Consider the following 288358-nt stretch of genomic DNA (forward strand, 5'->3'; position numbering starts at 1 on the left):
AAAGGAGAGAGTCTGCTATACAGTTATAGGGTATGCAGTGAGTCCAACGGCTGACAATTTTAGGAAAAACCCCACTAAGAATTTAAAGACACATGGAGCAGGGCCACAGTAACATGGTACGACATGTTCCCATTAGAAAGGAGAGGGTCTGCTATACAGTTATAGGGTATGCAGTGAGTCCAACAGCTGACAATTTTAGGAAAAACCCCACTAAGAATTTAAAGATACACAGAGCAGGGCCACAGTAACAAGATACGACATGTTCCCATTAGAAAGGAGAGAGACTGCTATACAGTTATAGGGTATGCTGTGAGTCCAACGGCTGACAATTTTAGGAAAAACCCCACTAAGAATTTAAAGACACATGGAGCAGGGCCACAGTAACAAGGTACGACATGTTCCCATTAGAAAGGAGAGAGTCTGCTATACAGTTATAGGGTATGCTGTGAGTCCAACGGCTGACAATTTTAGGAAAAACCCCACTAAGAATTTAAAGACACATGGAGCAGGGCCACAGTAACAAGGTACGACATGTTCCCATTAGATAGGAGAGAGTCTGCTATAGAGTTATAGGGTATGCAGTGAGTCCAACGGCTGACCAATTTTAGGAAAAACCCCACTAAGAATTTAAAGACACATAGAGCAGGGCAACAGTAACATGGTACGACATGTTCCCATTAGATAGGAGAGGGTCTGCTATACAGTTATAGGGTATGCAGTGAGTCCAACAGCTGACCAATTTTAGTAAAAACCCCACTAAGAATTTAAAGACACATGGAGCAGGGCCACAGTAACAAGGTACGACATGTTCCCATTATAAAGGAGAGGGTCTGCTATACAGTTATAGGGTATGCAGTGAGTCCAACAGCTGACAATTTTAGGAAAAACCCCACTAAGAATTTAAAGACACACAGAGCAGGGCCACATAAACAAGGTACGACATGTTCCCATTAGAAAGGAGAGAGTCTGCTATGCAGTTATAGGGTATGCAGTGTGTCCAACGGCTGACAACTTTAGGAAAAACCCCACTAAGAATTTAAAGACACACGGAGCAGGGCCACAGTAACAAGTACGACATGTTCCCATTAGAAAGGAGAGGGTCTGCTATACAGTTATAGGGTATGCAGTGAGTCAAATGGCTGACAATTTTAGGAAAAACCCCACTAAGAATTTAAAGACACACAGAGCAGGGCCACAGTAACAAGGTATGACATGTTCCCATTAGAAAGGAGAGAGTCTGCTATACAGTTATAGGGTATGCAGTGAGTCCAACGGCTGACAATTTTAGGAAAAACCCCACTAAGAATTTAAAGACACATGGAGCAGGGCCACAGTAACATGGTACGACATGTTCCCATTAGAAAGGAGAGGGTCTGCTATACAGTTATAGGGTATGCAGTGAGTCCAACAGCTGACAATTTTAGGAAAAACCCCACTAAGAATTTAAAGACACATAGAGCAGGGCCACAGTAACAAGATACAACATGTTCCCATTAGAAAGGAGAGAGTCTGCTATACAGTTATAGGGTATGCTGTGAGTCCAACGGCTGACAATTTTAGGAAAAACCCCACTAAGAATTTAAAGACACATGGAGCAGGGCCACAGTAACAAGGTACGACATGTTCCCATTAGATAGGAGAGAGTCTGCTATAGAGTTATAGGGTATGCAGTGAGTCCAATGGCTGACCAATTTTAGGAAAACCCCCACTAAGAATTTAAAGACACATAGAGCAGGGCAACAGTAACATGGTACGACATTTTCCCATTAGATAGGAGAGGGTCTGCTATACAGTTATAGGGTATGCAGTGAGTCCAACAGCTGACCAATTTTAGGAAAAACCCCACTAAGAATTTAAAGACACATGGAGCAGGGCCACAGTAACAAGGTACGACATGTTCCCATTAGAAAGGAGAGGGTCTGCTATACAGTTATAGGGTATGCAGTGAGTCCAACGGCTGACCAATTTTAGTAAAAACCCCACTAAGAATTTAAAGACACATGGAGCAGGGCCACAGTAACAAGGTACGACATGTTCCCATTATAAAGGAGAGGGTCTGCTATACAGTTATAGGGTATGCAGTGAGTCCAACAGCTGACAATTTTAGTAAAAACCCCACTAAGAATTTAAAGACACATGGAGCAGGGCCACAGTAACAAGGTACAACATGTTCCCATTAGAAAGGAGAGGGTCTGCTATACAGTTATAGGGTATGCAGTGAGTCCAACGGCTGACCAATTTTAGTAAAAACCCCACTAAGAATTTAAAGACACATGGAGCAGGGCCACAGTAACAAGGTACGACATGTTCCCATTAGAAAGGAGAGGGTCTGCTATACAGTTATAGGGTATGCAGTGAGTCCAACAGCTGACAATTTTAGGAAAACCCCCACTAAGAATTTAAAGACACATAGAGCAGGGCAACAGTAACATGGTACGACATTTTCCCATTAGATAGGAGAGGGTCTGCTATACAGTTATAGGGTATGCAGTGAGTCCAACAGCTGACCAATTTTAGGAAAAACCCCACTAAGAATTTAAAGACACATGGAGCAGGGCCACAGTAACAAGGTACGACATGTTCCCATTAGAAAGGAGAGGGTCTGCTATACAGTTATAGGGTATGCAGTGAGTCCAACGGCTGACCAATTTTAGTAAAAACCCCACTAAGAATTTAAAGACACATGGAGCAGGGCCACAGTAACAAGGTACGACATGTTCCCATTATAAAGGAGAGTCTGCTATACAGTTATAGGGTATGCAGTGAGTCCAACGGCTGACAATTTTAGGAAAAACCCCATTAAGAATTTAAAGACACACGGATCAGGGCCACAGTAACAAGGTACGACATGTTCCCATTTGAAAGGAGAGAGTCTGCTATACAGTTATAGGGTATGCAGTGAGCCCAACGGCTGACCAATTTTAGGAAAAACCCCACTAAGAATTTAAAGACATACAGAGCAGGGCCACAGTAACAAGATACGACATGTTCCCTTTAGAAAGGAGAGAGTCTGCTATACAGTTATAGGGTATGCAGTGAGTCCAACGGCTGACAATTTTAGGAAAAACCCCACTAAGAATTTAAAGACACATGGAGCAGGGCCACAGTAACAAGGTACGACATGTTCCCATTAGATAGGAGAGAGTCTGCTATACAGTTATAGGGTATGCAGTGAGTCCAACGGCTGACCAATTTTAGGAAAAACCCCACTAAAAATTTAAAGACACATAGAGCAGGGCAACAGTAACATGGTACGACATGTTCCCATTAGATAGGAGAGGATCTGCTATACAGTTATAGGGTATGCAGTGAGTCCAACGGCTGACCAATTTTAGCAAAAACCCCACTAAGAATTTAAACACATGGAGCAGGGCCTCAGTAACAAGGTACGACATGTTCCCATTAGAAAGGAGAGGGTCTGCTATACAGTTATAGGGTATGCAGTGAGTCCAACAGCTGACAATTTTAGGAAAAAGCCCACTAAGAATTTAAAGACACACAGAGCAGGGCCACATTAACAAGGTACGACATGTTCCCATTAGAAAGGAGAGAGTCTGCTATGCAGTTATAGGGTATGCAGTGTGTCCAACGGCTGACAACTTTAGGAAAAACCTCGCTAAGAATTTAAAGACACATGGAGCAGGGCCACAGTAACAAGGTACGACATGTTCCCGTTAGAAAGGAGAGGGTCTGCTATACAGTTATAGGGTATGTAGTGAGTCATACGGCTGACAATTTTAGGAAAAACCCCACTAAGAATTTAAATACACAAGGAGCAGGGCCACAGTAACAAGGTATGACATGTTCCCATTAGAAAGGAGAGAGTCTGCTATACAGTTATAGGGTATGCAGTGAGTCCAACGGCTGACAATTTTAGAAAAAACCCCACTAAGAATTTAAAGTCACATGGAGCAGGGCCACAGTAGCAAGTACGACATGTTCCCATTAGATAGGAGAGGGTCTGCTATACAGTTATAGGGTATGCAGTGAGCCCAACGGCTGACCAGTTTTAGTAAAAACCCCACTAACAATTTAAAGACACATGGAGCAGGGCCACAGTAACAAAGTACGACATGTTCCCATTAGAAAGGAGAGGGTCTGCTATACAGTTATAGGGTATGCAGTGAGTCCAACAGCTGACAATTTTAGGAAAAACCCCACTAAGAATTTAAAGACACACAGAGCAGGGCCACAGTAACAAGGTACGACATGTTACCATTAGAAAAGAGAGAGTCTGCTATACAGTTATGGGGTATGCAGTAAGTCCAACGGCTGACCAATTATAGTAAAAACCCCACTAAGAATTTAAAGACACACGGAGCAGGGCCACAGTAACAATGTATGACATGTTCCCATTGGAAAGGAGAGGGTCTGCTATACAGTTATAGGGTATGCAGTGAGTCCAACGGCTGACAATTTTAAGAAAAACCCCACTAAGAATTTAAAGACACACGGAGCAGGGCCACAGTAACAAGGTACGACATGTTCCCATTAGAAAGGAGAGGGTCTGCTATACAGTTATAGGGTATGCAGTGAGTCCAACGGCTGACAAATTTAAGTAAAAACCCCACTAAGAATTTAAAGACACACGGAGCAGGGCCACAGTAACAAGGTACGACATGTTCCCATTAGAAAGGAGAGGGTCCGCTATACAGTTATGGGGTATGCAGTGAGTCCAACGGCTGACCAATTTTAGTAAAAACACCACTAAGAATTAAAGACACACGGAGCAGGACCACAGTAACAAGGTACGACATGTTCCCATTAGAAAGGAGAGGGTCCGCTATACAGTTATGGGGTATGCAGTGAGTCCAACGACTGACAAATTTAAGTAAAAACCCCACTAAGAATTTAAAGACAGACGGAGCAGGGCCACAGTAACAAGGTACGACATGTTCCCATTAGAAAGGAGAGGGTCCGCTATACAGTTATGGGGTATGCAGTGAGTCCAACGGCTGACCAATTTTAGTAAAAACACCACTAAGAATTTAAAGACACACGGAGCAGGGCCACAGTAACAAGGTACGACATGTTCCCATTAGAAAGGAGAGGGTCCGCTATACAGTTATGGGGTATGCAGTGAGTCCAACGACTGACCAATTTTAGTAAAAACCCCACTAAGATTTTAAAGACACACAGAGCAGGGCCACAGTAACAAGTATGACATGTTCCCATTAGAAAGGAGAGGGTCTGCTATACAGTTATAGGGTATGCATTGAGTCCAACAGCTGACAATTTTAGGAAAAACCCTACTAAGAATTTAAAGTCACATGGAGCAGGGCCATAGTAACAAGGTACAACATGTTACCATTAGAAAAGAGAGATTCTACTATACAGTTATAGGACATGCAGTGAGTCCAACGGCTGACCAATTTTAGCAAAAACCCCACTAAGAATTTAAAGACACATGGAGCAGGGCCTCAGTAACAAGGTACGACATGTTCCCATTAGAAAGGAGAGGGTCTGCTATACAGTTATAGGGTATGCAGTGAGTCCAACAGCTGACAATTTTAGGAAAAACTCCACTAAGAATTTAAAGACACACAGAGCAGGGCCACATTAACAAGGTACGACATCTTCCCATTAGAAAGGAGAGAGTCTGCTATGCAGTTATAGGGTATGCAGTGTGTCCAACGGCTGACAACTTTAGGAAAAACCTCGCTAAGAATTTAAAGACACATGGAGCAGGGCCACAGTAACAAGTACGACATGTTCCCATTAGAAAGGAGAGGGTCTGCTATACAGTTATAGGGTATGTAGTGAGTCAAACGGCTGACAATTTTAGTAAAAACCCCACTAAGAATTTAAATACACAAGGAGCAGGGCCACAGTAACAAGGTATGACATGTTCCCATTAGAAACGAGAGAGTCTGCTATACAGTTATAGGGTATGCAGTGAGTCCAACGGCTGACAATTTTAGGAAAAACCCCACTAAGAATTTAAAGTCACATGGAGCAGGGCCACAGTAGCAAGTACGACATGTTCCCATTAGATAGGAGAGGGTCTGCTATACAGTTATAGGGTATGCAGTGAGCCCAACGGCTGACCAATTTTAGTAAAAACCCCACTAACAATTTAAAGACACATGGAGCAGGGCCACAGTAACAAAGTACGACATGTTCCCATTAGAAAGGAGAGGGTCTGCTATACAGTTATAGGGTATGCAGTGAGTCCAACAGCTGACAATTTTAGGAAAAACCCCACTAAGAATTTAAAGACACACAGAGCAGGGCCACAGTAACAAGGTACGACATGTTCCCATTAGAAAAGAGAGAGTCTGCTATACAGTTATAGGGTATGCAGTGAGTCCAACGGCTGACCAATTTTAGGAAAAACCCCACTAAGAATTTAAATACACACGGAGCAGGGCCACAGTAACAAGGTATGACATGTTCCCATTAGAAAGGAGAGAGTCTGCTATACAGTTATAGGGTATGCAGTGAGTCCAAAGGCTGACAATTTTAGGAAAAACCCCACTAAGAATTTAAAGACACATGGAGCAGGGCCACAGTAACATGGTACGACATGTTCCCATTAGAAAGGAGAGGGTCTGCTATACAGTTATAGGGTATGCAGTGAGTCCAACAGCTGACAATTTTAGGAAAAACCCGACTAAGAATTTAAAGACACACAGAGCAGGGCCACAGTAACAAGATACGACATGTTCCCATTAGAAAGGAGAGGTTCCGCTATACAGTTATGGGGTATGCAGTGAGTCCAACGGCTGACCAATTTTAGTAAAAACCCCACTAAGAATTTAAAGACACACGGAGCAGAGCCACAGTAACAAGGTACGGCATGTTCCCATTAGAAAGGAGAGGGTCCGCTATACAGTTATGGGGTATGCAGTAAGTCCAACGGCTGACCAATTTTAGTAAAAACCCCACTAAGAATTTAAAGACACACGGAGCAGGGCCACAGTAACAATGTATGACATGTTCCCATTAGAAAGGAGAGGGTCTGCTATACAGTTATAGGGTATGCAGTGAGTCCAACGGCTGACAATTTTAAGAAAAACCCCACTAAGAATTTAAAGACACACGGAGCAGGGCCACAGTAACAAGGTACGACATGTTCCCATTAGAAAGGAGAGGGTCCGCTATACAGTTATGGGGTATGCAGTTAGTCCAACGGCTGACCAATTTTAGTAAAAACACCACTAAGAATTTAAAGAAACACGGAGCAGGGCCACAGTAACAAGGTACGACATGTTCCCATTAGAAAGGAGAGGGTCCGCTATACAGTTATGGGGTATGCAGTGAGTCCAACGACTGACCAATTTTAGTAAAAACCCCACTAAGAATTTAAAGACACACAGAGCAGGGCCACAGTAACAAGGTACGACATGTTCCCATTAGAAAGGAGAGGGTCTGCTATACAGTTATAGGGTATGCAGTGAGTACAACGCCTGACCAATTTTTGTAAAAACCCCACTAAGAATTTAAAGACACACGGAGCAGGGCCACAGTAACAAGGTGCGACATGTTCCCATTAGAAAGGAGAGGGTCTGCTATACAGTTATAGGGTGTGCAGTGAGTCCAACAGCTGACAATTTTAGGAAAAACCCTACTAAGAATTTAAAGTCACATGGAGCAGGGCCACAGTAACAAGGTACAACATGTTCCCATTAGATAGGAGAGAGTCTGCTATACAGTTATAGGGTATGCAGTGAGTCTAACGGCTGACCAATTTTAGGAAAAACCCCACTAAGAATTTAAAGACACATAGAGCAGGGCCACAGTAACAAGGTACGACATGTTCCCATTAGAAAGGAGAGGGTCTGCTATACAGTTATAGGGTGTGCAGTGAGTCCAACAGCTGACAATTTTAGGAAAAACCCTACTAAGAATTTAAAGTCACATGGAGCAGGGCCACAGTAACAAGGTACAACATGTTCCCATTAGAAAAGAGAGATTCTACTATACAGTTATAGGGCATGCAGTGAGTCCAACGGCTGACCAATTTTAGCAAAAACCCCACTAAGAATTTAAAGACACATGGCGCATGGCCACAGTAACAAGGTACGACATGTTCCCATTAGAAAGGAGAGGGTCTGCTATACAGTTATAGGGTATGCAGTGAGTCCAACAGCTGACAATTTTAGGAAAAACCCCACTAAGAATTTAAAGACACACAGAGCAGGGCCACATTAACAAGGTACGACATCTTCCCATTAGAAAGGAGAGAGTCTGCTATGCAGTTATAGGGTATGCAGTGTGTCCAACGGCTGACAACTTTAGGAAAAACCTCGCTAAGAATTTAAAGACACATGGAGCAGGGCCACAGTAACAAGTACGACATGTTCCCATTAGAAAGGAGAGGGTCTGCTATACAGTTATAGGGTATGTAGTGAGTCAAACGGCTGACAATTTTAGTAAAAACCCCACTAAGAATTTAAATACACAAGGAGCAGGGCCACAGTAACAAGGTATGACATGTTCCCATTAGAAACGAGAGAGTCTGCTATACAGTTATAGGGTATGCAGTGAGTCCAACGGCTGACAATTTTAGGAAAAACCCCACTAAGAATTTAAAGTCACATGGAGCAGGGCCACAGTAGCAAGTACGACATGTTCCCATTAGATAGGAGAGGGTCTGCTATACAGTTATAGGGTATGCAGTGAGCCCAACGGCTGACCAATTTTAGTAAAAACCCCACTAACAATTTAAAGACACATGGAGCAGGGCCACAGTAACAAAGTACGACATGTTCCCATTAGAAAGGAGAGGGTCTGCTATACAGTTATAGGGTATGCAGTGAGTCCAACAGCTGACAATTTTAGGAAAAACCCCACTAAGAATTTAAAGACACACAGAGCAGGGCCACAGTAACAAGGTACGACATGTTCCCATTAGAAAAGAGAGAGTCTGCTATACAGTTATAGGGTATGCAGTGAGTCCAACGGCTGACCAATTTTAGGAAAAACCCCACTAAGAATTTAAATACACACGGAGCAGGGCCACAGTAACAAGGTATGACATGTTCCCATTAGAAAGGAGAGAGTCTGCTATACAGTTATAGGGTATGCAGTGAGTCCAAAGGCTGACAATTTTAGGAAAAACCCCACTAAGAATTTAAAGACACATGGAGCAGGGCCACAGTAACATGGTACGACATGTTCCCATTAGAAAGGAGAGGGTCTGCTATACAGTTATAGGGTATGCAGTGAGTCCAACAGCTGACAATTTTAGGAAAAACCCGACTAAGAATTTAAAGACACACAGAGCAGGGCCACAGTAACAAGATACGACATGTTCCCATTAGAAAGGAGAGGTTCCGCTATACAGTTATGGGGTATGCAGTGAGTCCAACGGCTGACCAATTTTAGTAAAAACCCCACTAAGAATTTAAAGACACACGGAGCAGAGCCACAGTAACAAGGTACGGCATGTTCCCATTAGAAAGGAGAGGGTCCGCTATACAGTTATGGGGTATGCAGTAAGTCCAACGGCTGACCAATTTTAGTAAAAACCCCACTAAGAATTTAAAGACACACGGAGCAGGGCCACAGTAACAATGTATGACATGTTCCCATTAGAAAGGAGAGGGTCTGCTATACAGTTATAGGGTATGCAGTGAGTCCAACGGCTGACAATTTTAAGAAAAACCCCACTAAGAATTTAAAGACACACGGAGCAGGGCCACAGTAACAAGGTACGACATGTTCCCATTAGAAAGGAGAGGGTCCGCTATACAGTTATGGGGTATGCAGTTAGTCCAACGGCTGACCAATTTTAGTAAAAACACCACTAAGAATTTAAAGAAACACGGAGCAGGGCCACAGTAACAAGGTACGACATGTTCCCATTAGAAAGGAGAGGGTCCGCTATACAGTTATGGGGTATGCAGTGAGTCCAACGACTGACCAATTTTAGTAAAAACCCCACTAAGAATTTAAAGACACACAGAGCAGGGCCACAGTAACAAGGTACGACATGTTCCCATTAGAAAGGAGAGGGTCTGCTATACAGTTATAGGGTATGCAGTGAGTACAACGCCTGACCAATTTTTGTAAAAACCCCACTAAGAATTTAAAGACACACGGAGCAGGGCCACAGTAACAAGGTGCGACATGTTCCCATTAGAAAGGAGAGGGTCTGCTATACAGTTATAGGGTGTGCAGTGAGTCCAACAGCTGACAATTTTAGGAAAAACCCTACTAAGAATTTAAAGTCACATGGAGCAGGGCCACAGTAACAAGGTACAACATGTTCCCATTAGATAGGAGAGAGTCTGCTATACAGTTATAGGGTATGCAGTGAGTCTAACGGCTGACCAATTTTAGGAAAAACCCCACTAAGAATTTAAAGACACATAGAGCAGGGCCACAGTAACAAGGTACGACATGTTCCCATTAGAAAGGAGAGGGTCTGCTATACAGTTATAGGGTGTGCAGTGAGTCCAACAGCTGACAATTTTAGGAAAAACCCTACTAAGAATTTAAAGTCACATGGAGCAGGGCCACAGTAACAAGGTACAACATGTTCCCATTAGAAAAGAGAGATTCTACTATACAGTTATAGGGCATGCAGTGAGTCCAACGGCTGACCAATTTTAGCAAAAACCCCACTAAGAATTTAAAGCACATGGCGCATGGCCACAGTAACAAGGTACGACATGTTCCCATTAGAAAGGAGAGGGTCTGCTATACAGTTATAGGGTATGCAGTGAGTCCAACAGCTGACAATTTTAGGAAAAACCCCACTAAGAATTTAAAGACACACAGAGCAGGGCCACATTAACAAGGTACGACATGTTCCCATTAGAAAGGAGAGGGTCTGCTATACAGTTATAGGGTATGCAGTGTGTCCAACGGCTGACAACTTTAGGAAAAACCCCACTAAGAATTTAAAGACACACGGAGCAGGGCCACAGTAACAAGTACGACATGTTCCCATTAGAAAGGAGAGGGTCTGCTATACAGTTATAGGGTATGCAGTGAGTCAAATGGCTGACAATTTTAGGAAAAATCCCACTAAGAATTTAAATACACAAGGAGCAGGGCCACAGTAACAAGGTATGACATGTTCCCATTAGAAAGGAGAGAGTCTGCTATACAGTTATAGGGTATGCAGTGAGTCCAACGGCTGACAATTTTAGGAAAAACCCCACTAAGAATTTAAAGACACATGGAGCAGGGCCACAGTAACATGGTACGACATGTTCCCATTAGAAAGGAGAGGGTCTGCTATACAGTTATAGGGTATGCAGTGAGTCCAACAGCTGACAATTTTAGGAAAAACCCCACTAAGAATTTAAAGATACACAGAGCAGGGCCACAGTAACAAGATACGACATGTTCCCATTAGAAAGGAGAGAGTCTGCTATACAGTTATAGGGTATGCTGTGAGTCCAACGGCTGACAATTTTAGGAAAAACCCCACTAAGAATTTAAAGACACATGGAGCAGGGCCACAGTAACAAGGTACAACATGTTCCCATTAGATAGGAGAGAGTCTGCTATACAGTTATAGGGTATGCAGTGAGTCTAACGGCTGACCAATTTTAGGAAAAACCCCACTAAGAATTTAAAGACACATAGAGCAGGGCCACAGTAACAAGGTACGACATGTTCCCATTAGAAAGGAGAGGGTCTGCTATACAGTTATAGGGTGTGCAGTGAGTCCAACAGCTGACAATTTTAGGAAAAACCCTACTAAGAATTTAAAGTCACATGGAGCAGGGCCACAGTAACAAGGTACAACATGTTCCCATTAGAAAAGAGAGATTCTACTATACAGTTATAGGGCATGCAGTGAGTCCAACGGCTGACCAATTTTAGCAAAAACCCCACTAAGAATTTAAAGACACATGGCGCATGGCCACAGTAACAAGGTTCGACATGTTCCCATTAGAAAGGAGAGGGTCTGCTATACAGTTATAGGGTATGCAGTGAGTCCAACAGCTGACAATTTTAGGAAAAACCCCACTAAGAATTTAAAGACACACAGAGCAGGGCCACATTAACAAGGTACGACATGTTCCCATTAGAAAGGAGAGGGTCTGCTATACAGTTATAGGGTATGCAGTGTGTCCAACGGCTGACAACTTTAGGAAAAACCCCACTAAGAATTTAAAGACACACGGAGCAGGGCCACAGTAACAAGTACGACATGTTCCCATTAGAAAGGAGAGGGTCTGCTATACAGTTATAGGGTATGCAGTGAGTCAAATGGCTGACAATTTTAGGAAAAATCCCACTAAGAATTTAAATACACAAGGAGCAGGGCCACAGTAACAAGGTATGACATGTTCCCATTAGAAAGGAGAGAGTCTGCTATACAGTTATAGGGTATGCAGTGAGTCCAACGGCTGACAATTTTAGGAAAAACCCCACTAAGAATTTAAAGACACATGGAGCAGGGCCACAGTAACATGGTACGACATGTTCCCATTAGAAAGGAGAGGGTCTGCTATACAGTTATAGGGTATGCAGTGAGTCCAACAGCTGACAATTTTAGGAAAAACCCCACTAAGAATTTAAAGATACACAGAGCAGGGCCACGGTAACAAGATACGACATGTTCCCATTAGAAAGGAGAGAGTCTGCTATACAGTTATAGGGTATGCTGTGAGTCCAACGGCTGACAATTTTAGGAAAAACCCCACTAAGAATTTAAAGACACATGGAGCAGGGCCACAGTAACAAGGTACGACATGTTCCCATTAGAAAGGAGAGAGTCTGCTATACAGTTATAGGGTATGCTGTGAGTCCAACGGCTGACAATTTTAGGAAAAACCCCACTAAGAATTTAAAGACACATGGAGCAGGGCCACAGTAACAAGGTACGACATGTTCCCATTAGATAGGAGAGAGTCTGCTATAGAGTTATAGGGTATGCAGTGAGTCCAACGGCTGACCAATTTTAGGAAAAACCCCACTAAGAATTTAAAGACACATAGAGCAGGGCAACAGTAACATGGTACGACATGTTCCCATTAGATAGGAGAGGGTCTGCTATACAGTTATAGGGTATGCAGTGAGTCCAACAGCTGACCAATTTTAGTAAAAACCCCACTAAGAATTTAAAGACACATGGAGCAGGGCCACAGTAACAAGGTACGACATGTTCCCATTATAAAGGAGAGGGTCTGCTATACAGTTATAGGGTATGCAGTGAGTCCAACAGCTGACAATTTTAGGAAAAACCCCACTAAGAATTTAAAGACACACAGAGCAGGGCCACATTAACAAGGTACGACATGTTCCCATTAGAAAGGAGAGAGTCTGCTATGCAGTTATAGGGTATGCAGTGTGTCCAACGGCTGACAACTTTAGGAAAAACCCCACTAAGAATTTAAAGACACACGGAGCAGGGCCACAGTAACAAGTACGACATGTTCCCATTAGAAAGGAGAGGGTCTGCTATACAGTTATAGGGTATGCAGTGAGTCAAATGGCTGACAATTTTAGGAAAAACCCCACTAAGAATTTAAAGACACACAGAGCAGGGCCACAGTAACAAGGTATGACATGTTCCCATTAGAAAGGAGAGAGTCTGCTATACAGTTATAGGGTATGCAGTGAGTCCAACGGCTGACAATTTTAGGAAAAACCCCACTAAGAATTTAAAGACACATGGAGCAGGGCCACAGTAACATGGTACGACATGTTCCCATTAGAAAGGAGAGGGTCTGCTATACAGTTATAGGGTATGCAGTGAGTCCAACAGCTGACAATTTTAGGAAAAACCCCACTAAGAATTTAAAGACACATAGAGCAGGGCCACAGTAACAAGATACAACATGTTCCCATTAGAAAGGAGAGAGTCTGCTATACAGTTATAGGGTATGCTGTGAGTCCAACGGCTGACAATTTTAGGAAAAACCCCACTAAGAATTTAAAGACACATGGAGCAGGGCCACAGTAACAAGGTACGACATGTTCCCATTAGATAGGAGAGAGTCTGCTATAGAGTTATAGGGTATGCAGTGAGTCCAATGGCTGACCAATTTTAGGAAAACCCCCACTAAGAATTTAAAGACACATAGAGCAGGGCAACAGTAACATGGTACGACATTTTCCCATTAGATAGGAGAGGGTCTGCTATACAGTTATAGGGTATGCAGTGAGTCCAACAGCTGACCAATTTTAGGAAAAACCCCACTAAGAATTTAAAGACACATGGAGCAGGGCCACAGTAACAAGGTACGACATGTTCCCATTAGAAAGGAGAGGGTCTGCTATACAGTTATAGGGTATGCAGTGAGTCCAACGGCTGACCAATTTTAGTAAAAACCCCACTAAGAATTTAAAGACACATGGAGCAGGGCCACAGTAACAAGGTACGACATGTTCCCATTATAAAGGAGAGGGTCTGCTATACAGTTATAGGGTATGCAGTGAGTCCAACAGCTGACAATTTTAGTAAAAACCCCACTAAGAATTTAAAGACACATGGAGCAGGGCCACAGTAACAAGGTACGACATGTTCCCATTATAAAGGAGAGTCTGCTATACAGTTATAGGGTATGCAGTGAGTCCAACGGCTGACAATTTTAGGAAAAACCCCATTAAGAATTTAAAGACACACGGATCAGGGCCACAGTAACAAGGTACGACATGTTCCCATTTGAAAGGAGAGAGTCTGCTATACAGTTATAGGGTATGCAGTGAGCCCAACGGCTGACCAATTTTAGGAAAAACCCCACTAAGAATTTAAAGACATACAGAGCAGGGCCACAGTAACAAGATACGACATGTTCCCTTTAGAAAGGAGAGAGTCTGCTATACAGTTATAGGGTATGCAGTGAGTCCAACGGCTGACAATTTTAGGAAAAACCCCACTAAGAATTTAAAGACACATGGAGCAGGGCCACAGTAACAAGGTACGACATGTTCCCATTAGATAGGAGAGAGTCTGCTATACAGTTATAGGGTATGCAGTGAGTCCAACGGCTGACCAATTTTAGGAAAAACCCCACTAAAAATTTAAAGACACATAGAGCAGGGCAACAGTAACATGGTACGACATGTTCCCATTAGATAGGAGAGGATCTGCTATACAGTTATAGGGTATGCAGTGAGTCCAACGGCTGACCAATTTTAGTAAAAACCCCACTAAGAATTTAAAGACACATGGAGCAGGGTCACAGTAACAAGGTACGACATGTTCCCATTAGAAAGGAGAGGGTCTGCTATACAGTTATAGGGTATGCAGTGAGTCCAACAGCTGACAATTTTAGGAAAAACCACACTAAGAATTTAAAGACACACAGAGCAGGGCCACAGTAACAAGATACGACATGTTCCCATTAGAAAGGAGAGTCTGCTATACAGTTATAGGGTATGCAGTGAGTCCAACGGCTGACAATTTTAGGAAAAACCCCACTACGAATTTAAAGACACACGGATCAGGGCCACAGTAACAAGGTACGACATGTTCCCAATAGAAAGGAGAGGGTCTGCTATACAGTTATAGGGTGCGCAGTGAGTCCAATGGCTGACAATTTTAGGAATATCCCCACTAAGAATTTAAAAACACACAGAGCAGGGCCACAGTAACGACAAATTCCCATTAGAAAGGAGAGAGTCTGCCATAATGTTGGCCTATGCAGTGAATGCAAGGGCTGCCAAAAATTTGGAGGTCCTTCAATGCCCCTTGGAAGAGACGTGGAGGAGGGCCTGATAAAAAAAATTTCACATTAGAAAGGAGCGGGCCTCCTGTACTTGTAATGCCCATGCACTAAGTGTATGGACTGACAAACATTTACCCCTGGGGGGTATACATGAACATACTGTATAAAAAAAATTAGGAGGGTGTTGCATCACGGACCACGGTCACCCTGGTGATATGGTGGTGGAGGATGAGGAGAAGGAGGAGTGACTCGCCCCCTGGGCCGTGGGGTACCCGGAACCGGGCCTTCTTGTGTACGGTGCTGATGGGGGTAGTAGTGGCAACCCGATCCCGTGGCTCAGGGTGGTCAGACCAAATGGCGGCAGTCTATTTATCAGTGCTTTGGAATGTCCGACTACGCCACCCATGGATTGCGGTCAGAGATGACCGCCGCTGCAAGGCAGACCGCTGAGGCTGGTGTTGGTGTGCAGCACAGGGATGGGATAACTCCCCACGGGAAGAGTGTAGCCTCAGGGCAATGTAGGTGGATGCTGGGGGTGATGGTGCAGGCGCCGCATAAATCACACAGAGTCCAATGGTGTAGTTCAGGCCTTTTACTCACAGTTGATATCCAAGTCACCTCTGTCAGCAATGACTGCCCAAGCTGTGCTGCGTCCACCAGGTGAGGGGCTCGGTCAACCCCCAGGCAACTCAGGAATGTGGCACAGGACCCCCTTCTATCCTTTCTCTGGCCTCTCGTGCCCCACCAGTGACCACGCTTCTGTCCAGCTGCCTCGGGCCTTCTCTGGTAAAACTTGGCGCCAGTTTCCCTGACCCTATGTGGTGCCTTCCTAGCGGGTGTAGCAAGGGGTCGCACCAATAAATGATCACGACCTCCGGTTCTTGGCTGAGGGATGATTTACCTCCACCAACTTGGGAATCCGGTACCCTTACGTGGCCTGACCCTTCACCCAATATAACGCGGGCTTGCAACGGTTGCTGTCTGTTCTGCTCTCTTAGGGTCACTTCTGCCTTCTTGTTTCTGGAGCCTTTCTACTCCTCTGTCTCTCCTCTTTCCTTCCTTCTCCTCTTCTCCTCTCTGGCCCCGGCCTTCTCTCCAGGCCTGCCTCGTGGAGCTGAGCTCAGGCTGAGCCACAGCTCCCTGTCAGCTCTGACTGAACTTCTGCTCTCTTTCTCTGAACCCTGACTAAAGATGGCTCCCACCTTTTATCTGCTTCTCTGTGTCTGAGCTCAGGTGACCTGCACCCAATGAGCTCCTTCCTATGCTCCAGAAACCGTCCCCTACTGCTCCTACATCACTGGGTTCTCTCCCCCCTCCCCACTCCAGCCAGGGACATGGTCAGTTGTGCCTGCATAAATGGGAGCACTGTCGAGCTGTCCCCCGGAAATGGGTTGAGTGTGTGTATGCAGCTAACTGAGCCCTGGTCCATACTCCATCCTTACCTGGGAGTGGAATATCACACCTCTGGTTGAGGTGCAATAACCCTGTGGCAACCGAACCCTCGGGGCGCCACAGGAGGACAAGAGCAAATAGCCAAAATCAGGAAGCGTATACCCATGTGTGGGTGTGAAAAAGTGCATGGGAATACACCTCCCAAGATAAGACACTGGATTGGAGTTTATGTTACGCTGCTATCATTCGGTGGTGTTGAGAAGTCTGGCCCAATCCAGCCCTTGTTCATTTTTATAAGAGTCAGCCTGTCAGCATTTTCAGTTCACAGGCGGATGCGCTTATCAGTTATAATTCCACCAGCGGCACTAAAAACCCGCTCTGATAAAATGCTGGCGGCAGGGCAGGCCAGGACCTCCAAGGCATAGAGAGCCAGTTCATTCCACGTATCCAGCTTGGATACCCAATAATTATAAGGCACAGCGGAATCACGGAGGACGTTGGTACGGTCGGCAAGGTACTCCCTCAGCATCTTCCCAAACTTTGCACTCCTTGTGAGAGTACCCCGCGCCTCAGGGCCTGTCTGATGGGAGGGTCTGAGAAAACTCTCCCAGAACTTTGACAGTGTTCCCCTTCCTCTGCTGGATTGAAATGGGGCTCTCTCGCCTGTACTCCTTGGTTGTCCAACGAAGCGTGCCCTCTGCCGCCAGCGTTTTCAGATGGGAATTTTTTTAATCGTTCCGCAACAAGGGCCTTCTGGTACAGCCCCATTTTTGTAGACCTGTTCGCCTCAGGAATAAGAGATATAAAGTTCTCCTTGTAGCGTGGGTCTAGACATGTCACCAACCAGTAATGACTGTCACCCAAAATTTTGAGAACGCGAGGGTCATGGGAAAGGCAGAGTAACATAAACTCGTCCATGCGTGCCAGACTACTAACAGGCAAGACTTTCGTGTCCTCACCAAGAGGATGCCTGACCATGCTCTCCTCCTCCTCTCTGTCCTCTGGCCATGCACGCTGAACAGACGGTATGACAGCTGTGCAGGTAGTACTGTCTATAGTGCATGAAACTAGATCCTGTTCTTCCTCCTCCTCCTCCTCTTCCTCACTGTCACCCAATCCACGTTGGGATGAGATGAGGCTCGGCTGTGTGTAATCACCCTGTATGGTTCCTTGCTCCATCTCATCGTGCTCCGCCTGCAATGCATCCTCTTTGATTATGAGCAAAGAGCGTTTCAGAAGACAGAGAAGCGGGATGGTGACGCTAATTATGGCGTCATCTCCGCTCACATCTTGGTGGAGTTCTCAAAGTTTTGGAGGATGGTACTTATGTCTGACATCCATGTCCACTCCTGAGGTCTTATGTGTGGAGTCTGAACTGAATACCGACGGCCTTGTTGATGCTGGTACTCAACAACTACCCTCTTCTGCTCACAAATCCTTCACAACATCTGCAGTGTAGAGTTCCAACACGTGGGGACATCACACACCAGTCTGTGAGCCGGAAGCTGCAAACGCTGCTGAAACACTACAAGGGCGGCGGAAGCTGCAGCTGACTTTCTAAAATGGGCACACAGGCGGCGTACTTTAACAAGCAGATCTGGCAGCTCCGGGTAGGATTTGAGAAACCGCTGTACCACGAGGTTAAGCACATGGGCCAGGCATGGTACGTGTGTGAGCTCGCCTTGCCTCAGAGCCGCCTCCAGGTTCCGGCCATTGTCACACACAACCATGCCTGGCTGTAGGTTCAGCGGTGTGAGCCACAGATCTGCCTGCTCTTTCAGAGCTGTCCACAACTTTTCAGCATTGTGCGTTTTTTCACCTAAGCATATTAGCTTCAGCACAGCCTGTTGCTTGTGACTGATGTGGTCATTTCGGAGATGGAGGCTGAAGAGGAGGAGGAGGCTGAGGAGGATGAGGTGCAGGAGCTGTAGACCGTGGGGGCAACCCTGATTGACCTAGGGCCCGCAATCCTTGGCGTCGGGAGAACATGTTCCGTCCCAAGGTCTGACTGGGTCCCGGCTTCCACTATGTTAACCCAGTGTGCAGTCAGCGAGATGTACCATCCCTGCCTACAAGCACTTGTCCACGTGTCCGTGGTTAGGTGGATTTTACTGGTAACTGCGTTGTTGAGAGCACGGCTAAAGTTTTGAGACACGTGCTTGTGTAATGCGGGGATGACACACCGGGAGAAATAGTGGCGGCTGGGGACCGAGTACCGAGGGACGGCCGCTGCCATCAGGTTGAGGAATGCTTCCGTCTCCACGAGCCTAAAAGGCAACATTTCGAGCGCTAGCAGTCGTGAAATGTGAGAATTTAGTAGTGTGGCCTGTGGGGCATTGGCTGCATATTTGCTCTTGCGTTCCAAGGACTGGGGTATGGACAACTGAACGCTGCGCTGGGACAAGGACATGGACGTGCTTACTGATGCTGCTACTTGAGAGTGTGCAATGACAGGTGCAGGGCAGGAGGCATCTTCGCATGCACCATGGACAGGGGATTGGCTTGCATGCACAACAGCGGAAGAAGCAATGGTGCCACCCGCAGACACTGTTCCTGGACCCTGGGGCTCGGCCCACAAAGTCGGGTGCTTTGCTGCCATGTGCCTGATCATGCTGGTGGTGGTCAGGCTGGTCGTTTTGCCACCCCTGCTGATGCTGGCCTGGCAGGTGTTGCAAATGGCCTTTTTGGGGTTATCGGCAGAGTCTTTAAAAAACAACCAGACTCGGGAAGACCTAACCTAACAGTTGTACTGGCAACTTCCTTCATGTTGGTGTTACGGGGAACGGTTGCCTGCCTTCTGTCTGCGGCCACCACACTGCTTCTTCCTGCCTTTTGGGGTGCTCTGCCTCCCACCCCCTGTGTGCTGCTGTCCTCGCTCTGCTTGTCCTTCTGCCAGGTTGGGTCAGTTACTATATCATCCACCACCTCTTCTTCCACTTCCACACCCTGGTCCTCCTCCTGACTTTCTGGCAATTGGGTCTCATCATCGACCACCTCTTGAGACACTTTCCCACCATCGCCTTCGTGTGACCGTGGCTGCTCAAATATTTGGGCATCGCTACATGCGATCTCCTCTTGCCTCGCTTCAAGTGGACCGGGCGGGAAGCCCGAATCTATAAATGGAAAAGTGAACAGCTCTTCAGAGTGTCCAAGTGTGGGATCAGTTGTCTCTGGGTACTTGGCATGGTGGGAGGAAGGAGGATCAGGGTGAGGAATATGCGGTCCAGACTCACGGCTACTGAGACTTGACCGTGTGGAAGACAGGGTGGTGGTGGTGGTTAAGTGACTGGAAGCATTATCCACTATCCAACCAACAACCTTTTGACACTGCTCTGGGTTCAATAGTGGTGTGCTGCGGTCCCCTAGAAATTGGGACAGGAAGGTCAGGCGAGAAGATGTGGGTGTTTGTTGTGGCACAATTTCGGCTTGCCCACGGCCTTGTCCTCGGCCTCTGCATGCACCATTACCATCATGTCCAGTTCCCCCTCCCTTGCCACGTACCTTGCCTATTTTAAACGGAGGACAGTATCTTCTACGCTCACTACAAATGACTGAGTTTGGAGCGAATTTATATGTGATCCGTGTGACGGAGAAAACAGAGTTTTAAATACCTGACCTGTAGGTAAGTAGTTTGAACAGCAAACTGCTGTGAATTGCTTCACTGACACACTGAAAGAAATTTTTAATGGAGGCCAGAAATGGCAGTATTTTCTGAAAACGTATATGTCATTCATGTGACGGAGAAAACACAGTTTTAAATACCTGGCCTGTAGGTAACTGTTTTGAACAGCAAACCAGTGTCAAAAACTTCGCTGACACACTGAAAATTTTTTTTAATGGATGCCAGAAATGGCAGTATTTTCTGAAAACGTATATGTGATCCGTGTGACGAGGAAAACACAGTTTTAAATACCTGGCCTGTAGGTAACTGTTTTGAACAGCAAACCAGTGTCAAAAACTTTGCTGACACACAGAAAACATTTTTTTAATGGAGGCCAGAAATGGCAGTATTTTCTGAAAACGTATATGTAATCCGTGTGACGGAGAAAACATAGTTTTATCTACCTGGCCTGTAGGTAACTGTTTTGAACAGCAAACCAGTGTCAAAAACTTTGCTGACACACTGAAAAAAAAATTTAATGGAGGCCAGAAATGGCAGTATTTTCTGGAAAAGTATATGTGATCCGTGTGACGGAGAAAACACAGTTTTGAATAGATGAATTTTTAGCGCTGTAATATGGAAAGGACCTGGCTGTATTCTGCAGTGCCAACAAGCAAATGGCGCAGAAAAACCGTGTTCTCTGGAATGCTGTTTAAGCAAATTATTCCTGGCCCCTGAGACCTGGGCCTATTTCCAGAAATATCTAACAGCAGCAACCGACAGAACTGGAATGGAGCCTCTTGTGCTATATGCACTGCAGTCTGCTATATACACCGCCTGCCTGATATCTCTGCAGATGGATTAGTCCTCAGAAGGACTGTTTGTTAAGATGGATATGTGTAATGTACGGTTTTTCTCCCTACATTACCTAATACACGATCAAATCTCTCCCTGACACAGCAGCAGCTCTCCCTACACTGTCTGATCCGGAGTGACTGTGACAAGCATGGCGGCGCCAGGTCTGATATAGACCTGATGACGCTGTGCGGCCAGCCAATCACTGTAATGCCCACAACCAACATGGCTACGGCATTACAGTACATGGCAGGCACTCCCTGCATGTTCATTGGCTCTCTAAAGAGCGCCAAACATGCAGGGAGGGGACCCGAGTTCCCGCCCGAGCAACCCGGAAATACTCGCCGAGCTTGTCGAGCTCCATGATGCTCGGGCGAGTACCGAGTAGTGGCGAGCACGTTCGCTCATCACTAATACTGATTTATCGCTAAGAGTGTGGAGGGTTATGCTTTTGTTGATTGCGGGGCTGAGTTAAGTTTTTTAAATGCTGCCGTGGCCAAGGAGTTGGAGGTTCCTTTTATCTCCTTGGATGCTTCTATAACATTATCTTCTCTTGCTAATTCTCCTCTTGCCCAGAGTATTGGGTATTGCACCGCCGAACCAGTATCTGTCATCACAGGATGTCTGCATAAGGAAGAGGCATGCTTTTTTATTTTAGAGGATCTTCGTACTGCTGTGGTGTTAGGTCTTCCTTGGATTCGAACTCATAACCCTATTATTGACTGGCAAAGAGGGGATATTGATAACTGGTTCTCCAACTGCCAATCCCTTTGTATTATCAAGCCTCCTAAGGTAGTAGGTTCCACCTCCCAGGTCCCGTGGTATGTAGCAGTGTTCCAATAGGTGTTCTCTGAAGAGTCCTCCCAGAAATTACCTCCACTGACTGTTCCATCCAGCTTATTGAGGGGGTAAAGTTACCTAAGGGCAGAATTTTTAACCTGTCAGAACCCGAGAGGCAAGCCATGAGGGAATGTATTCCGGAAAATTTGAAAAATGGGTTTATCCGCCCTTCTAAGTCCCTAGATGGAGCAGGTTTCTTTTTTGTGGCCAAAAAGGATGGCAGTTTGAAACCATGTATTGACTGTCGTGAGCTCAATCGCATAACTGTACGTCATCAGTACCCTCTCCCACGCATCCCTGACCTCTTTAACCAACTGATGGGGGCAAGTTGGTTTACTAAGCTGGATCTCCAGGGGGCTTACCATCTTCTTCGTATCAAGAAGAGGGATGATTGGAAAACGGCCTTCAATACCCCCGAGTGTCATTATGAGTATCATGTCATGCCCTTTGCTCTCTGTAACGCTCCAGCTGTGTTTCAAACGCTTGTAAATTATATTTTCCATGATCTTTTGGGTATTTGTGTCATTGTTTACATCAATGATATCCTCATCTTCTTCAGAGACCTGGCTGCGCATAGGGACGATGTGCACACCATCCTGAAAAGATTGGAGGATCATTATCTTGATGAAAATAAAGAAAAATGTGTTTTCGAAGTGCAGGAGTTAGGATTCCTGGGACTTATTCTGTCCCCCACAAGGTTTCAGATGGACCCCAAGAAGGTGAAGGACGTGTTGGAGTGTGCACAACCGGTTAACCTCAAGGGTTTGCAGCGTTTTTTGGGGGTTGCCAATTATTACCGGAGGTTTATTAAGGGGTTTTCCAAGGTGGTGAAACCCCTCACCGATTTTACCCATAAGGGGGCAGACTTGTCTAATTGGGGACTGGAGGCCATTACGGCCTTTAATACACTTAAGAAGGCCTTTTCCTTCGCTCAAGTTTTGGTCCAGCCTGATGTCAATAAGTCTTTTGTGGTGGAAGTGGATGCTTCTGAGGTAGGGATGGGAGCTGTGCTCTCTCAGAGTTCCATAACGCATTTGAGGCCTTGTGCGTTTTTTTCTCAGAAATTCTCACCTCCAGGGCTCAATTATGACATTCGCAATCGTGAACTTCTTCTAAAGTTAGCTCTGGAAGAGTTGAGGCATCTCCTTGAGAGAGCTAAGCACCCATTCACGGTGCTTACTGACCATAACAATCTGTTTTTTTTTTAGAGAATGCTAAGAGACTGAACTTGAAATAAGCCCGAAGGGCCTTGTTTTTTTACCAGATTTAATTTTTCGATCTCTTACCTCCCAGGGGCCAAGAATGTTCGGGCAGGTGCTCTCTCTGAGTCTTTGTCCTAGTGAGTCTGAAATTACGGAACCTGGTTTCATTCTTCCAAAGGGTATTGTAGTCTGTTTTATCAATTTAGCTTGGAAGGTGGTTAAGGCTCAGAGGATGGCTCCATCCAGCAGACCTCATGTTAAATTATTCATTCCGGTGTAGTTACGGTTGGGCTTACTCAGAGAGTGTCATGACTCGGTCACAGCGAGCCACCCGGGCATTAAGGGGACTTGTCACCTGTTGAACAGAAAGTATTGGTTGCCATCCTTGGGTAAGGATGTTGAAGCTTATGTTAAGGCATGCGAGATCTGTCCCAGGAACAAGGTGCCTCGCATAGCCCCAGCAGGGAAACTTCTCCCTTTTCCCATTCCTGTACGTTCTTGGTCTCACATATCCATGGACTTCATTATGGATCTCCCTGACTCCAATGGTATGATTATGGTGTGGGTTATTTTGGACCGATTTTCTAAACAATGTCATTTGGTTCCTTTGGCTCAGTTGCCCAGTGCGCAGGACTTGGTAGATTTGTTCCTTGTTCAGGTGGTAAGATTGCATGGGGTTCCTATGAATATTGTCTCCGATCGTAGGTTCCAGTTTATATCCAGATTCTGGAGGGCTTTCTTTTAACGCCTCGGATCGGAACTCTCATTTTCATCTGCATACCATCCTCAAACTAATGGGCAAACGGAGCGAATTAACCAGTGTCTTGAGTCCTATCTAAGATGTTTTTGCTCCTATACTCAACATGATTGGGAATCATACTTATCCATGGCAGAGTTTGCCCTAAACAATAGACACCACGAAGGCTTGGGAATGTCTCCCTTCTTCTGTAATCTAGGATTCCATCCTAGGTCTCCATGTTTTGATGGAGGGGATGATGTACTTCCAGTGGTCTCTGCTACTATCCAGCGCCTCCGGAGGGTTTGGGGGGACAGTCCGTATCCATCTCAAGAAAGCAGGGGAGAGTATGAGGAGGCAGGCCAATAGGCGCCGTCAGCAAGGTTGCAAACTCAGAGTGGGGGACAGAGTTTGGGTGTCTACTAAGAATCTCAATATTAAGGTACCATCCCCTACGCTTGCACCCAGGTTTATAGGACCATTTCCCATTATCAAGGTTGTTAATAAGGTGGCTTTTTGGGTATGTCTGCCTTCCTCTATGGGGGTTCCCAATGTTTTTCATAAGACAGTATTAAAGAAGGTGGTTACCCCGCTTGTTACCCAGGATCCTCCTCCTCCTATTCTGGTAAGTAATACTGAAGAATTTGAGACAGAAAGTATTGTGGACTCTCGTGGAGTACAGAACTCCATTCAGTATTTGATTCATTGAAAGGGGTATGGTCCTGAGGAAAGGTCCTGGGTCTCGAGAGGTAATATACATGCCAATCGTTTAATCGCTGAGTTCCATAAGAAGTTTCCTGGACAAGTTGGGTGGTGAGAGCCCGGAGGTCTCTCCTAGGGAAGGGTGTACTGTTAGGAATCGTGGTTCTGTGCTTCCACCTGGGAATGGAGCAGGTCCGGTGCTATGCAACTCCGGTCGCAGGTGCCGCCATTGTCCTGACCTTGGAGGCGGAGTTACTACACATGCACAGAGACTGTCCCAATCTTATAGAGCATCACGTTCTGATGTTGTAGGATGTGTGGGGACGTGTCTCGCACTGATTTTTCCGGTTGCCAGGCAACGCAGTACGCTGCTATCTGGCACTATGCAGTGGTGGAATGTTGTCCATTCTGCTGTTCAAACTAGCAGGGAGTGGCTGTCTGGGGATGATTGGGAAGTATTCAACACCTGATTATTAGGCAGGCTATTTATTCCTGCTTTCTGCTCAGTCCTTTGCTGTTTATTGCAGTTCCTATGTGGTGGGTATTGGTGCTAGCAGTAGGTTTGCTATCTTTTCAGGGGTTTTCTCATTTTCTCTTCTAATTTGACTTCCGTGGGTTCATGCAGAGGTACTCACCTGGTTCTTGACTAGGCACCGACCGCTTCACCAGACGCCAGCTGTCCGGCGATAGTGGGCATGGGAAGGGCTCTGCCAAAGTCCCCCTTCCATTTACTAGGAGCTGAGTGAAGAATATTCCCAGCCCTCAAGGGCTCATCTAGCTGGGAAGCTTGTGCCAAATGCTTCTGTGGCTGCGCCTTTGCTGATTTGGTGCCAGTTTTGTTGGGTTCCTCTGCAAAGCGCATAACACTCTCCAACATAAAACCCATCCACCACAACCCCACTTAGCTGCGCCTTTTCCCTAGAGCGCTTTTGAACTCCCGCTCCGTATGCCATGAGCTCCACATCATTCACAACCTTTTTACCACTCGCAATCTATCCTTCCTAGGCCTCACCGAAACATGGCTGACTCCCTCCGACACGGCCTCACCTGCTGCGCTGTGTCACGGTGGCCTTCATTTCACCTACGCTCCTCGTCCTGGCAATACACATGATGGAGGAGTGGGTCTTCTCTGGTCCAGACTTCACCTCTCTGCTGTCCAAAATTCCAGAGTGTTTATCAGACATATCATCCTTTTTCTCATCACGCTTCCTAAAGCTCAATGAGGACAAAACCAAACTCATCATCTTTCCTCCATCTCACCAAATGCACCTACCCGATTTATCTATCACAATAAATCACATTACGCTATCCACTGTGCTGGAAATCCTCGGCCTCAGAGTAACCCTTGACTCTGCCATGCCTTCCAAACCGCACATCCAAGCTTTTACCACCTCCTGCCACCTCCAACTCAAAAATATTTCCAGAATCCGTCCTTTCCTCAAATCTGAATCTACTAAAATGTTAGTGCATGCCCTCATCATCTCCTGCCTTGATTACTGCAACATCCTCATTTGTGGCCTTCCTGCTAACACTCTCGCACATCTCCAGTCCACCCTTCATTCTGCTGCCCAACTAATCCAACTCTCTCCTTGCTGCTCCTCCACTTCTCGCCTCTGCAAATCCCTTCATTGGCTCTCAATTCCCCAACGTATTAAGTTCAAACTATTTAGTTTAACCTACAAAGCCGTCCATAATCTGTCTCCTCCTTATATCTCCAAACTAATCTCCCTATATCTTCCACCACGTAATCTCCGGTCCTCCCAGGACCTCCCTCTCTCCTCCACACTTGCACGTTTCTCACACAATCGCTTCCAAAACTTTAGCCAAGTATCTCATATCCTCTGAAATTCTGTGCCCAAACATGTCCAATTATCCACCACATTTGAAACTTTCAGATGGAACCTGAAAATCCATCTCTTCAAGAAATTTTACAGCCGGCAATAACCCACCTCACCACCACTGAAGCTGCTGCAACCCTCTAACCTACTGTCTCCATCCCCATTATCCTGTAGACTGTAAGCCCGCAAGAGTCGGGACCTCTCCCATCTGTCCCCTCCAGTCTGTCATTGTTAGTTTGTTCATTATAATTTATATTTGTATCCTGTATGTAACTCCTTCTCATGTACAGCCCCATGGAATCAATGGTGCTCTAAAGAAAAATAATAATAATAATTTATTAACGCATTCGCATTATTGATAAGGACATCCCTATATCATTGTTTTAACTGATTGGTTTAGGAAGGAACATTTTGTAAGTTTGAATAGTCCTCCTATAACCTTAGCTTTATTGTACAAGTTTTAGTTTTCTTAATCCATTAATACAATATGAAATTGTTTCCTTTTCTTTAACTCTTTAACAACCCAGGAATGTTTTAATTTTTGCGCTTTTGTTTTTTAGTCCCTTTCTTCCAAGAGCCATACATTTTTTATTTTTTTCCGTCGACATAGCCATATGAGAGCTTCCTTTTTTGCTGTACAAGTTGTAGTTTTAAATAACACCATCCATTTTACCACGTAATGTACCAAAAATCTGAAAAAAAAATCAGTGTCATGAAAATGCAACAAAACACAATTCAGCAGGTATTTTTTGGGATCTACAGACTTTTTTACAGCTTTCTAGTATGCAGTGAAAAAAAGCACTAATGGTGGTGGCAGTCCTACTAATATTATAAATGCGAAAGTTTGTGAGTATGTATGTTTGCTACTCTTTCATGAAAAAACTACTGGACGGATTTGCATGAAACTTTACAGTAATATAGATTATACATCGGAATAACATATAGGCTACAATTTGTAATGATTTTATGTAATTTTGGTCGTAATATAACGATACATGTCAATTAAGTCGGAAAAAAATCTGGCCTCTGAGAGCTATCTTGGCGTACGCTGCCTAAACCGTTGGAGTTACACAAAGATGATGAACCGTAGAATTGTTTGTCTTGAATAGTTCTAAATAAAAGTCCGCAACAGCATATATCTACCTTTTATGTGGAAGCCACTATGACCAAAATTGGGAACCATAAATTTAATTAAATTAGATACTATTTTACAATGCACATTTTAGTATATTTATCAAACTTTTTAGTATATTTATCAAACTCTTATATACACACATACACAGGTGATATTTAAATGGCTGATTTACAGCAGTCAGAAGAGATTGATAATACAATAATTTGCCCATAGTGGATCATTGTATAGTGAGGTCACAGTTGTCGCCTGTCCACAGTCAGAATACAGGGGTGATCATATACCGTGGCCAGGTACAAGTGTGGCACAGGGGGTTCACACATGACCCCCAGGGACTGACATTTCCTAGAAAGTTTGGCAGCTGTCAGTCATGAGCTCACCCTGATACATTACACTCTGGAAACAGCTGAAGGGAGAAGGATAATTTATGACATTTTCTCAGACTTAAAAAATAAATAAATAAAAAAAATAGCCCAGAAAACAGCCCATATGTCAGGAACAGGTTACTAGGGAACTACACGTCCCAGCACGACCTGCCCGCGCCCACAGCCTGGGGGGAGTGTGAGGCTTCCTCCTGCAGGTTGCCCGGGGGCACCGGGCCGTCATTGTCCTCACACAGGGGGTCCCCGCCGCCATTGTCCCTCCACATAACACCGTATAATAAAACATGCGCTCACCTGCGCCAGCTGCTGCAGCCATGAAAGTTCCGAGCGCCTCACCTGGGCGGAGGGGAAGTGACTCACACACGGGGAGGGGCAGTAACCTGAGCGCGGCTCCATGGAGGATGCACACACTGCAGCCTGACAGCACCGGCAGCAGCGCTACACAAATGGCGTCCTCCCCTCCTGTGTGCAGCACAGCCCTGTGTATGTGCAGCGCAGCATGTCACCCACAGCACCAGCAGGCTGCTCTCAGCTCCCACAGAGCACTGGGAATGGTTGCTATGGGTAACCGCGCCACAGCTGCTCCTCATAGACCAGTCATATACAACTGATATCGTCTGTACAGCGATCGTAATATAACTAATTAGATTGTTTTAGTATTTTGTTTGAACTTTACTAAGTACCTATTTTGTAATTAGTACTTATAAAAATGCCGCGAAAGCGTAAGTCTAACATTTTGCAAAGCTCTAATAAAGCCCGAGCTATGAAAATAATTAGACGTGATGAGACGTCTCAACAAGCCGAGCAACGAAGGCTTGAGCAGGCGGTGCGTTGTGCGGCACATAGAGCTGCAGAGACTCAAGAACAGTCCCAAGCCCAACGTGAACGGAATGCGGAGTTTTTGGCATCTCAACGGGCTGCTGAAACTCAAGAACAGTCCCAAGCCCGACGTGAACAGCATGCGGAGTATCTGGCGTCTCAACGGGCTGCTGAAACTCCAGAACAGTCCCAAGCTCGACGTCAGCAGCAAGCGACTTACATGGCGTCCCAAAGAGCCACTGAAACTTATGAAATGGCCGAATCTCGCAGACGCACTGTTGCTGAAAGGGCAGCACAGCGACGTCAAACATTTACAAGAAATACATGGATATTGTTTAATAAAGCTGCATTTGAGTATGACGAGACTCTTGATTATGAAACTCACAAGCTTATAAAAATAGAAGCAATGACCATAGATTGCAAATATTGCGGAGCTCTTAAGTGGAAAGAGGAAGCAGCAGGTATGTGTTGTTTGGGCGGGAAAGTAGCTCTTCCTTATATAGACGAGCCAGTTCAACCTTTAAAAGAGCTTTTCTCTAATGAAACTGATGAATCTCGCCTTTTTCTAAATAATATAAGAAAATACAACATGTGCTTTCATATGACGTCTTTTGGAGCAGATCAAATTGTCTCAATGCCAGGGTTTTGACGACCTTTACAATACAAGGACAAGTATACCACCGTATCGGTTCTTTAATTCCTACGTCCATTTTGCAACCACAATTTTTACAAGTTTATTTCATAGGTGACGAAGAAGAACAAATCAACAGGCATACTGAGTGCGTGCAAAGCGTAGATAGAAACATAGTTAAAAAATTACAACGAGTACTTCACGACCACAACATTTTGGTGCATGAATTTAAAACGGCTAGAGACAGAATGATCAGTAACGATCATTTCAAAGTAGTGATTCACCCAGACCGTGTACCACGTGGTCAACATGAGAGACGATTCAATGCCCCTACTACAGGTTCATTTCTTTAAATCAAAAAAACTGCGCGCAGAAAATTATATTCACTTGCAAGACGCAATAAGAAATGATGCGGATTTGGATCCAAATAACTTAGGTCAGATGGTTATTCTCCCGTCATCATTTGTAAATAGCCCGAGATACCTACACGAATACACACAAGATGCGTTCACATACGTACGTAATTATGGGAGGCCTGATTTATTTATTACAATGACTTGCAACCCCACTTGGCCAGAAATCACCAAAGAGCTTATGGCTGGTCAAAATTCAACGGACAGACATGACTTAACAGCCCGAGTATTTAGAATAAAAGTACAGAAGTTGGTAGCTCTACTTACAAAAGGTAACATATTTGGTGATATGCAATGCTTCATGTACTCGATCGAGTGGCAAAAGCGAGGTTTGCCCCATGTGCACTTACTGCTGTGGTTAAAGGAAAAATTGCATCCGAACCAAATTGACGAAATCATATGTGCTGAGATACCAAACCCAGAAACCGATCAAAAGCTCTATGATACAGTGACAAAGAATATGATTCACGGGCCATGTGGTACATTCAATTCTTCATCGCCATGCATGAAGGAAGGAAAATGTACCAAAAAATATCCGAGGAAGCTTTTAAAAGATACTCAAACCAATGACAAAGGTTATCCTTTGTACAGGCGCAGAGCACCAGAGAATGGTGGACGCACGACGATTATAAAAACCCGTAGAGGAACACAGGAAATATTGGTGGACAATAGCTGGGTGGTCCCATATTCTCCACTCTTATCAAAAAATTTTAATTCTCATTTAAATGTAGAGTTCTGTAATACGGTACAGGCGATAAAATATATTTGTAAATATATTAATAAGGGTAGCGACCAGGCTATTTTTAACATCCGCCAGCAAGGGAATGTTAACATTGACCCAAGAGATGAGGTGCAGACCTTTAGAACCGGCCGATATGTTAGTAGTAACGAAGCAGCGTGGCGGATCTTAGGTCTGCCTCTGCACGAGAGACACCCAACCGTCACTCATCTCACGATTCATTTACCCAATGGCGAGAGGGTTTACTTTACCGAAAATAATTTTAGAGAGAGATTAGAAGCACCACCTAAAACTACACTAACTGCATTTTTCCTGTTGTGCCAAAGTGATACGTTTGCAAAAACATTACTTTACATTGACGTGCCTCGCTACTATACTTGGAATGTGGCACGGAAGCAATGGAAACGTCGTTTACAAGGAACACCTGTCGATGGCTGGCCAGGTGTGAAGGCAGGAGACGCTCTAGGTCGCATTTACCTGGTGCACGTTAGCAATTTTGAATGTTATTGCTTGCGTATGCTGCTAAATGTAATAAGGGGTCCAACCAACTTCTCGGATTTAAAAACATTTGAAGGTCAAGAACTTGCAACTTTTCGGCAGGTGTGTGAGAAGATGGGGTTGTTGGAAGATGATAACCACTGGGATACCACCTTAGAAGAGGCCGTGCTATGTCGCTCTCCGGCGCAAATAAGAGAGCTGTTTGCCATATTGATATGCACTTACGGTTTATCCAATCCTCTACAACTCTGGCACAAGTATAAAACTGCGTTATCAGAGGATATCATGCACAGATTTGAAAGAATGGATCAAGTTAACGATGATCTATGTTTCAATGAGGCGTTAGGGCTTATCGAGGACAAAATATTAATAATTTCTTGAAAGAAATTGTCAGATTTTGGTCTACCCTCACCGCGGCGTAGAGGAGAGCTGTCGAACGAGTTGATAAAAGAGCTAAGCTATGATACCAACCAGTTAGACGCTCACGTTTGCGAAACTGAGCCACGTTTGCTACCTGATCAAAGAGAGATTTATCACAAAATAGTAGGACGAGTTGAGAATGGTGAAGGCGGACTTTTTTTCCTTGATGCCCCGGCTGGTACAGGAAAAACTTTCTTGCTTAATTTACTTTTAGCAAAAATTTGTAGCGGTCATAACGTTGCATTAGCTGTGGCTTCCTCTGGAATTGCTGCAAAATTGCTAAGGGGTGGACGGACGGCACATTCAGTCTTTAAATTACCTTTTAATCTGGTGAACGAAGAAACCCCATCGTGTAATATCAGCAAGAGCAGCGCCCGTGGCCTCCTGTTGCAACAGTGCAAACTAATCGTATGGGACGAGTGCACAATGTCACACAAACGCGCCATCGAAGCTCTTGATCGTTGTCTACAAGACTTACACAGTAAACAAACAATAATGGGTGGTGTGGTTGTTTTATTGGCTGGGGACTTTAGGCAAACTTTGCCTGTTATCGAGCGAGGCACTGCAGCAGACAAAATTAACGCATGTCTGAAATCCTCATATTTATGGACCAAAGTTGAAAAGCTGCACCTCACCACCAACAGGCGTGTCCAGTTATTCAGTGATCTAGAGTCAGGCGCGTACGCTGAGAAACTGCTCGAGATCGGTGAAGGTCGAATCGAAACTGACGAAGAAGGTATGGTTCTATTCATTAACCAATTTTGTCATGTTGTGGATTCGGAAGACACACTTATTGCTCAAGTTTTTCCAAATTTGCAACAAAACATCCACGATGAAAATTGGCTATGTGAAAGAACTATACTAGCACCAAGAAATGAAACAGTTGCGAAAATCAATAAAATTATCTTGGACCAATTAACCAGCGATGCAACAACCTACAACTCCATCGACACAGTCATGTCATCTGAAGACTGTACGAGCTACCCCGTGGAGTTTCTTAACTCTTTGGAGCTATCCGGGGTCCCATCTCATAAGCTCGATGTAAAGGTCGGTATACCCGTTTTGTTAATGCACAACTTGGACGCCCCGAGATTATGTAATGGCACTAGATTGTGAGTCACTGAACTAGGCAGGCACATTGTAAAGGCCACAATTTTAACTGGAGAAGCTAAGGGTGAAAATATTCTTATACCACGCATCCCAATAATACCCAATAACTTACCCTTTAATTTCAAACGTTTGCAGTTCCCACTTAAAGTTGCATTTTCAATGACCATCAATAAATCGCAAGGGCAAACTTTGAAGGTAGCGGGGATACATTTAGGCACGCCCTGATTTTCCCACGGTCAGCTATACGTAGCTTGCTCACGTGTTTCTAAATGGCAAAATCTACATATTTTCGCTGAACGAAAGAAATCAAATAACATAGTTTACAGGAGTATATTGCAGTAAAAACACATAGATAAATTACCTGCAGATGTCTATTATTCCAATTACATACTAATTCTTTACTAACACGAACAATATTAAACGCAAGTAACTTCCGTCCGTCCTGTTTATTAATCAGTGTTTAGTAATCCGTTTGTGATGAAATTTGATATGGATAATTTCAAGCCTGGGGAAGGACATAGGGCTACTTTTTATAAACACACCATACAGGCGAAAATTATATAAAACTGTAAACCTGATTGACTGACACACCTAGCGGTCAACGTACAGCCGAAACCACTGAACTTAGCATCTTGAAATTTGCAGATAGGTTCTATTATAGCTTAAATGAGCACTAAGAAAGGAATTTTGATAATTCCACCCTCAAGAGTTTCCCTCTTCATATTATAGGGGTTCAAAGATTGTATGGAATCCGTCAGTTTTGAAGTTAGACATCTGAAATTTTGGATGAACGAGTAACTAAATAAGATTATTTTTTTTTACTATTAAGATTATTTTTTTTTACTATTAAGATTATTTTATTTTACTATTAAAATGATCTGTCACGAAACTTAATGTGGCAGACCAAATTCCACGCGAGCGAAGCCGCGGGTAAAAGCTAGTACTTTATATGGGAAAAACCTGGTGACAGCTTCTCTTTAAATGAAATTGGTTGTTTGTTTCTAATACTAGGTCTGTTTCTGGAAGGTGAAATATCGCACTGTTTGTTAGTTGTCAAAAAAGACTGCAAAGCAACCCCTGGTATGTGTAAAGTGTCCCAAAAGACATTAATAACTAAACATAAATCCAAGAAAAATAAAACATGTCAGGACTAAAATTAGCTTGTTAAATTTTTAAAAGGCATATATATTATTAAATAGTAAAAATCAATTATATTATCATAGAAATCCAAGATACAGATATAGCGATGCATACAGTGATGGGTGAAGGACTGAGGGAACCCCACAGTACATAATTAAGATGGAACAATATACTTGCTAGTCAAGCTGAACAATAAATATATTGAGTAAATGTGATAAATACATATATTCAGCATAGATAGCGATATACATAGATTAAATAGATAGTATCCCTCAGTCACAGAGCATGAACAAGTCACATGCAGAGAGTAACAGAGTTGCTTACTCACCCACCCAAGACCCAATACACATTTTGCAATAGCTTCGTCAGGGGTTCTGTTCATGCTCTGTGACTGAGGGAGAACTCGGTGTCTCCACCTACAGGAGTAATCCAGTGCACAGGGATAGACTAGGGCGCCTCTAGCTTTAGGGACCTGATTAGTGCCCATAGTCCCAACACTCTTGTGAAAACACCTTTCTACTAAAAATACAACCCCTGGCAAAAATTATGGAATCACCGGGCTCGGAGGATGTTCATTCAGTTGTTTAAGTTGTTGAAAAAAAGCAGATCACAGACATGGCACAAAACTAAAGTCATTTCAAATGGCAACTTTAGGGCTTTAAGAAACACTAAAAGAAATCAAGATTAAAAATTTGGTACTCAGGGTAATTTTTTTCAGACCAAGCAGAGGGAAAAAATTATGGAATCACTCAATTCTGAGGAAAAAATGATTGAATCACCCTGTAAATTTTCATTTCCAAAACTAAGACCTGCATCAAATTAGATCTGCTCGTTAGTCTGCATCTAAAAAGGAGTGATCACGCCTTGGAGAGCTGTTGCATCAAGTGGACTGACATGAATCATGGCTCCAACAGTAGAGATGTCAATTGAAACAAAGGAGAGGATTATTAAACTCTTAAAAGAAGGTAAATCATCACGCAATGTTGAAAAAGATGTTCGTTGTTCACAGTCAGCTGTGTCTAAAATCTGGACCAAATACAAACAACATGGGAAGGTTGTTAAAGGCAAACATACTGGTAGACCAAGGAAGACATCAAAGCGTCAAGACCGGAAACTTAAAGCAATATGTCTTCAAAACAGGAAATGCACAACAAAACAAATTAGGAACGAATGGGAGGAAACTGGAGTCAATGTCTGTGACTGAACTGTAAGAAACCGCCTAAAGGAAATGGGATTTACATACAGAAAAGCTAAACAAAAGCCATCATTAACACCTAAACAGAAAAAAACAAGGTTACAATGGGCTAAGGAAAAGCAATCGTGGACTGTGGATGACTGGATGAAAGTCATATTCAGTGATGAATCGCCAATGTGCATTGGGCAAGGTGATGATGCTGGAACTTTTGTTTGGTGCCGTTCCAATGAGATTTATAAAGAAGACTGCATGAAGAGAACATGCAAATTTCCACAGTTATGATGATATGGGGCTGCATGTCAGGTAAAGGCACTGGGGAGATGGCTGTCATTACATCTTCAATAAATGCCCAAGTTTACATTGATATTTTGGACAGTTTTCTTATCCCATCAATTGAAAGGATGTTTGGGGATGATGACATCATTTTCCAAGATGATTATGCATCCTGCCATAGAGAAAAAACTGTGAAAACATTCCATGAAAGAAGACACATAAGGTCAATGTCATGGCCTGCAAATAGTCCAGATCTCAATCCAATTGAAAATCTTTGGTGGAAGTTGAAGAAAATGGTCCATGACAAGGCTCCAACCTGCAAAGCTGATGTGGCAACAGCAATCAGAGAAAGTTGGAGCCAGATTGATGATGAGTACTGTTTGTCACTCATTAAGTCCATGCCTCAGAGACTGCAAGCTGTTATTATAGCCAGAGGTGGTGCAACAATATACTAGTGATGTATTGGAGTGTTCTTTTGTGTTTGTTTTTTCATGATTCCATAATTTTTTCCTCAGAATTGAGTGATACCATAATTTTTTCCCTCTGCTTAGTCTGAAAAAAATTACCCGTACGGAGTACCACTTTTTAATCTTGATTTCTTTTAGTGTTTCTTAAAGCCCTAAAGTTGACATTTAAAATGACTTTAGTTTTGTGCCATGTCTGTGATCTGCTTTTTTTCAATAACATTAAACAACATCCTCCGAGCCCGGTGATTCCATAATTTTTGCCAGGGGTTGTAGAAGCAAGTTTGAGGTGCAATGATATTCTTGAGTCAGCTTGCAACATATCAATAGTGTGATTAGTGTCCAGTCTGTATGACTATAGAGCAGTCAGCTCCCAGTCCATAATCAGCTTTCTGGTGGTTCTGCATACTTAAAAGCAATCAGAACAGGGCCGTTGTTACGGGTCCGGGTGGTGGAACCTCTGTGCCGAGGTGCAAGGAGGGACCCAGAGGGGCGTGACTAAGTATCAACCCGAACCGACCCTGGTCGGACGGCAGCAAACGACACCGTGACCAGGGAGGATCCGGGCTGAGGGACCAGGTGCTACTCTGGGGACGACCTTGTAAGAGAGCAGGTGGCTCCCACGGGTCAGATGGCTGGGACTGACCGGTATGACGGATGGACACGGCAAGCAGGCAGAAGTCTCTGGTGGCTGACAGGTGGTCACGGTACCCGGCAGAGCAGGTAGTAGTCTCTAGTTTTACCAGGCAGGTGGTCACAGCAAGTGACGGCAGAGCCTCCAGGCAGGCTGGCAGGAAACAGGCGGGCGCTCCCAGGTGAGCGGACAGACCGACAAGGCAGGAAACAGGCAGGTAACAGGTGAGAGCTCCCAGGTGAGCGGCCTGATGGACTCTGCAGGTAATAGACGGATGCTCCCAGGTGAGCGGACTGGCAGACAGGGCAGGTAACAGGCGGATGCTCCCAGGTGAGCGGACTGGCAGACAGGGCAGGTAACAGGCGGATGCTACCAGGTGAGCGGACTGGCAGACAGGGCAGGTAACAGGCAGATGCTCCCAGGTGAGCGGACTGGCAGACAGGGCAGGTAACAGGCAGGTAACAGGCTGGCAGGCAGGACGAGGAGTCAGGCTAGTAGCGGGACCTGAGGGCTGAAGCAGAGATCAGAAACTGTGCAACAACTTTGCTCGGGCACCTCCATTTTGCAGGAGGTGCCCTATATATGGGAGGACCCTCGGCTATTGGCCGGGGACTCCTTAGGATGGCGCGCGCGGCCCCTTTAAAAGGGGGGGAGCGCGCGCGCGCACCCTAAGCACAGTGCCCGGGGGACTGCGCGCGCAGACAGCAGGCTGAGAAGCAGAGCGGGGAGCGTGGTGAGAGGGACGGTGTCTCTGCCCGGCAGGAGGCAGAGACGCCGAAGCTACAGGGCTGATCGCGCGCCGACAGCATGCTGGGAAGGAGAGCGGGGAGCGAGGAGGTGAGAGGGATGGCGTCTCTGCCTGGAAGAAGGCAGAGACCCCGATGCTACAGTACCCCCCCCTTTACTCCCCCCCTTTTTTAGGCCAGAAAGGAATTTTTCAAGGAGAATCGGGGCGTGGATGTTCTCCCTGGGTTCCCAAGTTCTCTCCTCTGGGCCAAACCCCTTCCAATCCACCAGAAAAAAAGTTCTCCCTCTTACCCTCTTAGTGGCCAGAATACTCTCTACCTCAAAGACGTCCTCAGCGGAAACCGGAGCAGGGGAAGTACCTGGATTGTTGGAAAAAGAGTTAAAGACAACGGGTTTGAGGAGAGATAAGTGGAAGGAGTTGAGAATCCGTAAGGTGGCCGGGAGTTTTAACTTGTAGGCCACTGGATTAATTTGCTTGAGGATTTCGAAAGGGCCGATGAAGTGAGGACCTAACTTGTAGGAGGGTATCTTGAGCCGCACATGTTTGGAGGAGAGCCAAACCTTGTCTCCCGGACGGAATTGAGGCGGATCCAGACGTCTCTTATCAGCATATCTCTTCATCTGCTCGGAGGACTGAAGAAGTGCGGACCTAGTACTCTCCCAAATGGTAGAAAACTCGCTGACAAGAGACTCCGCGGCAGGGTTGTCCACAGAAGCGGAGACGGGAAACGGAATCCGGGGGTGTTGGCCATAGACAATAAAGAACGGGGACTTGGAAGAGGATTCGCTCTCGTGGTTATTATAAGAGAATTCGGCCCAAGGAAGGAGGTCCACCTAATCAGAATGGTGGGCATTAACAAAGTGCCGGAGGTAGCTGGTAAGGATCTGATTGATCCGCTCCACTTGACCATTGGACTGAGGGTGGTAAGCGGAGGAGAAATCCAGGGTGACATTCAGCAGTTTACATGTGGCTCTCCAGAAGCGTGAGGTGAACTGAACCCCTCGAACCGACACGATGTGGAGGGCTAGGCCATGGAGACGGAAGATATGGCGGATAAAGTCCTTAGCCAGCTCAGGTGCAGACGGGAGACCAGGCAGGGGAATGAAGTGGGCCATTTTAGAAAAGCGGTCCGTGACCACCCAAATGACAGTACACCCGGCAGAAACAGGGAGATCGGTAATGAAGTCCATAGCGATGTGTTGCCACGGGGCAACAGGTATGGGAAGCAGCAGGAGATGACCGGCTGGTAAGTGTCTGGGAACTTTGTTGCGGCCACAAGATGAACAGGCAGAGACGAAGTCTACCACATCCTTACGCAGGGTAGACCACCAGTAATGCCGGGAAATGAGCAGGAAGGTCTTCTTTTGGCCGGCATGGCCATCTAGTTTAGAAGAATGACCCCAGCGAAGAACCTTCTCACGGTCAGGAACCGCTACGAACGTCTTGCCGGGTGGAAGACGAGTCAAATCCAAGGGGGCCACATTCATCACCTTGGAGGGGTCGATAATGTGCATAGGCTCCTCCTCTTGATCGGAGGACAGGAAGGATCGGGACAAGGCATCAGCTTTGAAATTCTTGTCCGCCGGGCAGAAATGAAGGATGAAATCGAAGCGGGCAAAAAACAAAGACCACCGGGCCTGACGTGGATTAAGTCTCTGAGCATTTTGGAGATGTGCCAGATTCTTGTGATCTGTGTAGATGATCACCAAGTATAGAGCCCCTTCAAGCAGATAGCGCCACTCCTCCAGCGCCAATTTGATGGCTAGCAATTCTCGGTCTCCTATGGAGTAATTGCGCTCAGAGGAGGAGAAGATTTTGGAGAAAAAGCCGCAGGTTACCATTCTCCCGAATGAAGACTTTTGGGTGAGCACCGCTCCGGCTCCAGAGGAGGAAGCATCAACCTCCAGGTAGAACTGTTTGTTGCAGTCTGGACGGTGCAGCACAGGGGCAGAGGAGAAGGTTTGTTTCAGGGAAAGGAAGGCCTCCTCAGCTTCGGGTGGCCATACCTTGGGATTTGCTCCCTTACAGGTGAGCGCAGATATGGGAGCAGTCCTAGACGAGAAGTGTGGAATGAAGAGACGATAGTAATTAGCGAAGCCCAGGAATCGCTGTATCGCCTTCAACCCCTCCGGACGGGGCCACTTTAGGACAGCAGAGAGCTTTTCGGGATCCATTCGCAAGCCTGTCTGGGAGATGACATAGCCCAGGAATGGAAGAGAGGTCTGTTCAAAAAGGCACTTCTCGTATTTAGCATAGAGATGCTTCTGCCTGAGCCTAAGCAGGACCTGACGAACATCCCTCCGGTGTGTGGGAAGATCCGGAGAGAAGACCAAGATGTCTTCCAGGTATACCACCACGCAGGAGTAAAGAAGGTCACGGAAGATGTCGTTGACCAGTTCCTGGAAGACGGCGGGAGCATTGCAGAGGCCGAAGGGCATCACACGGTACTCATAGTGTCCGTCACGGGTATTAAATGCCGTTTTCCACTCGTCTCCTTGACGGATACGGACCAGGTTATATGCTCCACGTAGATCCAGCTTGGAAAAGATCCTGGCGCCTTTAAGGCGATCAAATAACTCGGAGATGAGTGGCAGGGGGTATTTATGTTTAACCGTGATCTGATTGAGTCCTCATAGTCAATACAGGGGCGTAGCGAGCCATCCTTTTTTTTGACAAAGAAGAATCCAGCTCCAGCCGGGGAAGTAGACTTCCGGATGAAACCCCTAGCCAGATTCTCCTCTATGTACTCCAACAGGGCCCGGGTTTCAGCCGCAGACAACGGATAAATACGCCCACGAGGTGGAGTGGTGCCAGGTACCAGGTCGATCGGGCAATCATATGGCCTATGAGGTGGCAATGTCTCTGCTTCCTTTTTACCGAAGACGTCAGTGACGCGCCCCTGGGCCTACTTGGTGTAGCGTTGCGCACGCGGGGACTACCCGGAGCCGGGCCTGTTGGGGGTAGTAGTCTCGTGGCGGTGACCCGGTCCGTGCCCAGGGAGTCAAACTGTGTGGCTGAGTATTAGCAGTAGATGTTGGACGACTACGCCACCCGTTGAATGCAGCTATGGAGCTGCCGCTGCAGGGCAGACCGCTGAGGCCGGTGGAAGGATTGTGCAGCGTGGATGGGATAACCCCCAACGGGAGGGGTATGGCCTCAGGGCAGCCGACGTGGATGATGGGGGTAGCAGGAACCACTCAGAGACGATGCGGTGTAGTTCAGGGTCTTTACTGGTGACAAAGATAGACCCTCCCGGAGTACTGGCTAGCGATCGGGGCCTGGTCAGTCTTTGAGCAGATGGGATTTCCCCTGGCCAGGCGGAGTTGTAGGCCTCCCCAACTAATTGTACTCTTCTGGCTACCTTGCTAGAGGCGGGTAAAAGTAGGCCACGTCCCTGAGTGTACCGTGTGGTGCTCACCCGTATGGCCGGTGACTCGGGGCCTTCTAGTGGCTTCCGCTCCACGACGGCGGTGCTGGTCCCACGCGTGTGACCGTGCCTTCGGGTTTCTTGGCCAGAGGACCTGAAATCCCCTGCCGGTCGGTTTCTGCTGCTGGGTAAGGATTAGTCCCCACAGCCTCGGACTCCGGGTCCGGTGGTAACTCTTCAATCAGGGCGAGCTCTACAGCTGCCAGCCCCTGATTCCTTTTAGCACGACTTCCCCAGAGCTCCTGATCTCTCTTTCCTATAGCTGCTTCTCCTCTTCTTAACTCCCTAACCCTGCCTCAGCCCCAGTTTTATATAGGGGAAGTTCTTCCCCTCCCAGGACTGGGCAGGAGGTGTGGCATGCATAGGATTCCTGACCAAGAGACCTCCCACCTGCTCTCAGACATAATATTGCTATTACTGTGGAAACCAGACCCCTGGGGTGCCACATCAGCATAGGGCCAGGAAGGAGCCGGAAGACCGGGTAAATTAGCTGGGGTAGGTGGTGGACGAACCGGACGAACCGGAACCAGGCAGGTCTTATGGCAGGCCAGTCCCCACCGGAGTACTTCACCAGATTGCCAGTTCAACACGGGTTCATGTGTCTGGAGCCAAGGTAGGCCTAGCAATAGGGAGTGGGAGAGTCCGGGTAGCACATGGAAGGAGATTACCTCAGAGTGCAGCATTCCCACCTGCAGGGTTATGGGTTCTGTGACGAGCAGGATGGTCACCGGAAGGAGTCTTCCATCCACGGAGGCGACTGACAATGGTTCAGCCAGAGATTTGGTGGTAATACGGTATTTCTCAACCAGGGACTGGGAAATGAGGTTTCCAGCGGCTCCAGAATCCAGGTGGGCGAGTTCAAAGTGACGGTTCTCTCCCCTGGAGATAGAAACAGACAAAGTCAGGGATGGAGAGGGCTTACTTTTGTCTAGGGCGACCTCTCCGAGCGGTCCTAGACACTGGAGTTTCCCGGCCTCTCCGGGCAGGAACGGATCAGGTGCTCCTTACTGCCACAATAGAAGCAGCTCCCCTCGGCTCGGCGTGACTCTTGGCGAGATTTGACCATCTTGGTCTGGTCGATCTGCATGGGCTCGGGTGAGTGCGCCCGGGGAGTGACAGAAGAGGAGACAGGTCTCTGGAAAGTAGGAGCAAGGCGGGGAAACCTTCTCTCACGGGTGGTCTCTTCGGTGCGCTCTTGAAACCGGATGTCAATCCAGGTAGCCAGCGACACCAGATCATCCAGGCTGGTAGAAATGTCCCGACCGGCGAGCTCGTCTTTAATCCGACTGGAAAGGCCCTCCTAGAAGACGGACACCAGGGCCTCGTTATCCCAGGCAAGCTCAGAAGCGAGGGTGCGGAACCGTATGGCATATTGGCCCACGGTGAGACTCCCTTGGTGAAGACGTAGCAGAGAGGAGGCTGATGAGGTCTTACGTCCCGGTTCATCGAAGACTCTCCGGAAAGCAGTGAGGAAAGATGACAGGTTGGACACCAGGGGGTCCCCTTTCTCCCACAGGGGGTTAAGCCATGCCAGTGCCTCCCCAGTGAGATGGGACATGATGAATGCCACTTTGGCCCGGTCGGAGATGAACTGATGAGCCAAGAGTTCAAAGTGCAGGGTGCACTGGTTTATGAAGCCCCGAGCTAAAGCGGGGTCGCCTCCGAAACGAGGAGGTGCAGAAAGCCGGGGTCCGGGGCAGGATGCCATGGTATTGGTGGGCAGCGGCGCTGCCGGGGTGCGAGTCGTGCGACTAGCGGTGGTTACTGGTGGAGCAGTCAGTGTGTCCAGGCGGGAGTTGACACTCCGCAGGTGGTTCAGGATGGATTCCTGTTGGGATCTCTGACGGGAGACTTCGTGGTATAGGTCAGAGAGCGAGGGAGCTTGGGTGCCACCGGGTTCCATGGCCTGAGCAAACTGTTACGGGTCCGGAAGGTGGAACCTCTGTGCCGAGGTGCAAGGAGGGACCCAGAGGGGCGTGACTAAGTATCAACCCGAACCGACCCTGGTCGGACGGCAGCAAACGACACCGTGACCAGGGAGGATCCGGGCTGAGGGACCAGGTGCTACTCTGGGGACGACCTTGTAAGAGAGCAGGTGGCTCCCACGGGTCAGATGGCTGGGACTGACCGGTATGACGGATGGACACGGCAAGCAGGCAGAAGTCTCTGGTGGCTGACAGGTGGTCACGGTACGTGACGGCAGAGCAAGTAGTAGTCTCTAGTTTTACCAGGCAGGTGGTCACAGCAAGTGACGGCAGAGCCTCCAGGCAGGCTGGCAGGAAACAGGCGGGCGCTCCCAGGTGAGCGGACAGACCGACAAGGCAGGAAACAGGCAGGTAACAGGTGAGCGCTCCCAGGTGAGCGGGCTGACGGACTCTGCAGGTAATAGATGGATGCTCCCAGGTGAGCGGACTGGCAGACAGGGCAGGTAACAGGCAGATGCTCTCAGGTGAGCGGACTGGCAGACAGGGCAGGTAACAGGCGGATGCTCCCAGGTGAGCGGACTGGCAGACATGGCAGGTAACAGGCAGATGCTCCCAGGTGAGCGGACTGGCAGACAGGGCAGGTAACAGGCAGGTAACAGGCTGGCAGGCAGGACAAGGAGTCAGGCTAGCAGCGGGACCTGAGGGCTGAAGCAGAGATCAGAAACTGTGCAACAACTTTGCTCGGGCACCTCCATTTTGGAGGAGGTGCCCTATATATGGGAGGACCCTCGGCTATTGGCCGGGGACTCCTTAGGACGGCACGCGTGGCCCCTTTAAGAGGGGGGGAGCGTGCGCGCCCTAAGCACAGTGCCCGGGGGACTGCGCGCGCAGACAGCAAGCTGAGAAGCAGAGCGGGGAGCGTGGTGAGAGGGACGGCGTCTCTGCCCGGCAGGAGGCAGAGACACCGAAGCTACAGGGCTGCGCGCGCCGACAGCAGGCTGGGAAGGAGAGCGGGGAGCGAGGAGGTGAGAGGGACGGCGTCTCTGCCTGGAAGAAGGCAGAGACCCCGATGCTACAGCCAAACATAGAAATCATGGGGCCCCATAGCAGAAGTTCTAATTGCCCCCCCCCCCAAAAAAAAAAAAAAATTGTCGGGGTCACAGAAGAGCATATCTCACAACTTTTCAGCCTTTACATAGTAATCTTCCTCCTGTTGAAGTCCTAGATTCCGCTTTCATTGCCCCATAAAGTATGATGCCAGCAAATGTGCCTGCCAAACACAGTATGATGCCCCCATTTTGAATTCCTCCCCATGCACAGTATGATGACCCTACTGTACCCCACCTCAACTACCAAGGCAAAGTTTGTTGACCACAACACAGCTTGCTCCTCCAACTGTGACCCCCACACAGCCCTGCAGACAGTATAATGGCCCTACACTGTATAATGGCCTGCACTAGCCCTCCAAACAGTATAATGGCCCCACACAGTATGAAGGACTCCACAGAAACACTGTATTATTGCTGGCATACAGTATAATGGACCCCTACATATTATAATGGCCCTACACAGCCTTCCATATAGTATAATGCGCCCCCCATAATCCTCCAAATAATATAATGCATTCACAATGGTCCTCCATACAGTATAATGCTCACCCCCATGGTCCTCCATACAATATAATGCACCCCCCATAATTCTCCATATAATATAATGCACTCCTCACGGTCCTCCATGCAATATAATGTACCCCCATGGTCCTCTATACAAGTATAATGCACCCCCTATGGTCGTCCACACAATATAGTGCACCCACCATGATCCTCCATACAGTATGATGCACCCCCATGGTCCATCACACAGTATAATGCACCCTCATGGTCCTCCATACAGTATAATGCACCCCCATGGTCCTCCATACAGTATAATGCACCCCCATGGTCCTTCATGCAGTATAATGCACCCCCATGGTCCTCCAAGCAGTTTAATGTAACTCCATGGTCCTCCATGCAGTTTAGTGCACCCCATGGTCCTTCATGCAGTATAATGCACCCCCATGGTCCTCCATGCAGTATAATGCACCCCGATGGTCCTCCATGCAGTTTAATGCACCACCATGGTCCTCCATGCAGTATAATTCATCCCCATGGTCCTTCATGCAGTATAATGCACCCCCATCGTCCTCCATGCAGTTTAGTGCACTTCCATGGTCCTCAATGCAGTATAATGCACCCCCCTGGTCCTCCATGCAGTATAATGCACCCCCATGGCCCTCCATGCAGTATAGTGCACCCCCATAGTTCTCCATGTAATATAATGCACCCCCATGGTCCTCCGTGCAGTATAATGCACTCCCATGGTCCTCCGTGCAGTATAATGCACTCCCATGGTCCTCCGTGCAGTATAATGCACCCCCATGGTCCTGTATACAGTATAATGCACCCCCATGGTCCTGTTTCCAGTATAATGGGCGGAGCCTCCTCTCCTGCACTTCCAAAGCAGACACTGAAGTGTCGTCTCATCTGCAGCCCAAGGTGAAGAGGTGGGTCCTGCTGACTCTAGGCCACCGAATCCTCTGGGAGGTTCTGAACAAGCCTGGTTGTTTTCAACAGTATCTGCATCCTAAAGATGCAGATACTGTTGAAATTGTGAAGGGGGATGGAGGGGTCCGATGCTGTTTCACATCGGGCCCCCCTGTCTCAAAGGCCCCATAGCGGCTGTGTTGGCTGCCGCTCTGGACGGTACGCCCCTGCATCAGAAGTTTTATGCCTGCTTAAACATTTTGGAGGTTATGCTGTTACACCACAACTGAAGAGAATCTAGAAAATCACTCTCTATTCTTTCCAGCAAATGGTAGCAAAAGGAGGTTAATAAGTGCCTAACTTTACTGTTATGTTGTAAGGGCTTGTACCAGGGATTACAATGTTCAGCACCAGGAAAGGTCCCAATTTGATTTATTTATAAGAACTCCTAAATTGCATTTTATTGATTTAACCAACATGGCAATATCTGAGTATATGCAAAGCTCCCTTCATTAATTTCTGTGAAAGTTACAGAAACAAATGAGCACTCTAAATGTAAAATGAATTCCTGTTATCAAAAAGCAGAGAGTGGTGGGAACAAAGAACAGAGCTGTTAGATAACATGAAAGTCTGCAGAAAGAAAATACATGAAATACTGCTTCCAAACAGTAATCAGCAGAATTTTTAATATTCTTTCAACTAAAAAGTGAGTTAAAGGCAATGGACACCTTTGACATGACTTTTTACTTATCTTAGTGGTTGGCTAAAAAAATGTAAAAAATTCAGTCTGGAGTCTTGATTCCTTCATTCATTTTGAGATCTCCTAATATGCAGTTGCATATGTTTCTCTTGTGAGAGTGTCCCTCCTTGTAATACATGCTGGATGTGAACTCTGTGTACTGAGGTTGCTGATGCCTTTCCTTGCTTTCAGGTATCAGAACTGTTCCCCTACTGGCTTTCCTCCTTGTTTATAACCTAATTTTAATAGATCCATGAGTAAGGATTACGTTCTAGTCCGAAACCTGTAGGAAATGGGCACACATATTTTTTCTAGTACTGGGAATGTCTTGTTTTCATCCAAATGTACATCTTTACATGGAATGGCTGGAATCTTCCTATATTCAATTTCGCTTGCTATCACTGAGCATGATTGGCTTTCCATCTGAGCCAAAGATCACTGGCATCTTCAATCTGGGTGAGCTAAATAATACCTTTTCTTGAACCTATTTTTAGTGCCCACCCTGATCTGATATACTTTCTCTTCTCCACTGCAGGTTTGAACAAAGAAAGAGCCATCAGAACCAGGAACAAAAACTCTAAGATTGGAAACTAAATTTTGCAAAAGCACACAGCCAGAGACCGAATTTACCATGTCCCACTTCATTTGACAAAGGGCAGCTGTACATTTCCTGAGGCAACTACACAAGTATTTTAAGCATGAGATCATAAATGGAGGTGATGTCTCATTGAGCTTATCATATTTGTGAATACATAATACATAGTGATATCTTTGAAGAGCCATTTCAGGATGTGCCCTTAATGAGGAGAGAATGCTATCTGCTGGCCAGGCGAATTCAAGCGGAACCGAATTGTGCTGAAAGATTTGCACGGGGAGCGTATTCATGTGTTGGACCTGGCCAGGTGACCCACAGGAAGGACTTGCTTGATATAAAAGCGCTGTGCGCCAAACCGCAGGCAGATTTGGTGCCAAGGAAGAGAGCAGAGCAGACCTGCTCCAGAGATGCTGCTGAGACCAATGTGACAGGCCTCTGCGGGATGTCTGCCTCCCAGGTGCCGGTCACCACCTGACAAGGTTCGGATTCCCCGCAGGAGAACTTCAAGTTCCGTCTACGCTGGCCAGGGCCAGGATCTGCGTCTGTCAAGAGCCAAGGCCTAGTCCTCTCCGCCCCAAGCCTAAGAGATTTCCGCCGACGGTCAAGCCGAGAAGAGCTGTTAGGTGACTGTGACAGAAGATGCACGCCTGCGATTCCAGAGGAACAGCGCGAGTGAGCAGGACCATCACTTCCAGCTATGACCTACGGTACCGGGGTCGGCTGGGACTAGGAATTCAGGTTGAGAGGGGGCCGGTTGGTGCATGGGAGGATCAACGGGCTTTGATAGACTACATCAGAGAGAGACTTGCGGCATAGCGGGAAAACCCGGTGACCCCCGCTAGGGCCATTTCGGGATAGAGAACTTACGTGGTGACTCCCATGACTGGACGCACTACCGTTATGAAGAGAACATTAACATTAAATAGAGGAAGACTTTCTTTGTCATTCCAAGTTTATTGTTATTAGTTCTACTGTTGATTTGCCTTGTTACTAACACTAATTGTTTAAGGTTAACTGCTTTATATAAATAGAACTATATCAATCCCTGACTGTTCCCGCCTTGTGATCTCTATGCATTGCATCTCGACACCTGTATTACACATACATATGTTTCGATGGGTTATCGAATCTATGAAATTAAAAAAAAGAACCTGTAGCAGATTAGATAAAACAAAAATATTAACTCTGCTGACCCCTTTTTCCAATAATCCATCGGAGAAGATTAAATGGTCATTTAAGTCTTTGTTTACAATCAGCCAGAATGTGACCACTGCAGCCAATCAGTGGCCACAGCATGATATGACATACTACTTGAATAATTCATCCCATCACTGAGTGGATATGAGAGTAGTACAGCTGGATCACTGGCGGGAGGGGGGCAGAGCTTAGTACAGCACATGCTCATAGGGTCCTGTTCTATTAACATTCTACTAGTATTCTGTCTGTGTAACAAGCTGGACGCTATTTTAATTTTTACTATTACCTCCCTTGTAAAAGAAAATGTGATCTGCCAATTAAAGGTATTTAGGAATTTTCTTCATAATGACATCTTTTTTTTTTTTTTTTTCCTTACATACTTGCGTTATGTGTGGAGTCTGATCTAAGGGCTGGAGATGACAAAGGGATTTCAGGAACATTACAGAATTTTTTTTATCTCATGCACTGGCCTCTCATGTCCTGGGCTAAGGATAACTTCAATCTTGCCAAGAATATCAAGGGAATCTGTCAGTAGGATCAACCCTCCTAAGCCGTCTATATGGGCATATAGGTCATAGGAAGCTGAATAAAATGATACCTTCATATCTGCAATCTGATGTTTTACTCCAGAGAAATCCACATTTTTCTTATACGTAAATGAGCTGTTCAGGACTATGGGCTGGACACTGATCTCCCTGAGAATCCGCGTCTAGAGGTTATTTTTAATAAAGGGGGCATTCCTGATTTGAGCATGACAGCTTCATGTATTTATATGAAACTATCATGCTCGGGTCAGAAGAGCTGGGGCAAGTCAGTGAATTGTGGTCCGATCTTGGACCAATTTGCATGGACGTTTGAATGAGCCCTAACAAAAAACAAACAAACACAATGTACTGTCTTAATCCAAAATGTCATTATCAGGCTACAGAATTGATTCAAAGCATCGGCCACTACGTGTCTCCTTCTGTCTTACTGTCCACTGCCTGATGCAAAGTGTAATTTGTCTCTAGAAGCTGAGACAGATTACAGCTAATTGGGGCAAGTCAATGTCTATCTGCTCCTACACCACTGTCTGTCAAACTGCATAGAGGCATAACAAAGAAATGGAATTTCAGTTTGGGGCAGACAAGCTCATGGACAATAGAGAGTAAGGGAAAGAAAGTTCTAGCACCTAAAGTGCTGGCACTAAAGATAAAGCGGAACCACCGACTCAAAAAGAATGGACGGCAAATTTCAGAGCATGAGAATTGGGACATGTCCTGGACAGTTTGGTGAAAGCAAAGGTTTCATTTTTAGTAACTTCAGTCATAACAAAGTTGTTATGCATTTAATTGGTCAATGGACTCTGTAAAATGATTATCCTACAGACAAACCAATTGCAATATTAGCCATTAAGAGGAAAATACACAACCATATTACGAACAACTTTAAAACCTTGCAATTGATTGATGAATACACAATACATTTTACATGTATTGATTTTCCATTTCCCACGCATTATAATTACGATCCTATGACACAGTATTGTATGGGTATGTAATCTTTTCCACTCATATCATCTGGAGCATAGTATGTAAACATACTTTTATCTAATATTCCACAAGCTTTAGTCTAGGGCAGGAAAGGAAGGGAAAGGTTGTAAGCTGAGAAGAGAGTTTATATGCAATCTGCTCAGAGTACAACAGCCATGTATAGGTTATTGTGTACAGTGTAGCGCCATGGCCGGCACCCCTGCATGGTGTCCCCTTCTCCCTCCATGCAGTGACGCCGGCTTACTCACCGCCCTGGCCGTCAGCACGATCCCCTGCATGCTCTGGTCCTGCCTCCTGTGTCCTGGTCCCCGCGCCGTACTGTCTCTCGGCGGCGCGCCTAGTACGCGCATGTGCTCGCTACCCCTGCTCTTAATGGGGCAGCACGTGCACATTGCAAAATGCACCCAGCTAACAGCTGGGAAGCATTTTAATAATGTGCTCACCTGTAAGGTGTCTCACAGCCAATAGCTGGGAGAGATCTTGTATAAAAGACACCCTCCCCAATAGGGAAGTGCCTGAGCAACCCCTATAGTTCTGTTAGGTAGTTTTGGTGTAGCAACTGTATGTTGCCAGGTCCCCCGTCCCTAGTTTGTTAGCCCGTATCCTGTGTCCCGTTACCTCGCTATAGCTAGTCCGTGTTTCCTGCAACCGCATTGGCAGTGTCCAAAACCGCGTCTGCGGTACTTGTACCCCGTGGCTGCATTAGCGGTACCTGTCTGCCACCCTGGGGGCTGAATACCCAGACGAGAACTCTGAACCTGTCCCTGTGGCAGTCCTGTCGGCACAGTCTGACCTTGTCCCAAGTGGCCGTCCTTTTGGCACAGTCTGAACTTGAGCCAAGTGGCGCCCTGCCCTATTGAGAATTTGAAGTACATCTCTGCCCTTTGGGGTCATCGGCTACATCCAGATATCACCCTTGAGTGGTACCTGGCAGCTACCTGTAGCTCAAGCCTGACCTCACCACTAGAGGCTCCAGTGAACACAAAAGTAGCTGCTTAGTTCCGCCCCTCCAGGGTAAGTCCGGCTAGTGGCACATTGGTTCCACGAACCACTTAGGAGCGTGACATACAGTACATAGCATAAATTATAAATATATAATATGAAAAACGCCAAATCAAATTAAAGCATTTTAACCTTCTTCACAGATGGTTATTATCAGATGGTGCTTGTAAAAACACGCACAACTACAATTAACTTTTTATTCAAATTTTAGTTAAATTAAAATTGATTAAAATCACTCAGGCAGGAGACTGGGGAAGTGGTGTACTTCTAATTCAGGACATAAAACAGACTCTTTAAATCCACTGATATGCAGTGTAAGGTGTCTAACGGACACATAGTTGATGGGAGTTATGTATCACAGAGATGGCTGTCCTCTGTGATGTAACCCGGATTGTTGCTCTAGTGCACGTAAGCACTAAGAGGACTGTTTGGAGCACCTGGGGGCCACACCAGCAGCACCAGCAATTATTGCAGCAGTAACAAATGGTGCAACAAGAGACCACTAAGCTGCTGATGCAGCAGGCAGATACAGCTCCAGAAGCAGCAGCAACAGGATCAGCATCATTAACAGCAGCAGCAGCAGACTACGTTGCTTGCAGAGGCGGTCCGTGGCATGGCGACAGCTCCAACAAGGTTAGTGGATGAGTTTTCCATTCGAAAGGCAGTAAGGAGAGCCCTGCAGAAAATGACCCCGGGGGATGACATAGAGGCCTTCCTGACTGTGTTTGAAAGGGTCGCCGTGAGGGAGAAACTTCCGCTAGAGCAGTGGGCAGAGGTGCTGGTGCCATACTTGATGGGGGGAGCCCCAGAAGGCTTACTATGATTTAGCTTTGCAAGACGCCAAAGAGTATGGCAAGCTAAAAACCGAGATTTTGGCGCTCTTGGGAGTGACTATGTCTGTCAGGGCACAACGGTTTCACTGCTGGGCATATCACTGGGACAAACTCCCTCGCTCCCAAATGTTTAACCTTTTGCACCTGGTCCAGAAGTGGCTGCAGCCGGAGTCCTCTACGCCTGCGCAGATGGTAGAGCGAGTGGTGATGAACCGGTTTGTGCATTCCCTGCCGAGGCCAATACAGACTTGGGTTGCCCAGGGTGATCCCCGGAATGCCGATGAACTAGTTGAGAAATACCAGGGGGTTGAGGGTTCCTTGGGAAGGCAGCCCACTCCATACTGGGGGTCCCAAAAGGGGGTGGGGTGTCCAAGGTCCAAAGGGGCTGGGGGAGGTAATGCGCAAGGTCCCTACAGGTGATGTAATTTGCTGGAGGCCATATTGCCGCCCGTTGTCCCCTGACCCCGAGCAGATGGACTGCAGCATAGGACGCCGCTGTTCATACTATGCGTATCCGGCCTGCAGTGTGAACTGTCCACCCAGCGAGGGGCCACAAGCATGTCCTGTGAAAGTGAACGGTTGGCAGGTAACGGGACTGCTAGACTCCGGGAGTCTGGTGACCCTTGTGAGGGCAACACTTCCTCTCCAACTGATCCCAGGAAAAAAGGTTGGCATACGATGCATTCATGGTGATGCTAAGGACTACCCCATGGCCAGAGTGGACACTTAAAAAGGCCCACGGTACTGAGTCCCATGAGGTCGGCGCCGTCCAGGACTTGTTGCACCCCATTATTATAGGCCAGGACTTTTGTTTGTTTTGGGATCTGTGGGGGAAGGGTTCAGGGTTCGCTGGCTCGATTAAGAAACTAGTTAACCCTGAAGAAGTATCACCAGACCCAGGGTCGGACGGGTTTCCCTTTTGTGTTCTTGTGGGGGATGAGGAGGTAGTGTCCCCTGAGTCTGACATTCTGGAGTTAGGGGTGACCAGCGAGAATTTGGGGTTTGCCCAACATAGGGACCTAACTCTGAGGGAAGCCTTTAACAATGTCACGGTCATAAATGGGATTGCACAGGAGCTGGGGGCTGAGACAAGATTTCCCTATTTTATAATGAGTGGGGAGTTGTTGTACCATGTTACGAAAGTGAGGGAGGAGCTTGTAGAACAGTTATTGGTGCCGGGGCCCTATAGACGGAGGGTGTTAAACATGGCCCATTCACATATCTTGGGAGGACATCTGGGAGTGGAAAAAATGCAGGAACTGATCGTGCAGAAGTTTTATTGCCCCAGATGTCACCGGGAAATATTAAAGTATTGCACGTCCTGCCCTACGTGCCAGTTAACCGCCCGCACCTCTCACTTTTGAAGTCCCCTCATGCCATTGCCCATCATTGAAGTACTATTTGAGAGAATTGCTATGGACTTGGTCAGTCCCCTGGTTAAATCTGCTCATGGGCATCAATATATATTGGTCACCTTGGACTATGCCGCTCGCTATCCTGAAGCAATCCCTCTGAGAAACTCCTCCGCCAAGAGTATAGCTAGCGAGTTAGTCCATGTTTTCTTCCGGACAGGGTTATCAAGGGAGATCCTGACCGACCAGGAAACACCCTTTATGTGTAAGGTGATGAGGAAATTGTGTTAGGTCCTGCAAATCTCCCAACTGAGAACATCAGTATGCCATTCTCAGACAGATGGCCTTGAGGAGAGGTTCAACAAAACTCTGAAGAGTATGCTGAGGAAGGTCATAGAAAAGGACAGCAGAGACTGGAACTGTCTGCTGCCATATCTGTTGTTCTGTATCCGAGAGGTTCCACAGGCCTCTACTGGGTTCTCGCCATTTGAACTCCTGTATGGCCAATATCCGCGGGGTCTCCTGGAAGTAGCAAAGGAAACTTGGGAAGCCAAGGTCACGCCCCAGAGAAGCGTCATCAAGCATGTGACCCTGATGCAGGAGTGGATTGCAAAGGTGATGCCCATTGTAAAAGAACACCTTCTCCAAGCACAAGAGGCGCAGGTCAGGGTCTACAACCGGTCAGCCAGAGTGCAGCAGTTCATTCCTGGTGAAAGAGTCCTTGTACTGATTCCTACCATGGAAAGTAAGTTGTTGGCCAAGTGGCAAGGGCCGTATGAGGTGGTGGAAAAGGTTGCTGAAGTGAATTATAAGATTCATCAACCAGGACGACGTAAGCCATACCAGATATAACACATCAATCTCATCAAGCCGTGGCAAGACAGAGAGGCTGTTGAAGCTCCATGCTTGCTGGTCAAACCAGAAGGTGAGGTTGGAGGAGTCCTAGTAAAGTGTAAACATAAATCCTCTAAAACTAAATTTTATTAAGCAATATTAAAAACACCAAAAAACCCTTTTGTGATAGAAAAGATTTATTTCCATCACTTAAACGTAACTGGACAAAAGACAATAGTAAAAAAACAGCGTCCCTACGGGATTTGATTAAGCCCAATCAGGCACTGATTATATATAATATACTTAACTGGCCCTAGTAAAAGCCTGATAAGTTCCTGCCTAACATGGGGGTTGGCACCCTATGACAACGATTTTGGCGCTCCCGTTTCTTAGCAGCAGTCCCTACCTTGCCCTGTTCCGCCTTGTGATGGTGAGCTAAACACAGAAATAGGTGACTGCCTACTCTAGTACATTGTAGTTACTGCACTAATATAACACATAAATTGATTAGTCCATGCATAATAATAGAACTTATCTCATAAATCAGGGGACTGCCTCGGCGCGTTTCCCCATCCCATCGGTTCATCAGGAGGCCAGATAATGGAGCATCCAGAAGGAGAACAGTGATGTTTGATTTAGTAGTGCATAATAGATTGTGGCAGGCTATGGTCCTTCGCCATATGGTTCTATTTAAATATTTACACAGATTGGATACTCATCATTAACATCCGCCCATTCATTACAGACACAGATCCCCACTATATGGTCTTCTGTCCCTCAGGGGCTCAATTGCGCATGTCAGTCCCGCAAGCACTAGAGGCTGTGTTGGTAATATAAAATGCGCATGCGCTAGTGCATCACTTCAGGGCCGGAAGTAGCGGTTGGGTACCAACGTGGAGCAATGCATCCGGTCAAAGTGCCGCGCAGGTGCACAACCCCCAGCACATAGTTACCATCTCAGACACAAGCGCTGGTATGTTAATATTGTCACTGCGTTCTGTCGTGGAAAGCAAGACCAATTTCTGTGATACCCATAGTATAAACGCTGCGGAGGTCTATGGCATAGTTACGGTGGTTGCCCTGATAGCAGGCACATAGCATTCAGTTCAGGATGGTATGATAGTACAGTTTGTCGTGCTATAAGAGTTGGCTGCCTCGTTATGGCTATTAACCACATTGCCAAGGGCTGACATAAAGCATTAATATACAAATATTGACATGCCATATCAATCAGGGTGATTCTGTCTGTGGGGAGGCATTTGTCAAGGTCTATTTGTACCATGTATGGAGAGAGGATGTTAAGACAAATCATCAAGGGAGCTAGTTAGGTATCCTTCTAAGTAAAGATATAAAAGTGGATACACATTAACAGAATTAGATGTAGGATATATATCCATTCCATGATAGAAATTCCTCAAAGCTGAGGACATAGAGAAAGACCATTCATAAAAATAAGCCCATAATGAGGCATAGGTCAAAGAGACCACCAGACTTGAGGAGCAGGGTCATAAAATAGGGGGAATATGTCCAGTGGAAGATATGGCAAGGGGATACTTCACAGAAAGCACAAATATGAAAGTTGTTCATTTAATCCTTTCGGAGATACTGACTGTAGTGTAAACATCCACTCAGTTTCTTTTCTCAGAATGGTTTTATCCAAATTTCCACCTCTTATTTTAGGTCTAATCAATTCAATCATATTGAATGATATTTCTTTTAGTCGTCCCCAATGGATTTCATTCATATGGCGTGCAGTGTGTCACGTTTGTTTCTAATGTCTCCCAAGTGCTCACCCACACGTGTCCGCATCTCCCTTAGAGTCTTCCCTACATAATCCTTGGGGCATGTACATGTCGCCTTGTAGACCACCCCTTTAGATCTACAATTGCCAAAATCCCTAATTGAGAAGGGTTTACCCGTAACCGAACTTGAGAAGGTTTTGCAGACTGCTATCCAATCACATTTAATGCAGTTTCCACACCTACAGTAGCCGCAAAGTTTTCTCTCTAGCCAAGTCCCTGGTTGTGGAGGTCGTTGGTATAGGCTATGGACCAGGCGGTCACCTATTGATCTGCCCCTCCTGTATGTAATACTCAGGGAAGGAGGGATAAGACCCCTTACATTTGGGTCTGCCAGGAGAATCCCCCAGTGTTTCCTTAGTATGCGTGAGACTCTTTCAGATTGATTGTCGAAAGTACCTATTATCCTCAACATATCCTTCCCTTGTTTTTTATCATCATTGGTACTGACCAATAGGGATGGTCTATCCCTCCTTAATGCCTCTGAGTAGGATTTTTCCAGGACTTGACATGGCTATTCTCTCTCACGGAACCTATGATATAGATCATTGGCCTGCTCTCTGAAGACTCCGATTTTGGTACAGTTCCTTCTTATGCAAAGGAACTGGCCCTTCGGAATACCTCGCTTGAGAGCCTCAGGATGGTGACTATCCCAATTAAGAAAGCTATTTGTGGCAGTAGGTTTGCGGTAAGTACATGTAGTGATGGAGCCATCCCTCTCCTTATTTATTCTCACATCCAGGAAGGCAATGCTGTTGTTTTGACATTCAGATGTGAATCTGAGTCCAATATTGTTTATGTTGATGGTTTCAATAAACCGTTTAAATTCAGTCTCTGGGCCAGACCAAAACACCAAGATGTCATTGATGTATCTGGCCCAGAGGCCGACATACGGATGCCACTACCTGTCCTCACCTCCAAAGATGATTGTTTCCTCCCACCAGCCCAGGAGCAAATTGGCATACGTGGGGGCACAGGGGCTCCCCATTGCCGTGCCCCTGAGCTGGTGGAAGTATTTACCATCAAAGAGGAAGTAGTTGTAAGTGTAAACTGTAATAGTTCCTCCACCAATCTATTATGATCATAGCATTCCACTGCTCTGGTCCTGAGATAGAGTCCAACCTCCTGAATGCCAACCTCGTGGGGGATGCTGCTATATAGGGCCTCCACATCAATGGAGGCCAAGATGGTATCACTCTCTACAGCAACCCCTTTGAGTTGGGAAAGCAGGTGTAATGTGTCACGAACATACGAGGGTAAGGAGGTGATGAACGGGCGTAAAATTCTATCAATGTATATTCCAACATTTTGCGTCAGGGAGTCAATGCCGGCGACAATGGGTCGGCCTTTCAGAGGGCTTAGGCCCTTCTGAACCTTAGGAAGGGCGTAAAAAGTGGGTACTGTTGGCATCTCGGGTTTAAGATATTTAAATTCGTTATATCAGATCAAGCCTTTTTCTAGACGTTTTTCTAGGATGCCGGTTAGTTCTGCGGAGTACGAGGTGTTAGGATTCTCTCGTAGCATTTCGTATGTACCTTTATCATTCAACATGGCCCAACACATTGTTAAATATTTATTATGGTCAAGCAAAACAAGGTTACCCCCTTTGTCTGATGCCTTTATAATCAGCTTTTTTTCAAATTTATCGAGAGCCTGCAATTCTTCCCTCGACAGATTGGAACCTAAGTCACGATTTCTTGAGACTTTACAGAGATTTTGCTCTACTAGTCGCATGAAAATGTCCGCACTAGTGATTTCATTGTTGGGGGGTGTCCTGATGCTTCTTTTCTTTAGCATCAGGACACCTTTGTCCCCTCTCTCTCATACCCTCCTGAGTCTCCTCCTGTTATAGCCCAGTGAGAGCTTGAACGCCCTCAATATCATCGTCCGTTAGCCCCAATCGATAGCATTGCTCCCTGACACATTGCTGAAAAAACAATTTACACTTCAAATTCCGTCCAAAGATATTAATGTCTTTAACCCAATTAAAGCAGTTAAACTGATTGGTTGGCACAAAATTAAGTCCTTTCTGCAAAACTGAATACTCTTCCCTTGAGAGTGTATAGGGTGTCAGATTTATAATTTGCCCCTGATTCATCATACTCTTTTTCTCAAGTCGTAGTTCAGGGGTGGTCTCTTTGCTAAAAAAGATGCATGCATACCAGAGGAAGATGGAGATGATGGTCGAGAGCCTACATCTGGGTTGGGGGAGGACATCCCTCCATCTGGCACCCTGACGGGACTGATTCCTTTCTTGCCATGTGGTTTTGTGAGGTCTACCCCAATATCGAGAGAACCCTCCACTATTACTCTCCCCCCTTTCTGTATCATATGTATCAAAGTCCGATGACGAGATATCAGTGGTGGGTCTTGGGCCGAAATTATATGCCTGGTTATCTTTAAATTCAGCCAAATCACGTACAAATTAGCTATGCTTTCTCTCTTTAGACTGAAATTTTTCAACAGAGGCTTGTAAGCTATTCTCTCTTCTGTTGAAATCAGAGTCTGCCTTGTACTTTTGGGCTTTATCTATTAGTTCGTTCAATTTTTTAGTTGAGTCCTCCAAAAATATTTTTTCTTCCATGAGAAGTATTTCCATAAACCTAATTGAAGACTCAATTGATTATTTTGCCCAGATTGTTAAAAGCTGTGGATTAGCTGTACGTGGTGAAGGTTGAATTGTAATTCTCAGGCCTTTTGGTACAATTTTGCTTTTTATATAATTTTCAAGGCTTTTGATTTCCCACCATGCCTTAATATTTGCTTCATATGCTAAATACAGTTCCTTAAAGAGAGTTTTTGGGTTCTCTGCACTCTCATAGGATGCCCCGCTCATAGAAAAGACCTGGTTAGCCTCCTCTGCCCATGTCTCGGTGTTTATGGGCCCTGAGAGAAAACTTGCCATTACTCTGAGTTCAGTTAAAGTACCAGTTAGATTTGACCATAAGAGGAGGCTTTAGTAAAGTGTAAACATAAATCCTCTAAGACTAAATTTTATTAAGCAATATTAAAAACACCAAAAAACCCTTTTGTGATAGAAAAGATCTATTTCCGTCACTTAAACGTGACTGGACAAAAGACAATAGTAAAAAAACAGCGTCCCTACGGGATTTGATTAAGCCCAATCAGGCACTGATGGTATATAATATACTTAACTGGCCCTGGTAAAAGCCTGATAAGTTGGCACCCTATGACAACGATTTTGGCGCCCCCGTTCCTCGGCGGCTGTCCCTACCTTGCATAATAGATTGTGGCGGTGGACATCTTACGGTACTATCTGTTAGGACGAAAGTGTAGATTGGTATCCAACCATGCCACACTCAGATGGATGAGGGAAAAAAGGGAAGAAATGCTAGGGTCACCCTCTGATTTTTAACTCTACAGGATTTCAATTTCCATGTAGAACATAGAGCAGGGAAGCTACATGGTAATGTCGATGCCCTCTCGAGAATTCCCTTTCTAGTAGTAGAAGATGCCAAGCCCCACGGTTTTAGGCAGAGGTGGGAGATATGTAAGGTGGCTAACGGACACATAGTTGATGGGAGGTATGTATCACAAAGCTGTCCTCTGTGATGCAACCCAGATTGTTGCTCTAGTGCACATAAGCACTAAGAGGACTGTTCGGTGGACCTGGGAGCTGGGTTACGGGTAGTTGGAGAGATGGGCGGGTCTGGCTACCCACATACAGTGAAGGAAATAATTATTTGATCTCTTGCTGTTTTTGTAAGTTTGCCCACTGACAAAGACATGAACAATCTATAATTTTAAGGGTAGGTTAATTTTAACATTGAGAGATAGACTATCCAAAAAAATCAAGAAAATCACATTGTATAAATTAGATAAATTTATTTGCATTTTGCAGTGAGAAATAAGTATTTAATTCCTCTGGCAAACGACACTTAATACTTGGTGGCAAAACTCTTGTTGACAAGCACAACAGTCAGACGTTTTTTGTAGTTGATGATGAGGGTTGTGCACATATCAGGAGGAATTTTGGTCCACTCCTCTTTGCAGATCATCTCTAAATCATTCAGATTTCGAGGCTGTCGCTTGGCAACTCGGAGCTTCAACTCCTCCTATAAATTTTCTATGGGATTAAGGTCTGGAGACTGGCTAGGCCACTCCATGACCTTAATGTGCTTCTTTTTGAGCCACTCCTTTGTTGCCTTGGCTGCATGTTTTTGGTCATTGTCTTGATGGAAGACCCAGCCACAACCCATTTTTAATGTCCTAGCAGAGGGAAGGATGTCACTCAGGATTTTAAGGTACATGGCTCCATGCAATCTCCCATTGATGCGGTGAAGTAGTCCTGTGCCCTTAACAGAGAAACACCCCCAAAACATAATGTTTCCACCTCCATGCTTGACAGTGGGGACGGTGTTCTTTGGGTCATAGGCAGCATTTCTCTTCCTCCTAATACGGCAAGTTGAGTTAATGCCAAAGAGCTCAATTTTTGTCTCATCTGACCACAGCACCTTCTCCCAATAACTCACAGAATCATGCAGGTGTTCATTGGCAAACTTCAGACGGGCCAGCACATGTGCCTTCTTACCAGGGGGAACTTGCAGGCACTGCAGGATTTTAAACCTTTAAGGCGTAATATGTTACCAATGTTTTTCTTGGCGACTGTGGTCCCAGCTGCCTTGAGATCATTAACAAGTTCCCCCCGTGTAGTTTTAGGTTGATCTCTCACCTTCCTCATGATCAAGATGAGGTGAGATTTTGCATGGTGCCCCAGATCGATGTTGATTGACAGTCATTTTGTATTTCTTCCATTTTCTTACTATTGCACCAACAGTAGTCTCCTTCTCACCCAGCGTCCTACTTATTGTTTTGTAGCCCATTCCAGTTTTGTGCAGGTCTATGATCTTGTCCGTGACATCCTTAGAAAGCTCTTTGGTCTTGCCCTTGTTGTAGAGGTTAGAGTCTGACTGATTAATTGAGTCTGTGGACAGGAGTCTTTTATACAGGTGACTATGTAAGACAGCTGTCTTTAATGCAGGTAACGAGTTGATTAGGAGCGTCTAACTTGTCTGTAGGAGACAGAACTCATAATGGTTTGTAGGGGATCAAATACTTATTTCTCACTGCAAAATGCAAATAAATTTATCTAATTTGTACAATGTGATTTTCTTGATTTTTTTTGGATATTCTATCTCCCATTGTTAAAATTAACCTACCCTTAAAATTATAGGCTGTTCATGTCTTTGTCAGTGGGTAAACTTACAAAAACAGCAAGGGATCAAATAATTATTTCCTTCACTGTACTTCACCTTTGGGTGTGGTTAAGGTATAAAATGGAGGCCGTTGTTTGGCACATGGTCTGTGTGTTTGGAGGGAGAAGGCCTCCTGTTTGTTGTGGTCTCCCGACTGAGCCAGTGGAGTGGATGCTACCCAGCCTGTGTGCCCACAGGATTGGCTAACCAGAGACTTTGCCTTAAGGACGCTTTACTTTGTTTTTTTGCCTGAACTAAAGGCTGTTTGTATTCCTTTTGCTTTTGCCTGGTTTATGACGTAATAAACCGACATGGACATTTAAAGGAACATGCTTCCTGTTTGCCTTCCGACGCACCTCAGTGAGTAGAACCCTCACAGCAGTCAGAGTGCTTTTACAGTACCCCAGTAGGCAAAACTCCCCAAAAAAGAACAAAATGAGCATATACCCTATAGTAAGTAAATAGTAATAGTACATGTAAATAACATACGGTACATAACACTGTTTTGATGAAAAAGTGTTCCATCCCACAGAAACAAAGTGTACCTAAAAGGAACGGTCCGATCTGGTCTCTTGTTTTAAAACCTTACCTTATGTCACTTGACCTCAAAGTGAATAAGGGCACATCAGGATAGAGGCCTGGCTGTTTAGACATCTGCCCATGGAAGCTATATAAACAAAATGCCTAGCTCAGAAAGGGGGAGTCACATCCCTGTTTGTACAAAGTACAAGAAACAAAACTTTGGTTGAGTACTGCAAAACCAAAGAAATGAGTCCAAGCATAAGTTGGTATACATGCAATGTGTAAGAGCACGTTCACACTATGGCCATTTCACAGAAAAAAAAACAAGAAACAAAATGAGCATATACCTCCGTAGGCAGTGGCGTAATTTGAAGCTCATGGGCCTCAATGCAAAATTTTAAACAGTCACGTTCCCCGCCAATACCCTGCGACAGAAAAATACATATATAAAACATTGCAATTTGTATTCTGTTAAAGAGCCACTGTGAGGTTGGTGGTCTTCAGCACATTGTAATGGCCCCTTCATAGACTTCTACACAAACTACTGTCCCCAATGCATGTCATCTGCTGATAAGACTTTTATGGCAGTGGTGAAAATTGATTTCCTTCTATATTCTTATCAATTAATCATAGCTATTTTTAATATGAGTAGTTATAAGTGGCTCAGATAAATGTAAGGCCTAATTCGCAAATCCATTGTTTAAAATACAGATAACCCACGTAGAAAAATAAAGAGATAAAAAAGAAGTCCCAGTTTGGTTTTATTAGTGGACCAAACACATCAATTTTAACAATGAGGTCTAAGTTTCAAATAGAGAGCACATGGATGTCATCCGTGGTGCATCAATCTGCTGTCTGATATAGTCCTTAGAAGTTGTAAATACCTGTGACCTGTGTTTGCAGTTGATACCAAATTTAGTTTCATTTTTTTCTGTTGAGTGAAAAAAAAGAGGTTATTATCAGGTTACCCGCAGTCCGTGGGAAATACTGCAGTTTAAATTAGTGTGCACGGACAACTCCAGGCCGGTTCCTGGGCAATCAGCTGAGAAAACATATGGTGTCATGATTAAAAGTCCTATGCAGACTCAAAACGCATAGACCCGGTGTCTCCTTTGCCATATCGGCTTTTATCTCCATTTCTTTTTTAACTTTCCTTTTTTTTTAATAAATGTGACTATATACCTGCGGATGCTGGACACTATTCCACTATATATTTTTCTCATTTCTTCTGTGCATGAAGTCTTATGGAAAATTATGCCTTAGATTAAAGGGAACCTGTCACCAGGTTTTTCCCATATAAAGTGGGGTCAGCACCTGTAAGCCTTATTTTATTATACTCACCTATGGGGCAGTCCGGTTCAATGGACGTCGCTGTTCTAGATCCAGCGCCTCCTTTCTTCTTGCTCCGTATGGATGACGCTATCTCTCACAGTTAAAGTGTACCTACGATAAAAGTTACAGACATCTTCATTCTTTGTAGGTGGGAAAACTTTCAAAATCGCCAGTGTATCAAATAGTTATTTTCCCCACTGTATGCTCAGTAGGATCTTTTCATTGTGTAATAATATTTTTATAACAAATGCTGAAATTACAAAAAAAAGTTGAAATGGAACTTTAATAAAAATAGCATGTACGCAAGTTTTTTTTTGTGCAAAGTGTGTCAGAATTCTGCTGGATTTAGCTTAAATAAAATTTCACCCCATTCTATTGTATAAGAAAGAGCTCAAGAATACATTTTTATTTTCTACTTTATAGATTACAGTAAGGCATAACTTTCAATGTGTTATTCAATTTACTAAACCATAGAAATCCATAGTTTTAAGAACTGATCTTAAACTATGAACTGAGCTTAAACTAATTTTCTATTCAAAATCTCCTCCCAGACAGGCCGTACCGGAAACCATGGAAATTGATGGGAAGTGATTATCTGTGACCGAAAGATTCCATCGCATGACTGAAGGCCTTTTTTTATTGTGATAAACCGGATAATTTTTGTATAAATTGTTCCAAATTGAAGGCAAAAAAGGGGAACTTCAGAACTTAGGCGAATAAGGTGGGATTGTCTTGGGGTTAACTTTATCCTCCACTATGTGCCCTGGTGCATTTCCTTCATTTTCTTTGTGTTCATGGGACAAGTATTATTTTATGGATTTCTCTCTGGCAAAAATGCTGAAAATTATTTTTGTTTCTTAGCAGACATCTCTGACGATAATCTCTGCAAATGGCTTGGCAATTCCTTGTGGTAGTATCCAATTCCGGAGAAAAAAAGTGACTCTTCAGATAGGAGCACTACATGATAAGGACATTTCTTTTTTAATTTTGCCTTCTGATGCACCAGCCATTGATTGGTCCTCTGGGCAGATCACCCAGTGGGGATCATCTTGCTTTCATATGTGCATCAAAGCTCTACCTCAACCACCTTCTATTCTGCATCCATTGCTTCCAATTTGCCTGCCTCCTATCAGGACTTCACAAATTCTCCTCTAAGCAGAATGCCGAGATGCTACCTCCTCAACGGCTAACTAAATGCGCAATTCCCCTTCTTTCAGGTACGGAACAACCCAGAAAGTATGTTTATCCTCTTATCTCTCACTGAGGCGATGTCCCCTTTCATTAAAGAGAACTTGGAAAGGGGATTCTTCTGAAAATCTTCATCACCAGCTGGTGCAGGCTTTTTCTTAGTAAGAAAGAAAGATGGGTCTCAGAGAGCATGAATAGAATGTTAGGGTCTGAATAACATCACACTTAATTGATCGTTATCCATTGCTACTTATCTCTGAATAATTTGACAGGTTTAAAAGTTATACTATCTTTACCAAACTAGACCTGCGTGGAGCTTATAATCAAATCCACAATAAAGAGGTTGACGAATTGAAGACTGCGATCAATACCCATGATGGTCACCATGAATATTTAGTTATGCCTTTCAGATTATGCAATTTGCCAGCACTTTGTGAATGAGATCTTTTGCGATGTCCTGTACCAGTGAGTCCAAATCTATTTGGCCGACATCCTAATCTTCTCCAGAAACCTAGTGTTATGCACACGCCCGGGCTGAGCGGCGTGTGCGTGTGATTGTAGTGATTCCACTGGACCATGAACCGGAGAGTGCCTGGAGGGGCGTGACTAAGTATCTGGCCGATCCGACCAAGATGGCACGACGGCATACGACGCCAGTGCACCAGGGAGAAACCGGGCAGAGGGACCAGGTGCTACTCCAGGTCAAACTCCGGACACGGGGGTTGACCCACACAGGGATTACTGGATCAGGCTGGTTAGGCTGGCGCACAGACTGGAGGGTATAGGCAGGCACGACTGGTATGCAGGCAGGCGGGTAAAGGCAAGCGCAGCTAGAGTGCAGACAGGGAGGCACTAGCAGGTAGGAACACAGGCGGGATAGGACCCAGTACACACTGGGACTCAGGAACAATACAGGTAGAGGGGTACAGGCAAGCACAGCTAGAGTGCAGACAGGGAGGCACTAGCAGGTAGGAACACAGGCGGGATAGGACCCAGTACACACTGGGACTCAGGAACAGGCAGGTTAGGCTGGCACAGACTGGTGGATATAAGCAAACACGGCAGGTATGCAGATGGGTGGATACAGGCGAGTATGCAGGCAGGGAGGTACTGGCCGAAAGGACGGGCTGGAGCACAGAAAGGTTAAGACCCAGTACAGACTGGGTCACAGAACCGCAGATGCGGTAGACAACCACAGCAGAGAGGGAACGCCCGAAGCGGTGGGCAAGAACAGAGCAGGACAGGGCTGCAGGAGCAGCGAGCACAAGCAGGGCAGGACAGGACTGCCGGAGCAGCGGGCAGAAGCAGGGCAGGACAGGACTGCCGGAGCAGCGGGCAGAAGCAGGGCAGGACAGGACTGCCGGAGCAGCGGGCAGAAGCAGGGCAGGACAGGACTGCCGGAGCAGCGGGCAGAAGCAGGGCAGGACAGGACTGCCGGAGCAGCGGGCAGAAGCAGGGCAGGACAGGACTGCCGGAGCAGCGAGCAGAAGCAGGGCAGGACAGGACTGCCGGAGCAGCGGGCAGAAGCAGGGCAGGACAGGACTGCCGGAGCAGCGGGCAGAAGCAGGGCAGGACAGGACTGCCGGAGCAGCGGGCAGAAGCAGGGCAGGACAGGACTGCCGGAGCAGCGGGCAGAAGCAGGGCAGGACAGGACTGCCGGAGCAGTGAGCAAGGAGTCAGAGCAGGCTAGAACCGCCGGAGCGGTAAGCAAAGGAGTCAGAGCAGACTTGAACCGCCGGAGCGGTGAGCAAAGGAGTCAGAGCAGGCTAGGCTGAGTAGGGGGGACAGGGCTCTGTTCACACGGAACAGACAGGAAGGGAAAGGCAGAGCCAGACACCCACAGGGTACTTGCAGTGAAGTAGCGAGTGGACCACAAACTCACAAACGGGAGTACAGAGACAACAAGCAGGAGTTAGGTACGAGTTCAGACTCTGCAGAAAAAGGAAGGGAACGGACATAGAGGCAAAACAGGTAAAGGATAGGAGAGAGTTCAGACTGGAACTGAGTGTACGGAGGAGACCGACACTGCAGCGGAATACAGGAGCGGGTCTGGGAATACGGCCCCCAGAGAGGCAGGACGAACAGGCAAGGAGCGTGTTCAGACAGGACAGACAAGATACAGGAGCGGGTCTAGGTAATCGGCCCCTAGAAGGCGGGAGGAACAGGCTAGGAGCGTGTTCAGACAGGACAGACAAGATACAGGAGCGGGTCTAGGTAATCGGCCCCTAGAAGGCGGGAGGAACAGGCTAGGAGCGTGTTCAGACAGGTTAGACAAGATACAGGAACGGGTCTAGGTAATCGGCCCCTAGAAGGCAGGAGGAACAGGCTAGGAGCGTGTTCAGACAGGCCTGGAAATACAGCCTCCAGGATAGGCAGACAAGAGAACACAGAACGGGACCTGGCACCTTCAGAGTGCAAGCACACACTGAATGAAACACTATGCTCAGGCAGGGATAGATGGCCGCAGCTGAGCTATATACCAGGTGACAGACAGCAATAGGCTGAGGACGCACAAGAGGTGTGACCCACAGCAGGTACAAAAAGCAGGAAGTGATCGGGCGCCGCCCTTAAGCAGCAGAGACAGACACAAACAGACAGCATGGAGGGAAGCCAGAGAGACATTCTGGACAGGAGATCAAGTGCGCGCTCTTGCACAGTGGGAGATGGACCACTATGCAAGGACGCCGCCAGGTATGTTACACCTAGACTGTCAAAAACTTCATGACCACTCTGTTCTGAAGAGTCCGAGGCAAAACATCCTTTATGCCATCTTGAAGAAATGTCCCTTTGAACTTCATGAACTGCCATTACTCGAATACATTATCTCAACTGGAGTTGCACGGATCCAGAAAAAGTTTTGGATTGAACACAACCGGTAAGTCTCAATACCCTCCAAAGATTCCTCAGCTTTGCAAACTATTACTGCCAATTAATTAAAAACTACTCTCAAGTGATTGTTCCTCTTATGGTACTAACTCGGATGGGTGATAATTCCTGAAACTGGTTGGAGACTGCTATTCAAATCATGGTGCTTTGAACTTGCTGTTTCCTTCTTTGTCACCCTCATGGTTCTGCGGCTTCCAGTGTGTCCAAGTCCTCGCTGTTCCTTGTGCCCTCCAGTCTGTTGTGCCAACGCCAGGGGTCTGTGTGTCCACCCTGACCTGCAGCTTTGTGAATCAACCTCACCATGAGAACAGTTTGGCCTGCAGCTATATAATGTGTATGGCCAGCATTAGGGTGCCGAAAACAGATCAATGTCCAAATAACCAGACTTTTTTAAGACCCAAAAAATAATGAAACTATACAGCTTTGATGAATCATTGTATAAATATGGTGCATAATGGAAGTGGCAGAATTTCCAAATTCACAGGCAAAATGTGATTTTTTTTTTACTATATACAGTACATGGCAATGAATACTGACAGTGCTGTAACCAGGAGAGGTGAGTAATGTTTTGAAGGCAAGTAGTATTTTATAAGAAATATGTAAGAGCTAATACCCCTCTAATGTAATTGCCATGTATAAGCTGTGATAGTACTACAGACAAAAGTTCATTCAGAACATTTTTTGTTGAATGAATAGTATTACCCATCTACATTTTTCAGATTACTGCTGAAAAAATGTTTGCAAGCCGCTGTCACGCAGAGATGTCATGGATACTCTCAATATACACAGCCTGCTGATAAAGTCACAATGCAGGAAATGAATGCACTACTGTCAGAGATTTCCGTATTTATAAAAGGAAGTGTGATTCAGTGAGAATGCTCCGACAGTTGTCCTAGGGGAGGATGGAATCAAAACTTTCTTTTTTTTAAACATTTGATGGGCAATTTTAGAGGCCAAAAGTTAAATTTTGCACATTGCCAGGATTGTACACTTTGCTGAGGATTCAATAATATGTGTCCGGTACAGTGAAAGCCGACCAATTCCCTACTTACATTGGTAGTCCTGAGTCAGGAGAACAACCTTTAACATGGAAGTCTCCCCCCAAGTGATGCAGCTTCTGCCTTACCGGTTCAGTATACAGAATAGCCGCCCCCCTTCTAGTGGGACATGAAAGTTTGGTTAATCTGTACCAAAAGATTCTTGATGTTTTAGTAAGAAGATACCATGAGAATTATGTAAGAGGTCAGTTGATTTTATACTGGTCCACGTTTATATAGATGACTCCGACTGGTCAGCTTCGTCATTATGAATCTTTCCAAGCTGATGACCCAACACCTCCAGCCCTATAAATTCTTCTTTACCCTCTGGACCATCAGTGATACCATAAGATAAAATTGAATATGAGGCAATTCAGAATCGAATTTGGGAAGATATTGCGTCATATCAGACCAATGGGATTTACGGAATTTGCTATATATATATATATATATATATATATATATATATATAGTACAGACCAAAAGTTTGGACACACCTTCTCATTTAAAGATTTTTCTGTATTTTCATGACTATGAAAATTGTACATTCACACTGAAGGCATCAAAACTATGAATTAACACATGTGGAATTATATACTTAACAAAAAAGTGTGAAACAACTGAAAATATGTCTTACACTCTAGGTTCTTCAAAGTAGAAAGCTGCTTTTTTCTTGCCATAATACAAATTCTAACAGTCTATTTTGTAGGACTATCAGCTGTGTATCCACCTGACTTCAGTACAACAAAACTGATGGTCCCAACCAATTTATAAGGCAAGAAATCCGACTTATTAAACCTGACAGGGCACACCTGTGAAGTGAAAACCATTTCCGGTGACTACCTCTTGAAGCTCATCAAGAGAATGCCAAGAGTGTGCAAAGCAGTCATCAAAGCAAAAGGTGGCTACTTTGAAGAACCTAGAATATAAGACATATTTTCAGTTGTTTCACACTTTTTTGTTAAGTATATAATTCCACATGTGTTAATTCATAGTTTTGATGCCTTCAGTGTGAATGTACAATTTTCATAGTCATGAAAATACAGAAAAATCTTTAAATGAGAAGGTGTGTCCAAACTTTTGGTCTGTACTGTATATATCTATATATATATCTACATATTCAGTAGTTGTATCATAGCAGCACATAGACAGGACCTAGGATGCCAGCAGTTCAGCTGCAGAGCCTATTAGCTTGATTGCAGTCATTCTGAGTCCCTGCAATCCAGATGAGGCTGTTAACCTCTTGCAGCCTGCTGGGGTACAGTGGGGAAGCTGGATGAATCAGCAGGGGACAGTCCATGACATCAGATGCCACAGCAGCACAGCTCTGGATAGGGCACTGACCCTGCACATGCACTAGGTGGGGCATCTTGTATATATGTTGCTCTCCAGAATACACACTAAAAAATATTTTTTTCTTTCTCTGGAGGCTGGATCTGTCTACTGTGCCCAGCCTCCCTTCTCCCTCCCTCTCTCTCACCCTCCCTCTCTCCTTTCTCTTTCTCTCTCTCTGCTCCTGCCTCCTTGTTTTCCTGCACTGCCCAACCTCTTCTGCTAGCATTACCTTTTGCAGTGTCTCTGTGCTGCATTAAAGCTGCTTTATTCATTTTAAAGGAGAGGATTTGGGCTGCATAGTAGGCATAGTCACCATAAGCCTCTGCAGGGTTTTCTTCACTGCTCCCATTTGCCACATTGCCATTGCTCATTTTGCTATGCTCTGCATGTGGAGGATGTATTAGAAGAGATCTATGGCTCGCTGAAGGGAAACCCACCCGTAGCCCTCTCTCTCTGCTGACAGGTAAGTGACAGCGCTTTCTGTGGGGTGTAAACGGTTAATCAGTTGCTGTCACATACATAGAGCATGTGTCATTTTGCAGAGTCCTGCTTTAACCCCTTACGGCGCAGGCCTCTCTGCTGACTGGCCTTTTTTTTTTTTATATGGGTCGGTTGTTGGTCCAATGTGAACGTTAGCGAACACACGTAATAAGAATTAACCGCTATACAGAGAATAAAAGTACTCTTTATTTTTCTGCTTAATTAGTCGAAAAATGTGAATGATAATTTCTCGAATCGTTGTGAACCTCGTTCACGTAAACAGGCGTGTTGTGATCATAACGATATTTCGAACTCACCGATTATCCTAAAGTGTTTGTATGGGGGCACACAGTGGCTGGATCCATCGCCACAGTCCCCTTTTAACCACCACCCCTCCACCACCCTGGATTCTGCACATCACAAGCCGTCAGATAATCCAGTACACATCTGTCTGAGGCTGCAGTGCATGCACACTCAGATGTGTCATTCTACACCATCCATGTCACCTACTTGCTACCTGCTGCCACTTTACTGTTTTTCTAAGAATCTGGGCTGTTTCATTAAGAATCTGCCATTTTTACTGATACTGTATTATTGTACAACCACACAATGTACAGGGATCATCTGTGAACACACATGCACACACCTATCGATGTGCAGAGGTACATACACACCCTTCCTATATGGTGATTATACAAACACAATAGGTACGATGACACAAATCTACATGGAAAGCCCACATATGCCATGCCTAGTGCCTTCCTGCCCATTGATCGGTTCACACACCTTCATTATCAAGTCATTAGATTACACATTCCTGTGTGTAGAATTCCACACCCATAGAGTCAGCGACACACACGGTGTACATGAACACGTTACACACCTGTATGCATGCCCTATTGCACAGCGATCATGCACACACAGACACACATATAATCTCCCAACCACTCCCTGTGCAATCTGGAGAGAAGGAGAGAGATATTCTTTGTACACATAGGGTGTGACACATGCAACCTAATTTCCTTGCACAACGCAATCCGGTCATAATATGTTAATAAATTGTATCCTTTCTTAATACAATGAATCTATTTATTCTGCATTAATAGTATGAAGCTGCCTTATAGCACACATGCCATATTAATATCAAGGACATACCGTATATATTGGGGACATACACATATATTTATGTTCAGTAATTATCAACATGGATATTAATACCAATTAATGTATAAGTACACACAGTATAAGATGACCAATATTCGTTAATAATAGTAATTATAATGCCCAATAAATCAGGATTTTGTCATTTGCCCTAGAAAATTATTCTAAATGATAGTAATGTATTAAGTTCCATATATTGAATATTTAGAATACAATATTTAATATACATATTACAATTCATGTATTCTATTTTATAGCTCCATGTTAAATTTGCCATAATTCCATTTTAATACTATAAAGGACATTGGATATTCAGTGAAATAGATTAATATCATATTCCCATTTTCTGACAATATTTTTCAATTTATACCCATTCTGATTGATGGCTATTGATAGTATAAATATATTTTTGGGATGGGAGGGTGTTGTGTGGTTTAGGGGAATCTAAGCGGATATAGAAGGATCCTTCGATTTGGGAATTTCATTATAATACATACCGCTGCCACCAGCACAGCTCCTGTCTGTAAAGAAGGCAGCCATATATTCAAACCAGTGGATGTCTATGCAGCTTAATAGCCTTCATGCAATGTTTAAAGGGGTTTTCCACATTTTTCGTCTCACCTATTCTAAGTCTTAGGAAACATTAATTTTCTTATACACTTATATTATCAAAAGCGCCTTGTTCTGGCCGTGTACCACCTGACCTGTGACATCATCATTTCTTCTTGCTCTAGTGACGTCCTGTATATGATCACTTGATTGAAGAGCTGATAGTCCCAGTCCAGTATACAGGTTATGACTGTTTCTGGATAGGGGGTGTAGTTTTACTGCAGTGAACACACATGTGGGGTCCTTACTGTACTCTGTTCCATTCTTCTCAGGAATTGGATGGAGGAGTCTTCTGCATACTGACTACAGCATGCAGTGCACTGTGGGAACTGTAGTTTCAGCTTTAGGTCAGTAGATTCCTATGAAGCTGACAGTTCAGGTCCTTAGACCTGCACTCTGGTCAGGACTTGCATCTGTAATATGGATGCAGAAATGCTCCTGTGAAATTGGCCTTAAATATGTGGGAACTATTTTTTTCCATGCAAAAATAGTCTCAGTATGTTGGGTATAATTCAAGAATGTTCTTTTTGCTCCTTGGCCTTTAGGGTTAGATCAGGTGCCATGTTTACTGGTCTCATTGGGTTTGGCCTCACCTGCTGATGCAAAGCCAGACACACTAAACCACACTGGGTGGAAGCTTTGGGGTGTACGCCCCTCTACTCAGGTCACCCCAACCCCCAGGATCGAAGCCATGAGGTCAGGTTAAGTTTGAAAGCTCGAGGTGCAGAAATGGACAGCGTGGGGTGCCTGAACTAAATGGGTGTAAAACTCCAACTTGAGTTTAATGGCAGATTTGCGTTCACTTCTCTTTTTCACTTTTTAAACACAAATACATTCTGGAGCTTTTTGGCTAGATTGGGGAATTCTGGGCAAAGGTCCAATCTGTATTTACACTGTAAACACCTTCACTATTTATTTCCATTGTTTTCCCTGTGTGTCGCTATTTGCATGTGTGTCTGTCATGAGGACTCCTCCAGGATGTAGTTCCATTATTGGTTCCCTCCTGATCGGTCTAGGGGAGAACTGTGTGGAGATCAGGTTCTACTTTCCCCTGCAAACCACCGACTCTCCTCCTCCGAGATGAGAGCCGACTCTGACTGAGATCATAGTTCTCTGGGCTGTCAGCTCCGTTGGATGCTGGGAGCACAACTAGATCTCCCTAAACTACGGTTATAGGAAGCCACAGATCCATGGCCCTCTGGTCCAGAGTCATGCAGAAAAGGTTACTGGGTACCGTTCTCCTTTCAGAGTGGGCTGCGATAGACCACATACTTGTGCAGTACATTTTTCAGGGCATTCAGGTGGAGAACACGATCTTGGGCTTTCAATTAAAGGTGTTGTCCACTACTAGGACAACCTCTTCTCATACCCCACGCTTGGCCCCAATAAAATAAAAAAGCCTATACTCGCCTCCTGTGCCGGCGCCATTCCAGCGCTGTCTGCACTCGCTCTCCCAGGGCTATCGTGTGGTTGTTGTGACACGTGAACTTGGCGCCCAATCCGCGCTGGCGTCACTGTCCCTGCCTTCGTACAATTTGAACGTGAAGAGGAAGTCAGAGATCAGCTGCAGCCTGGTCTTCCTCTTCATGTTCAAAACGTACGGAGGTGGGTACAGTGACGCCAGCGCGGATTGGGCACTGGGGTCACGTGCTACCACAACCGCATGAGAGCCCCGGGACCGCCTGTGCTGACACTGCTGGAACAGCGTCGGCATAGGAGGTGAATACAAGCTATTTTATTTTTTCGGGGCCAAGCGTGGGGTATGAGAAGGAGTTGTCCTAGTAGTGGACAACCCCTTAAAGAAAAAAAAATTAGGTATGTGCTTTTGCTACGTTATTATTTTTTGGGGGTATGGGTTGGGATGGGGTTGGACAACCACTTTAGTTGATCCCAATTGGTACTTACACAGTAATTCAGTAATTATTGACAAGATAATTGATCATAGGGACTTCCTATAATGCTATTCCCCCCTCATTACTTTTTTTTGGAGGGGTTCTATTAGCTGAAAATGGGTTGCAATAATATTAATAATCATAACAACAATACTGCAGTGATGTAAAATGTTATCTTATAATGATCTGGGGAACCTGTCCTCGGATTCATGCTGCTCGAGCCATGAGCAGACTGAATCTCAAGATGTGTTCCCTTTAAATCCTGTAGTAGTACTGTGTGGATAGCTGGGAAGAATTTATAGGGGTTTAAAGTAATTGAATCCCTCAAATGTGCTTCGATATCATTGTACAGTGATTACCCAGCGCTGAGCTATTGGTTTCTTTGCTAGAATAACTAGAGGAACTGTCAGAGGTTAATATAGCATCTGCTGTTTGATTGTCTCTGCTATGCAGGCCTAGCTGCCTGCAGCTGAGGTCACAAGGCCCAAACACAACATCAGCCATATTTAAATATCCCCTCCAGCAAAAAAGAATCCATTGGTATTTTTAAGTTGGTTTGACAGCAAAAGGCGTGATTATTGCTGCTCCTGAGAGGGCGGGAAAAAAAAACAGATCAGGAGTTGGGATGGAGTCATGTAGATTATTATATTGGGAAGGGTTATGTCTGAAAGGCATTTTTGTAATCTGCAATTCTGGCTCTCTGTGCTTTGTTGAAAGAGTTTTTCACTGTGCAAATAAAAGAACATTTACACAAGATAAACTACTCATCCGACTATTCAACTCGGGGTCAGGAGCGTGGAAAGGGTTAAAGGGGCCGACTGCACTGTCTATGTGTTCTGTGTGTTTGTACAGATATCACAGTACTGATTTTTTTTCCAGCTACAGCAAAAAAAAAAAAAAGTGTAAGAGAAGCTGGTGTAAATACATTCAAAGAAAAGCTGAGGGCAACTGCATAACTAGCAATTGCATGTTATATCGCAGAACTATTCCGGGTGTGGTGACATATGTCCGCCATGCACGTAACATAACTGGTCACAAACCAGAGTCCCTCACTAACATGGATGCATGAAACCTCAGTTGGTAGAGACACCTTTGCCAGTGCTTGTCTCATGGGGAAAAATGGATTGTACAAGTAGAAACGAGCAGTTTCGGGCGATATTGATCTGATGTGCATGTCCAGATTTATAATCCCCTGTAGTCGCCCTACAGTGGTACATTGTGGTGTTTTAAGGGAACCATGCATTTTAAAGGAATACATGCAGTCTGATCTGTAGATAGCACTGTATAAAGTAGGAGTAGCTGAGAAGATTGATATATTGATATATGACTTTGTTGGAAAAGATTTAGTATAACTTGTATTTTATTCATTGAAATCCCTGGTTGTATGCATATGAGTCCAGTGGGCGGTCCTACTAGTGATTGACAGCAAACTGCATGCACAGCCATACTAGGAAGACTGTCAATCACTCAGTAGAGCCGCCCACTGGACTTATAGATACAAACACCAGTTTATTCAATGATTAAAATGCAAGTTTTACTGAAAATTTTCCCCAATGTATACCAATATACCAATCTGATCAGCTTCTCCTACTCTATGACCTCCTACCTGCAAATCATATACCATTGTCAACACACAGGTTCCCTTCCAGGCACTTTGTGCTGAGGTTTTCATTGTATTCTGACGCGTATTTAAAAACAACACAAAAAAACGACAGACTGTCATAACTGACATCAGTATTTTCCTGACAAGACCAGTAATAAACATTTATGATGTATTGATAGGATAGTCATTGTTTGGAAGGAGTCCAACTAATGGGACTTATCCCAAAGTCTTCTATTCCTGGCATGGAAAGTGGATGTGCAAATAGGATCACTCTGAGAATAAGAACAAAGTAGGGTAGGAATGGTTGGATTATCCATTATCAGACAATAATTGAATATCCTATCAATATGCCGTAAAAGTATTTACTGGGAAAACCCCTAAAATAACTTCAAACTAGGTATCAAAGAGATATTCTGACAGTAGACACATTTACTGTGGATAAGAGAGAGGATCATAACTGTTAATAATATAATAATCTTTATTTTTTATATAGTGCTAACATATTCTGCAGAGTTTTACATACATTATCGTTGCTGTCCCCATTGGGGCTCACAATCTAGATTCCCTATCAGTATGTCTTTAGAATGTGGGAGGAAACCGGAGGAAACCCACGCAAACACGTGGAGAACATACAAACTCCTTGCAGATGTTGTCCTTGGTGGGATTTGAACCCAGGACCCCAGCGCTGCAAAGCTGCAGTGCTAACCACTGCGCCACCGTGCCGCCCTAACTGTTGCCAAAGGATGGGATTGCAAACTCTATTTTGGCAATCAAGGGAGACCTATGGTAGTTTCATGTAAGAGGAGAGTAGAAAGCTGGCCATACTTGCTTGGATATTTATGTAAAGCTAGCCATACACATGAGGTAGCTGTCAAACAAACATTAATTTGGCCAAGAGCTGACTTCCCATACACAAGCCCTTTGCAAATCTGACAATAGCTTATGTCCAGGGGCGGGCTGGGCCGAGGGGCAGAGGGGCAAATGCCCCCTAGCTGTCCCCTAAAAACTGAAAGACCAGCCGTTGAAATCCTAATCTTGCCCAATTCTGCTGCCAGAGGAGAACTGTGAGATCCCAATACACATCAGCTGGTTGGCTGGACCCACCAAGATCAGCGGGTTCGACCGATTTATGGGGGCCTTAACTCCCAAATAATTTAGAAAGAGCTGCGGACATACGTCTATTCTCATATGCAGCCACATTAGGCCTCTTTAGATGAGGATCAGTAAACCAAATTTTCTCATTACATATACACAGTAGGTGCAATAACCCTTTAAAGCAAATGTATACTGGTTTTCATGGTGCTTTTATTGATAAATATTTTCAAAAACAAGAAAACCTCCAGAATAAATACCATACCTAGAGTACAGTCATGGCCAAAAGTTTTGAGAATGACACCAAAATTATATTTTCACATGATCTGCTGGCCTCTGGTTTTTATTAGTGTTTGTCTGATGTTTATATCACATACAGAAATATAATTGCAATCATATTATGAGTACCAATAGGTTATATTGACAGTTAGAATGAGTTAATGCAGCAAGTCAATATTTGCAGTGTTGCCCCTTCTTCTTCAAGACCTCTGTAATTCTCCCTGGCATGCTCTCAATCAACTTTTGGACCAAATCCTGACTGATAGCAGTCCATTCTTGCATAATCAATGCTTGCATTTTGCCAGAATTTGTTGGTTTTTGTTTGTCCACCCGTCTCTTGATGATTGACCACAAGTTCTCAATGGGATTAAGATCTGGGGAGTTCCCAGGCCATGGACCCAAAATCTCTATGTTTTGTTCCATGAGCCATTTAGTTATCACCTTTGCTTTATGGCAAGGTGCTCCATCATGCTGGAAAAGGCATTGATGGGCGCCAAACTGCTCTTGACGGTTGGGAGAAGTTGCTCTTGGAGGACATTCTGGTACCATTCTTTATTCATGGCTGTGTTTTTAGGCAAGACTGTGAGTGAGCCGATTCCCTTGGCTGAGAAGCAACCCCACACATGAATGGTTTCAGGATGCTTTACAGTTGGCATGAGACAAGACTGGTGGTAGCGCTCACCTCTTCTTCTCCGAATAAGCTGTTTTCCAGATGTCCCAAACAATCGAAAAGGGGATTCATGAGAGAAAATGACTTTGCCCCAGTCCTCAGCAGTCCACTCCCTGTACCTTTTGCAGAATATCAGTCGGTCCCTGATGTTTATTCTGGAGAGAAGTGGCTTCTTTGCTGCCCTCCTTGAAACCAGCCCTTGCTCAAAGAGTCTCCGCCTCACAGTGCGTGCAGAAGCACTCACACCAGCCTGCTGCCATTCCTGAGCAAGCTCAGCACTGCTGGTAGTCCGATCCCGCAGCTGAAACAGTTTTAAGATACGGTCCTGGCGCTTGCTGGTCTTTCTTGGGCGCCCTGGAGCCTTTTTGACAACATGGAAGCTCTCTCCTTGAAGTTCTTGATGATGCGATAGATTGTTGACTGAGGTGCAATCTTTGTAGCTGCGATACTCTTCCCTGTTAGGCCATTTTTGTGCAGTGCAATGATGGCTGCACGTGTTTCTTTAGAGATAACCATGGTTAACTGAAGAGAAACAATAATACCAAGAACCAGCCTCCTTTAAAGTGTCCAGTGATGTCATTCTTACTTAATCATGACTGATTGATCGCCATCCCTGTCCTCATCAACACCCACACCTGTGTTAATGGATCAATCACTAAAACAATGTTAGCTGCTCCTTTTAAGGCAGGACTGCAATGATGTTGAAATGTGTTTTGGGGGTTAAAGTTCATTTTCTGGGCAAATATTGACTTTGCAAGTACAGTAATTGCTGTTAAGCTGATCACTCTTTGACATTCAGGAGTATATGCAAATTGCCATTACAAAAAATGAAGCAGTAAACTTTGGAAAAATTACTATTTGTCTCATTCTCAATACTTTTGGCCATGACTGTATGTTGTGTTTTAAAAGGAAAAAACTCCTCCGACCCTAAAAGGTCACTAAAACCAAACTCACTGTATATACTGCATTTCATATTGCACAAAACTTAAATGTAACATTAAAATGCATTCAAAATGGTAAAAAAACGCAATGAAAAACTACAGAAAATTCCAGAAAAACATTGAAGAATAGCCGTCGTTTTAATTTTTATTTCATAAATCAATAATACGTGAAATAAGAAACTTTGTAATAGATCTTATCAGAAAAGTCTGCTTCTTTCTCTGCCAAAATTCATCATTCCTTATCAAAATTCTCAATTCTGAGGTAAAATCTATGTTCAGTGAAGACAGACTTTCCCATTACTGAGATAGGAGATGACAGCTGCTACTGATACAATTCTATGTAGATAGAAGGGAGTGGAGGAGGGAGGAGCTCTGACTCTAGCTCCTCCCTCCCATCTATGTAACGTGGCACATGACAGTAGCCGTGGGCGAGGTGCTCTTCTCTTGCACCCCGGCGTGTTACATGAAACTGGGGGTCCAAGCTGGGTGTGTGGACTTGTGATGTGAGGGTGCTACGCCTGTACAGGCCGCATGTAACTGATGTTGATGGTTTGCCAGGACCAAGTGTTGGACAGTTCAATGAGGGAGACCACCATTTGAAAATAAACTTTTTACTGAACGGGAACTTGGTAGGGAGTATATACAAAGATAGCGGGTTCACAGTCTTATGAACGTTTCCTTTACAACTAGAAAAATTTTCCACACAGTTTCCCTTCTTCTTTTTTTTATATTGTTCTCCTTTCTTTACTCTTTCTCTTTACTTTCTCTACTTGTCCTCTGTCTCCACTGTTTCTCACTACTTCACCACAACCCAGCTTGACTTTACAGTCCTGCTTAGCAAGAGTCCTTTCCGCGTCCTCTTTCCCCTTAGGGTGCCAGTATGGCCAGACTTAGCTTCAAGCTCTCTGACACTCTGGAACTCCTGCCCTTCACTTTGTACTCGTCTCACGTTACCTTCAATAGTTATAAACTCTGGACCTTACTGCCATGTGTCCTCTCCCAGGATCCGTCTCTGATCGATCACTCTCTTAGTTAGTTCTGCTCCAGATCTCGCTAACTCTTTCCTTTGGTTTCCTCACTTTAGAGACACCTCTGAATGTGCCATTGCTCACAATGGACCTTATGTCCTCTTTCTATGCACTCCAGGCCCTATCTGACTCTCTGACAGGAAATTGTCACTTTCCCTTCTACTTAGCCCCTCCCACTCTGGGCTAGTCACAAACATTAACTCTCACTATCCCTACTGTCAAACTACACACATTATCAATATTACTAATACCTTTAACGTAGATCATATTTCACATTACACATCACATTTCACATTACACCAAATAACATCTAAACTTGTTTCTTCAAGGTGGAACATGAATACATAGATAGAATTGTATCAATAGCAACTGTCGTCTCTCAGTAATGGGAAAGCCTGTCTTCCCTGAATACAGATTTTACCTCAGAATTGAGAATTTTGATAATGACTGATCAATTCTGGCAGAGAAAGAAGCAGACTTATCTGATAAGATATATTACAAAGATTCTTATTTTCACTTTTACAATTAATTTATGAAATAAAAATTAAAACAACGATTACTCTTTAAGTGTGAATCCAGCCTAAAGACGATGTATACTGTATACTTTAGACAAACCATATCCATATTCCTTTAAGGGGTTGTCCAAGCTTGGGATAAAAGTCTGCAATCACTCTATGTGAGTGCAGAATGCAGATTCGTGATAGTGTGTGGTGCGCACGATGTCACAATTCCCCTGTGAGAGTGGGCGGCTATGTGACTGCATGTATGCGATTTACATACTTGGGGTCACGTGCCAACTAGACTCATCCGGCTTCTCTTAAATCACTTCTATTGAGAGAAGCCCAACAAGTCAAGTTGGCACTTGACAGCAAGTATGCAAATCGCATACATGTGGTCACGTGACCACCGATTAGCATGAGGAAGACTGAGTAATTCAAGACTGTAGACTTTTGTCCCAAGCCTAGACAACCCCTTTAATAAAGCATATGTAGTAGCAAATGCATAATGTTGCTGTAAAGAGTTTCTCCGAGGGCGCAGTTAATCTATACGTTAAACAAATAAGACATTGATTTCAATGGTGGCCCAGTAATGCTTCATTACCTACAGGGGTATTGGAATACTCCCACACACAGATCATGGTCCAGGGATCTACATCGTAAGGGGTTGTTGTACATATAAGAGATCCTTTTAAATGCTTTGTCAATCTGCGACACATAAACAATATGGTAACACGTTGCATTAAAGATTTCTTTAACTAATATTTTTAGCATTTACCCTCATACCTATTTTTCAACTGTCAAGGAACCATAAGTCCCAGCACACACTGCAAGTAAGTGAGGTTTGCCTCAGTCCTGATGGGTTTTAGATTATAAAAAAACAAAAAACACTGTCTAAACTAAAATATGACATCCCACACAGGTCCAGGAATAGCGACCTGATTACAGACCTCTAAAGAAAATTGTTTATTTTTTGTCCTACAGTACTCTTTATATTCTACTACCTGCTATATGACATGCCATTGCATATGGTAAAAACAACTAATGAGACCATGTACTATTTCACCACCTATGTACAGATTTCCACTTATCAAATGACTGATCCCATAGAATGATACAATATGAAGTTTAGTTTTGGAAGAAATTATACTTTCAAGAGCAGAAAGACCTATTTGTAGAAAGAAGCAAATCAATTTGATACATATCATATTTGTGTCAAATCATCTGAAATTCGAAGGTCCCAGCAAATTCGAACTATTTACTATTTGATTTGCACAAATAAAAAAAAAAGTGCCCACCACCTTTGAAGATTGCATCAGCCACAGAAGGCTTACATGAACATGATGTCATTCATAATGCACTAGAAAGCAGCAGCAAGGCAGCACAAAATAGTTTATAAAAAAAAATATCTGAAATCAATGTTAGTCAGAGAGAGTGTTCTTGTTTGTCACAAGCAACTGTACTGAGTGTTTGCATTTCTTGTGCAATATGTTATGTGAAGAGAGTAACAATTCTTTTTTTAAATATAAAAGAAAATTGCACAAAATCCAGAAATGTAACTGTAAGTTTAAATTTAACCTTAAAAAGTGTGCGTGTTACACCCAATTTTTTTTTACTCATCTGTTTTACTTCTCTAATTTTACATCTGTATACTCCACACCAGTCTAGTATACCGCTGTGTTTCAGATGCTGGGTTTTGGATGTGTATCTACCTAGCATTTCTTTTTAATGAATTTTTAGGTAAAGAATTGAAATTTATTAAGTGAAAAAAAGTTGACAATTAACTGTGCATGTCTGTTTTTGCACACCTGTATTACTAATCCAATGTAATACCCATCTATGCTACATTTATGCTAATGCCTGCTGCCACATTTTGCTTTCTGTACGTCTACCAACCTACTTACCGTAGTATTTGCTGTTTCATATTTTTTTTGGCAAGGGTTGAATAATTGGGATTGAAAAGATTGTCAAAACTGAATTGTAGTGGTAAATGTATAGTAGAATAAAAAATAGCAATGACAATGGACGAGGAAGTGTAAAATAAATAGACTCATATCATGGCTAAGAATGTCAAAGCCACTAGCAGCAGGAGCACCATCATCACACCTGGCACCAACTGTGCGGGTAGGTGTACTACCAAGCACAGGTCATAGTTGGCTTTTTTTGTCTCTGGCAAGCATATTAGTGGGCAGGAAGCAGAGGGTACTATGGAACACATGGCACATCACTCGTCTCAGTCACAGCAGGATGATGTTATTTCTGTCAGCGACACCTTCAGTTTGAGTCAGCATTCTGCACGGAATGGTCATGTAATACAGAAGAACAAGCTGAATAAAAACAATTGCCTCTTAGCGATTTTAACATATCAAGAAAAGTGGATGTGACTTCATGAAAACTCATATGCACTGTGTATTTAAAGATGCTTTTGAATTGTGCATGTTTTGGTGCATTTACTCATGTACGGTATATAGTGCAGTTGCTACACTAAAAAATGCATTTTAAAAACTGCTTAAAGTCTGCACTAAAAATGCAGAAGAAAAAAATAAATGGGAAAACGTAGCAAAAAAAAAAAATGCAATAATTAGAGCAGATTGCTATTTTTTTATTTTGGTGCGGACACCTGTAGAAAAACAGTAGTGTAAAAAGAGCATTTTTCACATGTGAATATGGCAATAGCGTGGTTTCACATTTGAAGCTGTGTTCTGGTGTTGATGCTTTTTAAAGCAAAAACACTGGGGCCAACAACATGAGTACATAAAAAATGTTTGGAAAAAACAGTCCGTATTTTTCGGACTATAAGACCATAAGATGCACCTAGGTTTTAGAGGAGGAAAATAGAAAAAAAAATATTTAAGCAAAAACTGTGGTCATGATGCCCTGTTATAGGGGAGGGAGTCTGCTGCCGATGCTGGTATTGTGGTAATGTCCCCCAATTCTGTTAATATCCTCCATCCTGGTATGTATGGCCCCTCTTTCCTGATATATTTGGCCCCCATCCCATCTTGGTATACGTGGGCATCATCCCCATCCTGGAATGCATGACACCCCTTGATCCCCCATCCTGGTATTCATTGCACCCCTTTGATCTACCATCCTGGTATGCATGGCACCCCCTGATCCCCATCCTAGTTTTCATGGCACTCCTTGATCACCCATCCTGGTATGCATGGCACTCCTTTATCTCCCATCCTGGTATGCATGGCACCGCTTGATCAACCATCCTGGTATGCATGGCACCCCTTGATCCCCCATTCTGGTATGTATGGCTCCCCTTGAGCCCCCATCCAGGTATGCATGGCACCCCTTGATCACACATCCTGGTATTTATGGCCCCCCTCATCACCATCCTGGTATGCATGGCACCCCTTGATTCCCCCATCCTGGTATGCATGGCACCCCTTGATACCCCATCCTGGTGTGCATGGCACCACCTGATCCCCATCCTGGTATGCATGGCACCCCCCTGATCCCCATCCTGGTATGTATGGCACCCCTTGATCACCCATCCTGGTATGTATGGCATCCCTTGAGCCCCCATCCTGGTATGTATGGTACCCTTTGAGCCCCCATCTTGGTATACTTGGCACCACTTGAGCCCCCATCCTGGTATGCATGGCACCCCTTGAGCCCCCATCCTGGTATGCATGGCACCCCTTGATTCCCCCATCCTGGTATTCATGGCACCTCTTGATTCCCCCATCCTGGTATTCATGGCACCCCTTGAGCCCCCATCCTGGTATGTATAGCACCCCTTGATCACCCATCCTGGTATGCATGGCACCCCTTGAGCCCCCATCCTGATATGCTTGGCACCCCTTGAGCCCCGATCCTGGTGTGGCACCCCAGGAGTCCGGTTGCCACAGTGGCATTGCCTCCCTCGCAAGGGGTGATGCCATGCCTGGAAGCAAGGAGGGTTCCCCTAGTCAGGTATTCCAGCATACAACACTTTCCTGGCTCCAGACCAGCAAGGGGTGCTCCTCCCCTTAGCAACTTTAATATGGAGGCTCGGTTAGTTAGAGTTAGTGAGAGGAGTTGAAGACAGGACAGCGACAAGGAAAGACCTGGGGAGTGGAGCTATAAGCCAGCTCACCCCAGAGGAGAGAAGCGCAGAAGAACCGGACACCGGAGTCCGAGGTTGTGGGGCACTGAAGGCCCAGCAGCAGAAACCGGAGGCCGGAGACTGCAGGTCTCCTGGCCCCATCAGACGCCCGGCGACACAGCAGCACCATAGGGCCCAGCACCGCCACGTGGGAGCGACACATAAGGAAGGCCTGAGCTGCTTGCCATACGGGTGAGGAACAGATGTTTTACTCAGGGACGAGGGCTGCAGCATAGCTACAAGCAGCAGGGCCAAAAGAGTTTAGTGCAGAGGTAAGGCCTACAACTTCACCTGGCGAGGTGGATTCCCAACTTGCTTCCAGGCCGCCCGGACCTCTACTACCAGCTAGTACCCGTGCCCCGGTCTGATTAACAACTGCAAGTAAAGATAAGGGGAAACCGCCATTAAGCTGTGGACTGGTCATTATCTGCGCCATCACCTGCACTACACCGCACCAACAACATCTACCCTGTAGTATCACTAGATTTACTGCCCTGGAGCTTAGCTCTGCCTGTGGAGAGCTGAACTAACTCTGCTGCATCACCATCAGCTCCAGAGGATCTGCACCGCAGCGGCGGCCCCATATAGTCACATACCACAGGTGGCGTCACGAACGTTATCTATAAAAACTTTATTCCCTTTTATTTTCCCCTTTTATTGACCGCCCTGGGTCACAGACTGGGTCACTGCCACTGTGACATCCCCAGCACCGACCGGCCCGGCTGCCGAGTACCCCACGGCCCAGGGGGCGCGTCACTGGTGTGCTTGACACCCCTTGAGCCCCCATCTTGGTATGCTTGGCACCCCTTGAGCCCCCATTCTGGTATGCATAGCACCCCTTGATCACCCATCCTGGTATGCATGGAACTCGTTGAGCCCCCATCCTGGTAAGCTTGGCACCCCTTGAGCCCCCATCCTGGTATGCTTGGCACCCCTTGAGCCCCCATCCTGCTGCCCACAAAAAAAAATAAACAATCATACTCACCTCCTCTATCCTCCCGCCCTGTCCCGCTCTGCTGCTGACACTCTCATTGTGTGAGCCGCGCATGGCAGGGCGCGCATGGAGTTCCTGCCATGCGCCCTCACACAGTGTGAGAGCGCGCACACTGTACCGCTACATCTTTATCGTGGGCACATAGCCTAAAAAGTAAAATAAAATGGTCTCCTGCATCATTTTCATAACCAGCAGAGGGAAAGCCGATCGCTGGGAGCTGATATTATTAGTAGCCGGGGAAGGGGCCATTAGCCAAAATGCTCCCTGGCTATTAATAACAGCCCACAGCTATTTGCTTAGCTTTTACTGGCTAGATTACAGGGGGACCCCAGAAAAAAATTGACGTAGGGTCCTCCAATAAAATGTAACCAGAAAAGGCTAAACAGACAGCTGCGGGCTGATATTAATAGTCATGGAAGGGGCCATGGATCGTGGCTAATAATATCAGCTCTCGGCAGTCCCAGAAATGGCGCATCCATAAGATGCGCCAAATCTGGTGCTTAGCCTCTGCTCTTCCCACTGCCGTGTAACGGTGGCGAGTGGGGTAATAGGGTTGGGGTTCTTGTCAGCCTTGTATTGGCGGCTGACATGAAGCCCAGATAAGTGATGGAGGGCGTCTTCTTCCCCGGCCCGGGTACCATTCTTTCTGCATTTTTGCGGCATTTTTGTGGCGTATTTGACTCATTAACTTGAATTGAGTCAGTCAAATACGCAGCAAACAACCGCAGCAAATCCACAAATATATTTATACCTGTGGGTTTGCTGTGGTTCAATTGAACTCAATGGGCGGGAAACGCTGCAGAAAAGCTCCAAAGAATGGACATGCTGCGGATTTAAACGCAATGAGAATCCTGTCAGGAAAATTCCTGATCATGTGCACAGCACTTCAGGATTATTGCATTAACTGGCACACGGATTACCTAGCGTTTTTGGTGCATTTCCGCTCAGAAAAAACACTGAGAAAACGCATCAAAAATGCACAGTGTGCACATAGCCTAAGAAGGGTAACTTGACAACAATATAATCACAGAGTGTCCCCAAATGATCTGTGGTACTCTATGGAGGAACCTGACAGTACGGTCTCATTCACATGTTCCATTTTTCCACATACAAGAAAAACTGACCTATTATTCTGATTAGACTTTGATCAGAATGCGTTCCGAGGGTCATCTGTTATGCTCGTATGTGGAGAAATGACATCTTCTCCATTCTAACAGTCCGTGAAAATCGGTCATCCGAGTGTGGTCCAATTTTTCACGGACCCATTAACTTGCATTGCCGAATTTGATCTGACCCTCTGATCAAAATCGGACATGGCTCCACGATTTAAAAATCACGGACGTGTGAACAGCTCCATAGATTATGACAGGTATGAGTGCTATCCGTGAAAAACATGGATAGAACTCATACGTGAAAATTGGAAGTGTGAATGAGCCAAAAGAGTTGGGTTTCCTTCAGTGTCACCATAAGAGAAGTCATTACACAGTGCTAATTCAAATCAATCGGTTGTTTGTGTAATGAAGAACAGGACTGGTTCTGCTGAGCAAGAGACACCTTTGTATCTGCTCCCCACTCTGGTCGTTAGATAAGAATCAAGGGGACTCTCTTCTATTAAAGCGGATGTCCCCTTTCAGAAAACTTTTCTCCATAGGCTCAGCTTATTGTAAATAATAACACTGAGCTTTATTTACCCTCCTCGGGTCTAGCGCTGTGCCTCCACTGCTGCCCCAGTCTCTGCTGTTTGGTTACAGTGGTGACGTCGCAGTAAGGCTATGTGCCCACAATGCAGAAATGCTGCAGATTCTTTCCGCATCAATCTGGCAGGAAAAACACATGCGGTTTTTACATGTGTTTTTCCTGCCAGGTAGAAGCGTTTGTCAAGCGTTTGTCAAGCATTTCTGCATGCGGGTTATCAAGCGCTTTCCAGGCGATTTTAGCATCACTTGGAAAAGTGCTTGACAACTTGGTCACACTATATAAATACATGCAACCGGCATGGATTTATATAGTGTGACCAAGTTAATAGTAAAAAAAAGATTAAAAATGGTAAAAAATAAATATTATACTCACCTTCTGATGGCCAGCGGTCGCGTGACCTGTCACATGACTAAATGACGTCACCACAGGTCCTTTTAGACCATCGCGAGCCGTACAAGAGACCAGACGCATCGCTGAGGAGGCCGGGGGACATCAGAAGGTGAGTATATTATTTATTTTTCATTTTAAATTCTTTTTTTAACAGGTACTATGGTACCTGGGTCTGGATGAGAGTCTCCTCTTCTCCAGACCCGGGTACCATCCGCACATTGAATCGCTTAATGTAGTCATGTGGATATTAAGTGATTCAATGCTAGTCAATGGCGGCAATTACGCCGCGTGTCCGCAAAATTAATGGACATGCTGCGGATTTTTCCGCAATGATAATCCGCAGCGGAAATTTCCGCAGCATGTGCACAGCACATGCGGATTATCATTGGGGACCATGGGGCACGTATTACCAAGCATTTTTAAGCGTTTTCGCTGCGGAAATTCTGCTGCAAAAAAACTTGAAAAACGCATAGTGGGCACACAGCCTAACAGCACGGCAGCCAATCACTGGGCTCAACAGTCCTTCTGATGAAGAGAGCACCACATAACTCAGAATTTTCTAACAATGAATATTTAAAAATGTTTTTCTTATGAAAAACCTCAAAACCTGGCGTGTCAAGGATCTCTTAAGAACACGCTTGGGAAGAATTATGTTATATTATCTGTATGTGTTGAAAATGATTAGAATAAAGGAGAAGGGTGCTTTTTAAAGGAGATCTGTCACCAGATTTTGCAGTACAAACTGCACATATTGCTAAAAAGGGAATCTGTCAGCTTATTCATGCGCCTAGTCCATTGACACCACGAATCAGAGCCTAGCTGCATGAGTTTCAGATTAAACATAATTAGAAGATCTGTCCGGGCACCATAAGCAGAGACAAGACTAGTCCAGCTCCGCCCATGACTTCACCCAGCACTGCTGCAGGTGATTGATAGGTCTCTCCCTCACGTGTAAATAGGAAGAGACCTGTCAATCACTAGGAGTAGTTCTGGGAAGAGCCAGCTAGGGGCGGTGCCGGACTAGTCCATCTCCGGCTATGATTCCTGGCAGTGTCTTCAAACTCTAATCTCCCTTCTCATTATAATTATTTCTAAATTTCATATATCTCTAAATATTATTCATAGCTTCCTGGGCCTGTTCTTGGCTTTAAGGACTTTCAAAACGTGAAGTTTTTTTATATTCCTGGAGAGATACTAATCTGTATGGATTTAATTGTGTATGATGTTATTCAAGGTTGCTCAGAACAGTGAATTACTTTTTAGAAGATGTTCATGTATCTGTGAGTAATAGAATGATGCTGTTTTGGTCACTGGTATCTTCCCATCATTGGCCTCTCTGTTTTATGTTGTTACATTCCTCCTAATTCAAAAGCTAATGACTCAGAAGTCAGGGAAAGCTATTGGGGTGTGTGATTTGTATGGCAGACACACCTGCTGAAGGTGGACAACAGAAGGCTCATAACCTGAGGCTATGTATTAGGCCACGCCCACTATCAGTATTTGGTCAGTATTCGGTCAGTATTTTTTCTCAGGAGTGGGAGCCAAAACCAGATGAGGAACAATCAGAGAAAAGGTAAAATAGAAACAAGTCACCAATTCTGCATTTATCACCCACTCCTGGTTTAGGCTCCCACTCCTGAGAAAAATACTGACCAAATACTGATAGTGGGGCCGTGGCCTTAAGCATTTTGTGGCACTGTCACTTAGGCACTGGACAATAAACTTTTTTTGCACAATATAGTAGTGACAGCACTGTATAGCAATTTTATTTTTGCAAGAGTTTTTTGGCCAATGTATCCCACAGTTATTCAGGCATTACACTGTATACTGCTTAAAGAAGCACTTCTCCCATCAAAATGATTATCCTCTTAATATATTACATTCATCATATTATGTTGCACTGTGTACTTACAATTGCTCATTTTTCCTTCTACCCAGCTAATTCTTCTCTTTTCCATTAGGTCTATGACATCACGTGATTAAAAACTGACTAGCTGAATCTTCTAAGCTCTATGTAGAAACAGGAGGTCAATTTTCCCAGTATGAGTCATAAGTCACTGCAAAAGTCAATAGCAAGGGGGAGGAGCAGAGCAGCTGGGTCAGGAGTTAGAGGGGGATGATTTCTACAGGGTCAAGATACCTCCTGTTTCTACATAGAGCAGAGAAAAAAAAATAGCTGTGTAAGAAGGCAAAATGAGCAATTGTAAGTACACAGCGCTATATAATATGATAACTGCTATATATTAAGAGGATAAAAACTTTGATGGGAGGAGTGCTTCTTTAAAAACATCCATGTGTGGCTAGCTCTGGATCTAGTCATGTCGAGAGTAACCTCATAGTCTAGTACCTATTTATTGTAAGAGAACCCTTAAAAATTGTTTCCATTTCTGAGGAACCCCAACTCCTATTCCTACCTTGAAGAAGCTTGGAGTAGATGGATGATAGATCAATAGATGGGCAGAATGGTGCACAGTGGCTCAGTGGGTAGCATGGTATATTTACAGTTCTGGGGTCCTGGGTTCAAATCCCACGAAGGACAACATCTGCAAGGAGTTTGTATGTTCTCCCGAGATTTGCGTAGGTTTCCTCCCACATTCCAAAGACATACTCATAGGCAGTGGTGATAATGTCTGTAAATCACTGTGAAAATTTATGGTGCTAAATAAGAAAAAGCTGCAAAAATGTATTAATTATTAATGTATAATAGAGAGAAACCGTGGTGACTTTTTTTTCTCTTCCTATTTCATTCTGATCATTTATACAACATAATAATCAGATAACTTATTGGTGCCAAGGGTGTTGGATCATCATATTATTCCCTTGGTAGAACATAACTGCCCCGTGGATACATTTTAGAGCAGCTTTGAGCTGGAACTTCATGTGTTAGTATGCAATTGTTTCACTATTTCAAAAGAGAAAAGTCCTAGCTAAATACACAACATCTATCGCAATAAGTGAACCTCATACAAGAACTGTTTAGTCTTAGTTTCTTTGTGTTTTTTCATGTACCTAAGATTTCAAAATACAAGCGACTTTATAACATTGACTTAAAGAGGCTGTCCACTAATTTATCATTAATGACCTATCCTAAGAATAGGTTATCAATGTCTGATTGGAGGCGGATGCGCAGTACCCCGCCGTGGCCACTATCGGAAAACGGAGCAAGCCCGCAATAGAGCATTTCCGGCCGGTGGCCACTGACATTCGAGAACAGCTGATCAGCAGGAGTGCCAAGTGTTGGACCCCAACCAATCAAACATTGATGACTTATCCTAAGTGGGTCATCAATGATAAAGTAGTTGACAACCTCTTTAAATTATAGAGCACTGCAGAAAATGTAACCTTACATTACTGGCCAAGATATACCATGAAGTGAATGTTCATCATTTAGGACCAAATTCTGAACTTCTTAAAGAAGCACTCTCGCAAATATTTTTCTTAATTTAATGTCTGTGTATATGTGCATGTAGTGCAGTGTGAGTGTATTAGTATACTCACCTACCGCTACTCTCTCTGGTTTCCATCGCTCTTCTGCTCCTCTTCTCAGTGATGTCACTGGTCTGCAGACTGTTCGGGCCATGCTGCACTCTGCATGACCCCGAAGTGGCTTTTACAATGTAAGCCTATAGAGTGTCAGAACGAGGCTCCATAGACTTTCATTGTAAAAGAGACTTCCTGTTCGTGCATAGAGTGAGCCGGGGAGTCTGAAGAGTGGTGACGTCACTGAGAAGAGGAGAAGAACTGCGCTGTTCAACAAAGAGAGAGCAGCTGTAGGTGAGTATATTAATACACTGACACTGCATTACAGACACGTATACACAGATGTGATGAAAAAAAATATTCATGGGAGTGCTTCTTTAATATCTTAATATATATTTACATTGGTAGGAGCTCCATCTTTCAGACAAGCCTATTAACCCATTCACGACCTTTGACTTATATTTACATCAAATGCTGTGTCCCTGCCTTTGATGCAGGCTCACACGCTGACCCCGAATCTTTTCCCACATGACAGCTGATTTAATCAGCCATCATGTGCCATTAACAGCCACGGGTGGATTAGAGCTTCACCTGCTGCTGTTAACCAGTTAAATCCCGCTGTCAATCACTGACAGCGACATTTAATACACATCGGTCATTCATCCTTACCATCGGCGTCCCTGTCACGTGATCGCTGTGCGCCGATGGGTTGTCATGACCGACAGGGGTCTGCTGATGACCCCCGTGGTTGTCATTATGATCCTCCCAGAACACCATCTCGTGGTTGGCGTTCATAGGAGATTTTGATTTCTACTATACATAGCTGAAGCACTGCTATGTATAGCACAGACGATCGGAAAATTGCAGCTTCAAGTCTCCTAAGGGGACTATTAAATGCAATAGAAAGTGAGAAAAAAAGGCTTTACAAATATGCAAAAAAATAAAATAAAACATAAAACTTCAACTCACCCCCTTTTACCCAATTGAAAATAAAACAATAAAAAATACACATATTTGGCATTGCCGCGATTGTAAAAGCCCGATCTATGAAAATATAAATAAACTAATTTGATTGGTAAACAGTGTAACGAGAGAAAAAATCAAAATGCCAAAATTACATTTTTTTGGCTGCTGCAACATTGAAATAAAATTAAATAAGCGACAATCAAAACATCGTATGTACCCCAAAAGAGTATCAATAATAATGACAGGTCAGGGCGCAAAAAATAAGCCCTCTCACAGCCCCATTCCTGAAAAATGAAAATGTTACGGGTCTCGGAAAATGGCGACATACGCAAAAAAAAATTTCTTACAAATTTCAGAATTTTTTTTCACCACATAATTAAAGAAAAAAACTATACATGTTTGGTATCTGAACCAAAAAGGAGCAGACAAAAGGCACATACGCAATTATTGGAAAAAAATATATCAGTGTCATAAGTATTTACATGGAACTAGTAAATGGGGTTCGTTACACAAAAAGAACATATTCCTACAAAATAAATTGTGCTAAATGAACCATGATAAAGGGTAAATCTTTATTAGACAATAACAACATACAAATTATAAAATTTAAAAGATGAAAACTAAAAAATGGTAAACCAATGGATGGCACCACAACTGTAATTTGCAGAAGGCAGATATAGAGGTGATTGCATAATCTCTGAATAAATAAGGTAAAATAGCTGGTGTATTACCGGGACCTATACACATAAATAAGTTATAGGCTGTGTGCCCACGATGCGTTTTTTAAGCACTACCAATTATTTTGCGGAAGCGCTACGTTTTCGCCGCCATTGACTTGTATTGGACCGCATGTAATCCGCATCACTGGATCTGTACATGCGGAATCCTAGTGTTTCAATGTGCGGATGGTACCTGGGTCTGGAGGACAGGAGACTCTCCTCCGGACACGGGTACCATAGAACCTGTAAAAAAAAGAATAAAATAAAAAATAAATATTATATTTACCTTCTGATGGCCCCCGGTCTCCTTGTCTTCGCTTGCCGGCAGCTCGCGGTGGACTCAAGCATCTGCCATGACGTCATTTAGTCATATGACGGCAGGTCCTTCAGTGTACCGCGAGCTGCCAGCAAGCCGAGACGCATCGAATCAAGACTCCGGGGGCCATCAGAAGGTAAGTATATATTTATTTTTTTATTTTTTACCATTCTTTCGGTCACACTATATAAATCCATGGCGTTTTCATGGATTTATATAGTGTGACCAAGTTGTCAAGCACTTTCCAAGTGATGCTAAAATCGCTTGGAAAGCGCTTGTTAACCCACATACGGAAATGCCAGTGAAGAACCCTTCACATCCGCATGTCCCTGGCAGGAAAACGCATGTACAATCTGCTAAGGCTATGTGCCCATGATGCAGAAATGCTCCGGATTTTTTCCTGAGCGTTTCTGCATCTCCCTGGCAGAAAAAACGCATGTGGATTGTACATGCGGATTGTACATGCGGATTGTACATGCGGATTGTACATGCGGTTTCCTGCCAGGGACATGCGGATGTGAAGCGTTCTTCACATGCATTTCCGCATGCGGGTTGACAAGCGCTTTCCAAGCAATTTTAGCATCACTTCGAAAGTGCTTGACAACTTGGTCACACTATATAAATCCATGCAACCGACATAGATTTATATAGTGTGACCGAAAGAATGGTAAAAAATAAAAAAATTAATATATACTTACCCTCTGATGGCCCCCGGTGTCTTGATTCCCTCCGTTCTCCCTAGCCGGCAGCGGTACACTGAAGGACTTGCTGACGTCAGCGTCGCGTGACCCGTCACATGACTATGACGTCAGCGCAGGTCCTTCAGTCCATCGCGATTTGCCGGCATGAAAGGACAAGTGCAGCGGGGGCCGCCAGAAGGTAAGTATATATTTATTTTTTATTTTATTCTTTTTTTTACAGGTTCTATGGTACCCGGGTCCGGAGGAGAGTCTCCTCTTCTCTAAACTCAGGTACCATCCGCACATTGAACGCATGCATTCCTCATGTCCTTATCTAGTGAAGCGGAATACATGCGTTGTAATGCAAGTCAATGGCGGTGAAAACGCAGCACTTCCGCAAAATAATTGGTAATGCTGCGTTTTTTTTCCGCAATGATAATCCGCAGCGGAAATTTCCGCAGCATGTGCACAGCACATGCGGATTATCATTGGAGAACATGGCAGACTTTCTACCAAGCGTTTTTTAAGCGTTTCTGCAGCGCTTTTGCCACTGCGGAAACGCTTAAAAAACGCATCATGGGCACACAGCCTTAGAGTTAACTGGCAAATAAAGCGTAGTGTATATGGTTCTGGCACACAAGGTTACAGGCTGTCAGCAATAGTAAACATCATACAGGATAAAGAGTAAAAGACAAAGATATTAGCGACATCTGTAATTACCTCCTGCAGAGTGTGGTGCCAGACAGATGTTTGTTACCTGCGTACTTGTACTGACCTGGAAAATCATATTGCCAGGTTAGTTTTACTATATAGTGAATATGGTAAAAAAAAAAAACAGTTGTGGAATTGCACTTTTTTTGCAATTTCAATGCACCTGGAATTATTTTCCTGTTTTCCAGTGTATCACATGATAAAATGAATGGTGTCATTCAAAAGTACAATTCATCCCACAAAAATAAAGCCCTTATATGGCTATGGGGACGGAAAAATAAAAAAGTTATGGCTCTTGGAATTAAGGGAGGAAAAAACGAAAGCAGAAAATCATACAGGGGTTACACATCTGTATGCTGTCAATATGTAAAATAGGTAGCCTACTGACAGTACATTGATCAGTGCAAGTCATTGTTTCAGTTCACTTGAACCCCCTGATGACGATTCATTTGAGGGCGGTGCTAAAAGCTGTGGAGCAGCACTAATGTCACTCATTGCTTCTATCTTCGCCCCCTGACGTCTTCTTTCAGTTAGAATCTACAGCGACGGCAGAGATAGAAGCAGAGTGCTGGCGCTGCACTCACATCTCCCACAGCATTAATCACCTAGGCTTGACAAGTCTAGTTGGAATGTGACCGCATACTTCCTGCCTTGTAAAATCCTCACAGCGCAAAGTATGCACGATGTGAGGATTCACTAGTCTGTAGTTACATAGAGTGACTGCAGACTTGTAGCCTAAGGCCGGACAATCCCTTTAAGAACTGTTGTTTCCTACATTTTTTTATACTAATAACTGCGGTTCAGATGATCACTCAAAAACAAATTACTGGTATGCTGATCTGCTAATGTCCCATATGGGAAATACTGGATAGTAGTATGGAAAACAACCTGTTCTTACAAATGTAAGGGGGTGAAGATGACAAATGAAGTTCCCATTCTCAGCAAGTGAATTATTCATTGAATGTTATATCTTTATAGTCAGCATAAAGAAGGGTAATTCAATGGTCCAGAAGGAAAGACCTGAAATTCAGGGAAACACCCCTGGCCTGGTTGAAGGGTGTGTACTTTGTTGACAGCAGCTTTTAGGTGTTTCTCCATGGTTGGTACCAGGTGTGCTGCTCATGTTTGAACCTGTGTAGTGAGGGCGTTGAAGGGGCATCTCAGGGTGTGTAAAGAGTTTAGACCTGCAGAACCTTTATTATGTATAAGAAGCCATGTATCTGCGTTATGTAAACAGATTCTCGATTTTACTATGTTCACCATGATCTGCATTACACATCATTACAACGGATGTATCTTGTACGTGAATGATATGATCTGGGTACTGAGACCAATATGACCACATTATGTCCAGAACAGGAAAGGAAGCATTTAGTGGTTGGTCCCCAAGGCAATGAGCTGTAAACAATAGAAAAGGCTGTTAGTATCTCAAGAACAGCTGAAAATTATAATAATCAGTAAATTGCTTGTATTTCTAGCCACTGTGCAGCAATTCCCATTTATGAAGATGGGAATGACCCCTTAATATATAAATTGAGAGATATTCTGATGATTCATCTTATTGATGGTGTTAGCTTATATCTCCTATTGCAGACTTGCCATCCCAAGTTTTTTGGACATTGGGTGACACAAAGGGATTGTGCTACATATACAATTTTTTCTTATAATTAAAAGCAGATAGTGATAAATATATATTTGTTTTTCAATCTGTTTTTTAATTATTGATTAGATTTTTTATCTGCACATGATTACCTTGCTGTTAACATGAAGGGTATGGCCTGGGTGCGCTGAAGTTCCACCCACCTGTAACCAGCCAGAGGAGGTGAGTTGTGACTTCCATCCATTGTAAATCTTGTGTTATTAACGTACATAAATGTGTTATCTGTAGTGTTGAGCGATACCTTCCGATATCAGGAAATATCGTATCGGATTGGATCGGGCCGATACCCAAAAAGTATCGGATATCGCCGATTCCGATACCGGAAACCAATGCAAGTCAATGGGACACAAATATCGGAATGAAAATAAACCCTTTCTTTCCTTGTAGGTTAATTCTACATGAAGTAAAACAACTAAGAATAATGTAGAATGACATGAAAAGCCGGCAATTCATCAGCGGCATTCACCGGTACCCGACAATTTACAACAGAAAGAATAGAGCATCACACATAGATTAGGTAGATAGAACCATGTCAGTCACATATATATGAAGTACTGTGACAGTGTTGCTTACTGTACTTGTCATTTAGTGTAAAGGATTTATTTTAAAAAATATTAGTGTTTTCGTGCACCGTCTCTTTAAGAAAGCCGGCCGGCAATTCAGCATCTGTACCCGACAATTTATAACAGAAAGATAGAGCATCACACATAGATTAGATAGATAGAAACATGTCAGTCACATATATATGAAGTACAGTGACAGTGTTGATTACTGTACTTGTCATTTAGTGTAAAGGATTTATTTAAAAAAATATTAGTGTTTTCATGCACCGTCTCTTTAAGAAAGCCGGCCGGCAATTCAGCAGCGGTACCCGACAATTTATAACAGACAGAATAGAGCTTCACACATAGATTAGATAGATAGAAACATGTCAGTCACATATATATGAAGTACTGTGACAGTGTTGCTTACTGTACTTGTCATTTAGTGTAAAGGATTTATTTAAAAAAATATTAGTGTTTTCATGCACCGTCTCTTTAAGAAAGCCGGCCGGCAATTCAGCAGCGGTACCCGACAATTTATAACAGACAGAATAGAGCTTCACACATAGATTAGATAGATAGAAACATGTCAGTCACATATATATGAAGTACTGTGACAGTGTTGCTTACTGTACTTGTCATTTAGTGTAAAGGATTTATTTAAAAAAATATTAGTGTTTTCGTGCACCGTCTCTTTAAGAAAGCCGGCCGGCAATTCAGCATCTGTACCCGACAATTTATAACAGACAGAATAGAGCTTCACACATAGATTAGATACATAGAAACATGTCAGTCACATATATATGAAGTACAGTGACATTGTTGCTTACTGTACTTGTCATTTAGTGTAAAGGATTTATTTAAAAAAATATTAGTGTTTTCGTGCACCGTCTCTTTAAAAAAGCCGGCCGGCAATTCAGCATCTGTACCCGACAATTTATAACAGACAGAATAGAGCTTCACACATAGATTAGATAGATAGAAACATGTCAGTCACATATATATGAAGTACAGTGATAGTGTTGATTACTGTACTTGTCATTTAGTGTTAAAATAAAGGATTTATTTAAAAAAAAAATGGCGTGGGGTTCCCCTTAATTTTAGGCTCTAGCGGAGGTTAAGCAGACAGCTGGGGCAAATGTTTGAAGCCTGGGAAGGGGGTAATACCCACGGAGCTTCCCAGGCTACTAATATCAGCCCCCAGCTGAATACCTAGCCTTTACTAGCTATTAAAATGGGGGAACCCCCCCAAAAAAATAACGTGGGGTCCCCCCTAATTTAATAGCTAGCACAGGCTAGGCAGACAGCTGGGGGCTGATATTAATAGCCCAGGAAGGGTGCCATGAATATTGGCCCCCTCCCAGGCTAGAAACACCAGCCGTCAGCCGCCCCAGAAATGGCGCATCCATAGGATGCGCCAATTCTGGCACTTAGCCTCGCTCTTCCCACTGCCCTGTAGCGGTGGCAGTGGGGTAATAGGGCTGGGGTTGATGTCAGCTTATAATGCCAGATGACATCAAGCCCAGGTTAGTAATGGAGAGGCGTCTATAAGACACCCCCATTACTAACCCCATAGTCAAAGTTAAAGAAAAACACAAACACCCAGAATAAAGTCCTTTAATTGAAATAAGCACACAATTCTTTATTGTTCTAAATTAAACCATACTTACCATCACGCCCATTCCAGCTGAAGCCAACGATCTCCTGCAATAAAAGAAAAATAATAAAGCAACATCATCCTTACCTTTCAATGGTTCCCAGGACAGCTTCAGCTCTGCTACATCGAGATGACAGGCTGGACCGCAGCAGAACGCTGCCATCCAGCCTGTCATCCCGCAGACACTGAGAAGCGCAGGCATGCTTGCGCTCCTCAGTGTCTCTCTGTGACGTCATCCAGATGAGCCGAGTTCATGTCCAATGAACTCAGCTCACCTCATGCACGTCACTGACAGCGTGGGAAAATTCTCCTGCACTCAGCGCTTCAGCGTGAGAATTCTCCCACGCTGTCAGTGACATACATGAGGTGAGGTCATGTCCAATGAACTCAGCTCACCTCATGCACGTCACTGACAGCGTGGGAAAATTCTCACGCTGAAGTGCTGAGTGCAGGAGAATTTTCCCACGCTGTCAGTGACGTACATGAGATGAGCTGAGTTCATTGGACATGACCTCGGCTCATCTGGATGCCGTCACAGCCAGACACTGAGGAGTGGAAGTATGCCTGCGCTTCTCAGTGTCTGCGGGATGACAGGATTGATGGCAGCGTTCTGCTGCGGTCCAGCCTGTCATCTCGATGTAGCAGAGCTGAAGCTGTCGTGGGAGCCATGGAAAGGTAAGGATGAGGTTGCTTTATTATTTTACTTTTATTGCAGGAGATCGTTGGCTTCAGCTGGAATGGGCGTGATGGTAAGTATGGTATAATTTAGAACAATAAAGAATTGTGTGTTTATTTCAATTAAAGGACTTTATTCTGGGTGTTGTGTTTTTTTAAATACTTTACTAGAAATTCATGGTGGTCATGTCTAATATTGGCGTGACCCCATGAATTTCGGGCTTAGGGCCAGCTGATAATGCCAAGCTGGCCTTAACCCCTTTATTACCCAGTGAGCCACCGCACCAGGGCCCTGGATGAGTTGGGTACAGCGCCAGAAGATGGCGCTTCTATGAACGCGCCATTTTCTGGGGCAGCTGCGGACTGCAATTTGCAGCGGGGGTGGCCCAGAAAGCTTGGGCCTCCCTGCGCTGCGGATTCCAGCCCCCAGCTGCCTTGTTGTACCTGGCTGGACACAAAAATAGGGCGAAGCCCCACGCATTTTTTTTTTTAATTATTTCATGAAATTCATGGAATAATTAAGAAAAAAAGGGCTTCCCTATATTGTTGTGTCCGGCTAGGTACAAATAGGCAGCTGGTGGTTGGGGGCAGCCCGTTCCTGCCTGCTGTACCTGACTGGACACAAATATAGGGCGAAGCCCCACATAATTTTTTTTTAATTATTTCATGAATTTCCTGAAATAATTAAAAAAAAATTGACGTGGGGCTTTGCACTATATTTGTGTCCAGCCAGGTACAGCAGGCAGGAACAGGCTGCCCCCAACCACCAGCTGCCTATTTGTACCTGGTTGGACACAACAATATAGGGAAGCCCTTTTTTTCTTAATTATTCCATGAATTTCATGAAATAATTAAAAAAAACAAAACGTGGAGCTTCTCCCTATTTTTGTGTCCAGCCTGGTACAACTAGACAGCTGGGGGATGGAATCTGCAGCGCAGGGAGGCCCAAGCTTTCTGCCCCCCCGCTGAAAATTGCAGTCTGCAGCCGCCCCGGAAAATGGCGCGTTCATAGAAGCTGGATGCTGTACCTGGCTGGCATACAAAAATATGGCGAAGCCCACGTCAAAAGTTTTGGGAAAAATTAATTAAAAAATAAATAATAATTTAGGGACTGCATCTTTATTAACTCCTCAAATGTCATTTAGTGTTAAAATAAAGGATTTATTTAAAAAAAAAATGGCGTGGGATCCCCCATAATTTTAGTCTCTAGCGGAGGTTAAGCAGACGGCTGGGGCAGATGTTTGAAGCCTGGGAAGGGGGTAAAACCCACGGAGCTTCCCAGGCTACTAATATCAGCCCCCAGCTGAATACCTAGCCTTTACTAGCTATTAAAATGGGGGACCCCCCCCAAAAAAATGACGTGGGGTCCCCCCTATTTTAATAGCTAGCAAAGGCTAGGCAGACAGCTGGGGGCTGATATTAATAGCCCAGGAAGGGTGCCATGAATAATGGCCCCCTCCCAGGCTAGAAACACCAGCCGTCAGCCGCCCCAGAAATGGCGCATCCATAGGATGCGCCAATTCTGGCACTTAGCCTCGCTCTTCCACGCTGCCCTGGTGCGGTGGCAGGGGGTAATAGTGGTGGGGTTCATGTCAGCGCCAGCTGCCATGAAGCCCAGGTTAGTAATGATGGGCGTCTATAAGACACCCCCATTACTAACCTACAAAGTGTTAAAAAGAAAAAACACACACTACACCCAGAAAAAAATAATTTATTTGAAATAAAACACACCATTTTATTTAATTCTTAGTTTACTAAAAATAATAGTTACCTGTCCACGTTCCTGCGCTGATCTCCCATGCACAGCTGTCACATCTGGAGATGGTGACAGCTGTCATGGCTGCTGTAAGCTCACGCTGCCGGGAACACGTCCGCTCCCGGCAGCGGGAGCCACTGACTGAGGTCACCGGAGTGCATTCAGGCAGCGCAGCTCCGGAGACCTCCTTTACGGCACTGCTGTACCGTGGGAATTTCTCACGATACAGCAGGGCCGTAAAGGAGCTAACCGGAGCAGCGCTGCCTGAACTCCGGTGAACCCTTACGGCCCCGTCATTCTAGCGGCGGCAGCGGTTCAGAGCGGTCACATTCTATGTGGCTGCTCTGAACTGGAGATCTTCGTGGGACACTCGTGGACTACTACGGAGGGGTAAGGATAAGGTTGTGGTTTATTATTTTATATTTTATTACAGGAGATCGATGGCTTCGGGGAATTAGGTGTCTAGGTGAGTATAGGTGTAGTTTTTTATTTTTTACTTTATTTTAGGTGGCGATCGGCGGGGACAGGTAATGTATGAACTAATTTATTTTAGGTAACCACTGGCCACCAATGACATGTATTTAAAATTTATTGGGGACACAGTAGGGCAATTTAAATAGCAGGATCAGGCTGATGGGAACTACTGCTCCCATCGAGCTGATCCTGCTGGCACGAGTGGACGGGGGACAGACATAGGCCGATGGGAGTAGTAGTGTCACATCGGCCTATGTCTGCCTGCACGCACACACCCACAGACATCGCACAGACACCGCACACACCCGCACAAACATCGCACAGACACCCCGCACACACACCCCGCACACATCGCACAGACACCGCACACACCCGCACAAACATCGCACACACACCCCGCACACACACCCCGTACACACACTAATCATGACGGGTCTGGGAGGTGTGGCTGACCTGTGCGGCCGTGGGAAAGTTCATGTGAGTTCATGCAGTCAAGCATGAACTCACATGAACCCTCTGAGGGCACCGCGGCGACTTCAAATGAACAGCTGATCCGCATCACCTGATACCTCAGCTGTTCATTTGAAATAACCGGCGGGAAAGCGCAGCACAGAACGGGAAAGCCGGCGGTGAAGTCTTTTCACTGCCGGCTTCCCCGCCCGGGTCCTTCGCTCCTTGGTGCTGCGCTCCCCGCCCGGTCCTAATTTACGATTGGGATTGGAGGTGGCGAGGGGAGCGGAGGATCGGGGTGGGAGGCTGCGGGGAAGCAGTATGGGGCTGTGTGATTGTTTAAAAGCCGCCGGCTTTTTACCGCGCACCGGCTTTTAAACAATCAGGAGAATTCTCCCCCGCTGGGATGGCATTCTGATGACAGGCTGGATCGCGCTGCCATCCAACTTGTCATCCTTCACAGACACTGCAGAGCGCAGGCATTATGGGAACTTCCGATTCCGGTATCCGATATTGTAAAAGTATCGGAATTAAGTATCGGAATTCCGATACCGCGAATATCGGCCGATACCCGATATTACAGTATCGGAATGCTCAACACTAGTTATCTGCCATTGTAATGCTGTTTGGTGATATTGAGATGACTGCTGTTCTTTAAAGAGCAGGAAGTGTCAGCTTAATATTAGTAGCCAAAGAAAATGATCAGATTTTTTCTTGTTGTTGTTCTTCTATTTATTTAGTGATAGAAAAATTAAAATAAACCACCAAGAATAAAGAAAAATTATTTTAACATAAAAAACTTAAACAATAGTTAATTTAATGATAACATTGTACTTTTAAGTTCTATCCAATTTCTTCCCATTCTCGTGCACAGTAAAATAATTCCTTCCCTTTAGGGTTTGGCTTCATGACAGTCAAGTACAGTGGTCCCCAAACTTTCTTACCTGGAGAGCCACTTTTCGCTTTGAAAGTGTGTCACAAACCACATCCAGACCTCTCTCAACTCACCCAGAATAGTGACATACTGCTCCTGCCCCCCTCAAAGTAGCGACCCCTAATAGCGACAAACGATCTACGCGTTTCGGGATTCCCTTCATCAGGATGATAATCGAAACGCGTAGATTGTTTTATCTGTTCAAATAAACCTTGTTACTGACGCTTGGATCTCTCTACCCCTGGGGTGTGTGTTCCATTACATTGAGGAAAAGCCCAGATCGCGTGTGGTTCAAAGGTTCACCTGGAGGAGGGGGTATAAGGTCACCCCCCCCCACTGAGTAAGTGAGAAATCCCTTATATGCCTATGAGTTATATAGCCTGCCATTGTCCTGTTACTCTGAAACTTGCAGAAACCATGTGCGTGTTGCAATAACAACCCAGGTCAAATGAATTTAATTAATTTTTGCAGAACGTTCCGCAAAAAATCTGATGCATGTGAATCCACTCTAATTCCCCCATACACTGTCGATCAGCCGACAGCTGCCTTTCCCAACTCTACCATACACAGGAGCGCTCTTGTCTTCTCTGCTGTCAGACATCTCGGGTTATGGCTAATCTCTTAGAGAGCAAAATGATCTACAGTCTGAAATCTGCCATGCCGGAAGCTTATCTTTTTCAGCAAATGATCTGTCAGGGGAGAATTGGGAGCCACCATATAAATTAAACTGTCGGGAGAATCAGTTGAGATTGGCGGGTTTAGACAACATTAGTCTAATGTGTATTGGCGCCTTATGGATTAGCAGTAGCTTCTAGAAATTTCCATTTTACAATACCATCTGACATGCCATGTGACATTCCTCTGTTTTCTGCGTTATTGCAATGTGGTAATGTGGTGACATTAACTAGGGCTTTTCATTGAGGTTACAAAAATTGTGTCAAACATTTACTAAGCTAACTTCAAGTTCATGCACAAGGAGCCGGTCATGACTGGGTTGCATCATTCTTGGGAGCAATGTTAGTGTTTATCTCTCTGTATTACACAGAGCTCAGTGTGTATCTGTACTGTAAGCCGTGTTATTTATCCGTCTTGTATACAGTGCACTGTGTGTGTCCATGTAATAAACAGTGCGATGTGGGGTTATGTGTTATTAGCATTGTCCATGTAGTATATGTGGAGGTATATGTTTATTTCTAGGCATTGTATAAATTGCAAAGTCTATTTAACTGGAAGCGCTGAGGACCGGTTGCAAAATTTGCTACATTTTTACATTTGCAAAATAGATGTATTAGTGTATTTACCTGCATTATAAACAGAGCAGTATTTGTACACATGGTACCAAACATTCAATACCCCTATGATGTGTGCAGCACATTGTGTGACTATATAATAGGCAGTGCATGCTCCGTCGGTCGGTTTTATAGCCTGTAAAGTTTGCATACTTTTAGCATAAATACATGTTCTCTGGGTCAGTCACCTCCTGTAAGAGCAGTCTGTGCTTATGCTGGCTTGTCACTGACATAGTATACAGTGTCTCATCAAATATCTCTATTATTTGTAACTATAACATACAGATGTAGTAGAGACAAAGCGATCATTTGAGTTTCTTCTGTGCACGGTAAAGACTAAGAAAATAAATTAAGTTTACCTCAACTTCTCTGGATAGATAATAATTTTTTTGCAATCAAATTTGCATTTGGTTGCAAAAAGAAATGTAACTAATTAACAATCAGGCTTTTTCTGTCTAGCGCAGTGATGCTGAATTGGCATCCTGGGGCAACGCGTGCCATGTATTTGTTTTCTATGTAGGGTTCTACTGGCACTGATCTAACTCTGTGAGGCAGTATTCGTAAACAATAACCAGCAATAGTAAGGGCAGAATTCTACATAATCAGACAGTGTATAGGCAGTCAACTCATCTCCTTATTCCCATTTGTGATTTGACCTCTTTGTCTGGTCCACACTGACCTAGCAAAGTGAGCAGCTTCAGGACTTGGACAAGTGCGGAGTCAGTGCAAGAGGAAGAATGCAAAAGGTAAGGCAGCAAAGAGCCAGAGACACATCCAACAGTCTGAAATATCTTCTGTCGTCTTACGCATCCCCAAATAGTCCCCAGGAACAGAGGCCAGAGGAGAAGGATATAGACTGATGCCCCAGATCAAAGTGATAAATCTCTCCAAGTCTGTCATGCCCCCCAAACCACAACTACTCTTATCTATGTTTTGGTGCATTTACAAATGCCATTGTTGGAATAGGTAATATAACCCAAGTTCTATGTGACCTTGGCACTAACGCCAGACAGCTGGACAGGATGAATTACATGCTACAGGATGGGCTGTCAGATTGCAGAAGACAGAGCTGCTTGGTTCTTAATTGCCTGTTCCAGAGCTAAAAAATAGCAAAAAGTAGCATCTGTGGCACAGAAGCATGGAGTTTTAAGGGCAGCTGCTAATTCATTTTTCTTTACCAACTTGGAGAAGACCAGAGCCAAAGGTTTGAATAGGTTATTAATAAGTATAACAATAGAGGTTTTAGAGGTGAACCCCTATGGGTGATTTCACATTGCGTTTAGGCCCCGTTCAGTGGCTCCTTCGGGGCTCACGTCTGAACCACGACAGAGTCATGTAATCCCCGACGTGAGCCACTGAACGGGTGCCTAAACGCAATGTGAAATCACCCTTACTTATATACCACTCTATGAGCAAGGAGAGCGATCTGTTTGGTAGGAATGGCTCCTTGTGTGGGTATATAAATATATAATTGGCTCAAAGACCGCACCAAGAGAGTTGTGCTTAATGACTTCTTCTCTGAATGCTCTTTGTTGTAAGTGGTGTACACCAAGATTCAGTGCTGGATCCGCTATTATTCAACATATTTATTAATGGGACGGGATTAATATTGTTGTTTCTAGTTTTGCAGACGACACCAAACTATGTATTATAGTGCAGTCTATGGAAGATCTACATCATTGTAAGCTGATTTGGACAAACTGAGTGTTTGGACAATCGCTTATCCACTTGGCACATGAGGTTCACTGTAGAGAAATATAAAGTTTTGCATATGGTCACTAGTGGTATGTGGGCATCATATGTTCTAGGGGGAGTAAAACTAGGAGAGTCATTTGTAGAGAAGAATCTGGGTGTAGCTGTAGATCACATACTAAATAACAGCAAGCAATGTCAATCAGCTTCTAAAGCCAGCAGGATATGGTCATGTATTAAAAGATATAAACTTTCGGGATAGGGAACTAATGCTATCACTTTAAAAAGAATTAGTGCAACCTCATCTGAAATATGCAGTTCAGTTCTGGGTGCCAGTTCATAGTAAGAATGTCCTGGAGCTAGAAAAGGTACGAAAAAGAGCCACAAAAACTGATAAGGGGCATGGAGTATCTTTGATATGAAGAAAGACTAAAAGAATTAAATTGAATTAGTCTTGAGAAGAAACATGTGAGGGTTCAAGTACATAACTAGCCCATAGAAAAAGTATGGTTAAAAGCTGTTTCATGTGAAACCCCCTCAAAAGACGAGGGGTGATTCCCTTCCATCTGGAGAAAGAAAGGTTCAATCTCCAGAGCAAACGGGCCTTTTTTACCATGAGAGCTATTAATCTGGGAAAAGTCTACCTCAAGAGCTGGTCTAAGTGGGAGCCCTCTTCTATCAAGATGATACCATTTTCCAACTATGCTACATAGCATCTCCCCCTCTGTGTCAGACTTGTGCTGTCTTGTCCTGTCCATGTTACATATATGGTGGGAATGCCCATTGGTTTGTGGGCTATGGAATTCACAGTACAATAGCCTCACTGGTAGCAGAGTCACACCCTCCCCCCAAATAGGTCTTTCCATTACTCCGGATTCAATCTCAAAGTGGGAACCGTTGATGGTTTAAAAAAAAGGCTTAGATGCTTTTTTAGAAGAAAATAACATAAATAATTATGTAAATGTGTAAAGTTCTTTTTTGAATGTTTGATCCACTAGATGTTTGGTCCAGTTGGAATTAGAAGGGAAAGATTAGCTCTTCTAGATGGATCATGCCTTTTTGGTTGTAAATATACTCCTTTATTTTATCCTTTCTCATTCCTAGGTTGAAGTTGATGGATATTTGCCTTTTTTCAACCATGTAACTAAGCAATGGAGTTGTTTCCCATAGCAACCAGTGATGTTCTAGCTGTCATTTTGTTGGTACAGTTTAGATACAAGAAAGTGATCTCATTGGCTGCCATGGCAACTGCTCCCTTTTTGCTTATACTAGTTCTCACATATGAGGCCTGCTTAAGCTCAGTCTCAGATGTTTCCTATTTAGTACTTATGCTCTTAGGGACAGTGACCTATAATGAGTCATTCTGCCTTTTGTTTCCTTGAAGACTCACATGCTAAGAGTAAGGCCACTTCCATGAACAGGCTTGTTGTATAGGCATCTAGTGTGATATTCTATTAATAGTGTGCAGAACTGTACAGTTGTAATCAAAATTATTCAGCCCCCAATGTAAATTAGCTTTATTAGCAAAATGTCCAAACTTTCTGCTGCTTGCAATAAATCCATCAATTAAGAACAATGTAAGTAGCACAATACAATTAATATAACAAGTTTCTCCAAATGCAATACAAAGTTTCACTTTTACTCACTACTGCTGTCTTAGAATTATTTTACTCCTTCATGACAAGTGTCTTCTGTACATGGTAGAAAATCTTTGGCTGCTTTGTCCTGCTTCATAGCCAGACACTCGCTCGTGAGAAATCTTACCCCGTTCCTCATGGGCAATGGTCGCCAGTTCACTATTATTTTTTGGGTTTGTGCTGCAATCGTCTTCTTCAAATATCACCAAAGACTTTTATGACCTTCAAGGCAGGCAAGTGTGATGGCCTCTCTAGAATCTTTCAGGACATGTTCTAAAACCAAGACTTGGTGGACTCTGAGGTATGCTTAAGATCATTCCCCTGTGGGAAGGTCCAAAGATGCCCAAGATTCAGCTTTACAGAAGGCATGGCATTTTCTCGTTGGATTTCCTGGTGCTTGATTGAATCCATTTTGCCCTCTACACTTTGCAGGTTTCCAGTGCCAGCGGAAGCAAAGCAGCCCCAGAACATCACTGAGCCACCGCAGTGCTTCACTGTAGACATCACTGAGGCCGAGACACTGCAATACTTCACTGTAGGCATCACCAAGCCATTGCAGTAAGTGATGAGCGAACATGCTCAGTTAACGGGTTAACCGAGCAGGTTCACTCATCACTAATTGCAATGCTTCACAGTAGACATCACTGAGCCACTGTAATGCTTCACTGTAGGCATCACCAAGCCACCGCAATTCTTCACTGTAGACATTTCCGAGCCACCACAATGCTTCACTGTAGATATCACCGAGCTATCACAATGCTTCACGGTGGACATCACCGAGCCACCACCATGCTCCACTTTAGGCAACACCGAGCCACTGCAGTGCATCACTGTAGGCAGGCTGTTCTTTTCAGTATGCAACATTCTTTCAACTCCAGATATACTGCTGTTCCTTAGACCTGAAAATTTTCAGTTTTGATTCATTGCTCCACAAAAGAAATTCAAAAAGTTCCGTGGCTTATTTCAATGGTTTTGAGAATATGGGATTCAAATTTTCTTGTGCTTTATGGTCAGTAGTTGTGTGCGTCTTCTAGTCCTGGCATGGGGACCTTAAGTGTTTAGTGTGTGCCTTACTGTGCAAACTGAAAGCTTAGTGCATGCTGTCACCAAGTTTTTAGAGAATTGACTTATAAACGTAGTTATGTTGAGATATTTAGAAGATACCTGTCACCAAATTTTCACCATATAAATTAAATCCACTGACTTTAAGTCATCTTAAACAACAGTACAACAATCAGTACAGCAATCAGTACCCAGCTCCCTTGGTTATCAAACAAAATACCTTCTACCTATGTCATATGCTAATTGGCGCTGGGCTGCCTAATGGGAGTCGCTGGTCTGTGCACAGCTACCCATCTGCCCTCACAAGTGCCCTCCCTCCTATCTTAATTGGCATGGCTGATGTCATCCACTGAGTTTGTTGCGCCTGCGAAGCTCTTGTTTCTTACTGTGCAGGCACAAGATTTGCACAAATTGTTGATATTGGAGACGTTACCCACATTAATCAAGACAGGAGACTCAACTAATGCGGGAACAGAGACGATGCAGAGAACAGACCAACGACACCCATCAGACGGTTAGCATACGAGGATTATATAAGGTATGTTCTTTGATATGCAGGGAGCTGGACTCTTATAAACAGGTTGCTGGAGTTCTGTTCAAGACAACTTAAAGATGGTGGATTTAGATTGCAAACTGCAAACAGTGGAAAGTTTGTAAATTTGTCTAATAAACTTAATTTGCAAGGAATGTTTTTTATTACAACTGAAGCATAATAAGACCATTTGATGAATGGCTAGTACAATGGGAATAATGTGTTCTATCTCAGGCTACACTGAATTAGCCAACAAAGCAAGGGAACAATTAATATACAGTACAGACCAAAAGTTTGGACACACCTTCTCATTTAAAGATTTTTCTGTATTTTCATGACTATGAAAATTGTACATTCACAATGAAGGCATCAAAACTATGAATTAACACATGTGGAATTATATACTTAACAAAAAAGTGTGAAACAACTGAAAATATGTCTTATATTCTAGGTTCTTCAAAGTAGCCACCTTTTGCTTTGATATTTTAGAAACAATTTTTATTGCATTCAAACTTGCTGTAGCACCAGCTTTCTTGGCTGCAGACGATTCTACATACTTTGTCTCCTTTGTACCTGTTTTTCATTTTAAAACGTTGTATGGTATAATATAGTTCTTAGCATCATGAAAGAAGCCAATTAGCCAGTTCATTTTTTGAATGTGGGATGAGCAACTTACCATATTTTACAAAACTGTATATCCCTAAATAAAGACCATGGGTCTGATTAATTATTTAATTAATTAAATAATTCATTGCATTGTGCATGCCAGACATAATAATGGGTATGCCGGAGTAAGATGTGCCGAATTCATTAGTCGCTTATTACATCTGGCATGCACTTCCGTTGTGCCTCCATCAGAGGTGTTACTTCAGTCAATTATGCCACAAGTTTTCATGAATGTGTCGGGGGGGCTTTGCCATGCCCCATTCTGTCCCAGGTCTGCCATTTTGTCAGAACTGGACAAAAATGGAATGAAAACGCCAAGAGTTGCAAAATTTTGGTGTAACTTCGTGTTGTGCAAAAATTTTGCAACATTTGAAGGTGTTTTATGCTAGAAAATTGTCAAAAACACATTCACAACTTGGGTATCATGTTTCTACATTTTATCCATAATTGTGCCAGTTAGAGTGCCCTCATAAATATGGCCATCTTCTAGCCCTCATTTCTTCCTTATTACAGAATTTGTAATGTTTGCCAGTAGGTGCATTGGAAGCCGCCAACCAGAGGACGCTAACATGCTGCTAATCTCTGGTAGTAAAATTTAGTGCTAGAGAGTGTGGAAAGTTTAGAAGAGTGATAAGAGGTCCATGCTTACAAGACCTCTGGCTTTGCACGAGGTTCCTTGACAACTCCAGGGTTGGTGAATATGGAGAACATACAAACTCCACTCTATGCACCCCTGGTAAAATTTCTGTGCAAGTATTAACCATGGAACCACTACAGGTGCATCTCACTAAATTAGAATATAATCAAAAAGTTCATTTATTTCAGTTCTTCAATACAAAAAGTGAAACTCATATATTATATAGAGTCATTACAACAGAGTGATGTATTTCAAGTGTTTATTTCTGTTAATGTTGATGATTATGGCTTACAGCCAATGAAAACACAAAAGTCATTATCTCAGTAAATTAAAATAATTAACAAAAAACACCTGCAAAGGCTTCCTTAGCGATTAAAAAGGTCTCTTAGTCTGTTTCAGTAGGCTCCACAGTCATGGGGAAGACTGCTGACTTGACAGATGTCCAGAAGGCAGTCATTGACACACTCCACAAGGTCCCAGAGTTCCAATTTTCATTTGGAAATCAAGGTCCCAGAGTCTAGAGGAAGAGTGGAGAGGCACACAATCCAAGCTGCTTGAGGTCTAGTGTGAAGTTTCTACAATCAGTGATGGTTTGGGGAGCCATGTCATCTGCTGGTGTAGGTCCACTGTGTTTTATCAAGACTAAAGTCAGCTCAGCCATCTATCACGAAATTTTAGAGCACTTCATGCTTCCCTCTGCCGATAAGTATTTTGGAGATGGAAATTTGATTCTCCAGCAGGACTTGGCACCTGTCCACACTGCCAAAAGTACCAATACCTGGTTTAAAAACAACAGTATCACTGTGCTTGATTGGCCATCAAACTCGCCTGACCTTAACCCCATAGGGTATTGTCAAGAGGAAGATGAGAGACACCAGACCCAACAATGCAGACGAGCTGAAGGCTGCTATCAAAGCAACCTAGGCTTCCATAACACCTCAGCAGTGCCACAGGCTGATCGCCTCCATGCCACGCCGCATTCATGCAGTAATTGATGCAAAAGGAGCCCCGACCAAGTATTGAGTGCATTTACTGAACATACATTTCAGTAGGCCAACATTTTGGATTTTAAAATCATTTTTCAAGCTGGTGTTATAAAGTATTCTAATTTACTGAGATAATGACTTTTGTGTTTTCATTGGCTGTAAGCCATAATCCTCAACATTAACAGAAATAAACACTTGAAACAGATCACTCTGTTTGTAATGACTCTATATAATACATGAGTTTCACTTTTTGTATTGAAGAACTGAAATAAATTAACTTTTTGATGATATTCTAATTTAGTGAGATGCACCTGTATGTTGTATATAAGATTGGGAATTGAATACTTCTCCAATTTTCAGCTCTTAACAAGCTAATTGTGGGTATAAACACAAGATATTTTCCATTTGAAGCACAGACTGAACATGTGCATTAAGCTCAATGGATAGCTTGTGTTTGCTGAAGAACCTGCAGGGCAACCTGAAGCTCCTTGCATGTTATTATCGGCTCACACTGCATTTCTGATAATAATCTTATGTTTGCATGCCATGTCTTGGAGGCACTTGTTGGAAGCAGAATTGATAGAGCTGATGCAGGAGACATTTTGGAAACCCCTAAACTTGTAGGATTTTGTTCACATCTGCTCTTGTTATTCCATTGTTGTGTTCTGTCATAGAAAGAATAAAAATAATGAGAGTGTCAGAACCCTGTCATGACAGATACCAATGACTTCTGGTATGCAGCCCGTATTTTACTGGAAAAAATACTGACTCAGTATTCGGTCAGAATTTTTTCTCAGGAGTGGGAGCCAAATCCAGGAGTGGGTGATAAATGCAGAATTGTTGCACTTGTTTCTATTATATCTTATCTCTGATTGCTCCTCACCTGGTTTTGGCTCCCACTCCTGAGAAAAAATACTGACCGAATACTGACCAAATACTGATAGTGGGACCGTGGCCTGAAACTGGACCCAGTGTGATGCAATGTGCATCACTAACATGTTTTTGTGTAAGGAAAGCTCCAAATATTATGTTTAAAAAACACTTTATATTATTAGGGGATCCCCTCACATACCTTTTCTTTCAGTCATAGGAGTTGCAACTTTATCTTTTCAGTCACGGATCAGTCACTGTACTTTTGAAATTATGCACGCCCACAGCATTGAAATAGATTGCCGTGATTGGCCCGATGTCACGGCAACCACGTAGCAAATTCTGCACATGGGCACTGCCCATCCGCTCCCTGGGCATGTGCACTGACTCTGGATGTACAACCCCAGTTTCATGTCAGAGGTGCGCATGCGCCGGAGTCGCTCTGATTCAGTGGCTACATGAAGTGCTAGCATGCACGCTATGCGCGCCACTGTGTCCCCTCCACCCTGTGCTTCAAAGCATGCGCACATCTGATATGAAGCATCAGCAACCCGTCACATGATTGTGGGTCGTCAATGGGTTGGTGTGACAACCCGGGGTATGCAGAAGACCCCTGTGGTTGTCATAGCCAATCTGCTCAGCGGTCGGCGCTCATAGCCTAAAGCCCATGGAGACTATTAAAGCAAATGTAAAGTAAAAAAAAAATGTTTTTTTTTTTTTAAATAAATAAATAAATAATATATATATACAGTACATACACAGTGAAGGAAATAATTATTTGATCCCTTGCTGTTTTTGTAAGTTTGCCCACTGACAAAGACATGAACAGTCTATAATTTTAAGGGTACGTTCATTTTAGCATTGAGAGATAGAATATCCCAAAAAATCAAGAAAATCACATTGTATAAATTAGACACATTTTTTTGCATTTTGCAGTGAGAAATAAGTATTTGATCCCCTACAAACCATTATGAGTTCTGGCTCCTACAGACCAGTTAGACGCTCCTAATCAACTCGTTACCTACATTAAGACAGCTGTCTTACATAGTCACCTGTATAGAAGACTCCTGTCCACAGACTCCATTAATCAGTCAGACTCTAACCTCTACAACATGGGCAAGACCAAAGAGCTTTCTAAGGATGTCAGGGACAAGATCATAGATCTGCACAAAGCTGGAATGGGTTACAAAATCATAAGTAAGACGCTGGGTGAGAAGGAGAAAACTGTTGGTGCAATAGTAAGAAAATGGAAGAAATACAAAATGATGTCAATCGACATCGATCTGGGGCACCATGCAAAATCTCACCTCGTGGGGTATCCTTGATCATGAGGAAGGTGAGAGGTCAGCCTAAAACTTCACGGGGAGAACTTGTTATTGATATCAAGACAGCTGGGACCACAGTCACCAAGAAAACCATTGGTAACACATTACGCCTTAAAGGTTTAAAATCCTGCAGTACCCGCAAGGTCCTCCTGCTCAAGAAGGCACATGTGCAGAACCGTCTGAAATTTGCCAGTGAACACCTGGATGATTCTGTCAGTTATTGGGAGAAGGTGCTGTGGTCAGATGAGACAAAAATTGAGCTCTTTGGCATTAACTCAACTCGCCGTGTTTGGAGGAAGAGAAATGCTGCCTATGACCCAAAGAACACTGTCCCCACTGTCAAGCATGAGGTGGAAACATTATGTTTTGGGGGTATTTCTCTGCTAGGGGCACAGGACTACTTCACTGCATCAATGGGAGAATGGATGGAGCCATGTACTGAAAAATCCGGAGTGACAACCTCCTTCCCTCCGCTAGGACATTAAAAATGAGTCGTGGCTGGGTCTTACAGCAAGACAATGACCCAAAACATACAGCCAAGGCAACAAAGGAGTGGCTCAAGAAGAAGCACATTAAGGTCATGGAGTGGCTTAGCCAGTCTCCAGTCCTTAATCCCATAGAAAACTTATGGAGCGAGTTGAAGCTCCGAGTTGCCAAGCGACAGCCTCAAAATCTTAATGATTTAGAGATGATCTGCAAAGAGGAGTGGACCAAAATTCCTTCTGACATGTGCGCAAACCTCATCATCAACTACAAAAAACATCTGACTGCTGTGTTTGCCAACAAGGGTTTTGCCACCAAGTATTAAGTGTTGTTTGCCAGAGGGATCAAATACTTATTTCTCACTGCAAAATGCAAAAAAAAAATTATCTAATTTATACAATGTGATTTTCTTGATTTTTTTTGAATATTCTATCTCTCAATGTTAAAATGAACGTACCCTTAAAATTATAGACTGTTCATGTCTTTGTCAGTAGGCAAACTTACAAAAACAGCAAGGGATCAAATAATTATTTCCTTCACTGTATATATAAATATAAGTTCAAATCACCCCCCTTTTGCCTCATTCAAAATAAAACAATTCAAAATCAATCAAATATATACATATTTGGTATCGCTGCGTTCAGAATCGCCCGATCTATCAATATAAAATAAGAATGAATCCGATCGGTAAAAGGCGTAACAAGAAAAAAAATCAAAACGCCAAAATTACGTTTTTTGGTCGCCTCAACATTGCAATAAAATGCAAAAACGGGCGATCAAATCATCTACCCCAAAATGGTATGAATAAAAACATCAGTTAAGCGCGAAAAATGGAGACGCTACAGGTCGCTTTTTTTTTTTTTCACAAACTTTGGATTTTTTTTACCACTTAAATAAAAAAAGAACCTATACATGTTTGGTATCTACGAACTCGTAATGACCTGGGGAATCATAATGGCAGGTCAGTTTTAGCATTTAGTGAATATGGTAAAAAAAATCCCAAAAAAACAATTGTGGAATTACACTTTTTTTGCAATTTCTCCGCACTTAGAATTTTTTCCCCGTTTTCTAGTACACGATATGGTAAAACCAATGGTGCTGTTCAAAAGTACAACTCGTTCCACAAAAAATAAGCTCTCACATGGCCATATTGACGGAAAAATAAAAAGTTATGGCTCTGGGAAGCAGGAAGAAAAAAACGAAAACGCAAAAACAGAAAAACCCAAGGTGTTAAAGTGGTTAAAGGGTCAGCTCAACACCTGTGTCTCAGTAGGGGCTCATACAGACATCCTTGGATCTCGGTCTGTTCAGAAATACGTGAAATCGTCATGATCCAGTGGGGAGACTCCTGGCCAGTCCATGCATTGCGATCCATGATCGGACCAAGAACCACAGATGTCTGCATGAGCCCTAACTCTGGGGATAAGTTGCTGTAGGAGATTGTTATGATTAGCACAACACTCAAGAGGAGACAGGTGCTGACTCTTTCACTGCCATAAAATGTACTCTAAGCGCCCAATTCATCAAAGCTTTTATGACAGTATTCTGGGGTCTGCACTGGGGTCTAGGGTCAGCACTGGAGTCTGCAAGTATGGAAGCAACACAGGAGATGCTGACTGTACTAAATAGCTGGCATCTGTCTCTAATAGTAGCGAGAGGAGCTGAGCTCCGATTGCTGCTATCAACCATTTAGATGCTGCTGACAGTCTGCTTTAGGCTGTGTGCCCACGTAGCATTTTTCAAGCGTATATGCTGCGGAATTTCCGCAGCGTAAACGCTTGAAAAACGCATGTATATCCGCACCCCATGGTCCCCAATGGGATTCCGCAAGTTCTATGCACATGCTGCGGATTTTTCCGCAGCGTTTATGCCGCGTTCAAAAATCCGCAGCATGTCATTTAATTTTGCGTTTCCGCAAGCGGAATTGCCTTTGTCCAATGCATAAAAAACGCAAGGCAATTCCGCATGTGGAAAACGCGTGATAAACGCGCGAAAAATGCGCGATAAACGCGTGCGGAATTCCGCATGCGTTTTTCCGGGAGAGGACTTGCATTTATGCAGCAGAAATTTTCTGCTTCATAAATGCAACGTGGGCACATAGCCTTAAATGCAGCTTTTAAATGTAGTGATTGCCTCGGCACGCTTGCGCTGCCTTCCATTGTCACCACCGCACTGCAACACAATTGTTGAGGTACCGATGGGTTACCATGGCAGCCTAAGGCCTGATGAAGGTCGCTCTTCCAAAGGCTGAGTTTCATAGGAGACCGCATTTTACACATATCATATAATATAAGCAATCAAATGGTCACAGCTTCAAGAACAGACTAAAAAAATAATGTAAAAAATAGGAAAAAAGGTTTTTAAAAACATAAAAATTTGAATCACAATGCACCACCCTTTTCCACAATAAAATAGATTTAAAAAGAAAAGACATTTTTATTGCTCTGTCTGTGAACGTTTGATCTATCGAAATATCACAATAAATAACCAATAGGGCAAAAATATCACATCTCCTTAAAAAATACAATTAAAAGCCATCAAAACATCATATATACCCCAAAATAGTATCAATAAAAACATCAGTTAGCCATGCAACAGAAACAAGAAACAAGCACTCAGCTATATCGAAGGAAAAATCTAAACATTATTGGTCTTAGAAACCAACATTAAAAAAAAAAACTTCTTAATTCTTTTTCTCAATTAAAGTACAAAAAATCTGTACAAATTTGGTATTTTTGTATTTGTATTGACCTGAAGAATCATATTGCCAGGCAATTTTTAACATACAATTAACATCGTAAAAATAAAACCCTATGACGGTATTGCATTCTTTCACCATTTCATTCCAATTGGAATTTTTTTTTCTATTGTTCTATACATTGTAATTTAAAATGAATGGTGTCATTCAAAACTACAGGTTATCCCACAAAAAAATAAGCCCTCATATGACTATGATGATGGAAAAATAAAAGTTACTGCTTTTGCAAGAAGGAGAAGGAAATATTAAAAAGCAAAAAGAAAAAATCGCCCTGTTCTTAAAGGGTTTAAGTGTTAAATTATAAGTTAAAATTTCTCCCTATAAAACTTTTAAAAACAGTTTAATGCATACATGTCAAACTCTGGCCCGTGGGCCAAATCTGGCCCACAAGGTGGATCGATTTGGCCCCCGACACCAGAACCGCCAACCCTATGTGGGGCCCATTATTCTGTATGGAGGACTGTGTGGGGCCCATTATTCTGTATGGAGGACTATGTGGGGCCCACTATTCTGTATGGAGGATTATGTGGGGCCCATTATTCTGTATGGAGGACTGTGTGGGGCCCATTATTCTGTATGGAGGACCATGTGGGGCTCATTATACTGTATGGAGGACTATGAGGGGCCCATTATTCTGTATGGAGGACTATGTGGGGCCCCTTATTCTGTATGGAGGTGTGGCGCCCCTGGGGGTTCAGTCGTCACACAGATACTGCACCTCACTCCGAGGTGTCGTGTCTCCCTTCTCTCAGGTAAGATTCGAGTGCCGCACGGAACCCCAAAACACCCGCATCCAACATCACACTGCTCCAGGCCAGCCGGAGGGGCAAGACGCAATGTAGTTTTCTGCTGAGCCCTGGCCCTGGCTGTAATAGGGGGGAACCCAAAGGTAGGGGGAACCAATAGTGGGTGTGGGTGGAGGAAGCAGATACAGGAAGCACTTATACAGTAGATATAAAAAGAAGCCATTAGAGTGAAGAGAAGTCAGTCCAGTGAGTAGTGGAGAACAGTCCGGGAGCAGAGGCTCATCAGGAGCTCTGCTCCACAAGTTAGGGCCTAGGATAGAGGCCTCGGAGAGGAGCAGGGAGTAGGCTTCGTTCTAAGGAAAGGATCCCAGGGGGTACGGCGCGTGCAGGACTGCACCCATATGCCCCGCTCCTGCCAGGTGTCAGGAGGGATCGGTTGCTTCATTCTAATCTCCAGGGGGTCAGGTTGGTCCCGGATCCGACGTACAGGAAGGACTTCAGCATACCCGAGCGGGATTGAGAGTGGGCAGCGTAGGGCAGCGGAGAGAAGGACCAAGTGTGAAAACGGTCAAAGTAGGAACACGAGAAAGTGGGGTTCCGCCAAGCATTCCTAAGCTGCTTGAAGAAGGATTGAATCCCTGTCCGGTGAACGCGGCACGACAAGGGAGGCCTTCACCTGTAAAGTGCACTTGTGAATTGCCTAAGAACTGTAAGTAAAATCTTGGACGACTGCACTGTACTGCCTCCGTCCCTTTCTTCACCGGCGCCATTCTTCCTCCCCTGCACTACTACGCCCAGCACACCATCCATCTATTTTACACTGCCCTGAGGCCCGCTCCGCCTGTGGGGAGCCGTACCATCTTTAGCTGCCCTGACATCTGCCTCAGAGGACTGTTGCAGCGCTGGTGATCCTCACCAGCCACCACAGGTGGCGTCACGAACTCTCTGAACTTTTTACTAATTAATGATACCCCTTTGTGCACTTGTGGCACCCCTGAGGGTTCAGTCGCCACAGGGGTACTGCACCTCAGATAGAGGTGTGGTATCTCCTCTTTCAGGTAAGGATGGAGCATCACTCAGGACCCCACTTCACACTCAACACTACACCACTCCTGTCCTGTAGGGGGCCTAAATGCACCAGGGTGCTGCCCCGGCCGGGATAGAGGAGATGGGGGGGAACCAAAGATAGGGGGAACCAAGTAGTGGGTGAGGGTGGAGTAAACACTTACAGGAAGCACTTATAGAATCATATATAATATATGGCCATCTTTAGTTCAAGGTCTTTTGATTGTGGTCTTCTGTCAGGGTCCAGCAAGAGTCTGTAGCTGGCTGAAGATTCACGGTCCTCGTTCTCTGGCCTTGAGGCGAGGAGCGGGTCAGAGTTAACCAGTGTCTCTGCCCGGACAGGGTCCTGTTCTAAGAAGGCCTTGGAGGGGAGCAGAGGAGATAGGCTCCACAGGCAAAAGGATCCCAGGGGGATATGGACGGAGCGGAGTCGCCACCTGTATTCTTCACTCTGGCCTAGCCAGAGGGATTCCTGCTGCAAGAGGGGTGACCGGCCCCCGATATCTGACTGTGTACTTCACGTCACTGTTGGAAAAGCCCGGCGGCTTAGTGGATCCCAGGGAGGAACACAAGCGGGAGGAGATAAGAAGGAGAGGAACACACCAGCGGGGTCTTGACAGGTGCTCCTGATCTACCTGGAAAGTGCTGAACTCCCTACCCGATGGCCGCAGTACGCCGTGTGTAGCAGAGAGAAGCTTTGCTTCTGAAAGTTCATCTAAAGTGAGTAAAGACCCGGATGACTTCATTCACCGCCTCCGCTTGGTTATTCCTGCGCGGCACTGCACCCACGATTCCTCCATACAGTTCACCAAACACTGCCCTGAGGCCTACTCCACCTGTGGGGAGTAGTACCAACCAAGCTAGCTGCCAGAACACCAGCCTCAGAGGACTGTTGCCCCGCTGGTGGCCTTCACCACAGGTGGCATAGTCGAACAACCACTCATCCCAAAAAGCCCATTTTCTTTTCAGGTGACAGCCCTGGGCACGGAACGGGCCAAGGCCACGACTGCATCCCCACGACATCTGCAAGGCCCGGATCCGAGTACCCCACTGCTCAGGGAGGGCGAGTCACACTGACCGCCCTGGGCCAGCCACCATGATAACTCCCAGAGAGTACCCCGCGGCCCTGGGGGCGAGTCAGAGGACTTTGTGGGGCCCATTATTGTGTATGGAGGACTATGTGGGCCCATTATCCTGCATGGAGGCCCATGTGAGGCCCATTATTCTGTAATGGGGACTATGTCAGTCCCATTAAACTTTATACTGGTTGGCCCTCGACTTTGTCCACGTTTTTCATTTTGGCCCCATGTGTGTTGGAGTTTGACATCCCTGGTTTAATGGCTGTAAATGGTAATTGACATCTAGCTGACAAGGACATTTATGTGGAACTGTGGTAGCTGCTTTTAGCCAATCAGCATTGCTGAGAGTAATCTTATTGATGGTGATTGGATGAGAGAAGCTAATAGCAGTTTATCCTGCAGATCGCAATTGTCCTTTTCAGCTGGAAGCCAGTCACTGCTCTCATGCTGCTAATTCAGTTTTCATGAGCTGTAAAGGGAGAACTCTTTGCACAATCTGTCTAAACCCTTATGACATTGTATAGATGCCATTGTTTAACATGTCTCCATTTCCTGATAATGTGCTAATAGAAAAAATCTGTATCATATTAATTTCATGTCCATATTCTAAGCAATTCATTTTTTGCTATCTATGCAGTACTGTCATAATTATTTTTGGCAAATGATCCTCGTGTTAGACTTGCACGCATCAACAAAATTGCAGATGCTGATGTTTTCATATATCTTTTTATTTGGTTTTACATAGAAATATTTGTGCAAAAACTGCAATTTACAGCATTACTAAATAGTAATCTATCAGTGGAAGATAGCCTAGATACATCACATGTACTATATCTAACATATGGCAATCGCTTTTTTCTACATTAATCTCATAAAGAGTAATTATTAACTACAACCTTGGCTTTACAGAAGAAAAGGTCCATTTTTTATAAGTTGATTCCCTACAAAAGAATTCAATCTTATTGGTGACACCTCCTGAGTGTATATGATAATACAGTCATGCATACACATCTTATATATTTTTTGTGCATGTATTTGTATAATTTTTTTTACAAGCTGATGGTTGTTCTTTTGTGCACTTATTGCAGCTAGATTCTTTGGGTGATCCTGGATCTGCAGAATTGACATAGTAGAAACAAATTACCTAATAAAATAGTGACTATTTTTCCCACCTTGTCAATTCCAAAGTTACAGGGGGAAACTAAAGGGGCTTTTCAGTGCAAGAGCCCTGCAATAGAGCACCAGGCCAAGGCTCTATTTCCCTGGCCAAGGCTCTGGTCATGAATATATGTCATAACATAGATATTTAAAGGGATTGTTCAGTCATATGATATTGATGATACATCCCTAAGAGTACCTACCGGTGGGTTTGTGGCTACCCTTTTTATTTTTAAAAAAATTTGGGAAGCCCCAGACTGATAATTTTTCCAAATAAGGCATCAAAATTGCTGACAAGTTTCCAAAATGGCAGGCTAAAGACTAGCATAAGATAGGTCAATACTTCTAGGTTGTAGATTACCTTTATGCAGAGCGGGATCCTACAGCCCTCTGCAGCTCTTTGGTCTGTGAAAGCAAGAGATCTAGTGTGATATCGCGAGATCTTGTGCTGTGAGCTAAACCAGTGCTGCTTTATCCTTTCCTATGAAGTTACTGATTGGTAACCTCATTAAAGCCGAGTAAATCATGCGGAGGTTCTAGTATAGGTCAAACACGAGATCTTGTGCTTTCACAGCAATGGGGGCCATGGAGTGTTGCAGGATCCTGATCTGCATGCTGGGATCCCACATCTCAATAGCTGCGTCCGACTTTTGCTAGAAATCAGTTCCTTTAGCGACACTTCAAGCCTATGTATTTAGTAAAATTATCTGTCCATGGCTGTCCATTTTTTCTTAAATAAAAAGGGCGGCCACAGACTGGTGATAGGTCCTTTTTAATTTAAGTCATCAGTAATCATATCGGTATTGGCTTCCGACTCCTGGCGCCACAACCACTCAACAGTTTCCAGGAGCTGATCTGCAGTTGAGTGGTGGAGATGTCAGACCGATCTAATATTGATAACCTATCCTAATATCCTAATAGTAGGTCACCACTATCATATGACCAGACAACCCCTTTAAAGTACTATGACAATTAAGAGGTGGCAGAGTTTTTCTTCTGGGTAGTTGTTACAGGTGACACAAGTTGTAGACACGTCTTTTTGGTTGTGGCCATGTTTAGTCCCTATCTTGTAGTGGCTGGCACAGGAAATCCAGCTCTGGGTACTAAATACGTTAGCTCATATTCCATCATCATCATCATCATCATGTACCTATTTCTTCACTGTGCCCAGGCCTCTATGAGATAGATCAGATCCATGGACTGGTAGAGTTGACATGCTGATATGACCTTTAGCTTACAAGCTCTCGCATACCTTTCACCATTTATGTTCGCTTTAATATGTTACTGTACAGCACAGCTTTACAATTGTTAAGAAGAACACGTTTAGACATGGCTACCCTTAATACCCTTAGGATTGCCATATCAAACTTGAATTGTACTTACGTAGTCACGCTGCAATTGCAAATAGGGGTAATACATGGCCAGAACTGTCTGTGACTTTTTCTGGCACGTAGCCTTAACCTAATTCTGACGCCTAAAAAACAAATAAAGCAATTCAACAACAGAAAGTGACGTTAGAAACATTTTCTGCTCCTCCTTTACTCCTCCAAAATACTGACCATATTTTTTTGAAGAAAACCACAGCAGAATAAAACTCATCAAGGCTATGTGCACACAGTGTCTTTTAGACGATGGAATACCCATCAAGTTTTCCCAGGCGAAGCTGCTTCAGGAAAAAGCCAACTGTTGTTCTGGGTTCTTCTGTGGTTTTGCCATTGTTCTTACTGTGACTCCACCGCTGGAGTTTTACTCTATACTTTCAAGAAGAATGAACATTTCATTTCTTTTAACTGCTTCAGGGTTTCTGAACCCTGAAAAGATTGATAGATGTGATGTAAGATGGAACATGTGCACAGCAAAGTCGTTTTTACATTGCTGTGCATTATGATCATCTTATGATCAAAACACGGACATGTGAACTGCCCCATAGATTATGTTCTATGTGTGCAAAACAGGGATAGAACACGTGCGTGACTCATGAACGTCTGGATGAGGGCTTGAGTTGACGATTGACGGCAACGCTGATCAATTTAGTCTGCAGATTTTTTTATGCAGAGCAAGGATTACAGTTCTGCAGATATTTCCTCCCACAAATCTGTAGTGGAAAATCTGAAGGTATTCTCTATGTGGAATCATACCTTAATCGCGTGCAGCTGAATATGTTGCATATATTTATATTGCCTTCTGATGCAATCCTCTTTTTATCTTTCCAGCCAGGCGACGTCAAACCAAGTCAAGGTTGTATCCCGTCGCCGAACTTGTCTGTGGTGTAAAATTACTGCAACTCAAAGATAGAAATACACAGACCAGCCTCTATTGGCAGACAGGCAGCGTTGTTTTACATGAAAACTGAACTTTATATTGATTATCCCTCTATGGGTTAAAAAAAAAAGACTTTTAGGCTATGTGCCCACGATGCAGAAATGCTCCGGATTTTTTCCTGAGCGTTTCTGCATCTCGCTAGCAGAAAAAAACGCATGGGGATTGTACATGTGGATTGTACATGCGGATTGTACATGCGGATTGTACATGTGTTTTTCCTGCCAGGGACATGCGGATGTGAAGCGTTCATCACATGCATTTCCGCATGCGGGTTGACAAGTGCTTACCAGGCGATTTTAGCATCACTTGGAAAGTGCTTGACAACTTGGTCACAATATATAAATCCATGCAACGGATTCATATAGTGTGACTGTAAAAGAATGGTAAAAAATAAATCTATACTTACCTTCTGATGGCCCCTGGAGTCTTTATTCGCTCCGTCCTGGCTTGCCGGCAGCTCGCGGTACACTGAAGGACCTGCCATCACATGACTATGACGTCAGCGCAGGTCCTTCAGTCCACCGCCAGCTGCCGGCAAGCGAAGACAAGGAGACCGGGGGCCATCAGAAGGTAAATATACTATTTATTTTTTATTTTATTCTTTTTTTTTACAGGTTCTATGGTACCCGGGTCCGGAGGAGAGTCTCCTGTCCTCCACACCCGGGTACCATCCGCACATTGAAACGCATGGATTCCGCATGTACAGATGCAGTGATGCGGATTCCATGTGTTCCAATGAAAGTCAATGGTGGCGAAAACGCAGCTATTGCGCAAAATAATTGGTAGTGCTGCGTTTTTTTCCGCAATGATAACCCGCAGCGGAAATTTCCGCAGCATGTGCACAGCACATGCGGATTATCATTGGGGAACATGACAGGCCTTCTACCATCCGTTTTTTAAGCGTTTCTTCCGCTGCGGAAACGCTTAAAAAAACGCATCGTGGGCACACAGCTTAGGGTAGGCTCACATGTGGTGAATTTTCATGCTGCAAATCCAGTGCAGATTTCAATGCAAATCCACTGGACACTTTAGAACGTGTAGCTTTATCATAGCGTATGTGCACACGATCATCTTTGGCAGCGCTTTGAATGCAGTATACTTTATGCTGCGTCCAAAGCGCTGCACACAGGTGACTCCGCAGGTGTTCATTGAACCATGCGGATTCACCGCATCCTATACATTACAGGGATATAATTTATCTTGCGGATAATAGCGACTCTGCAAGAGAAATTTCCATGCTGCGGTCTGTAAAGATGCGCCGCATGTCCGTGTCTGTGGATGATCTGCAGGAGCACAGAGACGCATAGTGGACATTGGATTTCTTGAAATCCATCCACTATGCAGTAACATCTGGCCGCTGCGGATTGCACACAGTGCAAGTGTGCTGCGTCCAATCCGCAGCGATTACTGATGGTGTGTACATACTCTAATAGCTAAAGGAATCAATGTCAGCTGATGGCTACCCAACTTATTGCTGCGGTTTCTACATAAGACTATGCTGCATCTCCACTGCACAGTTATTTCTGAGAATCTTCACAAGATCACTGAGCGGCTGACATTACCTTATGTGTTTATTACGTCCCTCTAAGTATGGATGCCTTAGGGCAAGTTCATACCTACACATCATTACTGTCAGTTCTCTAGAAGGTTTGAGATAACCTGACATCTAAATGGATCCTCTTCTTTTTCAATAGGAAATAGTAATCACCTGATGTATACCGCCCAATGTATGTCTGTTTGGTGGGAGATGGAAACCATTGTATGAAATAGCATACTCTAAGGCCACGGCCCCAGTATCAGTATTTGGTCAGTATTCGGTCAGTATTTTTTCTCAGGAGTGGAAACCAAGTCCAGGAGTGGATGATAAATGCAGAATTGGTGACTTGTTTCTATTATACCTTTTCTCTGATTGTTCCTCACCTGGTTTTGGCTCCTACTCCTGAGAAAAAATACTGAACGAATACTGATAGTGGGGCCGTGGCCTAATAAGCCATTTCATGCCACAAAATAAGGTATACCAGCCTGACTGAGGCCCAACCTAAACCCTAGTTCCAGGATGCTCTTGTCATACAAATGGAGAATGTACAAAACGAAGCACATGGAGGTGAGTTACAAATGGATCCTCTTCTTTTTCAATAGGAAATAGTGATCACCTGATGTATACATCCCAAATGTATGCCTGTATGGTGGGAGATGGAAACCATTTCATGAAATAGCATACTCTAATAATCCATGGTAACACAAAACCCATTTTAAATATTAACTATGAAATAATACACCAGGACACACAGAATTGGATTAAGAAAATGGCCGTGAAGTTTTATTAAGAGTCACATATTAAATTTTAATAAATAACCATAATATTATAAATAAATAAATAACACCAAATATTTCATACTCCAAAAATAGCCAATCCATCCAGCAGGGCTGGGCGATTTTCCAACTAATAAAACTTCACGACATAAGGGATACATTGAGAAAAGGTCCCCAACACATTTGTTAAAATAAAGGTAAAGCTGCCAACCTCCTTAAATGGACCAATTTAATTAGAATAACCATTAAGGCTATGTGCCCACGATGCAGAAATGCTCCGGATTTTTTCCTCAGCGTTTCTGCATCTCCCTGGCAGAAAAAACGCATGCGGATTGTATATGCGGATTGTACATGCGGATTGTACATGCGGATTGTACATGCGTTTTCCTGCCAGGGACATGCGGATGTGAAGCGTTCTTCACATGCATTTCCCCATGCGGGTTGTCAAGCGCTTTCCAAGCGATTTTAGCATCACTTGGAAAGTGCTTGTCAACTTGGTCACACTATATAAATCCATGCAAACAGCATGGATTTATATAGTGTGACCGTAAAAAAATAATCTATACTTACCTTCCGATGGCCCCCGGAGTCTTGCTTTGCTCCGTTCTCCCTTGCCGGCAGATCGTGGTACACTGCACTGAAGGACCTGCTGTCACATGACTATGACGTCAGCACAGGTCCTTCAGTCCACCGCGATCTGCCTGCATGGGAGGACGAGCACAGCGGGGGCCATCAGAAGGTAAGTATAATATTTATTTTTATTTTATTCTTTTTTTCACAGGTTCTATGATACCCGGGTCCGGAGGAGAGTCTCCTGTCCTCCACACCCGGGTACCATCCGCACATTGAAACGTTTGGATTCCGCATCTACTTATGCAGTGATGCGGAATCCAAGCGTTCCAATGCAAGTCAATGGCGGCGAAAACGCAGCGATTCCGCAAAATAATTGGTAGTGCTGCATTTTTTTCAGCAATGATAATCCGCAGCGGAAATTTCCGCAGCATGTGCACAGCACATGCGGATTATCATTGGGGAACATGGCAGGCCTTCTACCATGTGTTTTTTAAGCGTTTCTGCAGTGGAATTGCGGCTGCGGAAACGCTTAAAAAACGCATCATGGGCAAACAGCCTTAGGCTTATTTTTGGCCTACAGTTGTGAAGGTCGTTATTGGCTCTATTTTTTTTTTACATTTCTGGTGGCATTTTCTATCACATTCTGACATTACAGCTAAGACCTCATTCAGACGTCTGTTATTTTTCTGGTGTGTTAAATACAGTCCGCGTTCCATCAGTGTTTTGGATCAGTATGTCATCAGTATTTGGTCAGTGCGTCAATTGTTGCCATCAGTATTTATTTTATCAGTGATTTTCACATATGAAAAAATAAATAAATTACAAAGCTTCTCCTATTAATTACAATGTAAATGATGGACAGCAGATGACTGCACAATGATGCCATCTGGGATCACGGACCTATAGACTTGTGTAGGTGATTTTGATCCGTGACTTAAATAAAAAAAAAAAGGACATGTCTCTTGAAATTTTTTTTTTTTGCAAACAGACGGTTCACAAAATTTTTTTGGACATGTGGATACCACCATAAACTGTAAGGTATGTGCACACGTTAATTTTTTTGGACAGAAATTTCTGTACCTTTTCTGCATCTCAGTGGCAAAATGCATGTTTTTGCTGCATTTTTTACTTGCATTTTTGGTGCAGATTTTTCCCCACTCATTAGTATGGGTGAAATCTGCAGCAATAACGCTGAAAAAATTGACATGCTGCAGATTTTAATCTGCATCAAATCTGCAAGTCACAAATAAGCAACATGTGCATGAGACTTTAGGATTCTCATTCACTTTGCTGGCATCAGGAAACCCTTCAGGTTTTGTGACAAATCTGCACTGAAAAAGCGCAGCAAAAACGCAACGTGTGCACACAGACTAATAGGTACGTTTTCTATCCATAAAAAATACAGATAAGACACGTACGGGATTCATGGGTGTTTGAATGAGGCCTAATGGCCATTAGTCATCTTTCATCACCATCGTTGATCCTCACAGTTATGTTTCTTGAGAATAAAGGCCAAATTCTCACAGCTTTTCTTCAAGTGGACAGAATACCCTACAGGCACTGAAGCATACTTTCTGCCATTGTGCAGCAGCACAACTTTCAAACTTTTTTTGGATGAATCAATAAAGAGTCTCTACTTGCTCACATTGTAAAAAATGTTACATTTTTCCATCTGCCCAGGAACATTGCCGCAATAAAGTAGAGTACCATCTTGAAAAAAGTATGAAAGGAATTCATTTTCTTTGCTTCTGTACCATGAAAAACGGGTACCAGGAGCTAACAGGTTATTTTCTTTTAATCTAGAGCAGGGATCTCAAACACGCGGCCCGCGGGCCGCATGCGGCCCCTGAGGCTGCTTTATGCGGCCCGCAGGCACAGACCCCTTGACGATCCCGACCTGGTCCAGGAGGAGCCGCCGACAGCAGCGCTGAATTGCAGCACAGAGACTGTTTCCCAGCACTGCATTTCCAATGCCAGCCGCTGGCCAATCAGAGGCCAGCAGCTGATATCTGCGTGTCGGCGCAGCGAGTATGACGTCATTGCCATATGCAGATGTCAGCTGCTGGCCTCTGATTGGCCAGCGGCTGGCATTGGAAATGCTGTGCTGGGAGACAGTCTCTGTGCGGCAATGCAGCGCTGCTGTCGGCGGCTCCTCCTGGACCAGGTCGGGATCGTCAAGGGGTCGGACTCTGTGGTGCCTGCGGGCCACATCTGCAGGAAGGCCGCCGAGGGAACGGAGGACAGGTGAGAATCATCTTTTTTTTTTCTATTTTATGTGTGTGAAGAACAACACAGGGGGCACATAGCCACAAGATGGGGACCTGGATGGGGCACATAGCCACAAGATGGGGACCTGGATGGGGCACATAGCCACAGGATGGGGACCTGGATGGGACACATAGCCACAAGATGGGGACCTGGATGGGGCACATAGCCACAGGATGGGGACCTGGATGGGGCACATAGCCACAGGATGGGGACCTGGATGGGACACATAGCCACAAGATGGGGACCTGGATGGGACACATAGCCACAAGATGTGGACCTGGATGGGGCACAGAGCCTCAAGATGTGGACCTGGATGGGGCACAGAGCCACAAGATGGGGACCAGAGCCACAACATGGGGACCTGGATGGGGCACATAGCCACAAGATGGGGACCTGGATGGGGCACATAGCCACAGGATGGGGACCTGGATGGGGCACATAGCCACAAGAGGGGACCTGGATGGGGCACATAGCCACAAGATGGGGACCTGGATGGGGCACATAGCCACAAGATGGGGACCTGGATGGGGCACAGAGCCACAAGATGGGGACCAGAGCCACAACATGGGGACCTGGATGGGGCACATAGCCACAAGATGGGGACCTGGATAGGGCACATAGCCACAGGATGGGGACCTGGATGGGGCACATAGCCACAAGAGGGGACCTGGATGGGGCACATAGCCACAAGATGGGGACCTGGATGGGGCACATAGCCACAAGATGGGGACCTGGATGGGGCACAGAGCCACAAGATGGGGACCTGGATGGGGCACAGAGCCACAAGATGGGGACCTGGATGGGGCACAGAGCCACAAGATGGGGACCTGGATGGGGCACAGAGCCACAAGATGGGGACCTGGATGGGGCACAGAGCCACAAGATGGGGACCTGGATGGGGCACAGAGCCACAAGATGGGGACCTGGATGGGGAACATTGCCACAGGATGGGGACCTGGATGGGGCACATAGCCCCAAGATGGGGACCTGGATGAGGCACATTAGTACAAGATGGGCGCCAGGATGGGGAACGTTGCTACAGGATGGGGACCTGGATGGGGCACATAGCCACAGGATGGGGACCTGGATGGGGCACATTAGTACAAGATGGGGACTTGGATGGGGAACATTACTACAAGATGTTTTCCATTATTACTATATGATGCTAATTGTAAGACAATATTACTGTATGTGGCCAATTGGGGGAAATAAAATTGTAAAAAAAATAAAAAATAAAATAAAGCATGAAAAAATATTGGGCACTAAAAATGCTGTTTTATATGTAAACTAAAGTAAACACAAAAAAGTGCACGTTTATTATCGCCACATCCATAACGACCCAAGCCATAAAAAAATAAGTACGGCAAAAATGTTCAAAAGGTGTATACAAAAAAAATGGTATCACTAAAAATGTCACATTGAACAAAGAATGCGGCCCCCCAAATTCAAATTTTTTCCATGTGCGGCCCATATACCCAGCCGAGTTTGAGACCCCTGATCTAGAGTCTAAAAGTTCTGCAGAATGTTTAGGAAGGTCCAAGTCCCTGACTAAATCATTTAATTCAAGCTGTGGCTCATTGGCACTAGCGTGAAAGTCTTCGTCAGAATCCTGATCTTCATGTTCTGAATCTTCTGAATCAGGTGTATCTTCAAGTGTTTCCGGAGGTGAAGAGACAAGTATTCCTGGACCGTGAGGCACAGGGCAATCGCTGATGGGAGGTCCGGGTATATAAATTTCTTTCTTATTTTTAAGGTTGAATCCCTCCGCATTGCACGTACAGAAGGAGCAGTCATCACTATGATTTTGCGGTTCCCTCCAGATCAATAGGCATGCCAAAACGAAAGCTCTTTCTTCTCTTTAGACCACTGTCGTAGTTCTTCTACACAAACAGAACACACTGCATGTGAAACCCACAACTTGTCCTGATCACTTAGTTTTACACCAAAGTACGCATAATACACTTTTCTAACAAAATCGGTAATGTTCCTTCGTTGTTTCTTCACTAAAAAACAACCGCAAAAGTTGTCCGGTGAATTATGACACCCCCTTGTAGCCATTTCGACCATGTTGTTAGAAACAGAAGCTTAATCCACCACAACCACTAAATACTGAAAGGAATCATGGTAAGCACACCACCACACTCTTATGAACTCTGTCTAAAAGAAAATCTGCCTTTGCTCCCCAGAGCAACCAATCACAGTGCAGCTTTCAGTTCTTATACTGCTGAGGTAAAATGAAAGCTGTGGTATGATTGGATGCTATGGACACCACCACACTCTTTGAAAGCTGGGTTAAGAAAATCTCTGCCCACAGCAGCCAATCGGAGCACAGCATTCATTAATTTCTAACCAATCTAGTGACACCAATATCATCCACCAAAGGTCAGCGATCGAAAGGATATAAAAATCACATCTTACTTTTCAAACAATTCTACCCTTGCAGACCTGTGTTGTTATAGGATACACTTGTGTACCAAAGTCTCCTTTTAAGTAAAAATCTGCAATGGCAGGGGAATGTTAATTGTGTTACATTAAAGGGAATCTGTTGGTAGGATTAACCCTCCTAAGCCAACTATATGAGCATGCAGGTAATGGGAAGCTGAATAAGGTTATGCCATGATATCTGTAATCTGATGTATTATTTCCGAGAAATCCATATTTTTCTTATATGTTTGAAGCTCTCACAGCTCTGCTGTATTGTAACAATCTGGCAACCGCAACCCTGTAGCTTTCTGTGAGGTGGAAGCTGGAGCTGAGAGGAACCTGCAGATGTGTCAGGTATAATCACACACAGCTCTGCAGAGATCAGGAGAGCAGAGAGCGGCCATCACACATCACAGTGGTAACCATTACATATTACACTGGTAACTATTACACATCACACTGGTAACATGTACTTTCATATATCATAATCTCTGGAGGCAGATTCTCCTGCAGATCAGTGTCCAGCCTGTTGTCCTGAACAGCTCATTTACATATAAGAAAAGCATGGATTTCTCTGGAATAAGACATCAGATCACAGATATCAAGGTGTCATTTTATTCAGCTTTCTATGACGGTTTAGGAGGGATGATCCTACTGACAGATTCCCTTTAAACTGCAGCAATAGGCGGTAGCTGTTTAGTTTTGGTTTGGTTGGTTTTAGTACCTAAAACAATAAGATGGGCCTCAGAAGAGAAGAATCAAAACAAATGAGGCACAAGTAGCACATTTCTAGGAGTATTGACTAGCTGGCTCCTAGAACTTCTCCAATTAAGATGTACACTGCTCAAAAAATAAAGGGAACACTTAAACAACGGAATATAACTCCAAGTGAATCAAACTTCTGTGAAATCAAACTGTCCACTTAGGAAGCAACACTGATTGACAATCAATTTCACATGCTGTTGTGCAAATGGAATAGACAATAGCCGGGCCGGCTCCAGGTTTTTCTGGGCCCCGGGCGAAAGAGTCTCAGTGGGCCCCTTTAATACATACCACGATTCATAATGCACAGATACCGCAGAGAAATATATATATATATATATATATATATATATATAGTACAATACAAAGATTTCACTTCTTACATTACATGAGCGATATCTATTGTAAATTCCACAATAGCTCAGAAACCGGAGAATCGCTCCACTCAGTATACTGGCCCCCATATAACGCTCCATACAGAATACTGGTCCCCATATAACGCTCCATACAGGATACTGGCCCCCATATAAGGCTCCATACGGAATACTGGCCCCCATATAAGGCTCCATACGGAATACTGGCCCCCATATAAGGCTCCATACGGAATACTGGCCCCCATATAAGGCTCCATACGGAATACTGGCCTCCATATAACGCTCCATACAGAATACTGGCCCCCATATAACACTCCATACAGAATACTGGCCCCCATATAACGCTCCATACAGGATACTGGTCCCCTTATAAAGCTCCATACAGGATACTGGCCCCCATATAACGCTCCATACGGAATACTGGCCTCCATATAACGCTCCATACAGAATACTGGCCCCCATATAACACTCCATACAGAATACTCGCCCCCATATAACGCTCCATACAGGATACTGGTCCCCTTATAAAGCTCCATACAGGATACTGGCCTCCATATAACGCTCCATACAGGATACTGGTCCCCTTCTAAAGCTCCATACAGGATACTGGCCCCCATATAACGCTCCATACAGGATACTGGTTCCCTTATAACGCTCCATACAGGCTGTCCCCCCCTTATAATGCTCCATGCAGGCTGTTCCCCCCACATAATGCACTATGCAGGCTGTTCCCCCCCCTTATAATGCCCCATGCAAGCTGTCCCCCCCCCCTCCTCTTTATAATGCCCCATGCAGGATGTACCCCCCCTCTTTATAAGGCCCCATGCAGGATGTCACCCCCCTCTTTATAATGCCCCATGCAAGATGTCACCCCCCTCTCTTTATAATGCCCCATGCGGGATGTCACCCCTGCTCTTTATATTGCCCCATGCAGAATGTCACGCCCCCCATATAATGACCCATGCCTCCATACATTAAAAAAAATAAATCAAATACTCACCTCACTCCTCCTCACCTGCTGCCTGCGGCTGCTCAGCTCCGGACTCCAGCGTCGTCGGTATCTTCCCACTCTGCGCTGCCTGTGACGGCTCAGGGGAGGGCGCGGTGTAGAGATGTCACAGAGAGCGCAGAGCAGGAAGACAGCGGATCTGCGGAGGCACGGGGAGAGATAAGTATCCGGCTGCTGGGGCCCTGAGCAAGCGATGGAGAAGGGCGGGCGCTGGCACCGCTCTCCTCCGCCCATAGCCCGGCGGGTTGCGCGACCGCCAGTGGGCCCCCCTGCCTGCTCAGGGCCCCGGCATTTGCCCGGGTGCGCCGGGTGCTGACGCCGGCCCTGGACAATAGATGGAAATTATTGGCAATTATCAAGACACACTCAATAAAGGAGTGTTTCTGCAGGTGGGGACCACAGACCACATCTCAGTACCAATGCTTTCTGGCTGATGTTTTGGTCACTTTTGAATATTGGTTGTGCTTTCACACTCGTGGTAGCATGAGACGGACTCTACAACCCACAGAAGTTGCTCAGCTAGTTCAGCTCATCCAGGATGGCACATCAATGCGAGCTGTGGCAAGAAGGTTTGCTGTGTCTGTCAGCGTAGTGTCCAGAGGCTGGAGGCGCTACCAGGAGACAAGCCAGTACACCAGGAGAGAGGCCAGTACACCAGGAGAGGGGCAACAACCCAGCAACAGGACCGCTACCTCCACCTTTGTGCAAGGAGGACCAGGAAGAGCTCTGCCAGAGCCCTGCAAAATGACCTCCAGCAGGACACAAATGTGCATGTGTCTGCACAAACGGTTAGAAACCGACTCCATGAGGGTGGTATGAGGGCCCGACGTCCACAGATGGGGGTTGTGCTCACAGAACAACACCGTGCAGGACGCTTGGCATTTGCCACAGAACACCAGGATTGGCAAAGTCACCACTGGCGCCCTGTGCTCTTCACAGATGAAAGCAGGTTCACACTGAGCACATGTGACAGACGTGACAGAGTCTGGAGACGCCGTGGAGAGTGATCTGCTGCCTGCAACATCCTCCAGCATGACCGGTTTGGCAGTGGGTCAGTAATGGTTTGGGGTGGCATTTCTTTGGAGGGCCGCACAGCCCTCATGTGCTCGCCAGAGGTAGCCTGACTGCCATTAGGTACCGAGATGAGATCCTCAGACCCCTTGTGAGACCATATGCTGGTGCGGTTGGCCCTGGGTTCCTCCTAATGCAGGACAATGCCAGACCTCATGTGGCTGGAGTGTGTCAGCAGTTCCTGCAAGATGAAGGCATTGAAGCTATGGACTGGCCCGCCCATTCCCCAGACCTGAATCCGATTGAGCACATCTGGGACATCATCTCTCACTCCATCCACCAACATCACGTTGCACCGCAGACTGTCCAGGAGTTGGTGGATGCTTTAGTCCAGGTCTGGGAGGAGATCCCACAGGAGACCATCCGCAACCTCATCAGGAGCATGCCCAGGCGTTGTAGGGAGGTCATACAGGCACGTGGAGGCCACACACAATACTGAGCCTCATTTTGACTCGTTTTAAGGACATTACATCAAAGTTGGATCAGCCTGTAGTGTGTTTTTCCACTTTCATTTTGGGGGTGACTCCAAATCCAGGCCTCTATTGGTTAATAAATTTGATTTCCATTGATGATTTTTGTGTGATTTTGTTGTCAGCACATTCAACTTTGTACAGAACAAAGTATTCAATGAGAATATTTCATTCATTCAGATCTAGGATGTGTTATTTGAGTGTTCCCTTTATTTTTTTGAGTAGTGTGTAAGGTTCCCATAACATAATAAGGCTAATGCTTATATATACCCAGTTACCTGTATTATAATTTTTTAAACATGGATGGTATCCTTACAGTAATTTCCTATTAAACAAGTGATCTTCAGGAATGAATGCTGCAGATCTGTTCTTATGTGGGTTTATTCTGGGTGCATCTCTATAGTATTGGTCTGAAAGTTTAACTACTTTTGCATTGCTGTGGCACCCTGCTACCACAGGTACCACAGGACCCAAAAAGGGTGCATGGACGGACTTCTCCACAAGAGGACCCCACTACACACAGACACCTCCACCCTTCCACCTAAATACCACCAGAGGGAGCCCTGTTAGGCATATATAAACTGGAAGGTGGAGTTAGGTAGTCGGAGAGTGTGCTGACACTTTAGATCAGTGAAGGAGCAGCACGTCTGCTGCTGTGTTGAGGACCCCGAGTGTGGCCGAGGCAAAGAGAGAGGACAGAGGAGTTAAGGGGGCAGAGGAGCATCTGAAGCTCACCCCAGGACACAAGCCGGACACCGGGTCCGCGCCTACAGGGTCTTCTACACCCAGTAGGGACAACCGGCATACCAGGAGGATTCCAGATCCCTGGTCAACCTGAAGCTGCCATCATTTTACAGAACTAGGAACCACGAAGGCCCCAGCGTCCAGGGATAGTGGTAGCCAAAGAAAAGTTCTACTACAAGCAGACAGGTGAGAGAGTGAAACAGCATAGAAACTAGGCCTAGTTCCAGGCTGGCCAGAAGCTTTAGAGAAGGGAAGAAACGGACCAGGAGGCCTACTACCCGCTCACTGGGGAGAGTCCAGAAGTGCACTCTCCTAATAGGTACCCTGGACCATACCTGCCGTTACACCAGTAAAGGTACTGAAGCGAATCCCCTGTGTGCTTGTCCGTCATTCCCCCTGACCCTACCGGGCCACCTCTCACCTGCATCCCTTCCATTAACTCTGCCCCGGGGGCCCGCTCCGCCTGTGGGGAGCAGAAACATCCCAGCTGCCATCCTATCACCCCCGGAGGTCTGCAGCAGCACCGGTACTCATTACCGGGAACCACAGGTGGCGTCACGAGACAAAACTGTTAACAATCCCCTTTTTAAAGAGTGACCCCAGGGTACGGGCCCGGGAGCCGACTGCCGTGACATCCCACAGAACGTCAAGGCCTGGGTACCGAGTTTCCCCCATATCCCCCCTGAGCGAGTCATTGCTCATAGACTTTAAAGCATCCACATTTTACTCTGCAATGACATTCTAAAATGTACTTAGTAATCTGCAAGAACAGTGAGCCAGTTCTCAGACACAGCCGCACTCCTCATAGAGAAGTCAGAGAGGGTTTATTACCAACTCTATCTCGCTAATTGCGGTGTACACAGCGCTGAAGCTGTGCTGTGCATACAGATTAGGAAGTGCTGATAGCGATTTCTCCTCTGGTGCTAGTGATCCAGTGATCACCAAGTGGAGCAGTAACTGAACTGCAGCCAAGAGGATAAATTTGCCCTGTAACTGGAGCTAATAAGAGAGCCACAGTTACAGGGGAAATCGGATAGAAAAAAATGTATTTAAATTTTGCAAAACCCCCCCTTCCTCCTCCCATGTAGTTTTAGGCTGAACTCTCACCTTACTCATGATCAATGATACCCCATGAGATGAGATTTTTCATGGTACCCCAGATCGATGTTGATTGACAGTCATTTTGTATTTCTTCCATTTTCTTACTATTGCACCAACAGTTGTCTCCTTCTCACCCAGCGTCTTACTTATGGTTTTGTAGCCCATTCCAGCTTTGTGCAGGTCTATGATCTTGTCCCTGACATTCTTAGAAAGCTCTTTGGTCTTGCCCATGTTGTAGAGGTTAGAGTCTGACTGATTAATTGAGTCTGTGGATAGGAGTCTTTTATACAGGTGACTATGTAAGACTGCTGTTTTTAAAGCAGGTAATGAGTTGATTAGGAGCGTCTAACTGGTCTGTAGCAGCCAGAACTCATAATGGTTTGTAGGGGATCAAATACTTATTTCTCACTGCAAAATGCAAAAAAATGTATCTAATTTATACAATGTGATTTTCTTGATTTTTTTTGATATTCTATCAATGTTAAAATTAACCTACCCTTAAAATTATAGACTGGTCATGTCTTTGTGGGCAAACTTACAAAAATAATGGATCAAATACTTATTTCCCCCACTGTATATAAGTAGGTTCTGCATACAAAATAAAAAAGATGCAAAAATTATTTGATATCCTAATAAGGAAAAATGTTAGAACTCTTAAAACTTCATGTTGGAAAAGAAAATGAAAATGTTGCTGGTCATAAATGTGAGAAAATGGTCCTGCCTTGAACTGGTTAATGATGGTGTATAAATATAGCACTAATGATTATGCTGTACTTTATCTTGTTTAGAAAATGTACTTTCAGATATACTATTGAGGAATTCTTGGGATTAATAATGGAGGAAAGAGGGAAATAGAAGCATGAGGCTAAAATCATGATCTGGCTTATGGATGGGGACAGTGACGGAGTGGGGTGCCAAGGGCCCACCAGTAACCAACTCCAGGGCCCCACTTTTCAGCTACATGCAAATGTGACATTATCCTCAATCACAAATTTATATAACAAAAAAACGGGTGGATTGTTAAATTAATAAGATGCTGCCTTTGTCTGTACTTAGTGATTCAAATATATTGTGCCAAGTACTGGTCACATTAGAGGGTGGTGGCCCACTCCTGCACAGGGGCCCACCGGAGGATTCTCCTGTTCTCCTGTGGGCCAGTCCAACCTGAATGGGAATCTTGACCAGAAGACGCCCTGACTTCTGGTTAAGATCCCCATCCATAAGCCATGTCATGATTTTGGCCTTATGCTTTTCTTTCACTGTAAGATAACTGAACAGTTACTGGGTTTACCTACGGATTACAGCTGATCACTGCCTGGTGCGAGGAGCGAAACACCTTGTGATCAATTTATTGTCAGGAGACCATTTTGACAAAAGGGTATTATGCAAAGAGGACAATCCCTTCAAGATTAATAAGCAGATGAGGTACCAAATCATTTATCTAAAAAAACACACGTGTAACGTGTGTCAGCTGCACGTTATTTGCAGCGTCCGCTTTTCAGACATTTAGGGAACTTTCAGTTCCTATTTGGGCAAAAGAAGTGAAGCAGCACAGGTGTCCAATACTCTGTATATGACGTTCCCCCTGTACAATCCAGATTACCAGTATTCTACACCATGGTGCTGACATTATGGGAGCGCTGTGTCTGTGTTCACTCAAGACCAGTACTTACATTAGATCTGGTCATGTTACGTTGTGCTACACTGTTAGAGGAGCTAATGAAGGTGAAGTATTGATGTGCGGCTGTGTGTGTGTCACAGGTATGTGAAGGTCGCTCTGGGGGGTGGAGTTGTTCCACAGGTAATATTTCGGCAAGTGCAGGTGGTGCTGATTTCTTACTGTCTGCAGCACCGCCCTCCAGAACCTGTTTGAGGATCACTCTCTAGTTCCTGTACACTCCCACTGCTTTGCTGCCTATTGCTAGGGCTTACCCCTTCATTGCCAAGGGTCCAGTTCGCCCACATTATGATTTGATCCCTAATATTGAGCCTCCTGTGCAGTCAAGAGCTATCTGTAATGGTATGGACAGTTCTTGTGCAGATTGTTGCTTTACATTTAACAAAGGAATGTTAACTGTTAGCTAATGATTTCTTGTTGTTTTCCTGCAGCCCCTGAGAAGAGCCCTGTCGAGTACGGGAGCTGTGAGTACCACCCCACAACATTTACATTGACATTTCTGGGTGTCTTCCGTAGCCTAATTATTGCATTAATTCCAATGTAACCGATGACATAAGTTCTACTTAAATACCCTCCCTATTGTTTTAGGTGATCCCTTAATCCCTTCATTTGAGGTCACAAGTGTTTTTCTTTCTTAGCTTTTACTTTTTACTTTAAGCGGAACTTATTAGTAATAATGGTTGTTACTAATGACAGGCACTCATTATTTATTTATGGTGCTAAATAACTAGTTCCTAATCATGTTAACCTATCAGAGATGCCTAGATCTAATATTGCGGTAATAATGCGAGTGGATGACTTATTATCTGAGCTTTTACCTGTATCTACCTTCTATAATGAACATAATATCAAAAAATATTGGAAAGATTGTCTGATGGGAGTATGAATCTAGCATCCGTTCAATTAAACAGGTCAGTCTTTTGTAAGTAAATGGCATTCAATGTACAATGAAAAGCTATTTAACTTTGTATTGTGCTTTGGTTTTCAATTTCCCAAAGATCTCAATATTCTACTTGCTTTCATTGAATGGAAACATTCTTGTTTATGTCCAAAAGCCTAACTAAACTAACCAACTAAAGCTTGGCTAGAACAGGTTTTCAGCCTTTGAATGTAAACAAGAAGGTTCCAATTCACTGACAGCAAGACAAGATTTTGCAAATAGCGAGGAATGACCCCCTGAGGAAGAGAGACACTAAAAATGCGAAACGCACGTCGGGGGCCTTATTTATGTGATAGCCTTGTAATCTGCACCACTATTAAAGCATTTTTGCTATATACCTGTGACCTTGAATTTGTATGTCTGTATATATAGTATGCCTCTGACCATTGTGCCCATTATTTAGAAAAACTATATATATTCATAATGATTTGACCGATTTTTGCAATAGTGCATGCACTGTTTGGTTATCAATGTTTTGGAGATTGTCGTTCTTTATTTTCTTTTGTCTAATCAATATTGTAGTATACATGTAATCAATAAATAATTTTATCGCATATAAAACTCTTTTTATAAATAGTATAGAATACGTTGCAGAATTTTTCAATGAGTAAGATATACAGTGGGTACAGAAAGTATTCAGACCCCTTTAAATTTTTCACTCTTTGTTTCATAGCAGCCATTTGGTAAATTCTAAAAAGTTCATTTATTTCTCATTAAAGTACACTCTGCACCCCATCTTGACTGAAAAAAAAACAGAAATGTAGAAATTTTTGCAAATTTATTAAAAAATAAAAACTGAAATATCACATGGACATAAGTATTCAGACCCTTTGTTCAGACACTCATATTTAAGTCACATGCTGTCCATTTCCTTGTGATCCTCCTTGAGATGGTTTTACTCCTTCATTGTAGTCCAGCTGTGTTTAATTAAACTGATAGGACTTGATTTGGAAAGGCACATACCTGTCTATATTAGACCTCACAGCTCACAGTGCATGTCAGACCAAATGAGAATCATGAGCTCAAAGGAACTGCCCAAAGAGCTCAGAGACAGAATTGTGGCAAGGCACAGATCTGGCCAAGGTTACAAAAGAATTTCTGCATTACTCAAGGTTCCTAAGAGCACAGTGGCCTCTATAATCCTTAAATGGAAGAAGTTTGGGACCACCAGAAGTTTTCCTAGACCTGGCCATACAGCCAAACTGAGCAATTGTGGGAGAAGAGCCTTGGTAAGAGAGGTAAAGAAGAACCCCAAGATCACTGTGGCTGAGCTCCAGAGATGCAGTAGGGAGATTGGAGAAAGTTCCACAAAGTCAACTATCACTGCAGCCGTCCACCAGTCGGGCCTTTATGGCAGAGTGACTCCACGGAAGCTTCTCACTGCAAGACATATGAAAGCCCGCATAGAGTTTGCTCAAAAACACATGAAGGACTTCCAGACTATGAGAAATAGGATTCCCTGGTCTGATAAGGCGAATATAGAATTTTTTGGTGATAATTCTAAGCGGTATGTGTGAAGAAAACCAGGCACTGCTTATCACTTTCCCAATACAATCCCAACAGTGAAACATGGTGGCAGCAGCATCATGCTATGGGGATGTTTTTCAGCTGCAGGGACAGGACAACTGGTAGCAATTGAAGGAAACATGAATGCGGCCAAGTACAGAGATATCCGGGATGAAAACCTCTTCTAGAGTGCTCTGGATCTCAGACTTAGTCGAAGGTTCACCTTCCAACAAGACAGTAACAAAGGAGTGGCTTCAGAACAACTCTGTGACCATTCTTCACTGGCCCAGCCAGAGCCCTGACCTAAACCCAATTGAGCATCTCTGGAGAGACCTGAAAATTGCTGTCCACCAACGTTCACCATCCAACCTGACGGAACTGGAGAGGATCTGCAAGGAAGAATGGCAGAGGATCCCCAAATCCAGGTGTGAAAAACTTGTTGCATCATTCCAAAGAAGTCTCATGACTGTACTAGCTCAAAAGGGTGCTTCTACTCAATACTGAGCAAAGGGTCTGAATACTTATGACCATGTGATATTTCAGTTTTTCTTTTTCAATAAATTTGAAAAATTTTCTACATTTCTGTTTTTTTCAGTCAAGATGGGGTGCAGAGTGTACTTTAGTGAGAAAAAAAAATGAACTTTTTAGAATTTACCAAATGGCTGCAATGAAACAAAGAGTGAAAAATGTAAAGGGGTCTGAATACTTTCCGTACCCACTGTATTTACATAAAAGCCCTTCAGGGGAAATAGTTTGTCATTTCTGACCTGCATATATAATTACATTGTTAATACGGTTGGAAAAATACATCTGCATGTTATACAGGAAATGCGCCTTTTGTGGGGAGTTTGTGGAGGTGTTTTTCTTTTCCTAAAGAATGTGTCCCTGATTCATCAAGAATGATGATTTTCTCAGCGGTCTTGATGAGGGGGGCGTGTAGGAGTGAGATGCTCCTGATTCATTAGGCATTAGCCTCTTAAAGAATCAGGAGTGTCTAACCACTGGTGTGTGTTTCCGTGCACCACACTAGAAACCTTACTCCATTTACTGACTGGAGTTAGATTTCTGGAGTAAGGAATGTCACAGATTGTCATTATTTAGAGAAGGTGTTGCATTCCAATTCCCACCTCAGCTACATTCATTTTGGCAGAGCTGAGAAAAACTGATATAAAAATGCCACAATTCGCACTATTTTTGCGCAACTGCGAGTTGCCAACATTTTTGTGACTTTTCAAAGCAATTTACTCCAGTATTCTGACAAAATAGTTTTCATGAATTGAGACCAATGTTTACATGGAAGTCCCGATTAATCAAGACCAGCATTGTTCATGCCAGGGATCGTGCTGAGGTCATATGTTCCAGATTCATGAAGAGGTGCACTCTAGTTCATGAATCTGGAGTGGTGTGAGCCTCCGTGTGCTATGCCAGAAATCCCACTCCAGTGCCTGACTGAGATTAGACTAGCTGTGGCATCAAGCCCCCGCCGTGCCTCCATCCCACCCCATCTTTACCCATTTCGGTGGAGCTTTGAGAAACTGGCATGAAAACGGCAAAAGTTGCAAAATTTAGGTGCAAGTCCTAGTTATGCCTAAATTTTGTAACTTTTCAAAGGTTTTACTATAGAATTCTGAAAGCTTTGATGAATCAGGTCTGGAGTTTTTTCTTTTTTACCTGCTTTTTGATGCGGATTCTGTATCAAAATCCATATAAAAATACACTTTAGATCTGCCTGCAACAAGCCTTTCATTCATTTGAATGAGAAAAGGCACCTATAATGCCCACATTTTTTTTGTCAAGTGCATTTTTAATTCATTTATTTATTTTACTCACTTATATAGCGCCATTATATAGCACTTTATAGACATTATCATCACTATCCCCATTGGGGCTCACAATCTACATTCCCTATCCGTAGGTCTTTGGAGTGTGGGAGTAAACCGGAGAACCTGGAGGAAACCTACGGAAACACGGGGAGAACATACAAACTCCTTGTAGATGTTGTTTTTAATGTCTGTTAAAAAAAGAGTTATGTCATTCCTTAGTGTGTTTTCTGTGAGTAAATGTTAGGAGGGCGGTTGCAGACAACTTTATTATAATGGAACGCAACCGACCCCGGGGTCCGCGATGCAGCCTGGTGGACTGCTGCCGAACACTTTCCGGGTGAAAAGGAAAGCAACCAACTTAAATAATAAACTAGTCCGTGTTACAGCACACTGGAACGGGTATAAGAATGCGCACTATCTCCGTTAGCAGCACGAGAGATACGCGGTAAAAAAACTATCTGTAGTCCTGTTACAGCACAGGGACTACACTGGCGGCGCTAGGATGCGCGTGTGACTACGCCGACGGTTACACGTGCCTCCAGCCGGCGTGCTACCGGACTGAAGGGTACTGCTCCACATGGCTGACAGGCGATAGCCGTGGATAGGACATCTGCAGGCTGCTCGGGGTGTTAGGCGACCCCTTTGGCAGAGCCAGACTGCTAGACGAAGCTACCTGCCTATTTCTACTAGCCTGCCTATTTCCACTAAACCTGCCTATGGAAACTACGTGGAACACAGTCGTCCACAGAACAGCATCACTTGCTCAATGATCAGAGCGCGCCGCCATGTTTGTGGGCAGGCCTTTTAAAGACTAAGCCCTGCCCACCGTCGCGCCATTGGTGACGCCACCCGTGGACCAATCAGGCGGTGCCAGGTCACCGGGTCAGGTGGTTGCCAAACCACCAATCACGGTCCGCCAGGTCACGGGCATGCTCAGTACCGAGAATCCTGGACTTAGACTCCAACAGCCCTGTCTCCCTCCACAACCTATGCTTAACATTGCTAGGCACAAATACCCAAGAGACAATCTGTACATCTTGTGGACCAGCTAGGCGTTGGGGCTGATGATGATGCTGAGCAGCATCACCCCTGGCTGTAACAGAATGGGAGACCACAGATGGTTCAGGACCCATATTGAATCCAGCAACAGCCTGACACCCAACATTATCCCCCTTTCTAACATCCCCCTCCATTTGCCGCTCTTTTTCCTCAATGAGCAGGGGAGCATAAATGTGGTCCACCGGTTCACAGGGAAGATCCTCAGATCCGTGACCCCTCCGGTGTACAGGGTACCCTTTTTTCCCACGAACCATCTTAGACCCCATAATAGCCTGCAGCTCGAGATTATCACCCCTGGTGTCTGTAGCAGGTTGGGGTTCAGCGAGTTTTGACAGGTGAACGGGTCTAAGGAGCGACACATGGAAAGTGTCGTGACTCCTCAGGTGTCGTGGTAACTGTAACCGGTACATTACAGAGTTTACCTGGGCCAAAATTTTGAATGGACCAATAAAGCGAGGAGCAAACTTAGCAGATCTCCCACATAATCTAGTATTGCGAGCCAAGAGCCATACTCTGTCGCCCCGGATAGAATACGGGGGCAGGACGACGAGAAGTGTCAACCGACTCTCTATCTGTGGAGTCCGCCACAGGTAACAGGTGGAGAAGACCAGTCGGATCTTGACGGGATGGTTTATCTCTCGCACAGAAGGCACACGGAAGAACATATTCCTTAACGTCCTGGCGCCACCAGGGCCACCAATAGGACCGTTGAAGGGACTTTATAGTACGTTTGACCCCAAGATGGGCTCCGATCTTAGGGGCATGAGCCTAGGAAAGCGCCTCATTTTGTAGATTAGGGGAAACAAACGTCCTCCCTGAAGGAACCTGGTTCTTTTTGACATAATCTGACAAGACCTGGGTCTCGGGGACAGACAGAGGATCTGTGCCGGGAGCCACATCGGTAGAAGGGTCAGAGACTACCCTCCGGGTGACTGTAACCATACACTGAGACACACAATTCTCACTCCAGGAAGAAATTCTCCCAACAGCCCTGTCTCCGCAACCTATGCTTAACATTGCTAGGCACAAGTACTCAAGAGACAATCTGTACATCTTTTGGACCAGCTAGGCGTTGGGGCTGACGACAATGCTGAGCAGCATCAGCCCTGGCTGTACCAGAATGGGAGACCACAGAAGGTTCTGGACCCGTTTCAAATCCAGCAACAGCCCGACACCTAACAGTAAAATTGCATCAAAAAGCACATTTTTCTTTTTGTTTTGTAGTTTTTTTTGCAAGTTTTTTGCTGCGGAAAATAAATAAATAAAGACGCTCACCCTTTTGCTCCACCCCATATTATAATTAAAAATGCATCAAAAGCTGTCCTGAAAAAAAGCACATCAAAACAACACCAAAAACCACATGTCTCTGTGAGTTTTGCACAGACACACATTCCATGAAAAAAAAACACAGACATGTGAACAGCCCCATAGACTTTAATGGGTACATGTAGTATCCGTGAAAAACACAGCTAGCACACGTACGTGCTACATGGATGTCTGAATTAGGCCTTAGAAGCAGTTTTCAGATGTACATTTTTCAAAAATTCCATGTAAAAAAACTCTGTGTGAACATACCCTAACCCTATTGTCAAATCCATTGCATGTAATAAAATGTAAATAGTATTTAGTTGCTGATATGCAATTATAAAAGTGATGGAGTATGTGAAACAGTGAAGAACACAGCGGAGATGCTTGGATTACACTGCTTTGTTCCAAGCAGACCTTCCAGAATATTGATTGAGAACACAATAAAACTTATTACAATATATCACACATGGTTTGAAGGTCTATGGGCTAATTAATTAGAATTACATTATGATCAATTACCTTGCGTATTCTAATAATCCAAATCACTCCTGCCGCTAGTGATCTATAGAGAATGAATGCTGCAGGAAATTCACATGCTATTTACCCTAGGCTTTGTGTCTGAGCCTCCTCGCTCCCTGGGGATCCCCAAACTTAGAGCACTACCTGAGTACATATGAAAAAATGTGGTATCCACCTCAGGATTGGTTTTTCAAAGGCACGTCGCACCTAAAAGCGTTGCTTCTAGTTCCAGAAGAGAATAGCGTTGTTAGGCCACGGCCCCACTATCAGTGTTTGGTCAGAATATTTTCTCAGGAGTGGGAGCCAAAACCAGTTGACAAACAATCAGAGGAAAGGTATAATAGAGACAAGTCACCGTATGTAATAGGTCCGGTCCCCTCTGATCCAGACCAAATTTATCACCCACTCCTGGTTTTGGTTCCAACTTCTGAGAAAAAATGCTGACCGAATACTGACCAAATACTGATAGTGGCGCCGTGGCCTAAAGTAGTATCATACCTAGCACCATATCACTCGGGGATGCCTGTAGCTCTGTGTGTCCCATTGTAGACCCCTACAAACAGCTCTGCCATGTGCATAAAGCCAAAGATTTGCCTTTACTCTTTTCTGCCCATTATGATCCCTTGATTGGAAGTTTAGGGACATGCTTAAAGGGGTTTTTCACTGTTAGAAATGTTGAGCCCAAGCGTTAACTGTCCTGTAAAATAACAAAAGCAGATAGCCCTCATCCTCCCCGGGTCCAGCGCTAGCTATCCGCCGGTGCTCCTGTCTCAGTGTTTTGGCTGCAGGTGTGACGCCACATCGACAGCGCACGTCACCCCTGAAGCCAATCACTGAACTCAGTGGCTTGTGCCATATACATCGGCCGAGGCGCTAAGCTAGGTGATTAGTTGCAATGGTGATATCAGCTGTTCATGTGATGTCACACCTGCAGCCAAAGCACTTAGAGCGGAGGTGGAGAGACAGTGCTGAACCCAGTGTAACAGGCCATAGTACACCCCGAGTCCAGACTATACCCGGGGTTAGAGCGGCCTAGGCCATTTCATACCCCTCATGCCAGATTATATCCCCCTCGATATCACAGGAATTACTTAATTTTTCAACATGTTATTGGGGGTTCAGGTTTGTCAAGTAAGTTATGTGAGAAGTTAACTGACTTAAATCTTAAGGTTCTAAACACATAGACTTTTATTACTTGTACAAGAAAAACTTCAATCAGTAAAAATATTAGACTTCCACAAAGATATAATGAGTAAAGAATCCTACCGCACTTCTCAGTAGTTACACATTAAAAGCAGCTGTGTGTCTGTAGGATAAAAAGAGATCTGCACACTTTTCAAACAATCAGAGTGAGAAAACCAGTGAAGTCATAAGATCAAGTTACATTAATTGCATTCTAAGGTAAAAGCACTTACCTTATGGACAACATTGTAATCTCAGATCTAATGACTGTTGTTTGTTACAAGTCACATTGTATTGTAAGATCAATCTTCATCATGTGATTAACAACACAAATACCTTCCCACTACGTGCAAGTCAGTTTCAAGTTATTAAAAAATGGCATATAAAATCTATCTAATTTATAAGGGCTCATAAAAAGAGGGATATATTGAAGCCTGGAGGGATATAGTTTGGCCCAAGCTATTTTACACCCCTGGGTATAGTTTGGTCTAGGACAGTTTCTCCCCCAGTGTATACTCTGGCCTGGGCCAAATTATACCTGAGTTTAATCTGGACGTGTTAATTTGGCCTGTTAAAGCGGGGCAGGTGAATACTATCTAATTTTGTTATTTTAGATCACAGGAAATGTTTGGGTCCATTTTTATAAAATTGGAAAACCCCTTAAGGCTATGTGCCCACGATGCAGAAATGGTCAGGATTTTTTCCTGAGCGTTTCTGCATCTCCCTGGCAGAAAAAAATGCATGCGGATTGTACATGCGGATTGTACATGCGGATTGTACATGCGTTTTCCTGCCAAGGACATGCGGATGTGAAGCGTTCTTCACTTTCATTTCCGCATACGGGTGTCAAGCGCTTTCCAAGCGATTTTAGCATCACTTGGAAAGTGCTTGTGACAACTCGGTCACACTATATAAATCCATGCAAACAGCATGGATTTATATAGTGTGACCCGAGAGAATGTAAAAAAATAAAAAATAAACAAATGCTTACCCTCCGATGGCCCCCTAGACTTGCTGCTCTCCTGTGCTGGCTGTCGGCAGATCGTGGTACGCTGTACTGAAGGACCTGCCGTCACATGACTGTGACGTCAGCGCAGGTCCTACAGATCTGCCAGCGATCTATCGGCAAGCACAGGGAAGGAGACTGGGGGCCGTCGGAAGGTGAATATAATCTTTATTTTTTATTTTATTCTTTTTTTACAGCTTTTAATGGTACCTGGGTCCGGAGGAGAGTCTCCTGTCCTCCACAGCCGGGTACCATCCGCACATTAGAACGCACCAATTACGCAAGTACAGATGCAGTCTTGCGGAATTGGCACATTCTAATGCAAGTCAATGGCGGCGAAAACGCAGCACTTCCCCAAAATAATTGGTAGTGCTGCGTTTTTTTCCGCAATGATAATCCGCAGCGGAAATTTCCGCAGCATGTGTACAGCACATGCGGATTATCATTGGGGGACATGGCAGGCCTTCTACCATGCGTTTTTTAATCGTTTCTGCAGCGTTTTTGCCGCTGCGGAAACGCTTGACAGCGGGTATCTGCGAGTCATGGGGTTCAATATAACTCACCCATAGCTAACTGACCCCCCTTTCAAAATAAACACACCACACATTATATGTTGGATTAAATTGGCCACAGCAGCCGTTTATTAACATATAAATACAAACATTGTAAACTATATCCTAAAGGGGTGGTCCTCGAAGCCCCAAACTATTTTAAACCAAGTAACCAATTGTGTCCTTATGTCTCAGGCCAGATTGCGTATTACCTCTAGCCGCTAAGCACCAGCTCAGAGGCACCAGCTCAAACAGCCTGGCCAATGAAACATGCCCCAAACCACGGGTCCTCTGATCCATTCCCCATGGGATCAACCACCCGAGACCACTGAATACCATGTAGGGGGGTCCAGAACTTCCCGAGGTTCCCCCCCCACTGATCCACCATTAACCATGAACACCAAATTCGAGGATCCCCCCATGCCAGCTGCCATGACAAAGCATATTAGAAATACAATAAAACAATCCTCAGAATTTTGAAATTGTTCCACTGAGGATTCGAAAATGGGTGGGCGGGTGGGAGATGTTGCTTAAGGGATGATAGCAACCTGAATTGGCTGCCAAATCCCAAATGGCCGTCCCTATATACCCCGCTCCTCCCCCACACATGCCCCTACCCCCAAAAATACCCTCCCCTACAATATACACCAATCAAATTAAAGATAAGCACCTACCCGAGCCCTAGTCACCCCTACCTAAGCAAGCCCTTCCCCCTGTATCCCGCATTAACCCTGTCATGCCGGCCTCCCTCTAAAGCCTGTGGCTGAGTACGGCCTCTCTTAAAAAACGCATTGTGGGCACACAGCCTAAAGGGTATTTTTCACTTATTTTTATTTCAACAAATGTGTTGTGGTTATGTGACAGGCTCGTTAGTCAATGTAAACAATAGCTGATGTGAACAGAGCCCAATAACTATGATGATAATTTAATATTTATTTGATAATGTAATATATTCATATATTTTTTTTTTTGGAGGTGATACCTTAGATCAGTGAGTGTTACATTCACAGTTGTGTCCCTGAAAGAATAACAACAGTCACATCATCTACCATGTAGAACCAGTTCGGTGACACTGTAATGCAGGAAGACACATTAACCATTAAAACCTCCATATATCAGGGACTGCATTGTAAAAGGTCAGCTTCAGGCTACACAGAGTACTGCATAAGATCTTTATATTCCTCAGATGGTTATAGGAATCTGGAATGCAATGTCCGTCTTGTCCTGTAGTTGAATAGTTGTGATATCTGCACCTCAAAAACTCTGGTGCCATCAACAATGTGTATTATTTCTTTAAAATAGAGGCTTTATTATTTGTGGTTCAATAGAAGCATCTTCAAACCTTGTTTCATGATGTTCGTCATTGCCAGCTATTCTATTCTTACAACTGCCAGAAGTATATGTAGTTGGAATCAAAATTATTCAACCCCGATTGCAAAACAGGTTTATTAGCAAAATTTACAAATGTTTGAAATAAACTAATGAATCAAGTGCACTTTTAATAGTTCTACACAACTGATATGACAAGTGTTTTCTCCAAATTTAACACAAAATGCTAGTTTTACTGACTACTGCAGTGTCAAAATTATTCAACCCCTGAATAAAATCCCTCATAGGGTCACATCTACAAATCAGATATTGTCTAAACCACATTTGATATCATAATCAAGGGCTCCATGTGTGGCATTAGGTGTGCTTGATATAAAACACATCAAACACCTGGACTGGCTAGGGGTATGTTAGCTGTGACAATTGCTTGCATGTTAGAAGTATGGCTGTCATGAGAGTGATACAAAATGTTAGGAGAAGAGATCATTCCTTATGCAAAAAAGGAAAAGGATGCAAAAATATAGCAAAGGTTTTGTATGTTCCTAGAGATACAGGTAGAAGCATAGTTCACAAGATCAAAGTTAAAAGAACACTGGTCTACTAACTGAACATGGAAGAAAGTGGAAGCTATCACAGGATGTCACCAGCAATCAGGGTGTCAAATACCATTGAGTGATACTGAGGTTTCAGTTAGCACAGTAAAGTGCTGAAGGCCTCCATTCTTGGCACTCCAAGACGTACACCTCTACTGATCCAAAAACACAAAAACAGCTGTGTACAATCTGCTCAAAGTCATATAAATTATCCACAGACTTTTTAAGATTCTGTCCTGTGGAGCAAGGAAACAAAAATAGAACTTTTCAGATCTATGCATCAGCGGTATGAGTGGAGGAGGAAGAATGAAGTATCTGCTGAAAAGAACACTCTGCCTGTAGTGAAGCATGGTGATGGCTCAGTGATGCCTACAGTGAAACATACAGGTGGCTCTGTAATGCTCCTGGGATAGTTTTGCTTCATCTCCTGGGGCAGCCTTGCAGCGCTGCGGTCCTGGGTTCAAATGCCTCCAAGGAAAAAAATCCTCAAGGCGTTTGTATGTTCTCCCTGTGTTTGCATGGGTTTCCTCTGGGTACTCTGGTTTCCTCACACACATCAAAGACATACTGATAGGGAATCTGGATTGTGAGCTCCAATGGAGACAGTGACGATAATGTCTGTAAAGCGCTGTGGAATTAGTGGAGTGAGTAAAATAAATAAATATAAAAAAATTGGTAAAGGAAATCTGTAGCATGTGGAGGGGAAGATGTAATTAAACCAGGTATCAGGAAATCCTAAGATGTCCATGTGTTCTGTGGGGAAGCTAAAGCTTGGGTGTCATTCGATCTTCCAACAGGATAATGATAGCAAGCAGAACTGAAAGTCAACAAAGACTTGGTTTTTAGAAAAAGTCCTGGAAGATTCTGGATTGGCATCACAGTTGCCTGACTTGCACTCTATAGAAAATCTTTAGTAGGATTTGAAGAACTTGGTTGCAGCACACAAACCCCAGAATATTCGTACACTCTAGGCCATTGATTCCCAAACTCCAGTCCTCATGGCCCCCAACACATCATATTTTGCACAAGTGATGGAATTATTATCAAGGCATCAAAAATTGCCACAGGTTTCTCTCACCTGTGCAATACTAAGGAAATCCTTAATCCTGATCTGTTGGGGGTCGTGAGGACTGAAGTTTGGGAAACACTGCTCTAGGTCATATCCCATTTGGAATATGCTAAGATTCCTTTAGAACCCTGCCAGAAGCTGGTATCTGGCTATGCATCACATATACAGCAGGTCATAACAACTAAAGGACACTCTACTAAGTACTAAAGAGGCTTGTAGAAATTGGAGAAACCACTTGTTATATTAGTTGTGTTGAATCATTTAAATTGATCTTGTTTGATTGGTTTATTGCAAACAACAGAAAGTACCGTATATACTTGTGTATAAGCCGACTTTTTCAACACATATTTTAGGCTGTAAAAGCCCCTCTTGGCTTATACTTGTGTATATACTTACATTCCGGCTGTGGAACGTGGTGGGGGGGGGGGGGTTGCGGCAGCGGAGCAGCGGTGCCCTGCCCCCCTCATTACATATTTTTCTTCCTCTGCTTATTGACAACCTTTAGCACATAATTCACTGTCACCATATACCCATAAAAACTATACTTTATTAAATAATTCTTTAAAAGTATCACAAGTCAAAATAGTCTAAAAAACAATAACACACATCACATCAAACGTGCGTCGATAGCTGCCTGGTGAACATATAACCAAAAATAGACAAAAGGAAAGGACATAGGGGAGATAATGTTATCTACATATATCTAGCACCAGGTAGCTATATTTTGGGTAACCTAATCCCACTACCAAGGGCCCTGATGATGCCCTAAATATGGAACCTTTCTGTCAGCGGAGGTTGGCACCCTAATCTCATGTCACAGGTATCCCAATAGATAATTCCCTTAAATACTCAAATTAGTCACATTGTCTTCTGAAATATTCAGGCATCCTAATAACAGTTTACCTGGCTTACAATATACCAATCGCATGTTAAAGGTATCCTTATAGATAATACCCTTAAATACTCAATGCGTTTCCCCTCCTTAATGGGAGGTTCATCAGGAGTATTCATTAGGGTGAGCATTCGAAGAGCGGAGGCACCATTTGAGCTAAATTAGGGTGCCAACCTCCGCTTACAGGTAGGTTCCATATTTAGGGCATCATCAGGGTCCTTGATAGTAGGATTAGGTTACCCAAAATATATTTATCTGGTGCTTGATATATGTAGACAACATTGTCTCCCCTATGTCCTTTTCTTTTGTATATTTTTGTTTATGTGTTCACTCGGCAGCTATCGAAGCATGTTTGTTGTGATTTGTGTCATTGTTTTTTAGACTATTTTGCCTTGTGATACTTTTAAATAATTGTTTAATAAAGTATTATTGGTATATGGTGATGGTGAATTTTGGTCTACTATGCTGCTGCAGTCACACATCTACCATGCTTTTACATGCTTTTGCACTCGATCCATATCAGCCCCACTCTCCTCTCCTCTCCTATGTACAGTTCTCACGCTCTTTTCACATTCTTAAACCGCACTGACCCATTCACTCCCATCGTACACAAGAGATGCTCTCACAAATCACTTAACCATCTGCTCACTCTCTCTATTCTCCTTCTCCTAGTCACAGGAGATATCTCGCCCAACCATGGTCCTTCTAGTATTAGTAAGCTTAACCCCTCCCCTGCTACACTTAGAAACCGTTCTCATTAATGTTCCTTGCATGCCTTCTGTTTCTTTTAACTGTGCCCTCTGGAATTCACGGCCAGTACCATAACTAATGTTCCCATTTTTTTGAGGTACACGCTGTTAGGCTGTGTGCCCACTATGCGTTTTCCAAGCATTTATGCTGTGGAATCTCAGCAGCATAAATGCTTGGGAAACGCTTGGTAATTCGCCCCCCATTGTCCCCAATGAGAAGCCGCAATGTCAATGCCCATGCTGCGGATTTTTCCGCAGCGTTTATGCTGCGCTCCAAAATCCGCAGCATGTCTATTAATTTTGCGGACACGCAGCGTAATCGCCGCCATTGACTTGCATTGAAACGCATAATATCCGCGTCAGTACATTTGTACACATGGATATTATGCGTTTCTGTGTGCGGATGGTACCCAAGTCTGGAGGAGAGGAGACTCTCCTCCAGACCTGGGTACCATAGAAACTGTAAAAAAAAGAATTTAAAATAAAAAATAAAGTTTATACTCACCTTCCGATGTCCTCCCGGTGTTTTGTCTGCTCCGTCCGGTCTCTTGCAATGCTCGAGCTGTTGTGAAGGACCTGCCATGACGTCACTGAGTCATGTGATCCATCACATGGCTCAATGATGTCACTGCAGGTCATTCACAACAGCGCGAGCCGCCCAACACACCGGACGCAGCGGAGATATCACCGGGAGGACAACCGAAGGTGAGTATAAACTTTATTTTTTTATTTTTTACCATTCTTATTCTTTTTTTTTAACTAACTTGGTCACACTACTATAAATCCATGCCGGTTGCATGGATTTATATAGAGTGAACAAGTTGTCAAGCACTTTTCCAAGTGATGCTAAAATCGCTTGAAAAAGCGCTTGATAACCCGCATGCAGAAATGCATGCAAAAACGGTTCACAAACACTTCTACCTGGCGGGAAAAACGCATGTAAAAAACGCATGCGTTTTTCCTGCCAGGGATAAGCGTAAAAAATATGCAGCATTTCTGCATCGTGGGCAAATAGCCTCAGACTCTACTGGCCCTTATCCCTGTGAGTTGCGGTTGTGTATCTCCCTCCGGGCCCCTCCCATCAGTTCCTGGATTACTTTGCCACCTGGCTCTCACAGTTCCTATCCTGTGACATCCCCACCCTCATCATGGAGGACTTTAACATCCCTACTGATGATCCGCTCTCCCCATCTGCCACTTATTCCTCCTTCGGCCTTTCACAGTTTACTAACTCTCCTACGCGTGAAGACGGGAATACACTGGACCTGGTCTTTTCCCGGCTCTGCTCAGTGTATGTCTTTACTAACTCCCCCATTCTGCTCTCTGACCACATCCTTCTTTCTTTCTCTGTCGAGAACTGTCACCCTGCTCAGGACACTCCCACTTACCACACTTATAGAAATATTTGTCCCATTGACACCCAGAAACTTTTGAAGAATTTACAGTAATCATTGGTCCCCAATCTCCTCCCTCTCATGTCCTGACTCTACACTGAAACATTATAATGAAACATTGCAAAGTGCCATGGATGAAGCTGCACCTCCTACACATAGAGCAACTCAGCAGTCAGCAGCATCCCTGGCACACGCTGCAAACAAGTTTTCTACAGCTTTGCTCCAGGTGCACCCAACGTCTGTGGAGAAAATTCAATCTGGCCGAAGATTTCATCCATTATAAGTTTATTCTTAAAACAAATATAACTCTGCCCTTCACCTTTCTAAATAAACCTACTTCAACACCCTTTTCACCGCACTATCCAACAATCCTAAACGACTCTTTGACAATTTTCATTTTCTCCTCAATCCAAGAGCACAGGCCCCCACCACTGACCTCAGCGCTGACAATCTGGCCAATTATTTCAAAGTAAAAATTGACCATATCCGACAGGAAGTTTTTTTCCCAATCCCCTAACGTCATGCATTCATTCTCCTCCTTACTGCACTGCATCTAGCTCACTTTCTGTCTTTGAACTGGTCACTGAAGAAGTAACCAGGCTCCTTGCATCTTCTCGCCCTACTACCTGAACCAGTGACCCTATTCCCTCACATCTCCTCCAATCCCTTTCCAAGGCTGTCACCACTCACCTAACTAAAATATTTTATCTCTCTCATCTGGCATCTTTCCCTCCTCATTTAAACACGCCAGCATTCATCCATTACTTCAAAAACCATCCCTGGACCAGAACTGTGCTCCTAACTACAGACCTGTCTCCAATCTTCCCTTCATCTCTAAACTCCTGGAACGCTTGGTCCACTCTTGTCTAATCCGCTATCTCTCAGATTTCTGTCTTCTCGATCCTTTACAATCTGGTTTCCACTCTTTACACTCTACTGAAACTGCCCTCACTAAATTCTCTAATGATCAGAGCTAATTCTAATGGTCACTACTCCCTGCTGATTCTCTTGGATCTCTCTGCAGCATTTGACACTGTCGATCACCAGATCCTTCTCAATATGCTCTGCTCTATCGGCCTCAATGACACTGTTCTCTCATGGTTCTCCTCCTACTTCTCTGACTGCTAATTTACTATATCTTTTGCTGGCTTCTCTTCCTCTCCTCTTCCCCTTACTGTCGGGGTTCCTCAGGGCTCAGTCCTAAGCCCCCTCCTCTTCTCCCTATATACTGCTTCTATTGGACAAACCATCAGTAGATTTGGTTTTCATTACTATCTCCATGCTGATGATACCCAATTATACACATCATCTCCTGACATCACCCCTGCATTACTACAAAATGCCAGTAATTGTCTTTCCGCTGTCTCTAACATTATGTCCTCACTCTATCTAAAACTGAATCTATCAAAAACTAAACTCCTTGTGTTTCCTCCCTCCACTAATCTACCTATGCCCGATATCGTCATTTCTGTGTGTGGTTCTACCATTACTCCCCAGCTATAATGCCCACTATCTTGGGGTCATATTTGACTCAGATCTTTCCTTCATTCCCCACATCCGATCACTCGCCCGCTCATGTCACCTACACCTCCAAAACATCTCTAGAATTCGACCTTTTCTTACCTTTTACTCTGCAAAAACTCTTACTGTAGCTCTTATTCATTCTCATCTGGACTATTGCAACTCTCTACTAATCCGGCTCCCTCTTACAAAACTCTCTCCTCTCGAATCCATCCTGAATGCAGTAGACAGGATCATATTCCTTTCTAACCGCTACACCGATGCCTCTACTACAGTCAGTCACTGCACTGGTTGCCCATCCGCTACAGAGTTCAATACAAACTTATCACTCTCACTCACAAAGCTCTCCACGGTTCAGAACCACCCTACATCTCCTCCCTCGTCTACAACCCTACCCGTGCCCTCTGTTCTGCTAATGACCTGAGACTAACATCCTCTATAATCCGAACCTCCCACTCCCGTATTCAAGACTTCTCACGTGCTGCGCCAATACATTGGAATGCACTACCCAGGACAATTCAATTAATCCCCAATGTTCACAGTTTTAAGCATGCCCTAAAAGCGCATTTGTTTAGACTGGCCTATCTCCTCACTACTCTTATCTTACTCTCCCTGTTTTGTCCATACAAAACTTTCTTCAAAATCAGGACCCTCGTAGCATCTGTTCACAAACCCTCCATTCACTTATTAGCCCTCTGTGTCTGCACTTGTACTGATACTGTCTGGTGACCGATTCATGCAGCGTTATATGAATCCCCCTATGTATTTTATTGATGGCTTGACAATAAAGCATTTTTTACCATTCACCTTTAGTGTTTCCCCTACACTCCCTGACAGAAGTTATGTCGCTTATCCATGTTATGTAAATAAAAGCTTATAACCTGACGTTAAATTCATCCATTGGTTTTATAAATTACTCTTTTGAAAGCTGAAACCCTCCCAAATTTGGTATAGGTTAAGAAAATAAATTGGCATCAATGCTGAAATATTGATCATTTAATGAACACAGAATGGTCAGATTTTGGCAAGACAAAAGTTTTGTCGCACACAGAAAGTAATGTGATATTCAAACAAATAATTATCTTAAAATACAAATATATGTTGCATAACATTGGTGAATGAAGTTGTGGTGCTATTAGAGTCATATTTAATATTTTGTGTTACTTCCATAAGCTTGAAGGACTGCATCCATGCGGTTCAACAATGATTCATACAATTTATTAATGAAGTCATCAGGAATAGCAAAGAATGCAGTCTTACATGCCTCCCAGAGTTCATCTAGATTCTTTGGTTTTGTCTTCCAAGCTTCCTCTTTCATCCTACCCCAAACATGCTCAATGATGTTCATGTCTGGTGACTGGGCTGGCCAGTCCTTGAGCACCTTGATCTTTTTTCCCTGGAGGAACTTTGTTGTAGAGATGGATGTATGAGATGGAGCGCTGTCCTGCTGCAGAATTTTACCCCTTTTATGATTTGGAATGTAATAGGTAGCTAATACTTCTTGATATTTTAGGCTATTGATATTGCCTTCCACCTTGCAAATGTTTCGCACACCCCCATACTGAATGTAACCCCAGACCATGATCTTTCCACCACCAAATTTAACTGTTTTCTAGGTGTATTTTGGATCCATACGGGCTCCAGTAGGTCTCCTGCAGTATTTGGGGTGGCTGTGGTGTAATTCTACTGAAGATTCATCAGAGAAATCCACCTTCTGCCACTTTTCCAGCGTCCACCTGTTTAGCAGGCTGTGGGACTTTGCAAATGCCACACGGTTTTTTATTTGCCTTTTGTTTAGTGCTGGCTTCTGGGCACTGATTCGATCATGGAGGCCATTTTGAGACAGACTCCTACAAACTTTTCTAGTTGACACAGGGACTTGAGGTGACCAGGCCTGTTGGAGCTCTGCTGCACTGGAAGAGGGGCTTGCTTTGGATTTTCTAACCAACAAACGTTCCTCCTGAGCAGTTGTCTTGCGGGGTCTGCCGGACCTGGGCTTGTCAAACACATCTCCAGTCTCTTCAAATCTTTTTTTTATTCTTTGTACTTGACGCTGAGACACATTAAAGGTGCCAGCCACCTCTGCAGTGGATCTGGTCTTCAGCCTCTTGATAATCAAGGCTTTGGTCGCAGGGTGGATTTTTGGCATGTTGTCAGAGCTCAAGCTGCAGTTCAAGTGAAGGTCTGGGGTGCTGGGTTTCTTTTTATACACACCCACTAATTAACTGATCATTTACTGAGCACTGGTGAGGATGTAAACTAGGATTGGGTGCATTATATGACCAGGCGACAAAACTTTTGTCTTGCCAAAATCTGACCATTCTGTGTTCATTAAAAGATGCACATTTCAGCATTGATGACAATTTATTTTCTTAACCTATACCAAATTTGGGAGGGTTTCAGCTTTCAAAAGAGTAATTTATGAAACCAATGGATGAATTTAACGTCAGGTTATAAGCTTTTATTTACATAACATGGATAAGCGACATAACTTCTGTCAGGGAGTGTATTTCTTCATAACTTTAAGCTTGCGGGCTGGTCTCTCACTCTTTTTGGTATCTGATTTATTTGTTACTCTGTAATGTCTTTATTGTCTGTACAAGTCCACTCTAAAATGTAAAGTGCTGGGGAATATGTTGTCACTATAGAAATAAAAAATTATTAATATTAAGATAAATATCGTTGATACAATATTTTTCTGTAAATACATCCTTCAACGCATGCGCAATGTCCCAATCCCAATATTTCAACACCTGATCCTTTTGTTCTCAGGGGACATAAGCCACCGTTAAAGGTGTCTACTAGTGGTTTATTCTCATCTCACCACTGAAAACACGGGCACACTCGGCCAACTCAAGTATGAATATGTATGTGGCAGTCAGGAGCAATAGCTGTCTTTCAACATCAGTTGAAGTTGTATGGATACTTGTGGGTAGGAGGTATCCATATCATGACATCTTTATGAAGAAGCAATAATAAGGACAATCCACAATCTGTAACGAAAACCTGGACCATGGTATTAGAAAATCCCTTTGCTGCAATGTTATGTTTGTCATTTTCCTAACAATAAGGTATATTCATTGACATAAAAGTGAATGTGCTTTGATCAGTCGTGCGCTAAGAAAATCTTGAAAGCGTCCTTAACTTTACTCTTTTATTATCACCACTACTATCATTATGTATGATGAATTTCCAAGATGTTATTTCTTGCATTAGATTTATCACAAGATCTATGTCACTGTCTTGTTCTTCTTCAGCTGACTTTCTGTATTTGCTTTTACTGTTCTTGCCACATTTATGGAAATACCAGTGTAGAGAACAATTGTTAAGTAACCAGGGAAGGGTTATATAAACAACCAGTTTTATGCACCTAATGTCATACGCTGGTAAAAGTGCTTTCTGTTACTGTAACCATAATTTTGGAAAACAAAATCATGTAACGTAACCCAGAATTATATTTCTTCCAACATGATTGCTCCTATACAGTAACATAAAGATGACACAGGCAATTACATTGTGATTTCTGCAACCAGTATGAACATGCAAAGACAGCCGTGTTGGTTGGCATTCAGCTTTCCTCTAGCAGTTAGCTGAAATCTTTGGGGGAACCTGGCAAAAGTTTTTCAGTTTCCATTCAGTGCTACCAAAGCGGATAGAAATATTATGTGGTGCCCATTGAAATCACTGGACTGTTGGTGTAAAGCACGGACATGACAGGTCCTCAAGAGTAAGAGAATGTCTATTTTAGCTAGTCTCTGCTATGGCTAGTGGTTGATGATTCTTAAAGGGGGCCATCTACTAACCAAGAATAACCCAACAAGTGTATTTGAAAAATGGTTTCTCTAAAACAGACATCCTCTTTAGAATGGTACTTCCAGAACCAAAACAGAATAAGTAATGTGTCTGATTGGTAGGGTCTGACTGCTGGGACATTCTCGGATTATCAGAATGGACTCTCTAGACTCCAGAGTCAATGGAGCCATCGTCAAGCATGTGCACTGCAGCTTCTTTTAAATGCTAGCCGATTTCAGTGCTCAGCTGTCCTTGTCAGTTCCAAGGACAGTGAATGGAGTCATGTTCACACATGCATACAACCGCTTCATTCATATGTGTAAAGGCAGGTGAAGACAATCGTTTTAATCGGATGAGTGCTATCTGTGGTTTTGATGGATAGCACTGTACCCATGTTATTCTATGGGGCTGTGCACATGACCGATTTTTTCCTCGAACCAAGTGGTCCTAGGAAAAATAAATCGCAGCATGCACGATTTGCTTCTGAGAATCCATTCGTGTCTATGGGTCTGTGAAAAAAATCAGATCACACTTGGATGACATCAGAGCGCGGTTTGATTTTCACAGACTGACAGAATGAAGAAGATGGAGAAACTTAGCATAATCGGACTGATTTTTTCGGATGGAGAGAAAACAATCGTCTGCACCTGCCCATATCGCGATTATGATCCCCACTGATTAGGCTCATATTACCTATACTCTGGGTAGGTGTAATTTTTGAAAATGGAAAAACACTTAAGGTTTTTTTTCCACAAAGTGCATTTATCATCTATCCACAGGTTGTCTGATTATTGGGGTTTCCATTGGTCACTGAAATGGGAGTCCCGTGCTCTCCATTCTTCCCGATTTTAAATGGATCAGAGGTTTTGCTTGTGCCAAGCATTCAACATCTATGCGACTGACAAAAGCAAACAGCTAAATATTGTACAGTATAACTCTGCTAAATTTGTAATTACACTGTGGGACTTGGGGAGTCCTTTAGACTCCTTAATACTGTAGACATTTGTTTTGGGCTTAACCTAAATATGTTTTGGCAATTGCTCAGCAACAGTCACCAAAACCCGTTGATCCTCCGCCCGTGTCACACAATATACTGCAGAAGGGCTAGAAAGATAAATGCCATGAGTCTCTCTGTACCGAATGTTTAAGTAGCTGGCCTCCAAATCCTAGCAATAAATAATTTATTATTAGTCATTAGTGTTATGTTTTCAATGTGTGGATTTGAAGGGAGTGTGGACACATTCAATTTGGTCTGGCAGTTTATGGTCATCCTGGAAAATGAGTAGTAAATATATAGTAAAGAGATCAATTTGTGCCGGAAATCAGTTTTGCCAATATCTTCTTGATCAGCGGTTGTGTAGAAACATTTATAATCAAGTTTCCATTCCAACCCTGGACTAGAAGAAAGCTGAAGTGCTTGTGGAACAAAAGTCATTGTGATTGTGAACTCATAGGCATGTGATATCAGTGAAGGGCGTTTCTTGGCTGATGCTGCACAATATGGGTAAAAGAGTTGGTGTTTGTCTTTTTGTAGGTTAGTAGAAATGAATGGTACATTCAGCTTGGTGTAGAGTATAGTTTTAAAATGTAATGAATGATATCCAGTATAATAACAACCATTAAACCACCTCTCATTATAGTAAAAGGAGTATAGAAGATGACTTAAGGCTATTAAATAAGTTGTCTCATGAAGGCAAACCCGTCTGTAAAGATTAGCTGTTATCACCGGTTGAAGCTTAGTTTAGCGAAACTTGCCCTGTAGCGACCATTGCAGGGGAAATTTATTACTGTCACGGTGATACCGCAACAGAGTGGGGTCAGAGGATCGTAACATCTGGTGATACATACATCTGTGGTAGTTAGAACGGCTTCACCATCCTATTAGCAGTTCTGGCTTTCTTTCTTTTCTCTGGTGCTGCAAGGGTTAAACTGCTTAGTTGGACTTCTGGAGTTTTCTGTCTTGGCTTGTATCAGCTGTTCTGAGTTCGTTACTCCAAGCAGGTATGTGAACCCTCCACCATGCTTCTGACCTTGCCAGCGATAGTTACCACTACCTGGTTTGGAGTTGAAGGAGAGAGTTCAGTGTTTGGGATAGGCGGTTGGAGAGTTTTTCAGGAGATTGCTGTGTGGAGTTGGTTTGCATGTTTATCCTTATCCTCTTCCATTTGGTTTCTTCCTTCCTATTCCTCCCCTGCTTCTCGCTCTGATGTTTTGTGAGTGTATTTGTATGATTGTAGTTTTCTTTTATCCCTGTCCGTTTACCCCTGTCTGTCTGGTCAGTGTTTGCCTATACACTTCGGCCTCATACATCCCTAGGTGGGGGAGGGAACAGGTAAGGGTAAGATTGGAGCATTGCAAGGTACGAGACCCCAGCATCTCCACCATTTTATGTAATCCGGGGGACAGGGATAGCCTAGGGCGCCCCTAGTTTGAGGGATCGGGTAGGTTAACACAGTCCATTGTTACTACGTGACATTTACATGAAAGCTGTTCAAATGAATGGTCACCCATGTACTACATGTACTGCCGGTCCACCAGAGATTTTCACTTTCACTGGAGAAGCATTCAGAAGTTTTGCATTTCAGAAGTTAGGCCTCACAAATTCTCGTTACAATTAATATAATCTATGGATGTACAGTTACCATGTCTATAAGCTTTGACTTATTGGGGGTGGTCTTGAGCATAGAATACCCTTCAATTATGTCTCTACACCCTAAGAGGGCATATGAAAAGGAGTTGCCTTTATGAGACAACCTTTATAAATTGTAAGAAACATCCTAACAAATCATAATCACAGTCATATGTGGGGGAGGGGCTTTTACAATAATAGATATAGGTTGCTGCCAATATAGTAAAAACATTGACGCCCCCTGCTATAGTTTTTGGCACACATAGTTAGAGATAACTGTTGCCAATATAGAGGTTCAGCACTGGTAAAATGTGAATGTTATTTGTTAGTTGGGTGCAGGGGTTTCTTATTTTTAGTGGTCCTGTTAAGTCTATCATCATAGGGAAGGTGCCAATTTTAGATTCTTTGCTAAAGTCAAGCAAAAAAAAACAACCCACTTTAAAATGTGTGTCCAAATCTCCAAAAATAACTTTGTACCAAAATTCCTGAAAAGCCTGATTATATAGTAATCGATGGCATCACACTAGTGAACCTACAATGGAGCAAGCCGGGAACTCTGTACTGCAGTTTTGCTTCACAAGTTTATATATCCCTTAAGTGACGTAAGGTAGCATACAATTTTAGGAAAGTAATCAGCATGTATGAACCCAGAAAAAAATATAAAACAAGTGGTCTGTATTCTTTCAGATGATATTATGCATGAATATGAAAAATCTGGCAGCATGGTGGCTCAGTGGTTAGCACCGCAGCCTTGCAGTGCTGGGGTCCTGGGTTCAAATCCCACCAAGGACAACATCTGCAAGGAGTTTGTATGTTCTCCACGTGTTTGCGTAGGTTTCCTCCGGGTTCTCCGGTTTCCTCCCACATTCTAAAGACATACTGATAGGGAATCTAGATTGTGAGCCCCAATGGGGACAACAATGATAATGTATGTAAAGCGCTGCGGATTATGTTAGCGCTATATAAAAATTAAGATTATTATTATAGAGTATTGCTATATCTTTTATCTTTCTATTATCTTTTAACACTTTCCTGACCAATGAATATTTATCACTACTATCATAAGCAATCAACGTGGCAAAAAAAAAAAATTATTTACGCCATTGGCTCTCAAAGAATTATTATTAAAAACTACTCACTATCAGTCACATCAAATATTAAAAAATTGAAGCTGATACCGAATACATTACAAATTCTCTATATTGCCCTCCAAGAACAAAAACCTCAATTAAATTTAATGTCAGCCAATAACACACACAATTAAATGTAATTAACACAGTGAGGAAATATTTATCGTTGGCATAAACTACCTCTCCTATAATTGATTTTATATAGCTGTCTAATTAAAGTGCGACGTTATGGAGACAGTGAAGGCTGTTGATAAGAATGGGTGAAATGTTATGGTACCGGTAAATGTGTGGCCCAAGTGTGCAATAAAAAAGATACATGGTCTGCATGTGATCGCTGCAGCCAATCAGTGGCTGCACTTGTGTCAAACACATCACCAACACCAATAGCCACTGACCTGGCCTCAATAGATGGAGAAGAAAGCAGAAGGGGGACACCGCCAACGGGAAGGAGGAGCAGCTGTGGATCCATGGTTGACCATGACGTTTTCTTTTTTTATAGCACATTTGAGCAATAAAGGGTTGGGAAACCCCCTTAAGGCATATTAATCAGCATAGCATTTACGGTAGGTGCCATATTATTTAGGGTTCTGTATTGTTGAATGATTTTCTCTAAATTTTTTCTTTTATGAAAACGGCATCCTTGAGTTTAAGGAGTGCAGTGTATTATGCCTGTCAGCTTTATGCTTCAATGGAAACTCATCGGCACCTTGTGATCACGTAATTGGAGCGTGACTGGTTGACAGAGTGAGCTATTGATCATGTCAATGGTAGAGATCATTTTTTGAGCCTGTGTTATCCCCGCACTTTGTATTTACGGCACTGTGCTGGAAATTCCACCCGCCAGAGCTGTATATGTACAGTGAGGTTAGTGAGTTACATTCTCATGGAGGTGCCATACATTTCAGTAGGTGATTGGATCTGTACAACCTGTCCCTAATCTTACAGACCCCACCAATGCAATAATGTCTGAGGCAGGGTTATATTTCTGTGGTTTTAAAAAGTTCCCAAAGCAATGGATAAAAATGAGCCCACCACATCAATAACAACATAAGCCAACTCAAGTTTCACCTAAGTGAGCTTCTTCAGGGATTTTCTTATTGATTTTATTCACATGGACATGCACATGTTCTGTTAAAAAAAATTCCTTAATTGGGCCCAAGATATATAGGTTTGATACTGCATAACATTATGTAAAATAGATCCTGGGACACATTGATGTTCACACTTTATTAATACTAATGGCTTAACAATATGGCAGTCATTTGATTGAAAGTTGGCCTTATAGATCTGAAGAAATGTAGTTAAAGTCACTGATTTTGTTGGGATTAGATAACTATACCACATGTATGGGATTGTCGCAACTCTTCTTTCTCTTGGGTTAAAGAAGAATTAGGCACATCAGGTTTCAACATGCTCAATCATTGTTCCCATGGAGATAAGCTAGTGTCAAAGGTGTCTTGAAGTGGCATATTCGCATCTCACTATTTAAAGTGTGCATATAGATGGCGCAGTCGAAAGAAAGCTGTCAAGAGCTAATAAATGTGTATGAGCAAATTAGAGGCGTTGTTTCACCAAATACATTTATTGCAAACCTACAAGATAGGTGATAAATGTATAATCTCAGGGGATCTGAATGCTGGGACCACTCCCGGTATAAAGAATGGAAGTTTCAAACCCCCTTGTGTGAATAAGGGGACGGGGGTAATGTGCATGCTCAACCACTTCTCAATTCACTTCCATGAGATTGACTGAGATAACTTTGGGTCCCCTATTCTTGATATCATTGGGGGTCCCAGCAGTCGGACCACCTGCAATCATAAATTCATAACTTATCCTGTAAGTGAATTCTGTAGTTAGTGGGATAACTGCTTAGTAATCTATTTACATATTGTAGTCCTCATTATGTATATATTTTAAAATGTCCTACAAATTAATTAACATACTTTGGAAACATCTCTGCGGTCTTTTTTCTAAAGAGCTAAATATAGCATTTAACAAGTTAATGTTTCGAATATAAGCATTTTTCATGCATATTTTGTTGCTGTTGCTATGACAGTTGGCTCTGGTATCTGCTGTGTTGCGAACATTGTAATAATGCCGGATGAGATTCTTTATCAAGTTTGTAATACTCAGATTAGTGATAATAAGTGATTAGTGACATGATGGGAGAAGAGGATAATTTCCTCTTTGTATATTCGGAATGAAATGCGGAGGGTTATACCCTTCTTTAAAAGGCATTTGTACTGTATACAAAATTTAGTTTGCGTTATCTACTGCCATGTTCATAGACCTGGTGGTATAACTATACTCTGAATGAGTAGTTGTCAGTTTTTGATATTCCAATCGTCACCACAGACATGGTCATTTGGTATTTTGACCTTGAGAAATGCGCCAATCCAGTGCCGAAACGCATTGGTACTAATAAAAACCTTATCTGAAGCTCCAAGGCTCTTCATTTCCCCTCTAACGCCTAACATGATTCTCTCCATTCTGGTAAATACACATCTGGAAGATATCTTCTCCAGCCACGGGGCAGCAGCAGCGAATATTGACGCTTATACAGGTGTTGTACCTTCATGCAACACCACCAGATGAGCGCAACCACCCCTCAGTGGCCTTCTTTTTAAACGGTACTGCTCTATTGTGTGCGCTTTGTCCCTCTCTAGAGTTCTTCAGCAGAGACATGGTGACTATAGCACATTTGCCTTGCGGCACCAGGGTCTTGCTTTAGAATCGAAACAAGGGTTGTTATTCACAGTCACAACATAGGCATTCGGCAGCCATAATATTAAAACTTTGAGCCCCACATTGTGTCGGTTCCCCCTGTGCCACCAAACCAAAACAGCTCCGACCAGTCAAGGCATGGACTCCACAAGACATTTGAGATCTGGGGAATTTAGGGGCCATGTCAAACCTTTAACATTTTTTTCAGTGTGTCATGGCACATTATACTGTTGCTGAAAGAGTATACTTAATTTTAGTTAAGTGGTGTAAGTCAAAGTAGCTTCCTTATGAATGCCGAGACCCAAGATTTTTCAGCATTACATTAACCAAAGTGAATCGTGCCATTACATTCGCATCCAGCCATCAACATGATGTAAAGGAAAACTGTGATTCATTAGAGCAGACCACTTTCTTCTATTGCTCCATTTCTTCTTCTCATGCCCTTTCTAGGTGCTTTCAATAGTGGACAGGGATCAGCCTTATACGCAAGTTATTGTGTGTGCTCTAACATCGTTCTATCATAGAAAGCCTTAAAGGAAACCTCTCAGCAGTTTTGACCATGTGAAACTACTGGCAGCACTAGATATGTGACCTGAAACCTGTTTGAATATACCTATGTGGATGTTCTTAGAGAGGAAAAGAGATTTCTTTGGCAACTACTGTTATGCCAAGTATCCACTGGATTTTCCCTAGCAGTAAAGTATCCAGGACTTTCAGCAGTAAATGATCCCACAATCCCTCCGCTTGACTCTTGAGTGACAGCTGTAGTTATCTACTAGATACAGCTGTTAATCAAACAGATGGGAGCGGTTGGACTATGCGAGAGCTCTAGACATTTCACTGTTATGGAATGCCCAGTAGACACTAGGCATTTTTTATTCCTAGTGATGATAAAAAAAATATCCACACAGGTACGTTTATACTGGTTTTCAGGTCACATCTCTTACACCGTTATCAGATTGGAGGTGAAAATTGCTACAGATTCCTTTTAACCTTTCTATTTAGCAATTTGTCTTACAGTATTGTGGAACTGGAACAGATGGGCTAGGTTTTACTTCCTGTTGCTGATTCATTGGTTGTTCTGTTTTTGACCATTTTTGGTAGGTAATACTAACCACTGCAAACTGGTAACATCCCATAAGACTTGCTATTTTGGAGATGCTTAGATTCAGTTGACTAGCCATCATAAGTTGGTCATTGACTAAGATACTCACAAGTACCCATTTCCTAGCTTCCAGCACATCACCTTGCAGTCATACTTCCAGAATAATATACTCATCAACATTAAAATTATAACCTTAACAAGGAAAAATTATGGAATTCTGGAAATCACAGGATTGTCAGACTGATGAGAAAATGGAATTTATTCAGTATCAAGTATGAGCACCACGAGTAGAAAGACATTACTGAGACACTTTCATGTTCATTTGTGAAGTCTTCTTCATAGCGTTGCCCATGTAGTCTGCAGACCAATCTCCTGCTATCATTGTATCGAGGGAAAAGCATGACTCATTGCAGAAGAGGACAGACCTAAATTTTGGCCTCCATTGCCCTGTAGCTAAACACCATGATGGCCTTTGAGCATTGTGGCACGAGGTTAATGGAACTCCTGCAGCTGGATATCTGGCTCGTAGCCCAATGCCATGCAAACATCTTCTGATGATTTCTTTAGACACTATTTTATGATTTAGGCTTGGTAAGTCATGTCTAATTTCCCTTGAGGTACAAAATAGATTACTAAGCACCATTCTTCAAATCTGACGAGGCCATGTGGGCAACTCCATGAAGAAGCCTTCACGAGGGAAGGTCACACTTTTTTTTTTCTTGGGATTATGGTGTGGCCAGATCCCTCTATTCTCTATTTGTCAAGGGTGTGTCAGAAGTGACAGTCAGTCGCCCTGCAGTTGGTTGCAGGAGATCTCTACGTTTGGCATTACAGACATCTTCTTAGAATCCGTCTCTAGGACCCAGCAGCTACCTCCCTCTGGCTAATTAACTCCCTAGCCTGGGTGTATAAATACCTGCTGTTTTCTAGAGGGAGGTGCCAGCGATATTCATTACTACCTGTGAAGGCTTTAGCAAGAGCAGTACTTTGTCCTCTCTGGAGCTTGAGGACGCATGCGCATTTGTCTGGAGTCATTTAAAGCTAAGCTATTTCCTCCTGTTTGTCCTTCCTTGTTGTCTATAGTGTTTAGTGGAGATCGACTAGTGCACATCTCCTCTCTTCCCTGGCCTGAGCCAAACGCCAGGGAAAGACAGGGCGAGGTATGTGTGCGGCGATTGGTGAAGAATCAATACAGGGAATTTAGGGGAGACGGTGACGCTAGATCAACCTAGGAGGTCTCCACTCCCCCCCCTTTCCCTAGAGTCTGGGCTTCTTTTCCCTCTTCCCTTCGTTGCACTAAGTCTTTCCCACACCTTGTGTGACACTATTCCAGCTACGCTAACAGCTTGACATTAAATTGATTTTGTGGTAAAACCAGTGGACAGCCATTTCGCCAAAGTGTCCCAGGAGCTGTAGTTCAACACAACAACCTCAGACCATATATCTCTCTTGCTCTTGCTACTGTGAGCAGCCTTTGTGGCCTAAACGTGCTACCATGGCCTGCAGTGACTCTGAATCTATCTCCCATCAAGCACATCTGGCTGTCAATTGTAAAGGGACCTGCCAGCAGCGGATCTTGATGAATTTTATGATCAAGTGCATTCAGTGTGGCAGAACATTCCTCAGACAACCATTAATAACCTCACTGATAGCATGCCAAGGTGTGTAAATGTGGGGATTTCTGCTTGTAGCTCTCATACAATACTGAATAAAGCAAGATGTTTTGAAAATTTTGTTTACACTTTTTCATTATTCATATTTCATTAATATGTCTATCCATCCTGTAATTTCCATAATTCCACGACTTTTCTTTCTTGATGTTGCAATTTCAATGTTGGGGAGTGTATATCCCAAGCTTGGGTGTTGCCATTGCAACGGGATAATCGGTGTTATTCCCCTCACCTCTCAGTGGCTTTAATGTTATGTCTGATCAGTGTGTGTTCCCACTGTGTTTGCGTGGGTTTCCTTTCATACGCTGAAAGCATACTGATTGGTTCCTATAAAGTCGGCCGTGTTATGTCTGAGATAGGGGCTGGTGTGACTGTTGATAATCTGTGTTGCAGCAATGCTGCAGAATATGCAGAATGGGTTGGTGCTATATAGGCAAAAAGGAAAGAAGTGGCTTCTTATCTCTGTGAACTGCCAGGAAAAAACATTGGGAACATGTAATGAATATAGAACATATTCTGCTTCTTTGCAATTGACAGACATTTTACACCAGTTTTGTAAGGTGTGGATAATCTGGATTAGTACACCTGCTAGGCACTGACAGTTTATGAGAGTGTGTTGGAGCAGCAGATGCCTGTGGCAGAGCAGCACTTTTATTTTTCCTAAAATTATATAACAAGGAACAGATTTTTCACTAGAAATACTGCATATAGAATGGTTGGGATGGATAGTGTTAAGCTTTTGCACTGGTGCTAATTTTTCTTTCCCCAAGGCTGGCATCATTACATGTGCAGAGGAATGAGGATTTGTCATAGTCCATAACTAACCGCCTCATACTGGATTTAGGGTTGGTGGTGATGAATGACCACTGTCTCACCTCACACCCTACTTGGCACAAAATGCCATTATTTCTTAGAGAAAAAAAGACATGGAAAAAGAACTGGCTGAGTGATTAGAAGGACAATGAAGGAAGAAGGGTGGGATTGCAGATGATGAAAAACGACACAGATTGAGAGGAACAGCAGTAGGGAAGGTGGGATAACTGATGTGCGGAGGGGGGTGGAAAGGCTTATATACAGTATATATTGTATAGGAGGTGTCAGCATTACAGCCTGTGACGCTCTGACTGCAGCATGCATTAATAAGGATGGGTAAGCTGGGGGAGGGGGTGCTCTTGTTCTTTCACACCCCCAAACAGCCATGAAAAGACATCTGTGTGGGTGCAGTAAAGATATTTTTTCTATGCCAATCAGGGGGGGTAATAGACGGCAAAGAGCAAGGTATGAAAATACAGATAAAATGCAGAGCAGCGGTTTTCTTATTCAGTACTTGACATAAAACAAGAATACTTATTTTTTCAATGACAATACTTAATGTAAGAACAATTTATATATCTGACATCAGGACTACAGATTATAAAAAGTGAGTACAGAATGATGAATTTCTATATAGGGTCTAGTGGATAATTGTATAATTGTCAGTGATTTCCTGACGACTGTGGATTATCAGGACAGGATCAGACACTGCTGGGATCTATATAATGTCCAGTGATCTCCTGACTGTAGATTATCAGGACAGGATCAGACACTGCTGGGATCTATATAATGTCCAGTGATCTCCTGACTGTAGATTGTCAGGACAGGATCAGATACTGCTGGGATCTATATAATGTCCAGTGATCTCCTGACTATAGATTATCAGGACAGAATCAGACACTGCTGGGATCTATATAATGTTCAGTGATCTTCTGATTGTAGATTATCAAGACAGGATCAGACACTGCTGGGATCTATATAATGTGCTTGGATCTCCTGACTGCAGATTATCAAGACAGGATCAGACACTGCTGGGATCTACAGTATATAATCTTCAGTGATCTCCTGACTGTAGATTATCAGGACAGGATCAGACACTGCTGGGATCTATATAATGTCCAGTGATCTCCTGATAGCAGATTATCAGGACAGGATTAGACACTGTTAGGATCTATATAATGTCCAGTGATCTCCTGACTGTAGATTATCAGGACAGGATCCGACAGTGCTGAGATCTATATAATGTCCAGTGATCTCCTGACTGTAGATTATCAGGACAGGATCAGACACTGTTGGGATCTATATAATCTCTAGTGATCTCCTGACTGTAGATTATCAGGACAGGATCAGACACTGCTGGGATCTATATAATGTCCTATGATCTCCTGACACATGGTACAGAAGGAATATGTAATTGACATGCCTGTGAACATTATTGGTACAATTATGCATTATTATATTAGTGATTATCCATAGATGATCACTCCATAGGTGACATTCAGATGTCTCTTTTTGGTAGTTCCTCGATCACTATGTGCTGACCCCTGGTTCAGTAAAAGTGATTAATGCGTGAGTGGTTGCTGCCAGGCTATTCACATGTAACAAGTTAGAAAGAGGAGGACTGTAACATCTAGACCAGGGGTCTCAAACTCAGCTGGGCATATGGGCCGCACACGGAAAAACATTTAATTTGGGGGGACGCATTATTTGCATGACAAAGTGACATTTTTAGTGATACCATTTTATTTTCTATACACCTTTTGAACTGGTCCTCATCTTGAAGACATGGTCTCCCCTCCAGGTCCCCCATATTGCAGACATGGTCTCCCCCCCAGGTCTCCCATATTGCAAACATGGTCTCCCCTCCAGGTCCCCCATATTGCAGACATGGTCTCCCATCCAGGTCCCCCATATTGCAGACTTGGTTTCCCATCCAGGTCCCCGATTTTTGCAGACATGGTCTCCCATCCAGGTCCCCCATATTTGCAGACATGGTCTCCCATCCAGGTCCCCCATATTTGCAGACATGGTCTCCCATCCAGGTCCCCCATATTTGCAGACATGGTCTCCCATCCTGGTCCCCCATATTTGCAGACATGGTCTCCCCTACAGGTCCCCCATATTGCAGACATGTTCTCCCCTCCAGGTCCCCCATATTGCAGACATGGTCTCCCCTCCGGGTCCCCCATATTGCAGACATAGTCTCCCCTCCAGGTCCCCCATATTTGCAGACATGGTCTCCCATCCAGGTCCCCCATATTTGCAGACATGGTCTCCCCTACAGGTCCCCCATATTGCAGACATGGTCTCCCCTCCAGGTCCCCCATATTGCAGATATGGTCCCAATATTTCAGACATGATCCCCATATTGCAGACATGGTCCCCATATTGTAGACATGGTCTCCCATCCAGGTCCCCCATATTGCAGACATGGTCCCCCATATTGTAGACATGGTTCCCCATCTTGGTCCTTATCTTGCAGACATGTCCACCATCCAGGTTCCCATGTAGCAGACATGTCCCCCATTCAGGTCCCCGTCCCCCCAATACTGCGCACAGGGTCCACGTCCCCCCAATACTGCGGACAGGGTCCCCGTCCCCCCAATACTGCGCACAGGGTCCCCTTCCCCCCATACTGTGCACAGGGTCCCCATCCCTCCATACAGCGCTCAGGGTCCCCGTCCCCCCATACAGCGCTCAGGGTCCCCGTCCCCCATACTGCACACAGTGCCCCCCCATACTGAGCAGAGGTCCCCTGTCCTGTATTTCACATGACAGAGAAAAAAAAAAAAAAGATTCTCACCTGTCCTCCGTTCCCTCTGCGTCCTTTCTGCACCTGTGGCCCGCAGGCACAGACCCCATAACGATCGCGGCTTTCTCCAGCAGCCGCCAACATCAGCGCTGTAATGCAGTATATTGCCGCGCAGAGACCGGCTCTCTGCACAGCAATACCAGTGTCAGCCGCCGGCCTATCAGAGGCCAGCAGCTGACATCAGCACATGTCAGTGACGTCATACGCCGCTGTGCTGGGACGCAGATGTCAGCTGCTGGCCTCTGATAGGCCGGCGGCTGACACTGGTATTGCTGTGCAGAGAGCCGGTCTCTGCGCGTCAATACACTGCATTACAGCTCTGATGTCGGCGGCTGCTGGAGAGAGCCGCGATCGTTACGGGGTCTGTGCCTGCGGGCCGCAAGAAGCAGCCGGAGGGACCGCATACGACCTGCGGGCCGCGTGTCTGAGACCCCTGATCTAGACTTTGGAGGAGTGGAGTATGGTTGTGGCGCACACTGGGGGCATTGTGACTGGCACTGAAAAGCACACTGTGGCATCATGGTTTAGGGGTGCACTGTGGCTAGCAATGTATCTAGGTGCACACTACCTAGCACTATATGGGGGGTCAAACTGTGGCTATGGTCAATGGCTAGCACACTATTGGGAGCACATTGTGACTAGTGCCGGCGACACTCTAGATATAAGTGTATGGGGGGCATAATGTGGCTGGTGCTATATGGAAGGTTGCACTATGGTTTGAAGTGAATCAGGAAGCGCTGATGTTAGCAAGTAATATTTTATTAAAAATGAAGTTCTGCGGCAACTGAAAGGTTTTTTGTAATGAATATTGTGTACCAATGTTACAGTTCCATTACCTGTATAAAAGATTTGACCCTGCAGATTGTCAGTGAAGATTTAGGCATTGATGAACCTAAATACAGTGGGTACAGAAAGTATTCAGACCCCTTTAAATTTTTCACTCTTTGTTTCATTGCAGCCATTTGGTAAATTCTAAAAAGTTCATTATTTTTTTCTCATTAAAGCACACTCTGCACCCCATCTTGACTGAAAAAAACAGAAATGTAGAAATTTTTGCAAATTTATTAAAAAAGAAAAACTGAAATATCACATGGTCATAAGTATTCAGACCCTTTGCTCAGTATTGAGTAGAAGCACTCTTTTATAATAATAATAATAATTTTTTATTTATATAGCGCCAACAAATTCCGCAGCACTTTACAATTAAGCGGGGACATGTAAAGACAATAAATTCAATACAATTTAAGACAGTTTAAACAGTTACATTAGGAGTGAGGTCGCTGCTCGCAAGCTTACAATCTACAAGGAAATGGGGGGGACACAATAGGTGAAAAGTGCTTGTTATTTCAGGTCAGGCAATTATAATAAGTAGGAATTTTCATATAAGACTGCATGAGTTATCTTGTGCATGGAGGGTGTGGAGACAGAAGAAGAGTAGGGAATAGATTCTGAATAATATTTAGAAGGAGGGAACAGGGGAAAGTTAATTTACTGAGTAGTTAAGGTGGTAGGCTTGTTTAAAGAGATGGGTTTTTAAAGCGCGCTTGAAGACATGGGGGCTAGGCATCAATCGGATCGCCAGGGTTCGTGCATTCCAGAGAACTGGCGCAGCACGAGAGAAGTCTTGGAGACGGAGATGCGAGGTTCGGATTATGGAAGATGTTAGTCTTAGGTCATTTGTAGAATGGAGGGCACGTGTAGGGTGATAGACAGAGATGAGAGAGGAGATATAAGGCGGTGCAGAACTGTGGAGAGCTTTGTGGGTGAGAGCGATGAGTTTATATTGGACCCTGTAGCTGATGGGCAACCAGTGTAATGACTGACACAAGATGGAGGCATCGGTGAAGCGGCTGGACAGAAACACGACCCTGGCTGCCACATTCAGGACGGATTGGAGAGGAGAAAGTTTGGTAAAAGGGAGACCGATCAGAAGAGAGTTGCAGTAGTCCAGACGAGAGTGAATAAGAGCAACAGTAAGAGTTTTAGCAGTTTCAAAAGGTGAGTAAAGGTCGGATTCTGGAGATGTTTTTAAGATGCAGGTGACTGGAGCGAGTGAGTGATCGGATATGGGGAGTAAAAGAAAGGTTAGTGTCGAATACGACCCCAAGGCAGCGGGCGTGCTGCTTGGGAGTTATGGTTGAACCCTCCAAGGTAATTTCGATGTTAGGTAGAGTTGGGTTAGTAGAGGGGAGAAACACAAGAAGTTCAGTTTTAGAGAGATTCAGTTTAAGACAAAGGGAGGACATGATGTTAGAGACAGCAGACAGACAATCCTTGGTGTTTTGTATTAGGGTAGGGGTGATGTCAAGTGAAGAGGTGTATAGTTGGGTGTCGTCAGCATAGAGATGATACTGGAACTCAAATCTGCTGATTGTTTGTCCAATAGGGGCAGTGTATAGAGAGAAGAGGAGGGGGCCTAGGACTGAGCCCTGTGGAACTCCGATAGTAAGGGGACGAGAAGAGGAAAAGGAGCCGGCAAAAGAAAGAGTGAAGGAGCGGTCAGAGAGGTAGGAAGAGAACCATGAGAGAACGGTTTCCTTGAGGCCTATAGAGTGGAGCATAGTGAGGAGGAGCTGGTGATCCACAGTGTCAAATGCGGCGGAGAGATCCAGGAGAATCAGCAGGGAGCAGTGACCTTTGGATTTGGCTGTTAATAGATCATTAGAGACTTTAGTGAGGGCAGTTTCAGTGGAGTGTAAGGAGCGGAAACCAGATTGTAGAGGGTCGAGGAGAGAGTTATCTGAGAGATAGTGGATTAGACGGGAGCGGGCCAAGCGTTCCAGGAGTTTAGAGATGAAAGGAAGGTTAGAGACTGGTCTGTAGTTAGCAGTGCAGTTCTGGTCCAGGCATGGCTTTTTAAGTAAAGGGGTTATGATGGCATGTTTAAATGAGGGAAAGATACCTTAAGAAAGAGAGAGGTTAAATATTTTAGTCAGGTGAGTGGTGACCACTGGTGAGAGAGACTGCAGGAGATGTGAAGGAATGGGGTCACTATTTCAGGTTGTAGGTTGAGAAGAAGCGAGGAGCTGGGTAACTTCTTCTTCTGTAACAGGCTCAAAGATGGCTAGTGAGCTTGAAGTGCGGCAGGGAAGGGGATCCAGGCACTGAGGAGATTGGGCTGAGATGTCCTGATGGATGTGGTTGATTTTTTCTAGGAAATAAGTGGCCAGATCCTCCCCGCTGAGGTTGGTGGTGGGAGTTTGTGCTTTAGGGCTCAGGAGGGAGTTTTAAGGTTTCAAAAAGTCGTTTTGGATTGTTGGACAGTGAAGTGATGAGGGTGGTGAAGTAGGATTGTTTGGCCAGATGAAGGACAGAGTTATAGGTTTTGAGCATGAATTTATAGTGGATTAAGTCCTCTGCTAAAAGACATTTTCTCCACTGCCGCTCAGCACACCTTGAGCAACGCTGAAGAAAGCGTGTTTGCATTGTGTGCCAGGGCTGCCGTTGTCTGTTTTGGGTCTTTCTGCGTGTAGAAGGTGCTGTTTCATCTAGGACACTCTTCAGTGTATTATTGTAGTGTGACAATGCTAAGTCTGGACAGGAGAGGGAGGAGATGGGGGCTAAAGATGTGTGGAGATTGCCCATAAGCTGCTGTGTATTAATGGTATGTGTATTCCTATAAGTGTGGTAAGTGGGGGTGTCCTGGGTGAGGAGACGGTTCTTGACAGAGAAGGAAAGAAGGTTGTGGTCCGAGAGCGGGAGAGGGGAGTTAGTAAAGTCATGCAGCGAGCAGAGACGGGAGAAAACCAGGTCCAGAGTATTCCCGTCTTCATGCGTAAGAGAATTAGTAAATTGTGAGAGGCCGAATGAGGAGGTTAGAGAAAGTAGATGAGAGGCAGATTGGGAGAGGGGATCATTGATGGGGATATTAAAGTCTCCCATGATGATGGTGGGGATTTCACAGGATAGAAAGTGAGGAAGCCAGGTGGCAAAGTGATCCATGAACTGGCGGGAGGAGCCGATACACAACCGCCACTCACAGGGAGAAGGGTTTGGAGAGTCTGACGGTGGGCATTTCAAAGGAAGGAAACATAGGTGAGGGAACTGGGGGGGATGACCTGGAAAGCACATTGTGGTGAAAGGAGCAAACCAACACCTCCACCCTGTCTATTCTCAGGTCTGGTGGTATGTGAAAATTTCAGCCCACCAAACCCTTTTGACCTAGTACAGCCATGAGTCTTCTTGGGAATGATGCAACAAGTTTTTTACACCTGGATTTGGGTATCCTCTGCCATTCTTCCTTGCAGATCCTTTCCAGTTCCGTCAGGTTGGATGGTGAACGTTGGTGGACAGCCATTTTCAGGTCTCTCCAGAGATGCTCAATTGGGTTTAGGTCAGGGCTCTGGCTGGGTCAGTCAAGAATGGTCACAGAGTTGTTCTGAAGCCACTCCCTTTGTTATTTTAGCTGTGTGGTTAGGGTCATTGTCTTATTGGAAGGTGAACCTTTGGCCAAGTCTGAGGTCCAGAGCACTCTGGAAGAGGTTTTCATCCAGGATATCTCTGTACTTGGCTGCATGTTTCCTTCAATTGCAACTATTCGTGCTGTCCCTGCAGCTGAAAAACACCCCCATAGCATGATGCTGCCACCACCATGTTTCACTGTTGGGATTGTATTGGGCAGGTGATGAGCAGTGCCTGGTTTTCTCCACACATACCGCTTAGAATTATCATCAAAAAGTTCTATCTTCGTCCCATCAGACCAGAGAATTTATTTCTTATAGTATGGGAGTCCTTCATGTGTTTTTGAGCAAACACTTTGCAAACTTTCATATGTCTTGCACTGAGGAGAGGCTTCCGTCGGGCCACTCTGCCATAAAGGCCAGACTGTCGGAGGGTTACAGTAATACTTGACTTTGTAGAACTTTCTCCCATCTCCTTACTGCATCTCTGTAGCTCAGCCACAGTGATCTTGGGATTCTTCATTACCTCTCTCACTAAGGCTCTTTTCCCACGAATGCTCAGTTTGGCTGGACGGCCAGGTCTAGGAAGACTTCTGGTGGTCCCAAACTTCTTCCATTTAAGGATTATGGAGGCCACTGTGCTCTTAGGAACCTTGAGTAATGCAGAAATTATTTTGTAACCTTGGCCAAATCTGTGCCTTGCCACAATTCTGTCTCTGAGCTCCTTGGGCAGTTCTTTTGATTCTCATTTGGTCTGACATGCACTGTGAGCTGTGAAGTCTTATATAGACCGGTGTGTACCTTTCCAAATCAAGTCCTGTCAGTTTAATTAAACACAGCTGGACTCCAATGAAGGAGAAGAACCATCTCAAGGAGGATCACAAGGAAGTGGACAGCATGTGACTTAAATATGAGTGTCTGAGCGAAGGGTCTGAATACTTATGACCATGTGATATTTCAGTTTTTCTTTTTTAATAAATTTGCAAAAAGTTCTACATTTCTTTTTTTTTTTCAGTCAAAATAGGGTGCAGAGTGTACTTTAATGAGAAAAGAAAATGAACTTTTTAGAATTTACCAAATGGCTGCAATGAAACAAAGAGTGAAAAATTTAAAAGGGTCTGAATACTTTCCGAAACCACTGGATTTGTATTTATTTTTATCATGCATTTTACAGGAAGCGTATGTACTTATGTCTAATGCCCTTCAGTATACAGCGATCATTTAATGCTTGTTCACCATATCACTAGTCTGTGTGTATATTTTACACTTTGTACTGAGTTATCCCTTTCTCTTTTCTTGCAGCCTACAAGAATCTGAGCAGTCATAATGACCACAGAGGTGGGGGCTGAAACTGAATTCAATCCTGGTGCCGATGGTCATGCCCAGGATGGAGTACATAATCCTGCGCTGCTCCCACCTGACACCCCACAAACCCCTGCTAACAATGTAGACCGGACAGGAGTCAATGAGAATTCAAGGAGACATGTGGAAGTAAGTATTCAATTATATTTTACAGAAGATCTGACATCCGCTGGCTCAAAAAATAACAATTCTGGGGCATCTTTTCTTAAAACTTTCTGTGGTTCCTCTGGAAAAATATAACGTATTTTTCAGACTATAAGACGCACCCTAAATTTTGGGGTGGAAAATAGGAAAAAAATATTTCTTATAAGATGGGTGTCCATCTTATAGTCTGAATAGGTATCTTACCTGGGGGAGGTGGTGGAGTGGGGGTCACAGGAGGTAGGGTCCTTCAGGAAGCCAGGCCTGTCGCTGGGGGCCTGGTGGCTGGCACTGGGGGTCTGGTGGCTGGCACTGGTGGCCTGGGTGCCTGGCACTGGTGGCCTGGGGCTGGGAGCCTGGTGGCTGGCGCTGGGGGCCTGGCATTGGTGGGCTGGGGGCCTGGTACCGGGGCCGGTGTCTTGCTGGTGTGGCACAGCGGCGTGAGCGTCTTCCGGCCATCTTTCTGAAGCTGTGATCTGCAGGAAAATGGCCGCCGGCATGGCAGAGCGCATGCGCCGATTCCTGTAGATCACAGATTCAGAAAGATGGCTGCGCGCATCGGAAGCCTCTCACGCCGCTCACAGCAAGACACCGGCCCCGGTACCCGGCAAGTTCCCGGCCCCCAGTCAGATACCGGCCCGCCTGACCTCCTCTTCTGCTGCTGCCGCCGCCGCCACCTTCCTGATGGCCCTGCGATCCCACTCCACCACCACTGGTTTGTTACTTTTGGACCATAAGAGGCAGCCCCCATTTTCCTCCCAAATTTGGGGGGAAAAAAGTGTGTCTTATGGTCCGAAAAATACGGTATATCTTTGTACCGTGTTAGCCAGTTGATAGAAAAATATGTAGATTTGAGAGTCCTCAGTGGTTTATACCTTTTAATGGCTAACTGAAAAGACGGTAACAAATTGAAAGCTTTCGAGACTACTCAGGTCTCTTCATCCGGCATACATCAGGCATAGTCACTTTGCCTGATGAAGAGACCTGAGTAGTCTTGAAAGCTTGTGCACTCTCAAATCTAAATGTGGTTCTTCTGGTATTCCTTCTGGAAATGCATGAATAAATTGAAAACTGAGTGTTATCATTCACTTTGTCAAAAATAAATTAGTAAACAATTGATATTGTTTTGACATTTTTGTTAATTGGCCCAATGAGGAGGATACTAAATAAAGCGGGGGTCCAAACTCGACAATGTAATCTGTATGAGCACCAATCATCTCTGACATTGATCTTCCCAGCTTAATGTCTTTACATCTTCACCGCTCTCCGTTCTTTTATTCTGTCTGTTTATTCTCATGATCTGAAGGACTTGCAGTTTGGATCAGCTGCATTGGCCTGAATATTTCACTCTCTCAAGCTGTCTAGTTTTACCTTTGCAGCATGGGAGGAGCACAGTTGGACTGAAGATCATCAGATGCAGTGACCCGGTCAGCTGCAGCGCAGTGCTTACAAGCTCTATAGAAAAAAGTTTGCAAGCGCTGCGCTCCTTACTGAGGAAAGTGTGTTTTTACATTTTGATTGAGATTCTAATGGGACACTTATTATCATTTCGACCTGTAGAGTGAAGAGAGGCTTGAGGTCGCACAAGACAGAACGACACCGTCTCACAATCAGCGATCACCGCAGAAAACGTCTAGAAAACCCAAGAGTGCCGTTTGTAGGGTGACACTCCTGGACTCTTCCCACTATGAATGTGAAGTGGAGGTAAGAAATAAGTGTCAGGATAGAGGAGAATTTTTTATCACTTACGTCTCCGATCGATAATGTGAGAGCTCTTTTGTCTGGTGGCTTCTTGTGTTTCAGAAACATGCTAGGGGGCAGGTCCTATTTGATACAGTATGTGAACACCTCAACCTGTTGGAGAAAGATTACTTTGGTCTTACATTCTGTGATTCTGACAGTCAGAAGGTAATGCTTCAACAATCCACTGATGATATTGGGATCTCATCTGATGTGAGTGCAATATGATAATTCATCCTCCTACTTGATAAATTATGTTGCTATCCATACTTTCCATTTTAATGCCTCCAAATAAAACTAGCTGTACTGATGACAGATTTTACATGTTCCCAAGCCTCCAGAATGGAGCTTAAAAAATAATAACAATAATAAAAAAAGTTTTCAGAGTTGCTTTTAAAAAGATATATCATAGACTAAAGCTCAGAAGCGGTACTTGTAATAAAATTACGTTAATCCAGTGGATGCAGAGGTCCTCCCACTGTGGTCAATACATTGCTCTCATGAGACACGTTTGAGCTGTTTCCACCAAATGGTGTGCTTGTCGAATGACAGGATGCACTTAACATCTGGTCGTCCTACAATACTATTACCCTCTGGGCCGACCAGTGACCTCATATATTTGCCGCCAATTAGTCATCCGACAAAACTGCATCCATGCTAACAGCTCATTTCCTTTTCACTGTTTCACTTTCCTAAAGGGGTTGATCAGTTTAGAAAACCTACTTTCACATCCTCTATTATGGAATTGGGAAATAGTAGAGAGAAGGGAATCTGCTATTAGGGACCCTCATCTATTAAGTAGATCACAAAGACCACTGCTCTCTCTAGATAAAGGATCTGTTGTATTAATGCATTAGCTTGATTTAAAGGGTTATTCCCGTGTACTCAAATCAGCAGTGTACTGCTCCCCAGCCAGTTGACTGCCTGATTGCTGGGGAGGGGCAGGTGCTCTTCATTGATTGACAGTTTGGGCCAACAGCGTCATTACAACTCTGTCCAAACTATGCACTCCTGATGCTGTTATATGGAGCAGCTTTATATCTGCAGTAAGGAAGCATATTGGCACTGATGCTGGCTAGGATCTGGCTACAAATATCCTGGCCAGCTTCAGAGCATCAATTACAAACTCTAAGGCTATGTTCACACACGTTGTGCTAAATCTGCTGCAAATCTGCTGACATCTTTTATCTGGCAGGAAAACATTTGCGTCAAAAATGCAGGTTTTCCTGCGTTTTTGATGCGTTTTTGCAGTGTTTTTTTCACTGTCCTCTGTCTCTATTTAGGCATGTACATAAAATTCTGTGAAAAAAAATAATCCCATTGTATTTTGCCATCAAAAATGCTGCAAAAAAACGCAGGTGCGTTTTTTGCTGCATTTTTTTTCTGCATTTTTTTTCACCACCCATTACTTCCTATGGGTGCAAAAACGCTGAAAGAAGTTACATGCTCTATTTTCCAAAAACACAAGCAAGGCAGAAAATATGCAGCAAACAAAAAGTAACGTGTGTGAACAGAGAATTCTGGTTTCTCATACACTTTGCTGGTACTGCAAGACGCAGATGAAAATTTACATAAAAATCTGCTGCAATATACGCAGCAAAACACAACGTGTGTGAATATAGCCTTATAGCTTGTGAGAACTACACGTTAGGCCACCACTGTTCGACTGCAGCAGTGGTCTGTTCCCTAGGCAATGAGCTGTAAACAATACAGAACCAAAACAACTTACAATATCAGGGCAATAAGGCAAAGTTTTAATAATTAGGAAATGATGAAAGTGCTTGTATTTACATGCAATATCCAACTAGACCCATCAATGCACATGGGAGTAACCCTTTAAATGGAAACTGTATGGAATATTTTATTTGACCTGTGTTTGTGCAACAAGATAATTAAACATTTGCAGTCGGGTTTCCTACTAATCATTGAGGAAAGCGTTAAGTAGTTTGATTAACTTATTGTTGGTGAATATTTTAAAGCTAAGCACCCCATTCATTTTGATGTTGAGCTGTTATAGGCATTGTGCTACTATAAGTAGCAATAAACAGGATTATGGAACTGTCTGACCACATCTGTATGGACATGTACTAGCATATGTCTAGATCCCTCTAGAAGTGATTGTTTGCTTTCACCAGTAACACCAGACTGCGGTGTGATTTCTTGGTTCTAATTTTGACGCTTTGGTTTTACAGAATTGGCTGGATCCCTCCAAGGAAATAAAAAAACAGATCAGAAGTGAGTGGTAAAACTCATGCTCGACATTGCCTTCTCTTCACGTTTTAGCCACACGTCAGTGGCTTTGTTGGGGTTTCTGTTTGAAGCCCTGAAAAATGGGGAGTCACTTCAACGGGGAGTCACTTTGTGCTCTATGTCACCTTATCTTTGGCATTGTCTGCCTTTTTGATGAGGGCACAAAAGCGCAATCAACCAGGTCAGACAGAGCCTAAGTGATTCCATTAAAGTCAACGGCCCCATCGGCTATACATGCTTGAATCTCATTTTTAGGGCTTCAGATGGAAACCCCTACCAAGCTAAAACATGATGTGAATCCGGCCTTATCTTATTGTTTTCTCCTATATAATGATTATGTCTATTCTATCCATTCATCTCTCTCTAATCTTAATATTCATTGTCCTCGTGCCGTGTTTGTCCTCATATCTAACCGGCTCTACTTGTGTCTTCAGGTGCTCCCTGGACATTTGGTTTCACAGTGAAGTTTTATCCTCCTGATCCAGCTCAACTCACAGAAGACATCACAAGGTGTGAGGCATTTACTAATGGTGGCACAAACGGCGTCTTTAAGAATGTGGCAATGACTGTGAAAGAATAGATGAGTTATTTTTCATTCTAAGGGGACATTTTGGGAGAAAATAGTATCTACTGTAATTAATGGAATACATTTTTTCCAGTGGGGATTTTTCATGCGTTTTACATGTAGATTTTGATGTGGATTACACCTATTGCATTATTATGCATAGCTGAAATTCATGGTGAAACGCCATCCACTTTGCTGCTACAGTAATATTCTGTGGCTTTTTCACCCGCAAATCTGGACAGAAAATCTGCATCGTTTCCACTGTATGTGAATATACCCTTATGGTCCCTCTTAGAGTCAAAATATGATAATGTCAGGTGGGTGCAGACGTTTAAAGGGAATGGTTTAGTGACCTAGAGTAGAATAGTGTCACCATGTCCAAATTAATAGCCATTACTACTCATAACCGACGTTTACAGCTTCAAGAGGCTGTAAACCTCATTCTAAGCCCTGGTTGTTAGATAAACTGGTGGCCAATCAATGACCTGCAAATCAAAGATGAGTGAATCTCAGATGATTCAGGTTCGTGAATTCCTCATTTAGATTCATGAGTTCTATTTTGCTGGTAAAGAGCATATCCAATAGAAAGAAGGTTGCTTAGCAACAACAGGGATTCCGCTTTTATTGACTACACTAAACACCTGTGGTGTCTAGGAGCGTTGAGGCTATAACATGGCAAAGTGCTGCTTACATATTCAGAGGTTTACCAGGCAAAGGGTTCACACTAGAAATCAAATAATAAAGAGCAGAAAAACATATATATTAATGGATGGAAACCCTCACCACAAACACATAGGCATCCATAATAATACTACTGGGCCGGCAAAATATCTTATATTGGATTGTATAGTTATGGTTGTATAGAAAACCTACAGTATATGTACAAAGTATTGGGACACGTACACATTACACCCACAGAAGCTTTTATAACATCCCACTCTAAAACCTTAGGCAGTAATAAGAAGTTGGTCTCCATTTTGCAGCTATAACAGCCTATGCTCTTTTGGGAAGGTTTTCGACTGTGATTTTGGACTGTGTCTGTGGGAATTTTTGACCATTTGTCCAGAAGAGCCTTTGTGAGATCAGACACTAATGTTGGGTGAGAGGGCCTGGCTTACAATGTCCTGTTTGGTTCATTGTGAAGGTGTTTGATGGGGTTGAGATCAGGGCTCTATGTGGCCAGTCAAGTTCTTAGACCAAACTCACCTAACCATGCCATTATGAACCTTCCTTTGTGCACCAGGGCACTGTCATGCTGGACCAGAGCATGGCCTTCCCCAAACTGTTCCCATAAAGTTGGAAACTACAATTGTCCAAAATTTCTTGGTATGCTGAAACATTAAGATTTCCTTTGAATGGATCTAACAGGCCAAGGCCAACCCTTGAAAAACAACCCCTTAGCATTATCACTCCTCCAGAAAAATATACAGTTGGCACAATGCAGTCAGGCAGGCTACGGTCTTCTGGCTTTCAGAAAACAGACTCGTCTATCCAACTGCCAAATAGAGAAGTGTGATTCATCATTCCACATAATGTTTCCACTGTTCTAGAGTTCAGTGGTGGTATACTTTACACCTTTCCATCTGATGCTTGGCATTGTGGCTGCTTGGCCATGTCAACTCATGCCATGAAGCTCCTATTGTACAGTTTTTGTCCTGATGTTAAAGCGAACCTGTCATGCATGTCATCCTGGCTGTGGTTTGATTTGCACAATTGCTGCCAGGAATATCCAGCTAAGGACTACTCCCTGTGCTGCTCCAGGTGACTGACAGGCTTCTTGCTATGGGAGAGACCTGTCAATCACCTGAAACGGTGTTGAAAGAAGCTAGTTAAGGACCACAGTCAGAGACAAGTCTAGTCCGACGCTGCCTCTCTAGCCAGATCTTTCAGCTTTACCCTCTCTGTAGCTCCAAAGCGTTTCAGAAAAAATATACCTGGCTGCCATTGTGCAACTAGGCTCTGATTCATGCAGCCTGTGGATTGGGCAGCATGAACTAACTGACTGGTTCCTTTTAATACTAGAGAAGCTTGGAACCTGCAGTTATTGAGTCAGCAGAGCGTTGGTGACTTTTATGCACTATGCACCTCAGCACTCGGTGACCCCATTCTGCAACTTTGAGCGGTCTGACACTTCATGGCCGAGTTGCTGTGGTTCCTCAACTCTTCCACTTTTCAATAACATCACTCACAGTTGGAACATTTAGGAGGGGTGAAATTTCATGAACTCACCTGTTATAACAGTGGCGTCCTATTACAGGACCACGCTGGTGTCAGTGAGCTCTTTAGAATGAGCCATTCTTTCACAAATGTTAGTAAAGGCAGATTGCATTCCGAGGGGCTACATTTTATACACCTGTGGCAATGGGATTGAATGGAAAACCCGAATTTAACGAATAAGACTTATGTCCCGATACTTTTATCCATATAATGTAGGTAGCATCTTGTAATGGGGGTGTAATATAGCTTTACAATATTGGGATTCAGTCGTAGGAACATAACATTTGGTGGAATAAGTACTTGCGTTTTGACTAGCGTGTACAACTGTTGCTAGGATACACAAATGACCTCACACACCCTCGCTTGCTTTTGTGCTCTGACACATCCATTTTAGCGTTTACTTTGCAACTGGCTGGGCACATCACAGTGCTAGTTTATGTGATTATATTCTTTATTACTGTGAAATGCCTGCCCATGCCTGTCAAATGGAAAAAAAATGCTATTTTATCTCAAACTGATAGGAAAACATAAAAGCAAATAGATATTTTTTGCAGGGAACACAATCTCTCCATCTGTGTATCTGCCTTCAAGAACATATGTAGCCTAGAAACAGCTAATGTGGCTGCTTTGAAACCCATAGAGAGGCACAGTTCCGGATGCTATTCTTATGGGCTTAGTGAACCTAGCCAGGACTGAGGTTTCAGCCATCTTTTCTGATATGATGGAGGTGAGGGAATAAGTGCGGGCTTGTCTGGGTTTCTCTGCCATGTAATGGGTTAACATCGGTGGCTTGAACCATTTATTGCAATCATTTAGTTTTACATGCACAGTGTATACAAATATTGCTCAAGTGAAGTAGATTTGTCTATCATGATATACGTAGTTTATAGGACCCATCCGCTCATGCGGCATGTCCCTTTTTCGTAAACTCTGGAAAAAAAATTCTTAGCACTCCATATAACAGAGAAACCACATAATGCAGAGTTAGGAAAAAAGATGCTGCAGAATTATTATTTCATGGGGAATATAAGGATTTATAAAAATAGGCACCCATCGCTTGCTCGAGGACCCATCACTTGCTCAAAAATTCTTGAGTTTCCCTAATTCTGACTCTCTTTTCCATTTTGTGCTACGTCACTCCTTTGCAGAGATATTCATTTTTGGCTCTTGTGGAGCGCAGTATGTGAAATCTCTACTTGCAGTTCATCTGGGTGTTTCTTAACCATTTCAACTGTAGCGTTTTCACCCCTCACTCCCAGATACTGCTTATCACAGCTTGGCAGTGACTAAGTCTGCTAGAGCAGCTGCCGAGTTGTGACTAGCAGCGTCTGGGAGGGAGTGGTGAAAGTGCACACCTCAAGAAAAGACCGAAGAAGCTCCTACTTGGTCTGCAATAAGAGATTTCACATACTACGCTCCAAAAGCCACAATTGTAAATATCTCTGCAATGGAGTGATGCGGTGCAAAACGGAAAAAAAGATGCAGAATCAGGGGAGCTCTGGAGAAAAATGTATTTACCTCAATTTTTTTTGAATAAGCGACATATCCTCTCTAATTTCCAAGAGATGTTAGACACAGAATAAATTCCACTCTACAAGTCTATAGGAAAGGAATAAAGCTAGCCACAGAAATATTATAACCAAAGGAGGGACAAACTCCGCTGGTGGCTTAAAGTGAACCTGAAACAGTGAAAATACTGTCTTACCTGCAGACAGCATGGTAGAAAGCAGGAAAAAAGGTACAGAGATTGATATATAATTTAGTGTTAAAATATTCAGTAGAACTTGTAGTTTGTTCATTTAAAAGGGACTTTTCTCCACTTTTAGCATGTTAAACTGGCTACATCATTAAGTAGTGTCCGCAGAGCTGAATAAAACCTAAAAAATAAAATCTAACTTCTCATCTCCATTGTGGAGATGATAGCGTTTATAGTTTAGATCCTGATTTATGCTAAAACCAAGGGGCTGTTAGTAGAGATTCATCTTTGGGAGTGCAAGAGTAGAGCAGAGTTAACAATGTTGTGAAATGAAAGCTACAGATGCAAATGTTTTTGTAATGACACACAGCTCTGCTTTACTCTTTCTCCCCACGCACTGATTGCCATGAAAAAAGAGCTGCAAGAGGTGTTTGTAATGACACACAGCTCTGCTCTACTCTCCTCACCCTTCTGTAATGATGGCAGTGAGATCAGTGAGTAGAGCAGGGCTGTGTGTCATTACATGTCTCACACAGAAAAAAACAGATAAGACCAACTGTGATTTGCAGAGTGTACTTGATCTAGCATTGAAAAAATGTTACAAGTCTGTAAGAGCTATTTTCTCTTAGAGTTAGAGATCCGGAACAGAGAAGGGAAATCGGATTGTACACCAGAGATGCCAACTTGATTTTTTATTTTTTCTGGACATCTTTCATGGACAGCCAACATTTTTATGGACACAGTGTAAAACGAAAAAGTCTATAGTGGGTAGAGGTATAATTTAATAAAATACAAGTTCCAATGAAACTTTTCCCACAAAATCATATATCACTCTGCTTAGCTTCTCCAGCTCTATATCATGCTGCTTTTAAATTGGACAGCATTTTCAATATGATAGGTTCCCTATAAGCAGAGGTTTGAAAATACTTTCCCTATTCATAAAGTTTTTTTGTTGTGCCTTTATTGCTTCTTTCATTTTATTTTCATGGTGTGTTCAAGGAAAATCAAAAGATATTAATGAATTGTTGGCTTAGCATAGAAAATACAAAATAAAATACAGTACTTCTGTTATTAAACTACAGAACCTAATCATAGTAATATTTGATGCATCTTTGGACCCGAGCAATGATGTCCAACTCAACTGATAGAACAGTAATCTATTGGTCAGTAATAATCAGTGAACAATTATTGTATTTCTGCACATTTTACATCTAATTGCAGTTTTAAAAAATTAGTTATGGTATATTCTTATAAGTAGTGACAATCATGTTTATTCTTAAAGAGGACCTGTCTTCAGGTCAATATTGGCCAGTTAATCTATTTTTTTCCTTTTCCCGCTATTCCACTGTGGATTCAGTTTTCTATTTTTAAATCTGCCTTATGGTTCCAGAGATATCGGCCTTCCCATATGTCTTGAACTGTATGTCTGATTTACATTTTTTAAAAAAAAGCAAAAATGCAATACTCAAGGGGGCATCGAGAGTAAAATAAGAGCAAAAACTGGTGACAGGTTCTCTTTAAATAAGAGCTTTCAATACTCAGCTCTGTTCAAACTCAAATCTTCTATTTCAGTTTATTTTCATAATTTTTGGCAGGTATTATCTGTGCCTACAGTTACGTGCTGACATCATCAGTGGCCGCCTACCCTGCTCTTTTGTTACTCATGCTCTATTGGGGTCTTACACTGTTCAAGCTGAACTTGGGGACTATGACCCTGAAGAACATCATGGGAATTATGTGAGTGAACTTCGATTCTCCCCTAATCAGACAAGAGAGCTGGAAGAAAGAGTAATGGAGCTGCACAAGACATACAGGTAACAGCACTCAGATGAGGTATAAAGCTAATAGCAACCAGGTTGACTGTTTAAATTATTACTATTGAACTCATTCACAGTTTATATATAATAGCTATAACTTTTAATACTTATAAGGCCTGAGTTCATTTCTTGTATTGTACTGGTCTGAGTTAGGTAGTTACTTCAGAGCTGCATTCACAATTTTTCTGGCCTATTAGATGAAGGACAAATTCCTATCAGCTTACCTGAGCTCCTGCAAAGCTATGTGGCGCCCCACATGTCAGGAATGATAGTAGTTTTTTAATTTATGATGACGTTTTGCTGGTCAGTACAAGAGGTAAGGACCATGCTTCCTGCAATGCAAATCATCATATCAATCTGGCAGCAGGGAATGTTGGAAGAGTTCTGCTCTGAAGGATGCATAAATGTGAATGCAGGTGAGGAATATAAGACAAGCAATAAATTAGGAATGCTACAAGATAATGACTCAGTATGTAACTTAATGTGATATTTAATAGGAATCAGCTGAGAGGTGTAAGGACCCTTAGAGTATGTGCACATGACACCTTTTTCAAGCCGGGTCTTTCAAGAGGAAGACACTTCAAGAAACGCCAGCATTTTTTTTTCATGAAGCATTTTTTCTTTGAATTTTTTTGGGTCGTTTTCTGGGCACTTTTTCATATTCTTTGTTCGCTGGGAGGTTTTCTTTTAGCGTTTTTCCACTATTTTTGTTGCGTCTTTTATATTTATCATTTTCTGGATGTGTTCTGAACTCCATTCAACAATCAAGAAACCACTTGTGGTTTTTCGAGCAAAAATAATGGCAGAGCATTCAGGAAGGCGGTCGGGCATCTTTTGAGCCTTCCCATTGACATGTGTTTTAAAGTATAGATCTTTTTGTAAGCACTTGGTGTCTTTGGAAATCTGAAGCAGTTAAAACGTTCAAAAGACTGAAAATATAAACAGCCAGTTGCTTTTTATATAGAAATGCATCCTGTTTTCTGGATGTTTTTCAGACCGGTTTCAGATCAGACCCACCTGAAAAAAGATTTTGTGTGCACATACCCTAAGATAGTAATGTTGGTTGCGGTCTATGGGTGCATATTTTTCATAGATGCCCAGATCTGCTTATAGAGATCTGCAAGTGCAACCCACTTTCTATGCTAGTGCTGGTGGCACTTACTGATATGTGCGTCCAACACTTTCACCCCAGGGCCAAAGCGGGATCTAAAATACCTCCACTCTGTAGCAATAAAGAGAGGAAAGAAAAAGCAATGCTTAGTCCAGCCTTGCCAGGTGAGACGGATACAGAGAAGCTAAGGCTCCTTCAGAGACAATGAACATTCTCTATGTAGCAGTGAGGTCGGAAGTTCTGTACCTTACCCCTGCAGATGTTGTATCATGTGATAGGGGAACACTGCTTGCCATTGTTTGTCCTATGTCACTACTAGGGATTGAGAAGGCTGCGATTATCTGCATGGAAATCTAGTTTATCTAGACACCACCCTATATACAACGGAGAAGTTAATACAGATTTAGTCAAATTTGTGATCAATATTTTAGAGAAAAAGGCCTTTTGTACATAGAAATGGTCTTAGATCTCTGAATTCAGCTCATGGAAAATGGGAGCAAAAACAAAAGTGTTGTGTTTCTATTTTTGTTCAGCGTCCATAGCTTCCATTACAGCTCATGCCGCGTGCTGCTGTCACAGACATGTGTATTCGCCCTTGCTATATGTTTGGATTTAAGATGTATTCCACATTCATTGATGTTATTTTCATCTTTGTATAACCAGAGGAATGACTCCTGCTGAGGCCGAAATTCATTTTCTTGAAAATGCCAAGAAGCTGTCAATGTATGGAGTTGATCTTCACCATGCCAAGGTAATGGGACATAAAGTTCATTCCCAGCCATCTTGATATTGAATGATCCTTTTCATACTCACAAATTCAGGAATTGTATGTAAAGGCCGGGGAAAGTACTGCTTAAGTAACAATTCCTCTAAGGAGCAGTCAGACGACCATATAAATTGGAACAAGATCTGATCACAGTGCACGGACTGGCCGCCAGCTCTCCTGACTCGAGCGTGATAGCTGCATGGAAATATACACAACTGTCACACTTGGGTCGGGACACTCTGTGCACTGTGTTCCCATCTCGCCCCGATTTATATGGCTGTCTGACTACACCCTAATTGTCTGCGAAGCATTTAAGCAAAATATATCACATCAATTCCTTTATTGTTTCATCAGAAGACATAAAGGCAAAATTGCAGATGCAGATTTTAGGCTGCTGTATAACAGCCTGTAGTCTGCTTAGGAGCTGACATGCCTCATGTGAATCACCTGCACCAGTTCCTTCAGCAGAGTTCGTTTTGATAATAACATTATATAAATGAATTGATTGTTAATTAGGTATTGTATAATTAAGAGGGTTGTCTTAAGATTAGAAAAAAAGGTCTGCTTGTTCTCCAGCAATAATGGCATGGTTGTTTGTGGGCAGTATCTGGAATTCGGGCAGTTAATTCACCTGAAGTGAATAGTGCTGAGCTGCAATACCTGACACGGTCTATGGACAAAAATGGCGCTGTTTTTGAAAAAAAAGGTAAAACAAAAACAGGCTCTTTTTGCAAACAATAACAAACATAACTCAATAATTCAAAAAAGAGGAGTGAGATCCTGCTCACAAGAGCTTATATCTACAGTATGAAGGAATAGGAGTAACACAAGGTAAAAAGTGCTTGTAGTCGGTGGTCCTGCCATCTTTATAATAAATAAAGATATTCATTTAAATCTGCATGAACCAGTCATCAGCCAATATCTGTATAGGTTCAGATACAAAGTGCTACTATGTGCATGGAGGGTGTGGGAACAGATGATAGAAGGGACCAGATTCTGTTGAAAATGTAGGAACAGAGAACAGTTAGATGATGTGATGAGCCTGTCTACAAAGATTAGTTATTAGTGCACATGTAAAACTTTAGTCACTGGGAACTAAACTGATTGTTTGGGGTAGTGCATTCCAGGGAAATGGTGCAGCATTAGAAAAGTCTTGGAGTAGAGGTTCGGATTATGAAGGATGTTAATGCAACCTCTTTGTGGCTAGTAATAGCTCAAGTTGTCCTGTGTATCTAATTCTGACTTATTTCTTTCATTGGCTCTGTAGGACTCTGAAGGTATAGATATAATGCTGGGAGTTTGTGCAAATGGGCTCCTGATCTACAGAGACAGGTTGCGAATAAACCGGTTTGCATGGCCTAAAATCTTAAAGATTTCATACAAAAGAAGCAACTTCTACATTAAGATCCGACCAGGGGAGGTAAGTGACGTGACAAGCGTTATAGAGAGACACAGGAAAGGAGAGAAATGTTGTATCTTGGATTGTGGTCAACATTTCTATAGCTTTCATCTGGAGGTTTCCTTATTTGTTTGGAGTATTATCGTTTCCTTATTATCTGTTGTAGTACGAGCAGTTTGAAAGCACCATCGGATTCAAACTACCTAATCACAGAGCGGCCAAGCGGCTTTGGAAAGTCTGCATAGAACATCACACATTTTTCAGGTTAGTATTGTAATCTCCATCATGAGGCGGAGGGTTATTGTCATTAGTTTGTATTTGTATTGTACCCAATATATTACAAATTGAAGCAAAAACAATGACCGATCCCAATGACTGAGTTTATCCTTCAAGTTTCCATTATTACTAAATAGAATAGCATAGCAAACTATGATATCACATCCTTCATATGAAACCTGACAGAATGGAGGCCAACTGATAGCGTCAGAGCCCCCAAAAATCCCACCACACTCAATATGGACACTAGCTCAATATTCTATGTTTTTCTGTAAAAATGACAATAGAGAATATCGACCTAGAGGTAGAAGAGAAGTGGGCATGGTCAGTGGCAAGTGTAATTGTACTTTTAGCTTTTTTTATCCAAGTAAACACCAATTAGCATATAGAAAGACCACATAGTGCACATGAGGAATTAAATAGCTCTTTTTTGGAATATACAAAAAAACGTAAAAAATACAAATCGGTTTAGAAACAAATAACATGCAGGTATTAGGAGGTAAGACTTCATGTTACAAAATAATCACATATATAACAGGAATCCTAAATAATTAGAAACCACAAATGTGCAATAAAACAATAAACCTATGCCGAACACCTAAATGTGTAAGAATGAGTTCCTTAGATCAATATTGAATCACCAAATGTGTACAGCACCGGAAGAAAGTATGTAGATATATATAAAACATTACCCTAGAGAATGCAAACATAAGAATACCAATGTTCAAGATAAATAAAAGAATAAATAATTGTAGGCAAACCTCTAAAACACCCATCTCAACAAATGCGAGTTTCGCCAACGTCTTCATCTGGGGTCATTTATCAAAAGTTAAAAAAAAAAAGTTGTGACGTGTTCACCTAACGCTTATAAAGAAGTTGAACCAGTCAGTTCCAAATGCACAAGATTTATTAAGAGGAGTAAATTCATCCCAAATACTTTCTCTAATTTTATTTGTGCAAAATACACCGTTGTATTGTATCACCATTTTGATACAAGTGAAGGTCATAGAACATTAGATAACTTTTGACAAATAGCTGTCTCTGTGGTGACTCCTCCACCCGAGCATTCATGTGTCCTCTGGGCGGGTAGTGGAGTATAGGCCCCGTCACACTAAGCGAGATCGCTAGCGAGATCGCTGCTGAGTCACAAGTTTTGTGACGCAACAGCGACCTCAGTAGCGATCTCGCTACGTTTGACACTTAGCAGCGACCAGGCCCCTGCTGTGAGATCGCTGGTCGTGTCGGAAAGGTCTGGACCTTTCTTTGATCGTTGAGGTCCCGCTGGGTAGCATGCATCGCTGTGTTTGACACCTTACCAACGACCTCGTTGGCGACTCAGACACAGAAACACATAGGCGTGCATCGTTATACAGGTCGCTACGGGTCGCCGCATCGTTGCTGCGTCGTTGGGAAGATCTGACTGTTTGACATCTCACCAGCGACCACATAGCGACACAGCAACGATCCCTGTCAGGGCGTATCGTTGTCGGGATCGCTGTAGCTTCGCTAAGTATGACTGTACCTTAAGTTGCGGCCAGACTCATCCAGCAGCAGTTTATCTCCCTGCAGAACAAAAGGATCGTGCTTAATTCTTATTATCTCTGACATGATAAGTTGGGGAGGGTTGGCCGATCCTGCCAAAACCGGCCGAACTTTTATATAAAGTGTATGTAGGATTTTGGTGAACACTAGATAGTACTAAGTGTATGACATTTTAATGTTTTGTTTAATGAACTAGAAAACTAAACTTTGCCTTATGTAGTAAACTTTGCTTATGTAGTAAATGGCATAAAATAACCAAATAACCATGACTTCCCTGAAGAATCCCCTTCCACTATAACACCACAGCTCCGGTGCTCCCCACAAATCACAATTTTTCAGAAGGCTGCTTATCCTATAAAATGATTCTAATAATGAATGCGGCTAAGAGAATTAATATGCAGGTTACATCTTGTTCATGCTCACAACAAGAGGGTTGGCATATCTCATCCCAACATACTGACAGCTGAGTTAATATGCAGATCATGATGGCACTGCAGTGACAGCACCATGTGTAGGGTCAGAGTAGGCTGGAGAAGAATGACAATGTTTTCTGTGAGGAGGCCACGTCTATAATAACACAGCAGGCGGAAAATATTTTTGTATAAACACTCTGTGCTGTGTGCAGAGGAGAAACATTAAAATGCTTTCTTTTCATATTCCAGACTAGTGTCCCCAGAACCTGCCCCTAAAGGTTTCCTAGTGATGGGCTCAAAATTCAGATACAGTGGACGAACACAGGCACAGACGCAGCAAGCAAGCGCCTTGATAGATAGGCCTGCCCCTAACTTCAAGCGATCTGCCAGCAAACGGTACACGCTGTCCCAGAGTCATGAAGGGGGTGAGTATAGGTGCAGAGGATTAAAGGGAATCTGTCAGCAATTTTGTGCTACCTCATCTGAGAGCAGCCTGATGTAGGCAAAGAGAAGCTGAATCCAACGATGTATCACTTAGTTTACTGGGTGCACCCGTTCTGACACAATCAGAGCTTTTAGATTTAACAATGCAGCAGAGCTGAGTAAGCTGACTCTGCCCACACCAGGAAGTGTTTATACAATGTCCATAGGCAGTGAGCTGCTTATCATAGGAGGGGGCGTGTCAGTCCAGGAGGCACAAGCTGCTGAGTCCCAGTAATGATAAGCTCCTGGTGCTAAAACAATCGTTGTAAGCAAACAGAACCTCAGAGCTTGATAAAAGAGGCATCCCTGAAATCTGTATTTTAACCCCTACCTCATGCTGTCTTTAGCTTACATAGCAAAAACCTGCTGATAGATTCCCTTTAAGGAAAATAACCACGAAACAGTCTCTGTATGAATAGGTCCTAGTAAATAAGGGCTTTATCCCCTTTAAAAACCATGTTAAAAAACATCATGTGAATATACCCTTAAAAGTCACTAGGCTGGATATTGATATTTAAAGGTGTTGTACACCTTTTGGGATTTTTTTTTTTACTTAAATGGATGTATTTGGCGCTAAAAATTATTTTTGCTATTGGGTTTCATTAAAAATGTTGCTCTATTTGGCTTTTGCAGGCTCTTTGTGTTCCTACACATTCAATGTTGATGGGGTTCGTGGTCATATCATAAATTAACAGAGAGGAGCAGAGAAAAAGAAAGATGAAAGACTTACAAACTCCCTATCAGACCATCATAGCGGGCTTACTGATGGATTCTCAGTTAACTTATTATTAAGCCAGCAATCATAAGTGCAACACAGAGGAGACAGAAGATAAACAATTTTTTTAATGAAACCCAATTGCAAATTTGATTTTAATTACATGCATTTAAGTAAGAAAAAAATACTCCCCAAGGGTGCATGACGCCTTTAAATTAATTTTGCCCCCTATTATTGACATAACTCATTGCTGTTTTCAGGATTTTCTAAACAAGCTGCAGTCAGTGAAAACCATGAGTCTACACCAGAGAAAAACCACGAACCATCTCAGCATGAGGAAGAGGAAGAAGGGGAGGAAGTGACAACTCCAACCAAAATCAAGGAGCTGAAGGTGAGTTGAAGGTGGTTTCTGGTGGACAGATAATTGTGTAATACTGAAGTATGTACAATGAGGTTGTTATCCCAGGAAAAAGGTTTTCTGATTTGTAAATGAAATTATTAGCCAGCTCTTTGAGATTATCCTTATCTTAGAAATTATCTATACAATTATTACAACTTTTTGCAATGTGAGAACTGGAGAATTTAAAGCTTGATACACATTGTTGATAAACATCTCCAGGTTTTAGGAATACATTGAGTTGTGCGACATTTGCATTTATATGTAACTTTCAAGAAACTAAGATTATAGATATGGGAGAAAAAAATTGCACAACTGCAAGTGTCACACAAGCTTTCCCATTTGGACAACCCATCCTCCACTGGCCATCTGCTGATTACCCTTCGGCTGCATGCCCACTATGTGTTTTTCAAGCGTTTTTGCCGTGGAAATTTCGCAGCGAAAACGCTTAAACGCTTGGAAATACGTGCCCCATGCTCCCCAATGATAATCCGCATGTGCTGTGCACATGCTGCGGAAATTTCCGCTGCGGATTATCATTGCGGAAAAATCCGCAGCATGTCCATTATTTTTGCGGAAACGCGGCGCAATTGCCGCCATTGACTTTCATTGAATCGCATAATATCCGCATGACTACATGTGCACATGCGGATATTAAGCGATTCAATGTGCGGATGGTACCCGGGTCTGGAGAAGAGGAAACTCTCCTCCAGACCCGGGTACCATAGTACCTGTAAAAAAAGAATTTAAAATAAAATATAAACATTATACTTACCTTCGGATGGCCCCCGGTCTCCTCAGCGATGCGTCCTGGCTCCCCAGCGGCTCGCGATGGTGTAAAAGGACCTTCCATGACGTCATTTAGTCTTGTGACCTGTTACATGACTAAATGACATCATGGAAGGTCCTTTTACACCACAGCGAGCCGCCGGGGAGCCAGGACGCACTGGAGAAAAGAGACCGGGGGCCATCGGAAGGTGAGTATAATGTTTATTTTTTACCATTTTTATTCTTTTTTTAACTATTAACTTGGTCACACTATATAAATCCATGCCGGTTGCATGTATTTATATAGTGTGACCAAGTTGTCAAGCACTTTTCCAAGTGATGCTAAAATCGCTTGGAAAGCGCTTGATAACCCGCATGCAGAAATGCATGCAAAAACGCTTGACAAACGCTTCTACCTGGCAGGAAAAACACATGTAAAAACCGCATGCGTTTTTCCTGCCAGGGAGATGCAAAAGGGTATGTGCACATGGCATGTCTTATAGATGCCATTGTACCTCCATAGGTTTTGATGCAGAAGGAAGCTTCAGGAAAATGCCGATGGTGCTTTTATGGCGGCTCTGCTCCAGGCTTTCTTTTTTAATATCTTACATATAAAATAATGAAGAATGGTCAGATCACTTTTTAAGCCACTAAATATCTTTCAAAGTGGTTAAAAGACGTTGCAAAAGACAAAACATGTGCACAGCAAGTCTTTTTGACATAGAAGCGCAGATGTCAATTCTTTTTTATGTTTTTTTAGTGCTTTTTCAAGTGTATTCCAAGCAGTCTCCATCTGAAAAAGACGTTATGTGCACTTACACTTAGGCCTTTTTCAGACGTCTCGGAGGTCTCTGTTGTACGTGTTCTCTTCTTATTTTTAACTGAGAGAACATGTGCCCATCATATTCTATGGGCCTTTTCACATAGTCTTCAAGTAACAACAGTGACATGTCAAATTTTGATCCGGTTTGCGGATCAAAATCTCACATCAAATTCATTGGATCCTTGAAAAAAAAAAGTACGGCAGACAGATGCCATTTGGGTGGCATCTTATTGCTGTTTGATTTTCACTGTCTAACAGGTAGGAGAAGCTTGAAAACTTTTTTTTTACATATATATAAGAGAAATGGATGCCACCACTGATTGTAAAAACAGACACATGAAAAACGGTCCTTTTTTCTCATATGAAACAAAAAAAAAAAGATTTCCAAATGAGCTGACTCTCTTCGTGAAATATTGTCATCTCCTGCAGTGGCCGCTTTTGGAAAAATGTAGTAGTAGTACATGCTGTCTATTTGAATGAATCAGTCACGATACAATACAATGCACTGCCACATTGATTCTTCCAGAGTGATAGCTGATTTTTGCCGCCGTCTGGCTTACCTGGAAGGACTCTGGGTATCCTTATGCCCTAAAATGCCATATGCATAGGGATTGTCCTAATGAGACACAAGGGGATGTTTACATTGACTAGAGAGTGATTGTTAGATCAATGGGGCATAACCATTTACAAAAGTATAAATTACATTTAAATTATGACACAGTATCACAGTAGTAAAAATGTGTGCAATTAATATCCAGATATGTAGCAGTGCTTGCAGGATTTTTCCCATGTAATAGTTGTGTGCATTCCTGCCGTAACATTACTGGTACATGTGTGTGAACAGCCTGAAGTTACTTAGTAACAAATGCTTTTATTATAGCGGAAAGCTCCTTGTCAGTTGTGAGTCTGTCCAAAAGTTATATTTTCTTATTTGTCAATTTTATAAAGCATCTTTCAATGCAGTAACAGAATTGCTAATTTTATTAACAATCAAACTGAAAACTAGGTTGCATTTGTAACTTTCAGGCCTCATTCACACGTCAGTATTTTGCATCAGTTAATGTAAGCTCAACCGGAAGTGGCACCAAAACACATAACAGATTTGATCAGATACTTTCATTAAGGCCACGGCTTCACTATCAGTATTTGGTCAGTATTCGGTCAGTATTTTTTCTCAGGAGTGGAAACCAAAACCAGGAGTGGGTGATAAATGCAGAATTTGTGACTTGTTTCTATTATACATTTTCTCTGATTGTTCCTCACCTGGTTTTGTCTCCCACTCCTGAGAAAAAATACTGACCGAATACTGACCAAACACTGGGGGGCCGTGGCCTTATAGTTTTTCTCCCTATCCTGATTTTGTCTTACAAATAGTGATCCTATAGTAATGTGTGCTAAGGCTGAACATGAACTTTTGTGGCATAACAAGACTTCCTTCAAGGCAATATCATCAGAAGCACAGTTTAACAACCTTGACATCTCCTTTGATAGTTTATGCAAAAAAAAAGTTGCACTAAAATTTCATGTCTGGATCACGTATGCAGTTTTGGTGCAGTTTTGTGAGCTTAAAGGGAATCTGTCAGTAGGATCGTCCTTCCTAAGCAGTCTATATGGGCATGTAGGTCATAGGACGCTGAATTCCTATGATTCCCTTTAAGCCACGAGTGAACTCATAAAGAATGGAGTATTAAAGGGTTTGTCTGGTGCCACTCACTTCCGCTTCCGCGATGTTTATAGATGCCTGCTGGGGCATCTGTATGATCAGCTGGTAAAGTGGAAAATCAGGGAGGACCATCCGCATTGTATCATTTACATATGAATATATCCTAATGGATTCATGCATATGCAACACAATGTTGTCCTATGAAATGCCATAGTCAATGGAGCTGTTATCACAGCTGTCACACTACAAAAAGACTGCAGGAAAAGTTACTTAAGCCCCAGTCTCACATAGCGAGATCGCTAGCAAGATCGCTGCTGTGTCACGGTTTTGGTGACGCAAAAGCGACCTCACCAGCAATGTCGCTATGTGTGACACTTTGCTGCGATCAGGCCCCTGCTGTGAGGTCGCTGATCGCTGCAAAGTGTCCTGGACCATTTTTTGGTCGTTGCCCTCCCGCTGGTCAGCACACATCGCTGTGTGTGACCAGCGGGAGCAGCGATCAAGCTGGTAACCATGATAAACATCGGGTTACTAGGGACACACGCGCACCTAGTAACCCGTTGTTTATCATGGTTACGAGCCTGCTAAAGTGAGCGGTAACCTCCCGCTCACCGTAGCAGAGTGGTAACCATGATAAACATCGGGTTACTAGGTGCGCGTGTGCCCCTAGTAACCCGATGTTTATCATGGTTACGAGCCTGCTAAAGTGAGCGGTAACCTCCCGCTCACCGTAGCAGAGTGGTAACCAGGATAAACAACGGGTTACTAGGTGCGCGTGTGCCCCTAGTAACCCGATGTTTATCATAGTTACCAGCCTGCTCCTGCTTCAGCAGGCTGGTAACCAGGAGCAGGACATCGTGGAAAGATTCTTTCCACGATGTCGCTGCTCCCCTGATCGTTGGTGAGCCTGCCTGTTTGACAGCTCACCAGCGACCACATAGCGACGCAGCAACGATCCCTGACAGGTCGTATCATTGTCGGGATCGTTGCAGCGTCGCTAAGTGTGACGGGGCCTTTACACTGGCATTTCTAAACCCAGCATAGGACTGTTTTTGCACTAGAGTAAAAATCACCCCTCCTCATAAATTTGGTGCAAAATTACCTGTCCTTACCCCAGAAAATTAAGATTTGCACAATTTCTAGAATAATAAATGTGTCAAACCAATCGTGGCTCTAAATATGGCGTGCAACAAAATTTCTGACTTTTGTTCACTGTCTTAAAAATAAGTTTCCTTATTTATCATCTCTGCCTAAATATTCCTTTCAGTACAGTGAGAAATAATCATTTTGGTGTTTGCTTGGTTCTTTTGGATGATAAAATAAACAAAGTTGGGTTTTGCCAAGCTTGGAAATTATTCCGTTTCCATTGGATAGGGGATAATTTCTCAATTGTTGGGGTCGACATGTTGGAACCCTCACCGATCCCAAGAATCGGGGCTCTGAAGAATCCCCTTGTGAATGGAGTGTTGGTCGACCATGGGCACATCTGCTTCATTCATTTTTAATGGGGGTGCTAAAGAGCAGATGAAAGATGCCCTTGACTATTTTGGGTAGTGGATGACTCCCAAGCTTGGTACAGCCCCTTTAAGTACCAGAGGTTCCCAGAGGCTTTAACATGTAGAGAACAACATGTATCATATCACGTGGTGTGGTGAAGATTATGTTTAGTTTGCCTCATAAAGTTGTAAAAGCAAATCTCAAACAGACAAGTGAGAACATTTTTTCTGGCATCTACATTATTTGGATTATGCAATATCATAGCAATAGGGGCTGCAGTGTTTTATCTTTAAGTAGCCCACCCGTAATCCAATGTACTGTAAAGGCAATAGTACAGGGCCACTCTATAATGCACAACTGTAAAAATACAGACTCAATAAATCCTTATTTATTCATTTACTGACTTTTTAATTTCCAATGCTTCTATTCCAATCCAAATTGGGTTTTACAGGTTGTTAAAGTTCCCTGCAGAACACTTCAGAATACAAGCGTATAAACCTCAGAGCAAGATTCCCACACTTACTGCGAAACATGATTTCTGCTAGCAGAGAAGACCAGAACGTCACAGCCATAGCATTGGTAGCTTGCAGACACCGTTCTCATGCCTGGTACACATATATTCACAAACAATAAAAACCCAAGAAAACCTCCCACCACGAAGATGCACGGACTGCCAAACCAATACACTATATGTAACTAGTAATGAAGGACAATATTTCTTCGCTAGTGGGGACTCAAGCCTAACCTTCCATGCCACATACGGAAATGGTGCTCGGGCACAACTTGTATCTGGGCCAATTTGTGTGGTTGCTTCTGATTTGCATATAGAGAAAAATACAGATTTTATGCAGTAAGTGTATTTAAGGGAACCAGTCATGTTGAAACTGGTGTCTGATCACCAGGCAAGATGTTATACAGCAGGGGAAGCTGATCAAATCCATTTTGCTGGAATAGATTCAGTATAACTTGTATTTTATTCATTGAAATCTGGTATTTGTATGTATATGAGTCCATTGGGTTCCTATTCAGTGATTAACCGTCTTCCCAGTATGACTGTGCATGCAGAGATCACTGTTAATCACTGGTAGGACCGCCCACTGGACTCATGCATACAAACACCAGGGAGGTCAATGGATAAAATACAAGTTATACTGAATCTTTTCCAACAAACCTACATATCATTCTGCTCAGCTTCTCATTCTCTCTACTGTACTGTTCAAAGATCAGATTGCATGTACAAGGTGACAGGTTCCCTTTAAGGGAGCTTTCACACTGTATTTAAACACCCGTTCAGTGGCTCCCATCAGGGCTTACATCCGAACCTCCTGCAAAACGGGATTTGGGCGTATGCGCTGATGGGGGTCATAGATTATAATGGTGCCTGCAGAGTGATCGTGTACTCTGCCGTGCGTCATTTTCAGGAGTGTACACCTACTGGAGACGGACACTCAGATGCAGTCTACTACGTCTGAGTGTCCACCTGAAAGTTGTACACGACAGAGCGCACGTTCACTCTGTTTGCACCATTATAGTCTATGGCCCCGTCATATGTCTGAATCCCATTTTGTGGGGGAGTTCAGACGTAAGACCCAACAGGAGCCACTGAACAGATGCCTAAACGCAGTGTGAAAGCACCCTAAGTCATTTAATTTTGTCCATGTGTTTCTTGATATTTCATTTGCATTTTGTATTTTTTTTTTGTATTTTATGCATCTTGTGTGTTTATAGGCTTTTGTATTCTTATGTACCCTTACCTTGCTGCATATTTTCAGATATGAGTATATGATTTATGTCATTTTATGTCCACAAGTAAAACACAGATCTAGATGTTTTGTTGTTGCTTATCTATACTCTTGTGAATCCATGTATGTCTGTATGTGCAGCTGTGTTTCTCACACTTGCTTGCTTCTGTTTCTTGCCTATTGCTACCAGTCGGAGCAAGAGAGCACCCCCCGGCACAAGGAGGTACCCACCTGTAACCAAACATCCATTTACCTACCCTAGTTCCCATTTACCTTCCCTAAAACTAGCATCTAGCTAGTACCCATCTATTCCCTGATGTACCTTAGTACTTTTGTCACTGTGGATCCCCCATCAGCCTATCCTAAAATCTATCCTACATCCTATTCTCCTATTAATCCTTTTTCTAAATGCATTAAATCAGCCCTTTGGTGACTAATGTAATAGATTATTGGGCCTTATATGCAGTCCTCAGTTTATTCTGAAAAGTACGATATATATACGGGTGTGCACATATGTATATTTTATCATGCTACACAGCAATAAAAAAAATAAAACTAGCATAGTCCCAGAGAACATAGTCATAATGACTGCGGACAATTCTGTTTTAATTGTTGGAATCTAGTGACTGTAAAAAGTTGTATACCTGACAGATGAATTACAGTCCTTTACATTGCACTGCTGGATTTAGGTATATGAACCTAATTTTAACCCCGACTCTGAAACAGAAGATGAAAAACATATTTAAAGGGAACCGGTCACCATGAAAATGCAGTCCAGTCTGCAGGCATCATGTTATAGAGAATACGGTGGGAGCGGAAAGTATTCAGACCCCTTTAAATGTGTTTCATTGCAGCCATTTGGTAAATTCTAAAAAGTTCATTTTCTTTTCTCATTAAAGTACACTCTGCACCCCATCTTGACTGGAAAAAAACAGAAATGTAGAAATTTTTGCAAATTTATTAAAAAAGAAAAACTGAAATATCACATGGTTATAAGTATTCAGACCCTTTGCTCAGACACTCATATTTAAGTCACATGCTGTCCATTTCCTTGTGATCCTCCTTGAGATGGTTCTACTCCTTCATTGGAGTCCAGCTGTGTTTAATTAAACTGATAGGACTTGATTTAGGAAGGCACACACCTATCTATATAAGACCTCACAGCTCACAGTGCATGTCAGACCAAATGAGAATCATGAACTCAAAGGAACTGCCCAAGGAGCTCAGAGACAGAATTGTGGCAAGGCACAGATCTGGCCAAGGTTACAAAAGAATTTCTGCATTACTCAAGATTCCTAAGAGTCTGGCCAAGGTTACAAAAGAATTTCTGCATTACTCAAGATTCCTAAGAGCACAGTGGCGTCCACAATCCTTAAATGGAAGAAGTTTGGGACCACCAGAAGTCTTCCTAGACCTGGCCATCCAGCCAAACTGAGCAATCATGGGAGAAGAGCCTTGGTGAGAGAGGTAAAGAAGAACCCCAAGATCACTGTGGCTGAGCTACAGAGATGCAGTAGGGAGATGGGAGAAAGTTCCACAAAGTCAACTATCACTGCAGCCCTCCACCAGTCTGGCCTTTATGGCAGAGTGGCTCGATGGAAGCCTCTCCTTAGTACAAGACATATGAAAGTCCGCATAGAGTTTGCTCAAAAACACATTAAGGATTCCCAGCCTATGAAAAATAAGATTCTCTGGTCTGATTAGACGAAGATAGAACTTTTTGGTGATAATTCTAAGCGGTATATGGGGAGAAAACCAGACACTGCTCATCACCTGCCCAATACAATCCCAACAGTGAAACATAGTGGTGGCAGCATCATGCTATGGGGGTGTTTTTCAGCGGCAGGGACAGGACGACTGGTTGCAATTGAAGGAAACATGAATGCGGCCAAGTACAGAGAGATCCTGGATGAAAACCTCTTCCAGAGTGCTTTGGACCTCAGACTTGGCCGAAGGTTCACCTTCCAACAACACAATGACCCAAAGCACACAGCTAAAATAACAAAGGAGTGGCTTGAGAACAACTCTGTGACCATTCTTGACTGGCCCACCCAGAGCCCTGACCTAAACCCAATTGAGCATCTCTGGAGAGTCCTGAAAATGGCTGCCCACCAACGCTCACCATCCAGCCTGACGGAACTGGAGAGGATCTGCAAGGAAGAATGGCAGAGGTTCCCAAAATCCAGGTGTGAAAAACTTGTTGCATTATTCCCAAGAAAACTCATGGCTGTACTAGCTCAAAAGAGTGCTTCTACTCAATACTGAGCAAAGGGTCTGAATACTTATGACCATGTGATATTTCAGTTTTTCTTTTTTAATAAATTTGCAAAAATTTCTACATTTCTGTTTTTTTCAGTCAGGATGGGGTACAGAGTATACTTTAATGAGAACAAAAATGAACTCTTTAGAATTTACCAAATGGCTGCAATGAAATAAAGAGTGAAAAATTTAAAGGGGTCTGAATACTTTCCGTACCCACTGTAAGAAGATGAGCAGATCGATATATAGTTTGTGAGAAAAGATAAAGTATAACGTGCCTTTTGATGATTTAAACCTTTGGTCTTTCAGGGATTTTGGTCTAGTGGGTGGTGCTGTCAGTGACTGACAACTTTCTTTGCATAAGAGTGCATACAGAGATAGCTGTCAATCACTGATAGGACCGCCCACTGGACCGAAAATTCCTGAAAGAGCGGAGGTTTAAATGATTATAATGTTTAAATCACAAGTTATACTTTTAGCACAAACTAAATCTCAATCTGTTCCGTTCCCCATGCACCAGAACATAGTACCTGCAGATTGGACTGCATTTTCATGGTGACAGATTCCCTTTAAGACTGTGTCCTTCAGGTACTGAAACGAACATTTCAGGAATTACAAAAAAAAACACACAATCTGCACAACAAGAAATAACATTTAGAATATTGTGTTAGAGCATATCCGCACAAGGTTGTTCAATCTGGGACATTCATGGCATATCGACATTGTATGCTGAAAATATAGAATGTTTTGATAAGAGGAGCCTTTTGACCACTGTCAGAAATGGAATAGCTGCCAATAGAGATAGCTGTGCTTGTGTGGCCATCTCTCCATTCCTGACAGCGCGTGACAGGGCCCCATTTTCAAGATAGATTCGGATCCCAATGCTCACACCTGTATCTATCAAACATTTATGGCATCTTTTGTCGATATGCCATAAATGTTCCAGATGGGAATACCCCTTTAAAAGGATTTTGGAAGAGCCTATCCACAGAACAAGACATTGTAAAAGAACCTGTCCACACAGAGTATTGCTGAAGAGCCTATGCATGCTAAAGAAAATTTTGGGAACCTTGCAAAGGTAATTCACAACAAAGGATATTCTGAAAAGTGTTGAGCTGCCATAATAGAGCAAGATATAAAAGGATAGCTACAAGATATTAGTGGCATAAGTACATTAATTTTCTAAAGACACAATATCACTTTTTGGTGGTAATTGCATACATTATTAAATGAATCTCAGACCTGAAGAGGCTGGAAAACTTACATTGTTATATATCAGAGTGGTTGTATAATCCTTAATATTAAAATAAGCATTTCATTAGTCTAGGAAAAGAGTTAGAGAGGCAAGTGTATTACTAAGCTTAATTCAATCTATTTCCACCTAGCCTGATTGACAGTTCCTCAGCATCCCTCTTCCCTGCTGCTGCTCTCACACTGCTCAGTACAAGCTGCAATTGCACATTAGATTGGGTGGGTTGGCACAGATTGAGTTTAGCTCATGAATACACAGTAATATCAGCTCTCTCATTCTCTTACTGAACTTGAGGATTATATAGCCTTATCAGGACTAAGAAACGTATGTAAAAATGTGTACTTTTTGTACTTTAGATCCAGAGTCAGAATCTCTTAACTTTTTTTTACATTTATAGAGTCTACTGATTTATAAATCTACACGTCAATATTTTTTTTGAAATAATGTTACTTTGTCTTTTTATTAGTAACTCTGGACGTATATATTCTCTGTTTCTGGAGCATTCTATGATTCTTTGTTCAGCAAGTGACAAAGTAGAAAGTCAGTCCCTAAATTGGATATTAGTGCCCCTAGATACTAGATCATTTTGATAGAACACAGAGTTGCTATGTCTGGTCAAGTCAATAGAATTAGAGGCCTACCACAACTGTTCTCTAAGTCACCGTCTGTCTTTATATCCTACCCACCCTGCATCTTTCCTGCATTTATTTCCCCATTTTAATAAAACATTATCAGTTTAGAAGATCCGTGGTGGACATGTCTACTGAAACTCTGCATCCTTCATGGCCATGTTATAATCACAAGTTGTTTTTTTTTTATTTTTTTTAAATATAGGAACCCCTTCACTGCCAGAGGTCTACATCATGTGGTGGAGTGAAGGGGTTAGGAGTTGGGCATTGACACCTTTTTGTTATATCCCTTTCTTAGTTCTTGGACAAGTCGCAGGATGTCCTACTGAAGCATCAGGCCAGCATTAACGAGCTGAAGAGAACTCTGAAACAACCCAACAGCAAACTAGTCCACAGAGAGCGTGGGCGGGAAAAGAGGCTGCCCTCCTCGCCTACATCGTCTTCCTCTAAACATGAGGTCAGTAATGGATCCCCATTTAAAGGAGCACTGATGGCCAAAAGTAGATCGATAATTGAAATGTGCTCTTGTGTGTAATTTTAACTCCATGCATAGTTAGTTTTCAGGGCTAATTAAGGTGATACTGGATGTCGGAGTAGCAGGCATACAACAGTTCTACAAGCTTGATAACAACAAGCAGATAGAAACTCATTGTGTTTCATCACTTTTTTCAAAATCTGAATTTTATAATAAATTCTATTATCTGGGGTGTCAAAATAATAATCTGATAAAAATCTGACTGATCAAAGCCTTGATAGCATAGTTGGTGATTGGCGTATTTTTTATGGTTGGTACTTGTTTCGATTCACAAAATTATTTAGACACCTTTTCAGACTTAAACTGTATAGCTTTAACGGTTCAGGATCTCTGCACTCTTAGAAAAGTGACAACTGTAAGCATGAAATTCAATGTTAATTGTAGACCCCCTAAGGGTTCACAATAACAGTAATTTTGATCCGAGGTGCCCAAACGTTTACATGCCACTATACATAAAGCACAGATTGTGTGAGAAAGAAGCCTGAAGTCTGCATCCACGTGTATTCTAAGAGTCTCTTATTGCTACTGCTCCACTTGATTAAGAGCAGCGCGTCTGTGTAAAATCTTACTTACAACACAAAAACAAATTCAAAAACTGAAAAAATCATCATAATGCTCATGATTGCAAAAATACATAGCTTTATTAGAAACAGAGGCCAAAATGAAAAATACATAATTGTAAAAGACAGAGGAACACACGGGACCACGATTAAAGGTGTACAATGATGCCTATTCAAGAACCATGAATATGTGAAAGTATAATCACAATATTTATCCAAAACCACGGAATCAGAAAAAGGGCAATAAGGAAATGTATTGATAAAACTGGGCCAATAGATCACCGTACCGCAGTTTGAAGCATTTGTAAACAATATATTGTGAATTGAATTTCCATCAGACTATAAGGCTCATGGAAGGAAGGAACTGCACACTGTAAGACACAGGGAGATACTTAATTAGGATTTATTCAAAATATCTTACATCCATAGATTGCACCGTCATCATTATAGCAAAAATGTAATATTTCGGATAAATACCCTTCATCACACGTGTCTGCTCTCAAAATTAGAAAAGGTCCAGGATTTGGGGTACACTTCCCCAGAGCAAAACAGCAAACCAGGACCAATTATTGTGCAGAATGAGCAGTCACAAAACAATAACCAAATAAGATGCATACAAAATAATGGACTACTTATTGAATCTATTAAATATTGTACAGCCTTAATAATACACAAAAAAAGCATAATACACATAAAACCCATGTAAGGTGATAATATACCAAAAAAGATATACTGACCCGATTACCAGTCTGTTCTCCCTCCATTCACTCCAATGAACGTTTTGCATTCTGATTCTGTAGTCCTTCCCTTGCAATATATTTGATTTCCTTCTAAATAAGTTGACACGGTCCCCACAGTGGATGCTGGGTTGTGGGCGGGGCTACCCCTCGCATCGCACCCACCGCGCGCTTTCCTGATGAATGAGAGGGAAAGCGCGCGGGGTAACCCCGTCTACAGCCTGGCATCCACCGTGGAACGCAGAACTAAGTCACCCCCGGCTGCAGCCGGAACTTGATGTGAACATCTGCGGATGTCAGAGACGACTGCAGCCGGGGGGTCATGTGATGCCTGTGAGCGGCCAGTGATAGTGCCACTCACAGGCCGAATAGACACCACAAGGTATTTACAAAAACCCTTATGGGCCCTGGGGGAATACATTAGGGGGATAATAAAAAATAGTGGACAACCCCTTTAAGCTTCAGTTTTGGAAGAACAGAGATAGTGATTAGAACACTAAACACTAGATGCAGTTTTTTATAGGGGTTGTATCCACTACAAGGCTATGTGCCTATTTTGTACTTTCCTTTTGGGCTGATATACTCTTTTTAAGGCCAGGGTCCCACTATCCGTATTTGATCAGTATTTTTTCTCAGTACTGGGAGCCAAGACGAGGTGAGGAACAATCAGAGAAAAGGTATAATAGAAACAAGTCACCAATTCTGATAGTGGGGCCGTGGCCTAAGGCTTACTGTGGAGCTTACACAGCAAACTAATAAGAGCTTTTTACTAGCTCATTAAAGAAGGAATAGGATTGTGGGAGGGGTAAGTCCAGTGCTCCTGAGAGTGACAGAACATCATAGCGGCTAGTACCCTCCCATTTTGGATATGAGATTATGAGAAACAAAAACTGGCCAAATACTTTAGGGCCCTGATTAATCAAGACCAGCGCTTTTCTTTGATGAGAGGTCGTGATGAAGCCAGATTGTCTTGATTTATTTATTAAGAGGCACACACCAGAAATCTTACTCCAGTCCCTGACTGACTGGAGTAAGATTTCTGGTGTAGGGAAGACCACAGCTTGTCATAAATTAGCGAGCTATGGGATCACGTCCCTTCCCAGCTCCACCCATGTTGGCAGAGCTGGGAGAAACTGGAGTGAACATGACAGCAGTTGCAAAATTTTTGTGCAACTCCCGAGTTGCATAAAAATGTTGCAACTTTTCAAAGCAATTTACGTCATAATTCTGGCCGAATTGCTTTGATAAATTGGGGACTAGATTTCTATTGGACAAATGTTTGTTAAGCTGCCAACTATTCATGCTAACCACCCCATACATGCAGACTCAAAGTGGCTGAGAATGCGGTATGTTCTGCATGAGAGGAGAGGAGATTCCTCTGTTGGAGGCTTATCTTCCCTGAGACCAAAAGGATCAAGCATGTTGTCCCCTTGGCATCTGTCATTGGGGGAAAGTTGGGACTCCTGACAAGAAAAGAAGGTTGAACCGTCATTAATCTAATATTTACGATCATGTTAACAATTCAAAATGCAGACTGCAGAAAATCAAAATCCATCATGCAGGTAAAACTGCAATAAAATGCTAATTCTCTTGGAATGACAGGTAAACTTTGATAGTTCATTGAGTTCGCCAGCACATGTAAACCACCGATCACCTTCTATGATGGAACTGCAGCACTTCAGCACATTGTTAGCCTCTCAGCCTGATCACTGCTTCAGAATGAATCCCCCTCCCTTCTGTCACAACACGTCACTGTTCACAGGACCTTGGCTTACCTTTAACTCTATAAGCATGCTGTATACCAGGCCCTACTGCTACCTATATTTTAGTGGCCCGAAAACGTCTTGCCTATATAATTCCTACTATAATTTTTTTTTTTCCGTCCACATACAAACTTTCCTTACAAACTCTCGTATCATCTATTCACACCCCCCCATGTACTTAATAGCCCTCTGTGTCTGTAGTTATACACATACTGGTTGGTGACTGGTTCATTCAGCGTTATGTAATTACCCTATTTATTACATTGATGGTTGACCGTACCATACAAGCAATTGTTACCATCCACCCTTTGTGTCTCCCCTATTTCCTCATAGATTGTAAGCTTATGATGAGCAGGGTCCTCTCTCCTCCTGGTATCTGTTGATTCATGTGATTATTGTTATTCTGTAATGTCTTTTATTGTCTGTACAAGTCCCCTCTAAAATGTAAAGTGCTGCGGAATATGTTGGTGCTATAGAAAAATTATTATTATTATTAAAACTTTCTCCATTCCTGTTATTCTGTATATTAGAATAAAAATAGACTCCCTATTGCAAAAATATCATCTGATTATCTAACATTTAATGGAAAAGATGGATCCCAAGTGGCATTTTCAGATAGATAAAACTAATGGTATCGAAATGGATTTTGTGACCGATAGCGGTTCATCCTAGCATTTTATCAGTGACATAATCAAGCTGTAGTCAATAGATATTCTTTGTTTCTCCTGTGATGTCTAAGGAGGCCAGAATTTGTCCGTGATCATGTAGAGAATATTAATAACACGTTGCAGTCCTCCTTCCAGGTAGATATAGCGTGGCAATCGCTTCATTAATCCAGAACCCCATAGAGAGTTTTCTTCTGAAGGTTCTGTCTGGAACATCTTAATTCAGCTTGATCAGATTTCTACGTTTCTTAGTCTCCCCAGAGATTTATCAAAGCGTTTCCTAGGGGCTGGAGCTTTATTGGAGGCCTCAGCTGCAGCGCACCAAATTTTTATTGGACTAAAGTGGTGGAAATGTAGTCTTTTTCCCCTGCAACCATCTTTATTTTTAAGATGGCATGTTCTATATTTTTCTGCTCTTATTAACATATGGCACCATAACTTAACAGTCTGTTGCTCAGATCTCTCTCTTGTCAGAATGTTCTATTCTGTAACCTTCAATGTCTCTTTCCTGGCTAATTATGGGTGCAAGTACAAGAACACTATTGCTCTGGTTAACTAGTTCAAGACCAGACCATGTGGTTTAAAGATCTGTAATTTTTTTTCTCTTTTTGCATCTTTTTTTTTGTGATACATAGGATCTAATTCAATTTTCATACATGCGGTCACGTGCCTGTCCACCTGCATGGGGTACATAGGGGAATCATTACAGTGTGCACATCGCACAAGGTCACGATTTGGCAGTCTGCACAATATCTATGAAGAACTGGGCACTCAATTGATGTAGAAAAAAAGATGATTTATTTGCAATCCACAGTGAACATGTATGACGTTTCGGTCTCAGTTTAGACCTTGTTCAGATATACAGATTGCCATACAATAATATAGGACTCAATTCTGAAACTATACAGGATACAGCGCATCTGGAAAGTGGGAATACCACTAAAGGTATGGCACCTATAGAAGTCAGCATGTCATCAAGTAGTTCTACATTAATTGAGTGCCGAGGTCTTCATAGATATTATACTACGGATTGGGCTCTTACTTGTGCACCTGCTGTCCGGAGTGCCATGCTCTACTACTACATGCACTCACGTACAGTGATTGTAGACCAGAGAACCCCTTTAAATATGGTTATGGTATGTTTACACCACAAGTGGTAATGTATACATTCACTGTATACACCATGTGTCTATTTTAGGCGTTCGGGCAGTAGGCATAAGCATAACTATTTAAAACTGCTTTTCAATATAGAGTATACTTTTTAACAATAGATGTCAAAAGGGCACGTATACCTCTACACCTAGTACACTTTTAGATACCCAGCATGCTTATATACATCTAGTACTGTTAGATACACTTAGTATACAGTTGTATACATCATATACACTTTAAGGGTGAGAATCATCAAGACTGATATTTATTATGTCAAACTAAAAGAAAAATGACAAGGCACAATTTTTTACTTACTTGCACAAACATTTGTGACTTTTATATGCTATTTTTAGATATCATTTTTCATATTTTAATACGCAACTTTGATTCGGAATTTTGTAAATTGGATTATGGATTCCACATTTTGTAAAGTAACACTAAAATAATCCAAAATTACAATGCCAGCACGCAACATCTACGCTGTTTTAAAGAACGCTGTTTTGCTAAATTTCTTCCAAATATTGTACATTCTCTATGCATAAAGTTTACATCTGCACCAATATTGGCCCCTTAAAGTAAGAAGGGTCAAAATTTATATAAAAGATTTATATAAATACAGTATAAATGTGCAAATACCATATTTTATCTTATTCTTTGCCTTATTAGAGGTTGTGGGCTTCTTCTGGCCAGTGGTTCTTGACCATTGTCTGGATGCCATAACATTTAGTTTGCCCCTGAATTTTAAGCGAACTAGCTCCAAACTGTTCAGAAATCATTGGAGTGTCTAAATATGTATAGTGTTTAGTGCAGAACAAATGCGGTACAGGGATATGTGACGTTCAAAATCATTTAGTATGTATTTACATAGAAAGTAGTAAAAGCATTAGTGCATGGAGAACCCATCAGAATGTTACATCCACATCACCATTTTATTAGCCAGCAAGACAACAAATAGCAATTTGCAGATGGTTACTGACATATGACTATTATATTCTGAGATTTTCCAGGATAGTCTGATGATGAGTTTGCATGATAACAACAAGGTTATTATTATAATGCTCCCATGTCTAAAGGAAGAAATCCCATAGTGACAACATTTTGGAGAAGTGTTATTTTTGGTATCGTCTAATGTAAAAATGAAAAAAGAAAGATGCAGGTGTCCACAGCATATAACCCTGTATTTAGGGTCCACATCCCATCTTATGAGAGCAGACAATATGTATACATTTGCTGTATTGTGTCTTAGTTTTCCTTTTTATGGTTTTCGCCAGGACACAGAAGAAATTGAAAAAAGAGAAGAGGATGAGCATGATGCCGTTGCTGCCCAGGATTCAGATGTTTTCACCCAAAAAAGCTTGGCCTCATCTCCCGAGGTGCCTCACCTTACTTTTTATATATCATTCACTTTGATTAATACATTGTACAGATTTATTCATTCTAGAAAATGACCAGTCTACCAGGATCTAAAATCTCTCAAAAAACCTAATTCTTTCATTTGTACACAGATTTCTTTTACATCGAGGTATGCAGCTGTTACACGTCTTTCACTAGGATCCAAATCTAAATTTTCAAACTTGATACTTTTAGACTATGTGTTCCACATTATGTGTTGTTTGTATTCTTGCCTAAACAGCTATTTTTGGTTAAACTGGTCATCACTTTAGAGTATTGAATCCCAATTATACTAGAATGAGGGAAACCCTGAAGAATTACTAAACTTCCAGGGAAACCTTATCCTCATTCCTACCTCAAAGAGGCTTGTGTAAGGAAAGGTAATGCCTTCAATAATTCTACCCAAGCACTATATTCAGATTTGTAGACCATTTCCCTCTTTCCTGTAATAGTGATTTGTTACTGTGTTCCAGAAACCCCATATCCCAGGTTAACCCAAGAAACCCTGGTTGGGAAACACTGCTTTACATACTTGTTGTTAGTTGATGAAAAATATGTTTAGTTTATTGTCATAGGAAAAAAAAAAGATAAGTGGCCTCCAGACACCTCATAGACCACCAGATTTTGGCATATTTAATACCTAGTAGACATCCATCATACTCTATAGATGACTGATAATCTGAAGGTATTGATGTTTAAAAGGCCACAATAACAAACATATTGAGGGTTGCTAAATATGTACAATGTGCATATGTATTTACAAAGAAGTAGAAGATCCAATGTTTATTCTTTTTTTTTGTTGTTTTGGTGTTGTTCATATTTTCCATGTTTTTTTATATGTGGATGATAAAACTGTGTTGTGTGCCACTAAAACACTGTAATATATGCATAAAAAATGACTCAGGTATGAGGTTAAATGCATAAAAAGACCTGCTCAAATACAAGCAAGGAAAATTAATATTTTCTTTTATCAAAGGCTGTCTTACTGTGTTTAAAGTTATGAGATTATTGCAGTTGTTTTTTAAAGAGGTTGTCTACTACTTTATCATTAATGACCTATCCTTGCGGTAGGTCATCAATGTCTGATTGGTCGGAGTCCGGCACTCCCGCCGATCAGCTGTTCTTGATGTCGTGGCCTCTGGAAGTGCTCAATAGCGGAGCTGCTCCGTCTTCTGATAGTGACCGTGGCCTGGTACTGCACATCTGCCTCCTATTGATTTGTATAGGGGGCGGATGAGCAGTACCCTGCTGCAGCCACTAACAGAAGACGGAGCAGCTCCGCAATTGAGCACTTCCGGCCGGTGACATCCGCCACGACACTGAGAACAGCTGATCGGCGGGGGTGTGTCAGACGTCAACCGATCAGACATTGATGCCCTATCCTAGGGATAGTTCATCAATAATAAAGTAGTGGACAACCTCTTGTAAGTGTTTTAACATGTATAGTTTTGAACTTAAGAGACACAAAAATCTGTTTTTGATAGTACACAATATTTTCCCAAAACATTATCAGAGGATTTCTATTAATATTTGTTATCAATTTATCAATGATCTGATTTTGATGTACAGTATTAGTAAAAATTTGGACACATCTGTTCATGCAATATTTTTTTCCTTTCTGATTGGAATGTGCACATTATAGATTCTGACTGAATGAAGCAAAACCATGAGGGGACACATATGGGAACAATGAGTAAAGAAACACGTGTCAAACAGACCAGAATATGTATTAAACCTTAAATTTCTCAAAGTAATTTTACTCTGATGACAGCTTTACACCCCCTGGCACTCTCTCCAGCAGCTTTGTCAGGTAGTCACCTGGAATGGTTTTCAAACGGTCTTGAAGGAGTTCCCTAAGATGCTGAACACTTGTTGGCTGCTTTGCCTTCATTCTGCGATCCAACTCATCTCAAACCTTTTCAATTGGGCTTAGGTCAAGTGATTTTGGAGGTCATCTCATCTGATGTAGCACTTCATCCTTCAGCCATTGGTCACATAGCCCTTATATAGCCTGGAGGAGCATTTTGGGTCTTAGTCCTGTTGCAATACAAATGATGGTCGCAGTAAGTGCAAACCAGATGGGATGGCAAGTTGTTGCTAAATGCTCTGACAGTCATGCTGGGTAAGTGTGGCTTGAATTTTGAATAAATCACCACCACCTGTGTCACCAGCATAACATCATCACACCTCCCGCTATTTGCTTCAAAGTGGGCACCACACATGTGGAAACCATCAGCTCACAATTTCTGCAACTCAAAGACATTGCCGTTGGTACAAAAATCTTAAATTTTGACTCATTAGACCACAGAACAGATTTCCACTGATCTGATGTCCAGTCCTTTTGTTGTTTGGCCCAAACAAGTCTCTTGTACGTGTTTGCGGTCCTCACTAGTGGCTTCTTAGCATCAATTTAACAATAAAGACCTGATTCTTGCAAACTCCTCTTGACAGTTAATGTTGAGAGGTTTGTGCTGTTTGCTGCCTCTGCATCATTAACAAGGGCTGTTATCTGCGTTGCTGTCAATTTGGGATTTCTGCGGCTGGTAAGTCTGATGAATTTATCCTCTGCAGCACAGATAATTCTTGGTTTTCTTTTCCTGGAACGGTCCTCAAGTGAGCCACTTTCATCATTGATTGTTTTCATGACTGCACTTGTGGATGCCTTCAAAGTTCTAGCAATTTTCCAGATTGACTGACCTTCATGTCTTAAAGTAAAGATAGATTGTTGTTTCTCTTTACTTAATTGAGTGGTTATTGCCATAATTTGGCTTAGAACAGTAATGGACTTGGACTCAGCACTGTGTGCCAACGATGCCTCTGCAAAACACAATTGATGGTCACAAACACTTTCTGAAAGCTGGTGATTCCACAAATGAACTCTTGAAAATGCATATGTAGCACCCTGAGGATTCGGCTGCTACAGGGGTATTGCACCTCAACCCAGAGGTGTGATATTCCACTCCCGGGTAAGGATGGAGTGTGGAACTGAGCTCGGTAGGCTGCATGCACTACATACATCCCATTTCCGAGGAGCAGACCGACGGTACTCCCACTTAGAAATGTGCAGGTACGACCGAGTCTGTTCCTGGCTGGAGTGGGAGGGGGGTGGTACATCCCAAGTAGTGTAGGGGCAGATAGGGGGAGCAGCCTGGGTAAAGATAGGAGCTCATTGGGTGCTGGTCACCTGAGCTCACACATAGAGGGTGTATATAAGGTGGGCACCATCAGAGAACAGGGTCAGTTGCAGAGAGAAAGTCAGCGAGCGGAGGAGAAGAGAGACCCAGAGTGAGAGAGGAGAGAGAGAGACCCAGAGGGGGAAACAGAAGAAAAGGACTCCAAGAACCCAACTTAAATCCCCGGGTGAAGAGTCGGCACAGGGTACCGGAACCCAAGCTGGTGGGGGCAAAAACACTCCCCAGCCAGAGACCGGAGACCGTGGGCAGCGTTTGCCACGGTCACCCACCACATCCACCACGAAGGCATACCACGAGGAGGGTCAGGGAACCCAAGGCCAAGGGTCTCCCAACAGAAGGCCCGAGGGAGCTGGACCTGGGTGGATCAATAGTGGGGACGGCCAGAGAAAGGACAGAAGGAGAGCTCAGGGTCACGCTCCGGACTTATTTGGGAGTTGGCTGGATCCAGAACCTGGTGGACGCAGCACGGCTCGGGAGGTCACTCGAAGCTGGAGTGACCAGAACATCAGCAGTGAGTAAACATCCTAAACTGCATAACCCAACTCTGTCTCTGATTGCCGTCTACACTGCATCACCACAACTCCCATCCTCTGCACCTGATCCCCCTGAGGCTATACCCCACCCGTTGGGGGTTATATCACCAAAGCTGCACCTACACCACCAGCCTCAGCGGACCCTGCTGCAGCGGCGGCCACAGTGACCGCAACACAACGGGTGGCGTAGTCGACAAATAAAGAACTTATAACATCTGTATGACTGCCACATACAACTGAGTTTGACACCCTGGGCACGGACCGGGTCACAGCCACTCGGAAGACTACAACCCCCATCTGATCCGGCTCCAGATATTCCCCCTAAAGAATATGGCCCAGGGGGCGCGTCACATACTTATTGAAACCTAACTTCAAGACTACCTGTTGAAGCTGGTCAAGAGAATGCCAAGGGTGTGTAAAGATAAAACACTAGGGAGAAAGTAGCACAAATAGGGTCTTATCCAACAAACATTCTAAGTATTTTTTATCAGATTGTGCTAACCTGATCCATAGTATGAAGCATTTTAAATTAATATTCAGCTGCTGCGGATCCATGGGTTGTAAAAAACGTTAAATATCAGGATCTGGAGATTTTTGCCGTTTATTGAAGACGTCAATTCAAAGAAATTTATTAACTTACATTTTTATTCAACACGTTTCAAAGTGACAGGCGCTTCTACTTCAGGAAACAACCACAAGGGTGTGTAAAGATATCATCAAAGTAAAAGGGGGTACTTTGAGGAATCTAAGGTTTGACATATATTATAGTTTGTTTTGCACGTTTCTTTACACCTTGTTTGTGTTACTTCATGCTTTAGCTGCCTTTAGTTTGAATCTACAATGTGTGTATTCCAATAAGACAAGGAAAACCATTGGATGAAAAGGTGTGTCCAAACGTTTTGACCTGTACTGTATGCCAATATTTTAAAACAGCAAAATATAAAACAAATAGTTGTGACATCCACCAAGGCTCACAAAGGCTTATTTTAAAAAGCCTAGATTCACACATGGAGTTTTTAGATATGTTTTTTTTTTAAGTAAAACTTAGGTAATACATAACAAGTGAGAATAATTAAGTATTTCCTTTATAGTTTTTTGTCTTTACTTTGCTCTTAAACCAGAAGCTGCTTGAGTGCTACTAGTCCCATACTCTCCTGTTTACATCACTGCAATGATGAAATGATGTATCAATGTATTATTGCTAGAGATGAGACTCATTCACTGGTCTCTGATACTGCGGCTTACAAACTGCCTCCTTCCTGCTGGAATACCTAACACCACTTCAGATTTGTAGGCCCAGAGCAAGATCATTATTGCAGTGTTATACACGCATAACATTGAGCTGGACTTTTTAATCAGATGAGGTGTCGAATATTCTGGCAAGTAGGAGGTGGTTTTCAGGCTTCCATTTAGCGGCCATAACCAGAGTCCTGTGAATTGATTCGCTCATCACTAATGACTGCTGAAGCCAATCATTGGCCTTAGGCCACGGCCGCACTATCAGTGTTTGGTCAGTATTCGATCAGTATTTTTTCTTAGGAGTGGGAGCCAAAAGCAGGTGAGGAACAATCAGAGAAAAGGTATAATAGAAACAAGTCACCAATTCTGCATTTATCACCCACTCCTGGTTTTGGCTCCCACTCCTGAGACAAAATACTGACCGAATACTGATAGTGGGGCCGTGGCTTTAGCAGCGATGTCAGTATGTATGACATGTGATCACAGTGGCCAGTGATTAGACCTGTTTTGGTATGGCACATCATCAATGCAGCATTGTTAACAAAGACCACTGTAAGATTACATGGAAGGTGCAACTGAAGCAGTAAGGGCTTTAAGGCTTAGTTGTTGTTTTGTGATGCAATAAGCTGCAAGAATTTTTTATAGCCTGAATAACTTCTTTATCCTGGGAGAACAATGAATTATGCTCACGTATGCAGACGCATCCAAAAATTGTAAATATTAGCTAATAGTCAACTATCATGCATTTTGATAGCATTGTATCACTATTAAGCACTTCTAGAAGATTATATATTTATCAGTCTGAGTCTTGTGAGAACAGACATTGTGTTTCTTAAAGGAATTGAATTCTGTTTTGAAATCTACCTCTCATGTATTCATCTCCCAGAGGACTTTTCTTCAGCTATATGCATAATGCAAGCACAAGTAGTTTTTTTGTGCATCCCACATAACAGCTTCGTTCAATTGACCAGTTTGAGGAAAGGTTGAATGATCCATTATTGCAGCTTTCATTATTTCTAGTTTCTCCATGAATGTGGAAGAGACACTGCTCATAACAACTACAGGAACTTATCTCATTATTAGTTATTGTTGTACTGCTTTCACCTCCCTTGCACATAAAGCAGGGCTGTGTCTTATGTGTAAATGTCTAATTTTATGTGAGCACAAACCTTAATGATGTTCATTAGTCAACAAGTGAACTTTTGAGAGAAACAAATAATACATATAATATATTGGCCTTTTTAGTGTCACTGTGCATTAGCAGCTAACCCCTCTTGCTCTGATTACCGTGCAGGGCATGGAGCATTGGGTTTTTATAGAAAGGAGTACAGAAAACTTTAATACATCCTTTGAAGAGGTGCCAAAATCTCAAACTGTCCACATCAGTGGACATGATTTATCTCCCGACATGGAAGATCACTTCCAACTTCCAATGAATAGGGTGGAAAGAGAAACCGAGGACCCTCACAAGGAGAAAGTGATCGAGACAGACAAAGCAGTACCCATTGTAAAGGGAGTGGAGAGAAGAATCAGGTTAACCCAAAGGGAAGAGCGCCTTGTGATGGTAACTGGTGAATGGGACACAGTAAAAAGTAAAGCCAGGACAGCACCAGATGGTGCTCCTGCAGATGATAGCAGAGAATGGGCTATAAAGATGGATAATGTAAAACAAGGCCAAGTCTGGAGTAGGGGAGAAGAAGTAGATGGAGAAGAACCCTCTACAAAGTGGACAGAGAGAGGATTGCTAGCTTCTGGATCATCAGAAAGGTCTCATGATATGAGCAGGACCATTGTGGAAATTGGAGAGAGCAGGCGTGTCATTTTATGTGACGAAGAAGAAGCTGATGACAGCGCTGATGAAACTGAAGGCGAGTGGAACAATGATGTTCACTGGGAAGACCAACAAAAAACTTTAATATGGTGTGAGAGTTCTGGGTACCAGCAACCCAAGACATCAGAAAATACAGAGGAAATTGACATATTTGCATCATTCCAGCATCATCATGAGCAAATACAATCTGTATTAAATGGTAGACAGGAGAGCCAACATGATGAAACATTAAGGGAATATGTCACGACTGATATCCTAATGCCAGATGATCATCCTGAAGAAATTGTTGAAGATGGCTGTGCAACAGTCAGAGAAAACACAGAAGAGCTTTTCGAATCAAAATGTCCGAATGAGCCTTTGTCTTCAAGTGTACTAATGACAGCTGAGATGGGCACAGAAGATTTACCTTTGGAAGACTGGGGTCCACCAGTGCTTCACTTCATGCTGCCAACCATCATACCACTGCCAGTGAGCCTTCCTAGAGAACGGGGTCATCAAGAGGCAGCATCAGTCAGCAATCAAAGTGAACAAATTCTTGTTCAAACAAATCCAAGGCACCATGCTAGTCCTCATGAAGAAGGAAATGCCAGTCCTGCTGAATCCACAACAGACACTCCTGGAGACCTTTCATCTCCAGACTCAGGCTGTGAAATAACACTCACCGATGCAGCGGTAACTGTGCTGAATCCTCAGCAGTAGCATGTTTGTAAGGGGGGAGGGATGGAGGCACCAAACCTGCTTGGCGTTGGAGTGTTGTGGTTTGGCTAGCACGCCAGGTTCCTGTTTGTGTATATGAAGGGGCATGGTGTCATAATGGGATCTGTCTGCCTGTCTGTGCCAATACTCTCCTACCATCTGCTTCTGGCTGGAGTACAATCTGGCTTTAAATACCCCGTCCCCAAATATCAGTCTGAAAAGCATGGATGCAAAAGAGGAGACGGGAAGGAGAGCTGTTGGAATGATGAAGAGAGGTGAAGCTATATCCTCTTCTTAACTAATCTGGTAACATCACTAAAATGCATCTTCCCCACTCCAGGAATCAGGCGCTTTCAATGACATGACAGTGATTTATTGGCTCCTGCAGTAATTTTTTTAGTCGTGTGGGAAAATCAATGCTTGGCAGGTACCCTGCAGTTCATGTCCCACATTAAATGCATAAATGGATTGAAACGCCTTGCGATTTGCGCCTTCATGGATAAGAAGGAGTTACTAATCTCCATCCCACCTCCTCCCCACTCACTGCACTGAGGCTGCTGTTTTCTTGCTTATGTGCTATGCATCTGGACACTGATTCACTGAGCTGTATTAAGTCTAGGAAGAAGATGAAATATGTTCTTAAAGGGTTTCTACAATCTTAACCAACCTTATCCACATTGAGACGTCTGTAGACTTCTGACCTCTTTATTTTATTCCTACATCCATCAGACCTTTCCCTATATTCCCTTTTAGTTACTGTTTCACTACCTTTTTTCATACTGTGTATATAAAAAATAGAATGTACATCCAATAGGGCCCCTTGGTAACAATTTAATACAACTTAGTGAATCAGCGTCCATTCGAGCCTCGCTTTGATGCTGTGCTGCCCAGCATCAGTCTCATGCATTGTGCTGCAGGTCTTGCTCCCTGCCCCTTGAAAATTCTTCACTCTAACCCTTCTCTCCTGCTCTAGAGTCAACCACTTGAGTCAACATCTTGGGAGGAAAGGGACATCCCGTCTGCTCTCAGAGAGGTCTCCCTGCCGGACCAGGGTTATAGAAAATCCGGGATTGTCCTTTTTCAGGTCAGGGCTATGGCCTGCCCTGATTCTGCTTGCACTTTTTTAGTTATTGTGCACCCAGGGGGCTGCAGAATAAATGTGACCTTTGGTTTATATCAAGCAAAATGTGGTCTATGATAATACAAAAAAAAAAAATTATTGTTATACATAAATGTTAAACATTGTAACACGACATAGAATATATTTGTATGTCTGCATACTATTCAATTTTAGTGTAGTGTGTTTTACTGACATATTTAATATTTCTTTATATTGTCACAATGGTGTAGAGCTACATTTACAGGGGTTTAATGAGAATCTGGTACTATATACAAATCCTAAATGTGCTTGATAACCTCAACTAACCCTGATCTACTATGACTTTCAACTGATGAACATTATTTTCACATAGGAGGAGCAGTAAGATTTTCATTTTAATTACATTGCTGTATCTATTTACATATGATGTCCACTGCAAGGGTTGCCAATTTATAAAAATGGGTATGTTAATAGTCCTATGCGTAGATTCTTAAATTATTATGAAAAGGTATGATCACAAATCCATCTGAACTCACCATGCCACCCACCTCACCTTTGAGTAATGTCGCACTGAGACCTTTCGCCATCATGGCTTTTTGAACCCCTTTAGAGAATGAGCAGCAGGGAAGCAGATGAAGGACGTCCATCAGTAGAAGAGGAGCAAAGTGCAGGGCTCCTAAAAGAAAACCAACTGAGCATTGAGAGGAAGTGCTCAAGCATTACCGTCAGTTCTACATCCAGTCTAGAGGCGGAGGTGGACTTCACAGTCATTGGAGATTACCACTCGAATGTAGGCTTTGAAGATTTCAGACGTAGCCTGCCAGAGTTGCATAGAGACCAAGGTGATGGTGCTGGAGGTGCAACCGACAACCCTTCAATGGCATTCCAGGAAGCACATGATGGAGACAAGTCAGAGGAGGAAACAACGGAGGTACAAAGTTACAGCATGGAGTGCCCAGACATGCCCTTGTCCATTTTGTCATTTCTACCAATAAATACTTAACCTGAGGCATCTAAGATTGGCTGCCCAGGTTTGCGGTACATCTCTGAAAGATTCAAGTGCATCGAAGGTGCTGGAAATGCATGATGTGACCAACCATATCAACTTTTATGTACAACTCTACATCCGTCATCCATCCTTGTTGTGTTTGTGTTTAGTATTCCCAGCTTGTTACTATAAATTGCATGTCATTGTACTATGATACTACCATGTGCATGCTGAAAGCATCTATCTTTTCAGTCTAGTAGTGTCCATGATGTCATCTGTGCTGACAGATGACATCAATAGATATTCTAGCATGTTAATGTTGATCATATGTCATCATTTTATTAAACATCATATATCCATCCTGTGCATGCTTTTATTTGTCATTTACATCATGCATACTCATAAGCTATTTTTTATGTTGGTTATTTGTCTAAATCCAGTAACCTTATTCTTTTGCCACATAGTCACACCTGAAGACAGTGCAGAACGAGGTCATCACTAGTATGAATGCAGTTGGCAGGACAGATGGAGAAACTATTACGCAAACACAGATTACTACTGTGCAAACCACTCAGGTAACAATTTTAAAATATAGGAACCTAATTTAAAGGGAATCTATCGCCAGGTTTTTGCTATGCAATCTGAGATCCGCTCAATATAGGGTCAGAGACCCCGATTCCAGCAATGTATCTCTTAATCTGCATGCTGTCATTTTGATATAATCACAGTTTTTTCTGCTGCAGATATAGCAGTTCTCTAAATGCTGTGCTCTGCAGAACACAGATTGACAGCTTTCTGTCTATGCACAATGTACACAGAAAGCTGTCAAACTGTGGTGGGGTCGGGGCTATACAGAGCTCATTAATATGGAGGACTACATAGCACAAAACAACTAGTCCGCTAGTGATAATCTCCTGCTGATAAAACACTGATTTTATTGAAACTACAACAAACAGCCCAGTAAGTGATACATCAATGGAAGCAAAGTCTTAGCCCCTACATCAGGCTGCTCTTGTATTACATAGCAACTTAGCCATTGCAGCTTTCTTAGCCATTGCAACTTTTTATTACGTACTTACCAACATTGAAATCCCCAAAATTGTGAAATTCAAGTCTAACTCGGGGAAAGACACCCATGAATGCCACCAGACTGTACATTTGTGGTGTAACTTTGTATTAACCCCACCTTCTAGAGGATTGTCCCACCATTCTCAGGATTAGTGACATGCTATTATACAAGATCTCTACCTACTTTCATTGAATGGAACAAGTGTTCTTTATTTATTGTGTATTTTTTGGTATCCAAATGTGTTTGACTGACATACAAACCAACTATACTTTATACTTTAAAAATAACCTTAGCAATAGATATTTCCAATACGATGCTGATGAAATGGAAAGTGCTGCTGAATATGTTGGCGCTATAGAAATAAAAAATATTATTATTGAATTTAAGAGTAAATAACAATTATAGTGTTTTATAAGCTATCCAAATGTGATGTGCACTGTACCATTGTTTGTAATAAGGCCCATTGTAGTGTCTGTATCCACTATGGGGCACAGAAGGGATGGTCCAGAGTTCAAATTAACCCTATTTCACTTTTGGATGGGTGGTAAAGCTGCACATATAACTTTCCCATTAAAGCCTAAGGATAATGCCACACTCACAAGAAAGCAAGGAACATAGTGAATGACATGCCCATGGTTCCTCTATTTCGCAATATTTTATTATATAGGGCTTACTTCTCTCTGTAAGGCCATGGCCTCACTATCAGTATTTGCTCAGTATTCGGTCAGTGTTTTTTCTCAGGAGTGGGAGCTAAAACCAGGTGAGGAACAATCAGAGAAAAGGTATAATAGAAACAAGTCACCAATTCTGCATTTATCACCCACTCCTGGTTGTGGCTCCCACTCCTGAGAAAAAATACTGACCAAATACTGATAGTGGAGCTGTGGTCTTACACTGTCTCTGGGAAGAGCATCAATCTATGTGATGGAGTAGGCCAGTTTTGTTGTAAGACTTGGTAGACTGGTTTGGGTAGAACCACACACAGTATATGTTATTTTGACCTTTTTTATAACACAACCTCCCAAGCCTCCACTACCCATTAAAAGTCTAACATTTTATAGGTGAAAGAAAGTAATTGTGGTGACCAGGTGCCGGCAGTTCTTCACCCTCCTCCACCCACCATGTTCTCAAGTTCAAAAACTCTACTTTTTTAAATTGCGTTTCTTTCTGCAGGTGTTCATACCAAAATAGACAATTGCAATCTGCTCTGATTGTTGCATTTTTGATGCGTTTTTTATCCATTTTACCCTCCTTTCATGCATTTTTGGTGCAGATTTGAAGCAGCTTTTTTTAAGCATAGAAACGCACTTAAAAGCATAACTATGTTTTTACAAGCATTTTTTAGGTTACCCATAGAAACCTATTGGAAATATAAAAAAAAATACAAAAAAATGCACAGTTCAACAGCATCTTTAAACGCTCAGTGGTCACGAGTTTACAGAAAATCACATTTACTTTGCTTCAATTATTAAGATTTTCTGCACAAAAAAATGCAAAAGAGAAAAGGCAGAATTACCGCTGGGAACATGGCCTTAGGATATGGCACTCTCTCTACAGTGGGTGGTAATATTTATGCAATTGCTTTTGAAATACAATAGACCGATGGCATCTAGAGACTGATGGCATTTAAAAACGTCAAGCATTATTTCTATAGCTAAGACTCCTGAACTGCTCAGAATAAAGAAAACATCCCGTAAAATATGGCTAGTGATTGTTGCATCTTGACTGTACTGCAGGCTGAGGAGGACAGGACAGACCTCGGAGGAGGAGATCTGACAAAAGCCGTAGCATCCGGTGAGAGCGCCCAACCTCTACAAGCAGACGTGGCTCGTACCCAACATGTAAGTTATACAAGAAAGAACAGTATTCCTAGGGTGTTCATTTTAGATTAAAATCTATTACCAAGTACAACATTTGTTCCTTAGGTTTCCCATACTGCAAATATTACCCACGGCACAGCAGAAACATTGTCATCATCCACAACTACCCATGTGACAAAGGTGAGGACATTTCACGCTAAAATTATGCAAATATTTTTTTAATACTCTTAAATTGGCAGATTTATTAGGCGATTAATGCTATGTTTTTCTTTCTTTATTTTTTACTGGTCCTGATGAACGTAGAGCATACAGAAAAAATACACTGCACTGTATACGTTTCTTTACAATAGCTAAATTATTCACTCTATTTTAATTTCCTATACAGCTTGGAGTATTCTTATTTTTGTAAAATTGTGCCATTTACCATTCACAGAATTACAGTTGCTAATTTTTCTACCTAGATAATGCTATTGAATTGATCACATCAAGCCTTATTGTACTTAATACTAGGTTTTCCTCTATAGAGTAGTGTGGGTCTCTCCAATATGTGCAGAACTAGGAGAACATATGTTGTATATGTGGAATAGAGCGTATAATGAATTACGTACAAAATGAATATAGTTAACCAATTATATAGCTGCGCTTACCCTGTTCTTTTCTGGTATAACTGTTTTCACTAATTTCTTTGTCCAATATGCCCAAGCAGACAGTAAAAGGAGGATTTTCGGAAACAAGGATAGAGAAGAGAATAATTATTACTGGAGATGAAGATGTGGATCAAGAACAGGTAATACTGCAGTATGTGACAGCTCAGAGGACTGCAGTGTTATAGCAGTACTTCAGTACTTACCTCCTTAAAGCAGAGTTCAGAAGGGCAAATAACAAATTCAGGGTTAAAAGGAAATTTTTGCGCAAGCCTTGTTTGTGTTAAAATTAATGACTTTTTGCCCTTCTTGCTTGCATACTGAGGGGTTGATAAAGATAGCTTTTGGGTGAACGAGAAATCAGCTGCTGTTAACCTGTGGAAATGGGCACCTTATCTGGATTATAGAAACAGTGACAATAACTGGGCTGCAGCCTTTGCTTTATCTATAACCTAGAGACAATGACAGATTGCTGGAACAGGAAATCCCCTTTAAAGCACCACTCCAGCGTTTTTTCTTTTTTTTTTTTAATTGCAGCTCTGGAGTGGTGCTTCTAATGTAAGGCCCCTACCCTTAGTTTTATACTTATCCGAAGTCGTCTTCACCTTATATCTCCAACTCTCCCTTTGGTTCTCCAGCAGTTTGTGACCTGCCACATCACTCCAGTGTCTGCTGGACGAGCCGGAGATCACTTTTCAATACAAGTCTGTGAGAGTCCCATTCTGGCTCTCATAGATTTACATTGAGAGCTTGTAACGCAACTTCTGGCCAGTCAGAAGCTGCTGTCACAAGATGGCGCTGCGGGACCGGAGTGGCGCTGAAAAGAGGTGAAGATAGCGGGTGGAGGGGGTAAGTGTAAGACAGAACCTTAGCACTATTCCAGAGCTGGAAAAAAAAATGCTGGAGTCGTGCTTTAAATGTAATTTCCCTTCCCCCTGTCTCATACTCACCTGCTGCTGCCTTCATCCTTTTCCAATGTCGCTCCAGTTGGTCTACTTTGAAACGTGACCTGCCGGCAGCTTCAGTGTTTCATGGAGCGGCGCTGAGGTCACTTTTCAATACAAGTCTATGAAAGCCTCATTCTGGCCATTCAGAAGCTGCAGTCACACGATGGTGCTGTGGGACCAGAGCGGATCCTCAAAAACGGGGATGACACCGGAGGGTGAGTATATGACCGGGGGCATTGGGCTTACATTTAAAGTGCCACGCCAGCGCTGAAAAAACAGCAACGCTGGAGTGGTGCTTTAACAGTAATTTTTTCCCTGCAGGCCTAGTTAGGTTTTACAAAACAAAGTCATAGAAAATTTATAGATGTAAAGTACATATTCAACAATGATGGCTCACTGAAAAAAATGTACCAATTAAAAGATAACTTTTAATATTAAATCTCTAAAATGTTTAGCTTAATCAATGGCATAAAATACTTTCTAAATATAGGTAAACACATTTATAAGACAAAGAGTGAAATGGAGGCCAAAGAGGATTATACCAAATAGTAGGATTATGTAGACCTGTGGAATGCCTAAATTTAAATCTGCCTCTCGGCTGAGGTTGGCACCCTAAATTGCGCATGTGGCGCCCCCACTCAGCAATGGCTGGCCCTGATATTCCCTATTGGGCACTAATTAAACTATAATCACATGGACTAGTATGTATCCAGTAGTCTGTAGTTAGATAAGTCAAGATGTAGCCATAGGACTGTTGGAATAATCCGTATCCAAAGTCTCTAATTGTATAGGTTAGATATAGCCTTAGGTCACTGATCAATATCAAATATAAGCCATTGGACTAGTCCAGAGTAATGATATAGTAATTTAAGCGTAAATGATGGAAGTGACCAACTGTTATCAATAAACTGTACAGTGTCACAGATGGCAAACCTCTACCGGCGATATATACTGCACAATCAGATCCAATATCAGAAACATACAAATAATATCATAGACCAACCTCTATGAAAGGAGGTATATATTAGATAATGAAATCAGTGGCGAAAAGATAGTCAGCCTGTTCCAAGGGATGTATACCCTATATAGCCAGATCCAGTGTCAAAAAACTCAAGGCGTTTCCCCTATTTAAAAGCTTCTTCAGGAGTGATAGACAACAGGTATAAAAGTATTAAAGAAAATGATGTACTTAGCTCTCATTATGTGTGACATTATGTGTAACAAAACAAACTGTGCTTTACTTACCCTCCTTAGGGCCAGCGCTGTGCCTCTTCCCCTGACCCGTCTTTGTTGTTTGGCTGCAGTTGATCGACATTATTGCAGTCAATCAATGAGCTCAGGGGCTCATGCCATCTATATAGCTTCTCCATAGAACTGAAAAAGTGTCCGAAAAAAAATGCATTTTGGATATGTAGCAAAATAAAAATCATCACTAAAAACTGTTGAGATGCATGTTTCTTTTAAAAAAGCATTTAAAACACTGGACAAAAATGTATTTGAATCAGGCCTAAACAAAATATCAACCCAACACCATTATCCTAAACCTCTTTCATTCTAGGCCTTAGCCATGGCTATTAAAGAGGCAAAGCTGCAACACCCAGATATGTTGGTCACCAAGGCGGTGGTATACTGTGAAACAGAACCTTCTCCTGAGGAGCCTGGCGAGAAACAGCAGGTAGAATGCCCTACATTTCACAGAGGGGAGGCTAAGATTCATGAAAATCATTTATATTAACAATATTTTTTTTTTCATTCTCTAGCAATCTTGACCTTGGATTTTGGATGTGAATTCTCCCTTCCATCTCCCTTTCTCTACCCCTGTCTCATAAAATAAAGACTGTCCTCCCTTTCCCTGATCCTTCAGCTCATGCCAGCTGCAAAGCCTCAAAATCGGCAGGAGGCCTCTGAAACCATGCTGACAGCATTCCCTGACAATGAAAGACTTGTCACCTTCCTGGGAGCAGAGTACCATCTCTTGTGAAGATGACTATGGGACACTTCCTTCTTGTGCATCCGCTCTACGACAGCTCCTCTTCTGAGAAGCATGCCTAGCAATGCGTGACTAGAATGCATGTGGCATCTGCAGAGTCCATTTGATCTGCGCAGTTAGGAAATTTGTGCTTTGTAATATTGAAGATTTCACTGAAGGGAATCCCTCAACATTCTTCAGGGTGCTCCAGCAACAATGGGGTTAATAATTCTTCATAAACTCATCATTTGTTATACGCATTAGAAACCTGATATATTTCAGCCAGGATATCTCTCATATAGATACTTAGCGCTGTACGATTCTGTTCTGATAATCGGCAGTGGAAATGTCACATTAGATAGAATTGCAGCAGTGGAGTCTGTTCTGATAATACAATGTTTAACCCTGGTCCCGTTTAGTAGGATTTTCTGTTCTGCACAGCTAGTAATATGGAAATGAAAGGCGACTGAAATTTTCAAATACTCTTATTAGACTCTTGCTCTTTGGACCTCACTAGTAGGACTTTCTGCACAATTAACCCAATGTTGCCGGCTGTGGTGTCAGATGTCCTGGCTAGTTGGGGGAAAAAGCTGAGCCATGTGTGTTTAAAAAGGTTTTAACGTCGCACAGGGGGAGGCCTGATCCACTGCAATGCTGTGCTCTCCCCCAGTCCCTCCTCCTCCCTGTGCACCGTGATCACTGCTCTATAGCCAATAAAAACAAAGTCAGTGTGACATGTGACTTCTTCCTTATTCTGAGTATCAATCATTTCAAGGGGAGGTGTAATAATATTAGATGGAGATAAACAGTGGGAGTAGAGGAGTGCAAGGAGGCAGTGAAAGGCGAGACTTGCCATGCCTATCCTGCAGGACGAAGCTCCTTCTATGTCTCGAGAACTGCGTACGCAGACGGGGCTGGAGCAGATCTTTCATCAACCATAATAGAGCATAAAAATTACATAATGACCACAATCTGTGAATAGGTCAAGGACACCAAGGGAAAACCAAGGAAAACGTTTATGCTTCATGCAGTTGTTCTGGTCAGATTCAGACCCCAGTGTTCCTAGGTATAATCGCAAAGTTACCAGATTATCACTTTGAAAATAAACTCGGAATATTGAGATCCCTTTCTCAGGATTTTCTTCTGTCCTTATGAGAGCCGAACTTGGCATTTTTTAAAGCACAGATCCCTTGTGCAATATATTGGCTTTCAAAAGAAAAAAACTGGATGATCATAAACTCCTTATTCACTATAAATCACGGCATAGCTTTCATCTAGCACCGATGGGATGCAGGAGACATGTACGGTCCTAATCAACCTTCATTATTTTTCTGATAACGAACACTACATTTATTTTTTTTTATCTATTTACAGATGTTCCACTTAATAATATTTCACAATGGAAAAGGAACAAAAGAGGAGATAAACGTCAGAATGTCATTGTACTGTAGATATTCTATGATGTAAAATATCATATATACTGTACACAGCCTTTAAATGTTCAACCACTACATTTATGCTCCTTCTAGTTGTGGTCCAATGGATAGGGGAGACTCTGTGAGCCCCTACTGATTTAGCTTTAATGACCTATACTGTGAATAGTAACATAGTAACATAGTTTGTAAAGCCGAATAAAGACTTGCGTCCATCAAGTTCGACCTGTTAGTTCTGTAATTGCTAAAGTTGATCCAGAGGAGGGCAAAAGCCCCAAATGATTTAGCCAATCTTCACCTGAGGAAAAATTCCCTCCCGACTCTGAAACCAGCAGTCAGAATAAATCCCTGTATCAACCTACTATTTTATTTTATTTTTAAGTATATGCTGAAATCTGCCTGGTATCTAGAAATGCATCCAGTCCCCGCTTGAACTGGTGTAGTGAATCCGACATTACCGTCTCCTCACTCAGTGAATTCCATATTCTCACTGCTCTTACCGTAAAAAACCCCTTCCTATGCTGGTGCTGAAACCTTTTCTCTTCCAGTCTTAGTGAATGCCCTCTTGTTACCGTAATATCCCTCCTTTTGAACAAATCCCGGGCAAGATCTCTATACTGTCCCCTAACATATTTGTACACATTTATTATGTCCCCCCTCAACCTTCTCTTTTCCAGGCTGAATAGTTCTAGTTTTGCCAACCTCTCTGGGTATTGCAGTCCCTCCATTCCCTTTATTAATTTTGTTGCCCTCCTTTGTACCTTTTCAAGCTCATTTATATCCTTTCTATATATTGGGGCCCATAACTGAGCACAGTATTCCAAGTGTGGTCTGACCAGTGCTTTGTACAGTGGAAGAACAATGTTCTCATCCTTTGCAGCTATATCTCTTCTGATACATCCCATTACCCTGTTTGCCCTTACAGCAGCGGCCTGACTTTGGGCACTCCAATTTAGTTTGCTATCAATCAAGATGCCCAAGTCCTTCTCCATCTCTGAATTCCCCAATGATTTCCCATTCAGTGAGTACTGGTGACTTCCATTTTTCCTTCCCATATGTATGACCTTACATTTCTCCTCGTTAAACCTCATTTGCCATTTAATGCTCCACCTACCCAGCTTATCCAAATCCCTCTGTAGGTCTGCACTGTCCTCTTTTGTATTAATTGTTTTACATAACTTTGTGTCATCTGCAAATATTGATATTTTACTATTTATCCCGTTGACTATGTCGTTAATAAAGATATTAAATAACATTGGGCCTAGTACAGACCCCTGTGGTACCCCACTAGTGACGCTTACCCAATCTGAGTATATTCCATTTATAACCACCCTCTGCCTTCTATCCTTTAGCCAGTTAGCTATCCACTTGCAGACATTTTCCCCCAGCCCCATCATTCTCATTTTGTATACCAACCTATTATGTGGCACGCTATCGAACGCTTTTGAGAAGTCGAGATACATGACATCCACTGGTTCCCCCTGATCTACTCGAGAGCTAACCTCCTCGTAGAAGTCAATCAGGTTTGTTTGGCAGGAGCGATTCCTCATGAATCCATGTTGGTTCGGGATTAAAAGATTATTAGCATCAAGATGCTCCGTAATTGCCTCTTTAATGAAGCTTTCAAAAATTTTGCCCACAACGGACGTCAGACTCACCGGCCAATAGTTTCCGGCGTCACTTTTCGCTCCCTTTTTGAATATTGGCACTACATTCGCCTGTCGCCAATCAAGTGGCACAGACGCAGTCTCAACAGAGTCCTTAAATATAAGATATAACGGTCTGTCTATCACATTACTTAGTTCCCTTAGTACCCGTGGGTGTATGCCATCAGGTCCTGGTGATTTGTTTATTTTAATGTTACTGAGGCGTTTCTGTACCTCAACTTGGGTTAGATTTGTCATACTTAGTGGAGGATTAAGCTTGTCCCTTCTCATTTCTCCTGTTAGTTCGATTTCCTTTGTGAAAGTTGTCGAAAAAAAATTATTTAATAGATTAGCTTTATCCTCATCTTTCTCTATGATTTTGCCTTCCTCACTTTTTATCGGTCCAATATTATCCGATTTAATCCTTTTACTATTTATATACGTAAAGAACAGTTTGGGATTTGATCTACTTTCCCTAGCAATACGTCTCTCTGTTTCCTCCTTCGTTATTTTTATTTGTTTTTTACAGGTTCTCGTTTTTTCCTTGTAACACATTAGTGCCTCCTTACTGTCTTCCTGTTTTAATCTCTTGAATGCCTCTTTTTTGCTATTTAACGCCCCTTTTACGTTCTTATTCAACCATATTGGTTTCCTCTTATTTCTGGCCCTTTTATTCCCATACGGTATATACCTCTCGCACTGAGTATTCAGAATTCTTTTGAAGGTTTCCCATTTACTATTCGTATTCCTTTGATTAAGAACTTTGTCCCAGTCAATAAGTTAAAGGCTTTCTTTCAGCTGATCAAACTTCGCCCTCCTAAAGTTTAATGTTTTTGTTGTTCCCTTATTGATAACCCTACTGAAGGGCATTTTGAAGTCGATAATATTATGGTCGCTATTACCTAGGTGCCCCCCTATCTGTACCTCAGTTATTCTATCAGGCCTATTAGTCAATATTAAGTCCAACACGGCCTTCCCTCTCGTTGGTTCCTGCACTAGTTGGGAGAGATAATTATCCTTAATATTTGTCAAGAACCTTTTTCCTTTCTGAGATCTACAGGTTTCTGTTTCCCAGTCAATATCCGGGTAGTTGAAATCCCCCATTACAATCACTTCATTATGTTTTGCTACTTTGTCTATTTGTCCTAATAGCAGATTCTCATCCTCCTCTGTTATATTTGGTGGCTTATAGCAGACCTCCAGTAATATTTTATTATTATTTTTAGTTCCCTCTATCTCTACCCACATGGACTCGACCCCCTCTTCTCCCTCTCCTATATCTTCCCTTAGTCTGGGTTTTAGACATGACTTTACATATAAGCAGACTCCTCCGCCTTTCCCCTGTTTCCGGTCCCTTCTAAATAAACTATAATCTAATAAATTTACCGCCCAGTCGTAGCTATCGTCTAGCCAAGTCTCTGTTATACCTACGATGTCATACCTCTCCTCCGATATAAGCGCCTGCTCATCCGCCTTATTGGTCAGGCTTCTTGCGTTGGTCAGCATGCAAGATAAAACTTTGGGGTTATTTATTCTTCTCTAACGATCTAACTGTACTATCCCCACCCCCCTCTCCACCCTCATTATATTCACTTCTCCCCTTCCCCCTTGCTTGCCTCACATCCCACCTATTTCCTTGGTTTCCCCCCCCCCCCGTCTCTAGTTTAAAAACTCCTCCAACCTATTAGCCATCTTATTAGGTTAAGTTATTGACATTTAGAGCAAGCTACACCAATCGGAGAATATATTTTTTTTTGTTTATAATTGCGCAACAACATTAAAGAAGCACTACCATCAAAATTTTGATCCTAATATATTGCAATCATCATATTATATAGCACTGTGATAAAGGACGTGATATATATACATACATATATGTATGCACATTTTGGGGCTCCTCCCTTCTACACACTGTAATTACAATTGCTTATTTTTCCTTTCTACCCAGCTAATTGTTCTCTTTTCCATTAGGTCTATGACATCTCATGATTAAAAATTGACTAGCTGAATCCTTCTAAGCTCTATGTAGAAACAGGAGGTCAATTTTACGTGCATGAGTCATCACTGCAAAAGTCCTTGGCAAAGGAGGAGGTAGCAGCTGGGTCATGAGTTGAAGAGGGGAATGGTAAATGCATGGAAAACAGACTTACTATTTCTACGTAGAGTGGAGAAAAGAGAAGAATTTACTGGGTAGAAAGGCAAAATGAGCAATTGTAAGTACACAGTGCTATATAATATGATGATTGCAATATATTAAGAGGATAAAAACTGTGATGGGAGTGCTTCTTTCATGAGTAAAGCTCTAAATATCAATCCAGCATGTCACATTTTAGACTGCTGATGGTTAATCTCTAGGAGACAATACTATCACCAGACATGTCTGGTAATGGCTCTCTCATAGAGAACACAGGATCGCTTTGCTCGAACAAGCGCTCCAATGTATGGGAGAGATGGCTGCTGGCAGGATATTCGGCCAAACGATGGTTCGGCTAACAGTCATGTAATGTGTATGGCAGGCTTTAAAGACAATGCGTATGCTTTGGTATATAGAGGAAGGCACACTCAAAAGTGCTCAGGAGCTCTGATGATTTGATTCTAGTTTCCATTTACATAGAACTGCCACTTACAAGAAATGTTGTATTAATAAGGGCAAAACAATTCAGCTTTGAAAATGCAAATATCATATTAACAATAGGAAGTTGTCATAAGAAAATTACCTATTGTTAAAATCAGGTTTTTATTTTAAATGTACTTTTTTATGAATTTGGTGATGGACACAGTTCACACTCGAATGAACATCTTTTTGTGTTTTCAGTCCATGTAGATACTTTAAAGCACATCTCTAATTGCTGGTAACAGCAGCTCAGACAAAATGACTGCTGCCACAATCATGTACAGAAAATAGAATAAAAAAATCTATTGTCAGATTCATAGGGAATGTCCACTATTCAGACAACCCCTTCTCAATTGCAGTATTCCCCCTTGTAAAATAGCCTATACTCACCTCCGGTGCTCACGCCTTTCCAGCTATGTGTTCGCCTGGCCTTCTGGGGCTTGCGTTACGTTGTTATGTCATGCAAGCCCTGCAGCCAATCAAGAACTGCTTCCCTTTCTCTTCCTTTGGACATTTGGAGGCAGTCAGAAAGCAGCAGCTACGCTCAGTTTTTCTGAGTGTCTGTTTTGTCACAAGGAAGTGAGAGTGAAGCGGCTACTGATTGACTGCAGGGCTTACATGACATAACAAAGGCTGGAATGGCTATGGCAGCCGAGCTGAGTATAGACTGTTTTTATTTTACATGGGGGAATATAGCAATTGAGAAGAGGTTGTCCAAGTAATCGACAACCTCTTTAAAATATAAACATAATAATTATCAGTATATTGTTTTACTTAGCTAAAAAAATAGTAGATAACTTTTCACATAAAATCCAATCTGAAGTCAGACAATGGGGTACAATTGGGATTTCGCTACTCACAAAGATGTCTGATATGTATAGCCTAAATAGTGAAAACGGCATATATAAGAAAAGTTATTATAGCCTGCCACAGAGAAGCCATGTGATAGACAGTAGGTGACATCAGGTGTATGTCGGCTACACATCAAGATGAAAAACAAAAAAGTTCTAACAAGAAAAAGCATTACAAATATACTTTTTTACGTTAATATTACTTAGCGGGTTCTAGCTTGGCTGCTATAGCAGTCACTCAAGAACTGGGGAAAACTGTTATAGGCTCAGATCGTGAGCTCTATTCTCTAAGCAGTAGTCAGTATGAGCAACACAGCAGCATGGACCGAAGGCGATGGAACAGTGGATAGGATATGCCAAATGATACACGAATCACCAAGGACTAGAACAGCAGTATATGCTGGATATCAGGCATATAAGCGGAGCAGGAAACACCAGAATACATAGAGCTAGGAGTGTGGATATACACATGAACTGTAGATTTATAGTCAGTCCAGAAATGGTTAATGGTAGATTTGTATGCTATCAGTAGTCAGACAGCGAATGGCAAAATTGTAGGCAATCAGCAAACAAATGGTTAACTGCAGGCAGAAGTTATGAATAGGCAAATTGGATAATTGCTTGTAGAGATGATTACACACTGTTGTAGCAGTGTCTTAGTGTGAACAGCACCAGTATGGCAGAGAACAGTTTTTTATGCTTTCAACAAACAGATGATTAACTGCATGTTTAAGCCAGGAAGTAAGTGCAGAAACATGATAAACAAGCTGAAGAGATCATTAGTCAGATAGAATACTGGATGGTGAGGCAAACTCCAAAAGTACGTGTAGAACTGAATGCAAAGTTTACTCAGACAGAACATAACTGTGAGTTGACCTTAAAAGGCATTGTGTGATGATGTCAAAGTTAGTTGCCGGGTCACAACAGAAACCCAGTGCGGTCTTACAGAAACGGAACTAGCTCCAGGGGAAGAAAAAAAGAGCTGGTATCTGGGCCGAGACAGGTGAATAACAGGCGGTGAAGAGCAATTACTGCACTTCAGAATTAGGGACCACCTTCTGGACACATGCAGGAGAGGATTATATGATTAAAACTACAGTTTCTCGTTTATGCCGCTGCTATAATAATACTAAAAGGATTTATCATCTGAACAGGTCTACTATCTAGCGCTGTTAGCAGTTTTGCAAGTTCAAGACTGCTGACAGAATCCTTTTAATATTTCTTTATTTCTTCATTTTATTCTGCACAGAAAACTACTAACCTCAGGTCCCTTCTTATATTCTCTAACAAACGCAAAACCAGTTTCACGGGAGACCAATTTACAAGCCAGTTTATGCTCAATGGGATACTATTCAAGCATGGAAAAAACAATGAAAGTAATATAAATGAAAAAATCTCCATGGAGAGAAGGATATTTCTGATATAACTCGCACCTCAACTTGACATCACAAAAATAAAAAAAATGCGCCACTTTCCATCAATTGCCTTACACCAGTCATTTTTTCTTCTTCTCTCTCAAAAGATAAGAGCCTTCTAGACCAAAGGACAGCACCAGTGGTCACTTCTTTCTGATGTTTACCTTCTCTGTACAAGACCGGAAACAAAGTGCTGTTACTGGCTGGTAATACACATTAAACACAATAAAGCTGACCAGCAAAACGTAACAATTTACATGTGTTCAGCCAATGATCTTAAACTCTGTTCAATCCATGGGTGAATACCGAGTCCTCCTCATGACTTTCTCAGACTAACAATACCAGCAGTTAAATATAAATAATATGGTTGCAGCTTGTCCATCTGATTTCAAAGGTCAGTAGCTAAAGGCTCTAAGCACATAACTTTTCCGTCCATGATTTAGGACTACAGCACCCTGATTACTTGGAGTCATGAAAGGCAAAGCTGCCTATTTATGGAGAAATAGTAGTAAGGTGGGGTCACAAGAGCGATGATTTTCTCATGCGAGAGAATCGGACCGATTATGCTAATGACACTCGGCTCAAACTCTGTCAAAAGTTTGGGCCGAGTGTCATCTTAGAGTGATCCGATTCTCTCCCATATAAGAATCGGAGCAGAGATCTAGAGAACTTATTTTCTACCTCTCCTCCATTGTCTGAGTATGCTTATGTTGAACTGCATTCGGATGACATTTGAGTCCAGTCTGATGTTTCAAATACACCTATAGACTTGTATGAGTGCGTGTGATCCGAATTCTGGAGCCATTCGCTACACTGCCCCATAGTGTAATATTGGTCCGAGTACTATCCGATAAAACATCACATAGCACTCAGCCATGTTATACGCTCTTAAGAGCAAACACAAAGGAGGTATATGTCATCAAAGATGAGCTGGCCCGTAGGGAAATACTCACCTCACTGGATGACCTGGTGTCTCTGGCAACACAGCTAGTCGTCAGGTTTCAGGAACATTCCAGGGAGATGAACCATGAAAGAAGACCTGTACACCTGGCCCCCATCTTTCAAAGACCGGTCATACAGCAGGCTTCAGCTCCGGCACCCTCTCCAGAGTCCATGCAGGTAGACCAGGTGAAGATGTCCAAGCACTGTCTGGAGGTCTGTCGGGCCGAGGGAATCTGCTTCTATTGTGGCAGTCCTGAGCATGCAATCCCCTCCTGCTCAGAGAGGCCAGGAAACTCCAGAGCTAGGGTTTGTTGGAGAAGTCACCCTGGGCGAGGCTCATTCCTCTCCAGTGGAACTTTGAGTAGGAATGATAAATTCGGAGAAGATATCTCTCTATGTGCTGTCGGATTTGTCTTACCCTCTGCTTATAGGTCTGCCCTGGCTGCGCAAATATGAACCATTCTTGGATTGGAAGTCCGGAGAAGTACATTGGGGACCAGAATGCCACGAGAGATGTTTAGTTCCCATTTGTCCTGCTTGACCTCCTGCTTCTCCAGCTAACTTGCCTGGCCTGCCTGCGGTGTATTGGACGTACGCTGATGTCTTTGATAAAAAGCAGGCTGTGACTTTACCACCACATAGGCTGTATGACTGCCCGATTGACCTTCTGACAGGCGCATCCCCTCCACGAGGTTGAATCTATCCCCTTTGCAGGCTGAGACCCGTGTCATGTCCGAGTACATTGAGTACAGGGAATCTTGCCAGGGGATTTAGCCGGAAGTCTTCCTCCCCGGCAGGAGCGGGTTTCTTCTATGTGAATTTAAAGGAAGGTTCTTTGCAACCCTGCATTGATTATAGGGATCGTAATCAAATCACGATCAAGAATAAATATCCTCTGCCTCTCATCTCCGAGCTATTTGATCGTCTCATCTTAAAGGTTCCAGAGTCTTCACGAAGCGCGACCTGCGGGGGGGGCATATAACCTGATTCAAATTCACCAGGGAGACAAATGGAAGATGGCCTTTAACACCAGCGACGGTCATTACGAGTATCATGTTATGACGTTTGGACTCTGTAATGCCCCAACAGTCTTCCAAGAACTGGTAAACGACATCTCCCGGGACCTCCTCTACACGTGTGTGGTAGTTTACCTGAATGGCATCTTGGTGTTTCCTCCCGATCTGCCTATACACAGGAGGGACGTTCGCCAAGTTTTGCAGAAGTTAAGGAAAAAACGTCTGTCTGCCAAATATGAGAAGTGCGTCTGAGAGCTACAGTGCTGGCCAAAAGTATTGGCACTCCTCCAATTCTGTCAGATAATACTCAGTTTCTTCCTGAAAATGATTGCAATCACAAATTCTTTGGTATTATTCTCTTCATTTAATTTGTCTTCAATGAAAAAAAAACAAAAAGAATTGTCCTAAAGCCAAATTGGATATAATTCCACACCAAACCTAAAAAAGGGGGTGGACAAAAGTATTGGCACCCTTTGAAAAATCATGTGATGCTTCTCTAATTCGTGTAATTAACAGCACCTGTAACTTACCTGTGGCACCTAACAGGTGTTGGCAATAACTAAATCACACTTGCAGCCAGTTAACATGGATTAAAGTTGACTCAACCTCTGTCCTGTGTCCTTGTGTGTACCACATTGAGCATGGAGAAAAGAAAGAAGACCAAAGAACTGTCTGAGGACTTGCGAAACCAAATTGTGAGGAAGCATGAGCAATCTCAAGGCTACAAGTCCATCTCCAAAGACCTGAATGTTCCTGTGTCTTTCGTTCGCAGTGTCATCAAGAAGTTTAAAGCCCATGGCACTGTGGCTAACCTCCCTAGATGTGGACGGAAAAGAAAAATTGATGAGAGATTTCAACGCAAGATTATGCGGATGGTGGATAAAGAACCTCGACTAACATCCAAACAAGTTCAAGCTGCCCTGCAGTCCGAGGGTACAACAGTGTCAACCCGTACTATCTGTCGGCGTCTGAATGAAAAGGGACTGTATGGTAGGATACCCAGGAAGACCCCACTTCTTACCCTGAGACATAAAAAAGCCAAGCTGGATTTTGCCAAAACTTACCTGAGAAAGCCTAAAACGTTTTGGAAGAATGTTCTCTGGTCAGATGAGACAAAAGTAGAGCTTTTTGGGAAAAAGCATCAACATAGAGTGTACAGGAAAAAAAAAGAGGCATTCAAAGAAAAGAACACGGTCCCTACTGTCAAACATGGTGGAGGTTCCCTGATGTTTTGGGGCTGCTTTGCTGCCTCTGGCACTGGACTGCTTGACCGTGTGCATGGCATTATGAAGTCTGAAGACTACCAACAAATTTTGCAGCATAATGTAGGGCCCAGTGTGAGAAAGCTGGGTCTCCTTCAGAGGTCATGGGTCTTCCAGCAGGACAATGACCCAAAACACACTTCCAAAAGCACTATAAAATGGTTTTAGAGAAAGCACTGGAGACTTCTAAGGTGGCCAGCAATGAGTCCAGACCTAAATCCCATAGAACACCTGTGGAGAGATCTCAAAATGGCAGTTAAGAGAAGACACCCTTCAAATATCAGGGACCTGGAGCAGTTTGCCAAAGAAGAGTGGTCTACAATTCCAGCAGAGCATTGTAAGAAACTCATTGATGGTTACCGGAAGCGGTTGTTCGCAGTTATTTTGGCAAAAGGTTGTGCAACCAAGTATTAGGCTGAGGGTGCCAATACTTTTGTCCGGCCCTTTTTTGGAGTTTTGTGTGAAATGATCAATGATTTGATTTTAGCTTCATTCTCTTTTGTGTTTTTTCCTTGCAAGCAAATTAAATGAAGAGAATAATACCAAAGAATTTGTGATTGCAATCATTTTCAGGAAGAAACTGAGTATTATCTGACAGAATTGCAGGGGTGCCAATACTTTTGGCCAGCACTGTATACAGCGGTTTCTCGTATTCGCAAACTATTAATGCCAGTTTATTCCACATTTTACCTCTCGGACTGCTCCTATATCTGCCCTTACCCACAAGGGAGCCAACCCAAAGATATGGACTCCAGAAGCAGAGAACGCCTTTGTGTCTTTAAAACAGGCCTTTTCCTCAGCATCTGTGCTGCATCGTCTGGAAAAAATGCAAGCAGTTCTTTCTGGAGGTGGATGCCTCTTCTTCAGTGGCTGAAGCCTTCCTTACTCAGAAGTCTTCCTCAAGTCACATTGTGACTAGTGTTGAGCCACCACCGTAGTGTTCGAGTTCGGTTCGGTTCGTCGAACACCCGTACGTTCGCCGAACTTTTCGTCTAACTGTTCGTCGAACACCTTCGAACACGGTTAAAATCAATGGCAGGCAAACAAAAACACATAGAAACACATAGAAAACACTTCAAAGCTGTCCAAAAGCTGAAAAACTGCTCAGAAGACACAACTAACACATGGAAAAGTGACAAGTACATATAGTCATGCGAAAAGGAAAGAGGTGAAGGAGTAAAAGGAGGGGGAGACACAGATATAGGCATGTCATGCCCTTCTAAAATCAAGAAAGGCTGGAGTAAAAATCTAAAACCTGCCTACCAACACCCAGACGTCTTGACAAGAAAATTAAAAAAAGAAATATCTTTAGGTAGAATGGCGGTTCCATTCAGAACACTTTCCTTACAAGACGTAGTGGTATCCCCGTTGTGAGTTGTGCCAAAAACGGAACCCAATACATTCGGACTAATCCACCATTTGTCATATCCAAGGGGCAGGTCAGTAAACGACAACATCGACGCGGAACCAAGTACAGTAGTATATACTGTACATCCTTTGACAAGGCAATCAGGCGGATCAAGAAGTTGGGAAGGGTCACCCTAATGGCCAAAACAGACATTGATGCGGCGTTCCGGTTACTTACTACCTGTGCCTCCGAATAGTGTCCACCTATTGGGCTGCTTCTGGGAAGGAGCATACTATATAGATCGCTGTTTGCCCATGGGGTGGTCCAGATCCTGCTCACTATTTGAGGCGTTTAGTTGCTTCCTCGAATGGGTTGTCATGGACGTTTCTAAGGGGGCACATATTATCCATTACCTCGACAACTTCTTATGCCTGGGCCCAAAAGATTCGCCACAGTGTGAATACACGCGGTAGTCCACCTGTGAGAAGGAGAGAGCTGGAGGGAGAGCGGACTCCACAGAGCCGAGGGGTTAGATGGAGAACGGAAGAAGGAAAGAGGGCGAGGGAGGTAAGGGAGTACAGTGGAAGGCCGACCTGAGCTCCCCCACATTCCTGCTGGGTGGGGAACAGCCCTGGGAAGAAAAGCCGCTTGCGCATCTCTTTGAGGTTACGGGCGCGAGCGGGCAGAGGGACTACGCTGGAGTGCCAAGCCGACATGGCCAGTCTGTTCCTGCCCGTGCGACCTCCGTGTCGTCGGGTTTGTGCCAGAGCCGCGGTGGACCCTGACGGCCAGCCCCCCTCTCCCAATACTGGTGCCTGTCCGCTGGTGGGTCGAGCCCCCCCGCGGTGGGGGAGGGGGGTAACATCTGCAGAAGAAAGACCATCTTCCAGCCAAACTAAGATGTCTACTTCTTTTCGTGGACAATGTAATACGATCCCTTTGTTACGCTACAAATTCCAGATGAGGCACAAAAACAGCAGGTGCTTCAACGGATATCAAGTGCTTCTTCAAGTGGGCTCTCCTCCACCTCAACTTCAACATCACAAATACTCCAGTCCTCAGAGGTGTCACCCAATCGCACTTGCTTCCTCACAGCTCCCAAATCTCCAGCTGCCCGTCTGAGTATGAGGTAGAACAGATGGTTGAGTCTGCAGAGCTGTTTACTCATACTATAGCCTGTGAAACGGAGGTCTGCTCCAGAGCTTCTGTTAATCCAGATGAGGAAATGATCTGCACTGATGCCCAAAATCTTTATGAGTCGGATCCAGGATCAGATGAAGAAGGTTCTGAGTATAATGTAGACCCTCGTTCCCAAACTGTAACTCCTGTTGATGGAGACAATGATGAAGACGATGATGAGACTCAAATACCTGATTGGAGCGACAACTTGACTTTTCGGTCAGGGCAGGAAGAGGTTGGCTCTGAGGAGGACGGGTGTGAGAACACACAGGGTGATGATGACGAGGTTGGAGATCCCACTTACTGTCAACCCACAGTCAGCCAGTCGATGAGGTCAGCAGAGGAGGTGGAGGAGGATGTGACTAGCCCAGGGGATGGGGATTACTCGGTACCCGGCCCTTTGCCTGGCCTTGGGGATGTCGCGGTGGTTGGCTCCCGGGCCCATACCCTGGGGTCACTCTTTAAAAGGGTGGATAATTGTTAATTTTATAAGAGTTCGTGACGCCACCTGTGGTATCTGGTGAGAAGCACCAGCGCTGCAGCAGTCCACTGAGGCCGGTGATAAGGCAGCTCGATGGTATAGCTCCCCACAGGTGGAGCTAGGCCTCAGGGCAGCGTATGCAGGGGGAATGCAGGACAGGCGAGACCCAGCTGGGTCAGAGCAAGAACGGGAACGGATACGGTAGTCACTTCAGTACCTTTTACTGGTGGAAATTCAGGCTCATCCCGGAGCACTGTAGGGTGAAGGGTGCATATCAGGATCCTCCCCAATGAGCGGGTGTAAGGCCTCCTGTTTCTTGCATCTGCGTAGTAAGTTTCTGACCTGCCTGGAGCTAGGCCTAACTTTGTCTCTGTCCTGCGCTGGCTGACCTTGTGGTAGGGCCTTGTCTTGGAGTTCACGCTCCCAGTATGCGGGGCCTAAGCGTCTCCTGGCTCTGTTACGTATCAGCACCTTAGCAATCCTGTGACTTGTAGTTCTCCAGGGATTCCGGTTATGCCTTACTGGGTCATAGATATCCCGGTAAGCTCGGATCCGGTGTCTGGTAAATGCTTCGGGGTGAGCTGGTTAAGCTCCTCTGCCCCCTACAGTACAGACCAAAAGTTTGGACACACCTTCTCATTTAAAGATTTTTCTGTATTTTCTTGACTATGAAAATTGTACATTCACACTGAAGGCATCAAAACTATGAATTAACACATGTGGAATTATATACTTAACAAAAAAGTGTGAAACAACTGAAAATATGTCTTATATTCTAGGTTCTTCAAAGTAGCCACCTTTTGCTTTGATGACTGCTTTGCACACTCTTTGCATTCTCTTGATGAGCTTCAAGAGGTAGTCACCGGAAATGGTTTTCACTTCACAAGGGATGCCCTGTCAGGTTTAATAAGAGACATATTTTCAGTTGTTTCACACTTTTTTGTTACGTATATAATTCCACATGTGTTAATTCATAGTTTTGATGCCTACAGTGTGAATGTACAATTTTCATAGTCATGAAAATATAGAAAAACCTTTAAATGAGAAGGTGTGTCCAAACTTTTGGTCGGTACTGTATGTACTAATTCTCCACTCGCCATCGGCCTACTCGGGCCCTCACTAAGCTATACACACTAACGGCAACTTGCCGCGCTTCACAGATCTTATGGCGCCGGCACACCTTAAGCTCTAACTGGGCTCCCTGAATCTAGCTAGCAGGAGCCTCGTGCTCCACTGCTGAACTATTAACTGAGTTCTCTAGACTAGACTGAGCTCCACTGCAGACTGACCTCTCTTAGGCTTCTCTACTGCAGGAACTCTTCAGAGGAACTGAACTGCCTAGCTCCACCTTCCCTATTTATATCCCTAACGGGCTCCCTCTGCTGGTCTGAGGTGGAAGGTGGTGATGTGTGAATGTTTATGGGGGCCTCTTGTGGAGGATTCCATCAATGCACTCTTCTAGGATCTGTGATACCAAGCGCAGCTGGGCGTCACAGATGCTATTGACGACGAGGTTAGGTTGCGCCTTCCTGGACAGAGACGGAGTACTGGAAGCACGTCAACAACTGCATCCTCAACCACAGCTCTGCCTCTGACCACAAGTCGTAGTGGCTCTTCAGGTCGCATGGGCTCTAAGCCTTGCATAGCCTGGGCATTTTTTCAGATCGATAAGGATGACCCAACTCGTGTTATCTGTAATATTTGTCACCAAAAGCTAAGTAGAGGCCAAAAAATCCATAGTTTGAGTACTTCATGCATGAACCATCACATGGATATGAAGCATAAGTTGCAGTGGGAAGCTCACTGTGCTACAATGCGGCCTAGCGGGCCGGGCCAACCACCGTCTGCCCCATCTTGTGCATCCGTGGCCTCTTCATCCTCTGTGACTGGGGGGACAGCAGTCACACATGTTTTTGGATGGAGACCTGCCACCACTTTACCCGCAACAGCCAGTGTGATTGGCAGGTCATCATTTCATTTGGAAGTGGAAACACTAGCTGGTGTTGAGCGCTCTCCGACATCGAGAGCACCACCTTTGGATCAAGGCAACCTAACTTTTCCGCCTGCATCTTCCTCACAGACCGGCAGTTTGCCGGGGACACCTGCCAGCCAGCCCTCGGTCCCTCAGATGTGGACAAGTAAAAGACCATTTCCTCCTAGCCATGACAAAGCTAAGAGGTTGAATTTCACCATCTGCAAGCTGTTGGCTACAGAAATGCTGCCTTTCCGCCTGGTGGACACAGAGGATTTTCGAGACCTTATGTCCGTCACAGTGCCAGATGCCCAGTCGGCACTACTTCTCAAAGAAAGGTGTGCCTGCGCTACACCAGCATGTCGCACACAACATCACCGCTTCTTTGAGAAACTCTGTGTGTGACAGGGTGCATTTCACCACAGACACTTGGACGAGTAGGCATGGACAGGGGCATTACATGTCGCTGACTGGGCACTAGGTAACTATGGTCACAGCAGGACAAGGGGCTGCTGTCCAAGTCTTGCCGTCCCCATGAGTTGTACATCAATCCTCTTTATCTAGAAGTTCCTCCACTGCTTCTGCCTCCTCAACCTCTTCTCGGTCCTCCACCTGCACCCAAAGCCTGCCTGGTAATGCCACCCGCTTTCTAACTGCGCAGAAGGAATCTTGCATACCTCCTTACTATGCTGGCAGCAGGGCTCAACGGCATCAGGCGGTGTTTACTTTGAAATGTCTGGGAAATGTGAGTCACACAGCTGACGAGTTGTGGTCAGCTCTGGAGACCCAGTTTCATGAATGGTTGTCTCCACTGGACCTGCAACAAGGGAAGGCATTGTGCGACAATGCTGCAAACCTGGGTGCGGCCCTTCGCCGGGGCAATGTCACACACGTGCCTTGTATGGCTCACTTGTTGAACCTGGTTGTCCAGCAATTTTTAGCCCACTATCCCAGACTAGATGGCCTTCTGCAGAGGCACGGTCGCTGTGTGCTCACTTTCGCCGTTCGCATCCCGCAGCTCAACGACTTACATCTCTACAGAAGTTGTTGGGCCTGCCAGTTCACCGGCTGAAATGCGATGTGCCGACACGGTGGAATTCAACTCTGCACATGTTGCAGCGACTGTGGCAGCACCGACAAGCCCTGGTGCAATACGTTCTGACGTATAGCCTGGGCGAACGAGATCCAGAGGTGGGGCAAATCAAGCTGCAAGAGTGGTCTCAGATCAGGGACCTATTAAGTTGACGCGCCCCCTGGGCCATGGGGTACCCGGAGCCAGGCCAGTAGACACTGGTGGTTGTAGTCACTGTGGCGGTGACCCGGTCCGTGACCCTGGGTGGTCAATCCAAGGGTAATTTGTATATATGGGTTTTATAATGTCCGACTACGCCACCTATAGAGTGCGGCCAAAGGGGCCGCCGCTGCGGAACAGTCCTCTGAAGCTGGTGGTTTTGCAGCAATGGTATTATTACTCCCCACAGGAAGAGTGTAGCTTCAGGGCAGTGTGGGTGGATGATGGTGGTTGTAGTGCAGGGAGTCAGTAATGAACACAGAGTCCGTGTGATGCAGTCCCTAGATCTTTACTCACAGTTGTTGCAGTCCAGATTACAGGTACCAGAGCAATCTCCCCCGTCGTGCTGTGCGTACTCAGTGAGGGGCTCAGTCCACCCCCAGATAGCTCCGGAGTACTTAGCAGGACCCCCTTCTGTGTGTCCTTTCTCTGGCCTTCTCCCTGCACCTCACACCCAGTGACACTACTATCCGGTATCCTCGGGCCTTGGCGGGCGACGTGTGTTCTGTCCCCTGGGTCCTATGTGGCTACCTTCTTAGTGAGACTGGAGTGGACTTTGGCCTGCAGTACATGAAATGCTGCAGCCTCCGGTTTCAAGTTGAGCCTTGCTGTTTCTCCGCTAGTTGAGGGACCGGTTCCCCTTATCTGGCCTGACCCCTCTACCTCCTGGTAGCAGCGGGCGTACGGGTGGCCTTCTGCACGGCCCGTACCCCTAGGGTCACTTTGGTTCCTGGAGCCTTCCTGCTCCCACTGCTCTCTTCTCTCCTTCAGTCCTGGGCCACCCAGGCTAGGCCCGCCTCCGGAGCAGAGCTCATGCAGAGCCTCTGCTCCTGTCAATTCTCCTCCTCTGACTGGCTTGCTCTTTCTAAGATGGCTTCCTATTTATACTCTCCCTGTCATGTCCTCCCCTAAGCTGCTTTCTCCACCCACACCCACTACATAAGACCCTCCCGCCAGCTAGGGACCTGGGACTGTACTCTCCCTTAGGAGCAATCTCGCCCTACCCCCACTGCTGGTATGTGTTGGATGCAGGTGTTAGGGTCCCGAGCCATACTCCTTCCTCACCTGAGGGTGAGATACCACACCTCTGGGTGAGATGCAGTACCTCTGTGGCGACTGAACCCTCAGGGGCGCCACACACCCTTCTGCACAGTTTTGAAATGGCGACGAAGATGTTTAGTGCTGACGATGCCATTATCAGCATGACTATTCCGGTGATTTACATGCTGGAGCACACGTTAAACAGAATTCAGAGTCAGGTGGTGGGACAAGAAGAGGTGGAGGAAGTAGAGGAGGAGTCGCATGCGGAAGGGATAACATCTCCAAGGTCCAGACGGTCGGCAGCACCAAGGCGGCAGGCATGGGAGGGTGGGGGAGAGGGATTAACCAGGGCGCATGGTAGCAGCCAAACTGTTGAGGAAGGTGCAGGAGCCAAGGAAGAAGTGGAGGACGAACTGGCGATGAGCATGGAAGACTCATCAGATGAGGGAGACCTTGATCACATTTCTGTTGTGTGAGGTTGGGGGGAGAGGGCAGAGGAAGGAAGCATGATTCTTACCTCGCTACCAACACAACAAGGACTTGGTCCTCCTGGATGCTTAAGACACATGAGTGCCTTCTTGCTGCACTACCTGCAACATGACCCTCGGATTGTCAGAATTCGAAGTAATCCCGACTACTGGGTTGCCACACTCTTAGATCCCCGGTACAAAAGTAAATTTGCCGAAATAATTCCTGCCATAGAAAGGGATTCACGCATGCAGGAGTATCAGCAGAGGCTGTTGCAGAATCTTACATGTGCTTTTCCACAAAACACCTGTGATGCACGTAGTGAATCTCACAATTCTAACATGCAAACCGTGGGACTGTCGAGTCTTCATCACTCAAACCGTAACAGTAACACAGTATCTGCTGGTAACAGCAATTTTGTGGAATAGTTTCACCACTTTTTTAGACCATCCTTTGCAAGGCCACAGGAGACAAGAAGTCTGACACATAGTCAACGCCTAGAGAGGATGGTACAGGAGTATCTCCAAGTGAACATCGAAGCCATGACTGTGTCACTGGACCCTTGCTCATTTTGGGATTCCAATCTGGAAAAATGTCCGGAGCTCGCCACTCACGCCTTGGAGATCTTGTCATGCCCTGCAGCCAGCGTTCTCTCTGAAAGTGTGTTCAGCGCTGCTGGTGGTGTGCTGACAGATAAGCGCACGCGGCTGTCCACTGAGAATATAGACAGACTCACGTTCATAAACATGAACAAATCATGGATCCGCAATGACTTTTCTACCCCTGTGTCATCCTGGGGAGACTAAAAGCTTGAGGATTTGGTAAAATCACCTCACCAACCGTTTTAAACAACTCTGGGGCAATTGATGCCACTTAAGTGGTGTCTGTGCCACAATTTTTGGAAAAAATGGAGACTCTTTTTGGAGTCCCCTTGCTGTGTTTTACATGACGTTGGCATCGTCAATTCCAGGTGGGTTGGGTCGCCCCCCCCCCTTTTAACTTTAAGAAACTACATACTCTACGGCTTGGGGTAACACAGATGGTTGAGTCTGAAGAGCTGTTTACTCAGAGGTCTGCTCCAAAGCTTCAGTGTCTGCTAGTCAGCGTAGAATTTTTAACTGCATCTAGCCTAGGCAATACTTTGGGCGTAGTAGCCCAGCTGCGAAGCAAGCTGCACCGCCTGTGTATCTAATAAGAATTTTTAAATGCATTTAGACTAGGCAGACTATGGGGACCTCCAACCAAACCCAGACGCTCAGCCCCTCTACCGCCCCCCTTTCCTTGACAATACAATAATGTAACTCTTACAACTGGATGGGTGAGGATCGGTCATAGCTTTATTAACTCTTTATACTCATTCCATTAGAAAGGCATTTTATTTCTAAAATAATTCAGCTTGTTGCAGCATGCCCTGGGTCTCCACACTGGCAAGTTGGCCAACAAGTGTAACTCTCCAACATGTCCTTTCTATTTCCAGGCCACGGAGGATCCTGCAGGACTCTGCAGGACTCTGACCCCCATCCATCACTCTTAACGCTTGTTCCACTCCGTCCTGGAGTCCTGACAGGAATATGTCCAGTCCAATATCCATTAAGTGAAAACCATCGGGCCGTATGAGGCCTGCTTTATCTCCTTCCAGTTGTCGGTGTTGTATCACTACACCGCCTCAGTCTCTTCTAAATTTTGCCATCCGAATATTTATTACCCGCCTTGTCCGTTCGATGGCCGTGATGTCTCGCGCACCTTGCCATACCGCTATCGGCACAATCTCTGACCATACTATAGTTAGTTTTGTGAAAAATTCTCTGAAGCGCTCAGTGTCTAGTTTCATTATTTCCATTAGTTATGCGCTCTTGTGATGACCTAGGTCATTTCCCCCGGCTTGTATAACTAAGATGACCGGACCTCTTGCCTCTCTCCCTACCTTGATTACCTCCATTAGTACCTGTGGCCATAGCAGGCCTCTAATACCTCTCCAGTTGAAATATGTGTTATGAAACTCTAATTTCCTCCCGCCTGGGTGCACTTTCGCCCTTTTTTCTGCCCAATATATATACGAGTGTCCTATCACCCACACTGTTGGCTTAGCGTCACCTGTAAAAGAAACAAACCACGTTAGGATAACAAGTCCGGTCTTATGTATCTTGCCAAACACGTGGATCGCCATCTCCCTATCCTCTGAACTTCCATTTCTGACAGTCCTGCTCTTGCTGCTTCCGTGGCCGCGCCTATGCGGAATGAGTGTGTCCCGTAATCTTAGGGGTGGTTCCCTGCTGATGTTATGCATTTATTAAATATAGCTTGGAACTGGTATCTTGATAATGGCATCTCATCAATGTGTGATAGGAAGAAATTACTTTGTGATCTGATGGTTATATATGTTTTCACTATTGTTACCCGACTCACTGTACCGTTTGTGGGTTGTAGAAGTACCCAAGTGCCCCTGCCCACTGGAACCGTTTTCGATTGGCGTATGCGTAGACGTATTGCATTATTGGCTATGACTACGTCCTGGTGTAATAAGCCTCCACTGGTGGTAATTTTGGATTGAGGGACTAATTCGCTTATGCATAGCGCCCCGAAGAAGGCGATCGCAAATGCAGTAGACAGTAGTGTTGCTTCAAATTGTGAGTGTCATGTTAAAGGTGTTAGGGATATGATGTGAGAAATCAGTTTTAGTGACACGGGACGGGACGTCTACACTCCTGACTTGGCTGACCCCTTTTCCACCCTTTTATGGATTGTCTGATGATGAATCTCTTTGTCACATCTCCCCAATTCAGTAGTTGGAAGTGAAATGCTACTCCGGTCAGACACAGCTGCGCTGACGCCCCTGATATGCCCATCATTAGCAGGTGGAGAAATTCTATGGTGACTTATAATCTGGCTTGTTCACATTGGTCAACCCGTCTGCCTGCTACTAGTCATGTCCACTCTTCCCATGCCTTACCGTATGCTTGCCACGTCGACGGGGCAACTGACGCTCTGATTAATGGCATCAACTATTTGCCACTAGATCCCATAGGGAGGGTGGGCAACTGTTGCCCGATGGGTGGGCGTTGGGGAGGAGCTCTGTGAAAATCTGCCAATTGAATTGTGATAAAGCGTTAGCAGCAGCTTTAGACCCCTCAGCATCGTGGCTAGCGCGGACCCATACATTGTGTTTTAGGCACAGAAATGCTAGCCGGCGTAGTAGGCCTAGCACTGGGAGAGACGATGATGCCATCTTATTAATGCAGTGCGCTAGGCTGGTGTTTTTTGTTATGAAGCGTATATTTTTGTTAGCCAGGCGCGCGCCCCATATTTCTATTGCTACCACTATTGGGAATAAAAATTATTTTCCGGGCTAGATGAGGCTAAAAAATATTATTCATTTCAAAGCTGGTGGAGCTTGGTATAGATGGCCTAATACAAAGAGTACCACACACTACTACTATGCCCAAAATTATTTTCCAGGCAAGATGCAGCTAAAAATTATTATTAATTTCAAAACTGGTGGAGCTTGGTATAGATGGCCTAATACAATGAGTACCACACACTGCTACTATGCCCAAAATTATTTTCCAGGCAAGATGCAGCTAAAAATTATTATTAATTTGAAAGCTGGTGGAGCTTAGTATAGATGGCCTAATAGAATGAGTACCACACACTGCTAATATGCCCAAAATTATTTTACAGGCAAGATGCAGCTAAAAATTATTATTAATTTGAAAGCTGGTGGAGCTTAGTATAGATGGCCTAATAGAATGAGCGCCACACACTGCGAATATGCCCAAAATTATTTTACAGGCAAGATGCAGCTAAAAATTATTATTAATTTGAAAGCTGGTGGAGCTTGGTATAGATGGCCTAATACAATGAGTACCACACACTGCTACTATGCCCAAAATTATTTTCCAGGCAAGATGCAGCTAAAAATTATTATTGATTTCAAAACTGGTGGAGCTTGGTATAGATGGCCTAATACAATGAGTACCACACACTGCTACTATGCCCAAAATTATTTTCCAGGCAAGATGCAGCTAAAAATTATTATTAATTTGAAAGCTGGTGGAGCTTAGTATAGATGGCCTAATAGAATGAGTACCACACACTGCTAATATGCCCAAAATTATTTTACAGGCAAGATGCAGCTAAAAATTATTATTAATTTCAATGCTGGTGGAGCTTGGTATAGATGGCCTAATACAATGAGTACCACACACTACTACTATGCCCAAAATTATTTTCTAATCTAGATGCAGATAAAAATTATTTGTAATTTGCAAGCTGGAGGAGCTTAGTATAGATGGACTAAGAATAAGTCCCACATACTGCTACAAGCCCAAAATTATTTTCTGAGCTAGATGCGGATAAAAATTATTACTAATTTGCAAGCTGGTGGAGCTTAGTATAGATGACCTAATAGAATGATGCTATGCCCAAAACGTTTTACTTGGCTAGGTGCAGTAAAAAAAATTGTATTCTATACACAGGTGGTGTAGCTTGCAACACAGATACGCTACTCCACTGACTAACACACATTGCAAGAGGCCAAAAAGGATTTGCTTAGCTAGATTTAGCCAAATGCTGTGAAAAACACTTGCACAGCACTGGCACAGACCTGCCTGGCAAAAAGTCCTAGGAAATGCTGTAAAATAGTCCTCAAAAGAACTGCAATTACAATTAGTCCCTACTCCCAACCTATCTATTTCAGAGCACAGACCTGCCTGCTAAAAGTCGTAGGAAATGCTGTAACCTAGTCCTCAAAAGGACAGCAATCACAACTATTCCCTACTCCCAAGCTATCTGTATATTTGAGAGAAAATTGGCTTGAAATTAACACTGAAAGTATAGCGCACACAGCAACAGCGGTGCCGTCTAACATGCAGCTGCAGCAGTGAGAAAATGGTGGCGACGGGGAAAATGGCTGGGTCTTATAGGGCAAGGACATGTGACATACACAGCCAATGACACATGCCCTTGCTTGTGTGAAAAAAAGCACTTTGCTCCGTGTGTGCGCTGCTGATAGGCTGACAAATTGCACCTCCCCACTGTAAATGCGGGAAAGAGAAAAAAAAATGGAGATCTTCATTATTCCTGCAGAGATCCATCCCCTGCCCCTCCCCCCGCCCCGCTGTGCACTCAAACTGCGTATTAAAATTGATTATCAGCATTACTGTGAAAAAATCCAGTTATGATTTTGGTGCACGAACAGTTATCGAACATAATCTCGAACAGCTGGATTTTTTTCAAATTGTTCGTGTTCGCCGAACAGCTCGAACACCGCTCAAAACAGCTCGAATTTGAGATTGGCGAACAGTTCGAGTCGAACAACGCTCATCTCTAATTGTGACCTGCGGCTTCCTTTCCAAGATCTTCTCGGCTCCAGAACGCAATTATTCTATAGGTGACTGAAAACTGTTAGCAATTAAACTAGGTTTGGAGTAGTGGCGTTTCTTGCTGGAAGGAGCCATGATCCCAGTGGTCATATATACTGACCACAAGAATCTTGCCTACCTGCAATCCGCACAGCGGCTTAACCCTCGACAAGCCAGATGGTCTCTGTTATTTGCCCGCTTCAACTTCTCTCCATTTTCGGCTGGCAGATAAGAACATCAAGGTGGACTCTCTCTATAGATGCTTCCAGTCTTGCGACCAGGAGGAGGAGCCTCAACACATCATTGAGCCCGTAGAAAGGAGAGGTGTGCCTGCACCAATGGCCTGTGTGTCTTCGTGTCAAATTATTTGTCAACCAGAGCAATTGTTGCCAAATGATACCAGGTGCTCACATCATTGAGCCCTCCAAAATCCTTACGGTCGCCCCGTTAGATTTGTCTCAACTCCCTTCCAGATAGATGTACGTTGCTGAACGAGATAGGAAGTGGGTTTTGCTGTGGGGTCACTCGTTGAAGCTGCCTGGCCATGCCAGACAGAAGAAAATGGCTCTACTCATCTTCCGACATTATTGGTGGCTGACCCTGCACAGGGCTATTGCGGATTTCGTCTCGGCCTGTCCCTCTTGTGCCCAGAACAAAGCCTGAAACCGCTTCTGACCGGTCGGCTACTTTCTTTGCCCGTACCATCTACTCCCTGGCAGCATAATGCAATGGATTTCATCACTAATCTTCCAGTATCGGCCGGGTGTACTGTCATTTGGGTGGTTGTGGATTGCTTCTCCAAGATGGCCCATTTCACTCCATTGTCCAGGTCTCCCATCTGCTCCAGTGCTTGCAGAGAAGGTCATTCTTCATATTTTCCATCTCCATGGTCTACCCCTCCATATTGTCTCGGATAGAGGTGTCTAGTGTTTACTTCTTGCTTCTGGAGGGCCACCTGCAAATTGCTAAATGTCACTCTGAATTTATCTTCAGCCTACCATTTTCAATCCAATGGCCAGGTAGCGCGGGTCTATCAGATCCTGACTAACTTTTTGCGGCACTTCGTCAGTGCTCACCACAGTGACTGGGCCGAACTCCTGCTTTGGCCCAAATTCTCATATAACAACCATGTGAATGATTCCTCTGCCAAATCTCCATTTTTTGTAGTCTATGGTCAACATCTCAATATTGAGTTCCCTGTTCCTACTTCCTCCTATATTCCTGCTTCTGACTCCCTCCTCAAGGATTTTTCAAAGATCTGGGAGGACACAAAGTCCCCATTATCATCAGCCGCCGTGCATCCAAGGTCAGACTTGGTGAGGTCCCTAGTTACGCCCCTCTGGGCTCTCCTTGGATCACGGCACAGTGGTTCCACCACCCAGCCCGTTACATATTCATGTACTGATGGAGGTTCTTGCGATGCATTAATGTACTGATAGTAGTTCTGGTGATACATTTATCTATTGACTGATAGGGGTTCTAGTGACCTATTAATTTACTGATGATGGTTCTGGCGGTGTTTTTATGTACTGTTGATAGCTATGGTGATGTATTCTTGTACTGGTGATGATTTTTGTTTCGCATTCATGTACTGGTGATAGTTCTGGTGATGAATACAGCACCAGAAACATCATGAATACATCACCAGACTCATTAATAGTACATGAATATAGCACCAGAACAATCATCACTACATGAAGATGTCACCACAACCACCATCAGTACAGGAATACGAGACCAGATTCACCATCAGTATATGAATATGTCAGCAGAACCACTATTCATACAGGAATATGACTCCATAACTACAATCAGTTTTGTTGTAAACTGTATTTGTTGCATGACGAATATAAAAACCATCATACATATCCCTTTATAATGGGGTCTGTTTAGCTTCCATTGGGGTTTTCTCCAAATGTTGCACACCTTAATTTAAACCAAACAGCCCCCCTTAAAGCTAAGTGATATTAGTTTCCATTACTGTCCTTGGGTTTGACATTAAAAATATAGGATGTGAGGGATGAATATCGCTATTTTTCCCTGGTATTGTGTAAATGGTTTATGGCGAAACTGGTAACAATTCTACAATTCTAGTGGAAGTGGTGGTCAGAGCTTGTTGTGATGGTCAGAGCTTGTTACCTGATCCATCGGAGGAGGGGGGGTGCATTAGAGGTCTTGTTACCTTAGTCTCTGTCACATTCTTTTACATGGGGGCTGAGGGTTCTTGTGTGGTTGCGGTGGGGGTGCCATCAGTTTCAACTGCCTAGGGCACCAAAATACCTTGTCCCAGACCTATCAGTCACTTTCTGGCTGAGCTGCTTAAATGCTTAACTTGTTACATCAGTGGCTAACCATTACAGTATTGCACACAAATTCAGTGAGCACTTTAAAATGACCATTTTTCACAATTTTTTGGAAAGACAAACTGTATGGCTAACAACTGGATTTTATACATCTTTGGCAATGGGACTGAATAAAAAAAAACTACATTCAATGATTAATAAGTGTGTCCCTATATGTTTGTCCATATGCAGTGGGGAAAAAAAGTATTTAGTCAGCCACCAATTGTGCAACCTTTGGAGGGAGTTTAAAGTCTGTGTTGCCCAGCGACAGCCCCAAATCATCACTGCTCTAGAGGAGATCTGCATGGAGGAATGTGCCAGCCTTGTGAAGACTTACAGAAAACGTTTGACCTCTGTCATTGCCAACAAAGGATATATAACAAAGTATTGAGATGAACTTTTGTAATTGACCAAATACTTATTTTCCACCAAAATTTGAAAAAAAATTCTTTCCAAATCAGACAATGTGATTTTCAGGATTTGTTTTCTCATTTTGTCTCTCATAGTTGAGGTCTACCTATGATGTCAATTACAGGCCTCTCTCATCTTTTTAAGTGGGAGAACTTGCACAATTGGTGGCTGACTAAATACTTTTTTTCCCCAGTGTAGTGTATTATGGTGGCCATATTATTTGACAGATATAACTGAGAAAGAGATTAATAGAATCAGTAGCAAATTATCAGAACAGGACAAATCAAGAAGATATTTACTGAAGATTTTTCTTTTAAGTGTGAAATGCTTTATATCCTATGCTATTAAATTTGATTTGACATTATCTGACATCTGCATTTGTATTCAGTGAAGTACATCACTTCTGAAGCATTGGTCCAAGGCGAAAGCTAAGAGCTACTTGACATGCTGTATGCAGATAGAGAGCCTGGCTTGTGTAGATATAATTGGGTGGCTTGCGTACTGCAGTTTTCCTACTTGCGCAGTCATCTTCCGTTACAATATAAGAAAATAATCAGATGCTCATCTTAGATCCACACTATTCCCACATCACTAAGACATGTATAGAAACTAGTGATAAGCGAGCATGCTCACTCCTGCTCTGAACTTGACCGAGCATCTCACTGCTCGAGATGCTCAGCGCTCGGCAAGTACTTCCGGGATGGTCAGACGGGAGCTCAAGTTGCTGCCCCGCATGTTTGGCGCTGTTTTAACAGCGAATAAACATGCTGGGATTGCCTGCCACTCACTGTAATGCTGCAGTCATGTTGGTTGTGGCATTGCAGTGATTGACTGGCCGCATAGCATCATCGGATCTATATCAGACCCGGTGACCCTATGCTCATCACAGTCTGCCCTTCAGACAGGCAGAGTAGGGAGAGCTGCTGATGAGCTAGAGAGAGAATTAGCGTTTTTTTTGTGAGGTACTAGGTATTCCACAGCTATATATACACATCTGAACTAACAGTCCTTCTAAGGACTAATCCAGCTTCATATATTATTAATCCTGGTGATAGGAGGAGTTAAGCAGGCAGAGTTTGTGGAGAGTGTATGAGCAGAATAGGGTCCATTGCAAGTTCTGTCCGATCTACTGCTGTTACTGATATCCATAGCCCTAGATATCAGATCTAATTTTTTTTGCTCTTAATCCTGATTATTGCTTAAAAACAATACAGTACACCATTTTACTGCTCCATTTGCTTGTTAGCAGAATACAGACAGATTTTTTTCATTTTATTCACATTGCTGTATTGTGGAAACAGAGAAACTTGTTCATCATCAGACGTGATCCGAAATTACTGCCGTAATAATTGTGACATTTTTTGTAGCGTGCCAAATATTACACTCCAGTTAAAGTCTACCAGTTGTGTGTTGTTCAACCTATTCACACTTCGTTGCTGACCAATACCATATCTCTAACGCTACTGCCTAAAACCGTGGTCATCAGACATGATCCCATATTAATGCGGTAATAATTGTCACATTTTTTGTAGCATGCCAAATATTACACTCCAGTTAAAGTCGGCCAGTTGTGTGTTGTTCAACCTATTCACACTTAGTTGCTGACCAATACCATATCTCTAACGCCACTGCCTAAAACTGTGGTCATCAGACGGGATCAGATATTACTGCGCTAATAATCCAGAACTTTTTGGGAGCGTGCCAGATATTACACTCCATTTAAAGTCTGCCAGTTGTCTGTTGTTCAAACTATTCACACTTAGTCGCTGACCATTGCCAATACCATACTACAAGGCCACTGCCTAAAACCGTGGTCATCAGACGGGATCAGATATTACTGTGTTTATAATCCAGAATTTTTTGGCAGCATGCCAGATATTACCCTCAATTTAAAGTCTGCCAGTTGTGTGTTGTTCAAAACTATTCACACTTGGTCGCTGACCAATATCATACTAATAGGCCACTGCTTAAAACCGTGTTCATCAGAGGTAATCCGATATTGCTGCCTTAATAATTGTGACATTTTGGGGAGCGTGCCAGATATTACACTCCATTTAAAGTCTGCCAGTTGTGTGTTGTTCAACCTATTCACACATGGTCGCTGACCAATAGCATATCTGTGAACAATGTTGTCAGAGTATTATGCCATTTTTATGGACTGACAATAAAAAAAAACAAAAACAAAGCTAAAATGGATTTTCCTGGAAGAAATGTTAAGAAACATTCTTTGTAGGGCCATGACTTGTATATAAGGCCAAATAAAAAAAAAAAAGTATGGACTGTTAGAGAGATTTATGCTTCCAGAATGAACACTCATCTTGAGCTGATACTATCTAGCAGCACCTGTCCCTATTGTAAATGCATCTAACAGCAGTATCAATAGGGAATAGAATAGATTTGTATTTTTTTCTGCAGCACCAGCAGCACGCAGTATAAGGCAATAATACCTGGCTGGATCGGTGTAATACGCTATACATACTGCGATATCTCACCCCCAAACGAATTTCAAATAAGACAGGTATTTGAATTGTCCTTCCCATTATTAAGGAGTGGGTCTCCTATACTGTTATTGCGTATGCAGCAATTTCAAGGGCTGCCAAAAATTAGGACGCACTCCAATACACATTTGAAGAGGCATAAAAAAAAAAAAAACTATAAAAACACAGCAGGATCTTTACTATAAAAACCAGACTCACCTATGTAACCTCTTTATCCTTGCAAGCTTCAACACAATGTTCACAAGGTGGACAGCAGCGGTGGTCGGTCTAGACAATGAGCAAACTCCTTCATGATAATAGAGGCCGCCATCTCCTTAGCTTGCTGGTACTTTTTTGTGGGAATGAGCTTGTCTCCAACCAGCCAGGAATATCCAGTGAATGGCACGCCATGGTTTGGTATTAGCACCCAATACCAGAAGCGAAGCTATCCATAATTTCCATATCTCAGGAATTTTATTTAGTAGACAGGCTGCCAAAACATTAAAAGGAGCTGAAGACACTGAGTGGCAGTAGGTGCAAGTTTCTCCAGCATGACCCGTTGTTATATATCAGAAGGAGAACAGAATTGGGCTTTGCCAAGTTGCCAGATTGCATCTTAAGTCTTATAGATTGCTGGAGCCAGTCCACAGTAAAAAAGCAGCCATAGAGTGTCCCGGAATCTTCACACAGACTTTTCTTAGCCAGGGCTGCTTCTCGATGAGAGTTGTATTTCACCACAACCATATTCTTTAGGTCCATGTTCTCCTCATCCTCCTCCTCATTATCACCCAATCAGCATTGAGATGAGATGAGGCTGGGCTGTGTAGCATCACCCTGTATAGTTTCTTGCTCCTCCTGCAATGCCTCCTCTTTAATTGTAAGCAGCGAGCATTTCATTAGACAGAGAAGCGGGATGGTGACGCTAATTATGGCGTCATCGCTGCTCACCATCTTGGCGGAGTCCTCAAAGTTTTGTAGGACGGCACAGGTGTCAGACATCCATGCCCACTCATCAGCTCTTATGTGTGGAGGCTGACCTGAATTCCAATGGGTGTGTTGAAGCTGGTACTTAACAACTGCCCTCTGCTGCTCACAAATCCTTCCTAACATTTGTAACGTTCATTTCCAATGTGTGGTGACCTCGCACACCAGTCGGTGGGCTGGAAGCTGCAAACGTCTTTACTCACTTTCATCCTTGGTTCCGACGGGTGCAGATCATCTGCCATTTGAATAAAAGACGACACCGTTCTTTAAAAACAAAACAGTCCAGCTTATTTCACCAGCACGGCCTTGAAAAACAGGGGATTACAGATGCAACACTGGTTGCAAATCACGGCATTCACAGATGATAAAACACAGTCTCAATCCCCATGTAGACCGCATACTGAGGAGGTCTTTCACAGAATACAGCGGACCGAGGATACTAGAGTCAATTTGTTGGGGTAACACCTTTTTACTAAGGACTGGAACTGGGTTGCCCCGGCAATGCAAGAAAGGAACAGCAGTAAACCTCACACACACCTAGCTCAAGGCAGCTAGGACTCTTGCGCTACACAACCGGCAGGGCCATAATGTACTAACAACAGAACTATAATTTGCCTACCCAATGGTTCCGCCTAAAGCAGTAACCGTGCGTTACCCAGAGGAATGATAAGAACAGATGGGTGCACAAGAGGGCTCGTACAGTGGTGTAGCGCAACAGTTAACAAACTTAACAAATCTCTATGTTTACAATCCTGTTATTCTAACTATACACAATCTCCCTACAGGGGGGAGTCTCTAACTAAGGTTCGCCCAAAACCTGCCCACAACCATTGTCTTTGAGAACTGGTGTTTGGCGCCAAACAAACCCTGCTATTTGCATGTACCAACAGGATCCTGTGGTGATATCTGAGCTCAGATCTTACCGGCCGGTAACTGTTCTCTGAAGAAGCTGGAGTTTGAGGAGAGGGTCCTGAACTAGTCTCAGGAGTGCAGTTTTCAGTCTGTAAGGCCAGCAAAGGGTCCTCCACATCACTCAGATGCACTGGGGATGAATCCACCTCTGTATCCAACAACAGTTGTCCTTTCAAGGTAGCTCCTTCTCTCTGCCCAGAGCCACAGGCAAAGCTCCTCCTTCAGGCAAAGTTCTATTAGACTCTCTGCACGCTGCACACACCATCTCTTAGGATGCAGCTCCACCATGTCTCTCCACTCCTGCTTCTCTTTTTGCTGACTCAGACCAACAAGTTCACCAAAGAGTTCCTTTCTTTTAGAGGTAACAGGGGCCTCTGGTGGCCGGAGGCTGGTAAAGCAGCAATGTCCACACCACTCCCTCTCTCATGCCACCCCACTAGAGGTTGGCTTACTCGACACACCTTCCTAGATGAAGTCGTCCTGCACATACCATTGTGGGGGAATGTGCAGTCATTTCCTCCTGCACGTTGTCCCTGAGAGAAACCGCAGGTTGTGAAACAGTCTCTCTGGAGGGCATTATTACAACAGAAGGGCCCTCCGTTTGCAAGGGAGCAGATGTGACCCACTCATCAGCATCCATGGACGGGCCCACTTCCCTCGGCTCAGGTTCAGGAGTCGCAGCCGCAGTAGTCGGTTCCCCAAACTGACACTGCCGCAACATGTTGCGATGGAGATTTCTCGTAGGCCCCCCAGTTCCCACCGGTTCCACCTCATACACAGGGATATTGACACCTAATCTCCTTTTTACCACATACGGCAATGCCTCCCACCGATCATCTTACTTTCCAGACTGTTGCTTTACTCGGACCAATACTCTGTCCCCAGGGGCAAACACTTCCTGCTGCACCGGTCTCAGATCATGATGGGTCACCTGTCTCAACAGCTCACCCACCACCCTGTGTACTATTTTCAGGCGCCGCTGATGCTCCTGGGCCCAGGCGGTAGTAGACCGAGGAGGGTCCGCCATGGGATCAGGCATGTGTAGATCTTCAATCTCCCTGCCTGGTCTCCCAAACATCAACATGTGGGGCGAGTACCCTGTCGTGTTGTGGACCCAACTGTTATAGACCCACATCAGTTCTAATAAGTACTCAGGCCAGTGCACTTTTTGATCATTCTCCAGGGTTCGCAGCATCTGCAGGAGGGTGCGGTTAAAACGTTCACATGCTCCGTTGCCTTGCGGATGATAGGGAGTCATCCTAGATTGTTCAATACCATAAGGGCGATAAAGTTCTTTGATTAAGGTACCCTGGAAGCACCCACCCCCTCAATCGGAATGAATCTGCCGGGGACACCCAAACACCTGAATGAAGTGGCAACATACTGCCTCGCCGGCTGATTCTGTGGTCTGGTCTCTGGTAGGTACCGCCACTGCGTATTTAGTGAAATGATCCGTCATCACCAAACAATACGAGAGTCCAGAACTGGAGTACTCTATTTGTACATAGTCTATCATAAGTAACTCCAATGGAGCAGACGTACAGATGGTGGATTGTGGATTGTTATCCGTCATGATTATCACTTCAGCCCCTGTTAAGTACTCCGCAAATCGTTCGGTCATCGCCCAAAGAAAGGCCAGCAGTTCTAGCCTGAAAGAACTGTAATTCGCAGGGTTACGCTCTGTCTCTCTTAGGGAACGGCTTCCATAAGCGATCACTCTCTCCCGGCCATCTTGTACCTGCGACAACACTGCTTCCAAACCATGCAGGCTCCCATCGGTGTAGAGCAGGAATGGAGCATCAAATCGGGCATAGGCCAAGATTGGTGCGCTGGTTAGGGCGGCTTTCACCTCCTCAAAGGCCTTCTGTTGCCGAGAGCTCCACTGAATGGGGCAATTCTCGCGTTGTGCCTCTCAGGAGTTCATTCAAGTGACTAACCAAATGAGTGAACTTGGCAACGAACCGTCGATGGTATCCCGCTAGTCCCAAAAAGGCTCTCACCTCTCGCAACGTTCTCGGCTGAGGCCACTTCTGAACAGTCTCAACCTTAATGGCAGCTGGTCGTACTCCTTCGGGGGTTACCACATGACCCAGGTATTGGATACAGTCTTGAAACAATTGGCATTTTTGAGGCTTTATCTTCAACCCATGGTCACGAAGTCGCTGAAGGACCTGGGGAAGCTTCTGAAGATGATCCTCAAACGATGTACCAAACACCACCACGTCGTCCAGGAAGATCAATACTGACTCAAAGTTGAGGTCGCCCAAGCAATGTTCCATTAGTCGCTGGAAGGTTCCCGGCGCATTGGAGAGACCAAACGGCATCCTGTTAATTCATAGAGTCCCATGGGTAGGATGAACGCTGTCTTCACCTTGTCTTTCTTAGCCACTGTGACTTGCCAGTATCCATTGGCCAAGTCGAGGGTCGAGAAGTACTTAGCCCGACCCAGCGCCGATAGCAATTCTTCAATCAGGGGAAGAGGGTAGGCATCCCGTACAGTGTGAGCATTCAATTTTCTATAATCAACACAGAATCAAAGGGACCCATCCTTTTTACGTACTAAGACCACGGGCGCTGCCCATGAACTCTGGCTCTCTCGTATGACCTGGTTGTCCAGCATGTTGGCTACCATGTTCTTTGCTTCTTGATGTATCTTCAGAGGAATCTGCCGGTAACGTTCCCGAATTGGGGGCATGTCCCCTGTTGGAATCTCATGCTCGATGGTAGAGGAACACCCAAAATCTTCGCCATGGCAGGAGAAGGCCTCCTGGAATTCCCATAGGGTCTCTTCTAGGAGCCTCTGTTGAGCAAGAGTCAGGGTCCTCCTATCTACTCCCATCCGATCCATCATGATTCAGCCGTTCCACTCAGCAGTCAGGTCTTCCTTCCTGGTCAATTCAGCAGCATAAGTCCAGGCTAACGTCTTATCAGGCCGGACTTCAAACCCTGCTCTTCGGAGTATCTCTCTGTCAGACACATAGACTTCTGCCAGTAATGTACCCCTGGGTATAGTAACTTCACTGTCCAACACCTTAATGAAACGGACAGGCACACAGCCATCTCTCACAGTCATTAGTGCACGGGCCACCAAAGGCTTCGTCTGGGATGACTCGTCAAACACTGGCTCAATCAGTACTTCCAGACCTCTCAGCCTACGCGAGGTTCCCACAGGTAACATCAGAAGTTGTTCTCTGTTTGGTGCAATCACCACCGGTGCACGGGGGGGAACCCTGATGAGACCTACTGGTCGGTCAGACGGTGCACTTTTCTGAAAGCCACAACTTCTCACCACTCGCTGAAGGACCCTCTGGGTTAGCCGGTGAGTCGTAGCGCGTTGCCAGTATCGCGGTTCTTCCTTAGCGAACAGACGGTGATCCAGATCTCGTAATACGTTCATCTCCAAGTTATTGCTTAGGGCATATCTAGATTCTAATGAGCTGTGGAGAGAGATTTTTTCAATGATGTCACAAAGTTTAGGAGGTTGAGAATCCTTCCAAAGGGCGGCAATAGAATTCTTCGTTACGAGAAAGATGTGTATCAGAAGTTGTCTTTGAAAAGGTCAACATTTTCTAAATCTAGAGAGAGGAGGGCCATTTGAGGAGTAATTGGGAAATTATTATTGAATAAATTTGTTATCAGAGAAAAAACCTGGCTCCAAAGCGATTTGATTTTGGGGCAGCTCCAAAAAATGTGCAAAAGTGTGCCTGGTTGGCCGTAGTTTCTCCAACAAAGAGAGGAACCATCATTAGAAAAATGAGCGAGTCTAACAGGGGTGAGGTACTATCTGGATAAAATTTTAAAGAAAGACTCATGAAGGAGCATAGAGATATTTGAAGAATATGAATAATCTATTGCATTCTCCCATTGTTCAGGGGTGAATATTTTGTTTAGATCTGTTTCCCACTTGTGCATGTAGGAAAGTTGGAAAAAAGAAGGGTCGTCATTAAAAGTATTGTAAAGCTATTTAGTGCTCCAGAAGACCTTGTGATCCCCATCATTAATTAGGTTACATGTAACCTCAGATAGAGGAGCTTTGTTAGATAAGATAGTATTTATATTATCCTTCAGAGATGTATAATATAAAAAATCAGTCATAGAAATATTATGCTTCTTTTTTTAAATCTTTGAAGGGAGTAAAACTGGAGCCATTATAAATATCTTTTATTTTTTGGAGGCCAAATGAATGCCACGAAGGGAGTGAATGTTGATCAAGAATTAAATTGACAGACAGGAAGGAGAGGTTTTTGATTTGGTCTGATTTTTTTCTTTTTTTTCTAGGTTTGACCAATGTTTTCCAAGCGAAGATAGTAGCTTGTAGAATGGGATAGGTTGGTTCGTGAGACTTTGGATTAAGCAAATGTTTAAATAGAAGGTTTCTCAAGGATTGGTAATTGTTATGAGCTAATTCTAGGTCTAGCCAAGCAGGAGTGAATTTAAGGTTAAACCACCTGTTACTTTGTTTAATTAAATTAGCGAGGTAGTATGCATGAAGGTTTGGTAGACTCAATCCACCATGAAGTTTGTTTTTATACATAACCTTAGAAGCTACTCTAATTTTTTTATGATTCCAAATAAAGTCGTTTAGTAATTTCTGTAGCTTGGAGAGATAGAACATAGGAATAATAATGGAAAGAGTCCTAAAGATATAGAAGATTTTAGGGAGTATATAGGTTTTGACTACCATTACCCTACCTACCCAAGATAATTCGGAGGTGTTAAAAGAGATTAGGTCGTTAGAAATAGTTTTAGAAATATTATCCATGTTTGTAGGAATAAGGGATTTCAAATTTTTAGTTAGGGAGATTCCCAGATATGGTATTTCCTTATTTTCCCAGTTGAAAGAGGATAAATTCCTGATGTCGTCGATGGTAGAGCTTTTTAGATTAAAGTGAAGAATTTGAGATTTATCAGAATTGATTTTAAAGTGTGAGACTTCAGAAAAGGCTTTTAGAGTAATTAAAAGTTATTTTATAGAGGTAACGGGGTCAATTAAGGAGAGAATCAAATCATGTGCAAAAAGTCCGATTTTGAAGTGACGGATAGGAGTATGGATACCCTTGATAGCAGGGTTATCTCTTATAGATTAGGGTTCGAGAGCAAGGGCAAATAATAGAGGAGATAGGGGGCAACACTGCCTAGTGCCGTTTGAAATCTGAATGGGGTTTGAAAGGTGATTGTTTGCGTATACTTTGGCCTTAGGGGAAGAATAGAGTGCAAAAATAGAGGACATACTTTTATTATTAAACCCAAATTTGGCAAGGGTAAGTTTAAGGAATCTCCAATTTAGTCTATCAAAGGCCTTTTCGGCATCTAAGGAAATGATGATAGATAAAAGATTAGAGGTATTAATTTTATTTATAATATTTAGAAGTCTCCTGGTACCATCGGTCAATTGACGACCCACAATGAATCCTATCTGATCGTTATTAATAAATTAAATTTACATGATTTGACGTATGTATGGTATGAGGAAAAGAGTTATTTTTTGAGTTCTTGTCTAAGTGTAATTATTTCTTGTTGAAGGGTGGGCGAGGGGTAGGCTAAGTTAAATTGTAAGGCTATTTTAACATTTAATTGGGTTTGTAAATAGGACATTTTTTCTCTGTATTTCTTCTTGTGAATGAAGGATAATTTCATCAGGATATCTCTTATAATCTTTATGAGCGTTCCAAATATGGAACGGGCTTACTTCATCGGACGTGTTTTCAATAAAATACTTTTTAATAGATGATTCAATTTCAGATTTATAGGAGGGAAAATGTAGGAGGGAGGAGTTACATCTCCATAATTGTTTGTTTAGTAGATTAGGACCAATCTGATTTTTTCCCAAAACTGGGGAGTGATCAGAGATGGATTTTGGTAGGATTGAGATCTCTACAAATTTGGAAATAGAGAAGGTGTGGGTAAGCAGTAAATCAATTCTAGAAGAGGAGTTGTGGACATCAGAGAAATGTGTGTATTCTATAGAAGATGAGTTGATACATCAAAAGACATAAAAAAACTCATTTATTGTCAACCAGGAATTTAGACTAGGGGAGGATTGTCTTTTGGAAGAGGAGGAGTCAATAAAGCAATCAGGTACTATATTAAAGTCATCGAGTAAAATTAGATCACCTTTTCTTATTAGTTTAATTTTTTTAATAAGTTTATTCAGGAATTTGAAATTCTTTTGTTAGGGGCGTAGATATTGACAATGGTGTATGGGCAATTATTAAGATAACAAACTAATATGTGGAATCTACCCAAGTCATCCCCTAGTTCCTCTATCAATTTGAAAGGGATAGTGTTCTTTATAATGGTAATAACTCCTTCTTTTTTATTATCATTGAGAGCTTTAAAAATATGGAGAACGTCTCTTTGATGGAAAGATGGGTGGTTAGATTTACTAAATTTGGTTCCTTGAAGGCAAATTATGTCGGCACGGCTATTTTTGATCTCTCTCGAAATTGTGAACCTTTTCATGGGATTGTTTAGGCCTCTGACATTGTATGAGAGAAAAATGGTGTAATGTATTTGTGGGTAAGAGGATATTAATTAAATAATGATGGAACCAAGCAAGATTAAGTCAAACTAAGAGATGGAATAAAGGCAGTAAGTGCTGTGAAGAACGTCAAAAGTCTTAGACTGCATAACAAACAGATTCTGAATTGCAGAGTGAGACCGCAGTAAGTCACAGCAGTCATGGTGTACAATAGAAATTTATTTAAATATACTATAAAATCTTACTTGAGATATTTAAAAGGAAACAAACATAGAAGAAAAAGTTCTCCTTAAGGAGCACCACCAAACAAAGAGATCTCTCCTCTTGGTTGGGGAAAGTTCAGTGAAGAGGTCCATGACGGACATCCCGATAACTTTTCGGAAGCCTTGTAATTTAATTTGAAATAGAGAAAAATACAAACAACATATAGCTAAAATTACATTAAAGACCTGCGTAACAATAAATATCTAACTACGCAATATTTCAAGTCAAAGAGACTAGGTCTGGTATGCAGAGTTCAACAAGTGAGGAAACATAGTGGATTGTCAAAGGTTATCAATGACATGAAGGGTGTTATCAATACCAAAAATGTTTATAAATGGTGGTGAGGAAGTCCCAAAAAAAAAACAAAGTCTCACTCAGCGATTCACTCTGGTTGGAGAGATAGATTTTAATGAAGAAATAAATTTGATGCCTTCTTCTGGAGTGAATAGGGGTATAGTCTTTCCTTTGAAAAAAACAAGGAGCTTAGTAGGAAAGCCCCACCTGTAGGGAACCTCCAAAGATCTCAGTGAAGAGGTGACTTCACCGAAGGATTTCCGAGCATTTATAGTGTTTTTAGATAGATCCGCAAACAATTTAATATGGGAGAATGGATCTGGGAAAGATTTATTCTGTTTGATGAAATTTTGGATCTTCTCTTTGGTGGCAAAAATGTGGATTCGTAAAATGGTATCTCTTGGGGAATCTGGATGAAGACCAGGGGGACGAGGTAGGTGATGGATTCTGTCGATAGACATGTCTAGGTCAGAAAAGCTCTGAATAGTTTTATGAAATAGGTTCTTGACATAGTTTGTTAAATTATTTTGCGAGATGTTTTCAGAAATCCCTCGGAGTTTGATGTTATTTCTCCGGTTACGATCCTCTAGATCTGACAGCATAGATCTAAGTTTAGAAATACCCTGATGCAAATCTTGGTGGGATTTTGACAAATGGTCTGTTTTTTTTTAAATGGAAGTGATTCTTATTACACTAGCTTCAATTCTCTGAGTGATGGCATTAAGAGTGGATTGGAGAAGATTTGCTTGTCGTTCAAAGCATAGTTCCATATTGTTGTTTAAAGCTTTTGTCAATTACCTCATAAAGTTTTCTGAGGCGTTTTTATCAGAAGAGTTAATGTCTTCAAAACTGATTGAGGATTTTAGTTTATTATCTGGAGATTGGGAAGAAAAAGTAAATTGATTTTGCCTACGACGGTGTCTATACGGACTTTGAGTGGGAGAGGTGATGTCATCTTCAATCCCAGAAAACCCTTGACAGGTAGAGTCTTTTACTTCTCTGTCATCAGGTTCCTTCCTTTTTGACGATACAGAAATATCCATTTCATCGACAGGAGGGTCTACAGTAGCAGAAAGATGCTGTTTGTTTATACCAGATTTAATAGATTAAGCTGTGTGTTGGCTTTTGGTGGTCCACCATAAGAGGAGTATTGTTTTTGTCTGGAAGACTCCGGGTTGTTATCTAGTCTCCTTAAGGGAGACCTGGATTTCAAAGGGCTAATCGAGTTAGGGGATTCTTCTGAAGTAGATGAGAGAGAAGTGTGTCTAGTGTCTTGAAGAAGGCTCTGATTTTCTTTCGGAGAGCCCATTTTTATGTTGAGTGCAGATTTAATGTTTTTGGATTTTGTGGATTTAGATTTGGGACCACTTTTGTCCATTTTGGAGGATGGAAAAGAAGTTGGAAAAGTATAATAAGATAATTGATGATGAGATCCTGAATAGGGAGGATAAAGCGTAGGTTAGGATTAGGGCTGTATATGATGAGGGGTAACCCCGGATCAATCAGAGACTCCACCAGAAGAGACAAAGTTGTTGCTCACTCCTATAATGGATTCAGATGAGCATTATTATGGACTAGATATACTACCCGGCTTCGCCCGGGTTAATAACTGCTGTTAGCAAAATAGAATGTGTTAACAAAAATTTAATCTCCACACAAAAACCACAAAACAAATAGATAGAAAGTTCATTGGCTCTTGAGGAAGCAGTTCTTGTTCTCTTGTCAGCAAGCCTCGCTTCCTTCTCCTCAGAAAGTTCATTGGCTCTTGAGGAAGCAGCTCTTGTTTTCATGTCTGCAAGCCTCGCTTCCCTCTCCTCAGAAAGTTAATTGACCCTTGAGGAAGCAGCTCTTGTTTTCATGTCTGCAAGCCTCACTTCCCTCTCCTCAGAAAGTTCATTGGCTCTTGAGGAAGCAGCTCTTGTTTTCATGTCTGCAAGCCTCGCTTCCCTGTCCTCAGAAAGTTCATTGGTTCTTGAGGAAGCAGCTCTTGTTTTCATGTCTGCAAGCCTCGCTTCCCTCTCCTCAGAAAGTTCATTGGCCCTTGAGGAAGCAGCTCTTGTTCTCTTGTCTGCAAGCCTCACTTCCCTCTGCTCAGAAAGTTCATTGGCTCTTGAGGAAGCAGCTGCTGTTCTCATGTGTGTCAGCCTTGTTTCTCGGTCTTCACATTTTTCATTGGTCCGTAATGCAGCTTTTCTTTTCGCATCAGCTGACATTCGTGCCATGAAATTCCTTTTCTTATGAGGCATTATTGTGGTAAAAATAGTCTGTAACTGGCAGTTTCTATATCGTCTCACATAGAAGTAATGTGACTGACATCAGCCTTTCCACCAACACACCCTAACTGACATCTTATTACCTTACACAAGCTTTGTTATACTGAGAATGTCCTTTGTTGCCTATATTAACCAATCACAGCTCAGATTAATTAACTGTAGCAAAATATAAGCTGAGCTGTGATTTGTTGCTATTGGCAGCCTGGTAAATCTTTGTGAGATGAGTTTTGTGTGTGCTGAGGGTGGTATATGTGTTCAAGCACGTGGTAGCGTGTGGCGCATTTTGTGTGTGTGTTCATATCCCCGTGTGTGGTGAGTATGAGTATCCCATGTCGGGGCCCGACCTTAGCAACTGTATGGTATATACTCTTTGGCGCCATCGCTCTCATTCTTTAATTCTCCCTTGTTCACATGTGGCAGCTGTCAATTTGCCTCCAACATTGTTCCTTTCACTTTTTCCCCATTATTTAGATAGAGGCTAAATTGTTTGGTGAATTGGAACGCGCGGGGTTAAAATTTCGCCTCACAACATAGCCTATGACGCTCTCGGGGTCCAAACGTGTGACTGTGCAAAATTTTGTGGCTGTAGCTGAGACGGTGCAGATGCCAATCCCGGATATACAAACATACATACACACATACATACATACACACACATTCAGCTTTATGTATTAGATTAGTAGGTGAATTCAGTGCCAAATATAATAGGTTCACAGAGTACAGTAAGTCACTTGTATTATTCAATGGTGATAGATATTGACCAAAGGAACTATAGTGGATAGGTTTATTATTGACTGTGAGAACCTAATGCAGAGTGTATGGCATGGAAATTGAGGTTTTTTTTTTCATTTACCAAGTCTGATTCAGACAGAGCTTCCACATCTGGTAGATATTGAGTGGATGAAAGCAGAGGTATTATCTATGGTTTTTGTAGTCCATACACACCTAGGATATTAAGCACTGTTTATGAGGGAGCAAGAGGAAAATGGTTGCTATGAAGTAATAAACTGCGGAGGGATTTCTTATGAGGTGCTGCAGTTAAACTGTCATTTTTTTAGATCGCAATATTTAGATCTGGCCAAAATCTTACAATGTTTTTTTAGGGTTGCTCTCTGTAATAAAAGAAAGAGGAGGGTGATCTGATACTTTAGATTAAATCCCTGGTGTCTGTAGGGGTCTTGAGTCTTCACTTGTAGCGCTCCTCAGCGAGTATGACAGAGCTGGACGGAGACCGCAGGCACGTGCAATGATCCGCAGAAGGGACTTTCCCGGATCGCCACGGCAGATGCGCTCTATGGAAGGGATATTGCTCTGGTGTGCCACTTATAGGGGAGGTAGGAGCGGGCTGGGGATGGTCCCCCCGATTGTTAGAGGTGTAAGAGATGAATTTTCGCGTGACCATCGCCAGATGGCCACACAAATAGACGAGAACAGGGGACTATTTTGAGAGCAAGGATTTGTACTGCGGCTCTTCTTCCAAGACCGCAGCTGTTAAGAGGCTCGGATGCCGCACGCAGCACGCAGAGAGTATGGCAGAGGTTTAATTCAAGATTTGGTTTCTCCACGCAGGGAGTGTAAATTTAAGTAACACAACAATAAAACAGTAAAATCGGACAATAAACGATTGTGGTTTAACTATAACACGGAAAGGATGAACCAGCGCAGTCCCAAAAGTTCAGGCTGAATAAGAGAAGGTAGATTACTGGAGGCTTGCACTTATCTGTCCTTTAGCGATAACTACATCCGTCTTCAGACACTCACTCCGGAGGGTGTCCGTCTTCTGGCGGCAGTGGGCGCTCTCGGGTCTCACCCACTGGGCCCCCAGTCCTTTTGACCACACGACAGCGGTCATGACTCCTTTAAGAGCCGTAGCAAGCTCCTCCGGCGTACAACAAACTGCGTTAGGATCACTAATCCCGGGTGCGTCCTCACCCGTAGGTCACCGTCAGATGTCTGGAAAACTGTGGTGATGCAGGTAACTGAACGATCACTTTCTGTAGGCCCGGTACAGACCGCACGCCCCTTGTTTTGCGGCAAGCTGTGTCACCCGTTCGTCCGTCACCGCAGACAGGTCAGCACATCTCTATTTCACCGAGAACAGTGCAGCACGTCTCTCTCTCGTTGTCGGCAGGACAGACCGTTTCTCCCCAACTGCTGGTCTGCTCTCCACAACCAACTGTCACTTTCGCGCGAGCCCAGACACCTGACTTCCTCTCTTCCGTCCCTCTCCTCTGTCCCCCAGCACTGTCCAGGAAGTCCCCCGTGCACTCTTAATCCCGTCCCCTGGCAACACTGGGCATGACCCTGGCAGTTCCAGCGCCGGAGCTCCGCACCTGTCCCTAGGCAAGTCTTCCTTCTTACACAGCGTCCATACCCGCTTGTTAAGAGCAGTAACCAGTCGGGTGTGCCGGCGTATAGGTAGGTGAGGATGATTTAATAAGGACCCATTGAGGTCCAGAGGCAGTTTATATAAATAAAATAAGTGACCATCACTTGATGGCCACACTGGCAGCTGAAAACGGGGCACTATCTGTAATATGGCTTGTGTGCCTGCTCTTGCTGCGGCTGCAAGTTTTAGGCCCTAATTTTTGGAAATGTGGGGAATCCTGATTGGATCTCCATCTATTGGGCTGGCTGTAGTGGAAGAGGTGTCGGTCCCCATTATACTACTTAAACGCTAGTGAAATTGATGCCACTTTGGTGGTTTTAGGCCCAAATGTTTTCAAATGGGAACAGCCCTGATTGGGTCTCCATCTGCTGTGTTGGCTGTAGGAAAAGATGTGTCGTTCCTAATTGTACAATTTCTACTGTACTGAAATTGATGCAACATTGCTGGTGTCTGCCAGTAATTTTTGGAAATGTGGGGAATCCTGATTGGGTCTCCATCTATTGGGCTGGCTGTAGTGGAAGAGGCATCGGTCCCCATTATACTACTTATACTCTAGTGAAAGTGATGCCACTTTGGTGGTTTTAGGCCCAAATGTTTTCAAATGGGAACAGTCCTGGTTGGGTCTCCATCTACTGTGTTGGCTGTAGAAGAAGAGGTGTCATTCCTAATTGAACAATTGCTACTGTACTGAAATTGATGCCACTTTGTTGGTGTCTGCCAGTAATTTTTGGAAATGTGGGGAATCCCGACTGGGTCTCCATCTATTGGGCTGGCTGTACAGACATGGCCCTCCACCATCAGGGGGGCCCACTCGCTGTTGGGGCCCTGGCCACTCCCCCAGCATCTGTTCAGGACCGCCAGCGCTCTTTGAGTGCTGTCACTTTCCCACAGAACCGCTGTGCGGCTGTGACTGGTAGTAATGACACGGCAGGGGTGACACACAAGCACATGTCTGGTGAAGTGCCGGCAATCAAGCAGCACCAGTGGCCCAGGCCCTGACAGCGAGTCGCCCCCCTGATGGTCCAGGGCCCCGACACTTGCCCGGATATGCCGGGTGCTGATGCTGGCCCTGCAACAACCTTTTCACACTGGTCTGGCTTCAAGAGTGGTATTCCGCGGCCGCCTAGAAAGTGGGACAGGAAGCTAGGTTGACATGATGTGGGTGCTTGTTGTGCTCCCTCAGCAGGCACAGTTTCATCTTGCCTACGGCCTCGGCCTCTGCGTGCACCATCACCATATTTTCCACCTCCCCGTCCTTTGCCACACGCCTTGCCCATTTTAAATGGAGCTTATTATTTGTCTTGTTGCCAAAAATGTCAGTATTACTACCTCAATAATATTGGATCATGGCTGATGACAACGGCTTTAGACAGTGAGCTGGAAGTTAGAGATGCATCCAGGGGTCTTCCCCATGCTGTTCCCATGTCATTTCAGCACTGTATGGATGTTTCTGATCATGTCTCACACACCACATGACCAGATAAGGTAGGAAAATTTTAAAATTACATTTACTGGTGAATGTATTTTTCACCGTTGAAAGCAATGTAAAAGTGCAAAAATGCATCAAAAACGCTAAGTGCGAATACAGCCCAAGGTGTGGAGGAGAATTTTTGTTTTTGATTATTTATTTTGCCTTATATACAAGTCATTACCCTGGAAAGAATGTTCCTTAACATTTTTTCCAGGAAAATCCATTTTGGCTTAGTTTTTGTGTGTATTATTGTGACTCCGTAAAAGTGGCATAATACTCTGACTACATTGTTCACAATAGTGACCTGGGAGTCAGAGATGCTTCTAGGTGTCTTCCCCATGTTGTTCCCATATCATTTTAGCACTTTTCCAATTTGGGCAATTTTTAGGCCCCCTCCAGACATAAGGGGGAGGGGGGGGAGGGACGCCGGAAAAATGCTCGAGATTCCCATTGACTTACATTGGGCTCGTTGCTCGGATCGAGCACCCGAGCATTACAATTTGCTCGACCCGAGCAATGAGCACCCAAGCATTTTAGTGCTCGCTCATCGCTAATAGAAACACTTCCTAGAACAACTTATATGAAAAACTGCATTATGTTATGATTCCCCTTATCCAATCCAATGGGGGAAAATGGCATATAAAAAATAAAGTTGCAGGAATTTTCTGAAACCGTCAAAGGGAAATCCAGTGTAGAGGAGGTGTCTAGATTAATCCTAGTGCTTACTGTAAATACACATTATGTAATCCAGCCAAGTACCCTATACTAATGTTCGTACAATTATTGAGTACTTAAAGGGGTTGTAGGGTGATCCCCCAGTTAATCACTTCACTCTCTGTCTGGTCTCCAGGTACTTGAACTTGTTTACAGGCACAGTCTTCCTTCCCCAGCAGCAGCTCTACCAATGAGCCACAGCTCATAATGTTATATCTAGGAGGTTTTATTCATCTTGACCTCTATATCAGGCTCCAGAAGCAGAGAATACAAGTACATTGGATACAGCAGTGTATTTCTTTGTACTTGTATTCTAAAGTGAAAAAAGTCATACAACCCCTGGCAAAAAATATGGAATCACCGGGCTCGGAGGATGTTCATTCAGTTGTTTAATGTTGTTGAAAAAAAGCAGATCATGGCACAAAACTAAAGTAATTTCAAATGGCAACTTTAGGGCTTTAAGAAACACTAAAAGAAATAAAGATTAAAAATGTGGTACTCAGTAAGGGTCATTTTTTTCAGACCAATCAGGGGAAAAAAATTATGGAATCACTCAATTCTGAGGAAAAAATGATGGAATCACCCTGTAAATTTTCATTTCCAAAACTAAGACCTGCATCAAATTAGATCTGCTCGTTAGTCTGCATCTAAAAAGGAGTGATCACACCTCGGAGAGCTGTTGCACCAAGTGGACTGACATGAATCATGGCTCCAACACGAGAGATGTTAATTGAAACAAAGGAGAGGATTATCAAACTGTTAAAAGAAGGTAAATCATCACGCAATGTTGCAAAAGATGTTGGTTGTTCACAATCCCCTGTGTCTAAAATCTGGTCCAAATACAAACAACATGGGAAGGTTGTTAAAGGCAAACATACTGGTAGACCAAGGAAGACATCAAAGCATCAAGACCAGAAAGCAATATGTCTCCAAAACAGGAAATGCACAACAAAACAAATGAGGAATGAATGGGAGGAAACTGCAGTCAATGTCTGTGACCGAACTGTAAGAAACCACCTAAAGGAAATGGGATTTACTTACAGAAAAGCTAAACATAAGCCATCATTAACACCTAAACAGAAAAATACAAGGTTACAATGGGCTAAGGAAAAGCAATCGTGGACTGTGGATGACTGGATGAAAGTCATATTCAGTGATGAATCGCAAATCTGCATTGGGCAAGGTGATGATGCTGGAACTTTTGTTTGCTGCCGTTCCAATGAGATTTATAAAGATGACTGCATGAAGAGAACATGCAAATTTCCACAGTCATTGATGATATGGGGATGCATGTCAGGTAAAGGCACTGGGGAGATGGCTGTCATTACATCTTCAATAAATGCCAAAGTTTACATTGATATTTTGGACAGTTTTCTTATCCCATCAATTGAAAGGATGTTTGTGGATGATGACATCATTTTTCAAGATGATAATGCATCCTGCCATAGAGAAAAAACTGTGAAAATATTCCTTGAAAGAAGACACATAAGGTCAATGTCATGGCCTGCATATAATCCGGATCTCAATCCAATTGAAAATCTTTGGTGGAAGTTGAAGAAAATGGTCCATGACAAGGCTCCAACCTGCAAAGCTGATCTGGCAACAGCAATCAGAGAAAGTTGGAGCCAGATTGATGAAGAGTACTGTTTGTCACTCATTAAGTCCATGCCTCAGAGACTGCAAGCTGTTATTAAAGCCAGAGGTGGTGCAACAAAATACTAGTGATGTATTGGAGTGTTCTTTTGTGTGTTTGTTTTTCATGATTTCAGATTTTTTTCCTCAGAATTGAGTGATTCCATAATTTTTTCCCTCTGCTTGGTCTGAAAAAATGACTCTTACTGAGTACCACATTTTTAATCTTGATTTCTTTTAGTGTTTCTTAAAGCCCTAAAGTTGCCATTTGAAATGACTTTAGTTTTGTGCCATGTCTGTGATCTGCTTTTTATCAACAACATTAAACAACTGAATGAACATCCTCCGAGCCCAGTGATTCCATAATTTTTGCCTGGGGTTGTATTATTGTTCCTATAAAACTAAGATTTTTATTATAAGAAATTACCAGAGTGTATTTTTCTTTTTATGCGAGAGCCTCCCTGGGGTCTCAACCCCACAACCCTCAACATCCAGTGATGTCATCAGCAGAATTTCCTATACTTGATCTATTATAGCAGCTCTGACTCCACAGATTGCAGTGATACATTACACACAGCAGTGGATTTCTATGTATTGTATTCTAGTTTGAAAATGAGAGATTTTTTTTTATTCCTATAAAATTACAAAAAAAATTATGAAAATCTCTTGAAATATTGTCATGTTTAATGAGCTTTTTAAAAAATAATAAACATCACAAATCAGCAAATAACACAAACATATTTGGTGTCCCTGTAATCGTAACAACCTGCACAACACAGCGATCAGATTATTTACGGAGATCTGTAAATGGTGTAAAAAATGGCATGATTGATATTTTTTCTGTATTAATTTTATGAAAAATGTATAAAAAAACGTAATAAAAACGTAATGGTGTGGCCATGTTCACACATATATTAAGTGCTGCATTTTCTCTACTGTTTTTTTTCTGCATGTTTTCTGCAGATATCCGCAGCACACGATGCAATAACAATCTTCTCTGATTATTGTTTTTGCTGCGTTTCGTTTTATGCGTTCCCCCTTATTTGATGCGATTTTGGTGCAGATGTGAAGACGCATTTTTAATAGTACAGAAAAGCTTTGATTCTGCACTTAAAAATGCAACAGCGTTTTTTTCTCGATGTGTTTTTTTTTTCAGAAGAAGCTTATAGAGAAAAAATGCACCAAAATCGCCGAATTCAGCAGCATCTTCAGCCAACAGAGGGCGGAGATTTCCTGGAATCACATTCACTTTGCTTTAAAATTTAGATCGCATTCACATGTAGCGTAAATGCTGCGTTTTTTCTGCTGTTTTTTTGCACAGAAATTATGCTCTGTTTAAGGGCTCTTTCACACGTCAGTGTGTCCCGTACATGTGGTGACAGTTTCCACACGTACCGTAGACACTGACGCACGTAGACACATTAAAATAAATGGGTCTGTGCACGTCAATGTGTTTCCACGGAAAGTGTGTCCAAGTGACACACACGTAGACATGTCCGTTTTTGGCCAGCAGCACGGATCACACGACCCATTCAAGTCAATGGGTCCGTGTAAACACGTACCGCACACGGATGCCATCCGTGTGACACGTACCGGCACTTGGGAATCAGTGTACAGTTAGCGCTGTTCCTAAGCACCGGGTGCTGAGCACTACCCTCATCATGATTCCTGCCAGCGCTGCAATCAGCACCAGCAGGGGATAATGAGAGTAGCATTCTGCTCCCGGTGTCTCCACCTGTAAAAATAAGAATAAAATAAAAAAAATCCATATACTCACCTAAGTGTCTCCCATGCAACCAATCACGCTGAGGAGCCGGGAAGAATGACTCCTGCAGCTCCTCAGTGTCTCCACCTTTATTTTTACAGGTGGAGACACTGGGAGCAGATTACTACTCTCATCATCTTATCGCAGCGCCGGAAGGGGACAATGATGAGGGCAGTGTTCAGCACCCAGCGCTTGGGAACAGCGCTAACTGTACACTGATTCCCAGGCGCCGGTACGTGTGCTCCTGATTCGGCACACGGTTGGCACACACGGACATGGATATCTCTGGTACTGGTTTTTCATGCCCACTGTGATCTAAAGAAGCCGCTGTACTGTGCAGATTTGGTGCTTTTTTTTTTCTCGTCTTCTATATGGAGCCTAAGAAAAACTCTACGCTTTTCCGTACTATAAAAGCAATTAAGAAATGCGACTTCACACCTGCACCAAAAACGCATCAAATAAGGGGGAAAAGGCCTAAAAATAATTAGAGGAGATTGTTTTCTGCTGGATCCGCACCAAACTACAGAATAACAAACAACACAGTATTTCTGCACTGCACTGACCTTTTCAGCGTCTTCCAACAATCCACAGTCAACTAATCTACCCCTTTTCTGCCGGATGCCTTCATCCCACAACGCAGGCTGAAGCCTCCCCTCCACGGGAAAATTTAACACCTTAAACACTTTTAGTGCATTCTTAAATGATCTTTTCTCTTCTCGACCGATCATGATATTCATCACATCCTCTCCCTCCTGTCTCTCTCTCTTCCCTCCTGTCTCTCTCTCTCTCACCTCCTGACTCTCTCTTACCTCCTCTCTCTCTCTCACCTCCTCTCTCTCTCTTACCTCCTCTCTCTCTCTCACCTCCTCTCTCTCTCTTACCTCCTCTCTCTCTCCCTCAACTCCTCTCTCTATTCCCTCCTGTCTCTCTCTCTTCCCTCCTGTCTCTCTCTCACCTCCTGTCTCTCTCTCTCTTCCCTTCTACAAGGGAGACAAATTCTTTCTGCTCCACGGAAACATTGATTAATCACTACAACTGACAAAAGATCCTTAATTTGTGCACAGCACGAGTCCGGCCGGACCTCCCAGCTGTTCCTCAGACTTTTATTTCACCCCCTCCCGTTGGGGGAGTCTCGAACGGTCAGATGAAAGGAGGAGAACTCTCGTATGCAGCTCTTCGGACACTAGATATATGTATATCTGTGTGCGTGTCCTACCCAATCTTCGATCACCTGCCGCGACTGAAACTAACAGTGTTCAGTCTCCTAAGGATCTTTGTCAGAAGTTGAGAAAGAGTCACACAATATTCACTTGTCAATCCGAGGTGATATTGTTTTAAAAGTAAATAATATCAGACCCCTAATGGGACTACACCCCTTATAGTCTCACCTTTGACTATATCCAACCAAGACGTCCGGAGATACTGCAAACAACCACACACCACGTGGAAACCACGCCAAATGGTCAGTAACGCTAGTAAAGAACTTGTGCACTTACAGTGGATTTTTGTGGGGGATGATCAGTCCCAATTCCATTGGGGGAGGCTGAAAGCAAGTCTCTCTTTGTGGACGTCCAGAGGTGGAGGGGCGTCCCTGGTTAGGGATCCGAGTCACGGCACCAGCTGTTGAGGGAGGGCAATAACCCTTCACGGTTGACCAAGTGAGTGTCAAATTATTATGTTGATTGCGCAATCCACAGAAAACCAAATGGAGGCAATGCTCTGTATGGGAGGATTCAACGAATCTCTGATCCTGTTTATTTTGCTTAGTATTTTATATTGTTTTGAGTATATCAATAGCCAATTAACTACAGCCATACTACAGTACTACAGGCTTGAGCCAATGTTAGTGCAATTATTACGGAAACACATACAGTACAGACCAAAAGTTTGGACACACCTTCTCATTTAAAGATTTTTCTGTATTTTCATGACTATGAAAATTGTACATTCCCACTGAAGGCATCAAAACTATGAATTAACACATGTGGAATTATATACTTAACAAAAAAGTGTGAAACAACTGAAAATATGTCTTATATTCTAGGTTCTTCAAAGTAGCCACCTTTTGCTTTGATGACTGCTTTACACACTCTTGGCATTCTCTTGATGAGCTTCAAGAGGTAGTCACCGGAAATGGTCTTCCAACAATCTTGAAGGAGTTTCCAGAGATGCTTAGCACTTGTTAGCCCTTTTGCTTTCAGTCTGCGGTCCAGCTCACCCCAAACCATCTCGATTGGGTTCAGGTCTGGTGACTGTGGAGACCAGGTCATCTGGCATAGCACCCCATCACTCTACTTCTTGGTCAAATAGCCCTTTCACAGCCTGGAGGTGTGTTTGGGGTCATTGTCCTGTTGAAAAATAAATGATGGTCCAACTAAACGCAAACCGGATGGAATAGCATGCCGCTGCAAGATGCCTTGGTAGCCATGCTGGTTCAGTATGCCTTCAATTTTGAATAAATCCCTAACAGTGTTACCAGCAAAGCACCCCCACACCATCACACCTCCTCCTCCATGCTTCACGGTGGGAACCAGGCATGTAGAGTCCATCCGTTCACCTTTTCTGCGTCGCACAAAGACACGGTGGTTGGAACCAAAGATCTCATATTTGGACTCATCAGACCAAAGCACAGATTTCCACTGGTCTAATGTCAATTCCTTGTGTTATTTAGCCCAAACAAGTCTCTTCTGCTTGTTGCCTGTCCTTAGCAGTGGTTTCCTAGCAGCTATTTTACCATGAAGGCCTGCTGCACAAAGTCTCCTCTTAAGAGTTGTTGAAGAGATGTGTCTGTTGCTAGAACTCTGTGTGGCATTGACCTGGTCTCTAATCTGAGCTGCTGTTAACCTGCGATTTCTGAGGCTGGTGACTCGGATAAACTTATCCTCAGAAGCAGAGGTGACTCTTGGTCTTCCTTTCCTGGGGCGGTCCTCATGTGAGCCAGTTTCTTTGTAGCGCTTGATGGTTTTTGCAACTGCACTTGGGGACACTTTCAAAGTTTGCCCAATTTTTCGGACTGACTGACCTTCATTTCTTAAAGTAATGATGGCCACTCGTTTTTCTTTACTTAGCTGCTTTTTTCTTGCCATGATACAATTTCTAACAGTCTATTCAGTAGGACTATCAGCTGTGTATCCACCAGACTTCTGCACAACACAATTGATGGTTCCAATCCCATTTCTAAGACAAGAAATCCCAATTATTAAACCTGACAGGGCACACCTATGAAGTGAAAACCATTTCCGGTTACTACCTCTTGAAGCTCGTCAAGAGAATGTCAAGAATGTGCAAAGCAGTCATCAAAGCAAAAGGTGGCTACTTTGAAGAACCTAGAATATAAGACATATTTTCAGTTGTTTCACACTTTTTTGTTAAGTATATAATTCCACATGTGTTAATTCATAGTTTTGAGGCCTTCAGTGTGAATGTACAATTTTCATAGTCATGAAAATACAGAAAAATCTTTAAATGAGGTGTGTCCAAACTTTTGGTCTGTACTGTATATGGTCATATTATCATCGTTAGTTCGAAGCACGACGGAAATTTACAAGGTCAATCCTGGCCCAGACTAGTTAGATAACAGGAGCAGGGTGTCTGACAAAATGTTCTTGTGAGAAAAGGTCAGTGTGGGAAAGTTGCATGAGAAAAGAAGGAAAGAATGTATGTTAAGCAAGGAGTGATAATAACATGATTTCAAAGCAAGCAGACAAAATGGAGTTGCTCTAGCATGAGTATTAATATGTCCTTTACAGTGTTATACGTTTACCCTTGGATTCCTCATTGTCCTCCTTTAGTGACTCCTCGATTGCATCATCATCTATTAGAATGAGATCTGGTCTGTACTTGAACAGGACACGAGATCTAGGTTTTCACCCATATAAACGTCGGTTTTTCAAATGACCCGAGGGAGGCAAAAAAGATAATAAGGTGATTAACCAGAGTGAACATCAATTGAATGCAGTAGATCTAGCATTATTCAGTAGAGGTTTGACCTTTTCCCCCAAATCTAAATTTGATAGATTTACAGCTATAAAAGACTTGCATTTGTTTGCGACAAACCTTATATTCAAAAAATACTTTTTTGATGACCAACTACATACCGTTTTTCCAACAGAGGATCAAAGAGCACTGAGGACATTGGAAGATTTGACGGAGGAAAACATTACAGCTGAAGGAGGTAAGATCCCCAGTTCCTCCTCGATCTAAAAGTTTCCTCTGTTTGCCTCATGTGCGAGGATTGACATGTTAGTGCAGGTGGTAACTCAGGAGTTTACACAAATTCCATGACATAATGAACATGACAACCTGACAAAGGAGGAAAGGGAATAATTATGGGTGCTTCAGAGGCTCCCCGATGTGGTGCTGAAGCCAGCAGATAAAGGTGGCAATATTGTGATCTGGCCAAAAACACTTTATGAGTAGGAAGTGTTTCGACAGCATAATAATACCATTTGCTACAAACGTCTAACCTTTAGCCCACTGTCATCATTTACTTCGAAATTATTTAAGATCACAGATACAGCTGTGAATAATGGGGTTATAACTAAAGAGCTGGCTTCGGCACTGTGGGTCGGGGAGCCTTCGATTGCAACCCTGTACCTATTACCGAAATTGCACGAAAATATGCAAGTACCACCAGGTCGCCCGATTATATCGGGCACAGGTAATTATTTAGAGAATGTAAATCGGTGGATTGATTCCAAGTTGCAACCACTAGTTGAAGCTCTTCATTCCTTTCTGCGGGATACTGGGGATCTTTTAAAAAGTATTGACGGCCTGAGTATGAGTTCGGATATGATGCTGATGGCAGGAGACATTGAGTTTCTCTACACCAGCATCAAGCATGTAGATGGGATTAAGGAATTAGGGCCACCAGTAGTGTTGAGCCAACCCCATAGTGTTCGAGTTCGATTCGTCGAACACCTTCGAACACCGTTAAAACCAATGGCAGGCAAACAAAAACACATAGAAACACATAGAAAACACATAGAAAACACTTCAAATGTGTCCAAAAGCTGACAAACTGCTCAGAAGACACAACTAACACATGGAAAAGTGACAAGTACATATAGTCATGCGAAAAGAAAAGAGGTGGAGGAGTAAAAGGAGAGGGAGACACAAATATAGGCATGTCATGCCCTTCTAAAATCAAGAAAGGCTGGAGTAAAAATCGAAAATCAGCCTACCAACACCCAGACGTCGTGACAAGAAAATTAAAAAAAGAAATATCTTTAGGTAGAATGGCGGTTCCATTCAGAACACTTTCCTTACAAGACATAGTGGTATCCCAGTTGTGAATTGTGCCAAAAAAGGAACCCAATACATTCGGACTAATCCACCATTTGTCATATCCAAGGGGCAGGTCAGTAAACGACAACATCGACGCGGAACCAAGTACAGTAGTATATACTGTACATCCTTTGACAAGGCAATTAGGCGGATCAAGAAGTTGGGAAGGGTCACCCTAATGGCCAAAACAGACATTGATGCGGCGTTCCGGTTACTTACTACCTGTGCCTCTGAATAGTGTCCACCTATTGGGCTGCTTCTGGGAAGGAGCATACTATATAGATTGCGGTTTGCCCATGGGGTGGTCCAGATCTGCTCACTATTTGAGGCGCTTAGTTGCTTCCTCGAATGGGTTGTAATGAACGTTTCTAAGGGGGAACATATTATCCATTACCTCGACAACTTCTTATGCCTGGGCCCAAAAGATTTGCCACAGTGTGAATACACGCGGTAGTCCACCTGTGAGAAGGAGAGAGCTGGAGGGAGAGCGGACACCACAGAGCCAAGGGGTTAGATGGAGAACGGAAGAAGGAAAGAGGTCGAGGGAGGTAAGGGAGTACAGTGGAAGGCCGACGTGAGCTCCCCCACGTTCCTGCTGGGCGGGGAACAGCCCTGGGAAGAAAAGCCGCTTGCGCATCCCTTTGAGGTTACGGGCGCGAGCGGGCAGAGGGACTACGCTGGAGTGCGAAGCCGACATGGCCAGTCCGTTCCTGCCCGTGCGACCTCCGTGTCGCCGGGTTTGTGCGAGAGCCGCGGTGGACCCTGACGGCCAGCCCCCCTCTCCCAATACTGGTGCCTGTCCGCTGGTGGGTCGAGCCCCCCCGCTGTGGGGGGGGGGGTAACATCTGCAGAAGAAAGACCATCTTCCAGCCAAACTAAGATGTCTACTTCTTTTCGTGGACAATGTGATACGATCCCTTTCTTACGGACACGCCCATCGCTACAAATTCCAGATGAGGCACAAAAACAGCAGGTGCTTCAACGGATATCAAGTGCTCCTTCAAGTGGGCTCTCCTTCACCTCAACTTCAACATCACAAATACTCCAGTCCTCAGAGGTGTCACCCCAATCGCACTTGCTTCCTCACAGCTCCCAAGTCTCCAGCTGCCCGTCTGAGTATGGGGTAACAGATGGTTGAGTCTGCACGGCTGTTTACTCATACTATAGCCTGGGAAACGGAGGTCTGCTCCAGAGCTTCTGTTAATCCAGACGAGGAAATGATATGCACTGATGCCCAGAATCTTTATGAGTCGGATCCAGGACCAGATGAAGAAGGTTCTGAGCATAATGTAGACCCTCGGTCCCAAACTGTAACTCCTGTTGGTGGAGACAATGATGAAGACGATGATGAGACTCAAATACCTGATTGGAGCGACAACTTGACTTTACGGTCAGGGCAGGAAGAGGTTGGCTTTGAGGACGGCGGGTGTGAGAACACACAGGGTGATGACGACGAGGTTGGAGATCCCACTTACTGTTAACCCACAGTCAGTCAGTCTATGAGGTCAGCAGAGGAGGTGGAGGAGGATGTGACTAGCCCAGGGGATGGGGATGACTCGGTACCCGGGCTTTTGCCTGGCCTTGGGAATGTCGCGGTGGTCGGCTCCCGGGCCCGTACCCTGGGGTCACTCTTTAAAAGGGTGGATAATTGTTAATTTTATAAGAGTTCGTGACGCCACCTGTGGTATCTGGTGAGAAGCACCAGCGCAGCAGCAGTCCACTGAGGCCGGTGATAAGGCAGCTCGACTGTATAGCTCCCCACAGGTGGAGCTAGGCCTCAGGGCAGCGTATGCAGGGGGAATGCAGGACAGGCGAGGCCCAGCTTGGTCAGAGCAAGAATGGGAACGGACACGGTAGTCACTTCAGTACCTTTTACTGGTGGAAATTCAGGCATATCCCGGAGAACTATAGGGTGAAGGGTGCATATCAGGATCCTCCCCAATGAGCGGGTGTAGGGCCTCCTGTTTCTTGCCTCTGCGTAGTAAGTTTCTGACCTGCCTGGAGCTAGGCCTAACTTTGTCTCTGTCCTGCGCTGGCTGACATTGTGGTAGGGCCTTGTCTTGGAGTTCACGCTCCCAGTATGCGGGGCCTAAGCGTCTCCTGGCTCTTTTACGTATCAGCACCTTAGCAATCCTAGGACTTGTAGTTCTCCAGGGATTCCGGTTATGCCTTACTGGGTCACAGAGATCCCGGTATGCTCGGATCCGGTGTCCGGTAAATGCTTCGGGGTGAGCTGGTTAAGCTCCTCTGCCCCCTATGTACTAACTCTCCACTCGCCTTTGGCCTACTCGGGCCCTCACTAGGCTATACACACTAACGGCAGCTTGCCGCGCTTCACCGATCTTATGGTGCCGGCACACCTTAAGCTCTAACTGAGCTCCCTGAATCTAGCTAGCAGGAGCCTCGTGCTCCACTGCTGAACTATTAACTGAGTTCTCTAGACTAGACTGAGCTCCACTGCAGATTGACCTCTCTTAGGCTTCTCTACTGCAGGAACTCTTCAGAGGAACTGAACTGCCTAGCTACACCTTCCCTATTTATATCCCTAACGGGCTCCCTCTGCTGGTCTGAGGTGGAAGGTGGAGATGTGGGAATGTTTATGGGGGCCTCTTGTGGAGGATTCCATCAATGCACTCTTCTAGGATCTGTGATACCAAGCGCAGCTGGGCGTCACAGATGCTATTGACGACGAGGTTAGGTTGCGCCTTCCTGGACAGAGACGGAGTACTGGAAGCACGTCAACAACTGCATCCTCAACCACAACTCTGTCTCTGACCACAAGTCGTGGTGGCTCTTCAGGTCGCATGGGCTCGAAGCCTTGCATAGCCTGGGCATTTTTTCAGATCGATAAGGATGACCCAACTCGTGTTATCTGAAATATTTGTCACCAAAAGCTAAGTAGAGGCCAAAAAATCCATAGTTTGAGTACTTCATGCATGAACCGTCACATGGATATGAAGAATAAGTTGCAGTGGGAAGCTCACTGTGCTACAATGCGGCCTAGCAGGCCGGGCCAACCACCGTCTGCCCCATCGTGTGCATCCGCAGCCTCTTCATCCTCTGTGACTGGGGGGACAGCAGTCACACATGTTTTTGGACATAGACCGGCCACCTCTTTTCCCGCAACAGCCAGTGTGATTGGCAGGTCATCATTTCATTTGGAAGTGGAAACACCAGCTGGTGTTGAGCGCTGTCCGACATCGAGAGCACCACCTTTGGATCAAGGCAACCTAACTTTTCCGCCTGCATCTTCCTCACAGACCGGCAGTTTGCCGGGGACACCCTACTCAACCCCGTCTAAGCATAACAGCCAGCCCTCGGTCCCTCAAATGTGGACAAGTAAAAGACCATTTCCTCCTAGCCATCACAAAGCTAAGAGGTTGAATTTCACCATCTGCAAGCTGTTGGCTACAGAAATGCTGCCTTTCCGCCTGGTGGACCCAGAGGATTTTCGAGACCTTATGTCCGTCGCAGTGCCCCAGTACCAGATGCCCAGTCAGCACTACTTCTCAAAGAAAGGTGTGCCTGCGCTACACCAGCATGTCGCACACAACATCACCGCTTCTTTGAGAAACTCTGTGTGTGACAGGGTGCATTTCACCACAGACACTTGGACGAGTAGGCATGGACAGGGGCGTTACATGTCGCTGACTGGGCACTGGGTAACTATGCTGACAGCAGGACAAGGGGCTGCTGTCCAAGTCTTGCCGTCCCCGCGAGTTGTACATCAATCCTCTTTATCTAGAAGTTCCTCCACTGCTTCTGCCTCCTCAACCTCCTCTCGGTCCTCCACCTGCACCCAAAGCCTGTCTGGTAATGCCACCCGCTTTCTAACTGCGCAGAAGGAATCTTGCACACCTCCTTACTATGCTGGCAGCAGGGCTCAATGGCATCAGGCGGTGTTTACTTTGAAATGTCTGGGAAATGTGAGTCACACAGCTGAGGAGTTGTGGTCAGCTCTGGAGACCCAGTTTCATGAATGGTTGTCTCCACTGGACCTGCAACCAGGGAAGGCCGTGTGCGACAATGCTGCAAACCTGGGTGCGGCCCTTCGCCGGGGCAATGTCACACTCGTGCCTTGTATGGCTCACGTGTTGAACCTGGTTGTCCAGCAATTTTTAGCCCACTATCCCGGATTAGATGGCTTTCTGCAGAGGGCACGGTCGCTGTGTGCTCACTTCCGCCCTTCGCATCCCGCAGCTCAACGACTTACATCTCTACAGAAGTCGTTGGGCCTGACAGTTCACCGGCTGAAATGCGATGTGCCGACACGGTGGAATTCAACTCTGTACATGTTGCAGCGACTGTGGCAGCACCGACAAACCATGGTGCAATACGTTCTGACGTATAGCCTGGGCCAACGAGATCCAGAGGTGGGGCAAATCACGCTGCAGGAGTGGTCTCAGATCAGGGACCTATGCACCCTTCTGCACAGTTTAGAAATGGCGACGAAGATGTTTAGTGCTGACGATGCCATTATCAGCATGACTATTCCGGTGATTTACATGCTGGAGCACACGTTAAACAGAATTCGGAGTCAGGTGGTGGGACAAGAGGAGGTGGAGGAAGTAGAGGAGGAGTCGTATGCGGAAGGGATAACATCTCCAAGGTCCAGACGGTCGGCAGCACCAAGGCGGCAGGCATGGGAGGGTGGGGGAGAGGGATTAACCAGGGCGCATGGTAGCAGCCAAACTGTCGAGGAAGGTGCAGGAGCCGAGGAAGAAGTGGAGGACGAACTGGCGATGGGCATGGAAGACTCATCAGATGAGGGAGACCTTGCTCACATTTCTGTTGTGCGAGGTTGGGGGGAGAGGGCAGAGGAAGGAAGCATGATTCTTACCTCGCTACCAACACAACAAGAACTTGGTCCTCCTGGATGCGTAAGACACATGAGTGCCTTCTTGCTGCACTACCTGCAACATGACCCTCGAATTGTCAGAATTCGAAGTAATCCCGACTACTGGGTTGCCACACTCTTAGATCCCCGGTACAAAAGTAAATTTGCCGAAATAATTCCTGCCATAGAAAGGGATTCACGCATGCAGGAGTATCAGCAGAGGCTGTTGCAGAATCTTACATGTGCTTTTCCACAAAACACCAGTGGTGCACGTAGTGAATCTCACAGTTCTAACTTGCCAACTGTGGGACTGTCGAGTGTTCATCACTCAAACCGTAACAGTAACACAGTATCTGCTGGTAACAGCAATTTTGTGGAATCGTTTCACCACTTTTTTAGACCATCCTTTGCAAGGCCACAGGAGACAAGAAGTCTGACACATAGTCAACGCCTAGAGAGGATGGTACAGGAGTATCTCCAAGTGAACATCGAAGCCATGACTGTGTCACTGGACCCTTGCTCATTTTGGGCTTCTAATCTGGAAAAATGTCTGGAGCTCGCCACTCACGCCTTGGAGATCTTGTCATGCCCTGCAGCCAGCGTTCTCTTTGAACGTGTGTTCAGCGCTGCTGGTGGTGTGCTGACAGATAAGCGCACGCGGCTGTCCACTGAGAATGTAGACAGACTCACGTTCATAAAGATGAACAAATCATGGATCCGCAAGGACTTTTCTACCCCTGTGTCATCCTGGGGAGACTAAAAGCTTGAGGATTTGGTAAAATCACCTCACCAACCGTTTTAAGCAACTCTGGGGCAATTGATGCCACTTAAGTGGTGTCTGTGCCACAATTTTTGGAAAAAATGGAGACTCTTTTTGGAGTCCCCTTGCTGTGTTTTACGTGACGTTGGCATCGTCAATTCCAGGTGGGTTGGGCCCCCCCTTTTAACTGTAAGAAACTACATACACTATGGCTTGGGGTAACACAGATGGTTGAGTCTGAAGAGCTGTTTACTCAGAGGTCTGCTCCAAAGCTTCAGTGTCTGCTAGTCAGCGTAGTAGCCCAGCTCTGAAGCAAGCTACACCGCCTGTGTATCTAATTAGAATTTTTAACTGCATCTAGCCTAGGCAGACAGTGGGGACCCCCAACCAAACCCAGACGCTCAGCCCCCCTACCGCCCCCCTTTCCTTGACAATACAATAATGTAACTCTTACAACTGGATGGGTGAGAATCGGTCACAGCTTTATTAACTCTTTATACTCATTCCATTAGAAAGGCATTTTATTTCTAAAATAATTCAGCTTGTTGCAGCATGCCCTGTGTCTTCACACCGACAAGTTGGCCAACAAGTGTAACTCTCCAACATGTCCTTTCTATTTCCAGGCCACGGAGGATCCTGCGTACTCGTATGCAGGACTCTGACCCCCATCCATTCTTAACGCTTGTTCCACTCCGTCCTGGGGTCCTGACAGGAATATGTCCAGTCCAATATCCATAAAGTGAACACCGTCGGGCCGTATGAGGCCTGCTTTATCTCCTTCCTGTTGTCGGTGTCGTATCACTACAAAGCCTCGGTCACTTCTAAATTTTGCCATCCGAATATTTATTACCCACCTTGTCTGTTCGATGGCCGTGAGGTCTCGCGCACCTTGCCATACTGCTATCGGCACAATCTCTGACCATACTATAGTTAGTTTTGTGAAAAATTCTCTGAAGCACTCAGTGTCTAGTTTCATTATTTCCATTAGTTATGCGCTCTTGTGATGACCTAGGTCGTTTCCCCCGGCCTGTATAATTAAGATGACCGGACCTCTTGCCTCTCTCCCTACCTTGATTACCTCCATTAGTACCTGTGGCCATTGCAGGCCTCTAATACCTCTCCAGTTGAAATATGTGTTATGAAACTCTAATTTCCTCCCACCTGGGTGGACTTTCGTCCTTTTTTTGGCCCAATATATATACGAGTGGCCTATCACCCACACTGTTGGCTTAGCGTCACCTGTAAAAGAAACAAACCACGTTAGGATAACAAGTCCGCTCTTATGTATCTCGCCAAACACGTGGATCGCCATCTCCCTATCCTCTGAACTTCCGTTTCTGACAGTCGTGCTCTTGCTGCTTCCGTGGCCGCGCCTATGTGGAATGAGTGTGTCCCGTAATCTTTGGGGTGGTTCCCTGCCGATTTTAGGCATTTATTAAATATAGCTTGGAACTGGTATCTTGATAATGGCGTTCCATCAATGTGTGATAGCAAGAAATTACTTTGTGATCTGATGGTTATATATGTTTTTACTATTGTTACAAGACTCACTGTACCGTTTGTGGGTTGTAGAAGTACCCAAGTGCCCCTGCCCGCTGGAACCGTTTTCGATTTGCGTATGCATAGACGTATTGCATTATTGGCTATGACTACGTCCTGGTGTAATAAGCCTCCACTGGAGGTAATTTTGGATTGAGGGACTAATTTGC

At 43.6% G+C, this 288358-nt stretch overlaps 1 protein-coding gene across 8 annotated transcripts; it reads left to right on the forward strand.

Moving 5' to 3' along the window:
* The first annotated feature begins 68751 nt into the window (after positions 1 to 68751).
* On the forward strand, positions 68752 to 227772 carry EPB41L1 (erythrocyte membrane protein band 4.1 like 1). 8 transcript variants are annotated; one of them, XM_073683821.1, is made up of 25 exons: positions 68752 to 69082; positions 136598 to 136630; positions 175985 to 176173; positions 177746 to 177889; positions 177989 to 178138; positions 180118 to 180160; positions 180610 to 180685; positions 186249 to 186467; positions 188245 to 188332; positions 189615 to 189767; positions 189913 to 190010; positions 192227 to 192402; positions 193436 to 193566; positions 200256 to 200288; positions 204504 to 204662; positions 210889 to 210990; positions 217270 to 218478; positions 219476 to 219586; positions 220212 to 220532; positions 221054 to 221164; positions 223395 to 223499; positions 223584 to 223658; positions 224185 to 224265; positions 226628 to 226744; positions 226830 to 227772. In XM_073683821.1, exons 3-25 carry the CDS (start codon positions 176009 to 176011, stop codon positions 226836 to 226838), a joined length of 3876 nt encoding a protein of 1291 aa, XP_073539922.1. In that variant the 5' UTR covers positions 68752 to 69082; positions 136598 to 136630; positions 175985 to 176008; the 3' UTR covers positions 226839 to 227772. The 8 variants fall into 8 exon arrangements, with proteins under 8 accessions (XP_073539922.1, XP_073539927.1, XP_073539924.1 ...); XM_073683826.1 differs by having other exon boundaries at positions 177989 to 178093; XM_073683822.1 differs by lacking the exon at positions 68752 to 69082 and adding an exon at positions 136357 to 136508.
* Positions 227773 to 288358: the final 60586 nt, after the last annotated feature.

The sequence above is a fragment of the Phyllobates terribilis genome, unplaced genomic scaffold, assembly GCF_046119375.1.
Source record: "Phyllobates terribilis strain yellow unplaced genomic scaffold, ASM4611937v1 Scaffold_5__5_contigs__length_657084704, whole genome shotgun sequence".
Classification (NCBI taxonomy): domain Eukaryota; kingdom Metazoa; phylum Chordata; class Amphibia; order Anura; family Dendrobatidae; genus Phyllobates; species Phyllobates terribilis.

Coding starts and splice junctions, on each gene's coding strand:
- EPB41L1 (XM_073683821.1), top strand. CDS start 176,009: ATGACCACAGAGGTGGGGGCTGAAACTGAATTCAATCCTGGTGCCGAT. Junction 177,890..177,988: donor ACTATGAATGTGAAGTGGAG/GTAAGAAATAAG, acceptor CTTGTGTTTCAG/AAACATGCTAGGGGGCAGGT. Junction 210,991..217,269: donor GCTTGGCCTCATCTCCCGAG/GTGCCTCACCTT, acceptor ATTACCGTGCAG/GGCATGGAGCATTGGGTTTT.